Source organism: Solea senegalensis, linkage group LG18, assembly GCF_019176455.1.
Source record: "Solea senegalensis isolate Sse05_10M linkage group LG18, IFAPA_SoseM_1, whole genome shotgun sequence".
Lineage (NCBI taxonomy): Eukaryota > Metazoa > Chordata > Actinopteri > Pleuronectiformes > Soleidae > Solea > Solea senegalensis.
This window is the reverse complement of record NC_058041.1, coordinates 11,774,961-12,063,318: the sequence shown is the minus strand read 5'-3', so window position 1 is coordinate 12,063,318 and position 288,358 is coordinate 11,774,961. Positions and strand designations below refer to the sequence as shown.

Here is a 288,358-nt window from a genome sequence, read left to right as displayed (position 1 = left end):
GCGGCCGCAGCTGAGACGCCACCCTCCGTGTTTTGCAGGTCGCCGCTCTCTGATGGAAAGCTCTGAATAACAAAGACATGTTTGAGAGCAGCAGCGGCGGCGGCAGCAGCAGCAGCAGAAGGCTGGGCTGAGCGCTGACGTCAAGGAGCCATGAGTGTGCCAAGCAGCATCCAGACACCGGTCCTACACACACGCACACGCGCGAACACACGCTGACCTGTCACTGTGACCTGTTTGGAAGCATCCTGAGTCAAAAGTTATAAACACACGCAGCAGCCTGCAGGCTGTGACTGACTCTCCTCCAAGGTTGGAATCAGATGATGCTCTGGTACCTGCCACCTAAACTGATGCACCCAGCTGGGGTGTTTGGACTCCTCAGAGCCCCCTGCTCTCTGGCCTGTGCATCCACCCCAGCTGTCTAAGTTAGGGGGAGGGATGGGCTGCAACAATAGACACCATTTGTCCTGCTAAAAGGTGACAGGAAGCATTGATTTCAGCCTGTTCCAGGTTTGTAAGCCATCCCCAAATTTGTTTTTTTTCTGGGTAATTGTGATTTGAAGCAATTGCATCAGGATGCTGGACTATAGTGTACATTTGATCTCAGACAGTCTATAATTTGTATTGAGTTGTACTAGGATCATTAGGTAAATTGTCGATATTTGAGTAAAATTAAAAAAAAAAAACACACACTTTGATGTGTTGGCTCTCTGTCCTGAGCCCCTCCCCAACAGAGTGTGGATAAACACATGTGCTTCATCCATGACATATGATCCGCGTCAATGAACCCATTCAGATAAGGTATTAATGTCCTGACTGATCCGACCACAGGCAGATCGCGGTAAGTAGGTACAGGTCTGAACACTTCCAATCTGTCCTGAATATGTTCTCAATTCTGATCACAAAAGCACATTTAACTCTGTAAATTTACTTGCAGCCCCTGCCACAATATTAGCACTAAAAGGCACTTTATTTATTGTTTTTCTCATGTTATAGCAGTGACAGCAGAACACATCGCTACAGTCAGACATCATTGTGTTCCTGCAGAGGTTAGAGGAGGTCCAGAGTTAAATTATGCTCAAAGGTCATCATGAAATGATTGTTGATGCCTCCACCAGCTTTAATTGTGTGTAAAAATGTCAAAACTGCATTCATATTCAAATGAACCCGTGAGTGGTTAAGATTTATATTTATTACCTCACATAAATTAAAATGCAACAAGGCTGTCGTTGAGTCTTCAAGTTGTCTATTAGAGAGCTTATTTATCTCCGGCCACTTGAGCTTGTCACTCACATATGGAAGAATTCATTCTGTGATACAGTTATTTATAGTTAATTGAGTCACTGAAGGAGCTTCAAAAGTTAAAATTCTGTCTCGTCAGATCGCAGATAATAATTGACCTTCATGAACCAAAGTCTCCCTGTTTGTTGCACTGAGATATCTGATAATAGATTGGCCTGTCAGACCCTGTGATCAAAGTGTCCTGACCCCTCTTTCTCTCTTTCACTCTTGAGGTGATGTGACGTCCGTCTCCAGATGATGAGCGCAAGTGAAGGACGGACACACTGATCCAAATATAGAGGAGAATTGTCCTTATCATAACTGGGTCAAGGAGACTGAGTCAAAACAGTCTGTCAGTGAAATTCTTTACCAATGATATGCACTGTTTAGCAGTGCAGCCTCAGCAGGCTCACGGGCAGAGACTCAGTGGGGCGTCGGAATTACCCAACATGCTCTCCTGGCAGGGGTGTGCTGGGCTGGTTAACACTGTTGCCCCCAATGTGAAGTTGGCAGGTTTGAAAGGCAGGCCTTTTTTTGAAGGGAGTGGGAGTGGTTGTCAGTTTAAGTATTTTACAGTTAAAAGAATTTCAAAAATATCAACGGCATCACAACTCTGTAGCTGTCTTCAACTCTTATTGGTTTTGGACTTTTAGACTTACTTTAACCATAAAAGGGTAAGTATTTTTGCCCATTTTTCCAGAATATCTTTCAATATCTGGCAGTTATTGACAATTTACTGCATGTTAAAATACTGTATTAACAGTAACAAAACATTTTATTTAGAAAAAACACATGAACACCAGATTTTGTGTGTAAAATTTTAAATTTGAACAATATAAAACATATTTAAAATAAAATGTCTTTGAGTCTTTGTCTCAAAAACAGGCCAAAAAATAGAAACTATGTACAGTTTTGCCAACTCTCTCCTCTCTGGTGACAAAGACGCTAATTTGCCATCGTCCTGCAACAGTGCGAGTGACATTTACCGTAATAAACACATGTTGGCTTTGACGTGCAACTTCTCCGCTTTCAGAAACTGCTGGAATTTTTCCTAATAGCGCAAATTGTCGCGTAATTTACTGTAATGCAAAGTGTTAAAGGGTCAAATTATGAGGTTGCAAAGACCCAAAATCGACACTATTACATATTCGTATAGCACCCCTGCCTTTCCAGATCATTCAGGCACTAGTTCTGCTCGCTGTGAATCTTCCACGACATTTTCCCGCTGTATCCTCACATGGGCTCACATCTGGAGAATGTCTGCTGATACATTTGTGGACATTTGTCTTCCCATATCCAGCTCCACCACACAGTTTCAGGAAGAACGTCCAGGCATAAGAACACTTCAGTGTTTTTCTGTTGCACAACGAAAGCTTCGACAAAGCTCCTGCACACTCTCTGCTCACTGTATGTCCCTTAAAAGTCATGAATATTAATTATGTGTTTGCACCTTGTTGCACAGTGAACACAAAGCAAAAACAAACCCAAAAAAACAAAACCAGCCAAGTTAAGTTGAGGAGATTACATCACTGCTCTTAACATCGCAACATCACGGCGTCTGATTTTCATTACGTTCAATCTGTTGCTGGTTCCAACTGTTTTGTTCCGTCTGGTGCAAAAGTAGATTTATATAAACACTGTTTCAAGGGCTAATATCCATGCAGACACCTGTGCTGTGTTACCACGTCATGTGTTTCATTAGCTATGGTTTGGCATCGTCGTATGTCTCAGGCCTCAGCTATCGGTTGTGATTTAACTCAGTCGCTTCGACGCAAAAAAGAAAAGCTGGACAGGGACCGTTTAAAACACACTGTGCAGCCTGACAATTTGTTGTTAAAGATTTATTTGTTCATGTAGTAAAAACACATCCAACAGCCACTTCTAAATCACCAAAAACAGCCAGTGCCAAATGCAATTACTACAGAGCATTAAACGCACTTATTTCCGTCTCTCTCTCACTAACTATGTGCTGTGCACTCAGCACACTTACCCTAACCCATATTGGGCAATGATCTTTTTAATAAGCCCATCTGTGTCTTTAATTCTTCATTATTGATGATGTCTTGTTCATGATGTTTGTCCTCAGTCGGCTCAATCTGCGTCGACAATGTTCACACTGAACTTATTTCCAAAGCCGTAAATGTTCACACGCAGAGTGCTTTCAGTGTAATACCAGTGTGTGTGGCAACTGGGGCATGACTGCACAAGTCCAATCACTTGTTGCACCGGCACGTGTACTGTACTGTAGAGGGGAGGGCTGTTGTTCTGGTGAAAAGAAAAGGAAACGTCTCCTTTCATGTTACAGGATATAAAACAAACCAGAGTCTTTGGCCAGAATGAATGTGATGTTGTATGTTAATGTAATTTATAGGGCTGATGTAAGACCAGAGCATAGTGGGTGATAACATTATAAGAAATGCGTTTAACCTTTCTTCTGACAGTGTTGCATTGCATGAGACATGCAGGTTTACCTGGTGTTATACCCTATAAAAGCCCAGTCTGTCTTGTAGGTCTGTCGCCAGATGGCTGTCATAAAGAGAATGAGTTCAGCAGGTCTGTTTATCTAAATGAATGTGGATTTTCATAGAATATTTTTTTTTTGTAGTTTTTTTTAAACGTTTGATTATATTTTTCATCCAAGTTCTCTGTCATAAGTTTGATCAAACACATCCCAGACGTTGGACTCCCTTGCATCACGCTGCCCCCTCTTACATAAAAACAGCACAATGTGATCTTTCAAAGTGCAGGCAGGGAGCAATGTCTGTGTTTTCATTTACCGTTTCCACCTGGTTTATGAATGAACAACCGCCAGGCTCCAGAGACCAGCCCACATCCTCTGCAACCAACCAGCCACTGGCTGTCTTCCAGTCCAAATGTGTTCACAGCACATACTCTGCTCAGCTGTGGACAGAGAGTCTGTAAATAAGGAGGCTGATAGTGTCAGAGTTAAACATTCCCTAGTGCCTGCATACTATGATGTTTAAACACTGTTGGCATACTTAGCTTCTCCTACCGAGTTAAGTTGTGTGTGTTGCTGTGTTTTCATTTTACCAAGTCCCTTTTGTTCATGTGTGTCCTTCCCCGAGCAGTTTATGTTATTGGGGCTCTGTTGTGTTAGGAGATTGTGTGTGAGCACTGGAGTCTGGGCTACAAATAAGCTTACAAAGGATGGAGGGAATCAGCAGGGCAGTGAGGAGGAAGAGGAAGAGGAGGAGGAGGAGGAGGAGGAGAAGGACATGTCTCTGCAAACAGAGGAAATGGCTATTGCAAAGGGAAATGTGTTAAAGCCCATTGATTTTCGTTACAGCAGGAGAGGCAGAAAGAAAGAGAAGAGACATACCTCGACAGGTTGTGGTGAAGCCTCCTGATGATTTCCTCCCATTGCTTTTCTCTCAGACCTTTTTTTTCACCTTTTTGAGCAGCAACAGAAGAACGCTGGCTGCAGGAATCCCATGCTGCTCTCCATGCTTTTGGGGGAGTGAAGAGCCAATCAATGTGCGCTCATAAAGGAGGGGTGGGGTGGGGGGGGAGAGAGCATTCAGAAAACCACCCATTCCCTGAGGCCATGGGTGCTGAAGAAGTGGGAGAGACAGAGAGAGACAGAGGGGAGGGGGTTGACAACATGTTTCCTTTTCTCCGATATACTGGGGGTGACGATATGATCACTGCAGCAAATGTGTCACTGACAGTTCACAACAGTGCACGAATACAGCGATGCTTGTTTTAACAACACCACAGACGAGATGGAGCTAATGGTTCCTTTCAATATTAATTAAGATTTCTGTGCAGTGTGTAAAAAAATAATGAAATGCCCATAATTAATTTTGAGCACCAAGCTCATAGCCACACACACACAAACACGCACACAAGCAAAAATGCACAACTTGAAATGTAATATTTTTTCAGTAAATGTATATGTATAATATGCCACTGGAGAAACAATGTTAATTTATAACTATTGTTATTGGGTTTTTTTTGTTGTTTGTTGTTTTTGGGGGTGTAGACTCAGTCATTAATCAATAAAATAAGACAAATCTATATACACTATACACTAAGAAGGATTAAAACAAGTAATTTTCAATAACTGCACAATATAACCTTTTAGTCAATACATTTAAAATCCATTCGCCGTTCGTTACACACTCAGTAGTAGAGAAAAGCAACTATAACACTATTTATTATAAATACTATATTCACTAGGCGACATAAAAAAATCAAACTATAATTTGATTTCACATTTCCATTCAGTCAGTGGGTTTAAAATGCACTCTAATCTCTTCACTTTTCTAATAAAGCTTCCTTTTAATGATGATGAGTCAATTATTCCTTTTTACCTCACACTCAGCGCAAACAATCACAGTAGAGTATCATTATTTTGTGTACAGGTGCCGTTCAGTTGCTTGTTGTGTTTGTGGCGCGAGCTCTGCACTCTTCGGCTGCACTGTATGTGTCGTGTTGAGATGTTTTGTCGTGCATGTGTGGAATTCTGCATAATTTGTGTCAAACAATCATGGCTGGCAGATTGGGCTCACAGTGGGTGTTCCACTTAATAAAAATGACTTTGTGTAACAATTCCCACCTTGACATCCCCCGTGTTTGCTCGCACAGGAAAAAGGTTTAGGTGTATTGCGGTGCCGTGAAAACGTGTGTGTTTTTCTTTTATGTATTACCTGACATAAGGTTAACTACCTATTTTCAGGCCCATTATTCTCCTGTAACTTCAGGGCAGAGGGAAAAGTCAATTACAGTCAAAGCGCAGCACTGTGTTTGTCAGAATCACAGTGTTGTACTCTGCCGAGTCATTTTCTGCTAAATGTTATGGTTTAATTATGAGCTTGGCATTATAGGGCTTAATGAAACACCACAGTAAATTACACTGCAGGATACACACTAAAAAAAAAAAAGAAGACGAAAGAAGCATTTCCCCAAGATGGCACTTCCTCAACAATATCAGAGCGATTCTATCCAGTGCTGTGACATTTAAGTAAGACACACTCCTCATCGTAGAGGATGGGTTCCTGCTCTACAACTGGGAAATGTCACATGTTTTAAGGTCAGGTTGAAGCTCTTCAGTTATTTATTTATTTATTTTTTATCAAAGAAGCTCGAGTGATTCCCTCTTATGATAATTCGCTTCCACAAAAGGTATCGGCGTCTCGACATATAGCACACAACCGGAGGAATCCTCAGATGAATGCGCGGTGAAATTCACAAATGGTTCTAAATCACCAGGATGATGAGGATGATTTTTTTTTCTTGCATTTTATTGGCGCTCCTCTTCTCACTTCAACGATTTCTTACTTTTCATCGAATAACTCGCCATCAAAGCCTCGCGGAGCAGGTGTGAACCTGTGAACTCGCGGCACGTCTCGCTTCCAGGTAATGGTGCAACGCTGATAGCGGAAAAAGAGAATTGATCTTTAAGGGAAACACAACAGGTCTTTTCGGAGAAACTGGTAGATAGACACAATGAAGCAAACAACAAAAAAGGGTGATAAGTGGAAAATCCAAGATATTATGGAATGTCTTGCTCTCTTTGCAGCGGAGCTCTCAACGTCAATCAGTGGCTGACACTAATGATATTTTTTTGAAACACATGAGTAAAATCTTTGACTGTATCTTACTTACTTGCGCGTCTGAAAATGATGTGACAGAACGGAACAGAAGGGAGGCTAATCAGCTGGTGACGACGTGTCATGCATCCGCGATGCCTAAGAAGTCATCAACACTTGCATGTACGTAAGTGTATACAATGTACTCTCTATACACTGTGTGTTCACACCACACGGTGAGGGTGACACTTTTTGTAGACTACAAAGTAGCAGACCCCTTTTTCAGGTGCAGGAGAAACAATAAATATTAAATAAAAATACAAGTAAAGGCAACGTTAATCCTACAGTAAATGTGGAAAAAAGAACAAACATTAATATTTGAATCCACTCTACTTTATTCTATGTTTCAAAAACCTTAAGATCTGTTTTTATTTACAGGCTCGGGTTGGGGATCTTTGCTCTACAGCAAATACAATTACAACAACAAGTCGTGCTACGGACATTAAGTAATTACATTACAGTCAATAAATACCTTCAAACAATAGGCCTTTCTGTGGTGAGAGGGGAACTCCGCCTCCACCAAGTGACATCACTGCATGGCGCTGTGGCAGGAAGGAATAAACAGAAATAAAAGCATCTGGTTCATAATTTGCATGAGCAGCTAAACTGCTGCCTTAACTGTCTGTGGTCAAGTTGCATTATGGGCAATGTAGTTCTGATCAATTCAAGGGAACAGTATTGAAAAGTAACTTTCGCTTATGTTCATATTTATTTATTTGGGTGTGTGTAAATAAGCACAGAGCCTCTGCACAGGTTGATGTAACAGGAGTACATACAGTAAATACGCATGGTAATGTTCACATAATAATACGCTAATAATACATGTATTGTCACATGTACATAGTGCAGCCACAAATAGACATCAAACAACCATCAGTGACAGTAAGAATTGTACAGTGCCCGATACAGACCTTCGTAAATTGTCTGTTATTGCACTTTGTCTATTTATAGTGTCTAAACTGCATAAAACGTACATATTATCCATCTACGAAGAGAGTGTTGTTTTAATATAACGTGCGAGTGTGGAGGTGTTTGTGGCTGCACGAAATAACAGCAATGTTGTACCACAGTTCTAATTCTACAACATGATTAGCTTTTCAATCAGTAAAACGGGATCACCACAGTTTATCATGGATCAACAGATGTCAACAATAAAACATTAAGGGTGATGTCATGTCTGTATTCCTTTACTCTGGGCGCATGCATGTCTGCAAATGTAGAGATAATCGTACGAGTATTATTCATCACCACATGAGTAATGAATGAATCTGGTTAAGGGCTCAGAGAAGCAGGAAGTCAATGATCTGACCTTTTTTTGTTGGCAGCAATATCACCGATTCTATTTATTCCAGAAATAATTTGCCTGAGCATTGTTTCACAAGAGCCAATACAAATGTAAGCAAATCTTTTGACCTTTCGATAACCCTCCCTCTATTATGGGTCTTACTAAACTCATCTGAATCAGTCAGCGCCTCATTAGTCGTGGGAGGCGCAAAAGGTGCAGCAACTCGTTCAGCCCCATGGAGGGCAGCAGCAGTACCTGTTTGCAGAAGCACGCACACACGCACACACACACGGTAACAGACTTGTACAGACACCCCCATGACAACATCTCCTTCTGCTGCTGCACAGATTAACCTCGTCCGCCAGTGTGTTTGGCCGGAGTTGCCGGGCAACAGGCTGCATAAACACAACACCTGACATGTCGAAAAAGAGAGCAAGCAGGCACTCAGGCACTTGTCTGCACAGCTCTGTCGACTCCATTTACGAGCATGCACTTATGCAGAAAATAAAAGCATACTCCGACATGTGGACACGGCTGAATTCTTTTAAGGATACAAGCACATCTCTGAGTTTCCACCTCTGATTTTTTTTTTAAGCATCGCATGCAGGCCTTGTTTGGAATGCCACATGTCAGGGTAGAGGGAATAACATAATAGCGTCACAGAATAAGTAGGTCTCTGAAAGTGAGACCCTATCAAGAGGGCACCAGAAACACAATGGTTTGATTTGATTTTTGTAGCAAATGATAAATAAACACTGAAAACATAATCTCCAGAAGATCAAAGATTATAAATAACTGCATTTTTATACAAACTTACTAACATAATAATCTGCGTGCGTGGCTTTATCCTCATAAATACCTCCAATAAGTGCAGAGTCATTCACAGTTGCATTCCCTCCACCTTCTTTTATGAGGCCTGTCAAGGTCAAGGTCAAGTGTGGTTTTATTATCATATAAACATGACAGGAGGAAGCTACAAAACGCGGAGGAAGCCTCCACGTGTACTGCAAACTGTATTTAAGCAAGAAAAGGGTGTGAGGAATAAAGCAGGGAGCAGATAAATCATAAAAAAAAACAAATGTAATAAATCTGAAAATCTACATACCTGCCTGAAACAACAATAATGGACACTCGACAATGCAGCTGCAATGTGGCGAATGAATATGACAATATCACCTAAAATGCATATTTGTTGGAGGTACAGTAGATGAGAGAAGGGATGCGTGAGTCTAGGTGTTTATTGGTATTGTTGTGAAGGATTCGAAATATTGCTTCAGTGTCTCATCGCCTGAGGGGGAAAAGCTCAACAGCAGCAGATACTTTTGTATTCCTCAGCAGAGTGAAGATGCTGCAGGCTGTTTGCTGTCCACTGTGTAATTTTGTGATTTTCTATTTGTGAAATTCTGCTTGTAACAAAAAAAAACCAGAGTCATGGTGGATGTTTTCGCTCCTGAGAATTGCGACACCGTTTGAATATTGGCAGACTGAAGTAACTGGATGGATTGCCAAGAAAGAAGACACAAAAGCCCTTTTCCCTTTTGTTGATTACTGACTCTTTTCCCCCAGGTTTTGAGTAAAATATCAATTGGATTCATTTGCCGCAAATTTTTACCCAAATATTTATTGATCCCAGAGGATAAATCTCCATATGTTTTGAGAAGTTTCATCCCGAGCTCCGACTGAAGGAGAGACGGGGAAAAAAATAAACTGGAAAGAGCTGGAGTGAGCTGAGCTATCCCATAAACACACACATACTGTAGTGGTGAGTGTGCATGTGGCTACTACGCCACAGTAAATTAATCTAGTGCTGAGTTCAGTCAAGTGCTTGCTATTAAGCTTTCATTTAAAAACGGCAAAATAGGAACATTTTAGCTCCCTTTCTGAAGCAATGTGTGTCCATCATGTGACAGAAAGTTGATTCTCTCCTCTGCTGAGTCCTCTAGAGTATTAAACAGCAATTTTGAACAATAAGGAATTATTGTATTATCAGACAGATGATGAGGTGAAACTAAAAGTACGTTTTAACAGAGCTATTCATTCACAGTCGATTGCCAAGTTGCCAGTGATAAGAACCAATCAGGAAGTGAATGCAGGTAACTGCATCATCATTTCCAAAGGTCTCCATTTTTGCCTATGGAGTGTCCAGCTGTTTCCATATGAAAATGTGAGTCAGGAGCATTTTTAAACTTTAAAATTCAGTTTGTGGGTCAGGTATATCCAGAGCAGAATTTATGCATTTCTAAATAAAAAGTGTGGATGTAGCCTAAAGTGGGCAAAACAAACAATTACCTGTGGCCCATAATATATGATTGGCCATATACTGTAGAGGAGACTACAATGATACTAATATTTGGAATCCTCCTGAAGGCCTCTTTATTTTTTGCATTCCATTCTTTTCAGCAGAGAATTCACATTAAAATAAGCTAAGCTTGGCCAATGGCCTCAGCTGGGCCAAATCCTACTATCTTGCTTTGGTTTAATTTGATATAGGCCCCCTGCCCCCAAGGTTCCTTTTGCTTGGGTCCCCAAAGTTAGTTAAAACACCCTTGGAGGTGGTGGTCAGTGTAAATAATCAAATCCAGCAGTGTTTCTAAGAACTGTATAATGATATAGATGTATATTACTATTTTTTTATCAATATTGGGTTGAATTCTGTGACTTAATTGTATTAAATCCACATATTTTTACATCCATGACCCACCCTGCTTGATCTTGCCCGGATTTGTTCCACAATGTTGTGTTTCACAAAGTCAGCTTCTCCTTTTCTACTGATTTTTGTGTCACTGTGGACAATTCAAGGAGAGGCTTTCCCATTGATCTGTTTCCTACAGAGGACAGAGTTCAGAAACAAGATGGATTTCATATATCTATTATCTGATGTGACTCCTTCTCTTTAAGAGGATATAGATTTTCTGCCACTGATTCCAGGAGTTAGGTAGGGCTAAGGATCCCCTGCTTCTAAAGGTTGCATCCAGTGGATTTTCTCTGCTTAGTATGATCACAGACTAAAAGGTTGCACTGTACTGTATAAACCTTAATCTGACATTTATCATCAGGGTAGCCATGAAATCCTCTTTTCCAACAGTATAACATTGTGATAATGATTTGTTTTGTCTTCAGGGTGAGCCAGTGTTGCAGCAGAGGAATCATTCCAATATCCTGCAGTATTTTGTCCTCCGTGTTTTTCATTTTAGCCTGATCAAATAGGGGGCGGAGCCTACCATCCTATTCCAACGGTGTGTTCTGAAAGCCACAATGTGGGCAGTGTGCAGCTAGACTGTCCACAAATCATCTCCTTAGTCCTTCTATCAGGCTCCCTGCATTTGGCCGGCACTGATAAGGCTCCACCGAAATGACCAGGGGGTCACAATTTCACCTCTGAAGTCAGTGGTAGATAGAGATACAGCACCGTGTCCATCAAAGTGTAACTTCAGGCTGTCTCCGCAGTGATGTCGTCTGTCAGGCAGCGGGAGTCTTTGAATTAATCTGAAAAACACGCAGCGAGAGTTATAGCCATATCAGCCAGGCTCTCCATTCACGTCTCGACACAGTAACAGATTATTCTGTTTTCTTCAAAAATCCCATACATGTGATCTCCGTTTACAGCACGAGTTACATACACTATGTAACAGCATGTGCTCCAAATTTGTGTGTTTGACTTTATTAAGATTAGCAGTAATTCAAAGGGTTAGAAAATATAATGAATCAACATGATGTCTTTTGATTAAAACATGAAAAAAATATATGAACACATGTTTACAAACAGATTAAGCCTATTTCTCTGTGTTTCTCAGGACAGGCAGAGGTAACAGCAACATTGTGCTTGTAAAGCAAAATGGGACATTCTATTTCTTACATAACCTTGTTGTTCTGCTGCTGCTGCTGCTGCTGCTGCTGTATACACACAGACACTCCCTCAGTCAGGTCAACGTCAACAAGATCCACACACTACAGCTTTAAACAGTTTTTAATTACATTATTGTCATTGACCAGCTGCAAACTGACTGCAAACAAACAAGCTCACGACCCTCTCTGTAGAAACAAAGGTCGTGTGACATGAGATTTATAAATGTGGTTTACGACATACATTTATGAGTCAGGAACAAACAAACAGCATTTTTTATAATCACAAATTCTCTTAATCTGCTAAATATGGTTCTATATTTGTTCATCAGATGATAATCTACATGTATATGTTTGCAATTGTAATAATATAATTGGATCAAAGGAGACTGATAACGTGTCAAAGACACAAAAACACAGAGAACTACGACTGACTGACTGACTTAGTAAAGGATAAATGAATTGTCCATTACGTCATTTAAGTTGTGTTTTTAATTCTCAACTACATCATACTGTTTGACAGAATTTACACTTATTGTAATAATGTGTTGCACTAACTTGCACTAACTTGCCCTCCCAGAGTGAAACATTATGCTGCAATACCATTTCCTGCCAAGCACTTAATCATTTTTCCTTTAAAAGGGAAGTAAATGTAGTGTTTTTGCAATAACACCTCAAAAGTGTTTTTTTGCTTTTTTTTTTTACTGTAAACACCAACAGATGTCCTGAGTGACTTGTGAAATACTAGAATAATACATGAGGTCACTGACCATAAACCAAGTTAGTGATAAGATATATTTATCAAAACATCACTGCGTCATCTGGCGGGAAATGGCTGCAGTGAGTTTGCAGAGGTTGCAGCAGTCACAGAGGATTTAACTGTATTAGAGTGCTCTGTGTGTGAGTTATCATGGACGAGATCTTGTGTGTGCAGAATAGATTTGTGGAATAAATTCTTGACAATTCCTTTTAAATCCTGATCAGGCCAACAAGCTGCTGGCTCACACTTTTGTTTGTCCGTGACTAAACAAACAGAAGCTGGAACACTGAATTAGCCTCTGTGTGGTGCAAGAACCTTAACACGCGCACTGTAAAATGCAACTCTTGCCTCCATGTGAACAACTCATACCTCGGCCTGGAAGGAAACTTTTTTATAGTGTCTTCGAGTGGTGAAAAAGAACATTGGGCCTGAGATTATGTCCCACCACCTCATTCCTGAGTATAAATTAAGATGGAGCGCCAGACTAAACACAAGCAAATAAAGACTTCACCAAGACGAGACTGAAAAGCATCACAGAGGTGATTCATACACTGCACATGAGCTGCACTGTATATATTAAGCAATGCTACCTTTTATTTATTGTTATAATGTCATGTCATAATGTGATTCACGATAATGATGACGAATGATTATTTCCTTATAAAAGTAAATATATTATTACACTGTAGTGAAAAGTCAACAATTATCCTTAATCATAACCATAACCAGTTAATGCCTAACCCTAACCTTAACCACAATTAAAATCCTAGTCCTCAAGATAACCAGTTCTTTAAAAACAAGGTTCTGCATGCTTTTTTAGGACCAGGTTTTGGTCTACTGGTCCTGACAAGGTCAGTGTTTATGCTAGAAAAGGCCCAAAAAGAGGCAACAAATAAAAGCATGTACAAATACACACACACGCACACACATACAGGACTGATGTAATGCAGCCCCGAGTCCCTAACCCGAACCTTAACCATCCCATAATTAAATGCATAACCCGAAAACAAGTTCTAAAACCAAGTCTTAACCCTGAAAAAGCCCTTGAAAGTTGTGAGGACTAGCCTCTTTCCAAAAAATCTCCTTACTCTTCCATGGTTTATATTTTTTGTTCACTGTTCCCACAAAGGGTATGCACACACACACACAAACAAACACACAGACCTGTTTTTATATCTTAGTGAGGACACATCATTGACACATAATGCATCCCCTTACCCTAACCTTAACCCTTACCCTATAGGGTAAGATAGGTTTGTACATTTTTTGGACCTCACAAAGATATCAATCAAGTACACACACACACACACACACACTCAGAGAGAGAGAGAGAGAGAGAGAGAGAGAAAGAGAAAGAGAGAGGGGGGAGGTGTAAATAATACCCTGCTTGCTTGGCTATGTAATCATGCTGGGTAATTAAACAACAAAAAAATGCAAAATGCTACAAACTAATAAAACACAGTTTCATTTGACAATGTACTAAATTATTGGACTACGAGCCGTTACAGACTCCAGCACTCAGGCCGGGCTGATCCTGAAGACGAGTTGTCCGCACATATCAGCCAAAAAATGTCCTGAATTGAAAAGAGTGGAGTAAAAGTGTCTGCTGGAAGGCTTTCATAATTGCAAACAGGACAAGTCACAGAAATGACTGTGCAACAAACAAGCAAACAAAACTGTTACAGCCATCTGTAGTTTTTATGACAAAAAAAAAACAATCTAAAGTAGTGCACAGGCAACAACACTGACTGATCGTGTAAAAGAGAAAAAGGAAAAAAAAGACAATTAGTTTGATGATGAAGTGTCTAAATAACAACAGTGAACAGCAGACAGCCAGTCATGCTTGGCTCCAGGAGGACACTGGATTCTACACAAGGACATCCTAAGGGCACTGCGACAACCAAAACACACACACACATGCTCCAGCACGCACGCGCACATACACACGTCAATGCTCGGAACCTTAAGACCTTGGAAAAGCTAAACCATCCTCATTTCAGCATTATGTCGGTGCCAACTGTCAGAGGTGCCTCTTGTTGTCCCATAATGATGATCAAGCATTTCAATCCACAGGGCTTTTCTCTGGGAGCCCTGTTTGCCAAAAGATAAAGCGCTTTTTATGATCCTACTCTTCTCTACCTATATGTATTGTTGACATATGTTGTCCCCTACATTTCCCCTGACCCCTCCTTGAACCCAGCACATCCATTTAATGCCGTGAATAAATGGCGGGGAACTGGTCTCTGCTCTGGGACCTCTTGGCACTCGGCTCGGTGCTGAAAGAACACTTATCCCCACTCACCCCCCATCAAATTCATTTTCTGGCATTGATGCGGAGCAGCACCGTGGTCAGATCATTTCGAGTCAAGGTAAACTGCCAATAGTACACGCCATGAAACAAGATGAAACATGAAATATGTTGGCACACGCTGCACAGTGCGTGTCTCCTCTGCAATCTTCCCCCCTAACTTCCTCTCATTTTCCCTCACTCTCAGTCACTTGAGCTTTAGTGGCGCCATAACCCCTGAAAGGCAATTACCATGACAACAGCAGTCAGGATTTGCACGACAGTAATTAGTGTGGTTGCGAAGAAAAAAAAAAGGGGGGGGGGAAGGGAATTATGCATTTTTTGTCTGAGCATTGATATGACACGCCTCAGAGCGTCATGCAAAGCCCTGTGTATGAACCTGTGGGCAAATACGAGGTGGTGACAAATATGTGACTTCCAGTAGCACACAAAGAGAGGCGCAGGGAGCTGTATCAGTTCAGTGTATTAACATCTCCATTAATCACTGTGATACAGAGAGGAACCAAGGAACTGAGCAGCCCATCTCTGCGTAAGTGATGTCATGCTCTCGTCCACAATGCAATAATGATTGTGCATTGCTCCGATTCTCTGCAGACACACTGCAAGAAAACATAATCAAACATCATGTGATGAAGAGACTCTTTCTTCAAGCGTGTAAACAGCGACGATGGCCCATAATTCCTCAGTGGAGTGGGAAAGTGGGAGGGTCATTTGTTTTCTTTTTCTCCCTCTTGTTGAAATTCCCCATGTAGTGAATGCTGAATCTCATTACCCTGGATAGCACTTTTGTACAAGGTGTGCGCAGCCTCACCTCCAGCCTTGCTCAGCTGCTTTAATAGATGTGTTTGTTGCTAAGTGGCGGTTGTAATGGGATGCTTGTTTGCCTTGCTCGGTGCACTTTCATCCTTCACTGTAGTGCTAATGCCAGGCAACAATTTGTCTCACGACTGCGGCGCTCTCTGGTACTGGCGTGGAAAACAAAGACGCACGGGGAGTCGGGCGACATCTTACACTCCCTGTTTGTTGTGATTTGCCACCACTGGAGGGGTTAGAAAAAGCCACATCCCTCTTGTGCCTAAACATCATTTCATGCTGCTTGTGTGCAGACACAGTGCAGGTTGTTCCGTTCGAGAACGGGTGAAAGGTCCCACTGTGGGCTGCAGTCCAGTATGAAACTGCCATATATGCTGCAGTGTACCATAAATAGCGAGAGAGTGAGAGATAAAGATAGCACCAGGTCTCATCCCACACGCTCAGACTGTCACTGGTCTCAGTGAAACATCCAATCATAGATGATCGTCATTGCCTGTGGATGTTTCTCCCTAATAACCACCAAATGTTAGTTTGTACTTCCTGTATTGCTATTGTAAGTGCATCATGTATGTGTCTGAGTATTTTGAGTATTTCGGCCTCTGGGTGACCCAAAGTCTCCCTGTGGCGTCATGAAATATTTAGCATCACTCAAAGCACAGACAGCACAGTCTCCTTGTCTATGTTCCGGTTTGACAGAGTGGAATCCTCTTTGTTTCCGTGTCATCATAGACACATTCTACTAGTTTCAGTTCTATTGCTATGCTGGTGCAGTCAGTGCAGTGTGTGTGTGTGAGTGTGTGTTTGTGGTGGAAACACTCCGCATTGCCTTTAAGTGCCATTTAATGTAATTACACATAATCTTAGGATGGCGCATTCTTGTGAGTCGCAGCCACGACCTGGATATTCTGGATTTGTGTAAAGAAAATCCAGAGAATTACAAAAGCTGTACCCTTGTTTGTTCACGAGATGTGACGTTGGAGTCTTGTGTAATATGTCTCCCGATCGCGAGGGAGATATCTTTAGTGTTTGCACATGTTTTCAGTGCCGTTCAGTTTGTCACTTGGACATTTCATGGAGCAAGACTTAACAGATACAATGGAGTAGTACCACTAGATATTATAAGGGGCAGTCTAGCCACTCTAGATACAATACAATACAATATGTTTTTTTCTGATTCTTGGAATAATTAATGGTCGATGATTAAACATGACTTGATTAACAGCCAAGATTGTTTTAATTAATTAACCAGTGTCTGTATTTGTGTAATTTCTCTGGACCTTATAGGCTGTTTAACTGAGATTTTATACCAGCAGAGGATGCACCGTACATCAGCCTTAGTACTAACATTAGCTGTGTCACAATAGTCAAGGCTGCATCCTCCAAGGAGACAGAAATGAGATGGTCTAGCCCGCTCAACTCGCCAATTCTCCTTCTTCTTCTTCTTCTAATAAATGTACAGGCTGTACATCGAGAGGTTAAACACTGCCCTCTACAGTTTGAAGTCCTGAATCACAGTTCTTCTTGTCAGTTTAACCCTTAATCAGCCAAAACATTCTAAAAGAAGTAGAACAAACACAGGTTTGACCAGGTAAAACAAATTATTATTATAATAATAATAATAATAATAACTAAACCCTCTTTAAATAATATGAAGAATGAGTTGAAATGACTTTGTAAGTCCTTATCAATATTGAATGATAAAAAAAAAAGCTAAATATTCCATAGTTATTTCTTCTTTAGTTTAGTTTAGTTCATTTATTTATTTCCTTATGTGCAACTCAGGTAAACTGAGGGAAAAATGTGCTTCTATTATTTATTGCTAACAATTAACCATTTATTGCTTACTAACAGCTTCAGTGTGTAACTTCTGGTGCAGCGCACAGAAGGAGCAGAGCAGTCAGTCAAAGACACTAAAGGTATTTTTCTTATGCCTTTTCAGCAGTAATGATGTAAAACTCAACAACAAGATGATGGTAAAGTAAAAAAGACATTAACTGAGAGTGACAGAGACGCTGCTGAAAGGAAGACTTGTAGGAATGTCGCCACAGACACTCCCCCGGTACATGTTTTGCGTAATAACCATGCAGACACATGTAAGTGCATGAACAGTGATAGTTACACCATTTCAAACTGACAAATCACATTCTTTACATAGGGCAGCATATACAGTATAAGTCTTTAGTTCACTTTTTTGCAGTGGTGCATAAAAGCCAGTCCCCACAGCAGGCTTCCCTGCCAATTCACTCCACATGGCACTGCCAAGCCATTTAGGAGGAAACAGACTCAGTATCGGAGGTTCACTTGGCAACGCATGCAACTGACCACTCATCTCCAGGCTGAAGCAGGCAAGGCAAGGTCACAGCCTGGTGTGGTCATTAATTTTGGCAGCAGCGGGCTGTGTTATGACCAAGGTTTGGCTTGACCATCCCACAGGGCTCTCATGTGTGGTCAGATACTCCAAGACAACAACACAGCTGCTCAAGGCTACACCACTCTACAGCCTCAGTATACGCGGTGTGGTTGTACCTATGCAAAGAGAGGATGACAATAGTAGAAGATGGAATACATTTACTGGACTAGCCCCGGTAAAAAGTTAAACAAATTTTTCAAGGTACAGTTCAACTTGGTGGTTTGCATGATAATGTGACAAAGAATTTCAAAAGACATGGAGTTAATTTTCCCTCTCAAGTTGTGAATTCATCATTACGAAGTGAGTACGGGATGAACTCCCTTCCTGGACGTGCGCTTCAGGCCAGAAGGCAGGATTCAGTGAGAGGGAAGTGTAATCTTCCAGCTTCAACACTGAGCACTGACCCACGACCAAGGTCTGATGGGATACAATTTCAATCGACAGGCTCAGTCATTGGTAGGTACGGATCTGGAGCAGTTCAGGTCATATTTCTTTGGCCTTCATTAATTGGTATTTTGACTACAGTCCTCTCTCTTGTGGTAGACCACCCGTCCACCCACATGAAGTCCTTGAAGTGTGACATTGCAATTACACTCACTGTGACACATGGGACAAAATCCCAGTCTGCTAATAGAGATCTGCCCCTCCTTCTGCACTGAGAGGAAAAAGGGATTTTCAATAACATGGCCATTTATAGCCACTATGGCAGAGTGAAGCAGGGAAACGAAGGGGAGCTACTTTTCACTACTGATGGTCGCATGAATGCTAATGGTTTGCCAATCAATACAACATTACAGTGCCCCTGGTAAATACAATTATGATCTGGAAACACAATATAAATGATCACATGATTGATGCGTTAAAATACAAAAGCAGCACATAACAGCCTGACCGTAAATTCAGCACAAAGAAAAGGTCAGTGGAATGGAAAGGAAATAATCAGACGAGGTCAATAATCCTGGTGTAACCTGGTGTAATTCTATTTGTCAATAAATATACGTCAAGGTTGTTTTTAACCTGTCGCATTATTCATTAATTGGCAAAGTGTCTCATTTGCATTGGATGGGAGCCTCTGTGATTGCCTGTAATGAAAACACACTTCTTCCTCCATCAGCAAAGGGAATGCCAAGCATCTTAATGCAAATGCTGCGGCCATTATTCCAACATTATGCCGCCATACATACGATGGGACGAGCCGGAATACACTGCAGACATAGTGATTGTATTCATTATTATTTCTTATACCATATTTTATACACACACATGCATGTGGGTGGTGGGTATGTGGCCGAGGTATTGCCAGTATTGTAGAGACATGCCGTTAATCTCTTTACGTCGTCAGATTATGGGGACTAATTGCCATTACTTTTACAAATAACCAGTCTCCATAATGTAGATGATCACATAGACATGAAGACAGATTTTAAGCATAAATTAAGGCATGTCTTTCAATGATTTTGATGACAAGTCTTGGTTAAAACCCGTTATTGCGAGAACACTTTGTGCTTGTGAGGACATTTTATTTGGTCCTCATGACTGAGACTAGTGTTAGGCTTACAATGGAGTGTCCTCACAACCAGAGAAAGACAAAAATGTGTGCGTGTTTGTGTATGTTCTTGTATTTGTCGCTTTGTGAAGCACAGAAGTCATATAATCCATACAGAGTGAGGACATTTTGGCTGGTCCTCGCATCTTAAAGGGCTTTTTGAGGGGCAAAGACCTGGTTTTAGGGTTAGGGTTAAAATTGGGTTTAGTTTAGGGTTAGGTTCAAGGTTAGGGTTAGGCATTTAGTTGGGAGGGTTATGGTTAGGGTAAGGTGCTAGCGAATGCATTATGTCTGTGAGTGTCCTCACTATAAATGAAGCGCAAACGTGTGTGTGTGTAAGAGAGAGGAGAACTTTGGCTTGGAGGCACAGCTTGAATTGCATGACTAATAATATTTAATGAGTGAAAAGATTCTCTCTTGTTCAAACTCAGAATAATTTATTATTTTATAATTAAGGAGGGAAGTGCAGTTCACATACATGAAATCTCTCACACTGTGTGTGTCCATAGATTCCAGCGATTAAATGATGTGTTACTCATTATAACGTGTTTCCAGTGTGACATTCAGTATCTTTACTGGAAGAGTTAAAGTCTGCTTCTGCTTCCACTGGATTTAACTCGAGTGGTTTTATAGACCATGCTATTTTAGAACTGTTCAGGTGGGTGTAAATATATGGTTAAGGTCTTTTCTTAGCTATCAAAACTATCTACACTAATGATCGCTTAAACTACACAGTCCCTCCCACCACTTTCTGGAGTTATGATTCGGATACATTTTCTAACATTCTCTTCTTTCTTTCTTTCTTTTTTTCTTTATTTCTTTCACAAGACAGTTTAGGACAGACCTTCAGGAAAGCCACTAATCTACACATGTCACTCAAGGCTCCACACATCATGTGGAAACCCTTTTAAAAGCCAAAGCTGAACCATGTGCCACAAAGAGGTGGGAGGAGAATGTTACCCAAACATCAATAACAAAAAAAACAACAACAGCACCTCACTGACAAAGGTAGTGAAGCTCAGAAGTGAGCGGAATGAGGTTTCTGAGCAGCCAAGTCTGCAACAGGAACGTCATTAATGAGCTGTAAAATATGAGGTAAGGATTCAAAGTCGAGATGTTTGTGTTTGTCATCCAACAATTCATTAATATTAAGTTTCCCCTCCCCCCAAAGAATTAACATCTGCCATTTATTTCATAAGACAGTGTACACAGAGATAAGCTATGTCTGTTAGAATGTTGTTGTGTGAAGCAAATGGTACATTAATAAATAAATGGTCAATTCTGCCTCTAAAGTAATACTCTTGCACCTATGTTACATCATTGGGACATTTTGGGTTGAGGATGTATGTTGACTCGAGCACGGATACCAAACTCCCGCCTCCACCCATGGCCCCACATTCAGACAAATATTTTAAAATCACATTTTCTATTTACTGAGCTGTCAAACTCCTCAAGAGTGACATTGAAAATTCCCTTTAAGCATCAATATGTAATAAAAAATACCAAACGATTCGAATTTGCTGTCCACTCAGCTGAAAGGATGTATTACCTGACAATTTATCTAACAAATTGTGAACCATTTGTAGTTTGGTTTTTTTACTCTTTAAAATTGCCACAGTGGATGTAAAAGAGTCTCTCGTGCGTATAGAAGCAAATCGTCAGCATATAACGACATATTGTTTAACTTTTCCAGTCATACCCTCGCAATTCTCCTTGGAAACTAACAAAATATATAGGAGTTCAAGGCTAACAGCAAAACTTAGGAGAGACAAGAGGCATCCCTCCACTGAGCCACCAAAGTAGTATAAGATTATAACTAGCACTTTGTTTGAAGCAGTTTGTAGTCATATCATTCCATGGAAAAAGATTTTTCTACCACATGTCACTAAAGGCCACACTTCCAGAGTTCATGGTTTTTAAAGCTCAAATTGAAAATGTGCATGCAAACACATGGACATATACTGTATATACATCTTTAATTAATCTTTTTAACATTCCCTCATTGGCTACTTGAAGTTTCCTGATCTTGAATGTTTTACAAACTCAAAAAGTATACACTATCTCTCTTTTAATTGTGCTTATTTCTATGTGGGTGCTTTTATATCTGTGTGAAAAGATTTAGATTGCACATTTGCATGGTTTTCACACTTCTAGACCTATTGGACTCCAGTGTGTGTCACACAGTGACAATCTCTCAATGCACTCTCATCCCACACAATTTTCCTTTCCTTTTTCCTCACAAGAGTCATTCTGTCCTGTGTCTTGTAAGCTCCTTCTTTCCCCCTGAGTGGGGTATAGGATGGGACCCCATTTCTTTCCACCTCTTTATCCCTAAATCCAAGCTGGTTTCCATGAGAAACTTGGTGGAATGTGTTTCATTAACATTCTTTGTGGAATGCATATGCACGTCTTGTTCATCAAATCTAAAGCAGCCCACAGGCTCTCTAATCGAAAGCAGCCCATGACGCCTTTTAAGTGGGGCTCAAGTGTCTTCTAAGGAGCAGCATGTCCATATGAATGCCACAAATGACCACATGTTTGAGGGTGTTGATCCACAACCAGTTTTGTGTTATCCCCAAACTAGAGGAAGGATACAAATCCTTTTTGGCAAGATTATGGGACAGAAATGATGATGTGGACATGTGCTGCACTGTCAGCCTTTTAGAGATGATTAACTGATTGTGTCTTTTTTGGGGAGGTGTTGCGTTCCCTTGGTGTCATAGTTTACTTCATGTTTTAAGTTTTATTCCCAGTCTCATTGTCAAATCTCAACCAAGAGGCCCTTTTGTCAGACACACACACACACAAAGGAAATACAGCTGTCTGTCATCCAATCACTTCACATTCTCCGAGAAGTGACATGTAGCTCAACAAACATGGATACTTCAGTGACAGGAGAAGGATGAAGCTGTTATAGCAGTTGATTTTTTTACCCCCAAATCCACCTGGCTCATGGGAAATCTCTGCAGTGTGATGGGGTAGGAAGTCATGTCTTGTTACTGTTGTTGTTTTCTCCTGTGATGTGATATCCTTCTGAAGAATTTCCTTCCTCTCTCATAATGTATTTTAAGGTGCAGTGCATCCAAAGTGGAGAAAACATGCTGCCTGGCTGCACTTAGGCAAAGGATGGATATCTTACGGGTATATTGAGACATCCAAAAGCCTAGATACCACCAGAGTGATGAGTGAGAAAGTACTTGTGCATACACTCACAGCCACTTTATTATAACTGCTTGTTAAAGCACACATCCATTGCACTCAGGGCATTTTGGCATGTAGACTTGGCCACGACAACATGCTTAAGGTTGAACCGAGCACCAGATTGGGCGCAAAAGGTGATCTAAGCGACTTGGAGCGTATACTGTCGTTGTTAGTGCCAGATGGGCTAGTCTGAGTATTTAACTGCTGATCTACGGTTTTCTATTTTCAGATGTCATGCACAACCATGTCACATTTGTACAGAAAGTGGTCCAAGAAAGAGAAAATATCCACTGAGCAGCAGTTGTCTGAAAATACTTTGTTGATGCCAGAGGTCAGTGGAGAATGGTCAAACTGGTTTAGAACGATAGAAAGGGAACAGTCACTAAAGTAACCACTCATTACGCCATTTCTGTACACACAACACTTCAAACCCTGAAGCAGACGGGCTGCAGCAGCAAAAGACCACATTGGGTACCTGTCCTGCCACTATATTTGATGTCTTGTGAACTTAATATAGTGGCCGGTGAGTGTATACAGTCAGTATTTGAGGAGTTGCCATTGATACCGTGACTCGAAGACACTTGCAGGAAACAAAGCAGATCAAAACAAGCTCTGTTTCCTCTGTGTGGTCTCTTTGTGGAGCGGCAGACGTGGAGAGACAGCAGGGAGCGCGGGGGAGGCCGTTGTGTTTCACCTCCTTGAAAATCAGACAGAAAGTCATTGATTTTCTCATGACATGCCCAGCCCCCTAAAACACACCCCTTCCGAGTCAGACGGCTGGGGTGGTGATCATGCACACCATCTCACATACAAACACGCTCTTCAAAACCAGGAGCCCTACCCCCCAACTTGGCCTGGTGACCACCCCCCTCTTCCCCCTATCTTTTCCTGGCTGTCTCTCTCTGCATCTCTCTCACTCTCTCTCTCTCTCTCTCTCTCTCCCCCTGTCTCATTTATGCCTGTGTGGAGCAGCTGCTGCCCAGAGAACTGAGGGAGCAGCATTCACATCTGAGCACATTAGTCACCAGATGTCACCTTTTGCTGCCAGCCCATCGAACATCCAGGCAGACAATGCCCCATGCATTCTGAACATCTGACTTATGACGTCTCGTACAAAAAGGGGGCTGGGTGGTGCACTGGACTCCAACACTGGAGCTTAAATCCATGTCGACAGTGACACCTACAGTTTGTCCACACACACCCACTTGAAGTGGAAAGCTGCTCTCGAGGCATCAATATCAAAGCATGCCTTGAGATGCACGAGCTGAAAAGGGATTGGATTTCTCTGCAGTGTGGATGAAAGCCAGTAGGTTTTACACCCAAAACTGTTTTTTTATTAAATCTTCCGCAAACATTTTATTCAGAAATGTTGAGGGAATTTTGAGTGTTTACCTGTTTTTCTGCATGGTAAAGATGTGTGACTTGCTCAGAGAGCTCAGTGCCGTGATGCTTTCTGACAACCCATGTTTTTTTGGTTTTTTTTGCCTTTGACACCTGCAACAGATCTGCTGCTGTCACCTTCAGGGTATCAAATCGTTATTCAGACTCAGAGACAGCAGATCTGTTTCGCTCTGCACTGCAGACATAAGGAGACGGTTTGCATGCAAGTCAAAGACGGTCTAATTCAGAGAAGCAAACAGCTGTAGAGGTACACAGAATAACAACGACAACAAAAGATAAATAAAAATAAAAGAGGTCCAGAGGCTTCTTGTAAACAAATTTTGATTTGAAAATGTTGATTTACGTAACATTTCTGAGGTAAACCTTGACTCTTGACTTAAAACCACACTATTCAGTATATGTCAGCTTCAACTTGACCAATTTTAGCAGTTCAACTTACCTAAAATGTACCTTTAATGTCCCGTGTATAACAAATCAAGGAGGATATTTGTAGAAAATTAAAATATACAGCCCTTAAAAGCCTTATAATAAGCCATGGATATGTACCTTGCTTTAAGAAGGCTACTATCTGGTGCTGCCATTTTTTCAACTGCAGCCAGAACGGACAAACCAGAGCATACGGTTCATGTTTTTAAGTGGAAGTTTATTATACAACTAAAAAACAAATTTTTTTCTGGTATAAACAGGCCACTGTTGTTCCCGTAGAAAAACAGAGTTGAGTAGAAGTGTCCTCAGTTCATTGCAATCTGTAGTCTCACCATTAGATGTCACTAATTCATACACGCTGGACCTACGCATACATGTACAAAGCAAATATTTTGTTGTTGTTTCATTTCATGCAATTAAGGATTATTAACATTATTTAAGACTCTTTTGTTTTACTTTTGGTCACACCTTTACATTAAATAATGTGGGTAATTTACCCTTTGTAACAAATTAATGCCATTGTGTTTCTCAGCAAAAACAATATCATGACAAATGGCAGCAGGGAGGTCCATCACAAGTTAGTAATAAGTGATAAGTAAAATGGATTCATGCTTTGTTAAAGAAAAAATATATATCCATTGTGCACTTGAGTGAATACACCTCCAGAAATCCTTGTGGAACACCATTCACTTGATAATGTCACTGACTCCTGCACGACAGTATGAGCAGTTTATGATGCACATAGTTGAATGAGGCATGTATGACCAAGCATTTCAAACACAGTTGACTCTTCTCTATATGGCAGTCACACAGCCACAAATCAGTGCCCTGAATCAGACAAAGTGACAATTTAAGTGCTCTTTTACTCTCATTGTTTATCCTTGTAATGCCTTATCAGTGGCGTGATGCTCCCTCCTCCATCCTCCCTGCCTCTCGCTCCTGCCTTCTCTCCATATATTAAACGATGGGTGGCACTTTCCCCCTCACAGTGCTATCTGCTGCGTCGAGTCACCTCCAGACACATTAGCATATTTATCATCAGCCTCACAGACTTCAAAGTCAGTGCTTGCTTCTCACAGAGATGGGGAAGCGCCACCAGGAAGCCGACACAGATTGCAAAGCACTAGGTGTTCCCCGGGGATTGAATATCCATTTAGGTAAGAGGAAAGGGGGAGGCTATAAGCAAAATTCAATTCATTTATTTGCAGAGGTGATGATGTCTTTAGCAGTGACTTTAAATATTTGTTCAGTGCTAACCATAGCTTTATCCACAGTTTGATTACATTAATGTGCAGCAATGGGGTTTTTTTTAGGGTTTAACTGGATGTGTAAAGAAGGATGCTGTCTACACAAACATTTACATGTCACACAATGCATTGAATAAAACAAATAGAACGTGAGTCAATTACCACGAAAAGACGTCATATCACATAGCAAATAATCACCCTTAAAGTGTACTCTTTTTTGCTTCTATGTCTAGTCAATCTACAAATCTTTAAATCCGTGCTGGATGTGGTGGATAAACAACGCACTGCGATCTTCTGTAAACAATGTCAGTCTGAAGACACACGGGTCAGACTGCGTGTGTCCTCTCTGCGAGCACACTTGATAGACACCTTGTCCAAGTGTGAGACTGGAGAAACTGCCACTTAGGTTAAAGAGGGGTCAGTGAGCAGTGGATGTTCCACTGAATTACTGTGTGTGTAAATGACAGCCCTTTGATTCCAAGAGCAATTTTAAACCCTAACCCTCAATAATTAAGCTCCTGCTGTCGATCTTGCCCCGTGCAGTGCTCTCCTCTGTCTCTTTTTGACTTCCATTTTGAATCATTCTTTTTTTCATATGAATTGTATTTGTTCAGATAAACAACAATGAACAATTAAGATGAATTTGTATCAGCAGGCCTTTACTCCACTTGAGTGGATACAGTATTTAATGTCTAAGTAATGTCTCTTGGAAGTTCACAAAACCCTCGATCAGTCATAAATAACAATTTAATCTAGCAAATTAAGCAAGATTGTTTACCTAAGTCACCTGTAGATGTGTGTATCACAATGACAGTGTGCAAGTATACATCATGAGACACCAGTATTTAAGTGAGTTTGAATCGAGATCTACTCATTTCAATGTCATACAATGAATTAGTGGATTCATGAGAGGGGTCAAAGTAGATCTTTCTGCTTTGGTGAACTTTGACAAGTGAATGTGACAATGGCAAATTGACTTGACAGCTCTGACCTTTGAGGACACCGAGCCACTTTGTCCAAAAAGGAGTTCTTCCATTGTCATAGCATAAAGTACAAAATTGTCTGGAAGTGATTGTGATCATTAAAGACCGTATATAAGACCGCTGAGGCTTATCAGAAAGAAAGAATATATTGAATAGCCACCAGGGGACGACTCTGCTGGTTATGAAAGAAATGCATTTGAATGTTTATGGGAAAATAAGTCTACTTCCCATGTCAGTAAATGTTTTCATGAGTTTTTCCCATCTTCCTCACCTAAACATGAGGTAAATTACATAAATATTGTTACAATTTAGAGGAAAATAGAAGATAAAGCTTGGTAAATATGAGTGGACACCAGTTTGATTGACGGCTGGTATTGTCCAACAGGTGCCTGAATTTCCATTTTGCAAAACTTCGACATGGCACACACCAAATCGTGAATCTTAAAACGGGGGTTCATATTCCTGTGAGCGACGTCATGGCCGGTCGCCACTTGACCTAGTTTTCCAGCGTGTTGGGGGTGCACGTTTACACGCAAAACTCCCCGTACCAATTCACGGCACGTCGCCCCGGCCAACACTGCCAGCATGTCACATGACACTGGCAGCTCAAGGTTTTCTCTTGTTTTGATTCCTTTTAATTTGCTCTGACACTGACTCTGTGACTCACCGCCATCTGAAATACATCTTCTCCTCTCACACACGCTCACACTGTCTTGATATTTAAACATACATGCTCTGTTAATAATGTGATTTGAATCATTAATACACTACATTGTAGGCACCCATTATAATTGGAAAATTAGTTACAGCGCAGTGTCTAACAGCTTTCTACAACGCTAATGCCAGCCCCTCTCCGTGTGTCATCTAAACCCTATGCTAATGAAGCCTGGGCCCACAACATGCAGGAGGTTGAATATCAATTTAATCAGGCCCTCCCTGCAGGGGCTTTCAGAGAGAAATGACAGCCAAAGTGCATTAGCAATTCTACTGCTGTCACTTCTCATAGCTGCTTACCTTGCAAACAAACTGCTCTAATGGCACCTGCCTGCTGGGCAATTTAGGCACTGTAGAGGCAACAGAACATGAAATGGACTGAAGACCACTGACCTAAATAGGTAAAGGCCAACTCTAAACAAGTAATGGCTGTTTTATTGTCTGAGAACAAAACATGTGTGCAGTGTGAGTGTCCGATAAAAACGCGCTGGCATGAAGCATTAGCTAGCATGAAGCAGAATAAAAGCAAAATAAAAGCGGCATGAACTGAAATCCTTTTAAATCACACCCTAATCAGAAGTGTTTTCGATCGTCCTATCCGAACCGTTTTTGACTTTCATCTGCAGATAGCAGACGACTATGTGCAAATAAATACTTTAATACGCAAATGAATAGATAAAAGGAGGAGTTCATTACCTCCACTCAAATGCTACAATTGAATTGCTTTGACATAATCCCCATTATTTCTCGAGGGGCTGGGGGAGGGAGAGAGCCTGATGGGATTGGTGGTAATGTGTGTATGCATACTGTATTTCTGTGTGTGTCTCCTTCTAGTGTCTCTGTGCTCGAGCAAAGGAAAAAACATGTCTTTTCTCACTACAGCCAGTGTCGCAGCCCATGTTTGCCCATGTTTTCATTCATTCTTTGTCATGAAAACACATGCTGCTGCTGCTGCTCCTTGCCATGTCAGATTTAGGAACTGATTTGATGACTGAAGAACCAGCGCCACCTGTTGTTTACACTCACACACTGACGAAACTAAAGTAGTTCAAGTACTGTATTTTTCATTGTTTAAGCCAGAAGGGGATTCATCGTGCTGGTTCTATTTTATACATTTTCTATCACCGTCCTCTCCTCTGTCCAACTGCTCTGCTCAATACTCTGCGGCTTAATGCCTCTTAGCTCTTAGCCAGGCCCTTCCACATCAATATATCAGGTCAATAGCGTTGGGTGGTATTGAATGTGTCAGAGAAAAGAACTTCACTCGGGGAGGAGGGGTGGTGATGATGATGATGATGATGGGGAAGACAAGATGAGTTCCAGGTCTCCTCCAGGCAGTACAATCCATTCCAGGAGTACAGAAGCAAACAAAACATCAAAGGCCAGGACACAGTGTGAATTTGTCAAGATTACAGATTCAGAGTGTCCAATCTATAGAGTGACAACGTAGAGGGAAGTCCACACTGTGACTTGTCACACAGTATTCTTTTCAATAACATCAAATGCACGAGTTGCCATGACATGACAGTATGTATCAGGGGTTCCAAACCTTTTTGACCACAAGAACCGATCAGCAGTAACCTGGGGTTACAACAGAGCTGATAATAGTAATAGTAATCTAATGTTATCCTAAGATATACTATATAAACATAATTCTTAAACCTTGTACAAAACACACACAACTCAATACTTTAACTCCACATCAAGTCCGTGATTTGGAGAAAATGTGATCATAGCTTGTTGTTATTTGTAGTGGATTTCTAACATCAACTCTGCTGCAGTCTTGTTTTCATTGAATATACACTCATTGACAGGATTCACGCGATGATGCTGTGGCTAGCATTGTTGCCTCACGTTGGGGTCCTGGTTCGACCGAGGTTTGGAGTTTGCATGTTTTCCCCATGTGCACAATCCGGCTTCCTCCCACAGCTCAACATCATTATTATTATCGACTGTAATGTGTGAGTGTGAGAGTGAATGCTTGTTTGATTCCGTTGGCCCTGCAATGGACAGGTTTCCTTATATATACACCCTGCCTTTCACCCTATGTCAGGTGGGATTGGCTCCAGGTCCGCCTGTGACCCTCATGTAGAGGATAAAGTGGTAGAAAATGAATACACTGTGTAGTCTTCTGCTGCTGTAGTCGATCCGCTTCAAGGTTTGACATGTTGTGTGTTCAGAGGTGGTATTCTGCATACCTTAGTTTTAACACAGTATGTTTTATTTTAGTTACTGTTGCAAGTTATTGTTAATTTTCTATTATTTCAAAGAAGTTTGGCCATTCTCCTCTGTCCTCAACAAGGCATTTTTGTCAAGAGAACTGGCCTCAGTGGATTTTCTTTTCAGACTATTCTCTGCAAACACTAGAGATGGTTGTGTGGGAAACTCCCACGAGGTCAGCCGTTTCAGAAACAATCAAGCCATCCCGTGTGGCACCAACAATGCCACATTCAAAGTCACTTAAATCACCTTTCTTCCTCATTCTGATGCTCGGCTTGAACATGAACCTCACTGCGTCCACATGCCTAAATGCATTGAATTGCGGCTGATTAGCTATTTGCATTAACAACAGGTCAATTCCCTGGTGATGTGTAATAAATTAAAGTTTGGAAAAGGAAATATCCAGTCCAAAGACCAGGCCTGGGGGAGTGAGGACCCTTTGGTATAAATGATGCACCACAAAAGTTGTATTCCCTGCTGCCACATCACAGGAGTCAGGCTTTGCACACTGATGCACCCCTTTGCACATTCACTTGCACAGACATGATGTTATGTGTGATGTTCTCTGGTCTTCAACATGGCAGAAACACAGCACTGTGGCTTCTCTTACAGACATTACGTAAACCCAGTAATGAGCGGCAGCCTGGTGTGATTAGTATTGTCTTGGGCACATATTAAACCCTGATTGGCTGACACAGAGCAAGACTAAACATTTCCCATCCAGTCACGGCGACTGCTCATTTAACCATGGCAGGTACTGAGTCAGAGGGGCGTTTGTTTGAGCACAGTGGCTGCTGGTTTTGTTTCCTCCCTTAAGCATACATGAATATTTAAGATGTAGTCGATGAGACTACCTGATGGCCTGTTTAACCAAGGACGGCTGCCTTTTTCAGTAGACTCCCTCTCGTCTTTAACTACTACAGTGCCCCAGTGAGAGTCCCCTTGAACACAATTGATTCATAGTCATCTATCTCATAGCCGAGGGCTGGGTAATCACAGCCAGAGAATCGAATCTACCACACTCCTGGTCCACCAGGGAGACGAGTGTGTAATGAAATAACCCTCCTCTCTGGCTTAATTGTCTTTTTGGCCAATGGCATACGAAATCACATTGTTGTTGTTTTTTTTCTTTCATTGGTAGAATTAGAGGAAAAGATTTAATTAGAGTGTATATTGTTGCGCTTCTGCTGAATTGAGCTAAAGGTGCAGGTCCATGTGCTAGTGAGCTCTCCAAAACCAGACTGGGAAAACTGGAAAAGACAGACTTACCATTAATAAACTGAGCATCATTAATTAAAGGCTTAGTGTGCCAAACATACAAGTGAGCTCATGTTACTTATTTACATGATTACAGACATGAATAACAATGTGACACAATATATAAAGTTCGTCATCATATTACTGGACAGTGGACAATACGGTGAGAATGTTGCCTCACTCACTAAGAAACGAAAGAACTTTTTTACTTCTTTTTTTGTCAATTTAGAGTGTCTTATTTACCTAATCCCCATATTGCATGTTTTTGGACTGTGGGAGAAAAACCCACACACACATGCAAACACCATGCAGAAAGGTGTGCTAACCACGACACCAACCGTGCGGCCTCGACTCTTTCTCTTGCAGAAACTGATTTCTAGTTTTGATGAAAGCTCACAATGACAAAGCTAAGAAAACAAATATGTGTCTGTGCAATTTTGGTCCTGAAATGATCTGATTGTTTACAGAAAATGAAAATCACACCCCCTTAAAATAGTAAATGATAGTGGAGAGGAGGAGGAGAGATGAACATTGACACACATTGACACACTCAATGAACACACACTTTTCACACCGCTCTGATCACTCAGATTGTGCCGTATGCAAATGTTTGCCGTCAAGTCAGCCTCGCGGAGAATGACAGGAACATTTGATGTGGCGCCGCTTTTTTAGTGGAGTCCCCGCAGAAAGCTATTTTCACAGGATGTTATGTATGCATTTTTCAGACAGATTGCTGCAGGAGACAGGAGCTCTGGTGGGAGAGGCAAACACAACTGGAATGAAACGCAAGCCATCATCTGCTGAGTGAAGCCGACCACAATGCAGGCCTTAAAAAAAAAAAGCCACATTCATCTCACAGTTTTGCACAACCAAAATAACAGGTTCAGTAAATCTTTAAAATCTTTCCATAAAGCGACACAGGCAGTCATGTAAGAACATTTCAATAAGCACATCTCATTTAGGTTGTTTTTCTTAAATGAACATGCAATACTGGTTCATTTATTGCATCATTATTCTACCAATTATACAATAAGCTGTGAATTACTATGCACCTCTGACTCCCGAATCTGCTGCTGCAGTTTATTTGGATGGTATGAATGCAAAACCATTGCAGTCAGCGAGTGTCACACTATTCCACACAGGATTACACAGTAGGACACGTTTATGAAACATTAGTAAATGTATAACCAGTGTCTCCTGCACTGGGGAATGAACAGCGTATACTGCTTGCAACAATAACTATAAGAGCAAACAAATCACATTCACTGCAATTTGACCTGCACTACTGTCTATTGAAAACTCAAAATCTATTTTTATTCCTCCAACATCACATACTGGATACGGAGTAGTGATGTGTGAGGTTTGCATGTTCTCCTCATGTGTGCATGTTTGTTCTCTTCAGATACTCCAGCTACCTCTCACCGTCCAAAGACATGCAGATTTAAGGGAAATGAAAGACTCTTAAGTGACTCTTGATTTAAAACGAAGTGTAAATAATTGTTCACACCCCTCTGATCGGCAGGTGACCTGTTCAGCTTGTTCCCTGCCTCTCACCCACAACCTTCAGAGCAAATGGGATGGATGGATGAATGGATTAATTTGGCTGCGTTATCATCGTCCTTACAAAGCAACATATTTGGCCCATGGTGGCAATAAAAAGGGCCATCAACCCCCGTTTTATCCCCTGTTATTGCTTAAGGTTCAATTTGTAAGAATTAGTGATTTCCAGTGGTGAGACTGCGGATTGAAGCAAAGTGCTCCTCCGCACTCCCCTCCCTTTTCCGACGGCTTCGGGGAACTATGTGGTCTTTGCATAGCAGAAAGGATGTAAACACGGTTTCACCACTCTCTCCCACTCTCTGATCAGGTTTATGTGGGCGTAATACATTCTTCTTTGTTTTTGTACTTAGCTTCTACATCTAAACACCAAATTCAGAGAGAGAGTGGGCCCTTCACTTAAGTACACTGACAAAGGCTTTTGAGAAGGCTACAAACACTAAACTTTACTTTTTTCAAAGCAATTGTACAAGCAGTCGGTTAAAAGCAACACATAATCAGGGCTTCAAGAGAGATGTCTTTTTTTTCCTTGGCTTTTTGCATTCTCTCCCTCCAGAGAGGTCCAGATCCAACCCTGCCATCTGCTCGCTCCATCCAGGTGAACAAAAACTGCAAAGCACCTCCGTGTTTCTACTGCGATGAACAGAGGTCAGACATGCTTTCCCCACCGCAGCTTGGCCTCTTGTTTTCATGTGTTTGATTGTTTGATCAAAATAGGACAAAAAAAAAAAATCATGACACTTGTATGAGCAATGTCAAGCACACTTAAATAATCTTGGCCAAAAAAAGGTTCATTTACAGAGGGAAGAAAGAGCAGGAGGGGAAAACAGAGTGTGTGGAGGAGAGAGAGAGAGAGAAAGAAGTGTGGGGAGGGTCGTTGGAGGGGGTTTCAATGCTTCAGAGAGGTGCCTCATTTTCCAGCACCATCTGTTCCTGGTTCTGCAAGCTGGAAGCCTTGTTTGCGTCAAATACCTCCCACACGCTCCGAGCAGCTAGACTCCAACAGCAAGGACTCGTCACCTGTTTCAAACAACTGCACAATGTGACCCGCTGCATCCGTTAACTACTAATCACACCATGTTTGATTATGTTGTTAACCCGCTCCATGAGAGGTTCCTTCCCTCAGGCTCCTCAGCAAAGTTCTAACCAGCCCCGAGCCACTGATAATCTGTGCTTTGGTGGTGGGTGACAATGAAAAGGTTGATGGAGGGAGAGAGGACCTGCAGGCTGGAGTCAGACAGAGGCACGTGAACAAGTCCATGCTCCTCCATTTCAATCAGCTGCTGCCGTCTCACATGGCAGCAGAGCATCCGAAGGGGAGGCGCCGCCATGAATCCTAATTGCACCCATTTCACCACATTGCAGGGTGTTTCTATGCAAATCTGTCCAGAGAGGTATCTAGTTTATGCAAGGCCAACTGTAACAACTGATAAGTGAGCAGGAATCTCGCTCAGACAAAAGCCTTGGTGAAGGAGATGCAGTTATTATAATTCACTTGCATAAATTATTCATTTTGCACATGGCTCTCCTGAGTGCAGGACAGAGCGAGGTTTCACACACGTAATCCAATGTTTGACACGTATGTTATTCACCACGTCGATGGGCACTGGCCTTAAGATATATGGCTTTAATAAGAGTGACAGAGATGCAAAATAATGAAATGTCTGCAGGAGGAGAATGCATGAGTGTCCGTGGAGAAAAACAAAAACATCATTCTTCAGCACTCCTGGCCTTTACACACATTTCTCCTTTCACAGTCTTTCTTTATTCACCCAGCCACGCACACGTGCAACTCCTACACATTCTGTACAGTTCACTCTCTTCACATGGACACTGCACTAGCACAATCTGTAAATCTTCAACATCGACCAATAAAGAATCTGTGCCGACATTATGGAAATAAATCATTTTTATGTTTAATATACTTTTTTTTTTTCTTACTATTTCACTCGTTGCCGCTGTAACAGCTCTCAGGGTTCTTTGCGCTGTACAATCATTTTCCAACTGTCATGTACATTTCCTGATTATTACGGCACATATTTCAGTAACAATGCAATTTGGCAGCCATGTGTGACAACTCTTGAAGGATGTCAGATCATAAGTCAAGTAAAGTGTTTCATTCTTCAGTTCTTTTAGGCTGCCAGTTGCAGTGTTGACAAAAATTTGGTCCTGGATCACGCTTGGGTGGGAAATCATCCAGCTATACGTTCCAAAATGATAATCATAAAAAGGAAACAACTAAAGAATTATTAAATACAAGTATTTGTTTCATGTATTATTAGATTATATAGTTTTATTTTCATATGCTGTGTAAAACAGTGCATATATATAGCTCACAGTCCTAACAAGGAGTGTGGCAGTGGACAGGTGATATCTCATAATTCGAAGTGTTGTTGTTGCTGTTTATTGTTTATTTCTAACATGTGAAAACAAAACAGACAAAAGAAAAGAAATGCAGATGGGAAATCCACCACAGGCAGTCATTGGCACACAAATGGATCAATATGTATGTTTGAAAAGGAGTGGGAGGAAGTATAAACAATTCCCAACCCCTTTTCCACAACTCAAAATAATTTACATATTTTTATTTTTAGCTCCCCGCTTACCAATCCGTTTATTATTATTTTCTATAAAAATGTATAGCTTCTATTTTTTTTTTTACAAAATATCTGCAAAAAATAGAAAAAAAGAACTATTTAATGTAGGTATATAAATCTAACGAAGGAAACATGGTAGACCAGTGAAAATATATTTACACACATTCTTCACTGTATACATTCTTTTAACTCCACATTTAAACTGTTCCATAGTTTGACTCCACAGAAAGACTTATTTTTGTTGTATGCACATTCAAATAATTCCAATTACATTTTCACCTTAAGTCGACACACATCGTCCTGGCTGCACTTTCATTTCTACATTTTGACCACAGCTGCAGTTATTATCAAAGCTTTGGGTTGTATTTTATTTCTAAAGCACCTTGTAATGTACATTGATCGCCACCAATAAAAGAAAAGTATGTGTGGGGACAAAGAAAAGGGAAAATAATGAACTTCCTGTAGCTCAATCATTTTTATTCTGACTGAATGGATTGGTTTGCTGTCACTACAGTTGACCCGCTTTCCTGCACCTTTCATTATGATAATGTTTAGTTTTCTTACAGGTGATTCACACATGATTTAGTCAGTTTTACTGATGTGCACTTGCAGCTCTCTCTCCTCCACTCGACTTAAGGCAGTTTTCAGTCAGTGAGCGTTGTATATTTTGAGGGCGGAGCCAGGATGTATGCAATTCATCATGGTGCAGCCTTTTCCTCATTCCTATTACAAGATTCATATAATATTATTTTTCCCCCAGACCACTTCATTTATTTATGGTTATCGAAAATAATAATAATCAAGTGTTTCGAAAGCAAGTTACAGACTCAGGCTTTGAATGGTTTTGACACACTTTCTGTCACTTGCCTACAGAAGAGTATTAGGGCCGCATGTCTTATTATTATTTGTATTTTTTTTATTTTTTTATTTTTAAATGTGACCCTAATACTCTTCCGTACTTGCCAGAGTAAAGAAGAGACACCTGCACTCATTTAGATGCACACTAACTCCTGAGCATGTTGTGTTGTGATTCTGGACCAACACTTTATAACCCTTTGTTAATATGGCAGCTAAAAAAAACCCAAAAAGGAACAGTAATTTCTAGGATTTTCAGTTCGGTAATTCATGGTTGTGTTTTTATTTTCATATATTCCCTTGTGCATGGTTACTCACTGTTTTGTGTCTGTTGAGTTTTACCTCCTGCCCTTTTGTTTTTCCCTAATTATCCACACCTGCTCCTAATTGTTTTCAACTGTGTCTCGTTATCTCACCTGCCCTTGGGTGTTTCCCTTTGTTTCCTGCCATTTTGTCGTCTCTGTAGCAATCCTGCGTTTGACCTTGCTTTTTTACTCTTTTGTTTTTTTTGGAAACCTTTTCTTTGCCAACAATGAACCAAATCTGTTTTTGTCTCCATCCTGACTCAACTCCTGCTTCTGGGTCACAGCAATATTTCAGTGTCATTAGAAACCAGAGTGTGGGTGAATGTCTTTGTCAAAATTCATGGCAATCTGTGTAATCCTTTTAGAGAAATGTCACTTAAATCAACATCATGGTAGCTCAAGAGGCAGAGGGGAGGTCACTGAAATGAAATGTATTGTTGGTACAAACATTTGTGCTAATAATGGATCTTAAAACTGCACTGTTACAGTTTTGTTTTGATTTCTGCTGTTGATGCTATTATTCAGAAGACATGATGACTGAGGGCGCGTTTGTGCGTATTCACCAATGTGCTGGGGCGGGTGGGGACAAGGCTTGTTTTCTGTCAAACTGCTGAAAGACTGTGTTTTTGAGCAATAGAACTCACTTACTGTATGATACTTTTTCGTGGGCAAAGCTCAGTTTTTCATACTCCGTGTCACAGGGAGATTTGTGTGGACTCCATTGGCTTAATCAGCATTGTGGGAACTTATTTGACAGTGTAACTGTGTTGCTTTTCAAGCTCAACACTATCTGTTCATGAAATGATTATTAGTGTCTTCCCTTTGGTGTTTCGTGTGATTAATTTCATCCGCTGACAGCCTCACAAACAGGCCACGTTGCCTGGTGACTAACCACAGCTCATCCATTAAGCACGACTGCCTTGTAAATCTCAGGGTATACAACTCCATGCGCATTGTGCTGATCAATACAAGTTGTGCAACGAATACAATGAAGCCCATCTTCATCCCCCGCCCTCAATACATACCGCATACATACAGATACACTATATCCATAAATGCTCTCAGACATGGGGCTCTTATTACCAACCATTCTGTCACAAATGACCATAATCTATACTGTGCTCCCAATGGCTCTCCAGGGAAGCTCGGCTCATTTGATTTTTCATCTCATCCTCTTATCCTCCATATTTCCAGTAATTCAAACCTACTAAATCCAAATATGAGGAGACACAGAGCCCTGCTGTTTTGACAAGTTAAACGACTACAGGCAATGATGTGCCTCTCTGCCAGTCAGTAAGCAACACACGTCGCCAGCCACCGCCTTGCTGTGTCTCCAATGGAAACGTGTGCATGCGTGTGAGTGTGTGCGTGTGTTGGCGTGCATGCCTTCCCCACACGCACTTGTGCTCCTTCTCCCCGCAGCCGTGTGACCCTCTGTCGCATCTTTCTTTTTTTTGAGGTGAAATTGAAATGGATTGTGTAGCTCAATATTTTATTGACATCAACTTCACAGAATGTTGCTACAGTGACACCGGGGATAATTATTTCACCACAGATTTCTTCCTCTCCATTTGCTTCTTTCTGCCTTCCTCCAAGCCCTTCCATTCCTGTAGAGAATTAGTTCTGCATAAATTACCCAGTGGAACATTGAATCAGTCTCTAGCCACCAAAGGCGAGTCTGTGTGGCTGATTACCAAGCAGTGTGCACAACATGCACGCACACAGACGCGCGCGGTGCAAAAGGAAGCAGGGCCTCTAAGCAAGGAGCTGACACCATTGCAGAAAACATAGGAGGGTGGGGGGGTGTATGGGGGGGGGCAAAGTAGGATCGACCAATGTGTATATGGAGAGCTAAGGCTGTATTAGCCACCTTAGCTGTCCACATTGCTCATTACTTAGTCATTAGCAAGGGCATGGTTTTAAAGGAGGGAGGGATCAATCAATTGTCATGGGTCAGTGTTTTGCAGGCTCATTATGAACCTTGGGTGGCTCTGTAAATTAAGCACAGTAATTACTCATGTTAATTACACAAAGATGGCCACCACATTGCTGAGCAAATATGTTTAGCATGTAAATAGTGTGATGGGTAAACACCGTAGTTTGCTCTCGAGTGTTCAAAGGGAGCCTCTCCGCTCGACTCTGAGTGGTGTCGTTGACGCGCATTTATACAGCAGTTTATGCAGGGCTGAAAAAGTCAATTCACTCAGCAATTATTTTACGGGGGAAAAAAAAAAGATTAATGGAGTCGTTTCTCAAGCAGGAACGAGTAAACCCTTTAGAGTTCTCGATTTTGACGTGTGAGTGAAGCCAAACAAGGATGAATGAATGATGTGTATGGGAACTGTGATGGGGATTGTATTTGGCTTAAATTCAGAGTATGTTTTACATTTTGCAACATTTATCGATGAAGATGTTGCAGCTGAATATGTGTCGGAGAACCTATGCAGCCTTCAGTTGGCATCAAAACTCAGAAGATGTTTGGTTTGTCCATTGTGGGCTACTGTAATAACATGGTGGAAATAAGCGGCCTCCTTAGAACTGACTCCAGACTATAATATAATAACTATTAATATAAATATAAAAGGCTCATTCTGAGGTACTGAAAAACAACAATTCATACAATCAGTTGATTGTATACTTAAAAAATAATCTTTGGCCAAATCATTTCACCAAAATTTTACACACTGGAACTTTGACAGACTAAACAATTCATTTATTGATTAAAAACATTACATTCCCAAAGGGCCTCGACTAGATGTGAGTAATGCAGATGACGCTTCATCTGTTTATGATTCAAATGAAATCTAAGACAGAAGCAAACAGGGATGTGCCCCAAATCCCTGGAACCACAGTCACAGTAGATTTCTTCGATCTGAGCAGTTTCACATACTCAGTTCCTCCACTGGGAGCAGTGTGAATGCACGTGAGTGTGTTTGCTTATGAGTGCGTAGTGTATGTATGATAGAGTTTTGTACGCAGAGATGCTCAATAGGCAAGACCAGTGAGCTGCCTCTCATGCTGAAACACATTGTTAGCATTGCTCCCTCAAGTGCTTTTCAGGATCATTTCTTATGCTCTTTAGATGATGTATATTTGCACAGACTGATACATCTTTATATCCTCGAGTTATGTGTCCCCAGATATAAAGATTTAGAGAGTCCAAGCTCTTATGGTCCACAATCCTCCTGAGAGGCATATAGATCATGTTAAATAGAGTGTAAGAGTTTTAATTAGAGGCCTCTGTATGGATCCTGCTGGCAGCAGAATTAGACAAATGAAAAATCTGATTTAGCTGGGCAATTTTCGCTGTTTGAGCTTGTGATGTGTCAGTACAATTAATCAACTCAAGAATCCAGAGAAAGGAAATCCTCATCAGGAAGTCATCAGTCACCATAACACGCTTTCATGCTGTTGCATCAAACAACACAGGTGGGGCAGCAGGTTTATTTTCTCTTTGCGCCTCCCTTTGCTTTTTATTCACAGCTTTTGGAAATTCATTTGCTGCCATCCAGAGGTCAGACTATAGATTGCAGCAAATGTACTGAAAATGACTCACAAGGAGCCACTTCACCACTGAATTATATGGACGTGGATGTGACAACAAAAAAAAGACAATTTTCCTGGACCGTTTCCTTTGAAACCTTATTTTTATTCTTTATGTAACAAACAACTATTGTGTTTGTTAAATAAAGTAATAAAGAATAAAATGTCTATATTTGCTGGACGTGGACTGCAGCAAATGCACCACAATGAAAGCAGATGTTTTAATCCTTTTGATTCAGGACTTTTGTTTGTAGAGGACTTTGTGTACATTATGTTATTTTAATTAATTAAGTAAAGAACCTGAAGCTACCTGTGCCACCACTGCAGTCATGATAAAATGTGATAAAAAAAACATAAATATATTCTCATAAAATATTTTATTTGTTATTATTGTATCTATTCTATTGTTTTATATTTGATAATGTATATTATTTAATCATGTCATATTTTGTGTTAACACTTTAACCACTAGGTGTCAGCACTCACATTATTGTGACTATCTCTTGCTCCTATGATTTCTCTTGTTTCCTCTTGTTGAGCAGAGCAGTGGTGCATTCACGTACACCATTTTACTCGTACAAAAAATATTTTTTAAAGTTGCTTATACATGTGTTCTTTATTCAAATACCAGCAAGTTCGCTATGATCCGTAATGACTATACATGTATATTATAGCACAAAGACGACCTGGTGAAAAACACTCATTCCTCTCTGCTCTCCAAATTCCCCCATCGTGTCAACATTATGGCCACACTGGATTATGCTGCATAGATTACCGAGGGACCCTGAAAGCAACGCTACCGTAACTCACATGCAATCAACACGGTGCCGCTAGCATTTCCACAATATGGGGAAGCTCACTGACAGCATGCTCACTACACGTTAACATAGGAATGAGGACACTATAGTGGGTTATTTTTGTGTGTGTTGTATGTTTAGGTAAAGCTGCCAAAATGGTGAAAGAACAGTTCAGGGAGACAGATGTGGCCAAGAAAATGTGAGTATTACACAGTGAGGCGCAGCGCTAGCATGTTAGCTCGCTGATTAGCCACTGTCACTCACTTTGCAATGTGGCTACTTTTCACAAGTTGTTTAATACGTCAATATTTCCGAGAGCACGAGAGAATATTGTGGTATTACTAAAGTAACTCACTGTGCTTAATGTCAGCACGTCTGCATGTTACTTGTCATTAGCTGACCTGTAGAAAGATAAGCAGCAAGAAGAGAAATTCAGTCTTTTAAAGTCCACCAAATTAGATTTTTGGAATAAGTTCCAGGTTGCTGTACAGTGAAGATTATAGATTGTACTCCTGTCTCAAAAAAAATCACCAAAAATAATTGAATACTGTCAATCATTTCGGTCAGGGAAAGATGCTGATATTGCAGAAAACAGAAAATGATTTTAGTTGATATGTGCTGTAATCTGAACATTTTAACATAGTAGTATATGCGTATATATTAGTGATGCAATTTAAGATTAGTCAGTCGATTATTTCTCAATTAATCAATTAGTTGTTTGGGCTGTAAAATGTCAGAGAATATTTATTAGCCTTTCCCAAACCTCGAAATGATTATGATCTCAAATTATTGTTTTGTTTACTGTGTTATTTAATATATGTTGCAAAGAAACCAGAAAAATTAAGAAGATATAAGCCGAACAATTTCCAATTTCTAATTTTGAACAGCTTCAACTTATTATCAAAATGTTTTAGTAAATGATTAATTGTGATACAAAAGATGACATTCAAATTTCATCTGAAAGATTCAGATTTCATCTGAAACTTAATTGATTAATCAAATAATTGTTGCAGCACTATATTTTCTATAAATTGATTGCTACATTAATTGGCAACTATGTTGATGAATATTGAATATTGTCTGGTTTATATGCTTCATATATCAAATATGTAATTAAAACTGAATAATTTTGGTTTGTTGACGAAACAAGACATTGTCATTTCCAAGTTTGGTAAACACTGACCATAATTTGTCAAGATTTTCTGACATTTTACGGACCCAACAAGTATTCAGTTAATTGAGAAAATAATCAACAGATTAATTGATTATGAAAGTAATCGTTAGTTGCAGCCCTAAATAAAACTATGCCCAGTAATTCCATTTATCAAACATAAGCCTGATATGACTTTTTCCCTTGCTGTCTTGTTTACAGAAGCCACATCTGCTTTGGAATGAAGTCTCCTGAGCAGATGCGTCAGCAGGCTCACATCCAGGTGGTCAGTAAAAATCTGTACAGCCAAGACACAAAACGCACTCCACTGCCCTATGGAGTGTTGGACCACCGTATGGTAAGACACAGACATTCACCTCCTGGCCACTAATCACCTAATACTTTTATTTTTTATGTGTATTAGACTCACAAGGCAGTCATATTTTGTACAATAAATAAAATAAAATATCTGCTCTTTATTAATCCAGACATGTTGTTTGCAGAGCTGTGCTCTGTTTTGGGTTTTTTTTTCACCAAACAACTTTATTTACTTAGTTATTGAAAGGGCCTTGTTGTTTAGCCTTTTTACACTATTTGCTTTCGTCAAAAGAGATTGAATATTTGTCAGCAATGAAATATCCAACATTCAAGAACTTTGTCATATCATCATTTTTCAATCACAACAGAATTACTGAAAGTGTTGTCCTCAACAAATTGTGTCTGTTATGATCTAAAAAAAAACAACTATGTAAAAATAAGTACAACGTTATTCATTTAAATATGAGTGATAAATGACCGTTAATGCTCATAGAGCAATATTGTGTGTTATATGATGCATAGATATTGAATATGATGCAAATGTTAATGGTTTTGCACAGTGGAGAAGTGTTAAAACAGTTTTGCAGCTTTGTGTAAGCAGCAGTAAATAAGATGGGTGGAGCTCTAGTAGAAGGTTTTATTTGGGGTATGTGGTGTCTTGCGATTTTTGCCGTCTCCATACAGCAAACTTGATGAAGGTGGTCACTGTGATGGACTGGTGATCTGTCCAGGGTGTACCCTGCCTTTAGCCCTGTATCAGCTGGGATTGTGGTAGACAATGAGTGAGTGAGATTAAACAATGTAACCTTTGTCCGTCCTCATACTTGAAGATTCTCCTTTATCTGCTGTGTGTCCTGCAGGGTACCAGTGAAAAAGACCGCCCATGTCTGACTTGTGGAAAGAATCTGGCAGATTGTTTGGGGCACTATGGCTACCTGGATCTGGAGCTGCCATGTTTTCATGTTGGCTATTTCAAAGCCATCATAGGAATTTTGCAGGCAAGAGTTTTCTGAAGTAACACATACTACAGATAATACTCATTACACAATGAGATAGTATCCTGTATACTTTCAGATCAACAATGAAAAACATGTGATTGTGATGATAAATATGGAGATCAGCCTTCATATATGCTCATTTTGAAAGAACATTCGTTTCCTCAGAGTTCCTTGAGAAGGTTAACTCTATCTTAAATGGTGGAAGTGGAAATACACAGCACATTGTCCTGTAGATGTCACTGGAGTACCAACATTTGAAGAGACATCATATGATTTTGAGAACTGTTTATCCTTTGACTCAATGTGCAAATCAATAAGTCTTGTGTAAACCAAGTTTTACATAAAATGTATAGTTTCTAAATTCTTGTTTTTACTATTATTTCTTTTTACTATTATCTCTGTTTAATCATTGATATCACAGTGTGTGAAATTGATTAATTTCCCTCAGTCTAATGCCTTTTGTCATGAATCCAGATGATTTGCAAGACGTGTTCAAGCATAATGTTGACCAAAGACGAGAAGCTGCAGTTCATTGATTTCTTGAAGCGGCCTAGCCTGACCTATCTCCAGAAACGAGGTTTGAAGAAGAAGATCTCTGACAAATGCCGCAAAAGGACAATTTGTCTGAACTGTTCTGCTTTTAATGGTGAGAAAAGACATTGACACTGACTTTTTTGTGTCAGTCATCCTGATGACACTGGAAAAGGCTGAGTCCTGTCTCCCTTTTCACATTTACAGGACCAGTGAAAAAGTGTGGCCTGCTTAAGATCATCCACGAGAAGTATAAAACGACCAAGAAGGTGGTGGATTCTTTTGTGTCAGAGTTCATGCAGTCATTTGATATTGCCATCGAACACAACAAAATCATGGAGCCTCTGCTGACCAGAGCACAGGTGAACTTTCGACGCTCTTACACTGTGCATTACCAAGTGTCACCATGCTGTGGCATGGCAAATGAAAAAGTAATAAAGAAAGTAGGGTTTTTAAAAATAGTTTGGTAGCAGTAATAATCACAACAATCTCGTACAATGCATAATTATTGCAATTACAATAATGTTTTTATTATTGCAATTAGAAGAAAATAATTATTATAGTTATGGTTGCTCATTTAAATTATAATTAATCATATTAATTATTATTATTAATAATAATAACAATAATAATAATAATAATCATAGTCATATTATTATTTGGGAAGTTGAATATGCCAGGCAACAAGTCGAGAATGTCACGCGCGATGGAACATCATGGACACATGTACAGACACACAGTTGACTGTCTCGAGCTAGACTATATCTCTGAGTGTTACCGGATGCTGAAACATGTTTTCTTTGGCAAAATGTCATAAAAAAAAAAAAGGAAGGGAAATGTATGATGATAATGCGGGCGGGACTAGTTAAGCTTTGCTTTTCCCTTTCGGTTATGTATATTGTGTGAACTGCACTGTTATGTGATGAGTGATCTAAATGTCATGACCGAAATAAATAAATAATTATTATTATTATTGCTATTAAAATCTATTCATAATTACTAGCTTTTAAAAAAAAAAATTCAAGAATAAGCCCTCGGTAGAAATGTTACTCAACCACATAATTTCCCTCATTTTGTAATGATTATTTGTGTCCAGGAAAACTTGAACCCTCTCGTGGCACTGAACCTCTTCAAAAGGATTCCCCAAGAAGACATTCCCTTGCTTCTGATGAATCCCGAGACTGGTAAACCTGCTGATCTCATCCTCACCCGCCTCCTGGTGCCGCCTCTGTGCATACGACCCTCTGTGGTCAGTGACCTGAAGTCGGGGACCAACGAGGACGACCTCACCATGAAGCTCACAGAGATAATCTTCCTCAACGATGTTATCAAAAAGGTTGGTATCTGTCACTCAGTGCCTTTACGTGCTTGTTTTCAGTCCCATTTTAGTTGGACTAAGGCAATAATTCGGTTTTCTTAATATCATGTATCACATTAGTCTGACTAAAATCAACCTAGTCTTAGTCAGACTAACATACCTGGATAATGCGATTCATAGTCAGATTACTCCTGCATGTATGCGCCTGATTGGACTGTAATCTTGTACAATGCACCAAAATGTCCTCTCCGGTCTTTGACCTGTAAGCTCTCCTGATCATATGGCAAGCTGGCCAAAAGGTTCTGAAGGAAAACATATCATTGTATCAGAGTTCAGCAGCATCACACTTGAATAAATCAAATTTTACTTGCATAACACAGCTTAATTTTTAAGCTTTAGAACACTTCTTCTTAGCGTGTCATTTGAAAACATTAAGACAAGCAAAATGCAGAGTAGTCAGTTGATGACTGATGACTATTAGGTGAAACAGTCAAGTTTCAACCGTAAAATGTATTCTATACATCAAGATTTACATCTAGATGGCCCATATTAACAGACTGTGCTGTCATCCAGCATCGTATGACAGGGGCGAAGACTCAGATGATCATGGAGGACTGGGACTTCCTCCAGCTGCAGTGTGCTCTCTACATCAACAGCGAGCTTTCTGGCATCCCTCTCAACATGGCACCTAAGAAATGGACCAGAGGATTCGTGCAGAGACTCAAGGGGAAGCAAGGTATGGTTTTAATATAAAAACATAGATATCCTTTTTTTTTCCATAATCATTTTAGTATTTTTAATACTAAACATAGTACTATACTAATACTAATATAGTATTTAGTATATTTTTTTTAACATGCTGAACTGAGATTTTGCTATTCACTGTGTTTTTTCATGCAGTAGGCACAAATACTTACATTTTGCTTTTGTACAAAATGTACTTTCTGAATTCCAGACATTCTGATTAATTTTCTTTGTTAACTCAGGTCGGTTCAGAGGAAACCTCTCAGGTAAAAGAGTGGACTTCTCTGGCAGAACTGTCATTTCTCCTGACCCAAATCTGAGGATCGACGAAGTGGCTGTCCCAGTACATGTGGCTAAAATCCTGACTTATCCAGAGAGGGTGAGCTCTGCTCCATGGCAACAACACGCACACAAAAGACAAGCTACATGACATAACTTAATTGGTTCATTTGTTTAAAGGTGAACAAAGCTAATCTGGAACTAATGAGGAAACTCGTTCGCAACGGTCCTGATGTTCACCCCGGAGCCAACTTTATTCAGAATCGTCACACACAGATGAAAAGGTAAGTCTGGCTGCTTTTGGTTGAAATTAAATGTGGTTCATAGTTTAAGATGACTCTGTTTGTCTGTCAGGTTCCTGAAATATGGAAATCGTGAGAAGATTGCTCAAGAGCTGAGATTTGGTGATGTGGTTGAAAGGCACTTAATTGATGGAGACATCGTTCTCTTCAATCGACAACCCTCTTTGCATAAACTCAGCATCATGGCTCATATTGTAAGTTTTTCTTTTTTGTGAAACTTAAAATACATTTTTAACTGGATTTCTGAGTAATTATCAAATCAGTCTTAGGTCTCTTGGGACCTAGTTTTCTCTACCCTCCCTCTACCGTCTCTCTGTCACACACAAACACACACACACACTTTGCTTAGTTATGTGTTGTATATCCTTCAAACATTACTTGTCCATGGCGGCACCCAGGAAACATAATTGGAGCTGCTTGTTGAATGATACAGCCACAACAGTGATTTAATGGGCAGGCACCTAATTAGGTTAATTAGTTAATTTCTGTTGGTTGAGCATGGGATTTCATACAACGTTACCGAGATGCAATAATCTGGATTAAGATTGTGATTGTGAACTCCTCATGATTTTGCAAGTCATTTTTTAGTAGAAGAATCCACTTCTGAAAGCTTTTATGGGCACCTCTTGGTGTTCTCAGCCATAATGCTGCTGTATAAAGCTGTGTCGCTTTACTCGCACTGTGCGCTTCTTCTGCTTTGCCCGCTCGACTGTGAGGTAGAGGGTGTCACACTGTGTGCAGCACAGACACGGAGACACGGAAATAAAGATGTTAGGCTTAATCAGCATTGTGTGAACTCATTTGGCAAGTGTTTGAATGTAACAGATATTATACAAACTGCATCTTTAATGTTCATCCGGATCTTATTGTGAGGCTTCATTTTGTTGCTTTCTTTATGTATGACATTGATTTTCACTCTTCCCAAATCACAGGCCAGGGTAAAACCTCACAGGACTTTTAGGTTCAATGAGTGTGTATGCACGCCCTACAACGCTGACTTTGATGGAGATGAAATGAACCTCCATCTGCCTCAGACCGAGGAAGCTAAAGCTGAGGCCCTGGTCCTGATGGGGGTATGAAAGCTCATAACACATCATGTTATCCATATTGTATTTGTGTGCCCATGATTGTGGAGGTATAGCAATGAAAAGCTCCCATCAGGAGCAGTATTGAGAGAGTATTGACTGTAGCTTGACACAAAATATTATCATTTCTTTCAGACAAAAGCAAATCTTGTTACGCCACGAAATGGGGAACCTCTGATTGCTGCTATTCAAGACTTTCTAACGGGTGAGTGTTATAACCCAGACATGGCAGCCAAATATCTGCGAGACACCTGTTGTGTTTTGTTCCTTTATATTATAAGTGATGGAACACAAAAACTAATTTCCAGTGTACTTGGAAATATACCTGGAAAGACTTGCATGATGTCAAATGTGGAGAAGAGTGATCTCACATCATCATGAAGCACATTAATGACTATTCATCTTAAAATATTTGAATATAGATGAGCGTTGTTCTTTTCTTTTTTCCTGATTGGTGAGTAAGTGTTATTTAAAAATTATTATATCCATTACAATCAATGTTGCACCACATTTGTCTCCTCGCAGGGGCCTACCTCTTAACTCTGAAGGACACCTTCTTTGACAGAGCAAAGGCTTGTCAGATAGTGGCATCAATCCTGGTGGGAAAAGATGAAAAAGTCAGAGTCTCTCTCCCGCACCCGGCCATAATGAAGGTACTCCACTGCACTGCACTGCACTGCACTGTCTAGCCGGGTTGACTAACTGTATTTGTGACATGCCACTCATATTTGTCTATAGGGATGGGTATCACTAAAGTAATTCATTTCAAATCCACAAGGTTACAATTCTGATTTTCAAATCTGATTTGATTTGATTCATTGAGATATTGGTTCATTGAGTAATATTTCAGTTTCCACATTTCCAACTTTGCATCGTTCATGGAAGAGATTTTGACTGAACTAGTGTTGCAAATTGTATAAAATTTGGATCTCTCTATCCTGGTGCACCATTGGAAATATTAATGTTTACATAAAAGATTGACATGAATACATGCTTTATTCCCACAGTGCAACTCTACAGTGGTGATAATTCAAACTCAAACCTTAAAGGTTCAAAATATATCCAGCCGAGAAACACATCAGACAAGTAATATAATAATAATAATAAACAAGTTGTCCAGTGTGTGCTGTGAGCGCAACTTGGCCTACATATATACTCCCAGTGACACAACAATCATGACACCAACGCACCTGTAAAGCAGTGAGTGGAGGTATTTCTGCTGCTCCACCGTAGATGACAAAACAATGAAAAATCTGCGGATTTAGCTTAGCTGTTAGCCTCACTGGAGATAACGGCTCACTGTCACGCAAGAGTATTGTGTTCACACAAGACTAACACAATCAAGTGCAATCCTTGTGCAGAGGATACATGAAGTGGCATTACACTGAAAGATCAAAGATTGTCCAAGTAAATATCTGCATCAATTGGAAAAAATATATATTTTTTTTTTAACCCAGCCCTATTTATCTGTGTGTTCATCAGCCCATGGCTCTGTGGACGGGCAAGCAAATCTTCAGCCTCATTTTGAAGCCAAGTAAAGAATGTCCAGTCATGGCCAACCTGCGAACCAAGGGTAAACAGTATTGTGGAAAGGGGGAGGATCTCTGTCACAACGACTCATGTGAGTTTCTTGAGTAGAAATGTCCGTGAAGAACAGATATGTAAAGCTTTTGTTGCACTGAAGAAGGTGTTAAAAGTTATTTTCTGTTTTTTGATGTACCTTTTACAATAGACACAAGGAAAGAAAAAGACAATACAATGATAAATACACACATATATACACGATTTATTGCAATATATATTTTTGGATACTATCACACTTTTAGATGATGTCTGGACAGACATGGATTTAAACTGCAACCTGACTGCTTGAGTCCTACAACCTTGAGGCAATAATTTGAGATTCTTCTGAATCTTGATAGTGTTTTATTATGGGTTCAAATGGCATCAATTCCTTTCATATTCCTTTGTCATCTCCCCAGTTGTGGTGATCCACAACAGTGAGCTGATGTGTGGCAGCATGGACAAGGGCACCTTGGGATCTGGCTCCAAAAACAACATCTTCTACATCCTGCTGAGAGACTGGGGACAGCTGGAGGCTGCCAATGCCATGTCCCGTCTGGCGAGACTCGCACCGGTGTATTTGTGTATGTTGTTTTCATGGCCTAAACTGCATATAATGCTGTTTAAATTGACTGAATTCTGTTAATCTCCGAAGAAATAATTCTGGATAGTTATTGTAGATCAGTGTAAGGCTGGACAATAAAATATAAAAAAAATGTTACTTAATTTTCCCTTTGGTTTAACAAGGCATTTCCACACAGACAGTAATAAGCATTAAATCACAGCACTTCCATTAATATTCATGTTTTGCATTGCCTTTGCTCACCAGACCTCTGAATTTTAAATTCCTCAAATGTCAACAAACCAAAGTTATTCGGTTTATTGTAACAGAGCCAAGGAACAAGGAAACATTCACATCTTAGCCTCAGATCAGTACTAGACTTTAGCAGTCAAGTATGAAAGTAGTTTGTAATGACAGTAAACAGTAGATACAAGTTAACATTATTATTTTTTTTAAACCCTCTAATTTCAGCCAACCGGGGCTTTTCCATTGGCATTGGTGATGTAACACCTGGCCAGGGTCTGCTGAAGGCCAAGCAGGACCTGCTGGATGATGGTTACAAGAAGTGTGATGAATATATCGAAGCCTTAGATACTGGCAAGTTGCAGCAGCAGCCAGGTTGCTCGGCAGAAGAGACCCTGGAGGTACGTGTGATTTCATACATTTCAAACAAGCACATTTGAAAGATATTCATAACCAGGTGAATTCACACACATCGCCTGGATCCTTCCTGCTGTCTCTCACTTAATCAACCACCTTCACACTGCACTCAGTAGCATATCCATATCCTAATTACTAATAATCACACTACTGCTGAGTGTGTAAACATTTCAAAGGGGCTCACATTTGTGATATAGAAATGATCCTGTAGAGGAAGAGCAATTCAATGATTTTGAGACTACCGTAGTTACAATTATTTTTAAGTGTTGTAATTTCCTCAGCAGTAGCTAAGTGGAGCAGCGCTGCTGTAAGAACACCACAGGCTCAATGATTTTTCACTGCCACTGAATCCTGTGCTCATTTAAAACATGTGCACACAATTATTGGCCATTAAGAAATGATTCTGTTTTGTAAAGTCTCTAAAAACCAGAATAGGTCTGGCTGCATTGCAGAAATATTTAGACCATTGTTGTAAATCTTACCAAAAATAAACCACTGTGATGACTGTATCCTCAATATAATTTCTCTGATTCAGACTAACACACCCAGATAATGCAATTGGTAGTTCAGTCACCAGAGTTCCGTTTTCCAGTTTAAACAAGGAAATAATAGAAGCTGGGACACAGAAGAGCAACAAAAACATGGTGAAATCCAGGCCGGTACATTTGATGGAGGAGAATCATTTTTAATCTTTACCTTTGTTTGTATTTTCTGTCTGGATTTGTCCTGTTTGTACGTCAGCACCAACGATTTGTGTTCATGTTTTGTGTGTGTTGTTTTTTTTTTTTTATTAGGCTCTCATTTTGAGAGAACTGTCTGTCATTAGAGACCGAGCTGGCAGCGCCTGCCTCAGGGAGCTCGACAAGAGCAACAGCCCTCTGATCATGGCTCTTTGTGGCTCAAAAGGTAAACATGACTCTGTAGAAAACAGCAGGGGATTTTTCTGCTGCTTTCTTTCTTGTTTTACTGTTCAACCATAAATTCTGCCTAACATGAATTACGAACCGTACAACACAACCATTGTATGGGTTTAGGATTATTTTTAGATTATCGCCACATCAGCTTGTCAGGTTTACTAACAATCTGTCTGTCTGAGAAGGAGAAGTTCTGAGTTGAATTGAAATTGACAAACCAGGCAAGTCTCTTGGTTTCACTTTGGATAAACTACGTAAAAGTGCACTGGTGCCCTGTCTCAAGAAGGCTCAGACAAGATTATTCTTCCAAGGAAACTTTGCTTCTTAATCTTCCTCTCAACTTTTATCAGGGAATTATGGCTGTTTATATGTCATGCTTTGCACTGCTGATGGGACAGCATCACTGTGGACGACAGGAACAGAATTGATAATCTGACGGCTTCAGAATCTCACATTTTGCACAGTCTTTGATGCATCAGACTCAAAGGGCTTTTGTAAACAAAAATTTGTTTTATTTTTGTTATTTATCTGATTTGCGCCGTGTGTGTGTGTGTGTGTCATTAAGGCTGCATTTTAAGATTATTTTCATCACCAATTAATCATTTTTTGGTTGTTAAATGTTGAAAAATGTCAATCTATGTTTCCCAAACCTTGACATGATGTACTCTCAATGTTCTTTTTGTCTTAAACTTGTCTCACTTTGGGGACCAGAGAACTGAGTTTACATAAGAAAATATGTTGGTTTGCAGATGGCTAGGTCTTGCTTGTGAAAGATAGCGCATGAATATCAATGCGAGTTCCTTTTACTCCACTTGTTGGAAAGGGAGTTCATCCTTTATCATTTTCAGTGTTGACATATGATTGTGGTCATACAACCCATCCATCTTCTACCGATTTATCCTCCACATGAGGGTTGCAGGGAGTGCTGTGCCAATCTCAGCCACAACAAATATAATTCACTATTTGCCTGACTTTCTCAATCAGGCTTTTGATCTTCGATAACATGAGCAATTCTTAAAGTTAGAATCAGAAAGAAATTAATAAATTTAAAGTGTATTTTAGCCTCTATTCCAAACCGGGTGTCATCTTTTGAAACATCACATTATCTTTAAGGTTGTTACATGATAATCTCACACCATGTCGCAGTTTCACAGCATTTGCAGCTGCAAATAATTATTTTCTTTGTTGATTATCTTTTTTATGCAGTAATCCATAATTTGGTTACCAAACTATTGGAAATTTAAAAAAACAAACATCTTTCTACCCCCCAAAAAACTGTTTACTCAAGTGAAGGTTATGTCTTAATTAGTTGTGTGAATTAGTAAGTGTGAATTCAACTTCATCAACTGAGACACAAAATGCCCAACCTTCACCCATTTATGACACCAAATGTACAGTTGCCGCAATTCATCCACTATTTCATGACTGACTAATTTTACAGCTTGATTTGAACTGTTAGCCTTCTCTGCCAGGCCTGGCAAATAAAATCTATTACAGCAAATGTTCCTTTTCTGAAGCACAGCACAAAAATAACACACAGAAATCAGCACACTGGAAATGACATGTCATTACAAAGCTCCACAAAAACAGTACAATACAACACAAAATGAATTTTATTCTCAATTTCTCTGAGCTCACATATACATCATTATTATTATTATTATTATTGTTATCTTATTTTTTTTTGATTATTATTTTGGTTAAAGGGATACATCAACGCAGTCCTCCAAATAAAAGTAAAGAAAGAAAACATCTTAGCCTGTAAACTGTGCTTTTATTGTAATTACAACTCATCCATGTCTATTCTTTTGTGTCTCTTCCTCTCACACAGGGTCGTTCATTAATATCTCTCAGATGATTGCCTGTGTGGGACAGCAGGCCATAAGTGGCTCTCGTGTACCTAATGGTTTTGAGAATCGCTCCCTGCCTCATTTTGAGAAGCACTCAAAGGTAAGATCCACTGCATTCATCTATTCTGATAATATATGTTAACATATTGTCTAGATACGGTTGTTTGGGATAAACAGTGGCTAAATTGAAAATAAACATGTGTCCTGTTGTTATTGAAGTATTTGACCTTTAGTCTTTAACATATAGCATGTATATCCAGGTCCCAAAATTAAAGGGAAACAAATGTTAGTGAAAGATAATCAGTTGTCATTATATGCTAATTCTCCAAAGTTAATGGTTCTTGTATAAGATATTGCAGAATAACATTGAAAAGAGACAATGGTAATTGTCTTTTACAGCTGCCTGCAGCTAAAGGCTTTGTGGCCGACAGCTTCTATTCAGGCCTGACCCCTACAGAGTTCTTCTTCCACACTATGGCTGGTCGAGAGGGTTTAGTGGACACTGCTGTGAAAACTGCAGAGACTGGATATATGCAGGTAATGTCAGAATGATATCACATTCATGTCTTGGAATAGCTATAAATATTTTTTTTGAAAACACCTCCTAGAGTGGGAAAATCTCAGTATTTAAGTAGTGAATATGCTACTTTCGGAAAACGATGATGCCATATTCCCAGCTCTCTCTTGTGCTGTCATTCATTGTCTTGTGTTTGGAGATTGTATTACCAACTACTGTCAATGAAAAGTAACTAAAGTCAGTCCGAAAAGATGCTAGAACACATCCTGTCTTTACGATTCAACACTTTCTTCACCCCCGTGTTTGAAAAAAGTAAAGAGAAGAGAAAACTAACTAAACTGCACATCTACAACTCGTCTGTGCCTCTGTGTGTGTCTGTGCACTGAGCTCACACAGTGCACGTGTGTGTGTCCGAGACTTGTCACACAGTGTAATGGCAATAGAAAGCAGCACGTCCACATCTATTTTAATTGGAACATATTATTTTCGGAATGAAGACATTTTGCACATTCAAACACAGCTAGTGTCTCTCTCTCACACACACTCACACACACGCACATACATTGGTGTGTCAGTGTGTCCTTATTTTGTACTGTTTTTAGTCACACTTCACCACAGCAGCAATATGTTGTCACATGCATACATTTCATGGATTTTTATTTACAACACCGCATGGATTTGTGTCACATCTGTCACTGTAACACATTTGATTTATTTGATTTTACAGAGGCGATTGGTGAAGTCCCTGGAGGATTTGTGCTCACAGTATGACCTGACAGTACGCAGCTCCACGGGCGACATCATTCAGTTTATTTATGGCGGTGACGGTCTGGACCCGGCTGTGATGGAGGGAAAGGATGAGCCACTGGAATTTAAGAGAGTTTTGGACAACATACGAGTGAGTTAAATCAAGACCATTAGTTATATAGTCATTCTTTTTCAATGACACATTTACACAGACATACCCTCCTTCCTGCATAACCCCCCCCCACACACACACACACACACGGTCAAATACATTGTTTACATGTTGGTGCCTGAGTGTGGCTCTCACATAACCTCTTGTCACGTCACTTAATTAATGGTCTTTCATTTTTATCTTGTTTGGTCTCGCAGAAGTGTCTCAACTTTCTTGGATGTTGAATGCACATTGCATTCTTCCGAGTGTTTGTTTAGTCTGTTGTCCATCAGTTTTTTTTAAAAAAAAGAGGTTGCTCCTCACCAGACATTCATTGCTTTCATTCTTTCTTCTTTCCTTTTCATCCATTCTACTCTAGTTAAATAAAATTTAAGAAATTAAATCAAGCTTGGTTTGCCTGGAAGGCAAATGGTAAGTATCAGCAGGGTTTCAAGCATAAGTGCTTCAGTAGTTGGGATGTAGGAGGGTGCAAATTGTGAAAAAAGTGAATTTTCACAAAGCTTTGGAACAGATCATAAGACGGCACGCTGTACTGCAGAGGGAAACATTATTATGAGAACTCAGAATTCATTTTTTGGGTTGTATAAGCAGTACTGGAAAATGCTTTGTAACCTTTTAGTTGTCTTGGCATCTTAGAAATGTGGCATGATATTAAAATTTTATTTATTATTATTCAATGTCTAGTTGTATAATTTTGCAATTAGGCAATGATTATCCCTCTAATTTACTGCTAATCCGATGTCCCCCTAGGCAGTCTACTCATGTCCAGAGGAGCCTTCACTCAGTCAGAACGAGCTGGTCCTCACGGCCGATGCTGTTATGAAGAGAGAGGACTTCTTGTGCTGCAGGCAAAGCTTCTTGGAGGTAACCTCATTACAGCTTTGTGCCATTTATCCAAGTCCTATAGTTATTTATTTGTTTATTGGTGAAAAATTGGGTGTGGTGCTCGAAAGTTTTGAACTTTGCTGAAATAAAATCCCTGTATATTGACCAAAATCTCTTTCTTGGAGATTTCTGCTACTGTCAACAAATCCTATCTAAAGACACAATTCAACAACACCTCTCCCCAAAATGTTTTGATTTCATAAAGAGCCATTCAAACATGGCATACAGGCATGAATGAACATCAAAAACACCCAGAAGAGCACCAGAGGTGTTAAATTTCATCCCGTTACTAAGCAACAGTAACCTGGGAGCTGCTGACATGACCAGCCTCACTAAATTAATTAACTCATGAAACTAAGAAAAGTTATCAAATCAGAGACGATGGATAATTATCACCATGTGTCAACCCACCCCCCACGAGCTGCTCAAAGCACAAAAACAAAAATATAGTGAGTGATAACTGTGAGCGTCCTCTCTTTCACCAACTGATTCAGGAAAACTTATTTCAGAGAGAACAAAGACCAGTTAGACCAACTTCGCTGCGTTCCAAAAAGCTGAGGTATTTAGTTTTCGGTGTGATGCGGACACACCGGGAAAAACAGACATGTCTCAACGGATTACATCATGCTCACTACACTCTCAGATGTGCAGTTTCACAGAAAATATATTGGTGTGGGCAAAAGACTCCATGTGAACGGCCCTGACGTGCTCCTGTTACAGCTTGAAGATTACATTTAAAATACAGTAGCCCTGGCATGTTCGCCAAAGAAAGGCACATCTCAGCCGGGATGTGTATTTAATAGTTTCAGGTTACCGGGTCTGTGTGGCACAGCTGGGGCTTCACAGGCCGTGTTTTGGAAAAAAAAAAAAAAAGATAACTTCCTTATTTGGAGTTTTGTAGTGTTTTGTTGACAGAAAAAGGGGCCAACTTAATCCTTTAAAGTCTGTGATGAAATATTCATATTCATATTAATTGGCAACATTAATTATATATATCAAGAACACCATCAAACAAACTGTATGATACAATGTGCTGTGTTAAAAGCGAACGGATGATTTTGTCTGAACATTTGTGTATATGTTAAATGATAAAAGTAGGGATGCACCGATATGACTATTTCCGCCGATACCGATATCCGATATTAATATTGCTGCTATGGCCAATAACCGATATCTACCGATATCGACATATGTTTTAAAAAAACGTTTCTGAGATGATAAAAGTTTGTACAGAATGAAAATCATGCAAGCTGAATTTTTGAATGTCTTCCTTTATTTTCAAAACATGTTTTACCTCCAAATAACAAGGTCACATAAGACACAAGTAACCAACTACAAGTAAAGGTTTTTAGAAACCTTTACCACTTAGCAAGTCAGTCAGTCAGTCATCATCTAACCGCTTTACCCTCCACCAGAGGGTCGCGGGGGGTGCTGTGCCAATCTCAGCTACATCGGGCGATAGGCGGGGTACACCCTGGACAGTTTGCCAGTCCATCGCAGGGCCACACACAACTAGAGACAAACAACCATTCACTCTCACACTAACTCCTACGGTCAATTTAGAGTGTCCAATTTACCTAATCTTTTTTTTGTACTCGTTTTTGTACTGTGGGAGGAAGCCGGAGAACCCGGAGAGAACCCACGCACACACGGGGAGAACATGCAAACTCCATGCAGAAAGGCCCTTGTTCCAACCGGGGCTCGAACCCGGGTCTTCTCGCTGCAAGGCGAGAGTGCTAACCACTACACCACTGTGTGGCCCCACTTAGCAAGTGTGTAACTAAATTAAAGTACAGTTTAACTCCCTCAACTCACTAAACTCCTGTGAGAAAGTTTGGATCATAAATTACAAACATGAAAGTAAATAAAAATAATACCCTGCCAAAGTTACTGTAACCGAGATAAGGGCGTCTATACTGGGTACGTAAATAAAGTCAACAACCCTTCCTCCCGGCAACAACAACCGCGCCACTTCCCTTCACAATAAAACTACACAACAAATATGAGAAACAATACCTGACAAGCTCTACTAAGAGCTGCCATAATAAAAAAAACATGTTAAAATACTTTATCAAACTTGCCAGTATTCATGGCAACCAGATATTTATTCAATTGCAAAACATCGGAAAAGTAGCACCAACTTGGCAGGTTGTTGCGGGGTTCAATATGCACTATCAACCGTCGGAACCCTCGGCTGGTCGTCAAGAGCAATCATTTCCATTACCTTGACCTTGATTACCTTGTTATTGCCCTGGCCACTGTCTTCCTTTGGTCGAGTCCCAGCTGTGCTGCTTTCTTTTTTCTCTGCTGCCTAATGTTACTAGCGTTAGCTTCCTGCCGTTGTTTGTGTACTTCAGGGTGGCGGTTTTTCAAATGACATGATCAAATTTGTGGTATTGAATGACTTGACGCAGAACTCTCCTTGCATTACCTCGACTTTGCAAGTGTTGGATAATGCTTTTCGCGTATCTTCTATTGACACCCTGAAAAATCGCCCACACCACTGACATTCTCTCTCCTCAACACACACACACACACACACACACACACCTTGTGCTGCGCTTGCGCCACTGACACTGTCATATGCCCAAACAAATGCCGCCTGGCCTCCCCTTCCCGACACACATACACAAACAGCAATTAGACGGGTATAAACATCAGTCGTTAAAATCGGCGCAGTTTTACTCATTGAACCGATGCCGATATGTTAAAAAATCATGAACATCGGCCGATAACAATATTAATGCCGATATATCGTGCATCCCTAGATAAAAGCACTTTTATTGTTGAGGTTGAGGCGGATGTGGCCTATTCAAGGGCAGAAAACAACTGATCGGTTTGTTTTGTGTGATTTTGTATAGAGAGAAAAATCATGGTTGTACAGCTGTCATCTTTTTAAGCTTAGTCATTGGCTTTTGACGGTATGCTAATGAGATATGCAATTAAAATGATTATGTCTTCTGCTTCCTTTAAACACACAGCTGTCTTGCAAGTAATTATCATAGGGCATAAAAATACTGTCATTTATTTAACTCAAAGCCAGTCAGAATGTTGGCACTAATGTATGTGAACCTCCCCCCCCCTCTTGTTAAGGAGTTCACTGAAACAGGCTCAGAGAAGTACCTGCAGGTATAGTGACCGAGCATGTTGGATTGTGCTTTAACCAAGTGGAGAATGGTGTGTCAGCAGACGTGGAACACGTCATAATCTATATTTGTCTTTGACCATAAAACAGCCTTCATCAGTGTACTGACAGCTGAACTTTAAAGAGGTTATTGCTCGGTGGCGACTATATGGTGGTTTCTAACAACTGCATGACAGTGTGTCATGTTTCAGACTGCATAGTTTGGTCACATTTAATTGTTTGGTCTTATGTTTTTACGATGTGAAAGAGCCTTTGCTTCATTATTTTGTGCCCTCAATTGTAGGAGATAAAAAAGTTCATTAAGAGCATCTCAGAAAGGATAAAGAAGACAAGAGACAAGTACGGCATCAACGACAACGGCACCAGCGAGGTAGACCACAACAATTGATATCCAAAAAAATCAGGAATAAATTGAAGCTCTGCTCAATATCTGATTCTCTCTCACTTGTGTATTGCAGCCAAAGGTTCTCTATCAGCTGGACCGCATTACTCCCACTCAGCTGGAGAAGTTCCTTCAAACCTGCAGAGACAAGTACATGAGGTAAAAGGATTATCAACTCAAACCTTTTCTTAAGATGCTCATCATTTTTTGGGGTGGGGTTAAGGGAAGATATTTGTTTTTGTTTCAGTTTCTCTCTTTAGGGATCAACACAGCAGATCATCTTTCTCCATCTTGCCCTATTGCCTTTGTTCTTTTCTGTTACACCAATGTCTTCACAACAACTTTACAACATCCATGATCCTTCTCGTGGTTTTCCTCTTTGCCTCCTGCCCGGCAGCTGCATATTCCACATTCTTTGTCCAATATAATCACTATCCTTCCTCTGCACGTGACCAAACCATCTCAATCTTGCCTCTCCTACTTTATTTTCCAAACTGTTCAACCTAAAATATGCTAATTTCCAATGGTCACTCCCAACGAAAACAAGTCTAATCGCAAAAATCTCAAGTGAAGAGATTTGCTTGAAAAAATGTAAATCTGTTGATCTGGCCTGAAATGTTTTTATTTTGTGACGTCATGCTGAAGGCTGAGTAACCCCAATCCGCGTAGCGTTGAACGGTTGGAGGAAGCCAGTGTACCAGAGAAAACAAACAGACAAGGGATGGGCTTTTCAGGAACCAAGAATGCTAAATCATTGACAGTCATTTCGCTTCATCCAACAGATATTCTTATTCCCAAGTTTAGAAGAGCTTCAAGATGCATTCAGGGACAACTCATAAATGTCGTCTCTCCAAATACACGTGCAGTTCATTGTGTGTGGTTGCTGCTACTGCCACCTTGTGGAAATAGATAATTTAGATAGGTAGTCGTGCAAAGTTATTTTTATTAGTGCAGTCATTGATAAAATAGGTTTCGGTACTAATAGTTATATTCACTGATCAACATTTTAGATACACGGAGGACATGCAAACTCCTGGAACATTGCTCACCACCACTTTACGATGTGGCCTGAAGCATTTTGTCTTATAAAAAAAAAACATCAGCGAGACTGTTTCTCATCAAATGTTTTTCCTCGTGCAGAGCACAGATGGAGCCAGGCTCAGCAGTGGGTGCCTTGTGTGCGCAGAGTATTGGAGAGCCTGGCACCCAGATGACCCTGAAAACCTTCCACTTTGCTGGCGTAGCATCCATGAACATCACACTGGGAGTGCCTCGCATCAAGGAGATCATCAATGCCTCCAAGAACATTAGGTATCACTGAGTGGTTTTCTTTTGGTCCCTTTGTCAAATTGGAACAAAACCCATTAACATTCTCTTCTTTTTTTGTCCTCATACATTTACTTGAATTTAGCCTTGCAGCTCACAGGGAACTGAAGTGCTTTCACCACAGTTTATTATCGTCTATTACTGTCACTGAACACATTTTTTTTTGCATTTTTTCACTCTGCTCAGCCACAGAAACTTTCTTTCAGTAACAGTCGTCGCCAGAGAGGTTGTTTCTGAGGTGTTAATTCATTAACAATTCCAGGGTTCTCACCTGGACTCAAAGAAGACTTTAGTCAATAATTATTTATGGCCAGTTCTCAAGGTCACTCTCACGGAAACATATTTTTGGTCGCAATGCAACAACTTAAATACAAGTTATAACACAATGCACCCCACCCATCACCTATATAATGTAATACCCTCAGAGTTTTTACGGCATGTAAGTCATACATATAAACTGCAACATTCAACTACTAGTGATTCACTGCAGTGATTGTAGTGGTGTGGCAGTAATAAATGCACATGTTTTACTCACCAATCAGCACTCCGATTATCACGGCACATTTGGATGTAGAAGATGACGCCGACTTTGCCCGACTCGTGAAGGGAAGGATCGAGAAAACTCTTCTCGGAGAGGTATTCCAACCCTCGTCAATTTCGCTGTAATTATTTTGTCGATGTCTTGAACAGTAAATCTGACATTTGTGCTGTTGTTGACAGATTTCGGAGTACATCGAAGAGGTTTTTCTACCGGATGACTGCTTCATCCTGGTCAAATTATCACTGGAGAGGATAAGGCTGCTGCGACTGGAGGTATTACGCCATTCATTTATTTTTGTGTGTGTGTGAAAAAATGTTTTGCTCTCTATTGCTGAGACATTTGGACACATCCATGTTTTCCTAGAATTTTCAGCATGAAAGATACTTTTACAAATGGTATGATAAATGTAAAAGGAGATGGAATCTGGAAGTAATGACACAGGAATCATCCAGTCTTGTTTTAGAACGAGTCAAGATAAACGATTTCTGTTTGATCTTTGTACTTCACTCTTTTATTGATGTATGCCATTTAATTATATCCAAAACTTTTTTGGGAATTGAACCCCTTCAAATGCTAATGTATATTTGATGATCAGTTAGATCTGACCTCGAGCATGTCATTTGAAGTAATCTGCGTTCTATTTTATATTTATTTTATAAAAACTAAATTATTGAAACTAAAGGTTATAATAACAAGTGATAAAGCAAACCTTTGATGAAATCAAAGCACTCTGGCATTTCTCTTCATATCATTATTTTTTGACCTCAGGACTTTTCATGTTACTTTGGGGAAAGGTTGCAGCTTTATCGTCATGAGTATGTTCAGTATTAACGGGCTACTTCGGGTCTTTACGGAAACAAGAAATGAGGAAACCGCTCGCCTGGCTCTCTGTTACGGATAATAAAATCTCTCAGCCTTTATTTGACATTTTGTTGTTGTCCATAAAAGAACAGTGTGTTGTGGGGTTTTTTGTCTCTCTTGACAGCACTAGGCTTACTGTCACCCCTAATCAAAAAAGCATAAAAAGCAGCTTAGGAGCTGGCCTGAGAATCATCAAAAATAAATGCAGGATGACGAAAGAAAACTTCCTGTGGAGGCAAGTTTGAAACATGTCCACATGCACACAGTTGAAAAGTGATTCATGTTATTTTGATGCCATGGTTACAAATGACTCCCCAAAGCACTTAGTTCAAACCGAGCTAAAATATCCCTCATCGCGGACTGTGGAGTTGAAATAACCTGTCAAAAACTCCTGAACCCTTTTTCATCTACACCACGCAATATGAGTTTTTATTCTGTTGTTTTACCAACAGCTGTGCGACCTGACATCTATTGTCTGAAAATGATGAAGTGCTGAGTGCCTTGCAGATGTAACAGTGTTTTGCGTGCTAAGAATCACAGTGGGGAGCGTTGCCTTGGGTTTATTTATTTTCTTCCTCAGGTGAATGCAGAGACGGTGCGGTACTCCATCTGCATGTCGAAGCTGCGAGTGAAGCCAGGAGACATTGCAGTGCACGGGGAGGCAGTGGTGTGTGTGTCCCCGAGAGAAAACAACAAAAGCTCCATGTATTATGTGCTGCAGTCATTAAAAGAGGAGCTTCCTAAGGTGAAGATCTTTGTTTTATACTTTACACACTTTAAAACGGATAGGGTAACAGATGTGTGTGTGATACAGTGGATTGTATATCTTTTGTTTCCACTCTGCACATGATTTATTAAAGAAAGTCTCTCCTCAGAAGTTATTTTCTGCTTCTTGGTTCCATATTAGATAAGAGTCTCTCAGAATGTGCCCTGGCTGTTTAATGCCTGAGCCACACTGACTGTGTGACACCACATGTCTATGTATTTCATGCATACCTGGATTTGTTTTTAAAAATGTTCAATGAATGGATGAATTAGAGTGTTTTAAATGAACAGGTAAAGAATATTTTTATTCATCAAATGGAGACACTGACATTTTAGCAGCTCTATTCTTTTTGGTTTCTACCCATTTCTGATGAAATATTTGTCTTTATTTGTTTTATTATTGTTGTGACAAAATCCTTTGCCAAACAAGCCAGACGCAGAAAAATATATGAAAGAAATAGAAGAGGACAAAAATAATATATCTTACTGTGGCACAAAGCTCATGCAGCTTTAACAGCTCTCCTGCTCTGCCTCCTTAAATCCCCCCAGCAGTCATCCAAGGACATGCTTTGATACATGTTTAATGTTAAGATTTAGTGTGAAATTAAATAAAAATGTAAATACTGGCACTATTAACGTGTTGTGCGTTATTTTGTATGGGTTGTAATTAAACTAGCAACAGTTTTATGAGATAATCTGCTGTCTTTTTTGCTCTCGGCAGGTGGTGGTTCAGGGAATACCAGAGGTGGCCCGAGCTGTCATTCACATCGACGAGCAGAGCGGCAAGAACAAGTATAAACTCCTTGTGGAGGGAGACAACCTGAGAGCTGTCATGGCAACACATGGCGTGAATGGAAGCAGGACCACTTCGAACAATACATTCGAGGTAGATTTCAAGAGGGATTTAAAGGGAGTGTAGCTTGAATAATAGCCCTGCACCCTTTACGTCAAAGAGAGGAAGCCGGTGCCTGAGGCAGCTTGTGTTCTGCAGATTTACTTGCTCTTTATGGATCTTCCAAAACCTAAAAAAGATTAATGAAATCAGGCAAAGTCTCTTCCTGTGCGATGAGTCAGTGGCGTATGTTTCATTCAATGATGTGTTTTATTTATTTACACTTCTCATTCTGTCATTAAAGGCCTGCAACGATTCATTTATTGCTAAATGAATCACCAACCAACCGAATAAGGGATTATATAAGAATTTATCAGATTTAGTTCATATTTTTGTGTTTCTTTGCTCTAAAAGCTCTGAGAGAACATTGATCTTTTCCACTATTTTCTGGTATTTTTTTATCGACCTAACTACTAATTGAGGTATCTCCATCTATCTTCTGCTCATCCAGGTCAACGATGTGTTCATTATTTTTTTTCCATTCATTCATTCATTCATTCCTGCTGCTTCTGTGTCTTGTTTTTTTTTTTCCTCAAAGAAGCTTTCGTGTTTTTGGGTTTCCCCAGGTTGAGAAGACCTTGGGCATTGAGGCTGCTCGATCCACAATCATTAATGAGATTCAGTACACCATGGTGAATCATGGAATGAGCATTGACCGACGACACGTCATGCTCCTCGCAGATCTCATGTCTTACAAGGTAAGAAATGTCGACGTGTCCTTGCAGGTAATGGGCGATTTAATGTTCAGTGACACGGTTTACTGTGAGAAACACAACTCAGCAGCCAGGCTTCTCACCGGTTTTAAAAGGCGGCATCACGTTACTCCAAATTTTTAGAATTGATTTTAAGATTTTACTGGTCACTTTTAAGGTTGATCAAGGTTTAGCCCCTAAATACATCATGCTGACCCCATACGAGCCTGTTTGCAGCCTTAGGTCCGCGGGTAGAGTAGAGTAGAGTAGAGTAGAGTAGAGTAGAGTAGAGTAGAGTAGAGTAGAGTAGTAGAGTAGAGAGAGTAGAGTAGAGTAGAGAGTAGAGTAGAGTAGAGTAGAGTAGAGTAGAGTAGAGTAGAGTAGAGTAGAGTAGAGTAGAGTAGAGTAGCTAGGTTTTTAATGCAAGGAAATGCACATCAGTGCACCTTATGTTTGTATCTTTAGAGATGTTACACTGTCTTCTCACCATAAAGGGGGAGATACTGGGAATCACCAGGTTCGGTTTAGCCAAAATGAAGGAAAGCGTGCTCATGCTGGCCTCCTTCGAGAAAACAGCCGATCATCTCTTTGACGCCGCCTACTTTGGACAAAAGGACTCAGTTTGTGGTAAGTGGATGCTTCCTCGCTTTGGTAAAATGAACGTCTTACACTCCATGTCGTCAAGAGATCTTACTTAGCCTTCTGTGTGCGTTTGTTTTTCAGGTGTGTCTGAGTGCATCATCATGGGGATTCCAATGAATATTGGAACAGGACTGTTTAAACTCCTGCACAAGGCTGACAAGGATCCTTCTCCTGTCAAACGGCCTCTGTTGTTTGACAACACAGACTTCCATATACCTCTCCTCACGTAGCACAGAGCCGCATGAATGTTTGAAGTGGCTTCTCTTTCTTTTCTTCTCGGTGCCTGCAGGTGGATTATTATGGGATTGTCTTCAGATAGAGGAGATACTGAAGTGCCTGCCAAATGTTATCTACAAAATGGGAAAACGTGTTGGTTTGTTTTTTTCTTGCTATCACAGACTGAGAAAACTGCATGTTATTCGAGTTAAATAATTTATTCTTGTTTCATTTTGGATCTTGTCCAAAAATCCAGAAGAATACAGGTCATTTATAAGATCCTCCGCTGCTTTTCAGCAATTTTGCTCTTCCTTTTGTTATTAGGATATTACATAATCAATGTAAGGGCACTGAACACTGTGTGAAGGAAGATTATCCCTTAATTAATCATGAGGTAGAGTTGATGCAGTGCAGCTTTCATTTGTTCAAAGGTTTCATTCACACGGTGAAAACCCCACTTCAGGTACACAATGTCAGTCTTTTTATCATTAACTTTAAGTTGAAAGCTTCCTCTTTGTGTTTGTGTTGGTTTATCGTTGTAAATTATGTAATAAATGAATCACAGAGGAAATAGTTTTTAATCTTCCGTTGTAAAATGAAAACATTCACCGAAGTAACACCGAAGCTGCACCTCAACGATGCAAAAATATTTCACAACGATACAAAAGTATGCCACAGCATCATGAGCACATTCATGTTTGTCCTGTGTGTGTGCGACATCACATTTAACACTTTAGACCAACAAATTGCTGTAAGTAAAAAATAGATTCATTTTGTCATGAGTATCTGACGGAGTGAAACTGTGTCTTCATGCTTCACATCACAAAGGTTCATGTGTTTGGGGAAATTAAGCAGGTTTTGTTTTTATGTAAGATTTAAAACATTTAAACAATGAAAGGCTCATCATTGCCTCCATTTATTTTTACCTTTACCTTAAAAAAAAATGCACTAGAGGTGCACTTGCAAGGCCACCTGCTGAACTTCATGCCCCTGTACCTTGGCAGTGTAACTGTAAATTGTTTTCCATATATGATATGATATGAAATATAAAATAATACAAATCTTAGCAGACAGAAAATAGAATCAGAATTCATGCCTAGCTCCTCCACATAAAAACAGGATCCTTGGGCAAGACACAGGACTGATCCTGATGATTCACAGTACTAGAACAGTGCTCTCTCTCTCTCTCTCTACATATATGTGTGTATATATATATATGTATATGTGTGTGTGTATATATATATACATATATATATATATATATCTGTACTTGTTTTACCATCAGTACGGGAAATGCGAAGACAGAAGACATTATCCTTCCCTTCTAAAATGATGGCTGTTAATTTCCATATTTGAGCGCGTCTGTGTGTCACGTCCGAACAGTTTTCACAGTTTAACTGCAGTGTTCACAGTTGCATTGCGTCCTGAGTCCTAACAACACAATGTGCTCGCTGAACCTCGTGCAGGTATCAGACATCTCTTCACAAATGAATGCTGGCATTTCAGTGTGTGACCCCTGACCCCTGACAGTCTGCTCCCAGAGCAAGTTTTATAATCACATTTTTATTTTTGGATGAATTCCTTCATTCCGCTTTCCCTGACCAAAAAAAACCAAAAACTCATGGCAGTGTTGATTCAACCCTCTCATAGCTTCTTCTCCAAGTGATTGACATCTAAGACACTTCTCATTTGATCAGGGAGCTGGTTGCTGGGAGATCTGTTTGGATTGTGGAGATTTTCTCTACTTCTACTTCCAGAGACCTCCTTCTGTGTGATGAGCTTGAAGGGCGTTTCTCGACGGCGTGCTTCGATGAGCTGTTGTTCTCGTCTGACTCTAGAAAGGCTTCCCTGCTCTGAGGTTTGATGAACTGTACGGTGAGTTTAGGTGTCACCACAGCAACGCCCGGCTGGTTCGGTTTCCTGATGCAGTGGGAGAGTGTGGAGACGCAGCTCTTCTTGAAGTTCTCGTTCATGAAGGCGTACACGATGGGATTGTTGAAGCTGTTGAAGAACCCGATGGCCTGAACAATGGCGATGATCATGTTAACGGTGACTGCATCGTATTTGTTCTCCAGGTCATCTGGGTTAATGGACACACACAAAAGATTGTACATCACCTCAAGGCTGCAGTTTCCGTTCAATTCAAACCATAACAGACTGAGGCAATATATGTCCTGGTGAGGTTAGACGACTGCAAATAGGTTTGAGTTTGACTGAAAACACAGCAGAGGGGCCAAAAATAAATTTTGAAATAAATTTACAGCTCAAAAAACTCCAGTCATTTAGCAGTTTGATGGAGCAACTGCTTCTTGGCCTGTGCGCTCCTGCACGACTACTTCATACATACAAATAACCCCCTCAGTCATGTGTGATGCTATTGCTTGACAGTTGTTTTCAGATGAAGGATGCAGAGTATAGGGATACTTGACCGATTTGCATTTAGCTTTGTATTACTAAACTGAGGTTTGGAAGCACCACATTTCAAAAATACTACCCCTATTCTAGTAATACAAAGCTAAATGCAAATCAGTGAAATATTCCTTTAAATACATAGTTTTCCTTCATGGAGACCAAATGATAATATATCATATCCCCATTTCACTGATGATACTCACCATACTCGAACAGCATGTGGACCGTGTGGAACGGCGCCCAGCAAATGGTGAACAACAGAACAATGGTGATCATCATTTTCACGGCCCGTTTCTTCTTCCTGTGATAAGGTGGCGATGGAAAAAGGTAGAGGTAAATGAAAGACGATCTGAGTCTTTGTTACTGCAGACACGTCGAGTTGTTAGAGCAGGAAAATGCACTGAATTAATGACAGCACTGTTTTTTTACATTTTCTTCTTTTATCGAGTCGATTGTTAATTAATGACTCGCGCAGCCGAGTCAAATCATCTTTTGGCTTAAAAAATTGGATTGAATAATCCATAATCTTGGAACGTGTTAAGCCCAGGCTGTGCAGCGTGTCTCCTGGTTTCCATGTTGCAGACTGAACCAGGAAGTCATGTTGTACTGTATGTGTGTTTCAAATTGGAATTAAGCATTTTTAAGTGGAAGGTGATTTTCTGTACAACACAGAGTGGTTTGATATGTCCAAGTTTGACCAAACCTGATCATTTTAAGGGCTGTTGGTCGTAAACCAAATGCACCTTTCTCCGAGTGGATAGATTTGAAGGGCCTTTCTGCATGGAGTTTGCATGTTCTCCCCGTCTGTGTGGGTTTTCTCTCTCTCTTTCTCTCTGGGTTTCTCTGGTTGTGTGTTGGCCCAGTGATGGACTGGCAACCTGTGATCTGTGACCCCATGAAGATGACAAAGCGGTAGACAATTGATGGATATCTTATACTTAATATCGTAATACTCCGCATTGCCATGAACACCAGTGGTAGGGGAGGGAAGGCAGCGGGAACCCCTGCTTGCTATTTCGGGTCGGCTTTGGTTGCCAGTGACAACATGATCCATCTCTGGTTTCCCACCCCAACCAGCAGCGTTCATACAACCATGCCACAAGGATATCATGCAGTTGAGATGCCTCTCGGCTCTCGTGCTTACCTTGAGATCTTATTGATCTCTCTGAGGTTCATGGTGTTGAGGACGGACGAGTCGCCCACCCTGTTCCGGATCCACAGTTCGATGCCAATGCGTGTGTAAATGAACAGCATGGCAGCCAGGGGGAGCAGGAAAAGAGCCACCATGATGAAGGTGGTGTAAGCCTGCCTGTGGGTCAGAGAGTGCCAGCTTTCCTGGCAGCACACGTGGTAGTGATCGTACAAGAAGTCGTACTTCACCTGGGAGAGGCGGGAAAGGGACGTGGTTAGTCGTCAAAGAAGAAGTGACAGCAGTGGAGTCACTGTTGCTGTGGTTCCCGAAGAGGGCAAACGTACAGCACATGTAACAGTCCATTTTTGTTTGCGTTATTCTTGATTTTTTTTTCACTAGTTTTTGAATCGGTGTCCTCATAAAAAGTATGACGGACTAAAACTTCTTCTGTGCTTAGAAACACTGCAGTCTGTTTTTTTTAGTTTTCCAAAAAACGGAGCCTTGATGCCGTGCCCCACTAATACAATAAATAATGCAGTACATTGAATTTCACCAAAAAAAAAATATTCCCATGGAAAAAAACTCTTTGCAAAGTTGTGTTACTCAGGGACATTTTGAAGACAGAATATAATATTGAACAATAAACTCTCTGAATCTCTCAAAATTCAAGGTGTCTTAACTTTCTCTGGCAATTATTTCCCTCTGGGCGAAAACTTTGAAACACACTCCTGCCTTTGCAGCAAGAAGTCCCGGTTACGAAACCCCGGTTGGAACAAGGGCCTTTCTGCATGGAGTTTGCATGTTCTCCCCGTGTGTGCAAGGGTTTTCTCCGGATTCTCCGGCTTCCTCCCACAGTCCAAAAGCATGCAACATGGGGAAATTGAACGCTCTAAATTGCCCGTAGGTATGAGAGTGTGTCCAGGGTGTCACCCAGCCTATCGCCCTATGTCCGCTGAGACTGGCACCGACCCTCCTGTGGAGCATAAAGTGGTAGAAGACGAGTTTGATGGACTTTGAAACACAAACACGTACCTCGAGCTGCTGCACAAACAACATGGGTGAACCAACTATCATCGAGGCGATCCATACGAGTCCTGTAGAGTGAAGACATTAATCAGCTGTCAGCATTTCTGGTGTAAAAACTGGCTTCAATTGGTTTTGGTTGAGGTTAGGAACATGGTTTAAATGAGGCTGGACAAACAAGTGAAAGGCAAATCAACAGTCCAAACAACGCTATGTGTCAAAGCTTAATTAAGCATTGAGGATAGATAATACCTAGCATCTTGTAAGCTCTCTTGGATGAGTACTGCCTCCTCATTTTCAGGGGGAAAACAATGCCCTGGTATCTTTCAATGGCAATGCAGGTCATTGTGAGAATGCCTGTCACTATGGCTGTAGTCTGTACAAAGGGAACAGTCTTGCAAACCAGAACTCCTATGGAAACAGGGATGAATAATACTGTGAAACATATTAAAATTCATATCAGTGCCTTTCGTTTGAGTGAAAGAGCAAGGGGGTTCTTTTCATCTTCCTGTGTGCAGAATTCATGTCCTAATTGAAATGGAACAACAGAAAAACCCACGACCATCCATACTTGACTACTAATGGCGGACCGTGCTGAAACCCGAGTCCACCATGAAATAATTATTGACTTAAATGGCAGCGCAGGCTTTCAGGCTGCCTCCTATTGCTATGATACGCAGAATGTCACCGTCAGCTGCGCGACTGTGACATTTCCTGACAGTGTCGGCCAACTGTGATGAATGTCGTGAGATCCTCTTAAGTTTAAATTTAAAAAGAAGCCACATTTACGATCACACTCATGCTCGGTGTCTCGGGTTTCAACTCGTTATTGCTGTTTCAGAGGCGACTGTAGAGTTGTTGTACATTGTCAAGTCAGAGGCTCACATAGGTTTTTCAACAATGCCAACATTTTCTTGTTTTAGGAAAAATAAAATAGTACATTTCACTTTTAAACCACCTTTAATACACCAGGGGTGAACCCAGACCAGGGAGCACCTGATGATTTGAACCAGCAAGCACCTCTAATTATAAGCCCACTTTAAACCCCCGTCCCCTTGACCATGTTTTCTTCTACAGGCAAACTGCAAAATGACTAAATGTGTCTTGATCTAGAAGTATTCTTATTATAGCTCTGTAAACTAAAAGCAATATAAAAAAAAACAATAAAACACAGAAACAAAGTCAATACACAATAAAAAAAAACACTGAAACTGCCAGCTTATACATGGTCATCATGACAGTATATGATTTCATAATATATATGCGACACTTTGAAGCCATGCTCACGCTTGCCTCTCATTTTCTTCTATTCTCTTCTCTTCTCTGCTTGCTGATAAACAGGAAACAGCAGCATTTTGTGTCTTGAGACTTCTGGAGTAAGACTGCAAAAGTCTGATCCTGATTAAACTAGTCTCCCCTAGAGGCAGCACCAATAGATGTCCCTTTTGTTCCTTCTGTTACTCTTATTTTTCAATAAAGAAAGACAAGTTGTTAAATAAGTGATAGTTGTACAAGTCAATTGCATCTGTGCCTGTTTCTAATCCACAACAACACCTTGTGTTTGATGGATCTGTGTTGTACATGTGTATTGTGTGGTGTATAATGGACTTTACATTGCAATCTATACATGTGATGTGACGCCCATCAGTCCATTCATCGATCGTCGTCGCCTGTTCTCACACCAGACTCCTCAGACAGTATCACATGTGATCAGCTGGAAGGACGTGAAGCTATGAGCAGATGTTGTAGGTTTTATGATCACTCATATTCTCACGCCGCTGTCCTGTGATATCTCCAGATCAGTGTTTTTTGTTTTGGTTTTGTTTTCGCTTGCTTTTTGCTTTTGACATCATTAGCTCAGTTTACTTGCTTCTGACCTGCCACCTGTCACCTGACCTTTACTCCCCCATTGTCTCACACATACAGTAATTATGGAAGATGTCTGTCTTCTTTTTAAGGATTCACTCGTTTAGATTATGCAGCTGTTGTTAAATCAGACACAGATAAATAGATAGATAGATAGATAGATAGATAGATAATACACTTTTAAACCGATCAATGAGTAAAAGGTTAATATGTACATAGTGCAATTGTGATTTGTGTACAAATACAATATTATTCATCATTATTTAAGCACTTTCTAATGTTTCTCATCTTCTGCAGACAATGGAGCTGAAGTCTACATTTTCTACAGAAATCTTTCTAAAGATTCATATTCTTTTTTTTTTTTAAAAAAGCAGCACATACACAGTACAGAGAGTATATATATATATATATATATATATATATATATATATATGATGTTGTTGTTTGTTTGTTTGTTGTTTCAGAACTCACCTCCGAACCACTCAGACGAGATGTTCTGCAGCAAAGTGAAAGGGATGCAGAAGAAAGTGATGAGCAGGTCGCTGACCGCCAGTGAGCAGATGAAGATGTCCGTGGCCGTCTGTATCGCCCGTTTCTTCACAACTATGTAGATGACCAAACTGTTTCCGGTCAGCGCCAGCACGAAGATGACCACGTACATGACCACGAACGTGGTCTTGGCACTGTACGGCAACTCGGGGACGTAGACGAGCGGCTGGATGTTGTAGGTGTTGATGAACTGCTGGCGGCTCAGGTTGTAGTAGTGGAGCATCTCCTGCAGCACTTCAGGAGTTATTTTGCTGCTTCCCTGTCCCGATGATGCTGAAGCTGCTGCCATCCTGGTGTCCAACACTGAGACTGAAACTCAGAGAGAAGAGGGGAAAAAAAGCCTCCAAACCTGGAGGATGTGAACTCCAACAAGACTGAACTGTTGATGATGATGTTCTACTGCTCTCTCTCTCTCTCCCTCTCTCTCTCTCTTCGCTCTCTCTCTCTCTCTTCGCTCTCTCTCTCTGTCTGTCTGTGCATCATCACACATGAAGATCTCTCTTACCTTTTTATTCTGAAAACGAATTTGACAACAAAGCTGTGGAACATGGACACAAACTAAAAAATAAACAAAAAAAAGTGTGTATATATACATATATATATATATGTGTATATATATATATATACATATATACATATAAATCATGAGTAATATCAATTCAAAAATATGAACCATGGCTTTTTCAATGTACAGAATGAGATGTATCTGACAGCCGAGCAGAGAACTAATACAACTACTACTATCAGTACTACTATCGGACACTCTAAATTGACCGTATGTGTGAATGTGAGAGCAGTTGTTTGTCTCTTTGTGGCCCTTCTGGGATTGGCACCATGACCCTCATGTGGAGGATAAAGCAGTAAAAAATAAAGAATGAATGAATGAATAAATGAATGGATGGATGATAAATTAAATATGAAAAAGATCAGAGCTTTCTGACTGTACAGAATCAGATGTATTTGACAGCCGACCACTGCTACTCCTAGTACCACTACTACTACTACTACTAGTACTAATAATGATTTTATAAGAATAAGACAGGGCTACACGGTGACATAGTGGCTAGGACTGTTGCCTTGACCAAGTGTGGGACCAAGTATGGAGACAGGACCTCATTCCCAGAATGTAAACATTGTCCGCCATCTTTGCTAACAGTTACGCTAACAGGACCAAATGTCACTGGTGGGCTTGTAACTAAGAAAAGAATGAAGATATTCCTCTAGTCAGGGGAAACGTTGGGAAGCCACCCCTTGTTGCTTGGAAACGGTAAAAACGTTGATCATGTGACCAAATATTTAGGAGGAAGGCATCATTTAATGTAGTCTGTGAAGGTAAGAACCACATGGGTAAAATGGTTAGACACTTATTTTTCACTCTTGAAAGTGAACTTAGTCTATCATACATTTCATGAGAATTGTCTTTAGACCAAAACAGATCATTTTAAATGTGTTTTATACATCAATTGTGGTATCTATGTGCTACAGTACGAGCGACATAAACCTAGCATAAAAGTGCACCATTTTAGCTGTTTTGACTAATAAAATCAAAATGGTCGCTCTGGGGTAAGTTGAGCCGGTGGGGGTAAGTTGAGCCACTGGTATTTTGGCTGTAGCCTATATGTCTTAAATATTTAATCAAGATTCTGCAAGTTTGCATGATTACAGAGTGGACATCATGCCTCGTGTATCACAAGCAGGGGAGCCACCACTGATGTTCTTGAAAGAGCCACCAGAGAAGTGAGAGAAGGGAAGTCTATTCAAGTAGCAGCAAAGGATGCCAAAATAGACAGAATGACACTGAAGAGATGCATTGACAAAAAAGAAAATGTACCTTTTGAATAAGACAGGCTATGATGGAGTAGCAGAGGCTAAAAGGATTCTCTCAGATGGCATGGTCTGAACTTGCCAGACATTATGTTTAATAAATAAAAATAGACATGAATGTGAAGAAGTGACTGTTATTTAGGGAGGGAGAAGGTGGGGTGCAGGTGGGGGGGAATAGGCATACCCAAGCTGTGGATCTTAGGCTGCAAGTTGACTTGTATGGCAAACTGGAAGACCTTTAATTTTTTTAATATATAAAGGGTATAAAGTAAATGGTTAAAACCAGAAAGAAGCTGAGCCACAGAATCAAAGAAGGGCACGTTTTCATTCCACAACATCCACAACATCAAATCTTCTGCAATCATCGTGTCAGAATGACCATTAACGCAGCTGGATATTCCAGTGACAATGATGAACGCCAGTGGTAAAGGAAACTGACATTTTAGCAGCAAAACACACATGAGCAATGATCCTCAGCACTTACCAGCAACACAGCCGGATTTAAAATGGTGCCTTTTATAGTGATTGTCAGCTCTGGAACTACCATTTGCAGGTGACCCAACAACAACAACAACAACAACAACAACACCATACTATAAACAAACACGTTTATGTGTGTTTTGTCCAGGTACACCAGTTTCCTCCCACAGTGAACGTTTGTTTGTCTCTGTGTGTATTTGCCCTGCGATGGTCTGGCGGCGTGTCCAGGCTGTAACCCACCGTCCGCCCTGAGAGTCAGGTGAGATTGGCTCCAGTGCGCCCCACAATCCTCATGTGGAGGATAAAGTGGCTTGCCCTTGGGGACTCTTTTACTCGAACGCCATGTTACGAAGATGGTGAGTGTCTTGACTTCAGTCATACATTGATTTGCAAACACTTTTTATTGCATGTTCTAATTCTCCTTTCTTTCCAGGAGGAGCTGAGTGGCCGCCACAGCACCTGCCCCAAGACAAACAATCATGATGCAAGAAATGTCATCCAATCAATTCAAACATTCAGTAAATACAATTATTAACATGTTGTGCAAATTTGCAATGTGCAAATGTTCTGTTGCAAACCTGCAATAGAGTGCCAAGTGTCTAGTGCCATTATTTATGTTCAGTGTTAAACAAAATGTTAAAAATGCAATAAACCAAAACCCAAATAGTACAAAATCACCAGTAATGAAGTTCCCTTGGTTACACACAGATTAGATTTATATAAATAATGGACAAGCTCTGGGTCTGTAGTTGACTGTGGTTGGTTTATCACAGTTATTGCTCTGGGACAAAACAAATTTCAGGGGGATTCTACAGTAGGAGTGGGTGCGTTATGTCGTGTCATGTGTGACTGAAAGGACTTTCCTGTTGTAAAGGTCATCGTGTTGCTTCTGAAGGCGGCTCATGCTGCGTTCATGGTCCCTGTCAGCTTGATCCTGTTAATTAAATGTGAGTTTCCATACCAAACCGATGTGAAAACAAGGACACTGTCAATCAAACTAATATACACCTGGTTCAGTGTGATGAGTCTGACTCTAAACCCCTCTGGCTGACTTTATCGCACGTAAAATCAATATTGTCTGTGTGACTTATTTTATATAATTTGTCATCGCTGTACGTCCCTGTGTACTTAAAAACAATTTACAGTTTCCACAGTCTGATCGTAGACAGCAGTGTAAGAGGGTTCAAGTATCTAACCTGGGAATAAATGAAAATACTTTCCTCACCACTAAGCAATTGCTGGGCCATAGCTGCATCCGCTGTTAGTCTAGTATTATTATTATTCTTCTATTATAAAAAAAATAGAAGGAAAGGAAAGGATCTTTATTCTCATTACACAACCGATATTGCACAACAAAATTACAAGGTCAGGTGGAGGGTTGATCAGCCATGTGATGGCTTTTTCTTTTTAAATAATTGTTCATTTCACACTAGATATTCGTACATGAAACATTGCTGTCAAGAAGAATGTCGACACCTGACTTTATTAACCTGCCGACATCACGACTCACTCCACGACACATCAGTGGAAAATAGATGTAGAAGATCATGAGATGGCAGAGCTATGGGACGTGATGTTCGGTTCAAGCACGACTGTGAAGAAAAGGTTAAATGCAGGTTGAGGCGAACACACGTCCTTGTGGAGCACAGAGAACCGTACATCCAGCTTTATACAGAAAACAGCTCACCCACAATACATGATGCTGTAATTAGTTCATTTCAAATACGATGACGTTTGGACTATAACTTCACCCTCTGACTGACAAACAAACCAGTGCTTTATGACAGGTTATACATACAGACATTAATGTGCTGGTAGACATGAAATATGCTAAAAATGAATAATAAGGCAATGTTACATTTTGCCTTAAGTAAAAGACACTTGAATCTTGACAAGCTGCAAAGTTTCCAGGAGAAAAACATTTTATCTTGTCGCATTATGTTCAGAAAAGAAGTACACGATACCTACTGCATAACCTGGAGGCTGCTTTGTATTTGGCTTTATATTTTGAGGCTGTTTTGCCATGTCTGGCAGAATGGGTGCAAACACACGGCTAAAAGCACGTCTGAACGGCTCCAGGAAAACGATTAGTCTCTCCTGAAATGATCATGTGTGAGTCACGATCTTCATCCCATTGAACGTCTATGAAATAACTGAAAAATACAGTGTCGAGAAGCTGCCACATGAGACTGCTTTGTGCAGGAGTTCCACAATTCAGAATGTTCATGGAGTTCCACTGAAGACAGCATTTTTCCATCACACCATATTGTCTCATTAGATTCTTTTAAGGGCCATTTCTTCATATATGTACCCCATGAAACTTCCTTTCATGTTTGTGAGAAAGAACAGTGTTTTTTACATACAATTATCTACCAATTAATGAAATTAATAATTAAAACATTTCAATATTGTTATCTGTGCACAGGCGATAAACTTGACAGAACCACAATTAACAATCAATAATTAATAAAAACACATTATTTCTACACTACTTATAAACACATAGAACAAAGAACAGGAAGCCATTAACATGCAAGGATGCATGTGCAAATACAATAAGAAGAAAACACACTTAATTAGGTGCTCTTTATTTATGTACTTTGCTCTATGAGCGTAGTGAAAAAGTAATTGCTTTTTGGTTTAATTCGAGCATCAGCTCACACCGCGCCACCATCAACACAGCAACAATGTCAAGAACACTTCATAGGTTAAAATTAAAAACGATTTCTATAACACAACAATGAAAACTACATCCCAGAATATTTCCTGTGTCAGGCAAAGACTCACAGGAATAAGTGCAGCCAGCAGGGTTGTTTCACACATCACTTGAGTTTCACACATCTGTTGTCAAAGGAGGCTACTCAACATTCCTCCGCTCGTCCCTTTCATGCTAATGTTGCTTTTCATTTCAAACCACTTGACTGTTGACCAAGCGTGAAATAATGGGGCATCTTCTTCAAGATGGCGCCAGTTTCTCTCCTCTCCTCCTTTTAGGTTTTTATCTCATGGTGACACTCAACTGAGTTTCCCTGCACCTGTGTGACGTCTGTATGTGTTTTGGTGTCCCAGACTTACATTATTTCATCCACAGCAACAGATTGCTCTGTCATGGTTACAAATGTTGCCTTACGAGGTTGACGCAGAGGGTCAACAGCAGAGCGGTGTAGGGGTTATCTGCTGAGAATATATCCAGCACTTAAAGATTGCCCAGCAGCCATGTTGACATGTTTGATTACATTCATTCATAAATCAGCACCGTGTGACAGAGAACCAGCTGGCGCCACAGTGCAAACATCACAGAAACAAGAAACACTATTTTATTCTACTTTTTAATACATACATATATTCGTTTTTATCATCTACGCTTGGCAACATTGTCACAATAATAGTTGTTCTACTCCAGACCAACACAGGGGAAGTTATAAATGCCCTCTGTATGACTGCATTAACAATAAAGTGGCTCCAAGTAATGTAGAATCAGCAGCAGTGCACGACTGACCAGGACCATGGCAACTGTTCTTCTTGCACAACATGATGTCTCTGCAGCGTACAGTCTCTGTTATGACTGATGATAATGGAAAGGCAGATGTATTTGTAAATCACATTTCAAAAGAAAAGAGAGGAATTGTTATTTACACGGACGCGGGGGAGGTGTGGATGCATCACAATGTAGCAATAGATCAGAAAAGTGCTGTGGCCCTAAAACATGCAGAGCTTTGTAAACTGGCAATTCTGGACTGTTGGAGTATCCATCCATCCATCCATCCATCCATCCATCCAACTACCTATCTACGATTTGTTTGTGTTTATTATTTTAATAAAGAAAACTCTCCTAATTATGTAATGATTCCTATTTATAGCCTGATTCACATCAGTTTGAGCCGACTTGCATCCCGTTGAGAGTGAGTGCCTGTGCACAGATTCCATTGTGTTTTTGTGCTTGAGGTCTCTTAGCAACAGAGGCAACACAGCAATTTAAGTAGGCTTTCTGCAGGGAGCTGTATTTAGAGGTAAAGTGGTGCTTCAAAGTTATAATTTCCTTGTCGATTTCTAACTTAACCCTGGAACTGGACTCACATATTTGAGCCACTACATTCAGTGCTCTCTGCCTTGCTTCTTATTAGGTTTTAGTTTTTAGTGTGTAGTCACAACTTTGTGTATTTCTCTGACGTCGCTTCATGAGGGACCTTGATTTTGAATTGAAATTTTCAGCTACTATTTGAAGATACAGTATGTCAATAAGCCCACACTCCCGAGGGACGACAGGAGACAGGAGTCATAGTCAAATCTTTCAGGTGCCACTTACCTCAGAATTGACCAGGACTCTGCCCAGGAGCAGTGGACGCTTCGGGACCTTGAGTCATCACTCGTTCTTCTCCCGACACAACCCTCATCCACACAGGATGAGACATATTCAAGGTAAGCTGTTCAAACTGTAGTCCGGTGTCAATCGACTCTTCAGTTTTCTTTTCAAGTATACAAATATTACATATTACATGTCATTTTTTACACGTAAAATGTGTGTTTAACTGCACAGGGGTAAGCTCTCATCGTGTGCTATACTATCACCACTGCATTAATGTTTATAAAATCACCCATTACTATATATCATATATATTGTTAATCACTTATTTATGTTATGGAACATCAATGTCATTGAAATTCATTCAAAAACACAACTCTACAGCAGCAAGTTAACCACGCACACTTCCCCAAGTAGTATTAAGATTGTCTTTAGATTGGAACATTAGTAGTAAAAATCATTCCGACTGCAGGTAATCACTTGACAGAGCGTATTACATTGAGTGCATAATTTTGCCTTGGCAACATCAAGGACAAACCTCATAGTGTCAGGCCTGACAAGCTTGTGTAGTTCCTGATATTGCAAATTAGGCTTTACCGTCATATGCAATATTTAAGCATGATCACCCAGAATAGCAATATGACACAGGTCAACCGCATCATTGACATAAATCAAAAAAGGAGGTTTTACATTTTCTCATAAAGATGTCACACGGCAGAGATTATCCATCCATCCATCCAATCATCATCTAAGCCACTTATTCTTGAAGATTTTCCGGGGAAGCCAGTCACGTTCTTTTGATTGCCTCGCACTTACTATGTAACTCTCTTTGTTTTCTCCACAGGACTCAATGGCAGACCTGTCTGCATGGTGAGAGACGATTGGTTTGTCAGCTCGTCCTTATTTCCTCACCCACTTCTCAAGAGCCGCGTCCTCAGGAAAGCGGCTGAGCCATCCTTTGCGTTTCCACTTGTCAGTGGCCACAAAAACAAGTCAGGTATGGCCTCAGTATATCTCCTCATTATGTGTCTCTCATCCCTGTCCACAAATGATCTCACAAACATGTTCATGCTTCCTTCACAGCCTCGTTCTCAGAGGCATGGAGGGACGAACTTAAAGAACTCGCTGCGAGAGTCAGCTTGTGTTCTCGCGCACAGAAGGACAACAAAGAGGTGCGTCGCACAAACAGACTCGATTAATCACATGCAGCAGGTTCCAACTGGACACATTCAGGGACGTGGCGATTATGTGAGTCTTCCTGGGAGACGCAGTTTAGAGTAAAGTTTACCAATTACCAGATAGACATGACTTTGGAAAATTAAATGCCAAAAACGTTCCTCCCTCTTGTTAATCATGTTTGCAGGGCAATATCTGTATTTATTTTTTGTTGAAATTAGCATTAGTTACGGTTCCCCCAAACAGCAAGGTCACAAGGTCACAGAGCCAAAGTGTTGTTTATTTATGCTTCCACAAGGAGTTATGAATATATAAAAAGTTTCTATCGTTTTTTTTATGCTGAAATGAACACCTTTGTTAATGTATTCCAGGAGCAACCAGAGGGAGACTTTGTCCGTCGGAAGACACAATATTCTGCTAAAACTGGGAGAATCATCCCTCTGCCCACCAAGTCTTACCAGGGCAGATTCCATTCACAACACCCAGCTTATCCTCAGCCCTTTCACGATCAAGACCTCATGGTAATATTGTTCCTCCGCGGGTCACAAGGTCACTTTTGTGTCACTCAGTTGTGGCTATGTGGGCTGAGACACACAGTCATGCAGCCCATCCAAGGTTTTTCATAATATAATAAGAAAAACATTTGCTCTGACCCCTGACCTCCATGCCTCTCCCACAGGCAAATAGAAAATCTCTAATAACGTACAGATTTCCTGTGTTTTGTATGTGCTACAAAGAGGCCTCTCTGCATTTCTAAGCGGATGGTGTTGATGGTTGACTGTTTTCTTGTCAGGTGTTGGAGCTTCTGTGTCAGATCCTGCAGACCGATTCTTTGTCCACAGTCCAGCAGTGGCTGCTGCTCGCAGGTCAAAGGGGTGAGATGATGTTATGAATGCAGTTCTTTCATCCACGGAATACATGCTGAGAGCGTTTATTTTAATGCAGTTTACACGTGCATCATTCAAATGACAACTTCCCGTTTACATGGACGTCAACGGAAGCAAATGTCACGTGTGTTTATGGCTGAATTGCTCCCCTGATGTTGTCAAGTCAACTTTGCAGATTGCAGATTTAAAGGCACAGCAACATGAAAGGTATAAAACATAAAGTCAATAAAAAATAGTTACACAATAGAATCGTAAAATGGTAAAAACTACAAAGACGTGTCCAGGTTGACTATTCTTATCCTGAGGTGTTTAGGGGCAGCTACACAAAAAAGGCCCAGTCGCCCCGGGTTTTTAGTCGGGAAATTTGGCACATCTAAAAAGCAGCCTGTTATTAGACATCAGAGCTCGGGATGGAGCGTGAAGACAAAGAAATTCAGAGAGGCAAGATGGTGCCAAACTGTTAAGATCTTTAAGAACAAACAATAACACAATAGCGACGAGGAAGCGGAGAGAGAGCACAACAGGTGTGATGAGTTCTCTCTTCTTTTTTCCTGTTAAGAGGCGAGTGGCAGCGTTCTGGACCGGCTGGATTATCGTAATCCAGCCGGAGATGTTGGATTAGTATCTCTAAAACCTTGCGCAGCAGCCAGGCCTTCACCTTGGCGATGAGCCTAAATTGAAAAAAGCTTGACTTGACGACGGCCGGGATTTGTTTCATGTATTTGAACGCAGTGTCAAATTGAAGGCTTTGAGCAGAAGTGTGGATTTGTGTGTGATGTGTGGTCCCCTCAGAGAAAGACCTGGTGATGGGGATGATCAAACAAGCTCTGGACAGTGTCGACGTCGCAGGCCATCACCTGCCCAACTTCCAACACCAGGCTTTTAATCCCGGTGCATCTCCACCACTGAACGGTCCGTCACTGGATCAGCTGTGGAGACAACCACAGAGAACGTGGTCAGCATCATCTCTAACCCTCTCCCACTTGTGTTTTTTCTAAGGCATTTAATGCATTAAATACTTTTATGTGCTTTCTGTAGCTCAAACCGAATGGGTCGAATGTCTGGTGACAACAAACCCGGTAAGTCAAGTGCTATTCATGTTTCATTTTCTTGCTTGCGTTTGTCTTATTATGCCATGGCTTTGGAGCATAATTGAAAAAGGTCCTGTGCCTATTCTATTATAATGTTTTTTTTTCTATCATGGAAAGCTATATTTGGATGTAATTATAAATTTCCTTGTATGAGTCTGACTGAAGCATGTTTTTGCAGACAGGATTGGGGATGCAGAGGTCCTTGAAGTCCATACAGCTACAGCTCATCATCATCACGATAATGACTGTGACATGGTTTCCTTTCAGTGAGAAATGATTGGTTCTCCGTCGTCGTGCCTTTGTGGATGAAGTACAAAGTGCTCTCGCTGCATAGTACCTGCTGAAGCACTGTGTTTACAAAAGTTGGGGAAAAAATGTCAGGTTTTTGTTTTGTTGCGTCTTAACAAAATATGTAGCCATTTTTTTATGTTTCTATATCTCAAATAAAACCTATGAGAATTTTGTTGATTTAGTGTATGAGGGTGAGACGCAAAAAAAGAAAAGAGTCATTTCTGTTTCACCTGTCGTGCCTGGTTAAGTCCCTTTCTATTAATGATCAGATGAACTTCGTCTCATGGAAAACAGTTCATGACACTGGCGCTTCACAGTATCCTGGCATATAGATACTGTATATGTGATGGTGTGAAAAATGTGACGCAGCTTGACTTCATAAATTATGCATGAACTCCTTTACTACTGCATAACATGTCCAAAGATTAAGTTGCACACCTTTTGTATTTATAACTCTATCACATTGCGGATGACAGCAAAGATGATAAAATCTAATCAGTCTTCACTGAATCATGCAGCAGCAGCAGCAGCAGCAGAGGAGATCAGACACCGTATACACATTTAAAAGCCACAAAAGCAATCTGTAAAAAAATATATACTGAAGAGTCATGGTGTCACTGTTTGTGGTAAATAACAGTGGTTGTGTTTTGATGATAATGACGGTCAGCAGTGAGGGGGCGTGGTCTGTTATAAGAATAAGATTCATTTAGAGCAACGCAATGTCGGATTTCAACCCTTAAATAATGTCCCCGAGATTATTTTGATGGTACATCATCTTGCAACAGGGTGGATGTGACCTCTGTCAAAGCCTGTGCACGTCTGCATGTCCAGCTGTTGAACCACATAAACAAACGAAATGTGGACTTTGAAAACACAGAGCCAGGGGGGCCTGAATTGTATTTGGTTCCCTCTCTTTTAGCTTTTTACGTCTAGTGAACAATTGTTATTGAATACAGCCAATTTTTAAGAAGCAAAGATACATGTTATTACAGTCTAGCATGTGCTGTTCTACTGAAATACAGCAGAGGAAATCAGGCAAGACAGACGGAAATGGACAATGGAAAATCATCTGTCGTGAACTGTTTCTTATTTGACCTCATCTAGCCCTCGACTTGGACACAGTTTTTAATTTCATTTAAAAAAAAAATGAAAAGCCGGCGCCGGCAACTATTCCCCAAGCTTGAAGTCCCAAAGTTTTCACTACAATAGAGGATTTTGAGAGAAAGGCATTGAGAAGAAGTGAGGTTAGGGTTAGGGCCAATATAAGACGTGGTCAGACCACAGCTGAATTTTTTTTAGGTAAATAGACAATCTATCTATTGTCAAATCCATCAATGTAAACAGCCAACATTGTCCCACATAGAAATTCTCTTTGTCCCTTTGTGTACCCTGTGGTGAATTTGTCATGCTTTGAAATAGATTGTTTAGTTTGTTGATGAGTTTAACTTTTGATATGTGTTCATGAACACAACCAGAACATTGTGCTACTCACAGAATTAACAAAATTAAATACATAAAAAAAAAAGTTCTTGCCACGCCTCAGCACTGGTGGCGTGACTGCAGTTTGAGGTCAGCTGGCCTGGTCAGCAGGTGAAGTTCAGCATTCACGTCATGGATCCATCTCACAAGGACACCTGTTGGCTCCGGGCGATAAGAGGCAGCTGTCTTTTGAGACTCTATCAGTCATGAGGCAACATTGAGGGGAGAGGGAGAGAGAGAGAGAGAGAGAGAGAGAGAGGAGAGAGAGAGAGAGAGAGAGAGAGAGAGAGAGAGAGAGAGAGAGAGAGAGAGAGAGAGAGAGAGAGAGAGAGAGAGAGAGAGAGAGAGGCACTGGGCCCTCAACCAAGATACCACAGTTACATGTCTTCACACACACACACACACACACGTGACCCATCATACGAGGATGGAGAGGAGGCCGTTCAGGAACAATCTAACTAAAGTAAAGAACAACAAGAATTCCATTATAAACCTCAGTTTGTAACTTGTGTGGCTACATTTAAAAAAAGATTGACGGTTCAGGGATGAAGAGTCGAATGAATCTGGGAAATTCAAAATCCGTTTAAATAAAAAGTAAGTGAACAAATTAGTTTACTGACACAAAGCACAATCTCCATAATTGAACAAGGCAACAGTGACAGTTGTAGTTGTAACATTTCTGACCAACTCGGGGCAGAGAGGGAGGGTGGAGTGCAGTGCAGTGAATTCTGGGTAATTTACAGAATTTATGCTTGTTCTGGCCTATGTTGCAGATTCATGGCGTGAGCACAGCAGAGCCAATCAGCTTTCTGTTTTCTCACAATTATCATTTGAAGAGAAGAGTTCCAGGTTGTTTGGAGCAGTCATGAATTAATAAACATTAATTTAATGTTATTTGTTATCTTCTATTATACTTTGAATCAGAGCTGCACTCATAATACAGAGTGCAATACAGACATGCGTTGGTGTGTGTGTGTTTGTGTGTGTGATGAGCGTTTGAAGACAAATTCATCTGAAAACATGTGAGCCAATTTCAAATTGTTGTGATACTGATTAGAAGATGACATTATGGGATTGAAAAAAACAAACAAACAGATTCTAAGGAATCTTAATCAGGAGGAATATATCATTTGTTCAAATCAAACATAAACAGACACAAGCTTTGGATTTAATTTACATCATTTAAACATTGTATGTGTTATTGTTGCAAAGACATTGAACAGTAACTATGATTTTCACAACACTTAGGATCACAGTATTTTTCAACACTTAGGATGATCATTTTCTTGACTAACCTTATTTTACAGATTTTAAAGTGAGATGTCACTGCAGTTAAATTGACTTATGGGCCTCACTTGGACACCTGCATACTTCTGCTGCATTTACATTTTAGTGTTTTGATTGTTATTATGCAGTGTATTGTTTTTGAGAAACCAGGTCCTGATTAGTCATTAGAGTTCCCAGATTCTGATTTAAATGTTTAATTTCATTTAGATTTAAATGTTAAGTCATGCTTATTGCACTTTGTAGAACTGTGGACGTGTGTTAAATCAAAAATGCCTGGATTGTTGAGTCTCTTCTCATTTATACACTCTTTTATTAATTGTTTTACATCTTCATGTGTTATTTTTTTTAATATATATGTACATATATATATATATATATATATACACACATATATATATATATGTGTGTAAAGGAGAGGGATGAAGTACTGTACAGTTCTTACTGTGAGTGTTCCTGCGCATCACCCTCTGTGTCTGTGATGAAACGTCCTGTCAAGTGTGACCTTCACAACAGAATTCAGACCACTTCCTATCTTCTTCTCCGACCCTTATCTCAATGTAATGTCCTTCGTGGACCATATAAAGCCCAGACCCGAGCGCTTTTACTTTGCCGTCACTGCCAAAGTCCACCGACATGCTGCCAGCTGTTGTGAAGCTCTGCTGTGGAATCTCCTATCCACACCTGAGGAGTACGGCAGGTAAACACTCTCCTCCATCGGAAATGAGGATTTCCCCTTTTTTCATGTCTTCGTACACAAAGGCGCCTCACCTGACTCCTCACCTGCTTGTATTTCTCCTTTTGCATCGCTTGCTCTGCTCAATCTCACAGCACTTCAGCGCACAGCTGTGGCAGTGATGGGCCAGGAGATCACACACATGCAGCGATGGGGGCAAAGTCCACAGCGCATCAGAGCACATGCAGGTTTGAATTTCAAAGGTAAATTCGTTTTTATTTATCCATGTTGAAAATGACTCTTTTGATGGCTGCAAGGAATAAATCTGCCCTAATAGACTAATAGCCGGGGTTGTGCTTTTGTTTAAGTGTAAGGGTAGATCACACTCAACACATGTCTCCTGTATGTTCCACTAAAGTGATTGAGACACAGTTACGCTGTACACAATCATTATAGCTCCATATTGCTACAGCAACGAATGCAATGGTCTCTGACTTTGGCTTTTTGCAGAGCCCATACCAGAAGACACAGAGCCAGCGTTGGCACAAAAGGATCAGCAGTCATATGTGCAACAAGGCCAGCAAGCAATGCGGAAGGCTCTCCGCATGTTGGAGGACAAAGACGGATGGAAGGTCGAAATCAAAGAGGTAGTGTCTGCATGCATGAGGGTTGGCCCTATAGTGCTCTCTGAAATACTTATTAATGTCTGTATGTGGATTTTTTTTTTCCCCAGAGCAATGGAGATGTGATCTGCAGCAAAGTGATTCCAGGGGCCAGGAAGGTCTTCAGGTTGGAGGCGGTTCTGGAGGCCAGTGTGGATGAGCTCTATGACCTCCTGTTTGCCAGAGTGGAGGAGATGCACAAGTGGAACTCGAGCATTCTGCACATCAACGTGAGAGTGCAGTCCTTTCGATACAGCGCAGCGGAGATGCTGTGTGATCGATTGATTGATTGATGATTGGATTTGATTGTGACTTTTCTGTAAAGGCTCAGACCATATACCCAGACACACTGGTGCTTTCTCAGACACATACGTCACAGTCGGTCGCCATTTGCAAACTGAATGCAGTTTCTCGTTGTAGGTCCTGAATCGCGTTGGACGCGACACGATCATCACTCACGAGGTGTCAGCCGAGAGAGCGGGAAACCTGATCGGCCAAAGGGATTTCCTGAGCGTCAGACATAGTTTCAAACAAAAGTCCAGTGTTTATCTCGGAGGAGCAGCCATTCAGCTGGAGTCGTTCCCACCTCAGGCAGGTTTTGTGAGGTAGGACGATCATTTACACTCTGGGCAAGAAACCTTTTTCCCAACCGGGCATTAATCATAGTGTGCTCATACAATACTGTGCAAAAGGCTTAGGCCATTAGAATTGATGTTTTGTGACGATTCTCTCTCAATCCCTTTACTGAAATACATCCAGAAAATACAGAACAACATGTAAGACTGTATATTTCACTGATAGTAGGCAACAAACATTTGCAGCAATAAATATTGTGTTAAAAATAAGTTTGCACATTGTTGGGATTGACTTCTTTAATCTGATCCCATTTTATTAGATTAATATCAGAGGATTTTGAAGGATGCATAGTAAGCAATATGGAGATGAAGATGGCAAAATTTATTAAACCAGATTTAAGGTCCTTTGTCTTGGTAACGGCTCCAATGGGCACGGTGACAATTTGAGTTATGTGCTTAAATTAGCATGCTGTTGACATGTATGCGTCCTTGGAGTCATAACTCACGTATGGGCCAATGTGTTCCTATGGATTTTCTACACGTTGATAACCACGTGGTGATGACATGTAATGTATATTGTGGATGAACTCCTTTTCTTCCTGTTTACAGAGCTGAGGATGGACCGACATGCATTATCATACAGGCTCTAAATGGGGACAAGAGGAAATGCCATTTCACATGGCTCCTTAATATGGACGTTAAGGTAAAAGCTTCTGCAGACTCCACTGTGTGCAATATTCATTTACTTCCATAAGCATGCCTGTTTCATGTCATAGAGCATTAGAATTCTTCCACCAGTTTTTAGCTGGTCAGTGGCAAAATTGTTTGAATTTTCTGATGTGTAACCATCTAAAAACATAACGACACTCGGAGTCCGTCTGGTACAAAACGTCTGTTTTGAAGCTTCTGTTTATGAGACCAACTCAAAATGACCTGAGGGGCCAACGAACGTCTAACCTGGTCACGAGGGGGCCGGGGAAAACACAACTGTTCAGTCGTGGGTGGGCAACATGAGCGAAAACCTATGTCACAGTACTACACGTAAAAGTACTCATTTCAATACGGAACGACGTGTACTTCAGTAACAATTACGTATTTATGATTTATTCAGTCAATGAATATCAAAAACAGAGAAATAAAGTCAAATAAAGTTTCTAGACTTAAAGGTAAAGTATTCCTTTAAGTCTAGAAAACTCTTGTAAAATTAATTTATTTCTTAACTCAGGGGTAACTGAATTTGGGAAGCACAATTTTTCAAAAATGCTACCCCTATTCTGGTAATACAAAGCTAAATGCAAATTGGTGAAGTATTCCTTTAAGTTTGACCTCAAACTAGCCATCTAAATGTCTACAGTGCTTCAGTTGTGACCACTTGTGACTTATTTTTCTATTTGACATTTCTATTCTCAGTACTGCGTCTGTACAAAAAGAAAACAAAAATGCTGTGGACATACAGCACACTAATTTGCTCATGCGAAGACATACTGCGTCTCTATATATAGGTCTATTTGTATATGAACAGTACGTATTGTGAAGTAGGATTGTGTAGGTAGCTTGTTGCCAAGTCCTTTTATCCACCAATGTCAGACCAGAGAACCATTTTGTGGACTAACAAGAGTACCTTTGTTCTCAGGGCTGGCTGCCAAAATCCATTGTCAATCAGGCTTTGCCCAAAGAACAGCTTGATTTCACCAGAAACCTCCGCAGACATCTCACAGCGAGCGCCACCCAGGGCTGAGTCTCTGTGACACACAGGACACAGCAGCAGCTCCCTGTCATCACTCAGAGGGGAAAACTGGCATATGGAGGCATGGTGACAGGCTGGCTGCTCCACAGAATCCTGTCCTTTTAGTGAGAGCTGAAGCGCTGCCTGCGGAAGAAACTGTGCCCCAAACGCTGTGCAGAGCACAGCTGGCACAGAACAGCATCAGAAGTTGGGGCCAACCTAGCAGGAGAAAGTGGAGTCTTAGGGAATAGGAATTAAATAGGAATAGGAACTAAAGTCCAGTGCCACTCCTCGGATGACACAAGACTAACTGCACACAGACACAGCTAATAAATTGCTACATGTGCACACTTATTCATACTCCCCCTGACTCTTTTTCTCACCCCCATGACTCAATTCACACTGAAAAAACATGTTAGTGCTCATGTGGCTCAGATAATTGCCACAGGCAAATTGCCTTGGGAATAACACACAGCTGTGTCACATCTTCAGACTTTAGAAAGTTTTGTGGTGTTGAGTCAAAGTCATGATTCATTTCATATCGCATTTTATTTTTAAAAAGCGATGGTTGTGCAGGAGGCACAAAATAGACCACTTTTCTTTGAAATGCTACCAAATTAAACAAATTCAATCTGATTTTTTTTTAAAAACTGAGTACTTTCTGCTTTTGAAAATGCTGAAGAAAAGGTTTTAACACAGTCATGGGAAAAAGCAGCCTCAATGCTCTGTGTTCTAAGGGTTAATGGAGGTTTTTGGACTCAATTACAGGAGCTTTTACTGTTTCTGTCGTGCATATCCACCTCTTCATGGAAACCAAATTAGAAGAGGCGAGTCAACAGTAGGTCAAGGAGAACACAGAGAAATAACAACAATGGTCGTCCTTTCAAATGTCTTTTACTTTGTTCTCCGTAACACTTAAAAATTCAATAAATATTAACATTTAAAGCTTTCATCCACGTATGTATATACAAGAACTATACAATTAACATAATGATGTAACGAAACTGCAATGCAGGAATGGTGTGACAGTGTGAGCAACCACAGTCGTTAGACTCCTAGCATCACCTGTATTTCTCCAACTGCAAAACAAGTTGAAATTTACACTATATACATTATCTGAAAAATATATCACTTACAAAAAAAAATCATATTGTGTGGTTTAAAAGAAAACAAAATCTTTTTGATTTTCAGGTGAAAGTAACTGACCGAGGGTTGTCCTCACTGGTGATCACCAATACATTGAATGTGAACAATAAAAAAACAAAACAAAGAGCACCAGGGAGAGAGAAGCCATGTTACTCACTGCCAAGTGTGAGGACAATGGAGTCTGAAGTGTGCCAAAGAAATGAACATAGACTTAACAAACGCTCAATACATTTCTTCTGGTCAACCGGTTTGTAGACGTCCGTCTTTACTGACGCAGTGTTGCCTCTGCAGTGCAGGAATGTGTCACGAGATCTAAACACCGCTAGACTGAGGAAAAACTGAGACTCATGTGGGGCAAGGTGGTTTGAATGATATGGGAAACATTTGTTTATGTTTAAAAGTTAGGCACTACAATTTTAATGCATCCATGATGATGTTGTTGTTATTATGTTGATGTTGGGCAGCCTGTGGCCAAGTGGAAAGGGAACTTGGCTTGTGACCAGAAGGTCGCAGTTCAAGTCCCCACCAGGTCGAAAGGGCTGGGGTACCCCTGAGCAAGGTACACAACCCCCATTGCTCCCCGGGCGCTACTCAGTGTGGCAGCCCACTGCTCCTAATTCTAGGATGGGTCAAAATGCAGAGAATTATTTCCCTAAGGGGATTAATAAAGTATCTTAATTAAATTAAATTAACAGTAATGTCAGTTTGGTCCAATCAAAACGTGAAGAAAATTGAGACCAATTGACCACAATAGTATCTTAAAGACAGTTTTGTTATGTAATGTCCTGTTTCCTTCAGTTATGACAAGAATATGTGAAAGAAATGATCAGACAATTAAATAAGATAAAGAGTTATTTGTACATTTCTGACAGAATCTGGAGTGACAAACCAAAAAAAGAAAAAAATTAATAGAATTTGGCAATTGAATTTTTTTTGTTTAAATACCTAAAAAAAACAGGCTTTTAAATGAATAGTTTCAACTTATAAGGACAACATTGAGAAATGTATTCATTGAATGCAAAACGCTGGGGGCTACACGGTTGGTGTAGTGGTTAGCACTCCCCGGTTTGTGACCCAGTTGAAACAAGGGCCTCTGTGCATGGAGTTTGCATGTTCTCCTCTTGTGTGCATGGGTTTTCTCCGGGTTCTCCGGCTTCCTCCCACAGACTAAAAACATGCAATATGGGAATTAGGTCAACTGAACACTCTAAATTGGACGTAGGTGAGAGAGTGGATGGTTGTTTGTCTCTATGTGTCCCTGTGATGGACTGGCGCTCTGTCCTGGGTGTGACCCCGCCTATCGCCCTGTCAGCTGAGATTGACACAGCCCCCCCCTTATGTGGAAGATACAGCGGTAGAAGATGGATGGATGGATGCTCTATATATATTTTAGTGGCACACTACAGACTCCACAGATGGCACTGCACCTTCTAAAACCCATGGCCTTTGACTTCACGTCATTTTCACAATAGCAGTTCAATAGTAGTTCTAATGCACTTGGAAAAAAAAACATGCTTACACTACTGTACACAGATAAAAACATGAACGTAGCAATGCAGTCATCACATTTTGAAACATGTCTTGTAGTCGTTGGTTAGTTTACAGCACCTTCGTTTTGACAACCTTTTTCTTCTTGCTCCCGTTTCATTTCTTCGAGCGCAGAGGGCAGCGCGACCTGCGGGCGGTGCCGCGCGGCACCACGCGCAGGTCGCTCTGGAGATCTGATGAGGTAACCATCACTGGTCAGTTCACTGGCATGGACAAAAAACAAAAATAGAAAAGAAAGGAAAAAATATTTGCAGCAAGTCCATTAGATGCTGAGTTGATGTGTTCGACCGTGTCACTGAGCAGCATGTTCACAACATCGCTCAGTTTGCTATTTCTGAGCTGACAGGGTACTGTGACTGAAGTCCCTGTCGGATCCTAAATCGTCCCTTCTTGACTTGGCAGTGACTGGGCCTAAAGTGCTGTTTGGACTGTGTTCTTTCGAGGCACCCGTTTTGGACTCTACTGTCGGCCGCGGTGGCTCTGGAGGTAGAAGAGGCCCCGGGTCTGAGTCTCCCTTCCCAGCTATGAGTAAGGAGTTGCTGGTGGGAACCTGGGGCAGAGCAGCACCTGTGGATGATGAGGATTTAGCAGCGGTGGCAGTGGTTGGCGCTGGGGCAGTGGACCACGGCCGTCTGCTCATGGGTTCAGTGGTTTGAAGTGGATTCTGTGTGGTGGCGGGTAGAGGAGCTTTGGATGATGGAGGTTGAGATGGAAATGAGGGCTCTGGTTCAGCCGAGACCACTGGAGTGTTTTGTATGTCTGGAACATGAGTGGCAAGGTTCTGCTTCTTGTTGCAAGACTCACAGCAAAGCTTATTATATCCAGGAATGGAACAATAACGAGCCAGGACCTCCATTTGACAGAAAATCGATTTATCACCGAGACATGGCTCGTCTTGCAATGAAAAGACAGATGACATTATTAGAGTGTGACTGACACAACCTTGTCCATTGTAGATTGTGCAGCTGGATCAGTGTGATTAAATGACTTACTTGAAGATATTTTGTGGACAGTGTCGTCAGAAACCCTTTGGTGATCTTTTAGAGAGGAGTTTACAATCGTCTCAACACTGAGAGAAGACACGGGCTGTCCTGGAGTGTGAAGCAACAAAGACAGAAGAAGAAAAAAAGAAATTAAAGAACTCCTTTAAAAGAGATGACAGAGCAACATTGCTGCTGGAAGGGGAAAAAAAAGAGAGCCATGTTATTTAGAAACATATAATAAAGTCTGGAGCTATTTACAGAACCAGGAGCACATCAGTTTGACGTCAAGCAGATCAACTTGTACTTTTTTTTTTTTCATTTCACATAAAGTTTGCATGTATGAACGTACAGTATATACAGAATTAACTTCTTTAAGCCACTCCAGTTTCCAGGCACTGCCACACAGGGCACTGATTGGTGGTTTCAGCTCTTTGGCGTGGGAGTAAAAAGGCTTAAGTGCATAAGTGTTTTGACAAAATAAGTTGAAAACATCCTTCATTTCACCAAATATACATGTATTTATATGTGAGCTGAACTCAGGCAAGTTCTAGCCATAAACTGTTAGTTTTATGAGGGCGTCGGTGAGTGTTTGACAGCATTGCAATTCTCGTCCATTCTTCACTTCATGAAATCAATTTCTGACACCGCGAGAGCCATGAGGCTTTGAAAAGCCACATTTCGAAATGTGGTTGTGATGCATAATAGACCAGTCTGTGATGAAAGGAAGGGGTCGGGAGAAGCTGTCAGTAGCAGCTGAGATCAGCTCTGATCTCTATCAGCAGCAGTTGACAGGCTCCAGCACAGAACCTACGGTGCTGCACGTACCTTTGTTCATATTCAAAAGTAAGACACTACAACTTTAACCTCTAACGATGTTCACTGTGCTGGATGTAACAGGTTGTACAGTAACAATATGATAAAATCAGAGTTTCAAACTCCTGAATATCATGCATGTTATACACCCTGATGAGTCAGTAAGCAGATAATCCAGAGCAAACACTGGTATCACTGTCTGGCCAGATTTCTTCTGACTGTCAGAACAAAGGAATTCATTTAGCATGGGACCCTAAAAGAACTGGAGTGATGTATAACAGAAGAGAAATGTAGTCAATTTACATGATATTCAAGTGGTGACACACTGTGATGAACAATCTATTACACCATGCTGTGACAAATATGCTGTACTGCTAATGTATATTTATGTCACCCGCAAGTTCTTTCAGAGAAACAAATGAAAATTCTCTTTCTCTTTTTCATTACACAGTGTAAATGATTTTTACATTAGTGTAAACACGTCAGACGTCAAACTTGGTAAATGGAACACCTCCAGTACTGTACGTGCATCTCACCTGGACAATAACTGAGTTTGCAAATGAGGATTGTTTCTGGCTTTTCCCCCTCACATTCGCCAATGGTGTTGTCGCTGGCCTTGCAAACCACCTGCCTTTGTTGGATTCCCTCGCCACAGGTCACAGAGCACTAACAAACAAACAGACACACACTTATTAGAGAAATAGATGTCAACTTGTTCATTACTGTATAGTCTGCATCGACACCCGCTTTATAGTCTTCTATATTTTTATGATTTGCCATAGACTGATTGCATTTTTTCACCCTCTTCTGACCATTATGGTAATCAGGCCGCATGGATTTCCTCTGATTTTATAGCTCAATGTTCAGTGAGTGAGTGAGTGATTCTGCCCCTTTCTGCTCCCTTTTCCAAGATAACTTTCACTTTCAATATCTGGCAGTCATTCAACTGTGTATGAATACGGTACTGAGAAGCTGACGTCACAAACGTGTGACGCGCTAGTGAACCTTGTCCGTGATTGGACGGTCGTCCCGTGGACGTCCCGAGGGCCCGCCAGTGTACAGTTTTGAGTTTTCTAGATAGCACAAACAGTCTAGGAGGTACAGTAATGAGTATGATGTACGCATGCCAAATCCCGGACGTCACTCACTTGTGACCATGCGCCTGTCCTCCACTGGGCTGGGCAGGTGGTATAGTTACAGGTTCTCCTCATCTCTGGACGGTTCTGGGTGCAGTGTTTGCTGTGGACAGGCCTGCTGGTGCCATTGTGGAGCTCCTGCGTGCACTGTACCACCCTTGTCTGGTAGCTGAGCTTCCCACACGTCTTACTGCAGGGACTCCACTCCTCCACCGCCCACCTGCCAACAAAGCAGTTCTCTTTGCCAATCTCTATAATGTGAAGGTTATACTAACATCTATAGACCTTGGTCAATCTGAAGTGAAGCCATTATGTCCATTATAGCTGCTATTGAATTATAATTGTGGCTGTGAGTCACTTACAGCGGCTGGCTGCACTCTTGCACATTGCAGCGTTTGCGAATAGGTTTGGGCTTTTTGCTGGTGTCACAAAAGTTTCGATGCACCAAGCGACTGTCGCTCTTTCTCCGACAGCCATATTTTGTGTACTGTATGCCTGAAAGATAGAAAAAGAGACACTATTCTTCACGTAGGAAATCTTTCATTTTTCTGTCTGTATCATTGCAGTCTTGATGACTGAGCAGGCGAGGCAGAAGGAGCACAGAGTGAGAGTAAAGCAATACAGCAGCACTATGGCTGAAGATTTCATTTCCAAAGTGGATTCTACTTAAATATAGACATTCAGAAGGACTTCACAATCATATTTTAATCACAATCTAGTTTTTAGCTTCTTGCAAATGTGATTGTGATGTTAAAAATGCATGCTTTCGGCTGCAACTGCTACTGTTTCCTTCGACACAGCTCCAATTAATTCTCCTGGATGCAGTCTTGACAAGTGACATTTACAAGTGACAAGTGACATTATGTTTGTGTTTTTTGTTTATGTGTGTGTGAGTGGTTAGGGGTGGGGGAAGAAAAGTAGGTAATTAATCGCAGGGTCATATAAACGATAGACTGTTTTGCGATAAAGGTTCCACACCGGCGCTTTAAAACGAGATGTTACCACACAAGATACCACCAAATATTCTCTAAATACTTATCTAAGATTCTAAAATATTAAACATGCACAAATCTCTAAACCTGCAGCTTTAAGCGACTTACTGACCTCCACCACAATGTTTGGAGCACTGAGACCAGCTCTTCAGTGCCCACTCATACGTATCCAGTTCAGCGAGAAGGACATTGTTGTTGGTAATAAGGGGCAACAGGTCCTCATGAATGATATATTTATACGTCAAGCTCATTTTTGTATCTTCCGCCTGCGGAAAGACCTGCAATAAAGAGACAAAAAGAATTTACATGAAGAGTGAAACAAGCAAAGTGAAAGTGCTTGATCGAGTCCCACTCACCAGAACTATAATGCCTTCATGCAGAGGACCAGATGTTTTAAGGGTCTCCTTCTCACCATCAATGGAATACTCCCACTGTAAGCCATTTTCGATGAATGTCTTTGATTCAGCGTCTTCACTTTTTGCATTCAGTATGAAGTTCCCAGTTACTTGATTCTTCACAGCTGTCAGCAAAGAGGGAAAACAGAATTCATGCATGTGTGGTGTGAAGGAATGTGCACGCACCATGCACTCTCTTTGTTAATTACATTAAAAATCTCTTTTAAAAATTGAACAGAAATTCTGAGTCGACCCTCGCTCGCCAGACAACTGTGTGATTTTCCTTTAAGAAGAGAAATGTGTCAGTATGTATTTTGAGATGCTTGGTGTTGTGGTGAGCCAACAGCAATTCCTCCAAGTTGTGTGTCATCTCTTCTTCCCATGAGCTAATCAAAGCCAGAAAGGAAAACAGTGGAGAAAAGAGGAGAGGCAGGGTTTAGTGGAACACCACTGTGATGTGTTGACTCACTCTCGTCAGTCGTACAGAGAGCTGTTGTGAGCAGAGCAATATTAGAGTGTCATCACTACACATACCTGAAGAACCTTTGACATAATGCTCAGTGCTTTAACTGCAAAGGCTGCAGCGACAAAGCAACTCCAAATATTTTCAAACCCCACTAAGACATCAGCCAACACCACAGGAAAATGTCCTTTTCACTACTTAGTTTAAAAATGTTGGCAGTTTTTACCAACATTTATATACAAGGAGCCACTTTTAAATGGCAATGTATCTGACCCAATTTTAAAAAAAACAGTAAATAATCCTTTCCATAACAGCAAATTAGCACGTGCTATACACTTCCTGACTATGTTTACACTGACCTTTAAGCTTAAGATTCAAAGCTATTTTTTCATATTTCATATTGTCTTGCATATTTCTTTCAGCTGTGAAAGTATATATAGATATAGATATATATACATTAATATATGTCAATACAATGACAATCACGCTACTACTAACTACTTCAACTATAGGGCAGATGTATAGACGTGCTCCCACCAGTTTTACGTTTCCTTCTGCTGCAACATAAGCTACACCTGAAACTGTGGGATGGTATGTAAAAACAAACGGCACATGATTAAACTAGCATACTGACTGCCAGACGAGAACTGTTTTTCCATCTCATCCATATACAATCATGGAGTCTCAAGGAGACTGTGGCTGTCTGGTGCAAATTCATCAAAAGCGACTGAATATGTATTCCAATTTATGTATGGAAACTGCAGGTTTTCACCTCTGAAATCAAGTACAATCAATGGCGTTTGACTGCATATTGGAAACGAGAGAACGGCAGCAGACATCAGAGCAGGATAAAGATGAGACGTATATCCTGATCACTATATTTCTGCTTTTTCTTTTCTGGAAGTTGTTGGCTCCATGATAGACGGGCACCCTCTTGCACCTTTATACCACTGGCCATAAATCATGGTGGGAGGGTGCTGATGTACTGGCAACCTGTGGGGGCTGTACCCCGCCCTTTCGCCCTATGTCCACCCAGCAGCAACCCAGCTCTCCGCTCTGCATCAGCAAACCGGCTTGCTGCCCCCTCACTGAGAGGATCGTAGAGGCATTCACAGAACTCAAGACTGTTTGCTGTCCTAGCTCCCAAATGGTGGAACGAGCTCCCCATCGACATCCGGACAGCGGAAAGCCTCCACATCTTCCACCGCTGACTAAAAACACATTTCTTTTGACTCTACCCCGACTAACACAACGACAATAACAAAAAAAAAAAGGCAAGCACTTACTTGTACATCGCACTTATGACTAGCACTTTATAGTTTGGCTTACTTGAAGCACTTACTGTAATGTAATGTTATGTAATGTAACGTAATGTAATGTAAAAGCCATTTGGAACTCACCAATTATATGAGGCGATGTATCATTCTCTTCAATAACAATGTGCCGAGCTCCTATTGGGATGTCGAACATTTTCAGCATTCCTGTTAAGACAAACAGGAACAGCATGGTAAAGCTGACACCCTCGTACACTGTAGTAATCAACCACTCTTTCTTAACTTTGTTTGAAGATGCTGTGGCGTATACAGTCTACGCCAGGGGTGTCAAACTCATTTTTGTTCAGGGGCCACATACAGCACAATTTGATCTCAAGGGGGCCAGACCAGTAAAAATAGTAAAATATAGCATAATAACCTATGAACAACAAGAACCCCTTTGTTTTTTCTCCTTTGTTTTACATTTACTGAAGGATAATTTTACAAAACATGAAATTTCTTGAGAAATATAAGTGCAATTTCAACAGTATCATGCCTAAATTTACTATTTACACACCACACTGGATCTATAAAGGCACAAACATTTAGTCACGGGTATCTGGAGCATTTGACATTACGTTTAGATTAGTGTGAATTTTTAACAAATTCATCCTGTGGGCCGATTGGACCCTCTGGCGGGCCAGTTCTGACCCCCGGGCCGTATGTTTGACACCCCTGGTCTACGCTGTGGCGTATACAGTCTACGCTGTGGCGCATTACAGAAGACTGAGATGTTGCTGATTGAGCTCATAATTACCATTCTTTTTGGGTGTCTTGGTGAGTGTCAGCTTCACAGTGCGACAGTGTGAGTTGTCACCCTCACACACGCCACATTTGTCTTCCTGTTTGTAAGAGCCGACTTCCTTGTCACAGCCAACATGCTATGTGAAGTGGGAAAGGACAAAGACTGTTAATCAAACCAGGGTAAATCTACGTCTGTGTTTTATACAGACTTCACCTCAGGGAAACTGATGGCATGGGAAAATGCAGCACACATTTGGTTGGGTGCCTAGTTTAAGCGGATGGATATTGGAAACACACCCAGACATAACAGAGCGCAGCCAAAACATTGCGTGACTGGACGACAGCAAATGAAAATCCAAACTTTATGCCCAAGGTGAAAATTGAGACGAAATAACATCTGTATTTTTGTGATAAAGCAGAGTGAAGAAGTGAACACGATTTCCTTCATAAGAGTTTATGGTTAAGTAATCAAATATCTGTGTCACCATCTTCGTCATCAAAGTCCCCACGGAAGCTTAACAAAAGAGTGACGATTATGTTTGTACTTGGCTGTTTTCACCTTCATCCCATGCTAAGGGAAGACATTTTCTGCAAGTTTAAGCTTAAAGCTGACTCATTACAGAACATAACTGTTACACATTCATTACATTTTTTATACTGTCTATAAATCACATTAGAATCATTGCAATTATTTAATAATGACACACTGTGGAATGAATCATATCATGAGTTGTCCAGCCATTTGCACCCCTAGTAATTATACTACTTATATACTAGTATTATGTGATGTACTACGTGTCTACAAATTTGTTGTGTATGTCAGTGCATTAAGTTTCCATAAAGACATACCAGACACTCTCCTCGGGCACATACACTGAAGGGCTCTGAGTAGCTGCAATGCGTCCCGTCGTGCATAACCTGGTTCATGAACACTATCTCTCCTGTTTCCTTGGACTTACAGCTCAGCTCACACTTGCGACTCTCTGAAAACACAATAAAAAAACGCACCATGGTTCACCCGAAGATTGTCAAAATGTGATAAAGACATCAACACACGGGACACGGCGGACAGATCATCCATCCACTTTTAGGCTCACCTCACAAAGCCGGAACCAACCTTGCGTCACACTTCACAGACTTACCATCTGGGTGCTCATATGGTAGCCATGTGTGCTTGATGTTTTTGTGGTATTTGTTGCTCCTCTGGATGCACTGCTGTGCACGAAAGTCCTCGTATGGCCCAGCACACTCCTCAGTGTTGCACATCTGGTAGTCAAAAGTAGAGCCAGGGCAGTCTCGGCCTCCATACGCAGGCCTGATCGATGGCAAACACAAAACAATGCCTTTAAAGATATTTTCCGGGATAGATCAGGATAGTTTTTAAATCCTCAAAACACAATCACACAACGCAACAAAGTACTTTGCAGAGTAAGAAGCAATGAAAGCAATAAATAAAATCACAATTGTATTCAATCATTTATCTTACTTTTGAATATACGACAGATGATATATTATATCCTGAGATATAATGCATACACAGACCCCTGGTCACTTAAAAGTTAAAGGAGATGTTAGTGATGATGCCTTCACTTCCCTCGTCCATACTTTGCCTCGTGAATATTCACCTAAAAGCCACAAGAATTATTTTTGCTCTGGGTCGAAAACATTTCTGGGCGGCAGCTTTTTGATATCCTTCATCCAATAACCAGCTACTGTGTCTGGATCTGAGGCAGTGTGAGTGACTTAATCTATTTACATGCCCGCCTACGAAAAGCCGTTCCAGGCACAGTTCCATGGCGTGCACACAGCCAGTGTGCACCAGGTTTATTATCAGAGAAGAGAGGAGGGGCCAACTTTGCCTATGCTGTGTTTACAAATATCAGGCCACAAATCCTACACACAGCCTTGATACTCAAGCGTTTCACTGACAGCAGCTTTAAATGATCAAGTCTAGTACTGGATTAAAAACTGGCTCTACTGTTCAACAGATGACATAAACTATTTGGCCACTGAACAAGTATTCCATTTTGTTTTCATGGGTGTCTCTTTTCTTTTTGCCACCCAGAGGACAGCACGCTCCCCCACTCTCACACTACTCACGGAGGGTTGTTGCACTGTCTGCTGCGTGAGCGAACTCCACCTCCACAAGTTCTGGAGCAGGAGCCGAACTTTGACCAGGAGCCCCAGCTGCCATCGTGACCCTGAGGCTGTTGGCTAGACCTCCAAATGCAATGGCCCTTGAAACACCACTGACAGGAAGACAAAGAATTAAAGACCGAAAAGCTCTAACACATGATCATTATTGTAGGCATTTCTGACATTTTCTCCTCCTCCTCCTCCTCCTCTTAGCATCAGACTGCTTCACTTTGCCATCATTGTACAATAATATCTCTGACATTTCCTACCTTTCCTGGTGCACACTCTGTTCCATCCACTGGTGGCCCTTTTTTGGTTTTACAGAAGTACTGGTTGTCAGGGTGACTGCACCACAGTTGCTTGCAAGGGTCGTAAGTGCGAAACTACAGAAAAATGAGCACAGAGCACATTTTTGGTTATTCATGGAGGAAACATAGATGAATAGACAAACACATTCAAATTCATCATGCAGTTAAGAGGAAGATACACCCGCGCTGTTCGGGTCTAATCTATGTGTGTTTGAATTCCTTCAATTCCCATGACGTGTGGTAGAGAATAAAATCCCAGTTGGTTCAGATGGAGAAAATGTCCTCAAGCAAAGGTGCCATGTCAATGTCAATGTCCAAAATGCTGCTCAAGGGAGCATGAAGGGATGAAGGGAGCTACTGCCTCAATATGGAATAACTTACAGAGTGAGCTATTGTCAAAACTGATCTCTGTGTTGATTTTGAAGGATTGAGAGTAACTCCCATGGTCGATGTGACTGCTTCTAATTTGTTGGCAAGCCCATTTTTAGAAACTTCATCTGTATCATAATTGATTTTGTCCTTTATCCTGTATTGGTTGGATGCCCTGCTTTTACTTATTTGTCGAGTGTGACAGTTGAATATGTCTATTTAGTAATGTTGACATTTCGACCAGGTCACTATTGAAATAGAGATTATTATCTATAGATAAGATTAAAAAAAAAAAATTTCTCTTCTCAGATTACACCATGTGAAGTGACTTATTTGTGACACGCAGGGTTTGCAATTATACTTTGTTTACTGTGCATCCTTTAGCCCAGCAAATATTTCAGGGAAAAGAAAGCTTTTACTTTGAAATGGGAACAGGGTGTGTTTGAAGCATATGCGACAGATATAGCTGTGACTGTGAAACTGATAAAAAAAAGATAATATTTTTCTTCTATATTTTTGCTTTGTAATACACGCGGCCTGTGGTAAAAATAGAAGAGAGCGCTATTCTCTGGAAAGAAAGAATCAGCACGGTTCACTTGCTCACTAGATTGAGACGAGGGGAATGTGAAAAGAAAAGATGTTCTGCCATGCTGACTCTGCTCAGGTGTGTCCTCCAATTTACTGATATGACGGTGTGAGTATCATCACATGGTTAGAAAAGCTGCATCAGTTCAAATACAAATGCTCCAACAAAATGCGGCGATTATCACAGATTTATGGGTCCAGGTTGGTTTAGGACAGTGTCTTGGTCTAGATCAGACCTGCAATGATCTTATTAGTGACCTAAGTTATAGACTATGTACAGAACAGATTTTATAATTCTCCTAAATGTTATTGTGCATATTTTATTGCTCCTAATGCTATGCCATACATTATATTAGTTTCAAGAGCAGGGAGTACAGAGTTTCTGCGGACTAAAGGGAGAATAAATACAAATGTGAATCAATAAATCACTATAATGTTGAACGGTTGTGACTTACAGCAGTGCACATTTTATAACCAACTCCAAAGTCAAAACGGCACTGTTCATCCATTGAATAATTTATTCCTGGGAGCTCGGGAAGCTTAGGCCACTTGTGCTCAAAGGGATCATCCAGCAAGCAGTCATATGAGCTGAGAAGAAGAAGAAGAGCATCACACGTTCATAATGTGTAATAACATGTGAGGTCTCTCGGAAGAGAAAGGAAAAGTATCTAAGAAAAATCAATAAATGAACTCCATGAAAACCCCATGGAACTAGAAAAGCAGCATGTACTGGATGTATCGATTGAGCTCCTGTTTGCTGCAGCGTGACCAGTGATAGCGGTGGAAAGCTGCTTGGACAAGTGGCGCCATGATGCTCCCCATACTGGTCTCATCAGCACAGCGGTTCCCCTGGCCATCATGCTCCATACCCAGCCTAATGTGAAGAAAAAAAAGGTTTATTGAACAGGAGGAGCTCATTCAGCTCAGACCTTTTCTAATCCATGTCATAACCTTTATCCTTCTCTCATAGCATCTGTAAACACCTTTGATCCCTGGTGAGAAAATACATCTTCGTGAAGAAAAAAAACGGGCTCAGATAGATTTATAGGACCTGTTCAGACCTTTGTCAGCCGTTGGCGATAAAATCACACGTACTAAGCAGAAGTGTTCACACCAGGCATGAAAATTCTGGCTGTACCCTGCTAATCTAATCTAAACTAGATCGTCTCCAGCTTCATGCCACTGTATTCAAATAAACAGTAACACGTGATAACGAGTATCACGGCTGTGCACAAGAACAAAATTGGCACGGGCACATGGATTTTGTGTGATTTGATCCATTAAGTAAACTTCCTGACTTACATGGTTGGGAAGTGCGTTGAAATGAATTACACAGATGAATAGCTCCCCTGGAAGCAATCTAATGCTTATCACCTTCCACAGGTGCCATTTCCACGCCAAACTCCCTCTCAGCACATTGCCCTCATTTACCATGTCGTCTCCCCACTGAGAATAATTCAGCAATTAGAGGTTGATCATTTGCCTCCTATTAGAGCCCTTTCAATCATACAGTATGATGGAGAAGGAGGAGAAGGGAACCTAAGGAAGTACTTGATTGCTCAACGAGGCATTCAGGCATCTTGACACACCAGATGTGCACTGGTGTGACATGAACCGGGAGTAACATGGTATAGTTGTAGCTTACCGCTGCAAGAAGAAGCTGCTTGTGAGCGAGATTACAGCTCAACAGACAGAGATGCAGTTATTATTGTTGTCACATAATTATTACTAAGAGATGGACTTAATTACAGACAGGAGTAGTAGGAGGAAAGTTTAGGAAAATGAATTTGCTGTGAGCTGAGAGGATATTTTACATTTTATTTTCTAATTCTTGTGACGAAAGCTATCAAAGTCATCTTTCAGTGGTTGCCTTTTATTTTACACTGACTCACACAGACATTGATATGTTAATATTGGCACTAAATGTATAAAGATCTACTTTAAAGCTGTTTTCCACACTTGTCTGACACAACCCTCAACCCACAACCAACATTATGCAACCTGCAGTGGCTGGACGTGCCAGGTAATTAGGAGTCAATGGGTGTTTCAGCAGAATATTAACACCTCTCTACATTATACATGCACCACCAATCACTCACTATGCCCTCAGCGCCCTGACGTAGACAGTGACCACTGTTGAATTAGATGTCCATATATTATTATTATTATGATTATTATTATATATTTCAGTGCCAAGTCACATGCGACAATAACCACATCTCCAACCTAGTGAGCTGCTCATACTATAAGATAGTTCTGCCAGCACTGACTGTGAAGTAAGATTGCATCCACATATTAGGGCTATGGAACAGACATGGATGAGTATGCAACATGTGTAATGGACTACTCAAGTACCTGGAACCTGGAGTATTGGAACTGTGGTGCCTGCTGGGCTGCATGCTCGCTCTAATGTCTTTAAACCAGGTCGCAAGGAGGATTACAAACATACAAAATATAGACCAATAGGCAGTCCAGACAGAAGCTGGAATAATACCTCTTATGTTGCCCTCGTGTACTCATACATGTATTCGTAAAACTACTACGTTATTGCCGTGATGGCGACAAAAGTAGAGCAGAATACATCTTGCTAAAATGTCAAGAGGAGGAGGCAATAGTAGCTCCCTCAAAACAAGTCATGTGATAAAACATCTAAAGAAGCAACACGATGCACAGCACATGATTTCCCACTGAGTACAACGTATTATTCATCAAATCCAATTGAAGTTCTTCAAAGACGAATTTCATAAAGCGCTGGAATCCTTTGAATAACCAGAGTACACGGTCGGATTTAAAACCAACCTGAACCATGTTAAAGGACAATCCCTTTTATGACAGACAGTTAGGGTCCTTTCATTATAATGCGATTACTCACACATGGCCGGTTTCATGAGCAACCACAAAGGCGGAGGAGAAGCCATCCTCATGGTTCAGAGTGCAGCTCCTCAGTGGGTGGCACATCCCTGTCACTGGAGCATAACCTGAGCGAGAGACAAGGCCACACAGCCCTAATAATCAAGCACGAGGATGAAGGTCAGGGTTTTCTCCTGCAGTCTCTCAATGTGGTCATTGTACTTTGGCTCATAAATGATATGCCAGCAGTGGCGGAAAAGGTCTCTTTGTGTGGCGGACTGTCACAGTCATATTTTAGTTCTGCTAACACTGTGATGTCATAGAGCAAATTCTTTCAATGCGAAATATACACGGTGAGCTGAAGGGAGGGTGAGCCGTCACTTAAGAAAGCATCCGTGAATAATGTGCCAGACAAACCTGTTTTATTTATGCATTCATGTATGAAACAATGCAGCGTCAGTGATGTTTAAAGTCGGCCTGCATTTAACACCATGTTGTATATAAAGTACATTCTCAGGCTTTGACTAATAGCATTATAATTCATTCATTCATTTTCGACCACGTATTCATTCAGGGTGAGCTGGGGCCAAATCAGATGACCTTGGGCAAGAGACTGTGGTTAGAATATTAAACGTTTTACAATGTTTGAAAATAATAAAGTGGGGCCAACTTTTTTCTAAGATAGTGGACGAGAAAATTATCAAAATCTATGAAAAAGACAAAAAAAGTATTAAAAAAAACATCTGGAATTTGGAACACACCGTTATAGAATGTGTTAAGTTGTTCCATGTGTGTGTCAGTGTTCAGGATTTTAGTACGAGGGACATACCTCCAGCTGAAGTGACACATAATCTGACACAAGTGAATTTTTTACATTTGCTCTCACCAATCTTTTTCTAAAGAGATTTTGCTCTGTTACCGTTTAAATGTGTGGCCCATATACAATATATATATATGTATAGGTTTAAATAGTTCACTTGACTGCTGACTTATTGCATTTAAGCTATTTTGTAGTTTGTCTTTCACGTCCAAAGGTCACACATTTTCATTACAAATGCTGCTGACAAAACAGAGATAATAGTGATGTTTGTGTCAGTTGCGCAGAGACTGTGAAATAAAAGAAAATGTACTTGTTGTGTAGCATTGCTGGTAGGCCACATTTTTGCTTGTGGCCCGCCTGTTACGATATTCCTTTTTTTTACGGTGTCAGGAGGCTGGAGCTCTTTCGTGACAGTTTTGTTGTGAACATGTCGTTATTTTACATTTAAAAAGTCCAACAAAGTACAACAGTGAGCTCGGGAGCCTGCCATCGTTACCCAGCAGATACAGCATGTGCATGGCATGACAACAACTGCCACCAGGACAACAAACTTTCAAGCAAAGCACAATCATTAAACATAACTCGATCAAGAGGTGTGCAGTGATTCAGCTAAGCGTGTTTGATTTGGTCCAGAGGATCGCTTACATTTTGGCCTTCTTTTGGCAGCTTTCAGATTATCTTTCATGCTTCCTGACCATGAGAAGACCTTTTTGGCATGCAGGTAAAAAGCAGAAAATGCAGCAGACAGACAGCCAGTGATAAAAAATACCAAAAAACTCTTAAAGAGAAACCTCTGCAGCAAAGGTATTTGAGTCATAGCAGAAAGCAATTTCACTTCATGAAGGCCACGTGGCTGATGGCTCTATGGCTGGGGGTTTGCAAGTTAAACAGTGAAACATAAAAGCAGTTGTCGAGTGTGACCCGTTATTTTCAAGGCAGATAAAAGGGATTTAGAAGAATTCTCACAATGAGGAGAGTGGGAACTTTGCACACATAAAAAGCAGCTGGCTTCAAAAATCAATTTCTCTTGTGCTGATGTCATGCGTGAGGAGAGAGATGGCTGACCTCTCTCGAATACTTGACATACTTCACATGAAATAAATAAGAGCAGGGAAGAATACAAAACACTTGAAATCACAGGAAATGAGTGTTGTGTATGTGCTGATCACTTTAAATTCACTGTGTTGTTTTGACTCCATTTGACACCATATATCCAGGTTTTCGTCGTTCTATACCGGTGCCTGTGTTTGGATATAGAATCTACCATCTCACAGCAAAGCTTTGTCACGTCAGTGTGATGTCTGCTCTTGACCCCGTAATTCAGCACTGAGCCCAGCCAGCACGGTGCAAGGTGCCATAGAAACGTGGCATGTTGGGAACACAACCCAGCTGCAGCTATGGCAACATCGGGAGGTGTGACAAGCAAACCATTTAGCCTCGGGTTGTCCTCTAAACATGACACGTGTGCTTAAAAGATAAAAATACACACAGGTCAATGCAAGATACTGAGCTTGAGCACAGAGGATTTTTGTTCACTGTGGACGCAGTCTCTCTTCAAATTTTGTTTTGAAGGGCTGAAAAGAAGAAATATACGGTGAGACAGATGCCACACTCAGTACGTTTCCATGACCACACAAGGAAATGAAAACTGGATTTTTAAAATAATACACGTCAACACGTTAGTCCAAATTAAATTGCACTACATCAGACTTAGTCAGGCTAACACACCCAGAGTCAATCACTACAGTCTGGATACATGCAGTCGCAATAACATCCACACGGGCGCACTTTTTGGAGCAACTTTATGCTCTGGCAGCACATAGAATTGAATAATTCAAGTTCATGGATGGTGGAAAGACTCTGAATGGCCCTTGACATGCTTACAACTAGCCGCCAGCTAAACCCGAAATGACCTAATTACACAATGAATTAAATAAATTGATTCCGCGCTTGGGCTAGTGTATTAGTGCAATTAACCATGCATGGAAACGTACTGAACATGTAGAACACGGACGGTGCAAAACATCTCCTAACAATTGCATACATGTATTATTAGAATAGAGAATGATCGATAACAGTGAATATGGGAGTGTAGGCAAGTACTTTAAATAATTTCCGGCAGGCTTTACACGTAGAGGTGTAATGCTGCCCTCCACAGTTCAAAGTTCTTAATCACAGTTTGAAGATGAGTTCAAACTAATTGTTTCCAAACTAAAAAAAAGGAACAGTTAGTAAACATGTGTCAGTCATTTCTGTTTTTCCTCTACATGCCAAAAACCTTCATCAGCAAAATCAGTCGTTCATATCCAGGGTGGCATCAATGTCAAGTCAGCTAGGTTTTTGGAAAGCTGCTAAATAAACAAATTTTCTCTGAGATTACCGCAGGCAGGTCTGGGTTCATGACCTCATCTGCAGCCTTGACATTTATGTTTTCCGTTGACCTTACCTGGGCAAGACTTGAAGCCAACCCCTTTGAGAATGGAAGTAGATATCAGCACTCAGTCTGCACAGGCCTCGATCGAGAAAAAATACAGTACCTTGCATACCTGCAGGTCCAAAATCTTGCCTTGTCAGGAAGATGGAGTGGTCGTGGTATTCGGCGTGGTCAGGGTCGCGGCGCTGCTGCGTGTTGGCCCACCGACACACCTGCTCGAGGCTGCGGGACGGGTTGCCGCGCTCGATCAGGCTAATCGACTGCAGAGACGGAGGACATTTTATCGCTCAAGTGTGAATTAAAAACGAATCGCTCTGTTTGTCAGTGCTCTCTCAGAGGCATTACATTGACTTCTGTTTACCCATTCAGTTCAGGTGTTCCGTCACACTCAATGTGAATAACTTTTAGATAACATTTCCGGACAATTCACAGATAGGAGACATCTGTTGCACTCCTGTGCTCAACATCAGTTCACAGACTTGCTGTTATGAAATGGCATGGCAACCTTTAAGTTCTCTTAGCAGTGAAGTGAAAGGCAGAAGTGTATATGTGATGCGCCAGATTTGAATTATGAACACAAACCCTCCCATGTGTGTGTTTTTTCTCAAACTGGCATAGAGTGTCACAAGTGATTTATGATCACATTATTTCCAAGTGCAAACTGTGGAAATGCATTTATCCTTAAGTGTTAGTGCATGTTTATCTGATGAAACAACAAAACTCAGAATAACAACAACAACAACACCACTGCTCAAAAACAGAATGTGGAGCCGGGGGGGAAATGAACAGAAATCTTTGTTTCTTTCTTCTCTGAGCATGTGCTGGTGACGCAGAGTTCAGCAAAGTGGTCATATGTAAACACATTCTCTCTGCTTTGGCAACCAGACAGAATGGTTGCCAAATGCAAAACGCAGCACCAGCAAGAATCAGTGCATCTAACTGCCATTATTTGGTGGTTATTTTTGTATATTAATATTTTTGACGGCCCGGCTGTGACCAGAGAGGGGTCAAAGTTGATAGGAGCAGGTTAGGTTTTGGCTGATGGAAAGTAGGACACATAGTTCCTTTTATTCTGTGCTGAATTATTTTTTTTTGCATTTGCAATGGACTGAATAAATGACCTTGAAAGGAATTATGTGTCCAAAATCCAACCGCACCACGTTTTTCATCGGCCACGGTAACTCTGGACACTCCAGTCATCATGTGTACACTATTTTATGCAAAATACTGCAGGAGAGAAAAAATAGAATAATAAGCATAATAAAATATGTGCAGTCAACAGCAAACGATTACTACCTCCAGTCACACTGCAATAAAAAAAAAATTGAGTTATTGAAATAAGCAATAGCTGCTTCTGAGCAGCAATGAAAACATCAATGGTACAGTATTTAAATTCTGTCTTGTTTGTGGTCTTAAAAACAGCGTTCTGCATTCTGACCAGGACTAACTAGGTTGTGTTCAGGACATTTATATCCACTAGCATACTGCAAATCAGACATTGTGATGGCACAGTTTTAGAGAGCTTTCAAATTAAAAGTCCTATATTCACAGTTTTAAATTGAAAATGATTAACTTTGAGATGTAATAAGTGAGATGTAATAAGTGCTCCATCAGTTCTGGACAAGACTGAGTAGGTGCTGTTCAGAGCATCCATGACAACTGGCGTACTGCAAATCAGACATAGAGAAATCTGTGATAATTATTACTAACCGACTTGAAACATTTTAATTGTGACAATGTTTTAGTATCAAAATCTCAAATGTCAGTTGCTATTAATGCAGCAATGTAGGGTTTTTAAAGGTTATTTTGAATACAATACAAATAACATTGAAATAAATTTCAATCGTCACCATTTAAATCTTTTACTTTGGAGGTGTGAAGTGTTGTCACACAACAATATAATACACTGATAAAAAACAGTGTTTCATACTGAAAATACCAAAAATAAAACATGTAACATCACGCACCTGTCGGTATCCGACCATTATCATGCGGACAAGGACGATGTTGATGTTGGTTCCCAAAGATTCATCGTGGTAGATTTCATCAACCTGAGGGGGGAAAAGAATGAACATCATGTGTCACTGACGGGAATGGAAAAGGGAGACGTTCTGCATTTGATGACTAAAGATAACCCACAGCACTGAGCACAATTCACTCTGGCACTGAGTGAGGAACAGCAGGCAGTCAGTGGGAAGAAAAGCACAAGTTGGAAAAACTAAACTTAGTTTGAGCAAGAGTTTCATCCAACTGTTAGAAAACAACAATTAGGGTTGGATGGATGTTAGTAAGCAGTAAAGTAAGAGTAAGTCCATGTTTTTCTAACTATCTAAAGTAACCAGCAGATGTTCAGAATTCAGGCAGTGAACTTATTTTTTTACAGACAGAGAAGCTGCAGAAGCAACAGATACAGAGGTGAATACAGTTTCTCCCATTCACTCATTTCTCCTGGGGATTAGTGTTTATACTTGCTTTACAACAAGAAACAATCTGCTTTACTGTATCTAAAATCTGCTGGAACCTGCAGTGTCCGTTGCTTCTTCCATAGAGTTGAAGCAGCGGCTGTCTAAACAATAAGGGTGGGTTGTCTTTATCTCGCCTCTCACAGCAAGCGTGAAATCATGGCGGAATATGGTGTCACCCACTGGCATCCGTCCAGTTAAGCAGGCATTTGTTTTGCAACAGCAATGAAGCCTGACCCAGGAATGTTATTTGGCTTCATGAAAATGCTGTCATGATTAAATGCTTAACCCAGACACAAGGTGGGATCCCCTACAAATCCTGTTTCAATGTTCATCAAATAGTAATAGCTCCACAAGGTTTACCAGCTGTGTCACTTTGTGGCGTTTGAGTGATGTGGAAAATGAGAGAAACTATATTTTATTCCATTCATCACTTAGTCATACTGATTGTGGATTGTAACTAACAAAGAGTCACACATACAGACTGGTAAACAATAGAGTTCTTTAACCCTTTAACACTGAGCACATCGCAGACGACATGTTTGCGCAAGTGCACTTTGCATTACCGTAATTACACAACGGTCATCAAAGCAAATATGTGTTTATTACAGTAATTTGACTCACGCTGTTGCAGGAAGCCAGCAAATCAGCGTTATTGTCACCAGAGAGGAGAGAGTTGCAAAAATGCCTGTACATAGGTTCTATTTTTTGGTCTGTTTTTGGACAAAAACTCAAACAAATATCACTCTAAATATGTTTTATACTGTTCAAATTTCAAATGTAAATGTTTTTCTTTCTTGCATGTTTGGGCCTATGTGTTTTCCCTTTGCTCCATGCTCTTCTGTTTGTCTTCTCTCTAAGTTTTCCAGCATTCCCCTTTGTTTTCCCTGCGTATGACCCAAACCTTGTTGTTTTGCATTGCGTTTGTCTTTTTTTTTTGTTGCTGCTCATTTGTACCAAACCTGTTTTCAGTTTATTTACCTGAGATGAATGAGCACTTCATCATGTTGGTAAATAGAGTAAAAAAGGAGTATTTCACAGTTTAATGGGCCCTTCGTACAGCAGCCATTATGACACTTTTGATGCTTTAGCAGGAGAAGCACAGGTGTTACTGATCTATGGATCTGTTCAGTCCATTGAAGGCAGTGTAACAGTGAACCAGCACACATCCTGAAAATGAGGAAGCTAAACAGAACTAAGCCATGATTAGCTGGATAATTTACACCTGTAAATGATCTGCTGAGACATGTCACTGGCTGCTGAGTAAATTGTTTGTGATATATTGTTCTGAATCCTGCTCCTGCAGTGACAGCTGAGGCTCATTTTGAAACATTAGCTGTGACACAGAAAAAGAAAATGGCCATATGTGATTCCACGGAAACAACGCTGAAATAATTGACGTGCAATGATTACACTTCAGAGTCATCATACAGCTCGACAAATCCAACTGCACAGACTGAGATGTGCACTTTTCAGATGCACACCACCAACACAAAACCTGAGGTGATTTAAAATGCATAGAAAAGTGGTAATGTGAGTTATGTCATGAATAATGTAATTTATTACAATGTTTAATTCTGGGTTGGTCATATTTTAAGTTAAGTTTCCAGCTTAAAACAATGAAATGTGAAACAGTTTCAGGCTATAGCTTGTTTTTTTTCCTTGTTCAATTTTCACCAAGAAAGTTAATTAAAAGTGTGTCTGAAAAACACTCGATCTTGTCCTCGTTGCTATGAATCAATCAAATCACCCAAAAAGCTTCTGTCTCCACTTTTCCTTAAAATGTTAAAGTTTTGGTGAATTTTAACAAGGAAGATATTCAGTCGGCACATTTGTGCCACTTTTGTTGTTTTCTCAACCAAACACTGGCCCTAGTCTGAAAACACCTTATGGGAGTTTTGACCTTTTTCTCCTCACTGTCCTACTCCTGCTCGCTCACTCTGTTTTTTTTTTGGTGTGTTCCTGACTGCGGAGGATCGTGCCTATCACTTATTAGTTTCATATTTCACTTCATCAGAATTTGTTCTTTCAGGCAAAACCAAGGGGACATCATGTTTTTACTGTGGCAACAAAAACATTATGAGCAGCCTCCCACAAAACAACAATCAGTTCCATCTGTAAAAATTCTAATTTATCCTCTTGGCATTGTTTTTGCATGTTTTAATTCAAATTTAATTAATTGTTAAATTGTTTGCATCAATTCTTCTTGATGTAAACAACCATTCTTACATGTGGAATTCTGTGTTCATTTTATGCGAGTGCAGAAATAAATTTTTCTATTTCTATGTATTCAAATATGCTCTCCAGCATGTACTGTAATATCACTTTCATTTGAGCACCGGTCAGTAACATGCAACAATCATCTTCCAAAGGTCATCAGATCATTTACGTCACTTGATGATTCACATGAATCCTGTGGCGAAGTCCAATGGTATCATTAAGGCTTGAATGTTATTTCTGTTCATAAGTTTTAATCTCTCCAGATGCAGTAATTTAGGAAATGAATAACCCAGACACAATGTATCTACAGAATTGCAGTGTTATCCACCCATCCGTATGGCCAAGATGATGTTTAAACAAACACATGACTGTTCAGCACTTATTTCTCATATTATAAAGTCTCTGCTCTTCATTCTCTTTAGTTACGAGGAGCTACAGCGACATATTGGGTTCTCTAAATTCTCCTAGGTGTCATTTCTTTTACCCCAGTCATGCTGTGTTATCTCGAAACACAGTCTTTACGAGACGTTTTCAGTTTCTGCACTTATGAAGGCTCACAAAAGACTGACATGCCCAGGAGGTCCAAATATGGCAAACATAATAAAGCTCCTTCTGCTAAACAACTACAGGTGTGTCAGTTAGCTTTCTCTTCAGTAAAATGATGGCCCAGGAGAACAAAAGCTCTGTCACTGAAGAAAGGCCGTCTTGGCTTGAGTCCAAATTTGCTCTGGGACGCCGGGTTACACCCAAGGCATTTAAGCAAATATTCCATTCACAGAAGCCTATTCAGGTCAATAAATGCTGCAAAGAGCACTCCAGTGACCCCAAATTCTCCCAGATTTGTTACCAACTCAAATTCCTCAACTAGTCTCCACTGTCCTATGTACTGTATATTTTGGACCTTAAACAGAGAAGCTGTTGAAGAAAATAAGGGCAGCATTAAATGGTCATAAAACTTCTATGATGACTTTTGTTAACACATAAGTCACAGATTCTTCCTGAGGTCAATGCACTGAATCTTCAAAAACCTTTTTCTTGAGTCCTGCTGAGATATGGGGCCAACCCTGCAGACACGGGGATAATTGCAAAGCCAGGAGGAGCACAAAGATCACTGGAATTGGACTGTTGTGGCTAAAAAAATGAGAGAAGCAGCTGTGGTCTGCAGGCACAAGGTGTCACTGGCTTTGGTACTGCATCACACAGACATGCACAAAACCTGCTCAAACAACACAGCCATTGTGCAGCAGGCACCACAGCAGCCACCTTGGTTTTATGCAGACAGGATGTTCAATAATCAATCCCTCTGGGAGAGTTTCTCCAGGTGGTGCTACACATAATAAAGCCACAGAGCCAGGATTGAGAGGATTTGAGCAGGCAGAACCTTCACAGACACAACAAGTCTGTTGCTTACAAGTGGAGCTAAAGTGTTTTGTTAAGACGGCTCCTTTCTTTCTGGTAATAGCACAATTGTCTGCTTTCGAATCAACATAGATATTACTTTTCACTTTCACACTCAACAGTTTCATAACTAAGGACTTCCTCAAATTTACTTCTCACGCCAGTGATGTGAGATGTTCTGAATTACACTCCCCCAAGAGCACTAAACTGATGTTGAATAATAATGTTGATCATTAACATCAGGCTTTTCTCCCTGCCAAATATGTTGGGGACAGAATGTGGATATAATTTCCTAATTAAATAAACACTTCATTTCATGTGAGCAGAGATTGGCAGTATGAGAGGACTTCTGGCACTGGCTTATGTGACTGCCCTGCACAGCTCCTAGTCAACTTTCTAGTTGGTCTAAGGCAGCTAATCAGACCACCATGCAGGGTCCAAATGGTAACTGTTACAGAGTGAAACCAGCATCCTGTGAAAATCTGACTTGGGGATTTAGGCCCAGTAAGTAGATTAGGGTGGCAGGAGCTGGTGGAACCCGGAATGAATGAGCTGGGAGTTTTCCCCCCACCTCATTGATAATCCACAAACAGTTAGAGAGAGCAGGGGTCTGAGGTAAAAGTGTGGCAAGGTCTGATGTCAGAGAGGACAAGCAGGCAAAAAAAAACCCACAGGTATATAAAGATGAGAATGCCAGTGTTAGTCATTAGATGTTTCATATCATGCCTATTTCTACAACTGCAATCATTACCCAATCTGTGGATCAAAAGAAAAATAAATCCCCTTTGATGGAAGGAGGCCTGAAAGAGTATTTTCCACTATTTATGGACATGCACTTGTATACATTAGCAAGCATCCTATGAGTTAAACTCATTCAGCATGTGTATGTAATGCTTGAGCATGAATAAATCTGGTGTAATGAATGTGTTTAGATTCAGAATATTGCACACTGATGATTTTTTTTCTCATAACATGCATAGGTGAGCACTAAAAGCTTTAAATTAAGATACAAAATGACATCATGTGGCAATGATTTTTGAATTTCAAACTATTTTGCCTTGAATGAATATAGTCCATGTGTGGCATCCCAATTAGCCCTGCTGCTCTTCAGTGTCACGCTAAACAATTGACAACTTAGCTTGTAGAAGCTGCATCTCCCCCCCAAAAAAGATGAAATAATCATATATGCTACACATCTAATGGTGGCTTACGACGTTTGCACAGTACTGTAAATGTTTCGGGATCAAACTTACTATGTTCATGAGTGTGAGAACATAGTTCTGCACATGCTCCTTGCCATGGAAGCGCACCACAGAGTCGTCCACCGCCAGCAAGACCTCGATGTTGTAGTCGTCTTTCTTTGTGTGCCTCCTCTTGCGCTCAGACTCAGACAGTTTATGTTCGACGAGATCCAGAGCCGCAGGGAGGTCAGCGATCCCGAAGTCTGCCACTGCAAATATGAGCAGCACATAAACAAGTCAATGAACGCACTACGGGAATGTATATGTATTCTCTTATTTCAGCTGCATGGATAGTGGCTGTATGTCAGTGTCAAGCCTGACATAAAACAACAGTCTGAGGATGAGCAGGTGGAATCCTTTGGGGTTTCTGGCAGGGCTGCAGATATTATAACTATATTTTGTAAGGCATTCTATCTTTGGTCAGAATGTTCCCATTGGACCCATCACTCAGTGGACAGGAGCCAGAGGTGCATTTCCTAACCAAACATGACAGTGTTGTACTACACGTGCATTCAGAACGGACTCACTGATTCGAAACAACATCCGATCACGTGATAAAACAGTTTAGCAGTTTTAATGCATGTGCATGGACATGGTCATTGTATAGCTTTGTGTCTCACTAATTCTAATTCTAGTTTGGAGCACACAGTTGAAATAGTAAAAATGTAATTCTAACATGTGTTATGTAAGACACCGGAGAGGCGATAAAAAGAAAAGCTTGCAGAGAGCACATCAAAGGCAAAGCTGAGCAATAATGGTCTAAAAGACACACGGTGAGATACCAGGTGCAAAATGTTTTCAGCAGCAGTTCTTTAAGAAAATGGCAAAGACACAAGTCATTGTTTAACAAGGATTATTACACAACGTCCTGCATCCTGAATAATGAAACAAATGAAATGTGCACAGCTTGATGCAGGTATGAATGGGCTCACACGTTATTATACCACGTTGACACAGTGATCATCGTCAGTCACAGAGTGTTCAACCATTAACGCGTCATAAATGTGTGAATGTCGATAGCAGAATCAATCGGCTTCGGTCATTTGAAATGCACACTTAATTTCACAGACGACATGTCAAATGTGACACTCGATACACATGATTATCTTTTCAGAGAATGGTTTGGACACCTTTCAGAGATAGCATGCAGAATATGGATAGTGAATTATAATTTCAGGGTTCTGTAAAAGCCATTTTTAACAACTGGGATACAGTTAACAGAGTCATCAATCACTGAAATTATTCCTAAAATAACTGCAAGCCTGTAACACACCACTTGTGCCCACATAGCACAAATTAAAGCATGGATAGAGACTCTAAATGAGTGCCACGGAACATAAAATATCATCGCATTATCAGTGAAAGAACAAAGCTGCATTATGCAACACGAGCAGCACACAAACAAGTCGTGAAAAAGGAAAAGAAAAAAATAAGAAGATCACATCAAGCCCTTCCCCAGCTGCATGTCAGTCCCGCATTATACAGCTGCGTCACTTCACACAAGAATGTAGCATGTGAAGATAAAGTTGAATATAACAGGAAGCTTGGAAAATGTGAATGAGTCACTTCATTAAAAATTTCAAATTGTTGCTCCGGATGTAAGAATCCGAGAGTGAAAAGACCCAGTCATCAGTTTTACAGTCACGCACAATGGCAAAGCGAGTGAAATAATAATAATAAAAAAATCATCAACCAGATGCTCAAGCTATTGTAGTGGCAAGGAAGTAATAAAAAAAGAATTCATGATGGAGGTGAGTCAATGCGACTGTGATGGAAAGGTCACCCCACTTTTCCTCACTGCCCCCCCCTCCATCCCTCCTCTATCCTAAGTACTACCACTGGAGCCCAGCATTCCTCACACTACCAGGTGGTTTAGTGGATACTGCCTCAGCTGCTGAGCTTCATAAATATACATCATATACTCTTAAGAGCACAGGAGGGTTAAGTGATTACAGTGGTGCGTGTAGCCTCACAATTAACATGTTTTTAATTCAATTCCATTCAATTGTATTCACATAGACCAGTATGTTTCCATTCAGAGGCAAATAGACAGTCAAGCACCGCACATACAGTGTGAGTGTGACTGACAGCTGGTATTGTCCAATGGAGCCTGGTTGCAGGTGACTCCTCTGAACGTCTGCTTGCGAAACCTCAACATAGCACCACACAGCATAGGTCAAATCGAGAATCTCGAGGCTTCAAAAAGGGAGTTCATATTCTACAACACTAGAGTAGAGTTGGCCAAAACACAACATCAGCTTGATGTAAGCAGCTTGAAAGAGGATCGTTTCAATTTACTCATATATACTATTACTCAGTGTCTTACATATGCTATTTCTATGCGAGCTTCATTGTTGTTCTTTGTCCTTGGTTACAACACAGCAAATGGATGCTCAATAGAGCCTCATATAATGTGCCATAAGTACTGCTTCACAGCAGTGAGCAAAAAGCAGCACTGCTGCTTCTGTGCTCAACAGCAGCACGGGATATTTTTGAATTTGCACGTGTCTCCTCAGTCATCTAAATTTAAGATTCAAACCTCTGCTTATAATTATACACATAAATTAAAAAAGAAAATGCACTATAACATATGCACTTACTCACACACAGTCAAAACACACACACACACTCACAAAAACCCGCACGGTGCTTTTTGTTTCCACTGACGTCACACACAGTCTTTGCCTACCTTCATTATGGAGGTCCTCCCTCCGCTGGCCTGTCTCCCGCTTAATGGCTGACCTGCGGTAAACCACATGGACCCGCCCCTTCACTTCCACGTCCTGTTGGCCCTTCTCGAGGGGCTCGATGAAAAACTCCCCATTATCAGTCCGGATCAGACCTGCCTGGAAAAAAAGGGCTCCAAATTAGTGCGGCCCTCCTCCTTCAAAGGACAGTAATTCCACTGGAGCCAGTAATTATAGCGTGCCTGATCAATTGGAGGATTTAGAGAGGGCCTGGATATGGGAAATGACGCAGGTAGACACAATTTGGGGCCCTACAAGCCATTCACCAAGATTTACTGAGTGTCACTATGATTTCACCCTGAACGAGATGATGAGTTACAATGTCTAAATCAGCCGCAAGTTTTCATCTGCTTTATGTGTTTTTGATTTATTGAAAGAAAACCTTTTCTTGGATAACCTTCGAAGCCCTGATTTAAGTCTGGGATGTTCAATAAAAAAAACTAATTAGCAGACACTGCTCAGACTCATCTTCAGCTTCCCACAGAGAGCAACTGTGTGGTGTAGTGACACGTGACACCCACAATAGAAGGGCCAGGATTTCTGTATAACCACTTAAATATGCATATGGAGGCATATCAAACCCATTATGACAGAGCTTAGACTCAGGCAATTTGTTATTGCTAATAGGTGGGGATGTTGGTCATTTTCATGAGAACACAAAGTGAATACAATTAAATTCATCACATCCACTCTGTTTTTGTAGGTACTGTATTTATCACTTTGAGTGTGTGCATCTTTTTTTTAGCGCTGCACACTAATGCCTCACAGTTAAAAGCATGGAACCAAGGTGAAAAGAAGTGGAAGCAAGCAACACTTGTTTTCACAGTGCTTTTCACAGCCTCGCTCCAAATACTGCTGCCACCACAAGATGGAATGATGTAATATTTATTCATTATTTTCACAATAAAATGAAAATAAATTAAACCACAGAGCCTAAGACGTAGCGAATACTGACATTAGGCCTATATTAAACCATGGAAATGTATTTCAAATATTAGGCTAAAACGACAACACTTTTTGCGCACTAACCTTAACCAGCTTTTGACCCACCAAGACGTTAACTAGCGTTAGCTTAAAATAGCAACTAACTGCCTTCCTGTCTTACCTTCCTTTGTGGAATTTCAAGTCGAGTCTTTTACCAACATTAGCAACGTTAGCAAGACTCATATCCTCAAATTTGCGACTTATGTCAGTCACGAGTCAAGTCACGTGACTCAAGTCCCCAAACCTCTGCATGTTAGCATTAACTTGCTTGCAACTGCTAAAAGAACCCTGTTTGAACAGAAGTCTATGGGGAAATGAACCCACCACTGGCTTCAGGTCTTCTTCAACAGCATATTCATTTTGTAAATTATGTTCCCATTCAGCCCCGCTACCCTCATGCGGAGGATAAAGCGGTAGACAATGGATGGATGAATTAACACCAGTAGACTGACAGCTGGTGTCATCTTATAGACGCCTGGTTGCAGGTCAAGTATGAAAACTTACAGATTAAAAACACCAACATGGCAGAAGACAAATTGCTAATTCTTATGGGTGACGTCATAACCATTTGCCACTCACCTACAACACCCTCTTTCCACTAGCGCTAGCACATAGATATTTTTATAAGTGAATATGGAAGTAAAAGTGCTGTTTGGATGACCAGCACTGTCAAAGGCTGACTGAATACAACATATCATGCTGTGGTAATGTAAAATCAACATGTTTACTTTATGTGTTAGCCTTTAGCTTGTATGTGATTAACCTTTGAAGAAAGTTTTTTCCATCATCCATAATGCTACTGGGTAAGTCTCCCTCTTATTATACGGGAGAATAGAAATCATGAGCTCTCACATCAGGAAAGAGGCAGGGTTTGTCTCAGAGTGGACGTGTCAATCATTGGACCTACACCTGGACTAACATTTTACATCCACACCAATCACATGAAAGTGGGAGCACCGTCATGCAGTAGGACATAAACTCAGACACACAAAAAGACACATATTTCTAATAGTATATAATCTATAATAATTTGTATTGTATTCAAATATAGTTACAGGAAATAAAGGTAGAAAAATAATTACAACCATCCCGGGAACATTGTGCTATTGTGACACCATCACACCAAGAAGCGATGGGGTGGTGGTAATTGACATTGACAGCACCCATTGAAAGCAAGATAAAATATAAGCACACACATTTCTTGTGTTACTTGCAGTCTTGTTTCTCGAGAAAATATGTTTTTATATCCTCACTTCTTCCTGGTAAAGAAGACACATATTCAAATCTATGTGTGTGTTTATGAAAATGAAAAGAAACATAAACACAGCTCAGAAGACAAAAAAAACAACACAATCCCCAGGATGCTGTCAATAGGGGTCAGGAAAAAAGCTTATCACAATATTTTTTTATATTTTACATTTGATTATTCATTATAAATCAAATCAATATTTCTGTCAAGCCTGCTCCTGCACTCACAGGAGTAGAAGAATCTGTCCAGCCCCTGACCAGGAAATGCCAAGTAATACATGCGAGAATACTTCCTCTATAGTCTCTTATTTCAGCAGTGGGTGGAAAGTGAAGCAGGGTCTGTGAGGGCAGAGAGCTGCAGCATCTGGAAAGGCCTACCAAATGTTAACAGATGTACACTGCACCATAAAGTCTGGCCTCGGAAAGAACACTGGGAAGGAGACACAAAGTGATTGGAGTTTCAAAGGCTGAATTCTTTTTAAATAATGGGTGCTAAATCAGCTTTATTTATACAGGCACTGATGTAGCTTTGATTTGTAGCTACATTAATATAACTGGTTGATCAGATTCTGGACATCATTTGCAAATTCCAAGCTCTAAATTTGAGGATTAGCTTTATGTTTATGTTTCATATTGTTAAAAATGTTATTATTTTAGGTTAATTCAATATCATCTTAATAATTTGTAACATTATTGGTAGAGGTTGAATGATATGCGTGTTTTTTTTTAAATGGCCAGTGCTGATCTCAAGTAATCAGGGTAGCTGTAGCCGATAATATGATGATAAATACAGCAAACAGCAAAACAAAAAACTTCAAAATCAATATTTGTTGCACATAGCTGCATTTATCAAGTTTATGATGTAAAAATAAATGTCTAATCTGACATAAATGTGCAAAATAGGATGATTCATTTAATAATAATTGGTTAAACGTGGGTATTTTCAGTCCTGCATTATGTCTGCAGAGCCAATGACTGGAACAATAAGTCATCAAGGTTGTTAACAGTGACATTTGATGAGCATATTTTTAGCAATGCTAGTGATGTGGTTCCAGAGAGCATAATGTCAGCCCGTCTCCGTGTAAATCACAAAATGGATTATCACGAGATTTGGAACGGACATTTTTAGTAGCCTCAGTGTGAACTGTGTCATACGTGTTGATCCCTTAACATTTTTATTAGAGCCCGGCTGATCAATGTCATAATTAATTTGTGCTGGATTCTACAAACCATACCAACAGTACTTGTAGCAATGAATGCCATTCTAATGCCTCGCATGTACTTTCTCCATGGTGCTTATGATCAAATGTTGCACTGCTAATGTATTATACCTGTTTGATATGAATTTCCTAGTTGCTACATGGTCAAGTATGACAGCAGGGCTGCTGCAACCTTTGACTGCACTTAAAAATGGACATAGGTCTGGTTGCAAAATGAACTCCCATCAACCTACGAACCAGGCTCCTATTCATGCACACCATCTTTCAATCACACAGATGCCATTTATGTGCCATGGTTTATCATTTATTTCCCTTTAAATTGGATCATTCTTAACAATACTTTATTGTAGAAGACCCCAAACTATCAAGTTAGAAGTAGGCAAATTTTTCCATAGATTTACATTCAAAGTGAGTTCTGTTAGTGACCAGTGAAGTTGCTCCCTTGTGACTAACTACTACTGCGTCCTAATTCCTAGGCTTTACTTTATTAACCAGAACGCTATGTCCACTTCTTAGGGCGCATTCACACCAGGATAATCTCGGTTAGATTGGGTGGGGAATGCCGAAAAATGTCACACCTTCATTTGGTTCCTCTATTTGGTTCACTGGATGGTCCGTTCGCTTGCAAGCGAACCCAGACCCACGTTTTCAGGCAGAATTCGGCTGAGCTTTTACACCTACCCAAACAAAGCGGCCTATCCAAGGAAACAAACTCTCTGATGTCAGTGCACCCTTATATATGCAACAGATTATGTAAAGCAGGCCCTGCGGCACTGAGCTAAGGAGGTGGCAGACAAAAGCAGCTCATTACATTATTCTACAGCATTGACAATTTTTAGAACACACTTCTATGACCAGCGATGTAGAGGAGACCCTCATTGTCATCACAGCAAATTGTGTATGTCACAGCATCAATGGTTCTATTTAGCATCAATGCATGAATCACAGACTGGACCTCAATGTTGTTTTATAATTTTGAGGTCAAGAGAGGTCCGATGATGTGAGTGTGCATACAAGTGGTTCATTAGAAGCAAGGCAACACAAGGCAACAAATAAATACAATAATATAGTTTACTCATCCTCATCCATTTGTACTTAACCCTGATATTTGTACTTCACCCTGATGTTTGTACTTAACCCTGATAACTACTCTATATTAGAGTGTAATTTCTTATCTTTGTAACTTTTTATTTTTTGAAATGTTTCTCACTATTGCACTGTATTGTTCTTTTTTAATCTTATTTTATTATATATACATATGTATATATATATTTTATTTATTTTGATTCTTATTCTTATTTTTATTTTTATTCTTATTTTTGTTCTATTCTCTTTTTTTCACAACTGAGCTGTGGTGAATGTGTGTTTCCCCCCTGGGGGAGGAATAAAGTCAATTCAATTAAATTCAAACTCGACAAAAGCAACTTCAAAGGTGGATATTCATTGTATGGTAGATCAGGGACACTAGATGTTAGATGACACTAGATGACACTAGATGCAAAAGCACAGGAGGCAAGGAACAAATGAAGTGAGAGCTGCAAGGTGGAATTGCCTTGTTGTTGCCATGTACTCTATGTAGTGCATAAATATGTTTAACATAAAAAAAGGACAAGGAGACTTTGGTGAGAAAATCAGTGAGAAAATATAAGTGTGATGCAACCTGCAAGGAAATCAAAGTAAAGCTATTATTCCAGGATCTTAACCAGTAATTTGTGGCAGCTCGTTAAGAAACATATAATTTCAGTCCTGTGTGTGCTGCATGAGACTGTCAACCACTGAAATCAAGGTACACACTCTTTCGCAAATTCATAAGGTTTTACGAAGTGAACTTTAGCAACAAGATCAAACACAATCTGATATGAAACTTGTGATGCATCTTGGCGAGCAACGTAGCATCTCACACACACCAGTGACGCAAGATAGAACGCTTTTGTGGTACATCCTGGAAGATCAATAAGCCCGAGAGAAAGTCATGGCTTAGCGGAGTCACAGGTTTGTAATAATGCTGCGAGGCAGGTAGTAGGGACAGTGAATTAATACTTGATTCCTTTTCATCAACTGTCATATCTCAGTGTGCTGGACCACAAAGGGCATGCATAGCAGGGGGTCAAATGAAGATTATGAAGAGAAAATTGGGCACTCATATGTGTCAGACTGAAATCAAAGAGCATTAATAATAATTATGATGTAGCCGTGAATAAAGCAGATTCAGTTTGATGCAATTAGATTTGATCCAATACATTCCTTTGTTTAATTTAGACACAAATGAGTATAAAGCCAAATCTGAAATGAGAGAATTACTGCTGACCTTTTTCCCATTTTATGACACATGAAATGACACAAAGGGACCACACGGTTAGTGTAGTGGTTAGCACTCTTGCCTTTGCAGCAAGAAGACCTGGGTTCGAGTTTGCATGTTTTCATGCATGTGCATGGGTTTTCTCCGGGTTTTCCGGCTTTCTCCCACAGTCCAAAAACATGCAATATGAGGATTAGGTAAATTGGACACTCTAAATTGACCATAGGTGTGAGAGTGAGCATGAATGGTTGAATGGTTGTTTGTCTCTATATGTGGCCCTGCGATGGACTGGCCAACTGTCGCCCTATGTCCGCTGAGGTTGGCACAACAGCCCCCCGCGACCCTCCTGAGGAGGATAAATAGGTAGACGGATGGATGAAATGACACATGTCGTTGTCCTTATTACTTCGCAATTACACATTTACCCCAATCCTGAGCCTCAATTTGGGATTCAGTGTGCTGCTGAAAGACACTTCTCTCAGTCTCCCTCCCGACAACAGCCACCATGTTGTCTACTACTCAGTGATTCCTTACACTGTACACACTCATCCTTGAGTTGTCTGTGATAGTAGTTTCAGTAATTATTGCAGCTGGCAGCAAGGTTGTAGAGAACTGAAATAAAAGAGACCCACACAAATAACTTAGTGGTAGCAAGAGTAATAGGGAGAGAAGCTAAAGTAGTAGACATAGTGGATGTGCCAATGTGATATTACTGTCGTATAGAATTGTGGTATGCACAGTGTGAGTCTGTGACTGAGACAGACATACCATAGCTGCTGCATGCAGTGACACAACATATCACATTATTGGTACATGAGTCAGGCTTCTAGTGATGGAGCTCTTAATTTAGTGAATTTACATCCGTGCCAGTGGAGTACTAGAACACCAGAGGCCACTGGACTGGGACCAGCCCTGTACAGAATCCTTGCAAACATTCATGAATAGAACAATTTGACAAAGTATTTTCCATCTCCAATGAATGGAAAACTGCACCCCACACCCCATCCAGCCACAAAAAAAACAGTAGGTTGACTGACTCCTGACTGTTGCTAGGTGGCTCTGTCTCTATTTAACCAATGGGACACAGAAATAGCACTCTTCAGGCTGCAGTTATCTGGCACTCTTGTTTCCATCACACATGTAATTCAATCAGCCCCTCATCGGCGCTAATTCCCAACACATGAGCAGCTCCGGTATGATTAGAGCCATCACTTGTGTCACCACAACAATAGGTCATTTTTGTGCATAGTGCACAGCTGTTGCCATCTAGCAGGAATTGAAGTAGTCATAGGAGGAGGGTTATTGCACAAGCTGACAAGTAGGTCAATGAAACGTTAATGATATTAAACTGAAACTGAAAGTGCAGTTCTGGCTTAGAACACTGTGCCATTTGTGCATTCCCTTCCTCAGCAGGCTGACATTCTGTTGCTGCTATGAAGACAAATGTGCCTGAAAAAGATATCACATCAGATCTGGTATGCACTTGGAATGCCATAAATCTTCTTGGCACATGCCAGGAGACTGGGTTAATGTCATTTACTAGCGATGATGTCATGCCTTTGCTTTTTGGGAATCTTTTCTTGAGGCGCAGAGCGTCTGCAGAGGACATACTGACAAAATTTGACAAAATGCTCCTACTTTCCACACAATCAAGACGCGTTATGCAAATAATCCAGCACGAGCACTAGTAAATCACGTGTGACGTATGCAGACTATACAATGAAGACACTTATTGCATCACAGACACCTACAGTTTAGTCTAAATCAGTGGTTCTCGGACATTTTGCACCACCTGATAAAATATTGATCTCTCAAAGTAACACAATTATCACCACCGTTCAAATACAGTGGCGTAAATAGACTTTTCAGAGGAGGCAGATTTATTCCCAATAAGATAGTTTGCTCTCTCATCATCCTCCTCTTCCTCACATATACTTCAGACACTGGTGTAGTGAAATTAGATCACTTAGCTCCGCTCCGATCACATACCCTGGTATATACAAAGTAGAACAGAATTTCTGATTTTCCTCCAAGTACCAACAGAGGGACCTTGCGTACCACTGGTGGTACACGTACCACAGATTAGATAAGATGTAGCAGCAAGTACTATCGAGAAAGGGCTGCAACTAATGCTAATTTGCATAATTGATCAATGCGTCGATTATTTTCTTGATTAATCTGTTCTTAGTTTGGTCCTTAAAATGCAAAAATGTCAACTGGTGTTTCCCAAACCTCCACATGACGTCTTCTCAAAGCATTTTGTTATGTCCACAAACCAAAGGTATACCGTTTACTGTCATCGAGGAGCAAAGAAACCAGGAAATATTGACATTTAAGAGGCTGTATTCCTTAAATTTGAATTGAATTGAATTGAATTTAAAAAGAAAAAAAAGAAAAACAATTAAGTAGATTATAAAAATAGTTGTCGATTAATTCATAAATTCATTGCAACCCGATAGCAACAGGCTGCAGCAGCACACACGTGCGATGGACGTCCTAAATGTAAAACCTCTCTCACGGTACAACAAAGAACCACTGTATGAGCCACGTCCGCAGAAATAGCCACGATTGTTCATGTTGGACATCTTTGGTCTGGGACAGCCCAAAATCATATGATCATGTATAGCGGGCGTTATGAGATGAATGCAGGTCTGTTCTACATGGACTACACAAGTCATGGAAATAAGGAATGTAAAAATAAAACCCCCCCTACTTGTATAACATTATCTTTGACACACAGACAATGTGTTGCAACAAGAGCGGCATAATGCTGTCCCTAACCAATCATACATACAGTACATTTGCAAATGGGGTAGTGCTTCACAGAAATATGGCCCACATGTGACTATCTTCGCAAGTGATTCACTATCTTCTTGCTTTCAGATGAAGTCCTTTCATCAGAGATCGTCTCCTCCATTTTTCTTCCACATCAAAAAGACACTTCAGACAAATAATTTGCATGCATGCCGTACACACATCTCCGCGTGCTCCTTAAAACAACCCTGCAGGCACTTACGGGCTTGTATTGATGTTGGCTTTGATGTAAAGAAATGCACAAATGATTTTCTTTAGAATCTTTAAAGGATGAGTTCACCCCAATCACAAAAACAACAAAAACAACATCTTTGCGTTTTTTTGGCACCAAGTGGATGTGCTCATACAGATAGTTGTGTCTGTGCCTGCTGCTAGCTGTTATACAGATAAAGAAATGCTGTAAGATATCAATAAAAATACAATTTAGTGAAGTGTTTTGGTTTGAAAGGAATACCCTCAATGTGCTCTCAAACTTCCAATTGCCTATATCATTATTAAACAGACACTTGTTGGCACCATGTGGTGTAAAAAATACCCAGGAAGGTCTTTCAGTAAGAATACAGAATACACCAAGGCATTTCTGTACAAACTGTCAGAGTTGAATGGTCTGCTTCTGGGCAACCAGCATGCCAAATTTGCATGAAAAACAAGAATATTCTTTTCTGTTCCTGTTAATTTACCTTCAACAGGGGCGGTTTATTGTGCCAAGGTTCATTTGTTGCCATTTAGTCAATACTGATACTGTTTCCATTATTTCACAGCAAAGTGGAGCAGTGAACAAGGCCAACTCACCAAACCCAGCACAACTTCGCTGTTCGCTGGACAGAAACACAACACACACTGCATGTCCCCGCATTTCAATGCATTTCAAGTCATGCAGCTGGCCCCAGATTAGACAACACTAAGGATTTTTGAAAGATACCATGGTCATGTCATTTCAAAGTTACCACAACTACCAGTTTTTCACTTCCATCCATATGTTCCTTATCAACTGTCAACACCATTTATCCTCCGAAGCACATTCAAGTCATTATTTTGGCTCGGAACTTTGGCTTAGCAGCACTTAAATGTCCAAAACTAAACACTAGACAAGTTTATTCACACAATTTATGGTGAATAAACTTCACTCAGTAGCCAGTGTTTAGTGTCTAATACACCTGCAAAATAAGTAAGAATGATGAATAATGAGCTAGATGTTTACTGTGAAAGTACTTTTACATGAACTATGCTGATCGCACGCCATTTAAATGTGCCTTCATGTGATTGAAAACATAGCAGGACTAATTGTAAACTCTGCGAAGTATTTAAAACAAAACTTGGAAAAACAAAAGAGAGAGAGCGCAGAACAGCTGGCAAACATCTGTCAGAGTTAAATAATATCTGTTGGCTTTACCGCTCTGTTGATATAGTTTCTGACCCACGTTATCATTTTACATTTAACCATTTCTAAAATATTTGCGTGTTTGAAACAAAAGTCTATAAAAAAAAACTCACATTATGTGTGTGGGTGAACATTGCTGCATAGGGCTGGGGCATCACTTTTGTTCTTGCATCACTGAAGTCGTAAATGGACACACAGCACTTCTAAAAACCACATTAGTCCTCTGGGAAATTTGGGTTTCATATATTTTAGGGGCAGATTCATATTTTCTACATCTTCTGATTCCCCAGAGTTTCACTTGACGTACATGTTGTCATCCGCCCATGTCAACAACAGCTGTAGTAGGGCTGCACAATTAATCGCAACTGCAAGTATGTCCAAGTCTGATACCCACAATTAAAGAAACTTATTTAACTACATGTACGATTCCCAATAAAACAGCATTATGGCGAATTTCCGCAGTGCTGCCCAAAAACATGTCAAATCATCATGATTTGCGGGGGTCCACTTGGTGGCATGCTCTTGTTTTGGGTGAAGAAGTGAATGATTGACATTGATTGTGAGATATTAGGCGAGGACGTCACCGCACCTGTAAAACTCATCGCTCAAAGAATACGAGGTCTTACACAAGTGCGGGGCGAGACAGAGATACTGAAGTGGAGGGGACCCTTGACTCGATTCGAAAGCCACAGCAACGTGCATGCAAGCAGAAAAGTGCAAAACACATCCTCACTAGAATGATAAGAATGATGTAACTACATATTTCTCTGTGATGTTTTATGATAACCGTGTGTGTGTCTAGACAAACACACAAAGAAAAGAGGGCGATGAAATCATTGATGTCTGAAAGCACATTATAAAAAAGTGTCAGTCTGCTTTGCAGTGTGTGTCATTCCATAATCGGTGGTCACCTCATCCTTATCCCTCACTTTATTTCTGTCACAGCAGCAGCTCATAAAGTTGCTCGGTGAAGGATCAAGGTAAAACCGCCCCTTTGCCAACCTGCCACTTCAAATGTCACCAGCATGTCAGAAAATTCACTCTAATTTACTGACTGCAAACATCCATTAGTGGCTCAGCTCACCTCCCATTGCTCTGCTCACTCAGTGTGAGGCAGCGTTAAATGAAGTGATGACAACGAGCGACTGACTTGCAGAATGATGACTAGATTCGAGGAGTAGGACATTCATATACATTATGCCCCAAACTTTTGAATCAAATACCACACTAAAAGATTAAAAGCAAAAACATATCTTCTTCACTGCAGATGGAACCACTTAATCACTTGAATTCAAGTCACTTTCATTGGATTTTCAAAGTGTGGGTGTATGAAGTACTGACATAATTATCAAGAACACCGCTGTTTGCATGAATCAGCCTGGGACCTGGACACTCGCTCTAACTGACAATGTAAATGCCAGACTCAAAAAAAACAAAACACTGATTTCAGCCACTTAACTTAAGGTTCACCAAATAGAATTGCCAACTGCTTGAGTCTACAATGCCTTGAGAATGTTTTGTGATAGAAGTGATAGAAATGTACCAAAGGAGGCAGCGGTAGACCGACGGCTCTGAAAAACACTGATTTTGTCAATGGAATTTGGTTCAGGAGCGCGAGCATCAGTTACAAACACCAGACTTTCTAACCATGAGGTAAAGCAGGGAATATATTCTTATGATGTCATAGACTTAAGCAGGTGCAGATTCTATTAGGCAAGCCTTTTGTTTAGAGGCTAAAATGTGTTTTTCCTGGTGTCCTGGTCCCAAAACTGTTTCTGGAAATGAAGGTGGATTTAACCTATCAAAAAGTTTTATATATTATAAGTTGATGTCAGTCAGAAGCCAGTAAAAAAATGTATTCTGCTGTCAGTTAGCACACTCAACCTTGCAAGCGTGTGCATTGTCTTAGTATTCATCTCTCAAACCCACTCCATTCTGTCTGGTTATTGGTCAGGACGTGCACATTTGTCTGCGACAGCAAAGGAATTACACTACACTTCTTTTCTTTTTTTTTACCTGACACAAGCCTCCACGTAAACTGAGCCATCACTCAAACAGTCACAAGGTTTATTGTTTGATGTGCAAAATTGGATTTAAGATAGAGAATTGTTTTACGCGTGTCTATAGATATGATATTATTAACCCCTAGCGCCCCACATTCTGTCTGACACAGTCCTCCAGCTACATCTCTTTCCACTGGGATTATGTTTCAGTGAATGGATGACTTACCAGTCCGTCGCAGTTGCTGATAGCCACGGAGGCCTCTGGCATGTTGCTCACGTCCCCAGTGAAAACACAGTTCCCGTGGATATGTTCCTTGGCCTTTTCCTCAAAGTTCTCCTGCCATTCCACAAAAGCCCCTGGGGCCACGAGCCTCCTGTTGGCCCTCAGGCGGAGGTGCAGCTCTTTCCCAAATACAGTGACATTAAAAAACAAGTGCTGAGCTGAGGAGGAGGTGACTGAGGGCATTTCGGGGGCACCGCGGGCCACCCTTCTTTTGCTCCCGGTGGCGGCGGCGGCAGCGGCGGCAGGAGCATCATCACCATCTTTACTTCCAGCAGAGACCACGTGAGAAATGTACCGGCCGTGGGAGTCTGTGCTGAATGGCACGATAAGACCATATTCATTTAACTTTCCAGAGAGTTTTTCTGATGGGACAGACAGTGTCAAGTGAGAATCACGTTCACAGACCGACGGCAAGCAAGGAGCAAACTGTGTGGTGAAAACTCGATTATGAAAAACGTACAAAAGCGGTTTGGATGACTTTTCTATCTTTAGGATAAAATAAAGTGCACATCCCATCGTATACATGCACATCAGAGCATTGCATTGATTCCATTGATCCAGAACAGCAAGTTTTGTTAAATCAATAAAAGTATAGGTCATCATATATATAATGAAATCAATATGTGGTGATATACAGTACATATGCATGCATGAACATTGTTTTTTTAATGATATATACACACACATATACACACATTGTGTATGTCTATAAAGTACAATAGCACGGACAAAAAAAGCAGAAAATGACTTACCTTGTTTTTCTGCAGCCAAAATATGTTCCAAAAATAGCTGACTGAGTGAAAAGCACATGAATAAATATATACAATCCATAGCGAGGGCTGCAGTGTAAGAGCAGCTGCCACTTCAGCTGCTCACTTTTTCTCTCTGTTGTAAACTTTGAACAGTCCTTTCTCCTGAGAATGGGGGAAAAACACAAATGCAGGAGGAAAGTCCTCAGAGTTGAGCTGCAGCGAGGCAACCGGGCATTTCTCCGCCAAACTGACGGATATTCACAAGTTGTTTCCAATCTTTTGGCCTGTGCTCAACTACATAGACCAAGACTGACCCATCCATTTAGGGAGCAGAGTGTGGAGGTATCTGGGTGCTGATGACGACAACTCCCCGGTGCAAAAACCGGGACGGTTTGAAGAGGTAGTCCAATTTTCCTCTTCTCCTTCTTTTCCCTACTCTGATAACTTCTCCAAAAAAAAGTGAGGACAGCGAGTTAACGCACGCCCACACCGAGGAAAAAAGTCGAGGGGGTTAAGACACAGCGCGCAAAGACAAAGTATCCCGGTGGTGAAACATCTGCCGTCCAGTCCTGCACCATTACGCACCAGTGGTTGTGCTGCGGGACTCACAACTGCTCAACTTAAAGCCGCTACCAGCCAACAGTGGGAGCGCCTGCTCTCCACGAGACAACCTCACATTAAGCCAAGTTTTTTTTTTTTTTTTTCCAACTCCAAAAAAGAAAGTGGACTCTCTGTAATACCATTCTCTCCACCTCCACCAACTAATATCCTGCCTATTTGAATTGAAAAGCAGCCAGACGCCAAGCAGTGACTTTTAGATGTTTACATGACAGAGATCAGACATAAATCACAGCAGGCAGCAGTAAAAAGCATTATATGAGTACATGTCTACACTCAAGTGAGGTTTTGACTTGTTTCATTGGTTTATTCCCAATTCTTATTGGTGTGAAGCCGAGTTTAACATAGAATAGTAGAGAAACCTCATCCTGAAAAGAAATACTTAAAAAATAAAGGATTAGAACTGCATTATGTAAAGTTAAAATAAAAACAAATGTGTGTTTTATTCAAACCATTGTCAAATCGAAATATATGGCAGTGTTTAGATTTTGTGTTGCCCGGCTACAATTCCCAACTGCACACAGGAAGTGATTCAGTTTATGTCAAGACAGATGGAGGCAACAGCAATGTTACATGAGTACAGTGGCAAACAGGTTGGAGGATGACTGAAAAAACAAAGAGGCACAAACACAAAAGTTTCAGAAGTTAATTCTACTGCTGTTTGAAAATGAATAAATGTCACACACACACACACACACACACTCCCACAGTCAGGTCTGATAGTCTTGCTTGACACAGCCACTTTATTAGAATGTAGCATCACACTAAATGTTACATTGTTTCTTTTCACAGTCACCCAACAAAGGCGGACACATAACATCATCATCAACAACAACAACAACAAATCACCAAAAGTTAAATACTGCAACTTTAAAGTTCACATTTTGTCTAATGTATTGTATCCTAAAATAATGCTCACATACTCTACTGAAGTGGTGAGTGTGGACAGGAGGACCACTTCTACTGGCCAACAACCGCTTCATTAGAAGTTCCAGAGTGAAACATATAGTATGCTTTATTGGGGTAAATTGAATGTAGTAACAGTAGATATTTGTATAAATTCACTTTAAAATAGCCATATTCTTAAAGTCTTGCTGTATGGCAGTCATCATCTGGCACTACAGCAGCCCAAATGGATAAAGACATGTCCACATATGTTTTGGTTGTGTTTTCCCACAATGCCCTGCGTTGTAGTCCACTTCCTGCATTTGGTTCACTTGAAGCGAAGCGAGACCTATGTTTTTAGGCGGACCAGAGTTCGGTTGCGCATTCACACCTCCCCAAACGAACCACACCTTCCGAGCAAAGGAACTAGTATTCGATTTAGAAGGGCTGGTGTGAATGCACCCTAAGAGAGGGGTGAGTGGAGATCTCAGTTAATTGCAATCTGCATTCTCACCATAAGATGTCACTAATTCTTTCACACTGATCTTTCAATATAGAGCAAAATATAGTTCATTAAAAGGAAAGGTGAAACCTACAAAGGATGAAACTTCAACAGATACGTGTTGAAATTGGTTTTAGTGAAACTATACAATATTTCAAGAGTGTGGATATAAGCAAGTAAACCTGCTTGAGTTTATTTATATACAGTATATACAGTGTTCTGTATATTTTCCATTCCTCTTGAATACAATCCTACACTTTGTAGTATCTGATTGCAGTTTTCATCTCAGGTTTCCATAATCAGGGCTAATCCTGCAGATGTCACTGTGAGCATATGTTCCATTTTGGAGAAAGGGAACCAATCCAGTGTCATCATTAAAGACGAAGATGGTGTGAAAACCCAACACTGGATTTCATCAGTGGAATGACAGCCTGTTCAAACTTTGGATGACTGCTCCAGAGACTGGGATTTTCTTGGCCCCCGCTCACCCCGCTGGAGTCCAGACTTAAGTCAGACATGACCAGGCTGCAACTGAACCAGCATAACTGGAATCCTTCTCACAGGAAGAGCAGGGGTGGGTTTGAAAATTAGTTTTGACTTTCAGGTACTTTTGGCGGAAAAAAAAAAAAGGTGTCTAGACTGGACCTTTTTTTCTTTTTCTTCTTTCTTCCACTGCTCTTCGACTGGGCTCTGCTGATCAGGATGACCTCCCCCATGCAGTGCCTTGCACTCTCACTCTGTGGTTAATTACCTCCATGCTCCCAAGATGGTCAATGTAGAACAGGTGTGGGTTTTTTTTTTTTTGTGCAGTCATCCCTCCTGGGGCAGCGACGCGAGGACTGGATGGTGATGCAGAGTTGTGCATTAATAAGCGATGGAAACTAACCACAGCATTAAGAGATGGAAACCATTAACTGCCTTGTAAGAAGTTTTATGCTGTTTTTCCATCCATACCATTTGGAGGATTTTTTTTCATGTGTGTCTAAAGGCCAGGATGAAATTCCACAATATAGCATAGTATTCAATTAGAAGCCTTGTTTTTTCCTTCTGAAATGAATAGCTCCACTCACAGTCTGTGGTTAAGTCCACACACCAGAACAATTTTCTACTACAGTGCTTGCATTAGAACACTCTGTCCCTCACAGCGCAAGCTCAGGAGCAAACTGAACTGGACTGTTTTAATTATTATTTATAATTAAAGAGTCAAATATTTGTATTGCATTATTGAATTATCTAAACGTGAAAATGTAAGAGTCTTCAGAAAGTTATTTTCTTCGCTTCCACACTGCACAAAGACAGATTTCAAAGTCTAAAATTGACTTTAATGACACTGAGAGGACACTGTAATCTGCTGAACGGTACTTATTTCAGTGAGTGCGGATGAAGCTGCAAAGAATGAAGCTGTGAACCACTGTGTGTCTAACGGTGGGGAGACGTTACAGTATGGAGCGCTGGGCTGTGGATGCCTCAGTGTGTGCTGTAATGTGGTCTCGCCATGCCAGCGTGCTGGGAAAATATGTGGCTTTTCATCTCAGAGATACATGGAGATGCAAAGCAGCTGCTGCTCGGCCCGGCAGCTTGAGAGGAGAGGAGCCTCTGCGTTTGCCAAGTTACAAACCAGTGACTTGGAGGAGTTGTTATTATGGTCTTCTGCGCTGTGTAAATGGAGGGATTTGGGACTGAAAGGTTCAGAATGAGCTCTGAGTTATGACCCTGGTGAACCAAGGCCAGTTTTAATTGACTTTCCTTTTCAAAACGTGATTTGAGTGTAAGCCGTGTGGAAGTCGTGTCTGTACGAGCAGCCACAACAGTCTACGTGTCACTCTGTATTTGGTTCTACTTTTGTCGTTCTACAAAGAGGCTTGTGTTTTCTGTCCTGTTTTTTTCCTGTTGGAGCCGATTTCAGAAACGACTTAGCAGTACATTTTATTTTTATTACTTTATATTTATTTTTTGAACTTTATTTTCAGTCAAATGTAAATCACAAGGCTGCGACATTATGACTGTGAGCCAAGCGACAATGTACTCCTTTAGTTCTGTAATTTGAACGGCACCACATTGGCATTTAATAACCGTACGTTCACAGGCATTACCTGCAACACACCGTATTAAGTATTATCCTACTATGCGGGCGACGGTAGCACAGTGGTAGAGCGAGTCATCTTTCAACTTGAAGGTTGTGGGTTTGATTCCCAGCTCCGCTGGTCTACATGCCGTTGTGATCTTGGGCAAGACACGTAACCCCACGTTGCTCCTGGCCACTTTGGCGGCAGCCTGTGAATGGGTATGGTAAAAGTGAGAGTGAAGTGGTGTAGTGTAGTGTAAAGCAGCTTTGAGTGGTCAATACAGAGCATATTGGACACCACCAGCTGTCAATCACACTTATATGAGCCGTACTTTATTGTCTATTTTCCTCTATATGGGAACATAAAACAAAAATGTCATCATAATCCACTGAAGAAGACCCAAAACAAAAATAAATGAGAATGAGGCTCATCTCCTTATAGACTTACATTCAAACAGGTGCCCCCTAGTGGCTGTTCAATATACTCTTTATTTCTGGTTGGCTTCACTGTCCTTGTTGATCTTTTTGAACCCTGGCCGGCCTCTGTTTGACGATCCGTGCCTCGGCATGTAACATATTGACTGATTGTTGTATGTGTGAGCTGCAAATGTGTTGGCTGCAGGATCAATAAAGTTGTCTGAATCTGGTGACCTGCAGTTCCGCAGACATTATAACAAATATAATAAGATAACAAATCATCTGCTGAAACCAACGGCTCCGTCGACGTCTGACGGCGCTCTGTCACATTTGCATTTTCTATCCTGACTCTTTTGATTACCTTGTTCACTGAGGTGGGTAATACCTGACTTATTGGGGATTGCATATAATTTCCACTGAGACAATGAGAGACTCTCAAGAACACCCCGTTCCCGCCTCTTTCACCATCTTGTCCATTTTAATAAAATCCCTGAAGGTTGAGAGCACACTACGTCGACACTCTGTGAGGTGTCTGCAGCGCTTCATCCGCACAAAATCATAGAAGAAGCTATAAGGTATATAAGCTATAAGCACTGCGTCTTCTCTCCTGAGCAGCTCTCTCGTCTGCAGAGGGAGGCTTTCACATGAAGTTCATTACATCCCCTCTCTCACTGCTTACCTCTCAATACCGCTCTTTGTCCACCGCAATCTCAGGATCCTTCAGAACCGCTATCTTGAGTTTCACATTGGGGAGTAGCTCAGAGAGTTTGGAAGGCATTCAAAGGCAAAGGGGGCCGCTATATCATCCAAGCATGGTCCTCATGTCCTGGTCTTATCTTGACCTGGAGTCAAGTTGGCCACATGCTGCAACTGAATAGCCCCTCTCCATGACTGACTTGTCTCTGCTGCTCGTCGAGTTAGAAGACTCTCACAGACACTGTGTGCTATAAAAGTGTGTGTTTCTGTGAAAATCATCCAACATATCCCTCCAACACTGTCAACCCCATAAAAGTGAGGGTTAAAGAAAGCTCATAAAGTGAATCGACGTGGCACAAAGTGAAGGCTATAACTGTAAAAAGAAAAGGGCTGTTTCAATCCGTACCACTTGGTTTCCATTTAGAATAATCCAGGATAGGCTGTGGTGTGATAAAATCCTAACAACTTCCGTACTCCTAAAGATAAGCCTGCTATGCACTTACAAGATGGGAAGTGATCTGGGATATCAGCCTTTCAAAGGAGGCCAGTGAAGCCAAGTGAGCTTCACTGATGTCCCAGCCAGTGGCTTTTAATCCCAGCTCAGGCCTCCATTCTTGACAGAGTGACCTTCTTTTTTCTTTTTTAATTAAGACTTTACCTGTCCACATCAAAAGGCAACTCAGATTAGTCTTTTGATGTGCCTAAGCTCTTTATTACTCCATAAGGAATATGTTAAGCTTTCAGCCCAACAATGAAATATCTGTTTTGTGTTCATTTGCACGGCTAGATGTTCATAACCTGCTCTGCTCTCTGACCGCCGAGTGGGTGTCCAGAGGAAAAGATAACGCTGCGATTAGGAGCGGGAAAAAGGAAGCAGAGGAGGGAGAAGAGACAATTATTTGGCTCCGTCGCTGAATCGGAAACTTCAATGGAACAATGCACAGGGGAGACTTGTGCACAAAATATCCATAGTCACAAACTCCACCCACCCTTAAAATCCTAATCCCCGACACAGATGTATCAGTTTTATTTTTCTGCTTAGAAAAGCCGGCAGTGAATTGATACCATAAGCAGGCCCAGCTTGTTAAAACAACTTGAAATCTTTATTTTAACCCCCAAAAAGAAATGGAAATGACACATACAGTAATACAAGGAGAATACATTGCTCTTTTCATAAGATCTTTTGTTTAAAAAAAACAACATTAAATTAAGAAAATGGCTGAACAATGAACAATGTTGTTACAACCTGTGTATATGGCAAATTCATTTCTAAAGCATCCGTTTCATTTTGAACCATCACTATCTTTCTTTGCTCAGTTAGTCTGGATCGATTATTATATACAGTAAAAATTCTACGACATATTTGACCGAGCAGGACAAATCGGAATGCAAGGTTTTCCTATACAGAGGATTCATTCTTGCTTTAAGGCAGAATTCATGGTTGTTACAACACTCTTGAGGTTATTTTACAGCTAAACACATGAGCAGATTAAGTGGAAAAAAAAATAAAAAGGTGTTGGAAAAAGAAACACTTTACAGGAGAACTTTATCCTGGAAATGACACTGGCATGTGTGAGCCTCATTCAACAACTGTTCATAAGGAAAGAAGAATTCATTTTCTTTACACCCATTTACACCGTTTCTAAGCAGATGCTGAAATGTACCTGTTTGCAGAAAACATAGTTTTTGTGTTGTCTATTATAATAATTCATTGACCGTATACCTCATTCATAATATTTTTCGAATATGTTACCATTTTACACTGCATTGTGGTCTTTAAAAATATATATATATATGCACATTTTAAGAACTAAATCAGACTTATTTGTCTTTCAAACTTTCTAAGCTGCTATTGAACGAGGCTCAGTCTGTCTGACAAAAGCACAACTCATGATTGTTCCGGACAGTGATTCATGCAGCTTTGTCTTCACATGGCATTTTTGTTAAAAACAATGAAATGTCTTTGACCCAAGTATCTGCAGGTCTGTCTTATTCCAACTATTAATTTCACCGTCAGACGTATAATTTGATTCCCGCTGACAGGCGGTGGTGATGTCACAGAAACTGTTAGTGGTCGCGAAGTCTGCATGAACGGAGCTGATTAAAGGGGAACTCTGCCAGTTTTACACAGGTCTATACCGAAATCTCCATATGTGACGTTTAAAGACTCTCTTGGTGGTGACTTCCCTGTCCAGGCAACACTGTTCATAAAAGTGAATCAAAAGACTTATTTAGAGCTTGAGAGCAAAAGGAAACTGACTGAAAACAATCCTGACATGCTGCACCACTAGTACCTGTATCTTGACACATGGAAGGCAATGGAAACAGAAACAGGTACGAGAGAATAACCATCGACATACTGTGTAAAAGAAAATCGCTCTGGCAGACTCAAGGGCCCGTTAACGTTTAATGAAGCACCAGTTTGTAAAACCACACGTCAGACAATCGTGCAGCTGCTGATGACAGCTGCGCTGAGAGGAAAACAACAGGGCTGGAGAAAAATAGCAGGTCACACAGCAGCGAGCGGCTGAGACGTGCTGTTAACTGACAACACAGTGCTTTTGTCGCGGTGTGACAGGTTTGAAAAAACGTGGCTGTGTCATTTGAAATATTAGTCCATTCTATGAGCTATACCACTAAAAAGAACAAATTAGACTTAACGTTAAAACAAACCTAACAAAATGAAGAACAAAAAGAGAGAAGGACACGTCGCAGATCCACCGAACAATACGCACCTACACGAGTGAACGTAGAAGACGGTGACAATGTGAATGTCTTTTATTCTGAAAAGCACAGCACTTTTTTAGTGCGTTCACAGTGATCCTCTCTCTCTCAGATGAACTCCCCTCGGAAAGGAAGTGACTGAATGCTTTGCTGTTGCCAGCGGCATCGCAGCCTGGCCAGCTGCGCGTCCCTCGGGTTTTCAAACTCGGAGAAGGCCAGCTGGTTGAGGATGTTATAAACTCCGGCCCTGGCAGCGACCTACCAAAGGAATACACACAATGTTAATGAACAGGCAACAGAGTCTGCCAGGAGTTTTATTTATTTATTTTTTTTATGTATCCATCATGACCACACAAACACTCTGACTGCCACTTTTTTCAGAGTTAAAACATCATCATCGTGCAGCTATTGCACTGGAACAATAGGCATCTCCACTGGGAGTTTGGACTCAACAGGAAGTGGAGGAAGTAGAATTCAGATTCTTCACTGAAGTAAAAATACCAACAGCACAATGTGAAAATACAACATAATAATAAAAATAAAACTGGGATCAACAGCTTACTTTACACTTGTTACACATTAAGGTTTAGTTAAATTGTCAAAAGTGTTATTTACGAGGGCGGGTCTATAAGGAGGCCGAATCAGTTGCATTGTGGGATTGCTAGTCCTTATCCTGCACTAAAAGTAAGAATATTTTAGATTTTGCTGCTTTGATTTTACTATTCTCATTCAAGTCCGTTTCAGCTTTGAGTTCAAAACATGGGAAGAAGAGCAGCTCATAAACAAATGCAACTTTTATTTGAATGTGTTGTCTGAATAAAATCCAAACATTTCATTGAGAGCAATGTATGAGGCAGAAACGCATTATTAAATTCAAGTACTTAAAAGATGCTTGAAAGATGATGTAAAAGTGATGCACTTTTAAAAACAAATGTGAATGCTGCAAACAGGGTGGAGCGTGACTGAAAACACTAAAAAAGCTCCCACAAAATGTTTCGAAAAACCCAATCGTGCCATAGTTTGACGGGACAATCCCTGTTTACAAGACAGACATATTTACAAATCTGTCTCTTTGTCTGTCCGTCTGCCTGTTAACCACATAACTGCTGAACATTTCAGTTGACAGCCTTCAGACTTGACAGGTGACTAACTAGGGGCACGTCGGCAGTGTTTGGATACGAAATGCAAGAGACGTATTGGTAGAAATGCAGCAGACACATTTCTAAACAAGCCGCTCCCCCTCCGTTTCTCGCACAGGACACATCAATCTACTTTTGTAGGAAAATAATTATCTAATAAACATGTGGATGCAATATGCTTTCGTCGGCACCGGTTCCTTGCAACAGCGAACAACGACGTCGTAAGCGACACAACAGACAACAACACAACAGACAATGGAGACATTGTGGTTCGGCAGCTGTTTGTTTCTGCTCGGCTTGTGGCTGTTTTACTCGACCAGACGTAAAGCTTTGTCTGAGAATAGACTGAGGGCGTTCAACAAACACTTTCCTATCGCCCAATCAGCTGACTGCCGTGGGTCTAGCTCCACCCGCTCCACCCGTACCATTACTCTGGTCGGGGCAGGTTATTTTCAGTACTATTCCTAATGGAAACGCCAAAAATAACTGTACAGAACTAAACCATTCCACTCGGTGGAAACGCGCCATTACATCATTTCTGTTCACGAAGACAAGAACAAGAAAGAAAATCACCATAAGTTACACACTGCCACTTTAAACCTTGTAATAAAGTGACCATAAGTACAAATGCACATATAAGAGGAAAAACCAACTCAAGCACTGCACAGCGCTGGAGCAACACAATGGTCACAGTAAATGTTCAGAGTTTAGTGCCCTAGTTAAGCAGCAGGACACACTGACACGAGGTTTGCTGTGGTTGTCAAACAACACGGGGCTGATGGGAAGCACCATGGACAACCAGAAACATCTGGCCATCAAGTCAAACAAATACAAACAACCTTGCTAAAACCTTAAAGACTGTATACACCATTTGAAAAAAAGAAAAAAAAAGCCACAGCTGGCCCAGTTTACTCAATATACTTCGAGAGTGTAATGCTCAGCTTTTATATTCGGTGGAATGCAATGCCTGTAAAGCTTTTTATTATTGATCTATGTATTGAATATCACGTTACATGGCATTGAAAGGATCCCTGCTCATTCTTTGGGGGGCACCAAAGCTTTCGAGTGTCGGAATAGATACAGTGAAAGGCTGCACCAGCAGCTGTTCGCGAGCCTGTCCCTCGAAGGCATGGGGCAATGACTCAGTTGAAGTGAAAAGGCTTTGCCAGTTTAACCTCTCCCTCCGCTCCTCATGCAGTCAGAGTCTGCAAATGTTTAAACATCGAGGTAAATAGGGGCATCGTTTGTGGAGGCATACTTTCAAATTACTGAAAAATGAGGAGAATGACTGTGGTTTCAGCCCTGGAGGCTGTGATGTAATGCTGCATGAAGTGCCACACAGAGACCTTTTCAAAAAAAATGCCCCATCAGAGGAAGACATGCTGGAACAATGAACAAAAAATAATAGTATCAAGATATCCCTTTCACTACAGTGATTATAGCCTCGCCGGCCAGCTTTGTGCAGAAATAAACTGAAAGGCACCACAGAGTGTGGTCTCGATTACCGACTTGCTGACCATGCACAATCAAATCTTACAACAGCTATCATGTAACGCGAAGTAAGTTGAAGAGTCGACACTGGTTCAAACTTAAAGGAAAACTTTCCACTGACCTGTGAGCTGTCACATTATGAATTAAAGTTGGTGGTGCCTCTCCTGTCCTGTCTTATACCCCCGTTTGTGACCAGTGGGAACGTGTTTAATTGGCTTTCATTGCCATGTCAAATGAGTCTGCAATACACACGGGGGCTTTTAATCAGCCTCAGTGGAAGTCGGCGCAAGACCTCGGTGACCTCGTTGTCTGGTGCTGAGATGAGCCGTTAGAATAACAGTTAGTCATCAATGTTTCAACAAAGATGACCTTTTTGCAAATTGGGAACATCTTTTTTTCACATTATGAGCTACAAAATGAACTACTGTAAACCGTGTCACGAAGCTCCAGTGTACTGTTGTTCTCTCCTTCCTCCGTCTTGTTTTGTTTTCACGGGGCACAACAAACACGAGCAGTGGGGATCGTCGCCTTTCGCGTTTAGTGGGTTCAACTCTATTCAACGATCTTTGGTGTGCCTGCTCATTTTAGTGTGAACGGGTTTTTTAACGAGGGTTTTCAAACAAATTTGTGCACTAATGTCCATCTCAGCGCATGTGCATGTTTGTGTATGAAGTATTCTTGGTTGACTGCCAGTGCCTCGTCTCTTTGCTGGGAACCAGTGAGTGGGTGCAGTGGAACATTAGTCAGTGGATAAGACTGGGTTTGACTCATGTAACCCACAGATCAGCTGTCTAAATAGGTGTGTGAATCCGTGCCAGAGCTTTCATACACATATATGTGAGCTTTTATGAGCTGACTGGATCAGCAGTGGGGGTTTTGGTGGTGAGGAGGCACGGGTCCTTCCCACAGGCTGCTATCTCAAAGGCTACACATGCCTGGCCGGTGCAGGGGGACAGGGGGGCCTCTGTGCCGCACATCAAAACAGCTGGAGTGACTGATAGGGTACCTCTCCTGCAGGCATCTGAGGTATGCACTGTACACAAGTCCTGCCATTGTGTAAAGGACCGTGTTCCGCAAAAGGATTCGCAAACATGGATTTCCATTACGATAACTCCTCTGATCTTTTTTTTTTTTTTTTTTTTTGCTCTGATCTCACAACACAGCCGTGAGGCAACATGGCCTAATGAGGTCCGGGGCAACATATTTGTCCAATGTGAACGAGTGGGCACTGTTTACTTTACACACACACACACACACACACACACACACACACACACACAGAATATGGCTATATGTTGAACATAGCAACACGTTGTTTTGCACTCATTCCGTAGCAACCAGCGCCTTTGAACACAAATGTCTCTGTGGTTTTTAAATGAACAGAAGAACAAAGTAAATATCAGCAGGCACTGGCTGCTGCCATGCACAACACTATAGCCGCGCTTATAACCGCAGAGCAAATGAGTCTCCGCAAACACACACACACACACGCACACACACACACACACACACGGATTAAGCCAGTGCTGGATGGATGCAGGACAGATTGTACTGCTCAGCTCTGGCTGGTTGTGTAACCATGGCCTCAAATGCACGAGCAGAGATGGAGATGACCCACCACCACTGCCTCTGGCACTGAGGTTTGTCATTACTGATCCAACCATGGTCACTGGTGTGATAGGCTAATGATTGTGCCCGCGGGCCTGTGGGCTGCTGCCGGATTTAGCTCCAACTGGGCCAGTGAGCGCATCACAACACTGTATACAACATATATATTGTATACTGTATATATATGGAAAGGTCTACTGAAAGTATAAATCTGTGATCTTCACAACCATTGTTCACTGAAAGATGTGAGGGAAATGATTGACTCCACACTCATGCATGAACCACATGAACAAAAGCAAAGTGACATACTGTCGTCTTTTCATGGCATGAAAAATCAAAACAAGTGAGAGACAGAGAGAAAAAAAAGAATCTCTTTTGGATGACAGCTAATACGAATCCCAACGTCAGGGAGAGTGGTTTCCACAGCAACCATCTCACCGCGCAGGGACGGACCGATTCAAATCAATTTGCGAGCGAACATTCAGCCTGTAAGAATGAACTCAATTTGCAGACCAAGTTGTGGTCTCTCTGGAATGTGTTCAGTGGGGCTGAACGATTTGGAATAAAATATCTAACTGCGATTATTCTGATGATTACATTTGTTTGCGATATGAGGGTCATTTTTGCCACGACTGTGTGACGTTTGTGCAGATCTGTGAGAAACGACGATGTGCTGTCAAGGTCTTCCTTATTTCATCTCCAGTCACCTTCCAGTTCAAGTGTGACTACTAGATATTGTCAGCTACAGTATGAGGCCGGGCTAAAAAATTCATTTTCACCAGCCTAGTCAAAAGGATTTGTCACTTTATGTGTTACAGGCTTCCAGCAGGGAGCTCAATCTCTGAACTGCTTTTCACTTGTGGCTGAAAACTGTGAAAACCACTCATCGTAAGTCAGAAACAGCAAAGACACAAACACATCCAGAAGTGAATTGCAATAATAATTGTGTTTTCACAATACTACATTCCGTCTCACTTCAGACATTCTCAATGTCCAGGGAGGAAGGTGAGAGCTGATGAGAAAAACATGTTATTATTGCTGTCCTGGTCAGACACATCCTCAAAGATCTGCTCCAACCTTGAGGCACAAAAACCCGATCTGATTTACCCACTGAAGGTCTGATAGTTGAAATGATACTTCACATGTCCCCAAAGCACTGCACTGTTGTTGTTTGGTCATCAAAAAGCAATTCAAGTGTATTGGTTATCGAACTGTCTCATGTAAGGCCACGTGAGGAGTTTTTTTCCGTGGAATTTGTTTGCACGTGAATGACATTTTGAATCTTTTTCAACACATAGAAAGAAACTCGTGTCAAGCAAAGACGAAGCGTCAGTCACCTCACACGCCTCACATTTATTATCATAAATGATGATAAATCCACAGCTCCCTCCAGCTTTACAAAGCCTAGAAGTGTCTTTAAAATCACCCTCATTCTAATAAAAATGTCAAGTGATGGACTTTGTAATGATATAATATCATATTATTTATAAAATATAGAATGGTATTCACAAATCTCCACAGTCTAATGAAGAAGAAAATTGTCACTGAACCCATCACAGGTTAGATTTAGTAAAAAAATAGAATGATAATAACAATGGCACAGGAGTTTGACATTATGTGTAGGTGTTTTCTGTTGTCTGTTTTACAGCAGAGCATTCCGTTCATTCCTTCATCTGTGTGCACGCCCACCTTATTATCTCAAGGCATATCTGGGCCATTAGAGTCACTCTGATGCACCACATCTATTTGCTACTGAAAACAGGACAAATACGCACCGACTTACCGCACATATTTCTGTGACAATTGTTTTCACAGCCATTGTTCCAGTCTATTTTCGAAATTCCACGCTATTTTTTTTTCCCCCCCAGTTTTCTTTCATTCCACCTCTGTGAAGACTTTCAAACATTCCAGTCTCTTGTCCATGTCAGGTCAAAACGGCTAATGGATTTGAAACAACGGGCCGAGGTCCAAATTAAAACGTGTCTGCTCTCTTAAAATTATACTTTGTAGACCAAATGTTTGTTATGCTTTGAGAAACCAGAGATAATTCACTATTCAGCCTGAGGTAAATACATATTACAACGGTGCTGCTTCTGATTGGCCTGTCTTTTAAGATTTAAGAGGCATGCTTCACCTCACAACAACAACGACAGCAAACACTTTGAAATTAAAACCACAGGTAAATAAATTCTTGGTGTTTTGTGGCTTCACTAAGTGAACACCATGAAATGTGTTGTCAACCTGCCAAACTGCTTATTTACTATCACGCAAGTCTAACACATTGCAACATTCAGTGCTTTCTAAATTGCAGTGTGTGTGTGTGTGTGTGTGTGTGAGTTGGGTGCCACTTACAGAACACTCATTTGTTTGGAATGCACATAAATTCTCAGCTTTACTGTTGGGGCACAGGTGGCCAAACGATTAAGGTACCAACAAAAACCACCAAGCCTGAGACATGATGAAGTTCAGTTTGTGAAGAGCCAGGCCACAATAGAACTACAAGAAAACAGCTTGTAAATGCCAGGAGTGAAATCCAAATAAAAGTCCAGAAATTGGTGCACAGAGTGCACAAACATGACTTTGAGAACCCTTTTCTGCCACATTTCTGCTTCCTGTAGTTGGGGCTTGAAAAGCAATCATTTTTAAAACCCACAAACAACACAATTAGCAAATTGCAAAGTCTGCAACTTCATATTATCTTGGTATATCCCATGCAATTAAAAATGCAAAGTGTCCACACTGTTATTGTATAAGTTCTAATTATTTCTATTTGAGTATAGTAATTATTTTGACAGTGTCATGTGGTTATGCTTGTCACATTTATATCTACAGTATAACACAATGAATATTAAATTAAACCTTGACTTTAAAAGAAATCACTTTTCATAATAATTGCAATTAAATATTTTGCCCAAATCATTCAGTAAGTGTAAACAAGTCCACCAGCAGATCCTTTTAGCAGATGTTAGGGCTTTTGTTTGTATCTGATCCAAGTGTAAAAGAAGACTCTCAAACATGTGCCCTCATGTTTGTCTCTATTTTACTTGCATGCACCTTATGAGTGGAACTCGGAGACTGTACGTTACCTGTTCCATCCAGAGCGTGAAGGAGCGCTGCCAGGAGTCTTTCTTCTCTAAATGCAAATATGTGTTGAAGAGGATGAGGTAAATGTAGCGCTCCAGATACTGCAGGCTCTTCAGCAGCACCTGCTCACGCTCCTTCTCCGTCTTCCCACTTTTAACCTGAGAAAACAGGTCAACAAAGCTCTATTAGTGTATGAAGGAGGTCAAACGCATAACAAAAACAGCCTTATTATATAGACCTTATTTTCAGCATGTATGTAGAAGTCGATGCTGATACCTGAAGTCTCCCACGTTACCGGTGTGGCCTATATGTGGGAAAAGGCGGTGAGCTTTGCACGTTTATGTGCAAAACAAAGTAGCTATGTAGCTTTGGGATCGACAGAAGACAACATGGCTTCTTTAAAAACACCTTTCACGTGCGCAGTCAGGAGTTGCATAAGCAAAAAACTTTAAAAGGGATGGGAGTGTTTGATCATCTGTCACAAATCACACGGGAATGTAGATGCGACGCAATATACAAACGTTTTCCTCCTCCGAGGATGTGCATTTTAAGAAGCCACTGATGCTTCCCTGTGCCTGCTTGTGTCACTTTGTTAAAAATAAACCTACAAAAGCCCATTCCGGTTGAAACACCAGTAAAACTATAAAAGGACATCAGCTGCCGATGGCAAAACCCCAGCGAATCATGACTGAGTGTTGTTGGTGTCCCAAGTAACAGTTGCGTTACATTGCCTTTCTCTCTATTCATTCATCCATCCGCACGGAGCGACAGATATCCTCACGCGTCATGTGAGGCCACTCCCTCGTGTCGTCCTCCCACTTTGTTACGCTACACAGATGTGGAACGTTTGTTTCGAGTGTTCGCACAAAACTGTGATGAGAACAAACTCGCAAACACTGGAACTGCCACACAAAAATAGAAAGTCAGACCCTGAGTTACTCCCACATTTTAAAAATAAGGTGTGAAATAGAAGTGTCCACTAGATTCTAATCGGCCCCTCCTTGAATCCAAGTGAATGTCTCTGCCTTATGCTATGAAATGGTGTTCTCAATACAGCATGTTGAGGACATGTAACTCTATTTTTGTCCAGCACATTCTAATCAGTTTATCCTTGAGTCCGGCTGAATGTTAAAAAAGAATAATAATAACCCCTCGAGATACTGTGTTGAATGTGAGGGACATTTGAATGGACTGTCCAAGGACATAGAGTACTTGAATGCCCCCCAACTACCACAAAACACACAATAACTGCCTCTCTTATTCTGTGAAAAAAACATGTTGAGACGCCGGTATGGCCTTATCAATGGATAATGAATAATTAATATCCATTTAATTATTTATTTATTTATTTATTTATTTATTCATGTGCTTATTTATCTGTGCCTGTTTTTGTTTGGTTAACATTACTAATCTGCTCTTGGGTAATGATGCTAACTTGTTGGTGCTTTCTTTCTCCTGTAGCCACTCCCAATCAACATCTCATATACCAAATTGCTATAAATGACAACATCTCCTATAGTCTAGCACAGGTCCTTCCAGATTTTATCCAAGGTAAACGCTTATGTCTACAGATTTAACTCAAATGAAATTGCGTGATTCATCTCCCTCACTTTTGACATTCAAAGAAATTCGGTTAATTGAAATCATGGTCATGAAACCTGGTTAAGATTGCAGAGGAGCGCTATCCCATGCCATTTCTCACCAAACAAGGTTGGCAGTTGGGTTGTCCTTCAAGTACAGGCTCTGACTGCGGTGTGACCTATACCTGCGACTGACGTTTACAGCAGCCTCTCGCTGCGACAGCTGCTTTCGCATTGTTTCCAAGAACAGCAGGATGCCGCTTCTGCAACATGTTTGTTATCACGGGAACTAGCGGCAAAAAGGCTAAGTTTCTGTACACAAACGCCGGCACCTGGAACTGCACATTTGACTTCCTGACATGGAGGCAGCAGAAAAAGACACACGTTAAAGACCCGGTTCAAATCTGTCCAATCAAAAGTGGACACAAACATTTGTGAATGCCGGTTTCCTGCCACAGTCCAAAAAACGTGCAGATCTGGGGCAAATTGGACACTCTAGATTGACCGTAGGTGTGAGAGTGTGAGGCATTAACTTTTTTATTCTTTTATATGGAGGTGCATAAGAGAGATGACAAGCTAAGTCTTGAATCTAGTAATCCTCCATCGCTGAGCAGCACAAAGATGAATACAAATAAAAAACATTTCCCTCCTTTTTTCACACTGATTAAAGGCTTGAGCCGTCCAGCTGTGTTTCTGAGTGGTGGAGTATGAACTGAATCTCGCCCGCCGGCTCAGCTGGGGTGAAGAGAACGGGCAGAGAGGAGGTGAGGACTAAGTGAAGTGAAGAAAGACGGAAGGTTCTCGAGAACCCGTCTCGCAGCAGACTGTTTTGTTGTCCATTATTCATACTTTATTTTTCAAAAGATGCAGCATGTTTGAGGGTCTGGTGGATGTGAATTAGTGACACCTACTGGTGAGACTGTAACAAACGGAGGAATCCTGCACAAACCAAGAAGGTACACAAAGACCAGCGTTTGTTTGCATAGTAAGTTTAAGCTTCAAAACCAAACCTGTTTTTATTCTTAAATGATTCTGCACTGATACAAACATACTAATGGGTAGTATATTCAATATCTGCCAATAAACCCTACGAAATGTCAGCACATTGTGTTCAAAATCAGTGCCTGAGCCTTTGAAATGTGCACATTGCAAAACTAAATAAAACAATCGTTCCACGGCTAAATGACTCAAAGTAGTGGGGATGCAAGTGGGGTTTCGTGTCCATTCCCAAACAGCTGTGGTCAGATCTCACTTCCCCGAGCATCTGCCTGCAGCAGGGCAGAGAAGAAATGCACCTAGGCAAACGACGGACACGTTGTCTGTCAACTCTCCCAATGCACAGGACGAAGAACAGCAAGCACAAACCTAACCTTTTCATACTCAGACTCAGTTAATATTGACCACAGTGGAAGGGCATAAAAATGCTGCTGAACCTGATCTCCCTGTGCGCCATGCACCCCCAGGGGTCTCTCATTGCATTTCATCTCATAGCCTGAAAGTCCACAGTGCCAAAGCCTGGCAGCTATCTGTGCAAACGCCACAGCCAAATACTGAGCACTCTCTCTCTCTCTGTGTGTGTGTCTCTCTCTCTCCCTCTCTTTCTCTGAGACTCAGACGCTCAGATCAGTTTGCAAAGATTATGTAATTCACACCTCCACCATGTGCCGAACCCTTATTCTGTGGTTGCTTTCTGTTTGCCGACATGGACTAAACCACGTGTGTGGTTGTGCGGCCTCTCGTGCACTCTCAAAAACTGCTTTAGAAAACAATGTTGGGAAAGATGTGGTGAAAGAACAGAGTAAATTCTTCCATTCCCCTGTGAGGGAATACAGCCTTTAAAAGTGCACCGTGCTGATAACCACAGCCACTTCTCAGCCAGAGCTGAAGTGGAGAAAAAGTTAATTTGCTCCATTGAGGTGAAAAATCTGAAGGTTAGGGCACTTTAGATTGCACAGGTGGAATGATTTCTTTGAACCTTGGGTGAAATGGTGAAGAAGAGAGAAGAATGAAGTCGACACCGTCCTCTGCACGTGGCCTTGCAGAACAAAGGAAGTGACTGCGTGTGTCGTGTTCGATACAAAAAGGTGAAAGCCATTATCCAGCCCAGGTGTGATAATAAACCCCCTCATCTCTGCTCAGTCCAGAGCGATGTGGGAGAAAGACAGGCACCAAAGGCAGAGCACATACCATTGTTGAGAGAGTCCAGGAATGTTTTGAGAACAGAGCTCTGTCTAAGGAAAATTTGAAGAGGATGAAGTCGCGATCGCTGTTCACACTCGTGAGAAAAAGAAAGAAATCTTCTCCATTTTATTTTTTCTCTTCTGCCGAAGCTTCAGATTTGAAATATTTTACTACTTCTGGGTCACAGCATAAATTTGCTGATGCGTTTAAATCTATTTTTTTTTTATTTGCTCATCAATAAATTACTGGCATTTGGATCCCACAGACAGGTCACATGTGCATGAATTGACAAATGAAAACGAAATAGTCATTAAGAATGAGGTCTTCCTACAAGTCAGTTCAGATTCTGTTTATTTTTTTTGGTTATGGTTAAAATAGCGTGACAATGTTGCTTCATTGATACGATTTAGTGAAACTACAGTAAAAGACTTAAAGGCTGAGAACAGTATATGTGAACCTTCTTCCGTATTGAATTTGGGTTTTTGGACATAATTACAACTCAGAGATAAACATCTGAGGCAAACCTCTGCATGGTGACCACTCAGCATCATTTCTTGCAGGTATAGACCTATGAAATGTGAATATCAGCCACTTAGGTGATTCTGTCCCAGCTGAAAATCCTCTCTTCTTTTTTTTTTAGAAGCTGCACAAACTCAAAAAACAAGGCAACAGTGAGGAGCATTCGGCACCCTTTTTCCCTCCACATCCATACACAGCATGACTGGCATGGAAATTACTGTACTGTCTGGTGGTATTGATCCATTAAATGACTGACATTTTGCTACGTTGGATAATAATAAGTGGAAAAGTAATTAAAATACCAAGCTCATTCAGCTATCAGATGTTGGAGACCTATTGCTTGGATGGTTTCTCATAGTTGAGTGTGCCTCCACTTATAAACTAACCATGTTTAGGTCACTATAACATACTTATACCTAAGAGCTGCTGGGAGAGGAATGGCATAACCCCGAATGGCAGCAGACAAGTGTTAAGGTCAAGTTTTCTGTGGGCTCATTTGAGTGGGGAGTGGACGTGAGAAGTGTACATTATGGAGAGGTCTGTCTGCTTGACATATGGTGCCAATTAACTGCCGATGGGGTTTGTCGAGGTAAAAAGGCCACTCCATATTGGCCCTTCCCATGCAGGTTTTGCACAAGCAGCCATTCATCACGCTCTACGAGAACACCTCCCACCCAAATCCTAAACTAAAACACGACCTGTCTAGAGTGGACAGGCACCCTACACATATGGCTCCTTGACTCAGTGTACAGACAACTCAAAGTCAAGTACACGATATATTCAGATCGACGTAGAACCAAATCACGTACTTTTGTACTGTTTTCCATCCAGTGAATGGAGACCAATTTTTGATAAAACAACACACAAATGTATGTATTAAAAAATGAAGCAATGTTTATTCATGTTTATTCCACTTTAAATGTGGTCTCTGAGACAGGGACATCAAAAAGGAAACATAAAAGAACTACACCTGAGCAGAAACTGAGGTAGTAGCCCAGACTCATCTGAAAGAACAATTAACAAAATACAAAAAAAAGTATCTCTGCCGTCAAACCTCACAGTGAACAAGCCCAGAATAATGATAATAGTGTCGGCTACATGTGAATAGCCCTTCTTTAAAACTGAGGGAACATAATGCGACTGTGCTTTGGTTGGAGCATGAATAGAAGTGACCATAAATCCCCTTCTGTTGGAACAGTGAATGGGTCTCTTACAAAAAAACACATCACGCCTCCGATTTGCAGTGTTCGTGTAAGCGCTGCAGTCTAGAAATGACAGTTTTACAGAGTTTTCAGTGAAGCAATTGTTTATCGAGCTAAATCCACATGACGTGACAGTGAGCATGTCACAATGCTCAAATACTAGTAATGGGAAACTTTTGTCACCTTCCACATGATCTGGTAGCTTTTACATAATAATAATAATAAGTTTTCTATATGCATCCATCCATTTTCTACCGCTCTATCCTCCGCATGAGAGTCAAGGGGTGCTGTGTCAATCTCAGCTGACATCAGGCGATCACACCCTGTGTCCAATTTACCTAATCCCCATGGATGAGCAATTTTTTTTACCAGCTTATACAAAATCCTCTTCAAACAGATCAAAGGATGCCTTTTTACATATCATAGCTGCTCATCTTTCTTTCCACTTTGACTTCCAAATTTGGCAGCGGGTAATTCTTTTTCTGCTTCTGCTCTCTTGTGAGCAGAAGAGCATCAAAACGAAGGATTTTGCGAGTCATTAGGAAATTAGGCAACATGAAATCAGCTGGCCATTGTTAACTGTACGGACTGCTCGGATTATTCTTTTGTGTCATCTTTCTATCTTTTTACGTCACATACTTTTTGAGAGCCCCCGTCGTGCACGAAAGTGACCGGCGGAAATTGCCCGATGTCCCAGTTTGCGCTGAATCCGGTGAATTGTAGTTAAAAACACACGTTGCGTTGCCATTTGCCACGCAGTGGGCAGACGCTGCACCTGACGTTCTTTACCACAGTAGGGACCAAACATATGCTTACGAGAGTCGCGCGCAGCAGGCCTCCGACCCGTCTAATCTTTTCCCATCATCTTTTAAGGTCCACAGTGATAACCTACAAAGTCCGTCATTGCAGTTACCCTACTTCTGGTTTTGTATTCCAGCAGGTGCAGAGGCAAAGCACTGTTTATTCTCATCTTATAACTAATAGAGTGGTGCCAGGTTCTCATTGTTAACACTTGAAATATTGGCGTGCTTTGGTCTTCTTCACGTACCATCTGCTATCCCCGGGTTGGCTGTCATGGATCTCCATCGTTCCCAATCTTGTGCCGCTTTGATACTGAGATGCAATGATATTTAGCAGCGATCTTTCTTAGAACTTTCTTTGTTTTTTGCTCAGTCCAAGATATTTTTTTGCATTCTTCTGTACAGCCACATTTCAAGGGCCTCGAGTTTGCTTGCTGTTGCTTTTGTTGTGGTCCAGGTTTCAGTGTTGACCAGATGTAGCATTTTGCTCTGCGTGATCTTACATTGATGCTGATCTTTCTTAATGTTTAAACTGCTGCCGTATTGTCAAAGGCAGCTCTTGCAATCCTGATTCTTCTTTTCATTTCAACATAACCCACTGGCCGTCTTCTGTCACCATGCTGCTGGTCTGTTGTTTTGACTTCCCCTCAATACTTACTTACTTTAATAATATTCATTTCCATATCATCCTGTGTCATTGACAGCTGTTACTATGTGTAGTAGATCCCAGGGGTATTCTGCAATGAATGCTGCATCATCAGCATTTTCATGCTTTAAATACATAAATTCAAAAAGAAAAATTCTTCCACCTTGTCTGCCGACCTCCGGTAGCAAGGCAATCAAAGTTAAAGTTAAATATCATCTGGTTTTAAGATGCAGACCTGATCTTTATGGATCTGGACTGTGCCCAAAACTCAATTTCCAAAGAAGCAGAGAAGCAATGTAGCAGCCAGTGAGAGGAGGGGGATATAGAAGCCTTTACGTTAATGGATTCTACAGATTCCAATCGTCTGTCTTACTTTTTCCAGTCGCTCAGCCACACTATGCTGATTGTGTCTGAGTAGCAACTCTTCAACAAATCTGATCCACTTGCAACTGATTCAATGACTGTTTGGAGCGTGATCATAAAGACAATACTGCAGATGATTTCAGGGACAAGCCGTGTCAAATAATGTATATGCACATCTTCAAACAACAAGTCGAGACACATTCCTCCCAAAATCCAGACTTGTCCTTTCTTATATGTTCCATATTGACAGCAATTGATAGAGTTAAACAAAAATTACGAACAAAAAGACGAAAAACTGAACGGTCAGCAGCGCTTCCAACAAGAAAAGAGACGAGCACAAAAACACATCACGTGTGTGGTGAGCAGAGATTACAACAGCCGCAGCTCATCAAGAGACTGGAATATGTGCCCACATAAACCACAAACATTACGGCACGTTCTGTACATGCACACGCCTGGCAACGGAGCACTGTGAGACTCCCACGGTGTATCAATCATTATCTGAGCTATCAAAACATCTTGTGCATGCAAAGCCAACACTGGCATATTTCACAGCTGGGTCTGCGAGCTATACACTTAATGAGATGCTCAATATTGCAAAACCCACTCCTCTAATTAAATAGCAAATGTATTGACAGTTGAATTCTATCTTGTGAGGGCGCCGCAGCGTGCCACAAAGCTTGTGTAAAGGTCACCACAGACTGGTGAGGTGATTTGGTCCAGGGAGAAATATTTTACAATTATGTGTGCCATAAAATTTGAGTACAGACAATCTCGGTTTCCGGGAAATGATGCTTTTGCGCTATGTTGGTAGAGCACGCATCTTTTATATTACATGATCACTTTCACAAGAAGTGGGATTGTGATGAATATAGCAGGTTCTGAAACTTTTCATGGGTGTGCTGAGAGGGAGTCAGAGACACGAGTCGTGTCTTGGGGCTGCTGGGCTCAATCAGCACTGTGTGACATCCTTTGACAATGGTTTGGAAGTAGCACATGCAGTAAATATGACAGGAAGTGAATACAGCGTAGTCAATTTAAGCAACGGCATGGTCTGTCTCACGCTGTGTTTCATTTAGCCATGTTGGAGATCACCCATCAGCATGATGCAGAAGCTGCATTAGCTGCAGTAGCATTGATGAGGATAAATTCATTTCAGGTTTGTCTTTGATCATGTAAGCCACGGAAATATACTACTTTAGAGTTATTTATTCTATACTTCACGGGCTTCGGACAGCACGGCTATCCATGCATCGGAGAGAGGACACCCGACACGGGGTCAGGCCAGGTTCTGAGTAAAATCCAGAAATAATTGTCCGAGGTCACATGGCATGCCAGCGGTCACAGAAGGCTAAGTTAGACAAGTTAGACAAGAACAGTTGATGTCCGGTATAATGACCCACAATAAGTTACAGTATAGAATAAGTCAAAAGTGTTTTGACTTAGTGTTTCTCTATAGAACTGGAGTTTAATATTTACAACAGCGTGCTAGAGAGAGTGCTAGACACCGGCTCATGGAGCCGTCCTTTTCCTCCACAACAACTCAAAAATAAGTCAGTTAGTCAACAAGTTAATAAGGCGGAAGTGAGTATAAAATGTGATTCTTCTCATGCTGTGCTTAGCGCGATGTTTTTTCCCACCGAGCACTTACAACAATACTGAATGTGACTCAGTGAAACAAAGCAGAAACGTGGGCAGTGAATGAAAACGTCTGCAACCAGGCAACTCAAACCAATCCTCTATATAATGTTATTATCATTATTGCTTTATTAGTTAAACAGTTGATTATAACGTGTTGGACTGTGACCGTCATTCTTCTATATCCTCACAGGGCCGTGGCTGTCATACATGCTCGCCTCACTCTTGAGTCACAGAAACAGCAACACACATGGAATTCACCATGGGAGCAGCTGACTGTGTCGATCTATGGAATGTGTTCAGCCCCGCAGAGCAACTTCATATTCACACATAAGATACGCAACGACATTATAGGAATTATTGGAATTTAAATACCAACATGTGTGGACTCTGTATGAGCATATGATGTTTACATCCAACAATGAAGGAATGCAAGGAGAAAAAGGCCACGCTGTGTCTTAGTGCAAGCAGGAAAGAGGGAAAAAAAACATTTGACAAGGCTGGTCTGAATGGTCCTCGCTGACGATAACGGCTGTTGGCATTTTGGGAGTAGTTATTGCACCAGTGACACAGGATTCATCTGTTGCTTGACCGTCCTCGCGCATGAAGCGCGGCTCGCCCACAGCGGAGTTATTCAAACTCCAGTTCCTGGAGCAACCCGGCCCAGTCACGGCTCCTGCATATCCCACATGGCTGGCATTTAAGTCACTTCACCTGTGAGATTGTGTTCCTGCAGGTATTTGCTCAGTGCCAGTGGCTTGATAGTGTGAACGCTTAGACAAAGAAGGTGCACCTTTCCCTGGTGAAATGTGAACATTTGGGGCTTAGTCGGCTCTGACAGATAGCATGACCGCAGCTACTGGGGGACATGCTTAAACACTCATGCATGCTTTAGGAAGCAGTTATTCCTGGTCCAGGGGCCTCGGGCAATGACAGGTTTAGTGTGTGGGGGCAGGAAATGGCAACCCCTTCGGCGCAACAGCCAGCCAGGTCTGAAGCTCTGTTTTGAGGTCAGTGGTTATGAGGGAGGTGGGGGGGTGGCATGAGAGAGGTCAGGGCAAAAGGGCAGTTCAGTTATTTGGGGTAAAAGTGGATGAGAATAGGAGGCAAACGACGATTTCTGAAGTGGTCGGCATGCTGTGAGTGAAGCAGAGCATCAGAAAGTGTGAAATAAAAACACACAGCATATCTTTGGACATAGTCGTCCGGTTTGATAGTTGTCTTGTAATGTTTTAACAGCTAGTATCATTCAATAGGAGTCTGGATGCATTTTCCTCTGGCTGAATCACAAATCACTGGGCTTCAAAACAAGAATTCAGATTCTTATATGTGGTATCACGGTAGTCCATGATGCCCACTCTTAATCTTAGATTTGAACACTGACGTGTAATTGGCTTCTTCCATCCAAGACACTTGGCATAATTATAGGCTATGTGTAACTGCTGCTACTGAAAAGTCACACCTACTGTGATTGAATGAAGACTTTATTTATAAAAACAAATAAAAGGCCTCTGAATTCAGTACTTGCACTCAATGTTAATAACTTTCATTTGTAAATTGTTGATCACAGGGCCACATATAGAGACAAACAACCATTTACTGTCACACTAAGTCAAATTAGAGTGTCCACTTTACTTAATTCCCTAAATCTGCATGTCTTTGGACTTGTGAGAGGAAACCCACAGCATCAAGATTAAAAAAATATAACTCAAATCTTAGTGATTATTTACAGTCGTATGCCTCCAGTCACATATAACGTGGTGCTGTATGTAACTATGCTGTGAGATGAGAGCGCCATTAGCGTAAAAATTATATTTTCAATCACCTCGCTCCTGAAACGCATGTCGGTTCTGGGTGTGAGGAACGGTGCAGCAAAAAAAGAAAGAAAATGTGAAGTGACACTGCAATAAGAAATCACCAATCATTTAAACACAGACACGGCAGCCAAGTTAGACTGAGTTAGATAATCAGTCTGAAAATGACTGTAATTTTGTGTGTGTGTGTGTGTGCGCTGAACAACAATGCAGTACACCATGTCATTTCACTGATTAGTTCCTCAGCTATGGTTGGAGCCAGGCTAATCAGTAGCATTATATGCTGCGACATATAAATCGGATAGACAAAACCATGCTGCGCCTGCAGCACACACTGCTGCTACATGTAATCATGATGACATGAATGACTGAGGGTATGTTTGGCACACTGATGGGGAGCAGGAAACATGGAAATCCGTTTCTCTAAATAGTCAACGAGTTAACTCTGAGCAGTCAGAAAGACGCGCAAAGTTTTTCATCCCCCCTCATCGACGGGGAAAAGTGCGGCACAGTCAAAAGCTGTCCTTTTTATTAACTCAAACCGAGGCACCTCAATCAATAATGGCAATTATATGAGGCATCAATAGCACAGGCGAGTGCAGCAGTGCTCTAGTGGGTAAGATTATTTTAAAGTGGACGTTGACTTGATGTTCTGGAGAATCATTTGAAGTCATTTACAGAAAATAAATGAACTCCTGAATCGCTCCCAGCTAACAAAACCTTGAGGTATATATTATATCCCTGGGGCTGCTTTATTTACCTTTCATGAGTACTGCCTCCCACACATAAACACATCCTGCCCACACACACACACACACACAAACTGCATTATTACTCTCAGGACTCACTGTACACTGAGAGACTGTGTTGCCAATGCCTAAATAGCCCAGCTGGTTGCACCTGCTCGGATGGGATTCAGTCAAAAATAAATCATTTCGCAGACAACCACAGCAAAGACTTTAAAGCTATTGGCACTGGCATGATGGGAGAGGCTGGAAATTATGAATAAAAACAAACACTCCCGACTCTTCCACTTTCCTGCCTCCCAACATGCGCTGGATCTAAATAAAAGCCTCTCTTAAGGAGTCAGCTCACACCTCAGGAGCTGAAGAGGACACGGTCCCTGGTTACACTGTGCAACAGGACTATGTGTGTTGAGCGGTCATCTTAATTGAGAAGAAGACTTAACTCAAAGCAAAGGATTCTTAGAAACACTGGTTCGGTTCATTAACCTTACAGCATGACAGCCTGTTACTTTCTCACTTTGCCACTTGCCACCCGTCATTCTGACGGGTTTTTTTTTTACTAAGTGTGCAGTGTTCCTCTCCAATTCCTCACACTTCTTTTCTTCTTCTGGCCTAAAGACTTTCAGTACCTTTTCTCTGAAAAAAAAACAACTAAGAAAAAAAGAAACAGCTCACAGCATTCTCCCCTCCTGAAAAAGTATTTTTCCACTTCCCCGTCCAAACCATGTGGACCTTTCATTTGGACACACAAGCACAAACACGGCTTGATTTGGTGCCAATTCACTCTCTCTCTCTCTCTCTCTCTCTCTCTCTCTCTCTCTCTCTCTCTCTCTCTCTCTCTGCATGCGTTTCAGTTTGCTCACTGACCACCTGGATGAAAGAGCAATTTAAAAATACAGAGGAAAAAAAAGATGATATAAAAGAACAGAGTAGGGCTCAGTATCACTAATGATTCGGATTTGATTTGATTTTACATCAGTTCATTTAGAGATATTTCAGTTTCCACGCCAGTTTTGCCTGGTCATGGGGGAACATTTCCAAATTTAGCCACATTAGCTCTGCAAATTTGATCAAATCTGGTGCACCATTAAAAATTTGAATGTTAAAATTAAAAATAGTAGTTACATTAACACACTTTTTATGTGTAATGTAACTTTTTATATCACACAGTTTTACAGACGTTAAGTGCAAAATCTGTCCAGCTGAGGCAGATGCATCGACACCCTTGTTGTTCAACAGAAGAAGACAACGGTGATTTCTGACGATTAAGGACACAAACAAACAAAACCGTCTATCTGAGTGTCTGAAACGCAGTGTTTGAAAGCATTACTGGTTCCACACCATAGATGGGTGACAAAGCTGTGGCGCTCAAACAGTTTGCAGTCACGCAAGACTATGCGGGTCAAGTCTCGTGTGACCCTGGGTCAGCTCTCATGCGGTTTGTGCAGCGTATACAGGAAATGGCTTTTTTTTCATATAGATATCAGATCTTTCAGATGAAGCTGATTATTTTCTCGATTATCTGATGATATCAAATATCTTGTCTTGCCCAAACCAAAATGTATCATCAAAAAAACAGAAAAGTCAGGGAGCTTGTTTTAATAAAAAAAAAAAAGTCAAACAAATGAATCAGTTATCAAAACAGTTGATGATAAATTCAGTAACCGATTAATAATCGATTAATCGTTGCAGACCGAGATTGAAAAGAAAGTGAGAAAAAAGTGGGTTTGTGTGCAGAGGTTAATTCACCTGTGATTTTTAAAATATAAATGTGTGCGCTGAGACATGGTATGATGGGAGAGGCTGGAAAATATGAATAAAAACAAACACTCCCGACTCTTCCACTTTCCTGCCTCCCACCCTGCGCTGGATCTAAATAAAAGCCTCTCTTAAGGAGTCAGCTCACACCTCAGGAGCTGAAGAGGACACGGTCCCTGGTTACACTGTGCAACAGGACTATGTGTGTTGAGTGGTCATCTTAATTGAGAAGAAGACTTAACTCAAAGGAAAACACTGGTTCGGTTCATTAACGCACTTTTTTATTTTACTTTTTTAATTATTTAAGAAAAGAAAAAAGGCAAACAAATGAATCAGTTATCAAAACAGTTGATGATAAATTCAGTAATCGATTAATAATCGATTAATCGTTGCAGCCCGGGTTTGAAACCAGTGAGAAAAAAAGATTTTTAAAATGTCAAATTTTCTAATGTGTGCGCTGAGAGCTACGACGAGACGTCTAAACTCGGCGGACTCAAAGTTAACACGTGAAACAGGCAGAGAGATATAATGTAAACAGTGTGGCATATTAGAAAAAGAAAAGTACACTGCAATTCAAATGTCAGATTCCCTGTTCACCACCAGATCAATTTTAATTCTATAAATAAATGTATAGTTCCACATACACAGAGACGTGATGTCAAAGCAAATGCTGCTTTGGGGCTCGACAATGGAAAGACAGGCTCCCGCAGCTATGTGCGCTGCAGACTGTGGAGGTGGTGGAGAGGAAGTGGGCTCTCCTCTGTGCCGGCACTGATTTTGGAAGATGCATCTGTGGCATTGGGTCACGCTTGGTTGATTTACAGGCTCTTCAAGAAGAAGCCAACCCACCAAAATCCCCACCCCCTTCCATGGCCCCTCAGAGAGCTGGTGGATGGTTTGGGTCCCAGTGTAAATACATATATTTTTTCTCTCTATCAAAGACACATTTTCCAACCACTGTCAAAGAGGCGGAGGGTGCTTTAGTAGGGGGAGGGCTATAAAAGGGAGAGGGGGATGGACGGGGGACGGGGTCCTCTTCTTTCCCCACTTTTCTCCCACCTCTCTCGCCTGGTGCTGGGTTGAGGCAACATCTGGCACTGTTTACCACCTGGCCTCCTGCTTCAGACGTGAGGGAAACACAGTACCAGCCTGAGATCTGCTTCAGCAGGGTTAAAGAGGAGCATTCGGGTTTAATGCGATCTGGATCTGGGTCTGATTGCTCCGTAGTTTTGGTCATCATATCTTCATCGGATTCATATGATAACGAGTAAACAAAAAAGTTAGAAGTACAGCACAATGATAAGGTTGCGAACATGGAAAGCGATTGTTACTGTTTGGAGTTTTGTTTAAAACACACGGCTCTCTGCTCGCTCAGATTTTACCAGCTAAAATATGCCGCGCGGTGTCTCCTTACGAACACACTTCAGAAGTTGTATCCAGTGTTTCTTAACCATCCTTGAAGGCTATCATGTTAAAAGTGTTAAAAATCGCAGTTCTTAACGCGATACGTGTGTTTCTATCTATGTATCTCAACTTGTTGCCGATTAAATCTGTCACTTAGTAAAGTTGCTCCACATAAACAATAGTTGTCAATACTACAAATGCCCAAAATTGCCTTTTTAAACACGGGACAGGGTGAGTACATTCTATTTCACCTAAAACTTATTGAAAATAAAGATGGAATATGTGCATATTTATGGCACTTGAGATTAAAAATGATTGCGTGCATTTACAAACTAGTATGAAAGAGATGTGATGGTGAGTCCTTTCCTTGAGCCTGGCACCACAGAAGTGACAGACGGTGGGAGAATATAGGGGAAAAGACAGAGTTCACGGGACAATGAGGCCCATTGATATGGTGGAGACAGGACGAGGTGCCTCCAGCACGCAGAGAATGGCTGACAGTGCACAGAGGCACAATGATTACAGTCTGCATTACAAATGGCTAAAACAGAACCAGGGTCCAGCAGAGTCATAACATCAGGAGAGACCTTGTGCAGATAGGTCTTTGAAACAATAAACACCTTTTGTTCTCTTAGTTCCCTGTTAATTAAGCACAATGTCAACACTATACTGGGAGCCATTTGCAGAAATGCTGTATTTGTCTTTGTCAGGTTCCAAAGTTGAAAAATACATCTCTATCCCTATGCTTCTTTTTTTGCCTGTTTTCCTCTTTAAAGCATAATTAATCAAATTTAGTTTCACCATGCACTTGTTTTGACGTTAATTTCTGCAGCAAACAAACCGGATAAGAGATACTCCTGAACTTATTAAACTATGAAGACCACAAAATAATGCAGGTTTGGGTGATTTAAGCCGGCAAACCCCACATAATAATCACGTCTTTTCCACTCACTCTTTTCCTTTTAAACCCAGAGGAATTCCATTGAGTTTTCGAGATAACGTGTGTTGCACCACAATCGTTTTTCCACACTCCGGCTGCTCCGGCCGACACATCAGTGGATCCCACTCATTCATATCTGCTGTGGCTCGAAGAGACGTGAAAACAAGTTCCTGACGCCATCTATGGGGCTTGTGTGAAACTGCACCCGAGTTCATGATCACATGCGAGTGAGAACCCAGCATGAAGCAATCAGACTAAATGAAGTATTTTATAGGGAGAAAATATGTTATCAGGACAATCTCAGCGGGAAGTTCAGATGAATGTGTGATGATTGTTTCTTTACCTTAAAGTCTCTGTAAAGAGAATGCAAAGTTTCTCCTCTTTACACTATTAGTGGATGAATATGTGGTGTAAAGAATAAAGCGTAACATAACTCCTCCTCAAACACTGTAACAATAAAGAAACCCTCAGCGTGTTACCTTTTATTCGTGGGTAGCTTGTTACGACACCTTTTATTCTTGAAAATGTGTCTTACCTCGGCGCAAAGGCACACCGAAGAGCTCTGCTACTTTCTTTAAAATTCCTAAAGAGGAGGAAATGAAATGAAAAGGAGAGCAGACTCCTGCTGTGAGGCTGCGGGTACTGCTAATAGCGAGGGAGAGGGAGCGAGAGAGACGTCTTTTTCTTGAAAATGTTTCCTGCCTTGACGCAAAAGCACACAGCTGCTTTACTTAAAACTCTTAAAGATGGGGAACTTCAAAGGAGAGCAGAGCCCTGCTGTGAGGTCCCGCTAATAGAGAGGGAGAGGAAGAGAGAGAGAGAGAGAGAGAGAGAGAGAGGGCGACTTTCATGACTTTATAGATGTTGTTTTGATTGACTGGATGAGAATGTGTGTGTGGCAGTGTGTGAGTAGGAGAGGACAGACCTCATCCTCATGGATGTTGTGAAGGAGGACATGAGGACAGTTGGTGTAACAGAGGAGGACACAAGGGAGAAGACACGGGGGAGGCAGATGATCCTAAAGTGAGCGGCTGAAAGACCAAACTTCGTCCTTCCGTGCCGTCTGCCTGACACTTGTCGTACCTGTCTGTATGTGCTGATGATGATCTCTCTCAGATGGTAGTGCATGGGTGTCATGGTCTCACTGACAGAGTCCAAGGCCATGTCCACCTCCCTCTTCATCCTGTGGCCATCGGGAATGAGGCGAACCAGCTGCATCACAACCTGGACAGAAAACCACGGCTGGGCATGAGTTTTAAAGGTTTTTTTTTAAAGTTTTAAAACAACCACCTGAAATAACGGAATCGTTTATGAATTTAGCCAGCGAGGAGGCGGGTGTTAGTTACTTCAAACATGTTTACCAGGTGTAAAAAAAACATTTGCAAGCATTCAAATTCAAATTTTGGTTTAAAAACTACAGTAAAACATTGAGAGTTGTGTCTTTAAATGGCTTATTTAGTGAGATAGAAAATAATATGTCAAATTTCTTTACAAATATTTACAAAAAAACGTCTTTTTCTATTGATCGCTGACTTACTTTTATCTTTTTACCTTTATGTTTGTGTGTGTTTTAGGTTCTTATGTTTATAATTACAAATTTGACATCAAAACAAATTCCTTCCTGCTGCCTGACAGCATGGTCACAGGTACAGCCGTGTGACAAAATTACTGTGGCTTTATTTTGTCAGGACTATATTATAGTTTATATAGGATCATATTTCTGTATATACATCTGGCTACATCAGTTCCCCTGTCACATAAGCAATACGGATTGCATCATTGCAGCCGTCTCAGAGGCTTAGCCCGAGGCAGACGAGGTTTCCCAGGAGACCGCTCTTTGTATCGCGGAAAACACAGTGGCTGCTCTGCTGTGACTGACATGTGGCACTGTGTGTCCCCTTCTGTGTGTTGATGTTTACAGTGCTGACGACACAGCAAGCGGGGCCCAACCGCTGATTCGTGATCGCGACTCAGAATCCAGAAAAAAACGAGGAATGGATGAAGATTCTGGCCTCTGGCTTTGTTCGGCCAATGCTTTCAATCACAGGTGCAGAGCTGGAGGCTGAACGAACAAAGGCCACCATTACTGCTACACTACAGTTGTGTTGCATGCTTTGCAGAGAAACGGGCAGTGTACAGGATTGGTTTTAAAATATTAGTTCTCTAGTACTGTTTTTTACTGTGAAGCACTTTGTGAATTCTGCTGTATAGATAAACTATACTTCCCTGGAACTAGTAATGGTCTGCTACAGGCAAACGCGGGCACCATCATATTCCCTTTTATTGTGTTTTATTGTGTTTTAGTCTCTCTCTTTTGATTTGAGTGGCTCAACAACTCGTTGGTCATTTTTAAAAGTTGCTGTATGGACATAGATATAACATTCAACATTTAATCCCTTCCTCAGTTGAGTTTTCTATCAATTTAATCCAGTGTGGCCATTCTCCTCGCGGCAGTTTTACCCATGTTTTCTCTTATCGCACTATTCTCTATAAACTCTGGAGACTGATGTGAATGAAAACCTCAGGAGATCAGCAGTTCCTGAAATACTCATAGTCTACCAACCCCCTTTGGCACAAACAAGCATGTCATATTAAATGAATTAAATTGCCTTTTTTCCCCCCATTCTGATGCTCGGGTTGACCTTCAGCAGGCCATTTTGACTGTGTCTGCTTGTCTAACTACACTGAGTTGCTACCATGTGATTGACTGGTTAGATATTTGCAGCAAAGTAGTGGAACTGCTGTACCGAATAAAGTGGTGGGTGAGTGTAAGTGGTACATGCAAATGTCCAAACCTTACCATCAAAAAGACAAAGGGTTTCACTGTTCTAGTGTTATTTATTTTTATTTTTATTTTTATAAAACTGCTACAAAAGCTATAAAACTAAAAATTCGAGTATCTGTGTGTGAAACTACAGGAGATATTCAATTTCCGTAAGTGTTCTTTAAATGAAACTTAACATCAAATAACATTATGTTTAATAATTAATGAAATGGTAATGATGCGCCACTGGAGAAATTATTATAATTAGCTGTGGAGTTATTTGGCACTTATTGTTTAATTGATTAATAAACAGGGACAAAAAAAATTTCTTTCATAGGAAATATAAACTGACACATTAATAGAAAAACAATTAATAATGAAATATGAAAGACAAACAAAATAAATAATTACAAATGCTACACCCTCAACACATAGTATTTTCTTCTTTCAAAAACCCAAGAATCCCTTAAAACTTTTGTTTGTGTGGCCACAGATCACCTCTCAATACTGGCACCAATATTCAAAAACAGATCTTCAAGGAATACAAACAAGACACTGAGTTTGATAATAATGTCAGAAAAGAGGGAACAAATACCATTTATCTTTTCCAAATGTGGCTGATTAATGTTCTATTGATTGATAGTTTGATAGTTGCAGCTCTAAACCCTCGTTATTGGTTTAGATGCAGGAGAAAAAAATCCAAAGAATAAATACATTTACAAAAGGAACATGAGCAAAGCCATAGGTTACATACCTCGAATTCTCCTTTTGTGTACTTGGCATCAGGAACACTTACAATCTCATCATCTGCAAACTCTGGGAAACCCTGTGAATGGTAAACACCAGTTTCTGTGTTATTTACGGATGATGTGAATAGCCTCATTTGACTATTTATATTCAAAGTAGCATCAGAATACAAGATACAAGCGGAATACAAGGGGGAGCATCTTACATTAAAGTGCCAGAGAGTCATAACAGAGATGACCATGGCGGTCGTGGTCCTGCCTTTGCCATTGGAGCAGTTAAAAACAAATGCTGAGTGGGAATCTTCAGCCAGGGAACTCTTCATGGCCTCCAGCAACTTATCAAAGTCCTGAGGAGAGAAACACAGTCAGTCAGTCATCATCTAACCGCTTTATCCTCAACCAGAGGGTCGCGGGGGGTGCCGTGCCAATCTCAGCTACATCGGGCGATAGGCGGGGTACACCCTGGACAGTTCGCCACACAGATAGAGACAAACAACCAGTCACTCTCACGGTCAATTTAGATTGTCCAATTTACCTATCCCCACATTGCATGTTTTTGGACTGTGGGAGGAAGCCGGAGTACCCGGAGAGAACCCACGCACACACGGGGAGAACATGCAAACTCCATGCAGAAAGGCCCTTGTTCCAACCGGGGCTCGAACCCGAGTCTTCTCGCTGCAAGGCGAGAGTGCTAACCACTACAACACCGTGTGGCCCGGAGAGAAACACACACAGTAATATTGCACATTATTTGGCCAGTGGTCCTGTTATTTATTTATTAGGTATTTAAAGTCTTGATTAGTGGAGCCTTTTATCTCAGTCTCTTTATGTTGATAAATAATAAATACAATTATAAAATTCATTAATAATAAAATTCACATTTTTTATTATTAGTTTGTTTTCATTACATTTAGCAGATGCTTTTATCCAACTTACAATAAGTGTATTTCAATATTTGGGTGCAAACAAGAGCGAGAAGTGAGTGCTTCATTGTGCACAACATGACTTGACTTGACAGTAACGGTTTTGTCCACAAGAGGGAGCACAGAGATCATCTACAGTCAGTGGCTGTTGTCTGTGCAGTGTCGGTGATGAAATCCACACATCATTACCTCTTCCCTGGGCGCGCTGCAGTCTGGCAGAGGGATGCGTTTGTAGACGAGGCCCTGGTGGGAGCTTTTGTGCTGATTGAATATCTCCTGGACTGTCAGGCAACTTTTGAACATCTTCATCTGTTTGTCCTGCTCCAGCGTCACCTCCAGCCACTTCTGAGCTTGCAGGATCCCCTCCTTCAGAGATGTCTCCAGTTTCTACAGGCCAGGAGGCAGCGAAAACACTTTTGTGAAGCCGTTTCAAGTTTGCCTCACCCTTCCACACAGGGATTCTTCTCGATCATTCGTCTGACTTTATGAAAAACATATAAAAAGCTTCATTTTCGCTCTACCTCTATTTGCTGTGGGTCACATGATGGAACAGGAATGTGCTGGTCTAGGCACGAGGGCTCCCTCGGTGTGAAAATCTGACCATTTCCTTCCAACACCAGCTCCTCCTGCAGGTTGACCCACAGCACGTGGCGGTGCTTCCTCTTCTCATCCGTCAGATGGGCCAAGACTGTGCTGCTAGCCTGCACGCAGCAAGTTTACAATTAGACGGAAGGGACGTGGAAGTCTGGCACATGCATGATTAAGTGAAAATAGGAGTTTTGATAGCAGTCATTCACTTTGGATGATTATTAACCATCCGCTATCAGCCTGCAACAGTCATAAATGATCATCATTTGTTTTGAACGATTGTGTTTCTGCTTTCATTTCCTTTGTTCATGGATGGTACAGTTTAAAGAGAAAGAGAAAACACCTCTGACGTCGGCTGAGCCACTCCATAAATGGGCATCTTGGGCACTCGTCTGAAGTTGACCGCCTTCATCTCCTTCGTTGTGCTGAGAACGTCGGGGGCTAAGTACTCATCAGCGACCTGTGCAGACACGCGTTACACAATTTTTAAGATATAAAATATGACTTGAGAGCAGAGAATGAGGGGCATTGAGGATAGAAAAAAAAACATTCATCTCTATGCATGAAGATGCTACTGAGTGAACTCTGAAATATGCTCTTGCTCCTCAACCTCGTCATTTTTTTTATTTCCCGTTATTGTCTTCATCTAGAACAAACTCAGGTGAAGAAGCCTACAGTGCCGTGTGGACAGGTGTGAGTTGAGCATCACACAGCCTGGCAGCCGACATCCCACTATGGTTAGCTTCAGTTAAATATAAACACCCACGACTACTGGAAAGGCTAAACCCGAGCCCGCTAATTTTAAATCCTTGGACGCATGTCAGTGTGGCATGTGGCTGCAACACAGATCCAATGGAAGTCAAGGGGACCACAAAATCATTGCTTCAGTGTCTGCGTGATTTCCTCACCAGGACGCGGGCTCCTCTGGTGACCAGCTCGGCCGGGGCTGACAGCTCGGACAGATCCATGCAGGCCAGTAGCCTGTACAGCCACGCATGGCAGCACATCCACTGGCTGAAGTTGGACACAAAGGCAAGCGGATACTGCAAAAAAACAACAACACAGTTGCATTTACGATCTTAGAATCAACCTCTGATGAATATTCAATTGTATAAGCAAAGACATTTTTACCTGTTCATGCAGATACGCATTAAATACAATCAAGTAGAAGTAACGCTCCAAGCTCTGCATGGTCCTGCTGAGAAAGTAGTCTTTGGTGCTGCTTCCCTATAAAAAACAAACAAAAGCTTCAATAACTGGCCATAGTAATGGCTCATATTTGTGTGAAGGTGCCTCTATAAATCTCCAGTGAAGCTCCTCATCTCAACCTGCAGATTAGATCACACTGATTTCCTGCCTGTGGTCAAAGTCTGTGAAACATCTCAGCTGCAGTCCCACCCTTCCTTTATCGAGCGACGCAAAAGCTGAGCTGACAGTGGCGAACCGACCACAGGAAATAAGAGAAAACATCACGTCGTCCTCACCTGTATTTGATAATCTTCTCCAATGCCTTCCAGCTTACTCTTGTTCTCGTAGATTGCTTCTTTAATGTTGTGCATTTCAGAACACAGGGTGATAGCGTGGTCAACCTGTGGGATAAAAAAAACCATTTTGAACTTGTGAGATCTTGAATTCAGTAGTATATGGGTTTCTAAAATAAGTTGTCATACGTATTTTTTTGCTTTACCTCTTCCATGACCTGCTGTCCGTTCGGCAGCTTGTTGATCAGTGACTGGATGACGTGGAATAGCGGTTTGGGTTCTGAAGCGGTCGCCTTCTCCTCAACTCTACAAGACAAACACGGTCAACTCATCCCAACAAAAAAACACACGCAGACTGAGGCCCGGTCCACATGTACTGTGTACACATTTTTGGCCTTTTCATACTCACACAAACTGTGGGTTGATGATTTTCAATATTTCTATTCTAGTGTTTGGCTAGAGTGTGATGCCATTACGTTTGTTCAATGACCAAGTGTGAAATTTACTATTTGTCCAAACAAACAATTTTCCTTTTCTGCTCTGCAACATTGCTGTTATACTATAAGCAAAATAATACTGACATTCTGTCGATCTCTCTTTTGATTGGCCAAAGCTTTACAATTATAATTCTATCGCCCACCTGTTGGCACAAAACAGTGGATTTTTGTATTTTCATGTGATGTTTCTGAGGGCATAGCATAAGTGGACAGGATTATTTTTCAAACTATAGGAGGAAAACCTCAGCTGTTTGAAAAATACCCAACCTTGTGTGGACTAGGTGTCAAATCACTTAGACTGTACTGTTAAAACATGCTTAGTTCTTACTCAGACGGCAGCTGTGAATCCCCCTTCAGCCGATTCATGACCAGTGTGCCCAGGATCATGCCGAGGTTGGTGCGGCCGACACCCACCTGGCAGCTGAAGAGCAGTGAAGGCAGAGGCCGAGACGCATCGTGGCCCTGAGACAAGCTGGGACTCTCCTGGGAAACAGATGTTAAGTGTCAGTCGTGCTCGGTCCCAGCGCTTTCACAAAACGCTGCCAAGTCAGTGCGGCTGCAGATCGAAAGAGACTAAACAAATTTTTTTTTTTTCCATTTTAGCCCAGTCAAATATAGTCACCGAGTTGGACTTCAGCTATATTTACATTTCATTTAGTCCAGTTTTGAGCTTTCAAGTTAGTTTTTAGTTTTATAATTTTGGAAATGAAACTCCTACAACTCCGCGAGGACAATGTCATAAATGAGAATTATAGATAGAGAGAGAGCAAGAGAAAAAGAAAAAGTATGGTAGCATTCCAAACTGTAAAAAAAAAAAAAAAGAGGAAAGAAAAAAATACAGGAGCCACTTTCCAACCGCAGGGATCTGGAGCGGCAGCGGCAAGTCTGTCCAAAAAAGGGCAAAACAAGTCGAAAAGAACATCCTGTGTGAGTGAAGGGCAGGACGGAAACCAGACAGAGAGGATGGCCAAGGAGCGGATGTAAAGTGAGTACAAGCTGCAGGTTTTCTGACATTTTTTTAAAATAACTATTACACTTAGAAGTGATTGAGAGCTCCGACAGGACAGAATCAAAGACTATGTGTTGATGAAAAAAGAAAAGAAGAAGAAGAAGCTACCGCAGCCTCAGTGAGAAAATCCAGATGCACTGAAATATTCCTTCCATGAATAACTTTAATGGCGCAACAAAACACAAACGCCAGCAAGAAAAGCACCACCAAAAAAGGCATATTAAAATGGTGGACATTTTTACAGGAGCTCACCCTGAGTATGTTAACAAACGCGTCAAAGTCTTCCTCCATCGGTGCTCCCTCCATTGGTAATGGTAATCTGTAGTACCTGCAATACAACAGCTTGTTACCATGAGCAGAACCTGAGCCTGTATTGTGTCAATAATGTCCTTAATGTAGGTCACATGCTAACAGTGCTGCACATAAGTCAGACGTGACAGCTGAGCTCCGTCATGTCGTGTTTACTCATTTCACGAGTCTCAGATAGAAAGAGTTCTAACATGAGTGAAGAACCACATGATTATAAATGTTCCTTTCCACAAAAGCACCTGTTGGTTTATTTTACTGTAAATCTTCCAAAGAGTCAGAGACCAGGCTTTAGAGTCTCCTCGGGAAATAATATGTTCCCCTGCCCTGGAAATATCTCGCACAGCGAATGACATCTCAATAAAACCGACTGCTGATCTGATTGCAAACAGGATGCTGCAATCTTCGGCTTCCAAAAAAGCAGGGCAACCAGCCTTTGCACAAACAAGCGTCACTATTTATAACCTGCGTGGCGTTTTTCTGCAGCATCGATCTGTGCACAGTTTGTGTGCGAGCTGACGTGAGTGCTCGGGAGGTAAGAGCTAATAAAGGAGCTATGTAAACAACCTGTAGGTGGGCATGGTGAACATGGGCCTCTTATAGACCTCCTCCGTCACGTGGATGTCCTCCTCGCATGTGATGGAGATCTTCTGTGGCTCGTCTTTGAAGTACTCGATGTCGTTGTAGACGTAGAAGATGTTCTCATTGAGCTTGGCAAAGTCGTGGAGCTGTGTGGGAGGAGAAGAGGAGAGAGAGGCGTGTGCAGATGCAGCCGTGAACTGTGTTGAACCAAACACAAACTTTCTCACTTAATGAGTAAAAGCCAAACAACGCTGTTACGTTTTTACGAAGCTCTTCAGCATCTACAGCGTTGACTTTTGCTGCTGCTTTGAAGACGTTTTATTAAAGCGCCTAAAATGGAGAAATGTGACAACACATCTGACCCTGCTTTAGTTTGAAGGGCTGTGTTTTAATCTGGAGGATGACACAGAGAATGGCTCAGGGTGACTTATTGATGATAAGAAATTGATTTCTCTTTCTCTTTTTCTCATCATGTAGGGACACAGACTACGTCATCTTCTTATTTTAAGATAAAATATTTGTATGGATGTAGCATAAGTGGGTGTTCATCACCTCCTTCCTTATGGTGAGCTCCAGGCCCTCCACCAGCACATCTTTATCCAGGCCGTGAAGGTTCTCGTGAAGGTTTTCCTTCCTCCTCGGCGTGTACGGCACAAAGTCCTCGTCTTTGTGCAGGAAAACCACCGGCTCCTCTCTTACACAGAAGAAAATAACCTCCTGTGTGCAAAAGCAACAGCGAGACAGGCATCAAATGATAGGTCTCAAAGGCAAATAGTCCTTGCCTTTCACCAACGACACCACTTCCAGGAACAACTGGAAACAAGTCTTTTGTCGTACGGTTGTGCAGCACATGAGTAAGGACTTTCAAGAGGCCTGGTGTATAATTTTGCAAATTTCTTTTCAATTACAGTGTGTTTCTTGCTGTTGTAAGCAGAGAGCTTCATTTTCCACTGGCACACATGACCACAACTTTCTGTTTGCTCAGTTCTACAGTTGAGCACTTGACTCCTCAAATATTTACTGACAACACAGCTAGATAGAACCCGGGCAGAGCAACTAAAGGCACCAACATGGGGGGGGAATACATTTTTATCAGCTAAAATCCCGCCTGTACTAATGTGTATAGAAAAGGAAGTGATAGTGACCTCATGTCCTTGTGCCTGGAGCCTGTGGAGGACCTGTTTGAAGCCATTCAGGCTCGGCTGACCCATCCCGTACAGTGGGTATGATCCCTTGACTTGGCGGAAGTTGGGGGCCCCGTAGCTGCCCGTAGTATTCAAGACATCTGCCTTGCTGTACACATCCTGGACCATGAAGTATTCCCCCTGGAAATCAACACAGAGTTCATTTTAAGAGCACCAACCTCCACCTCCTCGCAGTCTGCCAGCTTCTGTCATCGCATGTCACCCTTAAGGCTTTAAAGCTTAAGATTTGTGATTATTCACCGACGTCTATTTTGCCCATCGACCATATTAAAACACACATACACAAAATAGTAATTCAAAAATGTCAATATGTCCTCTTCCTGTCAGTTTGATAAGAAAGGTGCTAAAACCAGAACACCATGGTGTCCTACTTTGTGTGTGTGGTGGCCTGATCCCCCTCTGTTCACAATATATCCCATGTTATTATGAAGCTCCATGTTGCTGTCGCTGAGTTATCGCATTTTGTACACATCGTCGATTTCTCTTTCCTTTCGGGAGACAAACCTCAACCACGCATGCAGAAAAATGTGCTGTTCATTTCACTACAATATGTCAGTCCTGCAGCTAAGTAAGCACGAGTAAGGACAGGGTTACTCAATCAAACAGAGCAGTGACAAAATGCAAAGAATCAAAAAAACCTACAATCTACAGAACCTTGCTGAACTCGAATACATGGTTTTATTTAAAAAACAGACCTTCCCAAATACGTTCTTTTTCTTTTCCATTCTTACAAAGTTTTCAACAAACACGGCATTGTTTCAAGAAGTGCCTTCAAGCACACAAGACCCCCCGAAACGACTCTCTACACTGTAATACATGTGCTAGACCTGTATTTGGCGCTGTAACGCTGCCACAGAAATACACCAAAGATGAGATGGAGCATAGCATAGCTTTTTTTTTTTTTTTTTTAATAAAACTTAATTTGAAAAGTATACAGAAAGAGAGACAGAATAAACCAAGTCTATGAAAGAAAACACCACCAAACACTCCAGAAACAGGATGAGAACAAGAAGATAATAGCATTTAAAATTTTCATTTAAAAATGCAAGTGCAAGAGAGAGACTTTTTGGAAAAAAAACAACCCTACTTAGTGTTGATTACAAAGAAGGACCAAAACCATGAGGAAAAGATTTGTTTTCAAATGAGTTTCCCTTGCTGAAAGAGTGAAAACTACTGCCCCTATCATCCATGTCAACAAAAGCTGTGGGTTAACATTGACTAAACACTGCATGCTTGACCAGCCGCAGCAGAAGAGGTGACAGAGCAGATCAAAGCATCGATAAGAAGGTGACAACGATTCCTGTTTATGTGGCTGCGCCAGATCATAAAACAGCGCATGACAATGTTCCTACACTGTTCTGCAGTTTTGTCATGGACACGTGAAAAGAGCAGATATGAAGACAGGTGAGATTGTGTCTAGAGCTGAAACAATGAATGTATTGAAACTATTTTGTTCATCCATTAACCGGTTCAGAGCTTTTTTTCATGATTAAAACAAGACTTCTGATAGTTTAAGCTTCTTAAATGTGAGTATTTTCTTAATTTCTTTGCTCAAAGAATTAACAAAGACATTTGAGAACGTCATCATTTCCAGGTTTGCCAAACGCCGATCAACTTTTTTTTGTGGTTTTCTGATATTTTATGGACCAAACGATGAATTGATTAATCGAGAAAATAATCGGCAGAATAATCGATCATGAAAATAGTTGAAGCTCTTATTTTGACAGTGAGGTTCTTGCCAGTGAGCTTTAAAAGAGCTATGTTGACGTGTGGTCCTTACCTGCACCAGGTAGTGCTCGGGCATTGTGTCTGATATCCGACCCAGTTTGTAGTTGGTCTTGAGGATGTCATCGTGAATCTGGAATTCCTGTCTGCAGTTATACCTGTGAAACACAACAGCACAGCAGATATGGACAAAGGTACAAAGAGGCCAATTCAATTATCAGCTACTATTTGCTCGGCCTGGATTGACAAATGAGATGATAACAGGGGCAAACACTTGGACTGGAGATGGGGGGGGGATGTCTCCACAGTGATCAAAGAAGATTAACACCCAATTGTGAGAACGTGGATTCGGGGAGGAACTTACGTGATGACGACAGGTGCGACTTTGTTGGTGATAATGGACTTGGCCTTGTTGTTGTGGATGTTGACTGTCTGAAAGGGGCTCATGCTAAGAGACTGCCTGCTGTCGGCCATCCCGTTGCCGTGGACGCTCTCGAGCGGTGACGCTGCAGAAACTGGCTGTGGTGCGGCACTGGCAGTTGTACCCATGCTCCACAAGCAGCTGTGAATGACATCGCAGCGGACTCAGAGACAGGAAGCAAACACACACTCACACGACTGTATGAAAGTCGACACGCACTGGCAAACGGATACGGTATGATTTGGGAAGTGACAACACTTGTAGACACATGCTGGTGTGAAGCCGAAAAAGAAAATCTGTATGAGTTGCTGACATTTGTATACGTATGCATACTCATGAGGACTCTTCACCTTTCATTGTTTATCCACACGAGCCTATGTCAGACTGAAAAGCACTTTCATTGTGACAGAAATAGTTCTTTCAAAATAGAAATACTGGCCAAATTGCAATGAAATCTAGTGCAAACATTAATGGTCCCCTAAGGATAAAGCATAATCACTTAAATACTCTGACATTATTTTCTCTCAGGCCATACTCAAGTCAGAGTTTCATGATGTCAAAAACTTTTGGCGCACGATCATACCCAAAAATACTGAATGTAATACTACATTCCCGTCAGCCTCAAGCATCGAGCCGACTTATGATTAACTCAATTGTAATTTCTGCTGTCTCTGCAAGAAAGTGGATTAACTGTACTATTATTATTGGACTTTTTTCTTGCACTTATGCCCATTTTTGTTGAGTTAAGGACACAACAGCACATATTTTAAACACTGTTGATTCAAAAAAACTCTCTTTAAAAAATTCCTCCTATTATTATAATATTATCCAGCAAAACAAAACAGAGAAAGCTCACGGTACGTTGGATACAGAGCCATTACAATCATCCTTAATTTTGATTTATCTCTGATTTATAAACACACTGGCAGGGGGTTAGAGTCGAGTGTGACAGTATTTATATTTTAAATCATCCAGCTTGATACAGAACACTCAAACCCCCACACACACACACACACACACACTCGCGAGCGGCAGGATTTGAGCAAACCCTCCTCCCCTTTGAATAAACACAGTGAGCCCTGCAGCTCTGCAGATAAACAAATGAGTCTTCCTACAGGCTGGTAGTCAGTGTCAGGGACAACATCAACACCTGCAGCATCAATAGCACACAATACACAATTCCCCCGCATGAAATTAGGCCCGAACAATTGGAGGAAAATATCTTGCAGATTTTTCTAGTTTATGGCGGAGCATTACCACACCATCAAACTAGTAAATAGTATATTCTAAAGCAAGGTAGAGGAGTTTAAGATCTGTGTTTATTTCAAAATATGTGGGTGTTGAACAAACCTACTTTATTTTAATTTCTGTGGTAAATATTGCAAATGCAATTTATACGTGATAAGGCAATATTTAGATCACTATTCTCCATGCAACAGATTTAAATGTGAAAATGTGATGGAGCGTTACCAAACCACACCATCAAAGTATTCACTCCACTATATTCAACTCCAAGGATTAGACTGTTAAAATGAACATTAAAACATTAGAAGATTAAAATGTGCTTTTTCCAACATGTGTGAGTTACATTTTTTTCAGCTTAGATAGAAGATAGAACAATCTAAAATGGAAGATTGTATTTATATATAAATTGTGATTATTTTTTTTTTACACAACAAAATGAGTTAAATGCACTGTCTCCTTTCAACCCGACACAAAACCTTAAAGTACACAACAACAACAACAACGAGGACACTATGTCTCACACACACACACACACAAACTGGAGTTGTAAAGTTTTTTTTCCCAGAGCACAGAATCAATCCTACATAAATAAGTACTTCATGTGACACCGCTGAGGGACACGCCTGAGCTCAAAGCACCTCTGTGTGATCTGCAGCTTTGAACTGAGTGGACTCTCTATTGTGCAGAGAGGCTCTGTGGAGAGAGAGGTGCCGGCTGAGTCACCACTGCTCTCTTCTTTGTTGCGCCTAAAGCTGAGTGGGCCGGTCAACCTTGTACCTTGAGATACAGCAGCGATCCTTTTCTTAAGGGCAGGACAAAACCATTATTTGCTGTGTCCTTTGGCTAAAAAAAGAAACAACTTAAATAGTTTTACAGACTTTCTAATTGTATGATTTTTAGGAAATGTGCTGCTATCAAATCACTGCAGAGTAGAAAAGACTGAGGAATAAAAAGTTTTCATCTCTACCCAATAAAAAAAACAAAAAAAAACAGCTTCCATAAAAGGAAGCTAAGTTAGAAGAATACTGAGTTACAGCTGCCCAAATCTATTTGAGTCCTCACCACATACCAAAAGCATCTTCTATTGCCATCATTTTTTTCTGGCTGCCACAAGAAAAACAACTCAAACCTCTTCACTACAACAATCCAGCGAAATCTGACATCTTACGTGTGCGATGAGGAGCGGTCTGAGCTCGCAGACCCTTTTCTCTGCTGCTTGTTTTCCGCCATGGTCCAAAGGAGTGTGAGAACTTGGCATCAAATCCAAAAAGAAATCTCCCCTCTTTTTCCCCGTATCGCCTTGCCCACTCCCACTCAGTGGGAAACACCCCTCATGGGAGTTCAAAGTGCTCAGCTGCTTGGCACTGGGCAAAAACTTCCTCGAGCCTCCACACGACGTCCTCCTCGTCCCGTGTCTTATCTCCTGTCTGATGCCGGGGAGCCGATTCATGCAGCAGACTCAAGTCTCTATGGAGGGGACGAGAGGAAGTGGTGGTACATCTGGCAACCAGATGCCTAAAGTTCAGCTCCTTTTCACAGGGACAAGCTATGCACAAAGACCATACAGTTGACTTTTGTACTGTACAAAGCGCCTGGCAGTGTTTATGCAAAATGGGATCTATTGTTTGAATGTGGGACTAAATGAAATACAACATTTATAGTCTACAAGAGCATCAGCATGTTTGAGGTACTTTGCCTTGTGGTGAACCAGAGGGATGTCTCCCTCTTTTAATCGCTTAAAGCTGTAGTACGGAAGTTTTAAATATGAACAAATGTCCATTTTATTACTATTGTCAAATGAAAACACACAAAACAAGAACTTGGCGTTTCATTTGTGCCTTCACCCGCCCCTGCACTGCTGTTGTTTACACATAAGCTCCCTCAGTCAGGTCTGATAGTATTGCTCGACAGAGACAGTTTTTTGGATGAAGGATTACAAAGAAATCACCAAAAGTTACACACTGCAGCTTTAAGTTCAAACTATGTACTAGCATTAAACATGAAAACACAACCATAGAATGGTTGAAACCATTTAAAAATAAGTTCTTAACTTAAATGTGCAACTATGGCCTAAAAAAAATACTTATTTATGATTTAGCAAAACGGTGTGATGTTAAGTTATGTCGCGAGTTTGCATGTGCATGGATTCTTGTTGACTAGTCCGGCTTCCTCCAACTGTCCAAAGACATATAGCCTGGTATGAGGAGACTAGCAATTGTGTGACTGAGAGCATGAATGATGGACAGTGGTGACCTGACCATAGTTTACTCTGCCTTTACCCCGATGTCTCCTGAGATTGGCTCCAGTTTCCCCCACAATCCTCAAAGGACAAGCATAAGTTTTATTACAACAAAAGCTGAAGAGATTTTCCAAACAGCTGCCATTAAATCAGGCATTTTACTAGTTAAACAAACTTTACTTACCTAAATAAGTAAAACTATATCTACCGTGGTGGGTTAAAAGGTATTCTCTTCCTATTTGGACTGAGAACAGAGTTTACAGTCTGTACTAGACACAGTAAAGGGAACTTACCCAGCAACAACTATGTTCCTTCTCTGTCACTTTAAGGACTTTAATCAGTAGGTTTCCTTCGCCCACCACCACAGCCATGCATGATAATGTGCATGTTCCCATGTGGTTTAGCTGCATGCTATAAAACACTCTGACGACAGATTCGACCATTATCCTCATCCACGCACGAGAGCTTTCAAAGTTTGACGCCATGTAGGCTAGTGCTCCTATTTGTTAAACTGTGTGAGCGTTAAGTGAAGCTAACTGGCTGAGGCTTCGCCCGTACAGGCCTCCAAAGACCACAGTTAGTGCTGTTTGCACCGAGTAGCTTGCACCGTGTCACCCTGCTCTGCCGTACCTTACAGTCTCGACTGACAGACCAAGGCTCTTAAATCACTGCTACATGCGAGCCTCGGCTCACAAGGCACACGGCTCTCGGCGTGGGCAGGCCTGGTACAGTGAGCGGGCAGACGGGGCGGAGGCCTGAGTAGAAATAGCCCTCAGTCATAAACATCCTCCTTGAGAGCCAATCAAGGCAGCTCATTAGAGAGGCTGTTTATCCCACATGTCAGCCAGAGTAGTGCCGCACCGCTCGTGGGGGCAATAAAACGACAAGACAAACTCAGATCTCTCCTGATAGCATGGAACAACAGCGCGTCTCTGACATCAGCAGACAGCTGGTCAAAGTTAGCCAGTGGCACTAATATTTGAATTTACTGACGACACCGTTAGAATAATGGCCATGGAAACTGGAGTCTCCTGCCAGCATTGCTCCTTTCAGAGCGGCCTCATTGAAATTCAGCCGGTGTCCCAACTTTGCTGTAGCAACGTCTTCGGACAAAAAAGGTCCTGAGTGCAGACAGGAAAGAGCATGCAGCTGCAGGATGCATCTGTTGGTGGCCCCCGAGGAAGGATGCGGAGAACTCTTCATTCACAAGAGAACCAGGGGTTTCAGGAGAGGGAGAGATGGGTATCTCGTTGCAACATGAAGACAATCTTTCAACACAAGTTTGATCATGCAACAAAACACCCAAAAAAAGTCCAAAATGCACACAGCTCGCACTTCCTGGCAATGCTGCTCATCTCATTTCAGTGTGACAAGAAGTCTGGAAACCTGCTGGCTACACAAAACCACATGAAATGACACAATAACAAGGATATAACACAAGCTAATGCAAACATTTGTTGATCATAAATAATAATACATAAATAAATGTTCTTACTGTTTTACACCTTTGTGGTTGTTTAGCAGTGCTCAAGATCGTAATTCCATGTATGCCAAATAGGATTTTGGCGTAATCCGGTCTTAGTCATAGTTGTAGCGATGACACAATGTGCTATATTTTCTCCCTCATCACAGGATACTAGAACAGCAAACCCCGTCAATACAACCCAGTCACACACCCCCAGGCAGAGGAAGTGCAAGCACACCTTGACAGGATATGCTTAGTTGTACTCTGTGTAACTTCCTCTCTGCAGCTGTACACGAATTTCACCATTGAGATTCAGGGTTGCATAAAGGCGTGATTCCACAGGACATTGCCAGTTCCTGAGCTAAACATCAGTATTGCACGGAAATGAGCTCAGCACTTCCTCTTCTTTATTGTGAGTTTGTGTAAACTCCAATAGTTGTTTCTGTCAAAAACAGAAATCACTGTGATGGCATGTTCAGAGAGAGAGAGACTGGAGCAAAAAAAAAAGGGAAGCCATGTGATGCATTGTTCACGGATGCAATTTGTGAATCTGATCAAAATCCCCCAGAATAGACTCTGCACGACCAGACAGACAAGATTCATAGTCAACATACACAAAATTGCTGAAAAACAAGCAAGTAAATCCTGCGGGGGCTGCCACGAACCAGACGAAAACAAACTATGTAGTCAGTGAATTTGACATAAATCACATGAATAACCTTTAGCCTCTGACATTCTTACTTTCATCACAGCTTGTTACTGAGATGCTAAAAAGGGGTGTGCAAATCTATTTTTAAAAAGCGCCGTCTGTAATTTATTTTAATTCAAGATGGCAATTTTATTCCTCTATGATTTCTAGGCAGCAGTAATGTGGTTTCCAGGATCGGACCACATTATTCTGTCAACACGGCTAGGACAACTGAATTTCCCATTTCTCCCAGTCGTGGAGAACCACTCCACCAGCACATTTTATACACCAGCAGATTGTTAACGTGTTTTGATTTGCTCCGTACACGTGTGTATGTGCAAACCAATACTTTGCTGAGCAGCTCTGTTGTCTAAGTTGGTGTGATCAAACATCCGCTGATCGTCTGATGAGATTAAATCTGATAAGACTGACGAAACATGACTGGTGTTATTACAGAATATGTTAGTCCAGAGGAAAAACTAGAAGTATAATAGGTTGAGAGAAATGATGGAGTTTGACAAGTGAGATATAATTGAGTCATTTACTCAAACAAAAGCAAATGCTATTTGCTTTTGTATCCTTCAGAGAAAAACTGATGACAGGTCTGACAACATGCCGCTTGCAGCAGGCGGTGAGTACCACAACACAGAGGAGGTAAAAGTGTCACAACTATACCTGACATTCAGCTGTGCAGTCCACCATCCGACGGGTGCTTGAGTCTCTGGGGAAGGCAATGAGAAAAATTGTGGGTTAAAAATAACCAGAACAACAGCGGCACTCGTCTCAGTCGGACATCCTCGCCCCGGCGCGTCTCTGCCTCCTCTCTGATCTGTGAAGTGATCTGTCTCAGCCTGCTGATCGCACAACGGCAGGCGGCCGCTTCACATCATTAACATGTCCCGATGAAGAAGCGAGCCCGTGAACGTGTCCTTCAGTGAGGACAGATCCCACACAGGAACTCCGACAGGAGAAGGCAGAGGAGGTGAGGGAGGGAGTGGGGAGAGGAGGTTTAGATGAGTGACAGCATGCTCCTTTGATGAGGGTTTCCTTTTTTGTGACTTTGTATGCAAGGCTGCTCGCGTGTGCCTGGATCAGTGCGTGTGTGTAATGTGTAAGTGTGCGCGTGGGGATGTGTAAAGAGGATGTGGAGGCGGACCCGGCAAGGCTTGCTCATCATCCACTTCACTGTCCAATCACTAAGGAAGCCTCCTGGCGGCACAATGCCTCCCACACATGGCAGACCTCATAACAAATGTCCCTGACACTTACATTAAAGCTTCACTTATTAGACTTGGTATGGCCAGAGTCAGCCCTACAGGCCTCACCGGCTGACGATGGCTGACGATTACTAACAACTGCGCACAGATGACATCACGTAAGCCTAATTCACTACGAGGCTCTAATTACGCTATTCATTAGTAGTTAACACATGCCATATTGAAGGCAAACAGGCTTACAGCTGGGCAAATACTTAGATTTAAGCTGGAGGTTCAGCTGCAAACGGCTGTGTGCTCTACCTCTTGTGGTTGTAACTGTGAGGTCACACCAACTGATATCACCGAGTGTCCAATTTCCTCCTGTGGGGGTTTTTTAAGTAAGAACCAAGCCAACAGCAACCAGTGATATTACACATTTTTACAGACACATATTCACTAAAAATGTCACTAAATCTGCCAAACACACTCATACCTGACGTGTATGTTACTCAGTAACATGTTATATTATTACTTTACCCAGTGATTCTTGGAGTAAGGGGGTAATAACACTTAGTTATTGTGTTACATGACTGCATCTTATAACAACATGAACCCGCAGCAGGTCGTGGAATCTCACATTGGAAAGAATATGCAGAAAATAAAATAAAATTCTGCTTTTCTGCTCATTTTTGTTTCAATAAAGTGGCATCAATTCTTAAAAAAAAACACCAGTTGTTGACTTACGAAAGTAATTTAACAAGTAATGTTACATTTTACTTTTGATACCACGTCACAAGAAACAGCCACATGCTTTACAGGGTTGGAGTATAGCTTATGTTATGTAATATGTATAACTTATTTCACATCCTGAGTCACTTGCCAAACACTGCCTGACAACCAGGACTGGAAATCGGTAAACTAAAAACAATCAGGAGCAGACACCGACCCTCACAGTGGGTGCCTGTGGAATTGGTTCTTACAAAAGTATGTGTAATCGAATCTATCACAAGATAATGCCCACATTAGGCTTATTTGTCAGAGTGCTGAGTGGTTTTTGAGATATGGATGTTAAAAAGAAAAAAAAAATAGACTGCTGCCACACCTGTTCCTTCCTTCCTGCAGCAGCGCAGGCCAAGGCTCTTCATATTCTTACACTGTGAAACTAAACCCTCCCATGCACCGCAAACCTCAGGACATGAATGAATCACTTCAGGGAGTCATCACAAACATGATTTTCATTTTCAAGGAGGGCTTGAGAAACGTGTTTCAGAATGGGACATTTTCTGACAGGTACAAATCCTTCATTTCCTCCCATTAGAAGGACGCAAGACAGAGGACAGGTCCAACTTGGCTCAAAGGGTGACGTTGAGAATATGGCGTGTAACATCCTCTCTGCTAAATTCCCCTCACGTGGAAAAAGGGAGCATAAGACCACTATCTCATGTCTCATCTAAATCCTTTGTCAAGCCTGTTGTCTGTCTAATTCTGGAAATGTTAAGTTGCCAAATGTCTTACTTACAGAAACAGGAACAAAAAGTGACGTGATGTATTAAACATGGGCAAGATTTGAGCTCCTTGGAACAGTATAAGCATAAAATATAGACATAAATATTACTCCCTTTTTCATGCAGATTAATTTCCCTTTATCAACAATGTAGCTGGCTTAAAAGAGAGCATTTCATAAACTCTTAAGGCGTTATGGGACAGACAATATTCTCCATCTATCAAATATGACACCTTGTGGTAACTCCAAACAGGTGTTTTAACAGTAATTTAACAAGATTTCAGACGCTGTAACTACACGGGCTGCACAATGAACCATTCAAATATGTTACGTAAAGGCAAACATGGCAGCGTGGTATTTATTAAAGTGATCCAGGTGTCCATTCACTGAGGAGTTTCATGCTCTCAGTGTTGATTAATTGTGATGTCCATGGTTTGATCTGTGCTCTCTGTTGTCACGAGCCAGTTTCTGTCCCCCTCTCCCTCTCTCTCTCCCTCCCCCCCCCAGGATGTAAGTCAGGTAAAGTGATATGAAGAGGGGAGAATGATCCCAGCTGGACGGGATAAATCAAACAAAAGCCATGGACTATACAATACATCAAAGGGCATCATGTGCTTTGTCGAAACGGCACCACACGCTTCTCATGCTCGGCATGTATCTCACGGCTGGAATGAACATGTCTCGACACATTTCATTAATCTTGTGAGATTAGGATTACATTGTTTCTTAGAACCTGATATAGGTCAAGAGTTGTTGTTGTATATTCCAGCACCATGAGCGTGGTCACATCTGTAACCACGTGTCACTGCTTCCTTTGTGGTGACCTCATAGATCACAAACAAAAACACACGCTTATGGCAGTTTGTTTGTTTTTTCCCAGAAATACTGGATCCATCACTCGGGGGCAGCTGTGATCATGTGTCACATGAACATGTAGCACGTAAATAACCCACTTATTTATGTATTAGTATTATTAGTATTATTAATGTTTATTACCAATTTATCATGCCATCAGTTAGTTCATAAAATGTGTAAAATAAAAATGCAGTTTACTGTCATAGTGGATAAAAGAAAGAAGTTAGTCGCATTTAGAAAATCTTTGATTATCAAAATAGCTGAGGATTCATCTATTAGTTCATTACTAAACCATACCTAGGTTTTATTTTGTTTTCTTGCTTTTATATCATAATCTTCAAACTTTACTTCACTCTCACTTGCTTTTCTGTGATGTTTTTTCCCCGTTTTCTTTTATTTTGACACCTCATGTTCTGAATTTATGCCATTTTTTGGCTTGCAGGTCAAAGCAAGTCTTATTAAAAGTGCTGTATAAATATTATTGTTAGCGTTAGTTGTTGTAGGCGTAGTAGTAAGCACTGAGTGATTGTTTAATACACCGTTAAAAGGCAGACAAGTGGCATCCATGTACTACAGGCTGTGTATCACAACAAATGTCAAAAACATGTTGTGATTTTCAAGGTTGAGGTTTTTCTTAATAAACATACACTGACAATGATGAACTCTAATCCATCACTACATTAACAGCAGCAAAGCAATGACTGGATGCAACAGTGAACACTGCAGTTTGAGTGTAGGCATGGAGAGAAGGAGACACACAGAGGGAGAGAGAGAGGGGGGGATGTGCCAAGCACATGTATGATCCATCAAGCTCCCAAAGCACCCGAATGAAAAAAAACAACTAAAAAAACAGGACAAAGTGCACAGCTGCAGGTTTTTCCACACACACACACAGTGGATGCAGTGGTGCAGGGTCGAGCTGAGTCTTTACGTCCGACACGACATGAATGAGAAGTTTGAGGCTGTTGTGGCTCGCGCTGCGGCAAGCGACAACTTTGCAGCTCCTACTACTTACTACTCACCATTTCAGCACACGGTGGATGAAAACGCGTCTGCCGCCGCGGAGAAAGCGTTTCCACGAGTCAGTTTAGCCGGCGTGAAGGATGAAGCTGAAGGTGCAACGCTGTCTGTGTACGCCACTGGAAAAAAACACATCCATTGGTTTTTTCTGTTCTTTCTTTTTTTCTTCTTTCCTTTTCTCGGGAGATTTACGAGGAAAAGGGGTCTCGCTGTGAATACGGACGCACAGCGCATGCGCAGACTGCGGTCATCCTTGGATGCTCTCTGCGTCTCTGTTGTATAAAACGTGATGAACCATCTCTTTGGTTTTAAATGGGAATAAATGAGCTTCTACTCATCAATAAAATCTACAAATGTTATGATATGTTTTCATGCAAACATCACTGCTGCACAGAAACGATTTTATTTTAGAAAAACAATGTGAGGATGTTAATATGATGAATAAAATTATATATAAATCCATATAAAGAAACACTTCGGATGTCATTTTGGTAAGACCTCTTTACAAAGGGTGTATACATATTGAATGGAAGCAAATCTCAGGACCTGAGACATAAAGTGAAGTTTCCTGTTTAATCCACTGACCCTATCTCATTTAGTAATGAAGGCCTAAACGCACATTAGTCTATACATTTATACACATCAGACTAATGTATAATAGGGTGCAAGAAAAAAAGAAGAGATACTACAGCATTATTGTGTTATAAATGTTCAGTCCTAACATTAACACAAGTCACCGGTTTCAATGTTATGGCTGACGAGTGTAATCCCACAAAAAAATCTCCTTATCTTTTGCAGTCATTTTGTTATCTTATCTGCCAAAACACTTGTGCCTAAGCACTTGGATCCAAGTTACAGTAACTGCCAAAAAAAACAACAACACACTCCTGAAAACTTGTGTTGAGATAATTATAGGCCTTGCAGTATTTAAACATGAGCATGTTGCATGTTATATTAACATTATTTGTGTCCTGTTTATCCGAATTGCCGTTGCAACATTATCAGCTAAATATTTGGGCTTGAATGATGATGATGACGATTTGGGGAAATTATCTGAAATGAAAGTGATTGCAATGTGCAATGTCATGTTTTAATCATGTTCAGACACAAATTCATAGAGATTTTAAAGTTGTGATCAGTTACACAATTTAAATAAATAACCGTTTTTAAAGTTGTTATGGTTCTCCATCATCCAGGACATTACAATCTCAAATCTGTCTGTGTTGAATACATTTATTAAAACAGATAACTTTGCCATGTTATGGTCAGTATAACAAGCCCTAAATGTACATTAATAGCACAGTTATATAGTTATAGTAATTCCACCATGTTATTTGAGGATGTCTTAACATGTGTTTAATGTTAGTGATGTTTCATTAGCCTGTGCTTCATAAATACAGCAGCTCAATCATTCTCCCTGTAGTATTGTCCATTTCTATTTAGTAGCTAACAATTAGTGTAAGCCAAGCCAAACAGCAGAAACAATTAGTCTACGGATGGGGAATCAGGCTGCAGAGGCCTCCAAAGATCGTGGTGCAAACAAAAAAAAATAGTTGTGCTCCTTGTAAACACGCACCCAGGCGCCTCATTACCAAGTGAATGGATGATGAGCTGTCAGGTAACAAGTCTTGAGGACGCATGTCAATTTCCTTTAATGTTCTCAGCTACTTGTTAAACACAAAAGGGGGTGGGTGAGGGTATATATATAAGACAAGCCTAATCTGCCAGCAGAAGAATTTGTCATTAACCTCGAACATGCGCTCATTGGGAACGGTGGATGTGGCGCTGCACGCATCTCTGCTGACGCTGCTGCTGGCGCAGGGGATCCATAAATCCAAGGATGGAGTCTACGTGCGGCCGCTGCATCGACTCTCTGTGCTGGAAAGATCCAGCGCCTTTCACCTGCCAACTTACATGGTTCATCTCTACAGGAACTTCAAGTCCAACTTCTCCAGACCCATGGATGTAACCAAGGCCAGGGCAGCAGACACAGTGAAGAGCGTGATGGCTAAAAGTAAGACTTTTATCATTCAAAACAAATATATATATGTATATATGTGTGTATATATATACATATATATACACACACATGTTATTCAAGGGCCAGAAATAAGGATTTAAGTGCGAGATTCTGTCCTGGGGTTCAAACTCACATCTTCTCCTTAAGATGTTAGTTGTTTTGTTTTTTTCTTTTGACTGAAGTTGTCCTGTCAAATCTGTGTGCCAGACGACCTCAGAGGGCTTCAATCCACATCGCGGGGATCAGCGTGTGAAAAGGCCGCTTTTCTGTCTAATTCTCAAAGCAAACCTCCTTTTCCTTAAATAGGTGATGTTGATTAGATACCTCGCCAGACATCCCCCTATACAAATCTCGTGTTAAGTCAAATCCACAACTTCCCTCAGTTCTTTTTCACACTTGGCTTGATTAGATTAGAGCTCGGGATTTAATGGTGGCACAAGCAGCTCCCAGAAAAAGAGGAGAGTCCTGTCTGCTTCTGCTCGAGGTGTTAGAGTTATTACCTGTTTGTCTGACTGAGGATATGCAGAAGCCGCGGACACACACACACACACGCACTGATTGGTTTCGGCTCCGTGTTCGGTCTGAGTAGATTAATAGCGGGGATGGTTTGCACGTTTTGATCAACACTTCAGCCCTAAATGGCCCAATTGCGGTGCACAATACATTAGTGAAATGTTTAAAATGCTTTAATCCTATAGATTAATTTGAACCACACCTGTTCACTGCATCACAATAGACCCTCCACACCCTCATTACACATGTGGGTGCAGCACTTGTTGTCCTTCACTGGAACAATGACTGGATTATAGTTTTCAGAGGCTTTGGCTCTTCATGCATTCATCTTGGAGCTATAGAAAAGAAAATATTTAACACAATCAAATTGCTTAACAGGAGACTTATTAATCGATATACTGACAATTTCTGCAATTTATATTAAGTTTTTCTATAATATAGACAAATAATCTTTGAGTTCCTGCATCATCTCGTGCTATCTTCTATCAAACAATACTGTTTTGAAGTTTTATTGATGTATTACTAAAGATTGACAAAACATATGGTTTTATTATTGCACATTTGACATTTGCTTGTTCTTCTGTACACAGTACACAGATTCTGTTAGGTGTGGCATTTTCATAAGGTCTAAAATATAGTTCAATTTATATATCCATCCACTTTCTTTATACTTTATAAGTCCAGTTGTCTACATCTACACTCTTGGAGATTCAATGACCTGCATGACTAAGAACATTCACAAATATTGAGTTATGATATGCATCATGACAAAGTGTGAACCTGTATATGATACCAATCTCTCTCCTCACTTCATCAGGTTTGACATACAGACACAGGCACTGGGTTGTGACCTTTGATCTCCACACCCTGCTGGCCGAGGAGCAGATCCAGGCTGCAGAGCTGAGGATCAGCCTCCCTAGTGCTCACAACATCTCTGTGAAGGTCTATCACCAGCAGGGCCAGGCATGCCATGTGCACAAGAGCTGCCCAGAAAAGCAGCTGGTGGGGCTGCTCACAAAATCATCACTGGTCACTTCATCGCACAGTTGGAAAGTGTTCAACATGACCACTCTTCTCTTGGATTGGCTCAGACAGAAATCGACCGCGAGAATCCGGCACAGGAGAGTGTCAAGAAGAAGGAAAGCGGTAGAGACAAAGAGAGGCCTGTCACCCCCTGACCAGCCTGTCTATGTGGCGAGTGCAGGGAAAGAGCAGGATGTTAGTGACCAGGCCTTTCTGGTCATCTTTTCGCACACTGGCTCAGATGAAAACTCAAAGGCCAAAGCAAGCTTACTTCATACAGCTGAACAATCCAAGTTCTTGTCCCCTGCTGAAATCAAAAAGGCTCGTTGGCCAAAGAGGCGCAGGAGCAAACGGGGCCAGAGAGAACAAACAGTGAGAAGCCCGCAGGTGTCCAAAAAAGCTAGTGAAAAATCTCTCTGTCGCAAAGTTGATCTGCATGTAGACTTTAACCAAATAGGCTGGGGGTCCTGGATCATCTTTCCGAAACGGTATAATGCATACCGCTGTGAAGGTTCCTGCCCTGGTCCTCTGGGAGAAGATCTTAATCCAACAAACCATGCTTATATGCAGGTGAGTATTTTTCAGAAAACATAAATCATGTGAAATCTTGGAAATGTCTTGTCTAACTTATGAATCATCTTTATTTTGGCATTTACAATTTAAAACACTTTTTTTTATTAGAAGATGTTTGGAGAAAATAGAAGATAATTTGTAATGACTAAGGTGAACTGTGAATTCAGCATAATGCTTGAATACTTTATTATTCCCCTGGGGCATTAATTAATACAGCAAAACCTTAACAGAAACATGTTATACATACACATGTATGGGTAGATGGGAGTAAGTCTGTTTTCATGGCAAACAATTAATCAGCTATTATTTAGATATAACATAATTAGTTTAACAGTTTTTAACAATCAATTTCTTCTTACTTTTCCAGAGTTTACTGAAACATTACCACCCTGAAAGAGCGGTGTCACCCTGCTGTGCTCCGACCAAAATGAGCCCGCTAAGCATGTTGTACTACGAGAACGGCGAGATGCTCCTTCGCCATCATGAAGACATGATCGTAGACGAGTGTGGCTGCCAGTGACTTCTACAAGCATGGCCTGTGTTGCGGAGCAAAAAAAGTGTGTGAAACAATAGAGACACTTAGCCAGTAGGAAAAAGCTCTTTTATTATTTGACACTGTGCATTATGAGACTCTATCTGATCAGTGTGCAGAGGCAGTAAGGAGAATATTGTGAGGTTAACATGAGCTGAAACACACACTCATTACAGTAAGCATCAAGCTCACCAGCTGTGAACAGAGCAAGAGCTAATGCAAAATTTGATTCTCCTTTACTTATACAATCAATGCAAACATGAAATGGCAATGTTTCTGAATATTACAGCACTGTTCTATTGTACATGACTACCATTTGTGTTACTGTGAATTAATGTATATTTATTGTAAATATTAAAATTAAATGTATATTTATGTACATTTTGCATAAAGAATATGTATTCCCTGATGCTGTATTGTTTCTTATTTAATTGTTTTTCATGTGATCACATAAATTACCTGCATTAAACAATAAGATACCAGGAATATTGAGAAACACTAACACAAGCTGAGCAAAATCCAGTACATACGGTGATGTGGCTGCTAAACAGTAACAATGCTGAACTCATTGTATTCAAATGCTTTGAAAATCCACTGAGTCATCAGGAATTTGCCAGAGTCATGACAGTAACAGTGGTCAAACTGGGAATAGTCGACCAGGACTCAAGGGTAAGACATCAATATAGCCTCAGGCAAATATAGAATACATATTTTATTATTACTGTAATGTCCAGGCTGGTTTGGCACATATACGACTTGAAGTTGAGGAAGTGAATGTTCAGCTGACAGAAAAAAAACTAAATGAAAACCATTTTATTAGTTATTTTTCAAGCAAAGGTACTGGGAAAAAAGTCAAACATTCTCTTGTTTTTGCCTCTCTGGATTCAAAACTGTATAGTATACTGATTGTTTTTAGGGGGGAGGGTTGAACTGTGGGTCAGGTGAGAAAAGATTAAAAGACATCACCTTAATTGTGATTTTTTTGACATTTTATAGACTGAAGATTAATCAGAATGTAAATAATAACCTGCAAATGATAGAGAAATAAATGTTAGGTGTTGTTTCAGGCCTAAAATAATGTATATATACAGTAGCTCTGATTCAATTAAAAGCATAATTCGGATATGAAACCTCTAAATAGATAAAATGAGCATGACTGAAAGGTATTCCTTAAACAATGTTATTTCTTGTTAAAAGTTACAGCCTTTGAAATGCTCATTTACTAACCTATATCAACTGAGTTCCACCATCTGCAACATGACAGCGCAGTACTGACACTCGCCATGTTTCCTCTCTGTAGCCTGAAGCTAATGTTACATTCTGACATGGCTAATTCATGTCAGAATGTAGCAACAACTTTTTGCCCAGTCTGTTACCTACTACACGTGTGACAAACGGTTATCACTTTTCTGATAGATATCAGAACTTTTAGGTGATTTCTCCTCGACGAAGGCTAAAAATAACCAACTTTCTAAATTAGACTGTGGCTGAGCAGGCATAGCTAATGTTAGCTAAGGCTAGCAGCTGCTGGGTTCTGTAAAAGGAGCTTCCAGTTCGGGTAAGTGGCTTCTTCTTGTCGTGGTGTAAACGAAACACGAATGAATTAATGCCAATGTATTGCTCAACATGCTGCCTTTGTGTTATATTATCAGTGCAGGTCTGTGGCACAGTAAACCTAGTAAACGTTGTCCTGCCATGTTGCTGCTAGACTTCAAATCACAAATCTTTAATGTAAACTGAGTAACAGCAAGATGCCACACTGGGTAAATGAGATAATGTAATATTGTGATGTGTCAAGCAGTGAGACAATACATAATAGACCAAAACTCCCTATATTTAGCTTACTGTAGATTATTAAAACTACATTTTGTCAATACGAGTAATCTACATTTTGGGACTTCAGTAGTTGACTGTAAATTTTGGGACACTAATTATTTATTTGTTTACTTTTACTTGAACCCACTTGTAATAAAATTGTGTAATTGTTTCTTAAGTGTGATTTTCTATATTCTCCCTTAAGGTAGAGATATGGCAGAGGCAGTTGCAAATGTGGCCCGCAGGATTAATGCAACCGTAGAAGATGGGAAAGATAGTTTGGGTATGATATTCTTCACACAAAGTTTTTTTCTTCTGACTCAATTTTTTGTTTTCCTGCATATGAATGAATAGCTCTGATTCAGTATTGTTTGCTGCTATTTCGCATTTCACCAGCAGATGGTGACAGAGATTTAGTTTTGTGTAACCAAGAGTTGAAATCCCAAAGTTTTTGTCCTTCACATAGTGTATATTTAACTGCGTTTTTCATCATTCACCATCTACCGCTTTATTCTCTACATGAGGGTCGCAGGGCCGCTGGTGCCAATCCCAACTGACATAGGGGGAATGGTGGGGGCAAACCCTGGACAGCTTGCCAATCCATTGCAGGGCCACAGAGACAAACAACCATTTACTGTCACACTCACACCTCTAGGCAATTTAGATTGTCCAATTAAACTCGGCATGTTTTTGGAATGAGAACATGTAAACTCCTTGCAGAATCCTCTAGTTCCAACCGGGTCGTGAACCCGGGTCTTCGGCAACCAGCGCTAACCACTACACCAACTGTACATACTGTATATTATACTGCTATGTGAGTGATTACAATTTCATAATCTTGTTGTTCTTCCCTGCAGATTTGTCAAACTGCAAGCTAATTTCTTTCCCAGATGGTGTGTTCAAGGTTCTGAGGAGTGTCTCAGAAAACATCCACGTTGTCACATTGGCTGACAATGAGATGAAGTCCATTTCTAGTAAATTCTTTTCAACCTTCACCCAGCTAAGAGGTAGTGGATTACAAATACACTATAGCTGCAAAACAAAATTGTGCCGTTGTTTGCAATATGGACACAAACTCTATTTACTGACACAGAATAAGGTTTACTTATATTTTGAAATATTTTGCAGAGCTGGACCTGCGAGGCAATGTTCTCACCAAACTGCCGGACATTGTGGGAGAAATGGAGCATTTGATTAGCATCAGTCTGGCTAATAACAGCTTCACCGTCTTCCCAGACAAGCTCACTGAGATAGCCACACTGGAGAGGATTGACCTGGAGGGAAATACCATCACTGGTAATAAAAGTAACATACTGAGACATGGTCTGTGTGATGGAGAAGTTTTTATATATTCGAAGATTTAATTTAATAATGTGTTTCATGTATTTTTCCACAGAAATTCCAGTGGAGAAGCTGTCTGCCATGCCAGCACTGAAGTGGCTTAACGTGAAGTCTAACCCCTTGGACTCAAACACTCAGTCTGCTCTGCAGTCTCCCCACCAGTTTGAAGTTCTGTCCACGACAGAGTCCTAAATAGTGCTATATCTGATGTGTTCACCACTCAATGACTGCATGCAGTGTGCCTTTGACTCCTTCAGTTTGATGCTTGGAAACACAATACTTGAATATAACCTTGATGCTGTATATGAAAAATGAATTACAGGTGTGTAAGAATGGCATTCTCCTCACTTAATTTTACCCCCTGCGGGAGACTAATTTGTTGTCGTATACCTAGTAGGATACTTGCAATTCATTATTTATTACTTTTGGTAGTATGAAAGGTTTTCAATTAAATTTTATACACAGTAAGCTCAGTAGTCTTGTTCATTGTTGTATTGTCTTTAACATAGGACTGGTTTAACAAAAACAAATGAAATAAAACAAGGGCACAAAGTTCAATTTATTCAACAAATTTCATAAGCTACCATTAAAACAGTGAAGTGGAGTATAAAGAAAATACTTAATACGGAAAGTATCTAAAAGTAGGCTCATAAGCATGTTATCAAATCCTTGCATAAGCAAGAAGTCATGACATGGGCACACCCCCTAATCCTGCTTTGTTAATTGGTTTAAGGCTAACCCCAGTCAGCTCCATCTGTTTTTGTCCAAAAAGAACATTCAAGGGCCTCAGCTTTACAACAGGGAGATGGAAAACAAGACACCTCACATCCATCTGCAGTGTGGAGTCTGTGTTAGTAAAGGAGGATTAGCTGTTGATTACTCTTCAGAGAAATGTTGCTTCTCCCAGTCGTTTGTTCACTTCTGTTTGCTTCAGATGTCAGAGCGGGACACAATCAGACTTCAGTGTCCATGAGGAGATAAACGCTGGCCATTATGGTTCTGTCATCTGGTCCTTACACTCATACAGCAGCTCTGTTGTCAAATGCAGGCAGCTGGCATGTCTCTAACCTTGGCGTAATCAGTGCGCATGTCTGCTCCTCTGCCTCAGTGACCGCCTGTCAGTCAGGAGCCGCTTAGTCCTCCTGAGTTAGTGCACACACACTCACTCTACAGAGGTAGAAACCGACAAGAGACATGAGCTTTGCCATCGAGGAGAGGGGCAGGCCCAACACCACGGAGTACAGGGTGTTTTTCAGTAAGCACGGCTCTTTGAATGAACTAGTTTGTCAATTAGATGGAAATAATCCCTTCATGGATTATGCATAGTAGTGTCTGTGGCGGTCCTCTGTTTTCCAGGTCCTAGTATCTTCAGGGGTTAACCTTAGTCCAGTTACTTCTAGCTAACCCCTGAAGTTTATGCAGAGTATTGTAGTACTGTAGTCCCTTGATAAAAAAGCTGTTGTTGGTGATTTAATTTTTATAGTGTTCTTGACCTTACACTGTACACTTCTTTAACACAGAAAATTCGGAGGGTAAATACATCTCACCATTCCACGACATACCCATCTATGCAAATGAAGCAGAGGTGAGCATCAGTGTCTGCTACAGGACTTGTTTGATTCTCTGGAAAAAGAAAATAGACGCTTTTGTGCCATATTGGGTTTACAGTCTGAGGATCACACCTATACAAGTGCACAGATTTCCTTTTTATTAAATTATTTATTCATTTTGCAGCTCCTGTTGCTTTTTTGGTTCCATGCGGGTGTAGCAAGAATAGTTTTGTACATAAATGTAAAACACTGCTCTAATTGTGCTGTCTAGTTGTATGTGCTGTGTTAAGTTAGTTTTAAGTTATTCATCTATGAATCTCGTATACTGTACATACAGCTAATCTTGAATAGATTAAGTTTACATTTATGCATGGTTTGTAATTGCTGCCGTTCGTCTTCTATTTCTGAGAAATTGATTTAAAATGGGGGGGAGAAATTATTAATCAAAATTGCATTGGATTGCAGAATATTTTTCATGCTGTCGTGGAGGTTCCAAGATGGAGTAACGCAAAGATGGAGGTATATATGTTTACATTTTTTTTTGTGGTGTAGATTTTAAATAAATCTAGTCTACAGTCTACAGAGAAAGTGGTATCTCCCATTTGATATGATGCATTATGTGCATTGTACAGCAATGATATGACCGCAATATCTCATCTAATATATAAACTGAACATTACATATAACAATTGTCTTTGTCATTTAAAGTCAATGGTTATGATGTTTTTTTGAAACCGAAACAGTACTGTCTCTTCTGATTTTAATTGTGTTCTTTGTGCCTGTATTTGATACCAGATTGCCACCAAAGACCCACTGAATCCACTGATACAAGATGTGAAGAAGGGGAATCTTCGTTACGTAGCCAATGTGTTTCCTCACAAAGGTTACATCTGGAATTATGGAGCTATTCCACAGGTACGTCCAACACGGGCCATATTTATTTAAAAAATAACAGGAAACCAAAAGTCTCTGCTCCATCAAACATCTTTCTCTGCTTTCTATTTTGACAGACGTGGGAAGACCCAAATCACAAGGACAGTGACACAGGATGCTGTGGAGACAATGATCCTATTGACATATGTGACATAGGAAATAAGGTCTTGAAAAATATTTATGGCTCATGGAGGCACAAAAATCTACTTTACTGTTTGAGAGGTTTACAAAAATATGTGTTGTATTCCCAGGTGTGCTCACGAGGAGAGATAATCAAAGTGAAGGTTTTGGGGACTCTGGCTTTGATCGATGAGGGGGAAACAGACTGGAAGGTCATCGTGATCAACACAGAGGATCCCGAAGCCTCCGACTTTAACAGTATGAATATATACACAAGGTTCTCCATGCTGTCAAAACTGTAATGGCACCATTTCAGTTTAGTTACAGTCTTCTCCTCGTTGTTGATGTCGATTGGTTGCAGGTATCGATGATGTGAGACGGCTCAAGCCTGGATATCTAGAGGCAACGGTTGATTGGTTCAAAAGATATAAAGTTCCAGATGGGAAACCTGAAAACCAGTTTGCTTTCAACGCCGAGTTCAAGGACAGGGTAAACCTTTTCAGATTCTATTCACAGATTCTATTTTAAACATTCATTTATTGTTTCTCTTTTATCTTATGTACCTTAACATTTCCTTGAATATCAATGCGTTCACAGTGGATGAAAATGATGAAAGTGTGCCGCTGTTTTTCAGGACTTTGCTATTAAAACAGTAAAGAGCACCCATGAATTCTGGAAGGCACTGATCTCTACGAAGACAAGTGCTGGTGAATTGAAGTGGTGAGCACTTCATATTCAAAAACATAAACTCTGTTATGCAACCACGTGTCACTATGACACGTGGTATTCACTGTGACAATTGCTGTTTCATTCAGGATAATTATATAGCAGTGACTGAGTGATTATATGCTTTTCCAGGTGCGTCTCACTGTTAAAGCTGAAATGATTTGCTTTGTTTCATCCCTTTCTTGTGACAGCATGAACACAAGTGTCTCAGACAGTCCGTTCTGCTGCTCTGCTGGAGACGCAGAGGCTGTGGTTAAATCTGTAAGTCTGTTTTACTTCCACATTCATGTTGGCTCTCACAAACTATTATGGAAAGACAGAAAAATATTGATGGCATTTTTCTTGTAGACCAGTTCTGAAGAAAAACTATTTTTGAACAGCAGTGAATGAGTCCAAAATACTGAGGCTACAAATGTGTCATCTATAATGATCTTTAAAGGGCACGTGTTAAAACAAAAGTAGCACAATTTAATGATTCCACAAACTTACAGGCGTGTGCGTCTGGACCTGAAGATCCTATTCCAAGTTCAGGTGGGTGTTCATTTTACTTCAGCCACTGCTTTTTTGTTGTTGTTACACCATTAAAATCACATGCTTAATTATTCTTCAGTTGACAAGTGGTTCTACCTTGAGAAGTGAGAAGAGAAAGTCCAGGAAGAAACATGAAGATTTCCCCCCCGTGTGGTGCTGTCATGCTGATGTTTGTTCTGTGTAAAATTCAGACTAAAGCACAATCCTTCTTTTTCGTCATCTATGTTGTTGGACACAGTCCCATAAGTAATAAACCTCACTTCATCCCAGGCTCTCGTGTGTTGTTTTGATTATCATTATGATTTTAAAATGAGTTTACCTACAGAAACACAAATATATCGTGTCCTGCCTTTAATCTATGACAAGAGGCACCCTGTTATTTCTGTACAACCCACCATGGTCCAGAAATGATCATGGAAGGATGATAAATGCATAGTAGTACATTGCTTTTGTGCAACTTCAACAATTTATTTAGTGTTTCCCAAAGTGTAATAGCCACTTGACAGTACAAGATACTGTCAAGTGGCTATTAATTAAATATTAATTTAAGCCTTCTACCGTGAAAGCCACAGGAAGCTTCTGTAAGCTTCAATAAGTTGATATATTCATTTACAATGTGGTTAGTAATAGTTGGCAACTCATGGAAAAACCTAATGGGATCCTGATAATGTCATAAAGCCTTTATTTTATTATCTTTCAAATAATTTGCCTTGAAATCACGTTTATTTTTGTTCCTCATGTCACAGATTCTGTTAAATACCAATTTGTATGCTTGTTATGCGCCAACGACACCAGAACAAATTCCTTGTATGTGCAAATCGTACTTGGCAATAAAGCTCTTCTGATTCTGATTCTGATTCTGATTATCAATCAATTATAGTGGAATAGTGTGAAGAGTAGTATGTTTAATAATATAATAGTTTGTTAAAAATGTAAGGAGAAAAAAAAACACATTTATGAAATGTTTCGTGGCGGTTCATGCATGTTTATGTCGTTGGAAGTGTGTCGAAAGTGCATCTCACATTTGTAATGCACCTCACAGCACGGCGTATCACTCGTGTACCGCTATTTTTCAACGGGGGGCGCTAATGTGACAGACTGGATTCCATTTCTAAAACACGAAGTAAAAAATGCCAGTAAACCGAGAGAAGAAGAAGAACTACAGGACCTCCGACCAAACTGTCACCAAGGAGACCACCGAGCTGTCACTACTACTCAGTGCTGTTAGGTAAGTTAGCTAAAGCCTACCTTGTCATGACATGACATGGTAACACATTGTGGCAACAGGAAGTCTTATTATTGAAGAGTGTTGTTGTTTTAGACTAACACAAGGCCGACAGTCCTAGAAAGTACTCGGGGTTTAACGTCAGCTAACAGGCTAATGCTAACCAGGAGCCGTATGTGGCGTTCTAATAAACGACACAAAATTCAGAAGATTACGAGATGTGTGTTGTATTGACTGTGTGGTGTCAACAATAAACAGTTTTTTGTAGTAATTGTCTTTGTACTGTGTGACAGGGTTAGGGACGCTGCTAAACAGGGACACATTTGATAAAGCTAATTAATAACACGAGCGACATTTGTTCCCTAAGACAGACCATAATATGTATTAGTGTTTAATCTAAAGGCGTTAGGTTTGGACCGTATGACCCGTTTACAGAAAGGTAACACTATCCACCTGCTACACCCATGGGTGGAGTTGAAAACACCTGTATGATGTAATAGAATGGAATCATTCCACGGCAGTCAAGTACTAAGTATTCAGGTTTTTTCTACCACATGCTACCTTTTTACCATGATGTCGACAGGCATCTGTTACAACCCTAATCTCAAGGATTGTCAATTTAAAGATTAAAATGTTTTTTTTCTCATCAAGTTATTTATATACAGTGCTTAACAAGTTTATAAGACCCACCCAAATCTACAGCTGCCCTAAATTAACGCCACTGGTATTTATGAAAATATGTCTCTGTTTCTGTAATGGTTAATACACCAGTATGTAGAATTTAATGCCAAAATATAGTTTTTATTGTTATCAATGGATTTACAAATTTAAAATGGTAAAGCACATTCTTTTTATTTCTTTAAGACGTCAAATTATAGTTATTTACTTGCAATCCTGAACAGAAAAAAGATGTTTTAGTGGTTGAATGTAATGCTTGATTAATTTCTGACTTCTCAGATAAGAAGCCCCAGTGAGTTGGCTCATGTTTGGGTATAAAAAGGTCAATTCAGTTTGTTATAGAATAAAAGAATAACGATAACATTTTTAGTTTCGAACACATTTTTGAAAGAAAATCACTTTACTACCATGTGTATGAAACCTTCAAAACCTTATAACATATAACCCCTATATCTGAGAATCTGGGGAAAGCAAATATTAAAAAATAAAAATACTAAATTTGTATGTCATTACCAAAATAATACATTTTCACTTCACATATTCCACACTGCTGTTTATGTTATTTTTCTTTTTTCTCTAAATTCAGCATTTGTTTTCTTTTTCAGTCAGAGAACAAAGAAATGTCGTTTATATTTGACTGGATCTACAAGGGGTTTAGCAATGTTTTACAGTTCTTAGGTAAGTAACTGTCCCAAAATGTACACAAAGCAACCACTTTACTTCTGCAAATTACATATGACATATAAGCAGTATTTAAATGTTCCGTGTGGTCTCAGGAGATGCTGTTAAGACTGCAAAGTAGCCCATGTTCATGAACTACTGGAATAAAACAAACAAATTCTTCCCCCAGGCCTGTACAAAAAGAGTGGGAAGCTGGTGTTCTTGGGCCTGGACAATGCTGGCAAAACAACACTGCTGCACATGTTAAGAGATGACCGACTTGGCCAACATGTACCCACACTGCATCCAAGTAAGGAGAGATACACACACGATGCTGATGTGTCTGTGCAGTTTTTCGTGTTTTTTTGCCTTTTTCACTGAGGGGTGTGATTTTAAAGGTTGTGCCATTTTTTTAACAATTTCTGAATCATTTTACATTAAATACTAGTTAGAAGTTAGCAGAAGTTATTCTGCTGATATGATTTAAAAGGTTTGGTGTTAATTATCAGTAGTGGCACCAATATCATACAGTCTGACAGGAACAGGTGTTTTCCTTCTTTTGCAAATCACATCCTGCTACTCAGCTAACAGTTTACCTTTTTCGACAGTTACTTAAACAGTTAAATAAATAGTTTTTTTTGTATTTAACCCTTAGAACACAGTGCATTTTGACTGCTTTTTTTCCATCTCCATGTTAAAACCAGCATATACAGAGGATAGTGCATTATAGAGCATTCTATATCCTTTTTTTTTCAGCACAACCTAGGCAATCTGATGAAAAAAAATGTCTATATATATATATGTTTAACTATATAAACACACCTGAGCAAAAAGTACTCAAAATGTTTAAAATTGGATTGAATTTGAGGAATTTGGAAATACGTCACAGTATAATGTTAACTTGGCTTATTGTTATCAACATGTTGTTTGTATTTTGTGTATTTTGTGAATTCTGCACAATTGTTGCTGCTTTATGTCACTATTAAAAATGCGATATATATATATATATATATATATATATATATATATATATATATATATATATATAAATACAACTTTGACTCAACAACACATAAGACGGAGGAAATTTTCCAATTTTCCAAAGGTATTTTCCCCTTTAGTTGCAGTGATACCATGATATGTCTTAGATTAGATTCTTATTTGTATTGCAAATAATGGTGATAGTGTGTGAGTATACTGTGCAGGTATATCTAAAAGGAATTAAAAAGGTGTTTTTATTTTATTTTCCACAAAGCTTCTGAGGAGCTGACAATCGGTGGCATGACATTTACCACTTTTGACCTGGGAGGACACGTACAAGGTGAACTTTTTGTTTTTGCAGATATTGACACACAATAGGAAAACAGTGGGCAGTTGTGAATGTGGTTTGTTGACATTAAGTCAGCTGTCAGTGAAATATATGTTATTGACTGCCACTAGATGTCACAACAGCACCACTATTTCAGGCTGAAGAAAAAAGCTTCATCTGCCACAACACTTATTTTGTGATGGTGAATGAAATTGCAGAGATGAGAGGGTTTGCAGTGATAATATACAAAAATATTAACTTTTAAAAATGCAATCCTTTTAACTTTCTTCATATTTATAGTTATTGGATATACCTGTGTATTTTAGTCAGTTAGTCATTGTACCACTGAACTCACAGACAAAATAAAGATACAATTGAATTTCCACCAGTGTTTGTTTAAACTTGCTGAGCTGAAAGTGGCATTCCCTCTCATTGAGCTTCAGGAAAGACAATTCATTCTCCTACTGTGGCTTTTTCCTTCTGCTGTAGCACGAAGAGTTTGGAAGAACTACCTGCCCGCTGTGAATGCCGTCGTCTTCCTTGTAGACTGTGCAGATCATGAAAGACTTGCAGAATCCAAGACTGAGCTGGATGTAAGTTTAACCGTTACTGTTACACAACTGTTGTCTAATATCACTAGAATTATGATGACTGCACTGCTCCTGTTTTCCCAGGCTCTCCTGGCAGATGAAACCATAGGCAACGTACCAGTGTTGGTGCTGGGAAATAAAATTGACCGCCCAGAGGCCGTCAGTGAGGGAACTCTTCGAGGAGCCTTTGCACTCGATGGCCAAGTTACAGGAAAGGTGAACCAAACATTTTTTTTAATTCTCTGAAATGATCCAGTCTTTGTGTGTGTGTGTGTGTGTGTGTGTGTGTGTGTGTGTGTGTCAGCGCAGATGTCCTGGTGTCCGATCATCACAATCTCCCTCATTAATCTTTATTGTGTCCAACAGGGTAATGTATCTTTGAAGGAGCTGAACATTCGGCCGCTGGAGATCTTCATGTGCAGTGTTTTAAAAAGACAGGGCTATGGGGAAGGTTTCAGATGGTTATCGCAGTACATTGACTGACCTGCTTGTCTGGGGGCGTAACCAGGAGGGATTTTCTTGACCCATTTTTTCACGACACATGGCAAAGAAATAAGTCTCTTTGGTCGCGAATGTTTCTTTGCCAGAATCAGTCAGCCCAAAATTTTAATTGTGTTTTTTTTTTTTTTCTTTTCTTATTTCATTCTTAAAGCATTTATTCAGGGTTTAAGGTTTCAATGCAGACTTTTAAAAGTGGTTCATGGTGAACTGTTCCGTTAATGTGAGTGGTCCAACTGCATGGCATGATGATTGGATGACATCAAACCTGATTACAGAACATGTGCAGCTTCACATTGGGCTAAGTATCGTAGACGTCGTTGTTGCTTTATTAGTTATATCACAGACCTGCTAGTTTATGTTTTCAGGTAAGGTGTAAGGCCAATTAGATTAATGACTAATTAAAGTTACAGTGTGACAATTGTAGCAACAATTATTGGTATAAGTGGCATGTCTTTCACATCACCCGCCCCCTCCAAGTGTGTTCCCGTCAGCTAGCATCAAAACATGAGGTCCAAAATGGCGGCCTTCATAGCGCTTACCCAGCTCCTGATATAAATATAAAAGTCTCATCATGACGTACAGTACAGTTGTATTGTAGTAGTTATTTTCACCTAAATTTTACACACTGGACTGTTATTTTCGTTGAAGTTAATGTTAAAATAAAAGACATTGTGTTGCCAAAGATCTTTGACAATGAGTGGAGGCTGGGTAGATGCAAAATAACACATATCCTATTTAAAACAACAACAAAAAAAAAAAAAACCAGCATGTCCCTCAAATAAAGGCAGAGATGATGACGTAAACAGTCTGATCAGCTCACTGACGAGTGTCTTGTGATTAATACACTATTCACTTTCAGTGTCCTGGAGTTTCTTGTTATTCTTGGCTCTGACACTTACTTTTTTCCCCATGTTTTGAACAAAGTGGAGGCAGCCAAGTTGTCTACGTGGACAAATAAAGTCTTTCTAGTTGACTTTGGGAGGTTCGTACGGCGTTTCTATGACTTTCAGAGACTGCCCTTGCTTTGTAACAGCGTGGCAGCGCTGTAATAGGAATGTGGTGCTCTTGAAGAGGGATGAGTGACGGCTGAAGGACAGATATATAATATACATATAGACCTGAATTGAAAATCCAGAGCTTGACCTACTGTATGTCTGCATAGCACTCTACACTTTTACTTGAACTCAGAATGTACATTCAATTCCTATGTGATAAACTTTGTTTTTATTTTCTATTTAATCCTCGATCATGGAGCCTGAATGATGTGTAAAATGTGATGTAATCAGCGTGAAAGCTGTGCAACATTAACGCGGTGGAAATGCTGAAGATAAGTACTTTTTCCATGATCTGAGAAGATGTGAGAGTGCGCCTGCAAACATTAATATGCTTACCTGTAAATTATTATTCTAACCTAACTCGGGACGTTGACACATTTTTGTTCTTCGGTGTATCTTCTGTAAATGTAAATGTGCCTAGATGTCTACAATGATTTGTACAAATTTATATCCTCATTTTAAATAGTTGGGAATAGATGAGGGGGCACACGCAGCATATGTTCATCTGTGTCCTGTGTGCTGTTTTCTTTACTCCAGGTTTACTCCTCCTTTGAACAGTATTCTGTATCAGTCGCTGTAAATTGTGTACAATACAGATGTAAATGTTTGTACAGTAAATGCCCTTTGGCTGACACCAGAAAGTTTGTAACAGAATCAACTCGAGTAGGAGCAGTTTGTGTCGAGATTTGTTTTCACTCTGACATAGCATAAAAATCTAAATGACACCCATAGTGTGTGTGTGTGTGTGTGTGTTTAAAGCTGGTAAGAAGTCCAGTGTGTGGAATGTTTTGTTGACGTTGTCAATGTGGCCTTTGTGTTGAGCTGAGTGAGTCATTTCTTTGATTGTCTGCACATATTCTTGTTTCTAACACAAAACACGAAATTGACCAATTGTGCCTTTCATCAACTACCAGTCTCTTTTAGAAAGAATGTCAAGCTTTGACTGCTGGTTTATGAAATGATAATTCTCCACATGTCTGACCCAGATCACGATCCTCTGAGTCACATTTTCGTTTCGAAAGCTCCTCCTTTGAACTACGACTATTTACTTGATCTATTTTATCCTGGTTAATCTGTTGCGGATGTCTTTATAATGCTGTTATCTTTTACACATATACATTTGCTTAACTGCAAACATTTTAACTACACAAAAATACTGTGATATTTCATGGCGTGGTACTATGGCAATATTCTTGAGAGTAGTTTCCTGACGTTTGTACCCTCCAACCACTAGTTGGCAGCAGTCGTTTGGCTACTTGGCTCTCTCCCCCTCCTTTTACTCCTCTCTAGACAATGAAAACTATATTGTTTAAATATAATATTGCTATTTTCTCCATTAGAGTTTTACTTGACAAATACTCTACTAGGATATATATCATATCATATGGCTCGATAACTACTATTTTCTAGTTTTGGGGTCATGTTTTTACTTTGTAATTGCATTTTCAATTTGATCAAATAAGTTAATATTTATTCAGTATACAGAAGAACCCGTAAACCTCTCTGTGTATTTACAATGAAGTGGATATTGCACGCTGTTATTTAACTTTGAGCCATTCTTCACAGTATGACAGCTCTTTATCCTTGATTTGCTTTACATATTTACATAAAACTTCTCACTTTTAACAGATAAGTATCCATTCATTCCAGGATTATTCACCCATAAATCCTTTTACGGTGCTGTCTGTATCATTATGATGGGTTATTTTAGTGATAGTTGGCAGCCAACTTGCTGTAATTTATCCTTTTATCATGGGGTGGCAGCTCAGCACCAATATAAAACCAACATCTATCCAAGTCTTAAGAGAAAATTCTGGAACTTTTACCCTGCTTTTGTTTTTTTTAATTCCAGTGTCAGCTCTGTGGTGGTATATGACAACAATGCAATTGCTTTTTGTTAACGCCTACTTTAACACGATCAGATGTAATTGTGTGTAACAAAGCTGTGGCTGCAAAAAAAATGAAGACAGGTGTGGAACCTAAAGGTCATGAGGAAGTGCAGTAGTTCTGTGCTCCAAAATATCAATATTTACTCATCCGGCTTTCATTCACACTCCAAATCCAGTGTTTCGCCCACAAGTTAAATTTGATCTGGTTGTGAGCTAAAAACTGTACAATTGGTGATACACAGATGTCCTGACCTCAGTGAGAACAGAAAAACTCAGTGTTTCTTTCTCCAGAGACAGGAATTGTGGCTCAGTCGCCACCCAAAAAACTCTCCCAGGATGACAAATCTAAACCCAGGAATAGTTTAGACAGATTAAAATCAACACCCAGCTTGCCTCCAGTGCCTTTATTAGTAAAGTGCTCAGCCTAGAAGTACATTCATACATATACATATGTATATGTATATACTAACATGCAATACTAAAAACAACCAGATGTCTGGCCTATCAATAGCATGAATGAAGACATGGCAACGATATTCTTATTGGGGGTGGGGGGAAAGACGGTGTGAATCCCAGTGTACACACAGAACTTCAAGTAATGCACATATTTTTAAACACACATTTTTTTTCCCCAGGTTGCAAACTCATAATAAAAACAAACCTGTGCCACACTCTTTGACGTGATCTCAGAGTGGGCAGAAATATAGGTCCTGTATATATTTTTGTGTGTGTGTCCATTTAAGCATGTACAAGTAAGAAAAGACCGCTATGAGCTGTGGTGCACCTTCAGCACAAAGGTGGCTTGAAACCATAATAACCTGAACTCTTCTTAGCTTACTTTCACGGATAATTTACACTGGATGTATGTACAGAATACACAATTTAGAAATTCATAACACGTTGCACAGAACTGTTTAAAGGAACGGTTTGACATTTTGTGAGACTGGCTCGTTCTTCTTGTTGCCAATAGGAGGAGATGAGGACTGCTGTCACTTGCTGTAATCATTACCTCAATTAGCTTAAATCAGCAATAAAGGGTTTATTTATGTGGCCAGTGGCAGAATAAATGTCTGCACATTGTACTTATTTATTTATTTGCACGTAGATAATCTTATTTGTATTCATTTTCTTTTTTTGCATGACAGACTTACTTCATATTCAAGTTATAATTTGAGGTGTTTCTCAACAAACAGATTGTTGTTTTTAATCTTAAAAAGGAAAAGCAGAGTCATTTTACGGTCTTCATGCTAAGCTACTGTTTCCTGCCTCTATAGTTTCATATTTAACCACGAGAACGGTGTTAATCAACTCAGCACAAAGGCAAACGAGCATCTCCCCCAAAATGTCATTCCAATGGGACGGCAGCTCTAGTACTCAAGCAGTTGTTCACACGATACAAAATTACTGGTAATCTCTATATGCATAGATGGTGGTCGGACAAGATAGGAATTCTGATGGACTTTAGCTACCTATGGTGCAGTCGTCAGTGGGTCCTGCAAAAACAAACCAAACAAAAAAAGCTCTGTTGCTGGAAAAAACCAAACAAAAAAAACCAGAGGAGAGAATTAAGCATTTACACCTATCTACGACAAAAAACTGGTCATGATCTCATCAACGAACCTGGTACCACATATCCCACCAGGACGATACATAAACCCATGCCTCTGCAGTCCGCTGTTTCGGAGAGAGCCGTCCCTGTTTTCGATCTTTCAGGCCAGCAGCAGTGACTCGGCTCTCTGCGCGGGGTCAGACAGTTTTACCAGATGTATCCGCCGTCGTCTGCCTCGCCCTCCTCTTCCTCCTCCTCCTCCTCCTCGCCGTTGTCCTCGGCCTCCTTTTCCTCTTCGTCCTCCCATCCCACCCCGCTCCCGAAATCTCCAGAATATCCAGCCACTTCATCTGCAGACAGGTTCAATTGAGGTTCAGGTTATTGACTTAATAGCTGTTTGGACAAAGAAAGTCAAACTTCAAAGTCAAAGATAGTTTTAACTTTTCTATACAAGTGCAAACTAATTATTTGAGTTCTGGGCTTTGTATGTGATGCTGATAGCTAAGGTTGTTGTGTTATACTTCCCATCTTAAGCTGCTAAGAGCTTTTTTTTGTCTTTTTTTGAGAAAAGAACAAGAAAATTGAGAAAATAGTACAAGTGAGGATGCAGTAGAAACCTATAGGGCCTTATGTGAAAACCACACCCAAAAGAATGTGCAGTGCAGTATACAGACACTCAAAAATCATGATGATATTTTAAAATGTTGTGAAGTGAAATAAACAATATAGAAAAGCAGGAATACAAGCAGAGATTTAAATAGGTGCCATTGTTTCCTAAGGCAATGATTAACATTGTACAGAATTGATTGAATTTTTTGATTTGACTCCACAATATTTGATAGAAGACTGATGTTTATAATATAATGGACCACGAAGACTCATAAGTAACTGAGTCCTAAAAATCTTTAAAACTTTAGTTTGAAAATGTGAATCTATAACGTGTCTTTAATGTAAAAGATGGAAGAATAAGGCAGATGAGTGCACTGAAACTAAGACATAAGTTTTCTGTTGTAGTGGACAGACTGAGGAGAATTGTCCCTGTCTTTTCTCTCTTACCACAGTCAGGGTTGCCATGGATTCTGGTGCCCATCATCTCTCCACCGTGCTGGTCGACGCACCAGCACTCTGCTCGACTCTGGTCGCACTGCACTTTCTTGTAGTAGCCGTCCTCGTCGCAGCTGGGAATGTACATGCCTGCGAAAGACGCACATGCAAACACACACGCATGTTAAATATTTATAGCGTCGGCGACAACATGCAGTACAGCCGCTGCTTTATGAAAATGAAATGCCAGCAAGTCTTAGTGAAGCCGTAATAAGACCATCAGTCAGGATGGAGAAGCAGCTTTTTGGCAGGGAGAGCGTCATCTGTTTGCTTCACACAGGCATGTATATTGCCATATAATCAGCGTATTATGACTTGCTGCACATTTTTGTTCCCAGAAAAGTGTAATTTATGCATTATTTAAAAAATCCCAAAACACTATATACGGTGCAGCAGGGGCAAAAATTGCTTAAGCTTAAACTTAACTGTGTTTTCTGAGCGGTAGTTTCATTTTCATGGGGACGTCTTTGTGTTTTCAGTTGGACTCTGACCTGTTTGCAGCCGTCTCACTTTACTCGCACAAGGCCACCGTTGTCTCTGTGTCTTGACATAAATCCAGTCACTTCCTGTGCGCAGCTTAGCTAATGTTGCCAGGCAACATGAAATCTTTACACTGCTACACTGAGAAAGACAGAGAAACTCATGTGGAGGTGATTTTGACAATGGTTTGAGTGAAGTGGACCATGTATCTTTATTAAACTGTTGAATTGGCCCCAAAATAAATCTGCATTCAGCTGCACTGCTCTGTCAATATTGGCATCAGCCAAATATCGCGTGACGTCAATGCCCATGGGTGTGATTTCGCCCAGTATGTTGTGTTTGTTTGTCATTTCTTGAGCTGTGAGTGTGGCACGTAAAGATTTTAGTGTCCGCCTTGGTGACAGAGCTTCTCTGTTTCATCAGCCCGAAAGCAAAGTCCTCGTCGGGGCTAAGCAGGACGAGTGAGTGGACTTCAGAGAAGGGATAACACATTTCTCTGGGTTCGGAGCTCAAGACTAAAAGGCAGCTGTGCAGCTTTGTGGAGCTGGTGTGTTGATACTGTAGTGTGGGGCGTCTCAGAGAGCCAAACAGGGGGTTTATTCTTCCTCTAATCCCTGTTCACCTCATACCCCCAGTCTGATTAGGGCCTAATCCCAGCCATGAGCTTGTGATCTCTTTAATGAGGCTGCTCCAGCTCCTCGCCTGCTTCTTCAGACACCTTGTTACACGAGCGCACCCACAGGGCCAAAGTGAATTCAGGGTAATGCCGATGACTAGATGGTGCAATTTATAGCTAAGTCTTAGGCAGGTTGTAGCTTTGAGAGGATCTGAAGTGCCTTGATAAAAATTGGTGTTTAAAAAAAAACAACAAAATAAAACCAAAGAGTCAAATACTTCTTGAACGTAGCAGAAGCGCCAGGAGGAACATATTTACCAGGCTTCTTCTTGGCTGCTTCCTGCACCTGGATCCTCTCCAGCTCAGCGAGGCATGGCGGCTCTGCAGGAACCACACAAGAACAGTGATGACAGTGAAGACCCACCCCAAACTTGATCTCAATCAATGTGCCTCATAATTACACTTTGTGCTTGTATTGATCCGAGTAAAAAGACTCGTGTGTCATTCTGTCAGAGCCCTGATCGATTGGCGAGAGCTTCGCTGAAAGACTGTGTGGATGATGGACAAACATATGAGCTGAACCTACAGAACAAAGAGAGGCCTCTCACGAGACGTTACACGGTAACTGTCAATTGTCACTTCACGTTCACTGTGTATCCAAATAATTAGCATTATATCATGGTCAATTATTGGCTCGGCGCCAGCTAATAATGAACATTTGATGAGTGAGAGTGAGAGTGACCCACTGTATGCAGGTTAAATGCCTGATCATTTAGATAGTCGGTGTGCAAATGAGGTGACTGCCCTGCTTTTTGGTACAAATGGTGCGAGCGGTGCACATGGTGCTCACACGGAATAGAAGAGTGTGCACTGGTTCTCTGTGAGAAAATATCAGCAGAGACACGTCTGCTCGTTTTGTACTTTACATAAGTTGTTGAAAAAGGGTGTTTTGTTCGGTGTCACCATGTGACTTTGGTCGTGTTAATGAAACGGAGGGCTACATTATCTTTGCATTCACATTCGTGCAGCTGCTGTCTTTTTGAAACAGAGAATCGTGAATCTAAGATAAGATAAAAGTATCGGTATATTCAATGTTTCCACGTTTAAATTTACATTTATCGTTCGTATTTTAAACCCCCACAGAACTAAGACGTGAAGATACTGTGTGCCATTTTAAAAACCTCGTGCGAGATGGTTCACGAGGGTTCTCCACGCGAGATCAAAAGTAGGTTGCCAGCCATTAGCAGATGACGGGGGGATCACCACCAAACGTTACACACACTTCCAGTAGATGTTAGGGTCACGGCTTCATTAGTGTTTCTATCACCTGACATCTTCTGCTAAAGGAAGGTCAGTCACAGGCAGATCAAACCTGAGTGTGTGTGTGTGTGTGTGTGTGTGTTCCTAACATCTTGGAGCCTAATTGGGTTCTCGCTTTCTGATCCATAGCTGATGGTTGCAGCATTCTGCAACCTTTCATTTTTCTTGTACAGACTGGTGCAGGTATATTACATTATTATGATGATATATATATATATATATATATATGTATGTACATATATATATATATTACTATGGATACATTATTTTACTGTGTGTAAAAAGCGGCACCAGCAACTCTACCGTGGAAGAAAGCTTTAATATTTCCTCACTGACTAAACCGTGCTGACTCTGTTTCGCTGTGATTTTATTGAACCGTCTATATCCTTTTGTCTTATTGCACGGCTTGGAAACAGAAGCGCTCTTAATCAGATAATCAAGTGGTGGAGTCGGCCGATCAGTGAGCCTCAGCTTAACACAGCAGTGCTGCACTCAGGACAGTTAGACAGTCATTTTAAATGATGAATTGCAGCCTCTACACTGTGAATTCCAGCTTCTTCTCTGGTGGTTTACAATCCTGAGCTATAAAAACGAAGCGATGTAAAAAGTAGCCTTGTCCCAACAGCCATTGCACAATTGAACAATATTGCACATTATCTATCTATTGATCTATTTTCTGTGCTTTAATTCTTGTTTGGTGGACACTTTTATCTCACAATGTTTTACTTTTTTAGGTTTCAGTATGTTTTTATTTCACAAATTATGTCTGTGCAGTTTGTGATAGGTTTTTTTTTTGAAGGATGCAACTTTCTTAAAACTGCAAAACAAATCTACCTATGGCTGCAATTAAAGGGACTTGACTTTATGTGTACAAATACATAGACATTAATTATGTATAATGAATGGAAGGCTTTGAAGGAATTGGTCTTTTAGCATAAATTAAAACATTTTTTAATGAATTCATCTTCAACTCTAAGTGGATATTTGTTACAGATGTAATGAAATTGCCTCCAGGCATTTCTTACATGTCATGTTAATGAGAGATCACTGTCCCCCATCACCTTGGATTATTGCCCACTTCTTCATCACTTCTGACTCTCAACACAGACATGAGAAAGCTGCAGCTGCATCCATGAGGCTGCGTGTTCCACAGTGGAACTGTCAACAGTATCAACACCCCACGAGAGCGCACACAGAGTGTTGCTCTGAGCCTCCATTGTGAAAGACAGTTGTAAATGTGTTTGTCCCCGTTGCAGTGGCAACCAAACAAACAAGCGATGAAGGGCACGGTGAAGCTGCAGGAGGAGGCGCCAGGGGCTCAGCTCGCTCCAGAGGAACCCTAAATCAGGGGATGGGCCGTGTTTTGTGAAGTGTGGGGGAGAGACAAAGCTCTGCTGTGGGTAGAGATCAGTGGAGGCCAGGAAGGGCTTTCAACAGGACAAAAGTGAGTCAGGCAGCAGATAAAAGAGCTCCTGCCCAGGTTGTTCTGAGAAGCAGAGACAGCCTGTTATTCCTGCTGGGAACATTACAGGATCTGAATAAACTGTGAAAAACAGATGGAGGTAGTGTTAAGGCATGAGTTTGTTGAGAAAGCTAAAGTCTAAAATAAGACGATGTGACAGATAAGCAGATTGTGCTTTAAAGAGGGTAAATAAAATCCTGTTATAAGGCCCTGATATACTTATGCGCATATACTAGGGTCCTGTAGTATCTGACTTCCCCACCGGGTGGCGGTACAAGTCTGGACGCGCAGGGAACAGGAGGCATTGCTACCAAAGAAGAAGATAACGATGCTACAGCTCCCTCGGACACATCTGGTTCGAGCGGCTCAGAGGTCGCCAGGTGGAGGCTCAGATGACTATCCTCAAAATGGGTTTTTCTATTTGGTGAGCGGGGCTCATGCTCAATCTTGGGTAAAGAAGTAGGTCAGTGTTTCAGCAAAGAAACTGTTCCTTTAAGGAGTGGAATAGAGCAGTGGTTCTAACAGTTTATGGCCCATTGGTGGGCCGTGGAGCTACTACATATGAAATAAATAATATATAATTTAGGATTTTCCAAGTTTAAAATGGGCCATGAAATCCTTAAGTTTGAAAGGCTGAAATACTGTGTCAGATCAAATGCCTTCTCCATATTTCGATGAATTGGTAGCGATAAGCTATGGTACTCAGTATTGGTGAGAGATGTTGGATCAAAGATTAAAATTTTAATTCATATCAGTGCAAGCCTTCTACCTCGCTGTGATGTCAGCTGGCTGTTACTTCACCGCTTTAAAACTTCAACTTAAAAAGAGACTTTGACTCTCTATTATCTGCCGTCTTCGATCCCTTCACTCACTTTCTCTCCAGAAGCAGAGGCACCACTCTGCCGTGGAGACCTTCCCGTCTTTGTAGCTGTCACAGGAGTTGAAGAAGGGTCGGATGCAGATCTCATACTTGTCCAGGTTAATAGCAGCCAGCTCAGCCTGGTCCAGATAAAGATCACTATTGGTGTCCAGCTTCGAGAACATCCAGCCGATGGAATCCTTGCAGCTAGCAACCAGACTCCTGTCCAGCACTGTCAGAAACAATTGGTTCAATACTTTACTTTGTGTTTGCACTGCACTGTTTACTTACTTTGACGATTGATTTGTTTGTTTGAGGACAGCAGTGAATAAAGCAGCTCTGTGAGTCTCCAACCTGAAGCGGTGCCAGCGCCGAGCTTGCCAGAGTTATTGCGCTTCGCGTTTCCATGAAGGAGTTGGAACCAGTCTCTCAGGCGGTCACCCAGGTCTGCCAGGTCCTGGCCAGTGCAGCTCTCTAATAGACCAAGAAAGGGAATCCTAACATTGAAAACCATGGCACTCTGGCAGACACTTCACAACAAACTGCCTCACTTTCCCAAAAGGCAGACAGAGGCTCAGCACTGCTTTATAGTGCTCTAACTGTACAGTGAAGAGGATAAAAGGCTAAAGTTTCCCCACAGAGTAAAGCTGCTGAGGTGAACTGTTGGATTTTTCAGGCCGTGATTTATAATTTTATGATCTGCCAATTAAAGAAAAACATTATTTTGCCATTAACTTCACTGCAGCGAATTGCTGTTGTCCGATACAGATCCACTTTTCGTCTCGGGCTAAGCACTTATTTCAGGGCTGCGGATGAAAAACAGGAGTAACATTTCATCCTTTTGATCAATTGGCATTTTCACGTGCCCGAGAGCCCAGACAATCAATACTGTTTGGCTGCAATGATAGATAGTGTACACTCTAAATAATTAATTACTACATGATTGAAAGAGCAGTTTAGCCACATGGGGGATATTTGCCTAACAGTAATCTCTAAAATTGGTGAGTATTGATCCCAAACATCAAGCAGTGGGTTGAATAGTTGTGTCAGTAAATTAGAGTCCCGGCCTACAGAGAGCATGCTGTGTGCGGCGGCCACCAGTGCATCATCGCTTTCCCTTTTTGAAACCACTGACTCATGAAAAGTGGTGACAGCGTTGCAGGCAGGGAGGCGTGAATCCCAACCCCAATAAGATTATAAGATGGAGGAAGGTGACGAAAGTGCACTTACCACGTTTGGTGTCAGTATTTGTGAGGGAAACGGAGGCGGTGGCACAGGGACAAAAACCGCTACACATGACGTTCAAGTCTTTGCCTGTGAGGCAGGCCTGCTGCTCCAGCTTACACTGTACACACACACACACACACAGAGAGAGAAGAGGAGGTATGGATGCAGTTAAAATATTTATAGGGGTGACTGCAGGGAAAATGAGACACTGCACTTAAAGAAAGGCAGCAAGTATGAGCTGTCATTTCCCGCCGTCTTCTCACACAAGGTCAAAATTAAAAACTATATATAAAATCAATAAAGTGTCCGAGCACAGGCTGGTGTTATGTTGCTCAAAACGTTGGACATTAATCACGCACTTGTCCTTTCGGGAGCAGTGACAGAGCGCGCTGCCCCACTGTGCCCGCGTGCATGACGACACAGCGGGAAAGCAGCACTTGACTGGACTCCTCTCATTATTTCAAGCGATGACACAGCCTCTTTCCATTTACTTTTCCTTTCCTTTTTTTTTTTTCCAAGGTTTTACAGTGCCAGCGGGTAATAAGCAAAAAAAAAAATTAAACGTAATCCAAGCTTTTAGGTGTGAGTGCTTTCAAACCGACGCACAGGTGCGGATTTATTTAATTATTTTTGTTCTACCTCAGAGGCGTAGTTGTGTCCATCAGAGCCACATACGGGTGAGGATGCTGCCACAGGACAAGGCTTACAGCCACTGTCGTGGGCTGCCACATGTCCTGACTGCTTGACTCTGCACACAAGATGGGGAGAGTGGAGAATTAAAATGTCAGTTCATCCACATTACACACACACACACACACACAAACCCCATGTCTTTCTACTTCTTGTGATGGTCCAGGTTCTACACATTATCATTTCTAAATGCCCCCCTGTTTGCTCCCGCTGTCCCACCAAATTCAACTCAATTCAATTCGAGTCACAAAATACATTATCTCAATTCAACTGTACATAGACCACATGATAGAGAGCAGAGAAACCAAAAAATCCACACAATGAGCAAACACTGTGGCATCATGGAGAGAAACAAACTCAACTCAAAGATGTGCGGCCATGTGCCTAGACAGGTTGTGGTGAAAGGAAAAATGGGGGACAGAAAAGTTTCAGTGATGACATCTTTATAGAACTACGATGTCATTCATACAAGCAGCAGGAACAGCAGCAGAGATTGTTGATAAAGAATGATACTGACATAGCATAATAATCATCCCACTACATCCCAAAATTCAGAATAACTTTAAGTACATTCAGTATTATTAGATTAAATTGCTTTATTTCGAGGTATCTGTCTCCAGAGGTGTTTTGTTGCTGTGCCACGCCACAACAAAAATGTATCTGTGCTGAAAATTACACAATTATTGTTGACTTGTTATACGAAAATATCCTGTTCGTATTTTCCATTTAATGATCGGTTTATTTGACAAGGAAAATGCATATAAATAAACATGTCTGTAAATATAGTTTTCCAAAAGTTAGTTTTGATTTAATTCACAACAGTTTCACTGGGAGACAGCAGCGCCGGTGTAAACTATTGACAGACATGTCAGTCTGTTGATTATCCAGATGACCGTCTTGTCGTCCACAGTGGCCAAATAAACGTTCGTCCTCTGCTGCAGACGGAAAAACTCACCTCGTCAAACAACATCTCCAAACCAACGTCGTTCATGTCTCATTTCTTCAAAACAGCAACATGGGATGCTGCTGTTTTGGAGAAAACGCTTAAATAGATGTATTTCATTTCATTTTGTTTTGGAAAAACATTTGGCTGCTTGAAGCACACGAGTGTATTCGATTCATGTTGCAGCAGCAACAGTCTCAGGGGCAGGAATCTAAAAAGCCTTAATAAAAATCAAAAGAAGATTTAAGTGAGAAAATATGTCGTGTAATTTGCGCAAATGGGGTCCTTAAATTTCCAGCGGCTCGCTGAGGCTGAAAACAGCTGCAGACACAAATCTCGTCTAACGAGATGTTTTCATTGCAACTCATTTGTATCGCTCTCCTGTAAACTACAAACATCAGTACAACTAAACCAGATTGTCATAATCTCCTTGTTAATATTTGAATGCGCTGCTTCATCACATTCCTCCGTGCCTTCCCACAGTGTCGATACAGGCATTAGGCAACTCCGGAGCTGCTACTTAATGATGCTGGCATGGTGTAGCGTGCTTTGCCTTCGTGCTTATTACCCATTATTTGACAGAGTCTCTCATCTCTGGAGTGACTCAATAAATGAAGCCCTTTATTGAAAAAGATATAAGGCTGTCGCTGCTGATAGACTTCACAGGTACTAATAACTCACTCCATTAGTTCTTTTCAGACTGCTCATTTATTTTTCACTCAAAGTGGAATTAATGGGCAGAGTGAAGGATAAATACTTTTCAGCGAGGTTTCCCGCAGTCAGGTAGAGTCTTAGTGAAAGCAAGAGCACAAAAACCGCTGTATGGAAATGTGAAAGAGCTTAATACGCGTTCTTTTATATTCTGTACATAATTGTTCCCCAAAAGACTAACTAAATAAGTTTGGAACACACTTAAACACATGTATGTAATCTTCTTCACAACATCCATGAACCACTTCAGTGGTCTTCCTCTTTCAGTCTCTCGTGCAGTAATCTGCAATAATTACATCTTATCTACATATACAGTATGTATGAGTTGTACTGTGAATCCACGTCGTTCTAAATAATTGAACTGACAGCGGCTTCGTTCATTATTGATCCTGAGCTGCTGAATATATGACAGATCTTGTTCATCAGTTCATGATGAGTCATGTATTAGTGATGAATACATGAATCATAAGATATGTTAAAGTGTTAAACTGGCACCTCATCACCATGTGTCTAATAGGAGCAGGTGTTGCCACATATAAATTACAAGTGGCAGCAAAGATTTGAATTTAAAAGCACCTTATTTTAAGTTTAGTTTAGTCAGATGTCATTGCTATGATTAATGGTGTCATGGAATTTGAATACCTTTAGAGTAAATATTTAACTCTGAAAACCAGAGGTATAAAAATGATGTGGCGTGATTTCCCCTTTGTATGTTTCAGAAACTTTATTTAAAAACTTAAAGTTAACGTAAAGTGCGTTCAGATGGAAAAGTTCAGAACTGCTCACTTGATGAAATTCAGACTCTGAAACTGAGATAAATAATTCATATGTGACCAGGCCAAAGTATTCAATTATTACAGTGCTATAAAAAAAAAGATGTGCTAAAAGCTTAAGTTTTTTTTTTTTTTTACTTTGCTTGTCACTTCCCTGTGGCCCTTTGTTCACTTTCACCACCTTCTGTCCACAGTTCGTCAGCGCTCTGAGAGTGTTGCAGTTAAAATGACTTCGACCTGACTCATGACACTCTGTCTGCTCGGTTGAATCAATAGCTCTCCATCCAGATACTCAAAGGCTTTCAACTGGCACACAGTTAATGGCTGTCGACACCAATACCACTGGAACATCCATCCTGTCCACGCCAGAGACACTCCACTAATATCACGTTAAAGTAAAGTCAGCTAATCATCTGCTGAAGCAGGAAATCAGCTAAATTTCTGCATAGTATGTAATTGTTGTGACAATATTGTGACACTGATGCATGCAGAGAGATGGTAGGTTCAGAAGCTGGTCGGAAACAAGGGCCTTTTTGCATGTGTTTGCATGTTCTCCCCATGAGTGCATGGGTTTTCTCTGGGTTCTCTGGTTTCCTCACACGCTCTAAACTGACCATAGGTGTCAGTGTGACAGTGGATGTTAGTTTGTTACTGGCCCTGATGGACTGGCAGGGTGTACCCCGCCTTTCGCCCTATGTCAGCTGGGATTGGCACCAGCAGCTGCCATGACCCTCATGTGGAGGATAAAGCGGAAGAAGATGGATGGATGGATGGATGGACGGACATATACACACCTTGCAAATGCAAAATAAGTCTTTACCCACCTGTGCTCAAGTTTCTTGCGATTGACACACATGGCCCTCTGGTAGCCCTGAGCGACGCACACCTTATGACGGCTGCACTTCACATTCTGGCACGGGTCCTTGGTGGTGTCCATGGCTGCAACAAGACGAGTGAAAATCCAGACGTGTCAATCACAGCCGAGGTGTTTTGCTTTGCTTCTGTATTGTTATTTTCCTGCTTTCAGGGGGAAAACACACAAAGCACGACTGTCTTTTCCAAAGACGTATGCTATAGATGTCATGAAATGCACAATGAGACATATGCTGGTCCTGTGCACAAATGATTCCATTGATTTAATAGTCAGCGTTGCCGAAAACATGGACGCCTCACTATCATTAGTGAGGCAACATTGTCAATAGTTCTGTGTGTTGTCTTTGATTGCGAGAAAAACCTGACAGCCCTGATTGAGCATCTCTTCCTCTTGGCTTGTCACATCTCACTTCCCCCCCATGTCAACTTATCGCTATCTCTCCCCAGCTCCCCTTCTCTCTCTCTCTCTCTCACACGAACACACACTCCATCTTTGTCCCACGTTCCATTTCTCCCCTCGCTTGCTTGCTCTCTCACGCCCTCCCTTCACTTCGACTCTCTATATTTCTTTGGAGAGTTGACTGGCTCAGTGCCATCCTCCTCCTATCCCACTGATGGACTGACTGTGATGGAAATAGCACCTTGTCCTTCACCTTACCTGAACCTGTGGTCAGTGCTGCCCAGAAATGGATGCTACGCTCCCCCCTGGTGCATTTACCTCCTCATAGGAGAGGCCTCCTCAAGAACTCACAAGCTCCGATAAATATAAGAGTGAGTGAGTGAGTGAGTGACGAGCGCGCAGTCAGTGAGAGAAATTGAAGCTGTGAAATCCTGAGTCAGCTCTGAGCAGCTGCTTTGTAGTCAGCAGACGAGGTGGCTGTCAGCCAGATAGATCCCAGGAAATCTGGCGACTAGGTGATACTTTGATGCTACAGTGGGGAGGTGTGAGGCAACAGTGGACTTTTATGGAATCAGTGGATGACAAGGCAACTCTAAGGGAATCCAAAACACTGGTAGGAGGCTTTATGCTTGTGGTGTGTTCATAACCAAAAGACTGAAAGTCGAGGTATGAAACTAAAGTGCTGAGTCTGGAAGTCACGCAGCACTGATGCGTTCCAGTTGCCTGAATTGTATAATATGGTCTTGTCAGTTTGTCTTTAAGGATCTTCACTGACCAGCCTCTTGGTAAGATGTGGTCTCATCTGCTTCAAGGTTGCACTGAGTTACTGTTGCCTCTATCACCTTATCTGGTCTTTCTCTTCTGACCAGCATGACCAAGAAGCCCTTGTCTCCCAGAGAAGTGCCACTCGTAAGATAGTTCCTCTTTTTCGGACCATTCTCTGTAAACCTCTGAAATCCCAGGCGATGCGCAGTTTCTAAAATACTCAGACCAACAACAGTGTTCAGAGTCAATTGAATAACCTTTCTTCCTCGTTCTCAGCTGAGTTTGAATTTCAGCAGGTCACCTTGACCATGTTGGCGTTCCTAAATGCATTGAGCTGCTCCCAGGGGGGTTTGCTTAATTTGATATTTGAGTTAACGAACAGGTGTACCTGACAAAGCAGCTATAGTAAGTGTTTCACGCATCTACAGCGCAGTTTGGAGTCTCATTTGTCTCTCCTTCAAAGTATCCATAAAGATGTAGATGTACTGTACAAAACTTCCCAAAATGACTTTCACCATACATATTTTTAGACTGTTTCTTTACGACAAATGAAGTGATGCCTCCATGGATGACGTTAGTTCATCTCTCAGGTTTTCCTCAGGTGCTGTTAGATGCTTATTTTGTAACAGGCTCCAGTCAGGGACCATAAACTTTAATGTAGGGTAGGAGACAAAACATTATGCTTTGTTTTGTTTTTAAGTAGCGTAATATACTGGAAACTCTTCCCACTTTCATGTGTGTATCTTTATTAGAGTGTTTTTGACCAGCGAGCAGCCGCTGTACCTGCCGTCCACTCACAGAGAAACAGCCGCAGGCTGGAAGGAAGGATCAAATCGAAACAGGAAACACACTCAACCGTCCGCTTATTTTTATGGTTGAACATCTTTTAAACGGGAATCTGAATCCAGACCTGCATTAAAACACAATGTGCGAGATAACTGACCGGCCAAGCACGGTGGTGTTTGCCAAATTCAAAATCAGGAGGGTTGAAATGACTGCTGTCATTTGACAGATACATGTTTGTTAGATTTATTAGCAGTTGTGGTGATTTATGACAAATAGGAATACAAATGTTCAGATTAAAAGCAAACACAGAACATCTTTTGGCTCGTTCGATTGCCAAAATATTGTGATCAGTAAACACAACTTGTGTAATTTTGCAAAAGGCAAATGCTTTCTTGGCATATTGTCATCTCACCAAACTTAAAGGTGACATAGAATGCTTGTATCACACATATATGTTAGTTATGGAGGTCTACTTACATATATGAACTTGTTTTCATGGTTAAAAACCTCCTAATCGCTGCAAACGAGCCAATCAAAATATCTCCTCACTGACGCTCTCGACAGCCGCGCTTTTTCAGACCAAAACCACACCCCTAGAATGTGGACTGTGTTGTGATTGGCCAGCCAACGAGAGCTTTCCCACTGTCCTGTGATTGGCCAGGTACCTGGAAGTGACGTAATAGATAGGCCAGCTCTCAGATACACAGCTCCCCCTCTGGCACGGTGGATGCTCTGCATCTCAGCAACGACAACGCGAGTAGTTCTTCTTCTTCTGCGGTTGAATGTACGCAACCGGATGTGCCCGGACTAGTGCCCGCACCAGGAGGCGCTACTGTGGTGAGAGGAGTGGTGAGGATTTTTGATGACGACATCAAATTAAGGAAGTGCCGATCCGCTTCGCAGAGCCCAAGAAAACAATACAACACTATTTTCTCAGCAGTGGCTGAACTGTTTGTTCTGAAACTTTAGGGTTTCATAAACGAGGTAATGACGCAGATACACACACACAAACGCAGCGTTAATTGGAGCTTCCGTTCTATGTGGGCTTTAATATGTTTGACGCTTCACCATTCTCACCTGCAAGCTCCAACTTGATGCTCAGCAGGTAGTGTACAGTGGCTGGAATAAATTTAATGAGACTCAGTCACAACAGAAATAACTAAAATGTTCTCTAACAATCATTGAAAAACGTTAGAATACATTGTTCTTGTTCAAATACGTTATTATTTTGTTTGTTGATTCAGTGTGATGTTAAGAGAACTGGCAGCATCTATATGTAAAATCTATTTCTGACGGTCGAGGCAAAGGATCGCAACTTCCAGTCATTGTCAATAAATTGTGCTGTGACACCCGGGTCGTTGTCCTATTGCATAAAACTTTTGTTTGATCGATGGTTTCCGTCGCTCGGCTTCTTAAAATGAAACCTTCCGCCCAACAATCCCTCACCTCCCTCCATCTTCAGCTACTATCTCTGTCTCGTACAGTATCTGACTGGCTTAGTCACTTTGACAACTTCGAGAGCCCTAACTTAAACACAGTAGTCAACTTGACTTCACTTTTAACTTAAAATGGCAAATGACAGAGAGTTAAAACAGCTAATTATCATAAATGAAACAACTGTACCTTATGTGTTGATGTGTCATCAGGTTTAGTGTTTTTAAATATTTTAAATTTGAAATCAAACTCACTATGCGAGTTTCCATAGAAACCTGCAATCGTGTTTTCATTATAGTTTCAGGATGTGATGTGTGACTTTCTCTCCACTCCCCTGCTCATATATATATATATATATATATATGTATATATATATATGTATAGATATATATATATATATATATATATATATACATATATGAGAACTCTGCCTCCAAGCAACAGCATGAAACCAAACACATCCCCTATATGACTCCTACATACCAAAAATAAAATGTAAACACAAATTTAATTTGCATTAAAGAGTGTGTCTTTTGCTCCCTTGACAGTTCATTGCATCATGCTACATTGATCCTGCTGTCATCGGACACCAAAGGTGACGTGTGTGCACTGAGCCTGTGTCCACTCTCTCAGAGATTATTATCTGCAAATAAGACTTCCTCACATCTCCCTGTTGTCTGTTCTCGGCTCTGACTCCACTGTTGAGCAGACGGCGTCATCATTCAAATCCTTTCATCGGCCACTTGTTTCACATTCAGGCTGTCGGAGCATGCGCTTAATAAGTACTTTTTAAATACTTTAGCGGTTCTGCACGACAAAAAAAGAAAATCTGTTAAGAACCTGCTAATGAGCTGCCACGAAAGAGAAGCACCCATCTGAAACTGAAAATAGTCGGCGCTGATAGATTGTAAAAGCATGAGAGAGACGGGCCAATCTGACAGTTTTACGTTAATTAGTTTCAACTGGATTTGCAATTTCTGTCATCTTAGAGGACTTCTTTATATCCTGTGGCAGCTCAGTTATAGCAGCCTTCCATTTTTCCATTGACGGTTTTTGAAATCTACAGAATTGCAAGTTCAGAGGCCTCACAGGAGTCAATCGCTGGAGTTCACGCGTACTTTATCGTCAAGTCTCCTCTAAATGGGAACACACTTTACAAGACATCGTATTCTATTGAAGAAGACCTGAAACTGACAATTGAGACCATTAACTCGTGTGGAAGGTAGTCACATTTGTGTGGACCAGAAATGTGATATAAAGTAATTATAATGATTATTTTAATTGTACAATTGACTGAATATATGAATTGTTGTTTTCATTATTACAGAATGAGCCCTCACAGGTTCTCCTACATGCTTGAGAGGGATAGGGTGAGGGGATATTCAGATTCGCCAACAGATGTTGCTAAAACCTACACACTGTACATTGAAAATTGTTTTGAAATGCCCCTCAAACCCAGTCATCTCTCCTAAAACGAAAGTCCCGCATGTGTGTGAAGCTTCCACTCTTTGCCGGAGTCTCTGCTGTCAGGTTGAATTTGCATTCTGCAGGACCTCGATCAATTGGGTCTGCAGAATTAGTCCCAGTGGGAGCCGGAATGGGGATGAAATCCATGGTATTCAAACGAACATCGCCCACACTAACACACCCAGCGAGGTGTTTTCATTTAGATTACATTCTCTATTCCTGCTGTTGTAAGACCAAATGAGTGGGAAAATGTCTGGAGCTGCTCCTTTGAGGCAAGTCTTCAATGATTTTTACGTGAGGCAGTGTGGGTGGGGTGCTAACCACCGCCTCCTCACACTCACCTCGCAGTAGGAACACGCTGGTTACCCCAAGGGCCTGCTAAATTGGCTACCACATAGTGTCTTTATAACCCGTGCAATGATACACACTTCACTTCATAACCCCATCGTAGGAGGGTTAGGGTTTGACTATTTTAATCAGCAGGTTAGTTAAAAAGGAAAGCAGTGCTTATGGCCCCGCCGGTGCATGTTAAGATCAGCGTGATTGCTCCGGTGAAGCAAACACTGTTAAGACACACAATGGAGCCGTTTTGAAACGCCTGCAGCACAGATGAGTCACAGCAACACACCACATAACAGGTTTCTGAGTTTCCTGTTCATCCTATTTAATGGAAACAGTTAAAGGTGGGGTGGGAGATTATTTTCCAGAGCATTTTTTTTACTGTATTACTAATAAGTGGCTTACAATCATGGTGATTGTTATCAATTAATGAATGCATTGTCACAAAAATGAAAAATATTTACAGACAGGCCTGTAAAATCTCCATCCAATCATATTGAGCGGCCCAAATTAATCGAGTGGATCCCGATGTAGCACTCAAACTGTCATCTGGCCCTCCTCCCTCCATGCACGTATACCTAAGAATCTGAAGAATGGGGCTTGTAGCCTGCTCTAACTGTTTGTCCAGGATCTCCAACCCTACCCTTTAAGAAAGGGGAGATATACACTGTTCCTCCACGTTCCAGCTCAGTGAGTGAGACGACACAGTCAGAGATCTGGGGTTGGTGTCCTTGCATGAAAAGTAATTAATCAGGCTCAGACCTCAACACAGTTGTTGGGTTAGGGCAGTGGCCTCTGCTGCTCAAATAATGTTGATTTTGATTTTCTTAATTACAAAAATAGACGTGAAAGAATAGAGCAGTTCTGTATGTTCACACGAGCTCCATTCTCCCTGACAGCTGATTTGCTCAAAGTGAGGTTTCCTTTTCAAGTTGTTGACTAGTAACAGACACCCACAGAGGTAAATGGAGCCAGGTGGGAGTTGTACGTGGAGCCCTCAGCAACAAAGGCAATTATAGCAGGCGTTTTCAAACTAATGGATATGACCAGAGATTCAGCCTCGCCTTCCCTCAATCATAACTCTGTTCTGTGCTCTGACTCCTTCAACCCGAGCTAAACAAAAGCTGTCAGGCTCCAACATAGAAAAGAACAAGTGACTTTAATAATTAGCACCATGTAATTGCAGTGTTTGGAAGATATCAAAGCCATCTACTCTGATTATGTGGAGGGGAAAGAAAAGAAAAGATGAAATATAAAAGATCTGAGATCGCTGAGACTGGAGAGAGTAAGAAATGGAGGACTCCTCCACCAAGAGAATCCCAGAACTGTGTTGGCCTTCAACTACAGGAGAGAATGTTGTTCTTCCTCATTTGTAGAATTTGCTTCCACTTGAAAATGTGACACAAAACACAACCCCAAAAATGGCAGCCTCTATTTATCCCAAAACAGTTATAAACTTCTACAAACATGAACTATGAGTAGCTTATTCAATTTATGCCAATAAGTCCTCATAAATGTTACACACTGGACCTTTAAGTGAAGTCATTTAAATATTGGAAGTCTTTTGCAAACAGGCTCTGTAGCAAAAAAAAGTAAAAAAAAATTCAAACGAATCCACAACATCTGCACAAATTTCTCACTCCTAATTGGATGAAATATATTTTTTATGACTTACTTTCATCAGAGCCCGTGTTCTCCTGCGTGTTCTTGATGTAGTCATCCTGGAAAAGAAATATATTTGCATTAATACATTTAATAATTCATGCTCGGCGACAGCAAAGAAAGTCAGCGTGCTCGCACCCTTAATGATCCTCCAGTCATTAAGAGGGTGTTCACACACACACACACACACACACACACACAGGCCAAGTTTCACAGAAACTTCGCCGCTTTCCACAAATCACAGCTTAAATGTTTTAGCGGTTCCCGATGACAGTGAGTGGGCGACAAATGATCAAAAACCTTTAAAACCCCCTTTATATGCAGTATTATTATGCATTTATATATCTGGATTCATTTACATGTCTTCATTTCAGTCTTAAGGTTAATGTAAATAGTAAAGATACATGTGACTGTGCAGACCCACTCATTAGCCCTGTAGCTTTCAGGCATAATTATCACACTAGCTAATCAGCGAATAATAAAAAAATCCTTAAGCCTTTGGACATCGACAGCTCTGAAAAAACCTGAGGATAAAGAAAATGTCACAAAGAAAACAAGTTACGAGATGGTTACCAAGGTGAAACCTGACCTGTCAAACGTGACCAAAGAAACGCGTCTTATCAAACACTTGTAAGCTCTTTCTCTGACATATGGTAGACACATAATTATGATGTTCCTTTTTTTTTATCGCCACTGTGGTTGTTGTTGCTGTTTAATGCACGTTCTAGCATTAAGTAAGCGACCGCAGCGAGACGCCGAAACCTTTAATGTCTCCCATAAAATAACTTGGACTATATCGTGGCTTCCACACAGTTGCAGGGGGAATATTTGCAAACTAACCCCTGGCTTTTAGATCGGGTCCCCGGCAGTGCTGTGCTGGAACGATAATAAAAATTCAGTGTCCCCCTGCTGTATCCATTTTGACCCATTTCTCTCTGTCAAGACCGAGAGGATCAACTATAAAGCTGTTACTGCTGGGCGCGAGGCCCAGCGAGCACCCTGAGGATCAGGTTTGTTCAGTTTAGCTCGGGTCTTATTCTGCTCCGGGGTAATGAAGACTAAGCTCTCGAGTCAAACTGAAGAGGCGTTGAAGGGATACTTGTGTTGTGTTTACACTTGTTTTTTCCCGGAATTTAATTGATTTTTGAGGGTTTACAAAGAAAAGAAAAAAAACATACCACATTCTTTTATTATTATGATGGATGCTTTTATTTATTTTCTAGGCAGCGCTTAGTTTGGCTCATATGTTATTCGTCTTACAAATGACATTGTATTCTTAGTCATCAGTCAGGTGACTGAGCGGGATGTCAAAAGAAGAAGACAGACATTGCTTTGTAAACAACAAAAGAGACACAAACCTCGACTTCCTGTGGCAGCAGTGGCGGGGGGTGGAGAGAAAGAGAGAGACATTGTTAGAGAATCAAACAAACATGAAGTTTTCATTCCGTTCAGCATGCAAACAGTGGTTCGGTTTCGTTTATCACCGCCGTGAATCCGTCAGCCGCCTTAATACACGCTGATTGCAGATACGTGTCTTCATCTCGCTGCTCTCGGGGGACAGCACAAGACATTTGCAGAGCATTATGAGCACCTAGTAAGCGAGGAAGATCAGCTGCCATTTCTGTGAGCTGGTGGGGGGGCGGGGGGGTTTCAATCATTGAGGGCCCGTTCTCTGTCTGTGTTTGCAAGCAGGTGCCAAACACCAGCCTCCCACCAGCTCGTGAGCTGTGGATAAGCCATGACATTCTGCATCAGGCTTGGAAAACAGAGAAAAAAGCAAAAAAAAAAAAGCAGGCAGATTGTTGTGAATCTTTGAAGTCAACAGGCAGATGTGATTTTGATGTTTTTTTTATCGGTGCAGCAGCAGACATACAGCACACATTTACTAAGCACAGCATTGACAACACAGACAGATATAGCTTCCGTAAAATACAACCTTCAGTTAAGGGGGGGAATGACTACTTTCCTTTCATTCCATTTCGCCGTCTTGGCTTCTGACCAAGGGCATTACACATCAATACCCAGCACAGTCAGCCACTCCCTGTGCGCGCCATCATTCAATGCTCCGGTGTGTTTGAGAGAAATATAGCACTGCATGGTTTATTCCAGCAACACCACCCAGTAAATAAACCTAATTCTTTGACACACACACACACACACACACCTGCACGTACACGCAGACGTACCTGTCTACTTAACAGTGCTGTGACGAAACTTAATATAACACGATAAACTATTTACAGGCCACACAAGGACACGTCAGAAAAGAAGCCGTCTGGAGGCTTTAAAAGGCTGAGGCAAGGCAAGAAACAAAATCTTTTAGAGGCACATTTGTTTCTGCAGCAGTGAAAATGTTCAGGTGGCTTCCTATGGCGGGCGATGTGACTGGATATTTGCAGAGTTGACTTATCTACATCCTTAAATGGCATTTCAGACTTAGTCACTCCATATTTCCACATGTACATGCCCATATAGTTCCTTTATTTCATATGAACACTTGCATATCTCACAATCCATTGCAGCAGCTGTGATCTCACGCCAAGAAATCTATCTTATTTGTGTTTACTAATATTCTTTGTGCCGAATTGTACACACATGACTTCCACTGGACTTCCTCACATAAGCTAAAGCAAGTTTCCATGGTTACTGTCTTCTTTGTTGTCTCAGTCTTGTGCTATAGGGAGGACACGCATTTTGGTGTGCACAAACTGAATGACAAAATTCACACGGACCCTAGGAGGTCAAAGTAATTTGCCAAACCCTTAAATTATGTACGCAGTCTTTATTTTTTTTGTGTAACATTTTGTATCAGAAAATCCCAACATGGATTCCCTGTCATCAAAGTTTTAAGTCTAAGCATGTCACACACCAGCTGGAACAATTACTAAAATGATTATTCACTGTGTTCCTGCAATTACTCAGCTCACAGTGCTGCAGGGACCAAAGTGAGCCCTGCAGCATGTCCTAGAGGCTGGAGTGCTTATCTTCTCCCTGCAGCAATGTGACAGCAAGGACACCAGGCTGAGGCTGCATTTAGTCCTTCACCAAGGTTGAGAACTAATGCTGTCCCGCTGAATCCCAGCCAGGCTTCACAGCAAGCCCAGACAAGAGGGGAGGCGGGGAGGCAGGGAGGGGGAAAGATCAGGGAGCGAGGGGGTATGATATTCATGGTGGAGGTCCCCTGAGTTATGTGATTCATATCACACGGCACCTCTTCTGCCATTTGTCAACAAGGCTGTAATGCAGCCGGTGTAAAACAGAGCCGAGAGGCTAATGGAGCTTGACTATCCAGATGCTGTGACTGCTCCTCCCGGGCCGCTCGCTGGTATTAGGCTGACAGCATTTGGCCACGAGCCCGACTACGCTCCTCTGAGTTAACGTCTATCTCACCTCGACCAAACCCTGTCTGCCTGCGACATAAATACCGCCGATAACCCTGAACCACTCAACCCCAATGTCACTCACACACCCGTCCTGAGGGACACGAGAGTGTTCGTACACATCCCGGCTGTGTATGTGAGTCGGACGTTTGACTCTGACATCATTTCACTGCATGTCTATTGTGAAGTAAGAAAATGTGCTATTTGTAGATCTATCATTGCACGCTACATTACTGAAAAGACAATAAATGTAAACACCAGGGAAGGCAAGGTGGCTTTGTGATGTGATGCATCCATCATGAGAACATTAACAGGACAAAAAAAAACAGAAATCATAGCATTTTCCAATCTATGAATATAGTCATGACTGTCATTCAAAAAAAAGCTTATGGATAAGATAAGGAAATAAATTAAAAGTGTCGACACCAAACATTTGGTTGTGCAAAGCTGACGGGCCAAGACTTAGGGGCGGTGCTGTCTTATGTGTCCATGCAACTTAGTAAATGCTTTAAGACAGGAGTCTAAAACTCAAATGACCTGGGCGCCACTGAGTGTCTAGTTTGGTCAGTAGGGGGACCATCAAGTAAAAAAAAAAAAGTCAAAGACATCGAAATAATAATATGTATGATATTTCACATAATTTCAAAATAAAAGTGCTTGTTTTGATATGGAACAATAATACTTTACACTATAAATGTATTTATGATGCAAAATGAATCTATTAAAAAAAGAAACACAGAAATAACTTGATATTAAGTGGCGAGCCACATGAAATTGATTGGGGGCTCTGCTTTAAGAGTGTCAACATGTATCCGATGCTCATACTGATTCAAGTACTGAACTTTATATCATGTTTGTCAGATCCGAGCTGGGTCCAATGTGTAAGAATTAGTGACATCTAATGATAAGACAGCAGATTGTAACATAAAGAAGACTCCTCCATTCACTTCTCTCGTTCTCAAGCATGTCAGGTAACGATGGTGGCTTCAAGTGAAGTAAATGCACTCTCTGGCTGGTGCTGTCCAGTCAAGCTGCTGCACAAACATGACGGCACAATCATGGTACAGTTTCGGTTTGGTACAGTGTGACGACAACAGCTCTTTTTTTTCCTGCTTGGTTTGAGGATGTTTGTCTCCACTAGACATCAAGCTTTGTATGACAATAGACTGCAGACGTTGAAGAAACACCAGGGAGTGACACTTTCTGATACGGACCAAACCATACATTTGGTGGAAATACGGCTCAGATGGCAGCCTCCATAAAGCAAGACCATTGCCCTAAATACATATAAAAGGCTTATTCAAAGGCAATTTTTATTTTACTCAATCTTATACACTAGCCCTTGAGATTGACATTGACCCTCGTGAAGAGTTCAGCACAAAAAAGAAAAAGACATAAATATTAGATTAATGATATATGCAGATACTCAGATTTTTGAAATTTGCCACCTGTAATGTTTACACGTGTTAAGCCACAGCCCGAGTGCTAGAGGTCAAGTGCACTCCATCCTTGGCAGCTCTGCAGCAGAATACAAATGTAGTAATCTAAAAACCCAAGCAGAAATGTGAAATGAGGAGCTTGCATGCTCTGGGCGTTTCATACCAGGAGCTGCTGGAGCGCAGCCTCGCCTCAGCTCAGTGGAGTAAAAGCTCCCAGAGTAAGTGAAATGTCACAGTGAAAATCTGCATCTCCTCAGCGCACTGCAACGATCCATCACATACACACAGCACACATTCGCTCCATCGCTGCAGCTCATCTGTCCCTGTAATGTGACAGGGTCAGGTGCAGTCCGTGTGCTAAAGGACACTTAGACACACACACACACACACTACCTGAATCCCTAAACTTCAACACACACCTTCAGTCCTTCAGCTGCTCTGCTTCAAACACATCAAACATCAAGTGAAGTAAAAGACAACACAAAAGTGTGAAAGTGCAGCGCACACACACACACACACACACACACACGGATAATGAGCTCCTTGCTGTTGTTATATAACAGTTTCTTTCTGTTCCTCATGGTTGTTATTCCTATTCTATTCCTGTTTTGTTTTGAAACTTTATTTTTTTTCTTTGGTTTCTTGATTAATTACACACACCTGCCCTAATCACTTTCACCTGTGTCTCCTCATGTGCCCCATTTTCGTATTTACTGCCTGGGATTCTCTTGTGTCCTCGATGTCCAGAACCGGGACCTTCCTAAACCTTTTCAAGCCTAAACCTGCATCTATGTGTTTGAATGTTGAGTCCTTTCTCCTGTGACCAGTGTAATACAACCAGCAGCTAGTTAGCTTAGCACAATCGAGGCAAATCTGTCTGTGAGCAGATGGACCAAAAGTAGCTTTAGAGGAGGTGGTAGATGGACTTTGTGATCAGACGATGTCATAAAAATGAAATAAAAGTGTATTTCCAGTGTATTCATTTGCAGAGCAGCCATTATGAGATGTCATAATCGGAAAATCACAGGTGCAAATTATCATATTAATAACGCCTGAGTTCCATTTTGTTCTGACTTAGATGAACTGAACAGAGCCACTGTTTATGTAAAATCTGTCAAAATGGCTGCTGTGCAAATTGTGCCCACTTGATGCAAATTCCATAAATATGTACTCTTGTATGTTCAAATTCTTTGTTAAAGGTGAATTTGTTAAGATCATTTTCTGCTATTTTTATTTCAGTTTGTGTGTAAACACTGATTCATCTTCTCTTTCAAACTAGGACTGAACGATTTTAAAATAAATATCTATATTATTTTGACAGGAATTGCAATTGCAATATGATTTGCGATACAGGGGAAATGGTAATTATTGCATCATTACTCTCATTTCCATTTGAAAACCATATTTCAAAGGATTACTGTGTGATATTTGTGCAGATCTGTGAGAAACAACAATATTCTCTTCAGTCTGCAGAATTAGATGTGTAAAGATCAAGACAATCATTCATCTAAAATGATAATTTGACACACATTTTGGCTCTAACAAATATTGCACCTCCTGAGATCGGCTGTATTGTGATTTTGACTTGAAACTTGCAAACCTCGAGTTTGTTGTGTATTTCATCCTCCACAAAACTCCTATAAAAACTATATTCTGAAGATTATGTTTGCAGTAGACACGACTTACGCAGCAGGATGTGATGTTAGAGGTTAAATGATGATCTGGACATTTTATATTTATATTTATATTTATATTATCTGGACAGCCTCCAGCTGTCATTTAATCAGCCTCATGAAGTCATTTACTCCAGCAGTGACTGAATAAACACACGCTGATGGATGGATTGGTGATCTGGGTCACGTCTGTCGTAAAAAAGACACCTGGGAGAGGCTTTCCTCAGCGAAGTGCACTGCTCCTGGTCCTGGGCTCCTGGTTCTGTCTCTGTGACTGGCACGACATTGCCAACTCATCATTCCCGCGGGTCGTCACTTGCACAGTTATGTGTGTTGCCAGATTGATGTGGCGGAATTAGCTCCGTCTCCCTACTTTAAATCGCGGGAGAAGGGCAGAGAGGCGGAGGCGGCCGTGAATCTACATTCCACTCTCTGTCTCTCTGTAGTTACCGGGGAGCAACAGGAGTACGTCTCGCCGTTGCCGGGCCATTATGGCGCCCCAGTTCTCACACTGGGGCCTGAGTGGAAAAGGTAATGTCTCTGTCTTTTGTTGTCCCCCGCTGCCTTTAAAAATGGGAGACACTGCTGGCACAGACCCACCACAGATTGAACCACTTAGAAATGCATTAGAGTGGTCCAAAATGCAAAAACACTGCATCTTCACTTGAAGAACATGTTTTCACATCTCCTTTTAGAACTCCCTCATATGTAAACATGTGTTTTTTTGCCTGCATAAAAACACACTTCCTCAGTTTGCTCCTACTGAACTGTAACAGGTCTAAGATCTCTCCAAAATCCATTGCTCTAAAAGACATTAACATGATCGGCGGTTGTTTCACTGACTGTTTAATATACTGTATATGCATGAGAATGATCATCACACTACAAAGATAAAACAGGAAACCCACACAAACATGGGGGGGGTGTCTCTCCATTGCAGCAAAACACCAGAGCACTGTGGGATTAAGTGGCAGCCCCAACAACACAGAGCTGGATCAAATTGATCATCTGAGCTAAGCAGCCTGCAGGCAAGGCACGCATGTTGTTTCACAAGGTAAAGACGCGATGCCTGCAATGCAGTGCACTACCACGGCCCGCGATCTGCAGCCATCTCTGAACACAGACGGACGCGTCTCTCTTCCTGAGCCACAAAGTAGCCAACTGTCAAGCGTGCGACCAATCTGAAAATGAAACGCAGACGTGATGAGGCTGAGTGCAGAGTCGCAGATGACTTCACAAAGTGGCGACGACACTTTCTGTCAAATCAGAGGCAATTTCGTTGATCGTTAAAATAAAAGCGCTGTTTTTCAAATAGAGTCGAGGACATTCGAAGCTCGACGATGAGAGGCGTTCTTTTCTCTCGTCTGCAGCTGCTGCCCTCGGCTACATTTCAGTAAGTTGCATCACAGAAATTAACCTTTTTCATTCTCAAGAGCTCTTCAGTCGCGGTCTCCAAATCCCAGATGAAGTAGCACATGAAACAGTAGTAGCCAGGCTCACTTTCTGGGGACAGACACCACGGCTGAATCAAGGCACTGCATGCTCCGAGAGACGCAGTAATTGGAGAGGAGGAGGAGGAGGACGCAGAAAAATGGATTCCGCTGGCCCCGCTGCTGAGCCAAGCAGAACGCCGGAGTCTGAGCAGCATGTTTTATACACACACACATACGCACACTCAACCATTTGCAAAATAAAGAAGCAGAAAGAGAGGTGGCAAGCCTGCAGGTTGAGCTCTTCATATATTCCCCAGGGAGCTCTCAGCCTCCTATACTCTGCTGAGCCACGCTGCTTCTACATACAATGTTAGTGGGAAAGAAAAAACAGATATGCTGAGGTGTTTGTGCTCCACAGAAACAAAAACATTTGAATCACAATTTTCTCGTCAATACTGATCTGCAAATACTTATCAGCATGCATGGGCAGAAAGAAAATGCTTGAATGTCATTTGTTGCTGGCATGCTTATCGAAAGTAGGAAACTTAAATCAATTTTGAACGTGGTCGAGGCTAAGAAAATAAATTCCACGCCAATGCACTCCAGCAAACTCTTTTGTTTCCCTGGAGAATGAAGCAAGCCTTGCAGGATTTTCTCAAAGTAGTTACAGAGTTGTAGTTGATTTGGAAGTTTCGGGGTTAAACAGACAATGTGAGGAGCAGATCTGGGCCCGCCTTCTCTTCATAATATTGAAAGATGAGCCAAAACCACACACATTTAATGCAAGAAATTAAAGTATTATGTATTTCTTACCCAATTATCAAGGCATTTTTGTTCATTCCTTAGAGTTCACATGATGAGATGTTCCATTGTATGCTTATACACAGTCTCTCTTTCATCTTTCATCAGTTTGATGAAAGCTTAAACAAGGCCATGTTCTTTTATACCGATTCCTTTCTGATTGTACATTTAATTCAAACAAGGTTATATAGTTAGGGTGTACGAGTGAGTAAAAAATAACCTTAAGTTATTTGCTTTCATTGTATATCATGATTATTCAGGAGGTTTGTGAGGTGAGATGCTTTTCCACAACATTTAGGTGAGAGGTGGAAACTTAAGCATGCGAGAGGCCATGTGTTCTCACATCACATGAGTTCACTCAGACATTATTACATGTGACGAGTGGACTGGAGCGATATGTGCAGACATTTACAATCTTACTTATAGCACAAACACACAGGGTGTAATTTCTGATGTTTGGATCGTGAGCTTCGTTCAACGTTTTTTAAAAAGTTGCATCTGCCTGACTACAAATCAGCTGTTTTTTAAAAGTGTGACACCAACCAATTCTTTTCTCTCTCTCTCTCTCCCTCCACTCTCCTCCTACAGATGCTTTCAACAAGGCTATTATTGTGAAATAGCTGCAATCTATGGCTTCAAACTGAAGAGTCCTGGCATTTAGAGCAAGGGATTTACAAGCATATTATTGATGCCGGTACTCAAAGGTGAACCCTATGTAAAACACTGCAGCAGCTCCATGAAGCAGATGACATCACTAAAAGGTACCTTCAATACAAATAGAGATTTCTATGGAGTGTTAATATTAGTACACTACTAAAAATATATATATATACCACATCAGCCTTGACATTTTTAAGTATTTTGATTGCAGAAATGTGTCTGAACAAAGTATGAAGAGACAAGCTTATGTATTTTCATGACATTTGTTGACAGCAAAAACGTAATACTCACTAACCCGATAAGTCATTTTTCCTTCAGCCGAACAGATCTGCTCATTAAAGTTTGGTTTGTTGTACGTTTTTACCATTTCCAAATTATGAAGTGCTCCTATTGTATTAATTATTTTGGCTCATGACAAGCGCAGTGAAGCTGCAGAGCTCTTTTCACAACCATCAGACGCAGAGTTTTAGAAACCGGCGGCACGGTTAGGGGAAGATAATGATGATAACCCTCCCATTTGAAATGCCGCAGGGAGCAGGATGAGGCGGCTCACAGGGGTAGCTAAGTTAAATATGCTAGCTGGCTGATTACATTTAATTCCCCCCCGTGTGCAATGGCGATGAGAATAAATTGGGTTGTTGTGACTGCTGATAATACTAATCTCCAGCAGTGGTGGCAGGATATTACAGCAAAACAGAGAGCCACATTGAGATGTCACGTTACGGCTTTAGGAAGGACTACATCACACATAAATGAGATTCTGTCGAGTTCTTCCAACTGAAAAAAAAACAAACCTATTAGCGCTTTAGCTTTATATCCTATCCCTGCTATTCCAGTTGCATTATTGAGGTCATTTCAATATGACTTTGGAGTGTTATGCTGCCAACTCAACAAATTGCCTCTCTTTCACACGCAAACAAATATATCCCCCACATGACAGATAAATAGAGTTTAGACAAACACAGGATCACAGTCCCATACAAGCAGCATGTCCTTGACATCTAAGGCCTGTCCCACACTAGAGGATAATTGGCCCCGATCTGGCAATCGTGGGTGCTTTCAGATTTTAGGCTTATTTGAACAGATTATCTGGCCAAATGATCCTGTAGTATTAAACATGTTTGATGTTTACTGACTGAACAGTGATTGGGGGCGTGAGCAGAACCCCCGCAATAACCACTGAGAGTGCGATTGACTGACCGGGAAACTGTCCTTTAAGTTATGTTAGTTGTTTTTCTATTCATTCATTGGTCCCTGTTTTATTTTGGTACTCATGTCTTGTCTCATTTCAGATCCACTTCCTGTCAAGTTTCCCTCCTGCATGATTACTGGCCCCGCCCTAATGTGTTGCACCTGTTTCTCATTGACACAGTTTATTTAGTCTCTGCCTTCCCCTCCTTCAGTGCCAGATTGTCTTTGCCCTCGTGTGAGATTTTCCAGACTCTCTAGTGCCTGTGCTTAGACCGTGATTGTGTTTTTGACTTTGATTGCTTGTGCCTGACGGAGTCCACCTCCATGTCAGTTTGTGTCAGGATTTAAACATTGAAAAATCGGTTAAAAAAGTTCATTGTGTGTTTTTTAAAATCAAGTCAGATTTGAAAATACTCTCGAGTGGGCCAGGCTTAACTCCTATAACCCATTCCCACTGGTCAAAACACCTGTTTAATCCCAGATTTTTGATCAAAAGACTTTTTTATTGGTGTAATGACAGTTAGCAAACAGGAGATGTCGCTGTCAGGACCGTGATCGTGTCAGTGTAGAAGAAGTATACGATATGAAGTGTTGCCGTTATGACAAGTGCAAAATAAAAGACACACAAAGGGAACTCATGATGTATTGTGTCCGATATTATTCCATGTCTGTCAGGGATGGACATGCAATTGGCTTTGACTCCGATCGAAATTAGTGGGAACGACAGAGCAAATACAGAAAGTGGAGGTACAGTAGTCTTCTGGTTTGCCGGAGGAGGCCAAAGCAGGAATAAAAATATATTTAATAGTCACCAGGCGGTGAATCTGCTCGTTGTAAAAATGATTAATTTTGAATGGAAGTGTATAGGAAAATGAGTTTAATATTTTACTGACAAGTTAAGGATCTCAAATGCTAGTTTCAGGCTTGCTTCTTGCTTCTTCCTTTATAGGAAAATGGACAATAAAGCAGAACATATGTGAGGATATAGTGTGATTAACAGCTGGTATCATCCAGTGGGTGCCTGGTTGCATCTGTGAACCTCAGTTTGTACAACCTAATCTAGCCAAATATCGAGGTTTCACTCAATGGGAGTTGCCACTTTGCCCGAGTGGACACTTTAATTTACTCTTTATCTGCTTAATTTTTCTTCACTTAATTACTCTTTTTTTTATTAGTGACTGACATTTCTTCACTCGTTGTAGAGTGTAAATGAGAGACTTAAGTAAAAGATACAAAACAGTATAATGACTATAACTTTGTCACATGACCTCCATTCAGTGGTGTTGTTTGCTCCTCTGACTCCGTTTTGTTACCCGGACGTTTTTGTGACATCACAGTTCACGCAGACCAACCACTGGCAATGGGAATGGTGTTAATTGCCTTTCTTTCACAGCTTCATCTGGGTTTATCATCTAATAATAGTGTGAAAGCAGCTTTACTCTGACCATTAGCTACAGCGAGGAGACTCGGCTCTGCCTGCTCCTCCACATGCAGCTCTGGGACAGATGACGCCAAAGACAAACGTCTGTCCATCTTGTCCTATGTTAACATCCAACAGACACAGAAAGCAGTAAAGGAGGCTAATTCTCCCCAGGCAAGAGCATGTCCTCCAAGTTCCTGTAGCTCCCTGGCCTGATTGCACAGTTCTTGCCGTGCTATTTCAGCAGTGACTGATTTGTCGCCTAAAGCAAAGAACTTGTGCACCTTGCAGTATCACACCTACTGTTACTGGACATAAATGATACGCCGGCGTTTGCTCCGACTATGTGTTGTTGTTGTTGTTGTTATTGTTGTTGCAGGAGCTTGGTCCGACAACATTAATGGTACCTGCAAACATGCATCTATTCAAAAAAAAGCACACAAAAGGCAAACACAAAATGTTAAGGACAGCGTTTTTCTGCAGGCTGATTATGTTTCCACCTGGCTAACACTCTACATCCACAAATACTCTTTGAGCACTTTCCCCTGGGTTTAATAATTTCTACTCACACAACACATTTCTGGCAAGAGGCCTCAGCATGTTCCTTGAGTTTGTAACAACAAAGGTCGTTGTAGTCGAACGACAGATGAGTTTACAACTGCCAATAAACACAGGTAGATTTCTTTGTGTTGACTTTCTCATGTCTGACATGTTATACACTCACAATGTGAGCCCTAGCTCTATTTTTATAAATCTGAGTCTTAACATGAATGAGGAGAAAGAGCCTCTTTAGACAAGAACCTTCAACTAAGCGACAACAAAACAACTCCAACACTGCGCAATGAACTTTTGTAAGGGAAAGTAAAGCCTCAAAGCCTTGTGATTGCTTTAATTTTTAAGCATCAGTCAGCAGTGTATTTGGACTGAAAACTAAGTTTTGGACCAACCATTGTGGGTTCAGAACAGAGCTCTCTCCTCTTGCACCACAATGAGGATACATTTTACATTTTTTAGTAAACTTATCAAACAAGTGTTGGATGGATTGGTACAGAATTGGGTATCGCTGTTAGTCTGGCAGGCTAGAATTTGAGTTTGTGCAAAAACAGTGACACGACATCCACATCAGCCTTAGCTATGCATTGTGTTTACTGCTCATTTATTTATTTTAGCAATTGTCTTTGCTTAAAAACAAACACACTGACACAAACCAAGCCCTCTATAAGCTGTGTAGATGTGTATTATATCAAAACGACTGCTTGAACTGCAATAAATATCTTTGTGCAAATGTCATTGGGTCAAGAACTCACCACAGAGCTAGAGTTTTTGATTTTTGTCCAATAAAACCATGTTGTTGGAATGGAAATATTATATACGTTGTTGATGTAATGCAAGTCCCTATATTCCCCAACATTATCACATATTTTCCTCATATCCTAGTTTCTGTTATCAGCTCACAGATCTTCAGTCGAGTCTTTGGGCGTGTCATTATGCCAAATATGAATGGAGATAGACACACAAGCAGAGTGGCAGCATTTATTGCTCTGCCTGCAGCTATAAGCACAGAGGAGCTTCAGCAGCACGGAGACAACTCTCAGGCAGATGCCACGATAAATAATGCATGAAGAAAAAAGCTCCAAGAAGGAGAACCTTGGAAGAGCTAATTATTCAGCTCAACATTTCAGCGACTCACATTGCTGCTGGTGAGAGCTAATGTACTGGTGAAGTAGTGTAGGTGCAGCCCGGGCTCCACTGTGATTGATTATGTATTGGTGTACATGTCTGTCGTGTCCTGTCACCGCAGGTAGTTTTTCCTCGTACTCAGCCACGGTGGAAAGAAACGAAAAGATTTTGTATAGTTGGACAATGTGTTGGTTATAAAACATCTGCTGTTTAAGGCAGCTGTCTCTGTTTCCTCTTTTTTTTTTTTCTTTCTTTCAAAACGTAAGTCTGGCTTTTCCACAGCGGCTACAACACAAAATCCACTCAATTAGGAGTTACCCACACTGGTCTGTGGAAACCAGTAGGATTCCTTTGTGTTCACTGTAAATCACACATGACCAGTATAATGAACCCAAATACCACTGGTCAAGAAAACCTGATTAATCCCAAATTTTAGTGAGTTTTCGACCAGTGGGAATGTGTTCAATCGGCATGCACTTCGAGGTCATGTGACTGTACATAACATAAGACCTGGGTGCATATGCTAATTTCTCCTTCATCTCCTCTCTTTTTGCCAGAGATGCAACTACATCTTGTTGCGCATCCATACAGATACTTTTATTTTGAAATTTTAGAGTTTTTAAGCGGCTATGCAGGCAGTGCATGGTGATAAACAAGGTTGTGTCTCTTTCCACCACATCTGACCTTTGATCTCATTAGTGTGCAACAAGCAGGTCGCCACAGATAGTTGACTTGCTTCTCAGATTCACACACATTCTCCCATCACAACTTTCAACCCCCGGCACTGTCATTCTCTTTTAATTGGAAAAAAGAAAAGGCATCATGTCTGTATTCTGTTTTTAGCATAAATCCTGTGGGAGGCAAATAAATGACTGAGGCTCATGACAGGAGGAAAAACAGCCACAGCTGGTGTAGTGACTTTGAGCTACGCTGTATGAAATGGAGCTCAGTGTCATCTGTTCACCTACAGGAAAAAGCAGAGTGAACGCTAGCAGAGCTGATGTAGGATCAGTGACCGAGCGATCGCCGTTATCTCCGCAACAGCTACAATAATGACTCTGACTCATGCTCGGGATTCATCATCAGGTTATTTATTGGCACGTTCGGCTTATTTGCTGTCCAAATGTTTGCGTGTTGCCAGATAAAGTGATGACAAGTGAAAAGCAAATGTTAACTGATCATTTTTGGATGTTCACGCCAAACAAAAATGGATTGAGCTTGGATTGGATTGGAGTTTATGTGCACGTTGTTTTTTTTTTTTTCTGCCAAAATATCCAATTAAATGGGAATAATACTGTGTCAGATAGTGAAGGGACTGGTTTTAAATCGAGTTCAGACATCACCAGCAGGTCAGAAAACTCTTCCTGCTTCAATTGGTTTGTGTTTTAGTGTTTGGTGGCAAATGTTAAAACACAGCGAGACTTCAACCTTCAAATAATGTCTCCAAGATTATTCTGATCAACTCATAACAGGGTGAATGTGACCTCTGTCAAAGCGTGAGCCGGTCTGCAGCACCTGTGCTACTTTACAGCACGCAACTGCTTCAGTGTGTGAATGTTATTGTGTGGATTGCTTAATTAATTTGGTCAATTAAAGGTCAAAAAATACTGAAAAATGCCCGTCACATGCAAGAGATGAAAGTCTGAAACAGACAAATTGATTCAACTTGGATTAAAAAGCGTTATGAATTCAACTAGAGCTGAATCACCCTAATCATCAATAACTTTAAGATGCAGATGTTCATGAGTTGTGACTCTGAGTTATTTACAAATGTGTAGATTCACGCTGCAATGCTTGGATTACATTATTACCTGATTATTACATTCATTACTGTCCCAAATCAAATAAAACTGTGATTCCTGTGATTACTCTCCGCTAATCCTAACAAGCAAAGGAGCCAAGGAGCTGTTTACCTGTAGAAGTAGTAGAAGAAGAAGAAGAAGAAGAAGAAGAAGAAAAAAAGACGTAGCAATTTTCCCTCATTAAAAATCTAGCTGGCAGCAGAGAGCAGGTGCAGACCTTAAACAGTGCTCTGTGGTTGGCTGAGAGGCTGCACAGCTCCTTAATGAGTTCCCTCTTTGCAGTGCACAGAGAGATGGGAGAATCTGGCCGTGAATGAACAGCTCAGTATTGTTCACATGAGTGGTGGCGCGAGCTCCAACTGAGTGAATCCACCTGAACGCACCAGAATGCAAAGTGGGAGAAATTCAGGGACAGAAAAAGAAGAAAAAAAAACCCAAAAAGGTAGACTATATGCATTTTTAAGCTGCTCTGTGAGGGCGAATTCTGTTTCACGAGGATATACGTCTATGTCGTATCTGATGTCCTGACATTTGCAGTAGTGCTTGAACATAAAAGGCAGTCATAAACGAGCTTTGTGAAACTCCCTGCAACCTGCTGTGGATTCTCCCGACTTCCTGCCTCTGAAGTCTCATTGTTCTTCCTCACGGTGGATAATCATGTTTACACTAGACCAATTTAAACACCGTTCAGATCAATCAAACCGTCTTCACAGTGTCCCCCCCCCCATCAGCCTGCTTCATTTCAATAAAATATGAATATTCCTGTCTGTTTGCCAGGACAGTAAACATTGTCAGAATCTCTCTGCCTCGTACGACGGACAATTTTCCCATCTGAGCAGAAATATGAGCAAACCTGGTTCTCTGTCTCCTCACGTGCTGTGATTCAACTCACTCCCCAAAGTGTCAGATAAGGGAGACCTTAAAATTTTATTTAAGCAATGAAAGTTATCACCTTCCTTTAATAGTGAGTGTCAAAATTTAAACCATCAGTGAATGAAAATCTTATTAAACAAACAGCATCAGACTAAATGTGGAAAAAACAACAACATTATCATTAAGAATGAAAGCATATGCATCTATTTAAATAGATTTGTTTATTATATATATATGTATATATATATATACACATATATATATATATATATACATATATATATAGATAGATATCATAATTACTTATTTACTGTTATATATATATAATAATATATTACAATATTACTTACTTATATTTTTAGTCTGATTACAAGCCTTGACCCACCCCACACACACACCCACACACTGGATATAAAAAGTATCCACCCCCAGCTGTGACTGCATCCTCATCTTTAATGGTTTTATGAATTTAAATCACAGCACATAAACTTTATAAAACTTTGATGAAACTGATCAACATATTTTTTCTTTTTTCCGGCTTTGACATTTAGGAGACTTTCTCTAATGATCAGACGTCTAATTAATCCACCGGGATTCAATTTTGTGAGACAAAAAAAAGTCAAGTGGAAGCTGTGAATGAATGAATGATGTGTCACTAAGGCGATGAATAACAAGTCATCTATGATTGAATCTTTGATGAAGGTGCTGATTAAATAACCTAAATAGAGCAAAACCCACAAATCATAACAACCATTTTATACTGAATATTTAATATTTGATTGACCAAACGTAATAAATAAAGATTTTCTATTACACCGTTAGTTTAAATCACATAAACTCTGGACTGCAACCAAAAATGCCCTCCCATACTTGGATGTATCAAAACGTAGCTTCACAGATGGATTGAAGACAAACTAATCTTCTCAGGACAGCGGGGGTCCAGCTCAAACCAATTCCTTCTGACATTGAGTGAAAGGGCATCATACAAACATAGACTGTATATAAAATGGACTTAATCTCCCAGCTGCAGAACAAACTCCCCTTTTTGAAACCTCCAGATTCACGTTTTGATCGGTGTCATGTTGAGGTTTTGCAACAGGAAGTTCACCTGCAACCACATTTCTATCTGTATTTCTCTCTGAAAAAAAACATTCATTTGCATTTCAATTACAAATTCCCCCAAATCCCACAATCTGTGTGCCAGGGGGGACAAGGACTGTGGGACACACTCCCACAAACGTGCTCCAAGGTAATGCAAGGTAAAGCTATGACTTGGCAGGCACAGATAAGACTATGTTGTTTGAGTTGATATTTCTCAGCTATGAGATCAAACAGCCGTCTGCTTGTCAAAGCAGAGGCTTGGATCTGAGCTGTGCTTATCGACTCCTCCTCTGTAAAGTCTGCCATCCAGATTCATGCCACGTCTTCTGGTTTTAAAAAACCAAGAATACAAACCATCACTGTGTCCATACAACCCCCTCATATCTCTTACTATGCTCACATGTAACAATAGATAGTTCAGTTTCGGGTGCTGATGAGAGAGAGAGAGAGAGCGAAGAAGCGGTGGCTGGGTGATTGAAAATCTGTCGTCCAATTAACATAAATACAGGGTGGAGAACGTCCAGTTCGGCTAAACAATGGCATCAATATCAGGCGCCAAAATGACCATCAAAATGAATGACACCGTCTCTTAAACAGTTCAAACAACATTATAACCTTCATGAAGTGAGAAGGATTTATCGCAGGGGGCTGTGTGTATTAAATGGCGTTGGATTTAGCCGAGTAATAAACCGGCACATGCTTTCTTTCTTGTGTTAACCCACTAGTTATTCAGGCAATGATTAAATAAAGATACAGCATTAGACTTTAGGACGATGTTGTGTTTGTGTGATACGGCAGTACGGCCAATAAGGATTGGCTATTATGCCCAGCACTGTCAGTATTAGCATAATACTGATGTTTTCATGCAGAGACAGTATTGCACGCTTTTTCTTTATTGACATAAAACTGATCTAAACGTTTCTGGTCTGTGTGGACGCAGAAATCCGATCATCGATTCAGATTTTATGTGAAAATGCAGCTTTTTTGCCGCGAGAAGAGTGTTGTCGTCTCGAGCTGAATCTTATCCATGAAATCAAACTGCGATAGCTTCTATTTCTGACCTTTCCGCCACTTCAAAACAGAGCGCTCGCACAAATATAATAACATCTTGTGTCGTCGATGACGCATGCCAAGAGTGACTTTGTCTGTAATTGCTGTAGTGCTTGACAAAATTGTTCATTTTTATGTTAATGTTAAAAGGTAGCAGTGGTAGGAGAGAGACCTTTCTTTCCCCTGGCTCGGTTCATTCTGTCTTTATAACGATTTATAAAGATAAGATTAGGTTTGTTATTTTGGTAATGCTTCACTCCATAGTTAATAAAACTGTGACACATGGTCAAAACAGACTTTTGACCTATTTGGCTTTCTTTGGACACACACACACGCATGTGTTACCCCTGGTTTCCCTCGGCCAGGGACATAACAAGGCTCAGACAAAAGACATTTAAGACGTGTCTACTGTTAGTTACCTTAAAAATTGGCTTCACGTTTTGTATCTTGTTTGTTGACTTTGTCTTCACGTTCTCGACAGAATTGATTTCGCTGGCGTAGCTGTCACTCACCGACCTCCATATACCTGCACAGGTCATTATGAGAATATAGATTTGTGCAGGTGATTCAGACACGATGTCGTCAGTATTAACGAAGCTGTCCTCACACTGCGTCTCTCTCTCTCTTTCACTGGACGTCTAGTAAAAAAGACTGAGCATGTTTTTGTGTTTTGAGGGAGGAGCTTTGATGGCAGAGCAGAGGAGAGGGGGTCGGACAAATCAGTTGCAATCTTTCCCAGACTCCTACTTCACTTGATTTTCTCTTTTATTTCCCCCTAGATAATTTCCTTTGTTGATGGCTATCTGGAACTGGAGAGGGATTTTTTTAACAACTTACACAATAACAGTGTTTTAGGAACCAGTCACTAATTACAATCACTTTTATTTCTTGTACAATTCTCTGGTTGTAATTAGTTGAATTTAATTAGGGGAAAAAGACAGCATTAGTATTCAGTATCTGCCAATGTTGAGGCATCGGGTTCCGAACAAGATGGAGAAATTGGTGCAGATTTAACATTACTGTCCTTGAGAGTGTAATGATTGTTGCTGTGTCCAGCGGAAACACAAGAATATGCATGGATGTGCTAAAATCCACATTAGCTCATAGAAAAGCACATACGTCAGTGATGACCTGTCAAAACAAGATCGCTGTCGGTTCCCACCGGCTTCAAATCAAAGATCAGAGATCGTCAGTATCACTTGATGAGCACAAGGGACAGAGGACTATCTCATCCTGTCAGATCTGGATCAGTGAGAAACAGTTTGGTATTCTGTTTACACAGGGGAGGCTATTCCTGTAATGTCCATATTTATATCAGGCCACTGCGGGCAATGGTGCAAATTAATGAGCGGGACTGCTTTATGGCTGTGTGGGGTTTACAAGGTATTGCTTAACCTTGATTTATAAGGCAATTAATTCAGCGGATCAACTGACTGCAATCACCGCCTTCACAAACCAGTCAGATCGCAGGGTTTATGAAAGTCACCGTGAAGTTCATCTTGGACTCTTTAGACAAAGAATGTCGCCGCTGTGTTCAATTTAGGAATAAATAACATAAAAATCTATATCGTGATGTCACAGCGACCTTGACCTTACATGGGTTTGGGTTCATTTTTGGGTCTGAGTGAGTTTTTGTGACAGACTCGCCAAGAACAGTGCACCTCCAAACACAGCAGATTTCAATTGATTGTATCTATAAATTGTTTGGTAATAAATTTTTCTGAAAATGTACTGCATTATAATACACATTATATGGCTAAGATAAGCCTATATTTAACCATAGCACTCGTCCATTGCTTAGATTACCTGCTGGGTAATGTCTATACAGAGTTAATTGACTTATTAATGCAACTAACAATTAATTTATTTCATTTTTGTGATACATTTTGATAAATTTACAAGTTAAAAAATATGTATACACTGCCTGTAATTTTGTAAATGAGTCTATTGCCCATTTCTATGAACACAAATAAATAAATCTGTACAAGAGATCCACAAAGGAATGATTTTTCTTCCCTCAACTTGATATTTGTGATTTGGAGGAGACTCATGTGATGTCTTGCTGTGTTTAAAAGCTCTGAAAAACCAACTGTGAGCCTTCCATCTTATGTGCGGATCAATAAGTATTGATCAGTGAATACAGACACTGTTCAGAACGTCACAGTTACCCAGAAGGAGCTTGGAAATGGCTTTTGAGACTCAGGCTAATGTCATAAATGTCTTCTTAGCTGTGTTTTATTCCCATATACAGAAAGTCCATTGATAAAAGTGTCAATTTAACCATAAAACACAGTGTAGAGTTGTCGTGAAGTAACATGAGAACATGAGGCACTTCAAGAAAAAATGAGAACGTATTAACATTTCATACGGCGCGAGCACTGACGTGCACATGCACGCGCATTTATTCATACAGAACCCCCTACAAAAGATAGCCTGTCCCTGTTTTTAAAAACAAGTATTTGTGATGCACAACGTGATAATACTGCAAACACCTGCACTTCAGAGCGGCACTTGTACTCTCTGTGCGCAAAATCAACTGGGAAAACACACACACACACACACACACACACAACCTCCTCCTCCGGCACATGCACGCGGAGAGGAAAACATCTCATCTCACACCTTTTTATTCTTTCATTATCACAACAAATACAGCACTCACGTCTCTGAAGCGATTCCAGTGTTTGAGCTTGCGACTGTACTGGGAAATGGTTGACAGCCACTGCTCATCTTCCATGAAATTCCCGGCTTTCTCCGCTTCGCTGCCACTTTTCACGTCCACCTGGAGCGAGAAACCCACCAGCAGGGACAGAGACAGGGACAGGGACATGGACATGGACAGGCAAGCGACCATGATGCTCGGGCAGTTTGGGCTGGGATGTATCCTCCTCTTCCTTGTCCTCTTTCTCCTGATGCTGCTACTGTTAGTGTTGCTGCTGCTGCTGACTGTCCTCGCGCCAAGGATCCACAAGACTGATGCTAGTGTGTGTGTGTGTGTGTGTGTGTGTGAGAGAGAGAGAGAGAGAGAGAGAGAGAGAGAGAGAGAGAGAGATTGTATTTGTTACCTCTCTGGGACCTTCTCAGGCATATACACTGGACCAGTAGTCCTCATTGAGAAGATCAAGACCTGGTCCTATTTTGCCAGAACCTCATTTAACACTTGGTTAGGTTAAGTTTATGGTTAGGCATTAACTGGTTATGGTTAAGGTTAGATATAACTCTTTGTTGAAGCTGTCCAAATGGAGAACAATTGTGCAAACCTTCAGTGGCTTTGTGAGGACCAAAAATTGTAGAAACCATACGGAGTGAGGACATTCTGGCAAAGTGAGGACATTTTGGCTCCTCACATTTTTAAAGAGATTTTTTAGGGGTTAAGACCTGGTTTTTAAGGGTTAGGGTTAGAATTGGGTTTGGGTTAGGGTTAAGCACTTAATTGTGATGGTTAAGGTTAGGGAGGGTCCTCACTATGAATGAAGCGCAAACGTGTGTGTGTGTGTGTGTATGTGTGTGTGTGTGAGGGTGCACCTGTGTGTCTCTGTGAGAAACAACCGGAAAGGGCTTTTTGGGGGGTTAAAGCGCCAGTGCAGCACTTCTATCGCCCCCTTGAGGAATTCTGAGGAATTACCAAAACACTGCCAGCATCTCTACATGATGTATGCCTGGTCCGTGCCATGTGCAGGCATGCCAAGCTTTATGTTGTTTTGCATACTCAGCTTTGGTCTTATTATTGTGAAAAAGCCCAGAATGCTTCATATTTTCCCCACTAACTGTGCTAAATGCTAACTGTGCTGCAGACACACACCGCCTCTCTCTCTCTATACATTTAACACTACAGCTTTAGGATGGTTTTAGAGTTAGTTTTAGAATTAGGTTTATGTCAGGCATTGGGATTGGGATTAGAAATACAGCGTTAGGTTTAGCCATGCAGGTGATATAGTAAGAATATGCATTATGTATATGAATGTCCTCAGTGTGTGTGTGTGTGTGTGTGTGTGTGTGTGTGCTTTCTCTCTCTCTCTCTCTCTCTCTCTCTCTCTCTCTCTGATAGCACACTGTAAATGAATCATGAACAGATGCACTGATGACCAATCAGATTTTATTCACCACATTAAAGCACTCTTGGCAAAAGTCCAGTGTTTGTTACTATGCCAGCAAGATTCGCTGGTTCCAGCTATAACAGAATTAGACAGTAAGATTTGTGACTCAATTAAAATTGCAACAATATGTGAGGAAAGAATTGCTTCAATTGAGCTTATGCCAGTGGTGGAGTTGCGTTTAAGGCCTAAACTGGATCGATTACATGTTTTGTAAGTAGCTGCAAAGAAAGAGGGAATGTCTAAGAGTGGCTTACCTTCACTTGAGACGTCGCTGTGAGATTTCTTTCATCGAAATTGTTCTCTGATCCAAAACAACGATTCCTCACCCTTTCCTCTCTCAAGAGCATCGGGGAATTACAGTGGCCTTCGCTTACCAAAAAGGATGTAGGCTAAACACTTTTTCACAACTCTCTCCACCCTTCGCCCTCCCATTCTCTGCCATTTCCTCCTTCTTCTCTGTTGGTTTATACTAAGGTAATGAAAACAAACTATGTTGTAGTTACAATGTGTGCTAATTTGGAGTTAAATGTGGAGTTAAATGCTACATGATAAAAAAAACAGACGGTGCTCTCCAAGGTCAAATACTATTAAAGTAACATGACAAGATTAAAAACAGAATGTGGTGAATTTACTGTTCCACAGTCAAGGATTCATCCTGCAAAGGCTCCATCACCTGCAGACTCTGGAACAGTGTAGCTCAGAGGAGCTCCACGTATCTACAGTCTATCACACGTAGAATGAAATCATCAAAGATCCAAAGGTTAAGTTTCATTTCATCTTTTTATGGGAGCTCTCATGGCATTTAAAAGACAGACCATCCAAGTGTAAAAACTCAGTTGTGCCACATTTTAGAATTATTTTAGGAATAATAGTTTGTGAAAAGACACACACTAACAATTTCCTCTTCCACAGGGTAAAGTGTATTTATATGATGCATTTAAAAACAACCAGTTACCCAAAGTGCTGTACATGCTTATGTAGAGTTTAAAAACAACAACAAATGAATGACAACAGCAGGAAAGCAGCAATATTCACAGAATGAATAAATAAAAAACAACAATGTTACTTATATGAGACCAAATAAGACCACTCTTTTTATACTTCAGTACAACATACAATAAATAACTATTTTGTGTGGTGCATTGTCACATTTATCTGTAAATCATCATATTTGACACTTTCATTGTTTAAACAACTCATCTGCATGTCATTATGTTACAATGATGGACAGTGGGATTGAGAAATGAGACATATTTTTTTTTTGCACATCTTTTCATGTCTGCCCCATGTTATGCACTACTTATTACACATACTGCAAATACCCTCTATATGTACAGTATCGTTTTTTACCTTAATGCGTTTTCGTTTGCATTTTCTCCTTTTTCTTATTCAACACAAGGGAGAATTTCATTGCAGAGATAAGATGTTATCTCTGCATATGACAATAAAGCTCAATATTATTCAGTATTAGTCTCTCCCCTCCTCCGCTCATAAAGATGAACATAATCCAGCACTCTGTGCTGTGCTGTTTCATTTAAAGGTAATTCTAAAGGTGACCAATATTGGTCATGGCTGAGTACCCGGGAGTAGGATCACATTGCTGTGATGTTGCTTCGCTGGCTAAACTAACTCTGACACTGGCGATAAAATTGTTGTTGTGGCACATGAACACTTTCCCAAGTGTGCAGAGCTCCAGCTTCTGGAAGCCAGAGCAGCAGAGAGAAGAATGTCCTGCAGTGTCAGCCAGCTGTGCACATCAATAGTACACGAGGATGTGTTAATCAAGTGGTCATCATCAGTCACGTCGGGACAAGGATGAATGTGTGGCAGGACTAATGGCCACACAGCTGTAATGGGTCACTCAGAAGCATTTCGAAGCTGTGCTCTGCTTTGCATCATTAGCTTTAAAGGATTGTTTCAGAGAAGCGTCTCTCTCTGGACCGTGGCAGAGGAGGTTCACCTGAGGGAATCCTCGAGCGCGAGAACAGCAGCAGCAAATGGAAAACATGTTGATGAGAGGCCTTCAGTTGTTCATGCATTCAGATTGGAAAGAGCAGAAGCGTTTGTATCTGGAACATCAACCCACCACTCAAAAAAACACAATACTAAACCATCAAATTTAAGTGATCTTCTATATCTACCATCTACAAAGTAACAGTCTGGACAGTAGTGAGTCCACTGACCTGTTGTTAGCAGAGAACTGACAACCAACCATGTTTTCTGATGCTAACCTTTGGCTTAAATGCACAGTATGTCATTTCTTGTCACTTGGGGTGCTCTCAGTCAAAACAATAACAAAAGACTTTGCTTGATGACATCATGAAGCATCATGGGAATAGTCTCGTTGTCATGTTTGGTTTCCCTGCAGAGCATTTGCTCTTTACGGAGAGAGCTTCAGCAGCAGAACACACAGCAAACAGCAGATAGTCATTGTGATCCATGAGTGACAAATACACATGAAAAAACAACAACAGCAAAAGACAACACACAACAAGTAAAAAGTAGTAACAAATATATCCTTCATTGCTCTGTGTTTCATAGAGAGTTTGCCCTGAAAGTTATAGCAGATAAAAGGTAAAAGCAGATTTGGGTAATATAATACAATACTGACTGTACCTGGATATTTTAACCCCCAGGCTTCATTATGGACATTTTTGTCCATTTGGTCAAATTCATCCTCTTGATCTGGCCATCATTTTGACTCTGTTAGAGCATATGGCACAATGTGTTTGTAAGAAAGTCTCTCTCTTGGCAAATTTTGGAATTCATATATAAATGTCTCTAACAGATCAATAGAAAACTGGGAAACATACACTTGAGTCATTAGAGGACAAAAATGTCCACTTCCACTGTTATAAAACAATGACATAAAAGAATCTTAAACTGGCATTTAAAAGGTTAAAATCCCCAAAATAATTGAATGAGTTGTGCTTTTTGAGCAGGGCTGAAGTTGTTGAAGAGATATATGCAGAAAAAAAACATGAAAAAATATTAATCTGTAATGTTTTTACAGCAGTTGTTTGGAAGTGGACATTTCTGTCCTTGATGACTTGAAATTAAACTGAAGCCTGAGGGTTATGCAATGTTTCATATCATTTGAGCTGGTTTGAACTTAACTGGTTTATTGAATGTAACACAGTCTGTCCTTCCATCGTCTACAGCTTTATCCTCCGACACAGGGCGAAAGTGCAAACCACTACTCCACCATGTGGAAACCAGTGTCTTTATGAAGACATTCTGAGATCATGAAGGTTTTTCCCGGTAAACTTGTGGTATGGAATCTTACTTCTCATAGATTTTAAGGGCGCTCTCAAAGTTTTCATTACAGTGGTTGTTTTCAGGGGCCCCTCCATGCATGGAGCCCCAGAGATTTGCCTGCTCTGTTTGAACACTCTTGGGTATGAGGGACTCTAGCAGCTACACAATGACCTGGAGCCTCTAAGGGAGACAAATGCACACATACAGTATGCATTGCTTTAATGATTGAAGGAGGTCAGGCCTGAATTTGGTGCTGGAGGCAGCTGTTGGCGGCTCGTCTGTCGTGGTCGACTGCAAAATAAGAGTTGCTCATGTTGCATTCCCAACTTCAGTTGCTCACAACAAGAACAAAGAAGGCAACGGACCCACAATGCAGTGTGGCAACGCAAGTTATGATCAAAAAGCTGGAGCTTTAGTGATTAGATTGAATTCCCAGAGATCAATTTCCTCCCATCTCCATAATAGCTCCTCTAAACTACCTTAGATCTTTCCCGTAAATTCTTAATTTAGATGATATAGACCCTGTTCGCTGAAAACCCCTCAGTGACTTGGAGTATTTGTGCCTCTCAATCTCGATGAACAACTTCAAAGAACCAACCAGTCACATATGAACGTCTCAGCGTAGCTCGTTAGTATTCAGCTCTCGTTCCCATTCTCTCATGAGGCTCCGACAAACCCTTCAGAGGCTGTTGTGTTGTGTTGTTGAATGCAAAATTAGAAATTGTTTCTTTTTTAAAAAATAAAGAAAAAGAAAAAAAAGGATGGGAAACAAATTCAGTTAGTGTTTTTAAGGAAATACCAGCTTACCAGCCACATCTTCAACCCTATTCCAACAACTTGTTGTGGATAATTAGTAAACGAATGTTGTGGTGCCAGGTGATGAAGATTGTGATGACTGAAACAGCACATGTACACACACACACACACAGGAAGAAAGACACTGCACACTCCTTCTTGTTTTTACAAGATGCTGCCTGAGCTGCTGCTCCCCTTTCCAGTTGTCTTTTTCTTTTCATAAACCCTCATACCTGAAGAAAAATAAAGCGCTGCCAAGTCAGTGTGTACTTTTCTTTTCTTAGCAACTGAGCTCGGTATGAATTTTCCTGATTGAGAAAAAATAACCTGAAAACACTAAAAAAAAAACAGCACTGCTGTTTTTCTGATTTGCTCTAAACAATAGTCACCATCATTATCAAGACACATGGGAGCAGTTTCAGTAAACATGTTGTTTTTCATACATATATAACAGATTAAGACAATCATATCCACACTTTACATTGTGTACTTATAGTAACTGTTATGTTTAATGACTTTGTCGTAAGGTGACAGCCCAGAACTCCAGCAGCAAGAAACGGGCATTAGACTTTTCTTTTTTTAATCACTGAGCAAAATCAATGATATAGGACTTGCTTCGAAGGTGTAGAAGCAGTGAGGTAATCCTGATTCATGAGACGAATTAGCGGCTTTACAGCCACTAAAGTGGGCTTTAATGCTCGACTTTCTTTTGCCTTCCGAGTGTGTACATATTGTCACTTTGCGCAACCGACGTCTCGATGGCTCGTTCAAGAATGACACTGAAGTTGATTTGAACACAAACAAACCCCACGCAGCAGAGTTAACACATCAGTCTTGTGGAAGAGTGAATTTAATTGTTAAAAAAGTGATTAACTATTGTCATCGCGCTCTCTCCAGGCAGCTGTTGATAAAATGTATCTTTCCTGTTCACTGAGCATAATCAGTTTACACAAAAGGAGCTCAGTGCGGGAAGCTTCATTTCAATAACACCAGAGAGAGCGAGGACCGCAGCAACATTTGTATGCTGGCTTTAAATATTTGCTGTGCGCTATTGTCAACACAGAACATCCCTTTTCTCTCATAAGACGCCCAACGTGAGGCTCGCTGCTTATCAAGGCTTTAAATATACACTGATGTAATATAACAGTGGCACTTCACTGTACAATTAATGATTACAACAGTCTGAGGATGCTTTCCAAATATATTTATTCCTGTCATATTTACACAGAATGTACACCAGCTGTCACCCACAAGAACACAACACAAAAGGCGCTTCCTCATGTTTCCCCGCAGAGCTACACCGTCAGCTGAAAGCCTCTTCATCAGCCGACATGTTCTGCTCCACTATCGTGTTCATGGGATGACCTGCAACACAAATCACAATCAATATTTGTACTTTCTCACAGCTTTTAAAGACCTAATGGCGTGTTTCCACAAGAGTCACAAGAATCAAACCGAACAATGCCGAACTGTATATAAGTTAAAAAGACTTAACAATCATGAAAACTTGTGTTAATCTCCAACATTTAGCAAGGACATGTCTAAAATGTCATCATTTAACAGAGGAGTCTGGTGTATTTAGCGACAGCACTGCTGAAAGCCAGCGATTGTGCGCGGTGAGTCACATTACAAACCCTGTCACTGTATTTAGCGACTGCGTCAGTCGTGGAGGAAGTATTGAATTAATCTTTTTAATTAACTGATTCTAATGATTCAGTATGCTGAAAACAACTGCTTTACAAGTCACTAAAACAAAGTCATGGCAGTTTCATGCAGCCGTGCTGTGATGACCCCGCCCACGTTGAGGAGGTACTATATTGTAAGGGCAAACCAACCAAACTGTGTAGCGCCGAGACGGTTCTATATGGTGGGAAAACGTCACTGGTCTTAAAGACCTAACTAAAAGACACCGATGATGGATTTGAAATCCTCATTGTTTTGACCTTCCAAACTTTTACATACTGTATATTTTGTCCGTTGGGCGCTGCCACTGTGAAGTGTCCAGGAACGAAAGAGCAAATTGCTGGATGTTATTTAGTCGGAGAGAAAAATAAACCACATCGAGACATATTTAGGGAGTAATCTCGAGTGACTTACAGCCTTAAGCAGAGCTGCTATAAATGTGTATAGACTTGATTCAGTGGGATTCACACTGGGGCACGTGGCTATTAAAAGTGCAGCGCGAGTTGAGAGCAGCAGGTTCCTCGCACTGAGGCTCCTGTTTTCGCTCTGTGGGCAGCTGTGAAAAAGAACACAGCACCTTTTTTAATTATCCGCACACAAAAGGCAGACAATGGCTGATATTGTGAACTGTTGACATGCTCCTTCTCAGGAGATTTTTAGCCTGTGTTGTGGCGCTTATGTCATCTACTTTAGGTGATACGTCCTCATCAGTTCGAAGACTGCACTTTGGGTTCTGCGACACTGTTATGGGCATTTTGCAGTGTCATTTTACACGCGGAAACAAATGATGAATAGAAAGTAATAGAAATGAACGGAAAATGAACATTTGTTGTAGCCCTGTGTTACTGTGCGAGTGTACATAAGGTAAACAGCAGCTCTGAATGACGACCTGCTGCTCAAACACACTGGGCTTTGTGCCTCTCCTCCCTGTTTGAATGCCTCCAGCACAACAAAAAAAAAAGAAAAAAGATGTGGACAGCTGCAGGCGGCCTCCAGACTCGACACTCTGAATGATAAAGAGCTGCTGCCGCTGCACTGATCACCTGCCTCCTCGCTGGAAACACATATTACACATTTCAGAATCTTTCGCCAAGTCTGTCCATCAAGGCCACTCATGCCCATTAGTGACAGCGTGATTCGTGTGAAATCCAAACAGCAATGGATTGTGACACTCCACCGGAGAGTAGAATCATAGGAAGACGAATCATAGGAAGGCACGCTGTCATACTCGACACTTAATGAGATCTCATCTCAAAGATATGTCTTGCTTTGTAACTTCTCAGTGATATTTAGAATGTGAGGTTTTACACCCTGCACCAAGTGTCTCTGCTTGTTTCAGACCATTACAGTTATCATTTACCTGCCTACTGTACATCAGCCATGTCCTTTAGACCAGTGTTTTCCAAACTTTCAGCATGGGGAAAGAGCAAATGTGTGCAAAATGTAGCTACAAATTCACAGCTATATATCTGTGACATTTAATGTCATTTTGAATTGGTAAACAAATCATTTTCAAGAGATATTTGGTCCTGACCAAGTCTTTGGGAATCACTGCTTTAGACTTAAATGTGCTTAAATTAACATTCAAATTAAAAAGGCACTCTTTGTCTTTGTCAGTTTGATGCAGGTGCTTTTCCCTCAGAGCCAGTACCCTGCATGATACCAGGTGAATGCTATTTTCTTCTTCAGTAGATGTCGAATAACATACTTCGTTTGTGTCATTTTTACGCAAGATTCCGTCCTGTTGGCAAAGAGAATTACACAAAGAAGGCAAGGCTTTAATATAAACACAGATGGTGTCCATTTTCTATGGCCATTTACACCATGCAGTCAGTTCTAACATCATCATGAAGTTTAAGCCCAAAAGTGTTTATTTTTCTGCTTTAACATAGCAACACAAGAGTATGTCCCCTTTGGTTTAAATGAGGGCTTTAAAGCACATTATGTTAAACTTACTGATGCCTTAAAAGGTAATTTGATGCTTATTTGCTGACTATGCAAATCAAACTCATCTACTCTATAAAAAGGTCGCATCTGTCAGGCCTCATTGTTGTTTACCATCGCAGATTTTTTCATTACACTTTGAAAAACTGTAATATCAAACCCAAAAATTTTCATTTTGACACTGAACAAGTAAAACCTAATTTAATCAGCCTTTCAATTACAAAAAAAAGGTTCCTAAAAAAACTGGCATGAAATTTAATCCAATATGCAAATTGAAGAGTTAAGCCAAAACAACACTTGGTTGAGATAACATAGCATGGCTGCAAGTTACTAAAACAGGATTTAAATTCTTATTATTGAACTTTTTATGTGCTTTTTTATGTTCTTTGATTTGAAGCAGTTTTTCCAGCTCATAAATACATCATAAATTAGGGTTGAACCACTTACGGAAAATATCAAATTGCAAATTTTCTGACAGATATTGCAATTGCGATTTGACTGGTGATATAACTTAAGTTCAGCATCATTTAAAAATTCACTGTGTAATGGATTTAAAATGTGATGGAACTAAACTGCTCAACTGCAATGCAACAACAAGAAATTGAAGAGAACTGTGACTAATACAGATTCTGAATTGGCATAAAACAAAGAACTTTGATTAATGAAACAGCATTGTTTCAAAACTGATTTAAGAAACAAGTAGCCCATTTGTAAATGCTCCTTTTAAGAGGACATAGAGAGCCTACCTTTAAAACATAAAGCCTGACTCAACAGTGCATGTAAACAAGCATGTGGGGCCTCACTAAACATTTAAATATTGAATTACAATGCAGCTCCTCTCTTTAGAAATAGGGACATGAACCCACAGGGGGACACAGGTCAGTGTGCTCCCACTAACAGATACATGGTCTTATTGATGTGGCTTATTGAAAGTGAAGCGTGTTCCCGCTGAAGTCTCGAGGGTCAGACAGGAAGTCCCCACAGCAGCAAGCACAGAGATGACTAATGAGGGCGAGAGATGTGACAGAACAAAGATGTCCAGGACATCGAGGAGTGAGTGAGTGAGTGAGTGAGCAAACTCACCCACACAGAAACACATGGAAACATGATTTAGTTAAAAAAATTCACTTCACTCAGCCTTACACAACAACTGTTTATGATATAATATAATATAATAATAAAAAAAGTTATCTTTGATCTTGTTTTGCTTCTCGAGTTGGACCAGGGAAATGATTGCACAATGTTACCTTGGCAACGAAGAAACTACAACAATCCACTTAAAGTCTATAATTTGTCATGAGGATAAACATAATAGGATTTATGTGCCGAATCACGCAATTAATGAACACGGCTGTAAGTTAGATTTTTGTGTCCCTTAATACTGAAAGTAAATTTACTTACTTAAGTATTTAACCACTGTTAAATGCTGTATAGTGCTTATAAATACAACATTTTATTATAAATACTAATTATTTGTTACAAATGTATTCCATCCTGAGTACAATATGTTCTCGATCTATGCAACAAAACATACATACATACGGCACTTTGAACAAACACACAGCGTCAGAACATCTTGTGCAAATATAAATCTAATGACAAATTAAATGTGTCTTGTGCGGCAGAGTCTGTCTAAGGAAGACATATGTTCCTTCACACATGTTTTCAGTGCGATCATTAGGGAGGACATCTGTCCAAAGTGTCCTTGATCGTGTCGCTGCCAAATAAGGAAACGAGGATGCACGCGGTCACAGTGAATTTCATTAACTTCTCTCTCTCCCTCTCTCTGTCTCTCTCTCGGTGTTCTTATGACCAATAGCAAAGGTGATCCCCAGAACCCTCACTGTGTCAGTTACCTGAGAGTGGCATTAAGCTGGATGTGTACTCCTGACCCACTAACAAGCATGCTCTCAGGAGACAGTGGAGTGGGTAATTAGGCCCTTTTTTTCTGGGTCTGAACAGATACATCTTATGTTCAGACAGTTCAACAATCAATGCATGGACGGCTCCACTGGCTGCTTGGCTGTGCTCCAGAAGCGCAAGAGGGGTTAAAAAAAAATCATGCCACCACTGAAGTGGAAGGGTGGACGGCACAGGATGGTAGAGCTGACAAACAAAATGCACTCTCAGTTTCCATCCGTGTAACTTTTGGCCGCTCTGCGATTGCTCTGCTGCAAACAGAGATCATCAGCAGAGGAGGAGACAAAAGCCAAGTAGCCAAACTCTACGTCCAGTCGTCCCTGATACGCGGAACAGACAGGAGTGGAACAAGGTTGTGGCTCGTGTAGGAAGCGCAATGATATGGAATGGAAAAGGAAAAAAATGAAACTCAGAATGGTATAATAAATCATGTCAGTGATGCATTAACACATTCATGAGGCAGAGAGATGAAAGGAAATGGGTAAAACTTATAATGACCTCTACTGCGTGGATGAAAAGATCAGCATTTCCACAGTCATTTAAGCTCCCAGGATTTATTTTTCAAAGAATTTTCGGCTGTATTTTGCACCTTTTATTCAAATAACTAGGCATTTGGGTTGTTGATACTTAGCTGGTGAAAAAAGGCACAGTGAGTAAGATTTCCTGTTCCAAACATGTAGAAGAACAGTGTTTACTTTGTTCATTAAAAACATGGTGGTCCTACATGTTGAACTCCTGACAAAACACAAATGTATACATTCAGATGACTGGACGCTCACAATAAATACCCTATTTTAAGTTAAATAGAAATACTGCATAACAATAATAAGCCAGGGTGATACATGATGTCGATTTGCCTCTCAGGAAGAGAGTTCTGGATTCAGCTTCCTTTTTGTGAAGGTTTTATATGATCTCCCTCTGTGCCTCGAAGGCTTTTCTCCAGGCACTCAAGTTTTATTTAGAGTGTTTGAGTGTGCAGGTTAGGTTAACTGGTGGCTCTAAATTATGCAAAGACGTTAATGTGAGCATAAATGGTTGTTAGTCTGTGTGTGTGTGTGTTGGCTCTGTGATAGGCCGCGACCTGTCAGAGGTGGATGTCACATCTCGTCCCAGTGTCAGCTGTTGGCTTTCAAAATATTAGTAGAATACAGTAAATGGACTATGGATGCTTATAAAAGCATGCAAAATAAGATTTTAAATTTGTTTTTTTACGCACATTTGATTGCTCTGTTTTCAAAAAGATTCTGTCATTTATTTTGATGCTGTTGTTTGATCCAGCTAATCATTTCGACACTTAAGTAGAACGACACAAATTAAACTCCCCAGAGTGGAGTATATTTGCATGAGTGCTTCATCTTTTCAATTAGTTTTCGTCTGAAAATGATTTTATTTTCCCCTCATAAACAGCAGAAATATAGTTCAGTAAATATCCAGTGTGCCGTCTTCAAATTTAAAAAAAGAAAAACACTGCCACCTAGTGGACAACACAGGCCATTATTTTTTTTAAATTTCTTACCTGAACACTGCAGTAGCTCAAGAGAAGCTGATGCTCCCTGCAGAGGAGTAGTAGCCCGTACAGTCTGTCGAGTATCTCTGGGACAGCAGCACATTTTTCAGCTCAAACTCTCCAAAACCGTAAGCACCAAATTTCTGTCATGAAAACACAGGAAATCAAAGGATCAAAAGTATCAAATAATGACTTAAAAACCATGACAATACAAAACTGCCTTATTCGTTTTAGCAACTCTGGCATTAACTTTTAATGTGTCTTCCTAATATCCTCCCAGTGAATAATTTAGAAGCAGGCACAGACATTAAAAAGAGTCAACTCCACTGATGTAAACTGGTGTTACCATGGTAACAGATGGCTGAACATTTTGTGTCTTAAAATTTAAATAATTTTTCAAACATAAGTTTTTGCTCTGCAGTGACGGTTTTAGGTTCACATAAAAAGTAACAGCAATAGAGAAACACTTTCCTCCGTATTGTCCTCATTATGATACATTAAGTATAATCCATAATCAGTTGCACAGACGATGATGAAAAGAATGGTTGTTTGAGTTCAATGTCTATAATTTGCTGCCCTTGTGTCTGAAGCCTGGAAAAAGGTTTATTTGTGTAATATCATTTGAAATTATTGTTGTAGTGTGGCTAGTGTGGCTCTGTATCTTAACTTGACGGTGTCTTGTGAGCCTGTTTGGGCGAGGCATATTTTTTATGGATGATATGGCAATAAAAAGAGATCAATTAATCATGTACAGCAACAATATGACATGTCATTTGGGACAGACTGTTTTAAGATGTGAGCTCTAATCCAATGATTCAATAACACCTTATGTGTGTCTCTTCCCTCGCTATTATTATTATTAATGACTGCTGACTTTTCACTCTGCCTTTACTGCCACTGTTTTGAAAACCAGTCTTTAAGAAGGCAGTACTGTATAAAAATGTTTCTTCATACCAAAACCTGAACCCAAATATTTCTGCTGGGTGACAAGCAGCAGATTTTCTTTTAGCTTTTTTGTGTGAAATGTTCAAATCATTAGGAACTTTTACTGGTAACTATTGACTTTTTACCATGTTGAAAATATGTCTAAAGCGAGCTGCTCTGACTGGAACCGACCAGACTTGGTCTAACTTTTGTCTAACAATAAAAGGTGCAGTATGTTAGACAATAATTCTATTATTTACTTTTTGTGTAATAATAATTGTCACTTTTCCACAATACAGTTCTAGCACTACTTGGCTCGGCTCTACTCGGTTTGGTTTGTCAGGCATGTCGTTTTCCAAGTTATTTTACTAAACTATACTAAAAAAATCACCAGGCACCAGGTACTATCCTTAATGACAGGAGTCGAACCGTGCAGAGCCGAGTCGTGCTAGAGCTGTATAGTGAAAAAGCGCCAAATGTTTCACTCCTTGACACGAGAGCAGCTTTTTGTGAGTTGACATGTGCTTGTCATAGCAAACGCTGACTCTGATGCCTGTCGCACACCAGCATTAGTGATGACGTCTGTTGACAGATGTCCTGTCCTCAGTGGAGCCTATGGTGTGGGAGTTTTAGGCAGATGCACATTACACTCATGTCATACCAGACTGAATCACTGTCCACACACTGTTACAGACTGGAGGGAATATTCACAAAATAATTCTTGTTTTGAAATCGGGGGCGACCAAAACTACTTTCTAACAGATTGTGTAATTAACTACTTTATTACAATTAATTGAGATACATTAAAGTGCACCTAACCTGCGAAAAGATTAATTTAGTAATCGATTAATAGTTGAGTATTTGAGTAATTGTTTCAGCTCTAATCATTTCCTAACATAATTGATTCATTTTGCATTTTCATTTGCAGTTCAATTGAATTTAAATGTCTTTTATTTGCTTGCTAAAAGACCGGGTGTTCAATGACATCCCATCTCACACAGATAAATCTGGGAAAACAGATGTCAGGTAGTGAGTCCATGTCTGTGTATGTTTGTAATTTAGTGGTGTGGAAGTGCAGCCAGGACTAAATGTCCTCTAACCTTCAATATGTTCCTGGCATCAAAAGCCTCTCTGTCGCTCACAGTGTGTCTTCCTGCACCGCCCGTGTCTTCAACTAGGAGAGAAAACACCACAGAGTGTTCAAGACATACATTATAAAAAAATAAAGATATGTTATCTCCTGATCAAATAAAGAGCTGTATTTGCTGACACAGATCTTCAGTTGTAGTTAAATAAGGTGAGATCAAGGTCAGTTACTTTATGACAGAAGCTTGTGTAAAGGTAAACAAGGTCCGCTGTGACATTGACCCGCTCTTGTTTTGTGTTGTCAGTCTGCCCAGAACAAATTTGACAAGTGGATCTGGACTTAATCCATGACCAAACTGAATGAGGCCATTGTCACAGCACTGGGAAAGCATGCAGCCTGGTGCACGTAAACAAGAGCTGTGGCCAAACACGGAGCTAGCTGCCTGATGCTGCCTCCCTGCAGGAATTTGTTGCCATGATTGTTGAACATTCAGCTTTGTCGTCACTGCAGATTCAGTATGTGCCAAAACACAACAAGAGGACATTGGCTAATAGGTTCGGGGGAGGAGTGGCCGATGTCATCACAGCAGGTTGATAACAAGCTACAGACGCAGATGCTGTTTGTGTTTCTGCTGGTTAGCATGTCATGTGTATGTCATGTTTGTTTTTTTTTAACCTGTGGAGTCCTTTCTGAACAGAGTGTTCATCACAGTGCCGTGCAGCTTCACTCTGTCCCACTCTCTGACCATCAGCCCCACTGACACAAAGTGCTCCACCAGCCGGTCTGCAATAACCTGCAACCTAAAAGAAATATTAAATCAGTATCAAAAAAAGGCCCCAAAATGTCTTAATAGGATTCATCTCTAATCCACTTACTTGTCAGATCTGTCTTTCACATTGACTTTAGCGTACAAGACATCCACCATGGCTGGGTCATCATTCATGTACTCTATTCCCGTCACCTCTAACGGCAGAGGTTTTCCATCCGCGATGTCTCTGATGAAAAAGCACACTCATGTTTACAGCTGAGCATTGCACCTGTTTTACACTGTTACTCTACAGTTTGACCTGCAGCTCTTGGGTTATAGTTATAGAAAACTATACATGGTGGTTTTAAAATTTCTTACAGTACAGACAGGAGTACCTGTGTTGGATGTAAACCTGATTGGGCTAAACTCAGCTTGGGTTAAGGCCTAATTTCTTATGATGGCATATATATTAAACCTCTGTTAAATTACAATTACATGATATAAAATGAATATCATCTGTAATAAAAGATTGGACTTTGCTGTGTTTGTGAAGAAGAGCGGAGTCTGTGACAACAGACACATTTTTAGCCTTAACTGTGTAATCTTATCTGAGTGTAATAATCAGATCCATCCCAACCAAATCTAATGTAATTTCCCTTCTCATATGTACAAAGACAGTGTTATTAAATCCCACAAGATAAGGGTGGTGATAATTCTATTATGTGTGTATTTGGTTTAGAAATAACCATGAATGGCCAATTAAAATATATTAATATCTCAGTCTAGAATCATAAATGTATGATTTAATTTGGAAAAACAGACTAAAACATTTCTTATAGCTGGACACAGCAAACATTTTGATCAAACATTACTAAAACCTTTGTTTCTTAGTGACTTTTTAAAAATGGAGGATTTGTGCCTTAGTTGTACAGCAGCAGGATAGTGACTGACTAAAAATGAACTACAGTGCTCATGTGTATTGTCATAGAGGGATAAGTCAGACAGACAAAAAGCTTTATGGCAAAGAGGTACAGTACATTATATTGGGCTTTAGCTTCACATGCAACACTTGATCGCAGAAGGTTTTCTTAGTCATTGCTAACCATGAAAAAAACGTTCATTATTACCAGTAGTTAAAGTTTTCTTTCAATAAAAACAGTATTAGATAAATGAAGTTACTATTCAATGTCAGTCTTAGAAGATATAATGACTTTGTCTGAGCCCCCACCTGATGAAGGTCTGACACTCTTGGAGTTGCTCACATGCTTTTCTCACTTCCATCTCATTTAACAAAGACAAGGTGCCAATTGTCAGGTGAAGCTTTGCAGGGTTCTGAAAGATGCTCCCCTCTACTCCATGATCCTACACAATGATTTACAACAATTAGTGAAAACAAAGTATTAATACATAGCCATCAGTGACCCTTATTTTGATTAATTACAATTTCCTGTAAGCTACCTCATTGAGATGGTTGAGAAATTGACGATAATAAAAATGTGCAGAGGTTCAGAATCTATACCTGTGAACACTGCTGTAACACCTGATCTTTAAATCTCAGGAATCCTTCTTGGATTTTGGGATCATTAAGAGGAAATGACAGGAAGTGTGTGAAAGGCTGCTTTCTCCGGAAACTGTCAACAAGGACCTCAACTCGTGTGAGTGCAGATGACACTGCAGCTTTGTGGGAGCCTGTGATAACTGTCAGAAAAGATGAAGACAACACTAAAAGACTGTTTCTTTAAATGCAATTTCTAATAATTTTACAGAGGTTAGATTAATTCTTACCAATCTGTCCTTCCACTCCCTGTTTGGGGATGTTTATTGATGTCTTTGTGTCCATCTCTAAGCGTCTACGTGTCTCTCCCTTTTTCCCAATGATATATCTGTGGAATCAATCAAACAAGAAAACACTCTGAGCCTTTTATTGCTGCATGTTTTTGAAGCTGAGGAAAAAACAGAAACATCATAGCATCATGTGCATTTTGTAGATCACTTACTTGTAAAGAACACTTGGAACATCAATGGCACAACGATATCCTTTATCAGTCTCTTGGATGATGTAGCTGTCACAGGTTTCGTCTTCCACAAGCTCTTCACTTTCTGGTGATTCAACAATATGCATTGTTTTCCCTTTATTGATGCTACAACCTTTAATTATTATAAATAGTATAATTATCAATCAATCGATTAATTTCTCGGTTAATCCATCGGTAGGTTTATAAAATGTCAGAAAATAGATATTTAGTTCTGCTGGATTTATTTTTATATGGACCAAAGCAAACCTGAAATGAGGTTGAATAGTAATAATAAAGAAAATACTCAAACCCATGTGCAAAACAGTTGGAAATCAATTAAGTAGTAAGCAGTAGTAGTGTCTTCCAAAAAACACCATACAATTCAATCAGTTATAGAAATGTTCAATCGTCACCTCTTCAGCTAATTTAAACACAAACTGGACATTGTAGTCTTTATGGACACATTATTGTTGTACTAAACTGCTTTAGTTTTAGCTCAGTGTACAGTGTAACAGGGTAATTCCTGCTTATAACACTGACTAACCTGGTGGTCCCATATAGGAGAACTCCTCTTCTTCCTCATATTGTTCCTCCTTTATGGTATTTTTGCGATATATTCTTCCATTTATATTGATGAGAGACGGGCGTAAAACTTCCATGATGAAAACGTGACAACGTTGGCTAAAGATAAGTGAAACAGACAGTTATAAACTATATAGCTGTCGGTTAATTTAGCATGGTGAGTTGGTAGCTTCTTTTTCTTCTTCTTTGAAATCTCACGGAGGCTGGCATTAGTTGCATTACCGCTCCCTGCTGGTTGTAGTTTTGTACGACTTGTATTCTACTTCAGACGTGCTTTACGTAAAGTCCCAATCGCATATAATTGTATTATATTTTGTTATATATATTTTTTCACAATATTATATGCAATATATGACTATGTAATTCATATGTTACAGGTAACAGAAGTGAAATCAAGCGTGGGGGTGGCAGTGTTGCAACTTAGCGGAGGCAAGCTGTCGTAAAACTCGAGAGAAGAAGAAGAGGAGTCGATTCAATCGTAAAATGCTGCATTTGTCGTAAATAAAGTGTAGGTGTCCAGAGAATACAAACATTACAACAAGCATAGATAGGTATATAAATCTAAAAAAATAACCACATGTTAACTTGGGCGTCGACAGTTAGTTCGTATTGTCCATAAACAGGTAAGTTGTTTAATCGCTGTGTCTAATTACACTCGTGCCGCCCGGTTATTGACTTTATTTGGTCTTAGCAGGATAGCTCCTCGCCACCGTGTAGTTGCTGCAGTCGGTTAGCACAAACTCGCTAACATCAGACGCTGATGCTATCGAGTTTACATGTTTTATTCTCACGTGTCAACTGGCTATATCTCATGTTTTGGTGGTTTTGTGGACAGACATGTGGCGTAATCTGCATTCTTTCAAATGTGTATGTTTAGTATGTTAGGAACATTTTTCTGTCAAATGTATATTCGTTGCATTTGGCACTTCCACCTAATGTGTATTACCAGTGTTTTGACATGCAGTTTTTCATTGTTTGGAGCAGTCTGTCTGAACAGAATTCATTGGTCATTTTACCAACCGTAAGCTTCCCTTCAAAAGTGACACGCGTGTTCATGTTTAACATAAAATGCTGTGTGGTAATTTGCATGAACAGACGAGTTGATAACTGCCTTCTGTCAGACTTATTTTATTGCAGCTCTGCTTTGTGGAAAAATAGCATGTGGTGCATTTTAATTTTCTCAATCTGTAGGCATACCTGATGAATTTCAAATAATACATCTGCAAGTTGTTGAAATATCTATGTTTTGACAAATATGTATGAAAATGTGTTCTGGTTCCAATTCTTGAACAAATCCTGAGTTGTCTGCCTTCCTGAAGATTTTGTATGTGGTTTCTGAAGGTTTCTGAAGACCATGGCGGCGTCTTCTTCGTCCTCTTCTGCGGGAGGTGTGAGCGGCAGCTCAGTGACTGGCTCTGGATTCAGTGCTTCAGAACTCATCCCACCAAGGAAGGTCCTGTACACATATCCTAAAGGTGCAGGTGAAATGATGGAAGGTATGTCATAAAAACACCCAGCATGTAAGCTAAATAGAATACTGTACTTTTCAATGGTAACATTTGAGTCGACGTTTGAAATTCAACCAAAGTCGAACGTATTCTGCCTTTTTAATGTCTGTTTCATTGTTGAGACTCAGTTTACAGTCATGCTACCTTGTGACAAATTCTGCAGCTAAATTTTGTTCGCTGCAATGTTGTAACTTTTGTTGGTATTATCAAATTTCATACTCATCTCTATTCTCTTTATAATATATTGTAAAGCTTCTAAACTACTACACACCTCTTTCTGCTTTGTAACCACAGTACATTTAGCACCCTAACGTTGTGGCAGAACCGTAAGTGCCATACACCTGTTTCAACTAAATGAACGGCAAACTGCCATTTAAGTAAAAACCTTCATATATCTTTGAGATTGTGAAATTGATTTTTATGACTCCTTAAGTGTGTTACTTTTGGTTGCCCACTATTTGCCCAACATGTATGTCTTCTAAATCTACTTTTAATCCAACCAAACAAAAACATGTGCCAAAATGCATCAGCAGTTGTTTATGTGTGTCAAATTAAGTCGAGACATGTGAATATTTTGTCCTAAACCGATTTCTATCCATTTTTTTTGCTCACTTTAACATGAGAACACACTACATTTTTCAATTTTGTTTGAATTGTTCCACATGTTACTGTACAGATCTTTAGTTGGCTGATATTCATTTAGTTATGTAATTCTTACTCCAAGAAACGGACACTAGCTGTTTGGGATTATTTGGCTGTGAATATGCCCTCTAATAGATGCCATTTTATTTATAAGTGTTTACTCTCTGGTAAAACAGTTCTGTGTCTCAGTGAGACTACCCCATTAAGTGAAGATTAAATATTGTAAGATGGAAATCTTTATATATACAGAGAGCGCACATTTGACCTAATGAGTGAGTCATGAACTGTCTGTATCCCTCGTGCATTTTCGTCACCGTTTTTCCTTACGTGCTGCAGATCATGAACTGTTATGTCCACGCCACAGAGCTGAGCATCACTTTTTCTGACTGACGTATGCAGGACAGACTCTGCAATAATTACAATGTCATGGAAAAATCTGCTGATTTTATTGTCTTCTACTCATCAGAGGAAGAAAAAAAACTGTGGTGTTTCACAATAATGACATTTTCACCCACAAGTAACATATATAGAATAAAGCATTGTGTGAATGCTTTTGGTTCTGCTTTTATACTTGAATAACATTTTAAATGATTTAGGTTTCATGTTTGATGAGTAAATCCACTGTGTGTTGTTTTGTTCCAGTCTGTTCCCCTGATGAAATGTGTTTTCCCTTGCCTTTAAATGACATCAACATATGACTTTAACCCTAACCCTCATGGGTTCGTAATGGAAAACTAATACATCTTGATGGAAAAAGAGGAATCACCATAACAGTTTTATTTAAAGCTGGGGAGTAAGACACAGCATGTAATTTCTGTTAAATGTTTTGCCTCAGCTTTGTAGATGTTTGATGATGTCTGTCCAGGATTTGAAAACCACAATTGACAAATTTCGCCCAGGATAAATCAAATTCTTTAGTCAGTCAGTCAGTCATCTGAATTTTTGTTGTGATACATATATCCTTAGTTTATCTTCTCCAGATTCAATGTTTTTTCCAACAGGTAACAGTTGATCTGATCTTCTGGGCTTTTTAAGTGGATTAAAAAGAAGAAAGGGTTGCATTTTCGGAAAAATGCTTTTATTGTGATGTTGAATAAGTGGCACAAGCTGGGACCCGTCGCTCATTTTCAGTTAATCTGTTGATTATTAGTTGTTTGATCCATAATTTGTCTGAAAATGGCAGAAAATCTGTTTTCCCCCAAACCTAAGAATGACATCTTCATATTTCTTGTTTTGTCCACAAACCAAAGATATTCAGTTTACCTTTAAAAAAAAAAAAGATTTAAGAAGCCATAAGGTGATCACATTTAAGAATACCTAGTCAATTATTATTTTAAAGATAACTCAAACTGATTATTCACTTTTCAAAATCTTAATCTTTAATCTTATTTCAGTAGTCAGAATAATTGCTACTAAATACAGTTAGGCCTGTGTCTTTAAAAAACATGTATTTGAACATGCATTGAAGCCTAATTTCTGTTTTCCTAAAAGCTTGTTATAATCCTGTGTTGCTGGTCCACCCTCTTCCCTCATTCATTGGCCTCCACAGAGAGGATTTGTTTACGGGAGCAAAAGACCATCTGCCTCCTCACTCCTCTTTGTTGCCCGTGCAGCTCTAACTACTCTAATTAAAGTGATTAGTTTGCCAGCAGAGCACTGCAAGTTTGAAAACAACCAACAGTGTAATCAGGCCAGCAATGCAGCGATGCTATGGGTCTCACGCTGCTCCTCTTTGTTTTCATGTGTCTGTGTCATAATATTATTTGTCTTTTTAAATAAGGCTGCAATTACACATTATATTATTTATAAAGTTTAGTTGACTAAGGATTCAGTTCCGAATTTTAAAGAAATTTTTTGATTCAACATCTCAGTTATTGTGTTTTCTTTATTTTAAGACGGCTCTGACAGATTTTTATGTGAGTCCGTGTTCAGCTACCAAGTGGCCTCCACGTTGAAACAAGTGAAACACGGTAAGCCAACAGCTGCATGTGCAACAATTGTTCATTTTACATGATTTAATAAAGACGACTCCACTGATTCAGTGTTTCCATCCCTCCAGATCAACAAGTGTCCCGAATGGAGAAACTTGCAAGTTTAGTGGAGGAGCTGGAAGCAGACGAGTGGCGTTACAAACCGATTGAACAACTGTTGGGTTTTACGCCATCTTAAGTAAAGGGATTCTGATGCCTTTGTGCATCATAAACCAGCCAAATAAAAAGGGAATGTGATTTGTTAAGTTAATAAATCGCATTCCCTCTTATGGTTTTTATTGTTTATCTTTAGTGTAAAATGTTCTCTGCAGATATTAAAATGTGAATGTGCCCTCTCTTTCTTGTACGGACATTGTTTACTTTACTTTATTTACTTTATATTCATCATAGAAGGGCAAATGAAAATCTTTGTATCATATGTACTAAGCGTACATGTAAATACATTTCCTTCTGGTTTGGGTGAGTGAAGCATCGCCAGGCCACCTTCTCTTTGCCTCAGGCAAAAAAAAAAATAATGTAATAGATCTGTGGTTTTTTTCCACTTCGCTGCACCGTAACTCTAAAAACCTGGTGCCTGTTCACTCTCCTCTTCTCTCAGTAGAATCTCTGGAGAAAACAAAGCTTGTGAATAAAGTCATTCTTTGATACTTAATGTGCCAGTTTCTATTTATGTCTATTATGTTGTACATAGAAGAATAAGTCTTTGTTCTGTTCACACATTAGCCTGTTGAGCATGTTCTTTTTTTGTGTGATTTTGAATAAGCCGAAGCCCGAAACTAACTGATGTTATTGTTTCCGTGTCATGTCCCTGCGGTGTGTGTGTGTGTGTACAGCGAGCAAACGTGCAGATCTTGGTGTTTTGCTCAGTGAGAGAGAGAGTGTTTTCAAACAAGTGAGGGGTGGGAGCGCACAGAACGTCCTGTTCTGTGCGAGTGTCTCAGGACGGCACTGGCCCCTGTAAGACACGCCTCCGGCTGCTGCAGCTTACATTTCCTTGTGCAGAGTCCAGAACACGACGCCTCATTTCACAACACACTTTCTAGGATTTAACTTTAACAAGTGTTTTTGTATGAGCCACAGAAGCTTGTAACCATAGTCCCTCTGTATGTTAAACAAGAGGCGGTCTCTTTTTTTTCCTCTCCAAAACTGAGTGACAATGAATGAATCTATGAACACCCCCCCCCAGAAATGTTCCAGCACGTTTAAAGAACAGCCCATCCCACTCACATGTTGGTATGTAGCACATATCTGGCTGCAGTCCAAAATGTTCCTCGAGTAAACATTGGGTGTATGGCAAGTATCATATGGCCCTGCCACATGTACACACACAAACAGCAGTCGCTCCTGTTTTGCACAACGCACGTTTCAACGTTTCTGTCTGGTTTGTCATGTCTATTTTATACATTTTGTTGCTTTCTAGCTATAAGCTTGTGTTTCTATCTCATTTATCATGACAGTGTCACACATTTCCCTGCTTTCTTGCTATTTGCTTGTGTTTCTAATTCACTTCACCATAATCTAGTTGCACGTGACAATATTTTCTTGCATTTGTTTCTCATTCATCAAAACAATATTACACATTTCTTCCTATTTGTTTGTATTACTATCATAACACATGCACATTTTACAGTTTTCTTGCTCTTTACTTGTGTTTTTTGTCTATTTTGTCCTGACAATGTGACACATTTTTCACCTTTTTTGCTATGTGGTTGTTTTTTCTGTCTGGTTTATCATGTCTGTATTGGACATTTTGCTGCTTTCTAGCTCTAAGCTTGTCTTCCTATCTCATTTATCATGACAGTCTCACACATTTTTCTGCTTTCTTCTTATTCGCTTGTGTTTCTAATCCATTTTATCATAACATATTTGCACATTTTATAGATTGCTTATTATTCTCTTGTGTTTTTGTCTGGTTTATCATGTCTGTTTTGTCCATTGTGTCATGTTCAGGCTATAAGCTTGTGTTTCTATCTCATTTATCATGACAATGTCACACATTTTCCTGCAAACAAATATTACAGATGTTTTTCCTATTTGTATTTCTAATCCATTCCAACATATTTGCACATTTTACAGCTTTCTTGCTATGTATTTACTGGTATTTTTGTCTGGTTTGTCATGACAGTGTGACACAATTTTCAGCTTTCTTGCTATTTGCTTGTGTGTCTAATCGAGTTTATCATGGCATAGTTGCACATTTTCAGCTTTCTTGTTATTTACTTGTGCCTTTGTCTTGAAATCATGACAGAGTGTGGAAGAATGTCATTTGAGCACAGTGTTTCTTTGATAATATGTGGACATATTTGAGAAGAAAACAGCCACAGTCTTGGTGCATTCCTTTTTTCCTCTGCATGTTTCCATTGTCATCTTCTCCGAGGATGAACGCATGAGAAGCCATCACTCATCTTTATGCATTTAAAATATAATTTATTTGCATCCTGCGTCTTGTCCAGCGTTGTGTTATGCGTCTGATTGTGTGTTCTCTGCATCTTTGTGTGGCAGACTAAAAAATATGATGTAATGGTTGTGCAAAACAAGTGACGTCATGTGCACTGCAACACTGAACCAGCAGAGACTTGAGCTCCTGCATGGGTTTTTATTCAGAAGTGTCAATCAAAGGTGTGGGTGCACATATGCACCAAATGATTTCTTTATCCCTGGGTGACAACCTTAAAACCTAAAAAGCACATACATACATGTTGCTTGCATGTCCAGACAAGTCCCTAGTCTGTACATTTCCATAAGACTGGGATCTGCTGTTCCTCTCCACCATCCCCCGCTGCCCCTCCTCCTGTTTGTTCTTCTCTGCTGGCATGTTACCAGGCAGGATACAGGTCAGATGGCGTGCCTCCGTTTTTGATTGGCCGTGTTCGGAGGCGGGGGGCGTGTCTAAGCAGCGAGTATATAATCTTTGTTGCAGGACAGATTGTCACAGTTTGCCAGCTGTTTAGAGACTGAAGACGTCCGGCTGTGGAAGCTCGCTGCTACTTGTTTTTGCAGACAATAACCACCGCAGTGAACAAGTGAATGTACTCAAAGGACTTGTCCGGCGCTTTATCACAATAAGCTGTAAGTACACTGTCTCAATTCTACTAGTTTTGCTTACTCTTTTAGGTCATTTGAACATGTTAAACAGTTTCCTTCAGTCAAAGCTATTGTTGCGTCAGACTTCTGTATCTAATAACTCTTAAACCAGCTTTAGAATTAAAATTAAACATTTTTGATTTATGTTTACTAACAACTGCTGTTCTGTTGTGCATATGATAGTTATAATGAATAATGCAAAAATCCTTTACTCTACAGAAAGTGCCCATGTTGTATGTATTCTAGTTGCACACTGACAACATTGTAAATGTAAAACTTATTTATTGATAATCATCTGTTTAAAATGCAAGCATTCGTTGAAGTTCTTTGCCGTAAATGCAAATCTTAAGGCTCATAAAGGGACAAATTTATCTTATCCATTGTTCTTGTTTCCACAGAAACAGTCGCCCACAGAACTACAAAGAGAACCAACATGCCTGTTCTCTCAGCACCTAGTGATGTCTGCGGCTCGTCCCCATCTCCAGTGGAGAGCAGCCACAGGAGGCTGTCCTGGGGCAAACTGGTGCAGCGCATCACTGATTTTAGCACATCTACCAACAGCAGCATTGATCTGGACGACAGCAGCAGCAGCAACAGTGATCTCTCAGACTCGGGTAAGCAGTTCTTCAAACACACCTAACAACCCTTTTGTTAGAAGGGGATTTGACTCACCTCTAAATGCATGATTCCAATTCTAATCCAACATCTTTTTTCTTTTTTTTTCACCACAGGTTCAGACTTCTCCAGCGACTTATCTCCCTCCAATGAAGATTTGTTCTACGATCCAATGGAGGAGTTGATCCTGAAAGACGTAGTGGACCTTATTGCAACGAGCTTAAAAGAAGCCAAAGATTCAGACTGTGCCTTGCGCTGCTCCAAACTGCTCATCCCAGAGAAGCTCCTGGAGCACATTGGACACGAGCTCCTTCACCTGGCAGCGAGTGAGCCCTGCGGGTTAAGGGGGGCTCTCATTGACCTCTGCGTGGAGCAGGAGGCCGTCTGCGAGAGCATGGGGCAGTTGTCTGTGGACCCCTACCTCGTCCCCACCTTCCAGCTGACTCTGGTCTTGAGGCTGGAGTCTGGTGGGCTGTGGCCCAAAATTCAAGGACTTTTCACCTCGAAATCTCCATCCACTCCAGTCGTGAGACAAGCTATCAAACTAAGCACTGGTTTCCGAGTGATAAAGAAGAAACTGTACAGTTCTGAAGATCTTCTGATTGAAGAATGTTAATTCTGTAAATCTAACAGAAGGGCCTCCTCTATGTAACTGAAGAGTGAGGATGGACTGAGTCCAGAAGTTGCCCATTGACTGTACCTTAGTTTAAGTTAATGGTACCTGAAGTGGATGACAGCCCTTTTTTCCCCACTTACATTGTGTTACCATCACACTATATACATTTAATAGCATTTTTGCAAGTACTAAAATGCATACTTCAGTTTCTGTTGAAACTACATGATGGCAGCTAGCGATATCCTTTTATTCATTGAGATTGTGCTTTCCTTTTCTTTTCATTTTATTGTGTTTTACATGACAGATAACTGAATTGTACCCCTAAACCATAAGGTGGATCTGATAGACTGAAAAGCAAAGGCCTTCCGGTGGTTTGCCTTGTGCTGTATAATGTGGAATCTCTGGTTGACGATTCTTGTATCCGTGTAGACCACTTCTGCTTTCAACTTTATTCATTTGATATTCAAATACTCATGATGTTGCACTGATTTTTGTACTTTCATGGTCACAAATAAATTATTTTTTTAACAATTCACCCTGTCGCCTCGTCTGGTCCATGGGAAATGTTTGGAGTCTAATAAAAGTGTGCGATGTTCCTCTGAAACTACACTCACGTGCAGTGTGAAATCCAATACTGATTTGTTGACTTAACTACACCAGCATGTAAATATTAATAGCAAGGAATATCATGTTCAGTTGGGAGGTATCATTACCAGACTGGCACATTAGGGATTCACGTTGTAGTGGCGCAGTGACGCAAACAGGGCCTTGCAAAAACAACAAACTGCAAGTCCGAACTGAGAAACCAGAACAGCAGCTGCCAAAACCAGCTGACCACATAATATATGCAAGTGAGGAAATGTGACGCTGCTGAGCACATGTGGCACGTCAGCCAAAATGTGAACGTGCAAAGAGACACACTCTCTGTTCCCAGTCTCTTGTCAGCAGGGGCCGGCCGGCATGAGTTTTCAGAGAGCACAAATGTGCTGACAGAGCTTTTGTCTCCACATTCCATCTCAGAGAAAAGACAACACATTTTAATGCATTCCAGATTTATTCTCACCCAGGAGTAAAAACATGGTGGAAAAAGAGATTGAGAAGATCTCTACTGGTTTTGTTTGATAAACGTTGATAGAAAAAATAAATAACTTAAAAAGTGCAACAGATGAAATGCAATGCCCTAAAATTCTAGCCGGTTGAAGCCCCGCTCTGTTGGTCTCCTTCTTTTGGCATTTAATATGACGGTACACTATTTAATTCTACCTTTGATACAATTAAAGGAGGAAAAGTGTAAAGGGACATTTCCTAAAATGAACATTTGCCTTGCCTTCCATTCATTTGGACATAAGGCCCAATCACTAACCTTAACCATAACCAGTTAATGCCTTACCTTAACCTAACCACGATTCAAATGTTAGCCCTAAACTCAACCAGCTCCTCAGAAATGAGCTTCTGCCTCATTAGGACCCGGTTCTGGTCTCCATTAGTTTCTGCCAGACAATGTCCAAAATAGGTAACAACAGCACACGCACGCGCACACAAACACACACAGCAGAAATCTCAAGTGTTCACATGTCGAACAACCCTTAGACATGAGTGTATAATTGATCAGAGGTTTCATATTATTCCTGCATAGTTTCACAATGTGCATTTAGAGTCAAATGGGCAAATCTGGCCCCCACACACTCGACGCCTCGACTGATTTGACTGCAGTAAAATGAAAGAGGAAGCATTGGTTGCGGTGTGTGCTTGAAAGCTACAGATGAACAATATCTAACCTTGCTACGTTCTCATTTCATACTGCATTCTCTTAAAAAAAAACAACAAAGCAAATACAAACGAAAACAAAAGACTTTTTCAGTCATGGCTTTCAAAACATGGATGTTTCCCTCACCCATATGTTCTCAGGGATGGACAAGCTATAAGTGGCTTTTTCTTTTCTTTTCTTTTCTTTTCAAAACATATTAACATTATATTTTAACTTCATGGTTTGAACCAGTTCTGTGTGGTCACTTTGATGCAGATCAGTGCTGGTTCATGTGTGTGTTGCTTGTTGAGTCGTCTGCAGCCTCCGGATCATTAAAGCTCATCTATTTACAGCCAGTGATGTGTTGTTTGAAGCTAGAGACGAGAAGAAAACAAGAATATAATGAACTGATGAAAGAAAAGCATGCACAACAAAACGTGTTCGGAGGTTTTAATTGTGGAGACTTGCTTTTAATTACGAAAGCAGCGTCAACCGTGGAGCGAGGCTGTGATCTCGGACAGCTTGGCGCAGCTTGGCGTGCGAGCCCTCTGCGCTCTTTGGTACAGATCGGTGTCTCCAAAATAGCGAGCTCTGTACAGCATGCCTTCCTCTGCAGGAAACAACAGAAGTAGGTCATGAAAGATATACGAGGATGTCAGTTTTTAATCATTATCCCAGAATTGGCAGAATTAAACAAACCAGCCTTGTTTTTCCCCTCCCCCTGGCAAACATACTTTGCTGTTTCTCCTTCCAACAATTGTTGCGAAGGTTGGAAATGTAGTCATCCTCCACAGTGCGCTCCAAATTCTTCAGATTCATTCCGCTGAAATCTTTGGAGAACTGCTCCCCCACATAATATGGCACCTTCAGGTTCTCCGTCAGCCTCTTCTGTGTGTAGCCTGCCGACCTGCGGGGAGATAAGACAAGTCATAATGACTGATAATGACGCGGGACGGCAGACTTGGCACCATCTGTCTTTGTGAACATGACTCGGCCCGAGACGACAAAAGTGTCTCTGAAACACAGAGACAGAAGAGGTCGGGAGACACATGGAGCCAGAGACGGCAAATAGATGTGCTCTCTGAATCAATAACTACTTGTTTATCTAACACTTAACAAACTTTAATATGTATTGATATGTTTATTCATTGTGCAAACACGCCTTAACGAATAATGCATATAATGGGCCCTTTTCACAGCAGCCATTTTGGACAAGTCGCAGTATAAGAATCACAGGTGTTAATAATCAAATGAATGTTAGGCTGAGTTCCATTTAGCTTCCTCAGCTTCACACTGTTGTCAACATTATCATCAGTAACATGTGTGCTTTTCCCTGCTCGACGTGTCAAAGTGGCTGCTGTGCAAAGAGCCCCAAGCTTTGAGTGCCTCACCTGCGATGTTTGATCCAGTGAGGATTATTAATTCATTACTATTTTTAAGTTCCCTGATTTCAGTTTGTTAAATGTGAATATTTTCCAGTTTCTATGTCCATTCTGACACGTCTGACAAACACTACTCATTCGTCATCTCGCTTAAAAGTAATATTATATGTACAAAACAATGAATTGATCAATTGAAGGAATAACTGACAGATTGATAAATTATGAAAATCGTTGTTGCAACCCTACTTTCAGTCCACAAAGTTTATGTTGTTTTGTCTATAAATAAGTTAAGACCACAATGAAATGGTTTCTAACTTTCAGTCAAGAGCAAAAATCTATCTTTAATGACATAATATCTATTGCAGTAAACAGCGATAATTAGAAAATAAACTATAATAACCTTTGTGGCCATATCACTGAGCCTTATATTGACATTTCACCAATCTTTCAAGGTTTGCACAAAGGAAACAATTGCTAATCATGGGACAAACCTTGGTTGGATTGTGCTGATTTATATTTAAACTGAAAATAACCTTTTGTCTACATCCCTTGTGATCTTGCAGATGAGGCTTATTGTGTTATTTAAAATGGGATTTTTTTGTTCACACTCACGGCCTGAAGCTGAGGCTGTAAGCAGGGCTGTTAACCATGATCTGACTGAGGGCAGACACAATAACCAAGATGAGGATGGGCATGACCTGCACGAAGAGAGCAAGACCTCCCTGCAAAGAGAAAACACCACATACAGACATCCTGCAAAAAGCACTGTCACAGGGTAAAAGTACAGGTGACTCAATGTCTCCCTCTGCTGCTTAACAGCAGCATTTCATCATCAAAACAATGACATCACGCTTACATCTCTCTGCCGCTCTCTTCTCTCTCGCCTTTGATGACGCATCCGCCCGTTAGTGTACATGTTAGCATTGCCTGCATTAATGGAGCACATAAACCGTAAACACGATAATAATGCAAAAGTGCTGTGAGGCTAATCAACACGTGGCGACTTACTTGATGGGTATCCTCCTCCAAAGAACATATTAAAGAGGTCTTCAGGTGAGATGTCTGGCTCAAAGTTCTCGCTGCCCGCGCTGTGTCTCGAAGGATGCCTCCTGTCCTCTCCACACTGGTCATACTGTTGCCTTTTGTTAGCGTTGCTCAGAACGCCATATGCATTCCCGATAGCTTTTGAAAATAGAACCGTAAAAGTCAAAACCAAGTGTCCTGCTTTCTGAATGAAAGGCAACATCGGCAGCACGTCACAGCAACAGGTTACCTTTAAAAGCCTCTGTAGCACCTGGAGCATGATTCTTGTCTGGATGGAATTTCAGAGCGAGTTTCCTGTATGACCTCTTCAGCTCGTCCTCGGGGGCATCTTTCTGAACCCCAAGAATTTCATAGAAGTCCTTGCACTGTTTTATCCTGTGAAGAAGAAATAAACATGAATCTCTATGTTGGTCCCTCCCCTGACCGCACGATATGACACCATAAAATAAATGTGTCCACTTGTCTGTTAGGGGTGAACAGTTTAAGATAAATATCTAATTGCAATTCTTTTGTCTGTCTGTAGGATAATTCATCTAAAATGATATATTGACACACATTTTGGCTTTAAAAAAAGTGCGCGTTTCTGCATGGAGTTTGCCTGTTCTCCAGGTTCTCCGGTTTGCTCCCACGGTCCAAAAACATGCAGTATGGGCATTAGGTAAATTGCACACTCTAAATTGTCCATAGGTGTGAGAGTGGATAATTGTTTGTCCATGTATGTGTTGCTGTGATGGACTGGCGAACTGTCCAGGGTGTGAGGATGTGGAGGATAAAGCGGTAGAAGATGGATGTATGTATTGCGACTTTGATAAAATTTCAATTAAGTGCTCAGCCCTATTGTCTGTACAATAAATTAGTTTTCTGTACGATTCCTATCATTTTTATCATTTTAACAGCCAAAACCCCTGAATTTGCACATTTTCTGTTCAAATACGGGGGAGAAACGCTCTCTTGTGCTCTCCGTGACACGGGTTGATGCATGCGTGCCTGTTGCTGCCTCTCTGTATAACATAATGTTTACACGTTTATTATACACCCTGACAATTCACAGTCTGGCTCTTGTCTTTGATGAAATTGTGTGACATATTTAGTCTTGTTGATCGGAAATCAAACAACCGCAGTGAAAAGGCACAAGGTGCAGAGCAAATACGCTTTCTCTCTCTCTTGCCATTATACACTCTCTTTCTTAGCCAAATATGTGCCTTACCTTTGTGTCTGTAAAGAAATGCTGATGAGATATTAACTAGTAGTCAGTCTTCTATAAAGTACCATAAAGGGATACTTGAGTAAAAGTACAAGTATGTTACCAGAACATGACTTTGTCACTTTTTATAATATTACTTAAGTAAAAGTCTTAAAGTATATGACATTTGCCATACTTAAGGAGCTTAAGTCATTTTCTGATATAATATGTACTTAAGTGAAGAGCCGTTCAGTGGTACAGCGAGTTGTCTTTCAACTGGAAGGTTGTGGTAGTCTGCTAGTCTATATGAGTCCTTGAGCAAGACACTTAACCCCATGTTGCAGCGTGTGAATGTTTATGAAAGTGGGGTGAATGGCAAAAACTGCAGTGTAAAGCAACTCAAAAAGCTCAATTACCAACTCTTCTTCTTCTGATTTTATTTGGTATAAACAAGTAACAAAGATAGTTAGAGGAAATGTAGTGGAGTAAAAGTTGCTAGAAAAATAAATACAGTAACAAAGTATTTGTGCTTCGTCACATGACAACACTGCCAGATGTCAATGTGCATTCTGCCAACTGAATAGCGAATAAGCTACTTTTTTGGGTTCATATATTTTTAAATCTGATTCCGAATGAGTCAGTGCCTCAGCAGCCATGAACCTGGGTGTAAAAGGTGAAAATAAACTCCTCTGACGTGAGTCAGCCTCACCTCCTCACAGCATCGAGCTGATCTGCTGTGTAGGGTTTCGAGGTGTCTGAGGGCTTTTCTTCAGGTCTCGTGTCCTCACTGGTGCCGGTCTGACGCTGCCGAGGCCCCGAACTCCCACTGAACTCTGAGTGGCTGCCTTGTCTGGGTGTGAATCCATTATTTGCGATCAGGTCCAGCAGTACTGAAACATAAAACAAACATTAAAAACAAAAATGCTGAGAGAGAGAGGGACGGAGGGAGTAATTGAAAGATGATTTCTTTCCGATGATAGTCATATTAACCCGGCGGATTCCATTAGTACATTAAATATTTAAGTTAGAAAGTGAAGCAGCCTTGGGAATTTAATACTGAAGCTTGGAGCACTGGATATTTATCTGTTTGTCAGTATTTATTTGCATTTGTGTGAAGTTGTTTCTATTGTTTGTTTTTAGTTGCCTCACTTATGGATTCTCTCTCCTCCTTTCTCTGAGCCTGTGTGTGTGTTTGTGTGTTGAGTTTCTCCAGGTTTTCTGGACTTCCTCCCACAGTCCAAAAACATGCAATATGGGGATTAGGTGAATTGGACACTCTAAATTGACCAAAGGCGAATTGTCCAGGGTGTACCCCGCCTATCGCCCTATGTCAGCTGAGACCCTTATGCATACATCTCCCTCCAAGACGTTAAAGATCTTTAGTGGCAAAAACACTGATCTTGTCAGGACCAGCAGTCCTCATTGAGACCAGTCCTGGTCCTAATGAAGCTGGTTAAGTTTAGGATTATGATTTGAATCGTGTTAGGGTTAGAGATTAGAGTTTCGTTTGTTTGGGCTGTACAAATATATGGAAGCCAATGTCAGTGTGCAAACAAGGACACAAACCTGTGTGTGTGTTGCAGGTATTACTAATGTTGTGGGGACCTAAATCTGTGTACACAAGGCACATTATGGGGACTTTATGTAAAGCACATTACTACATTTGAAGGTGAAGGTTAAAGGTTGAGGTACGGGTTAGGTTAAAGTTAGGGTCAGGGTAGGGATTATGTCAGTGGTGATTATGGTCAAAGTAAGTTTCCACAAAACGAATGCAAGTCAATGCAATGTCCTCTGAAGTGATGGAAACCAGACTGTGTGTGTGTGTGTTATGGTAAAGTAGTTTTATCTGAGTGTAGGTTCGTCATCTCTAAGAGAAAAACAGATGACAGCAGTGTGACGTCACACAAACTGAGCAGTTCGGCTGCTTGTGAAATGACCACATTGCTGCTATAATGTGCACACACATGCAGCTAGTATGAGCTAGCCTCGGCTACAGCACAGCTCATCCGGGATGCAGGTGATGCTGCAGGTGATGCTGATGCTGCACTCTTACCTCTGCAGCAGGAAGCGCCCCATGTTCCCCCTGCACGGCCATTTTAACTCACCCCTGGCCTTCTCCGTTGGGAACAGTCTCTGCGCCTTCTCCAGGAACCGTTGCGCCTTCTCCGGCTGCTCGTTGGTTAACGCCGCAGTTGCAATGTCAATGCAGCGCTCCGCCTCGTCCCTGTTCACCTCCATTACTACAGCAGCAGCAGCAGCGGCAGCAGCGTTGGCTAACTGGACCTGAAGTAAATACAGGCGCCTGCTGATGCCGTCATGTGGATGATACAGTGAGTGAGAGTCGGCGACACAAACTCCTCCGCTGTGGGAGCGTTTCTGCTGCTGCTGTCTGGAGGTTTTGAAGAGAGGTTAGCTCTGTGTGCGCGACATGAACCCAGTGTCTGCTGTCGTCTGTGCCGCCTCATCTCTCCACTAGATGGAGACAAAGCGCCTGTTTTCAAAATGTAGGTCATGGAGGTGACGCCGCACTGGTACAACTGGCTCCTCAGGTCCCACATCAGTTTGACTTTAGCTGTCTCTCTGTCCCCATGTGGGACAAACCGCCGGGTTCTTACTTAGGAGCAGGACCACAGAAAAGAAGGAGACACCAAAATGAGTGTGATTGTCATTTTGAATCCCTTTGTGGTAGTTTTTGTCCCTCGAGTGTTTGTTTTTTGTGTCTGTTTGTAGCTAGTTTGCATATTTTTTGAAGTTATTTAAAATAAAATATTAACCATACTTTAATACAGAGGCTCTCGCTGACCCTTTCTTCTCTTGGGCCTTTGGTCATGCCATAAATATGATACAATTACATATATGTATATATATTTTTTTTTATTATGATTTTACCTTTATTTAACCACGAAAATCCCATTTTTCAAGAGGGTCCTTGCCAAAGATAGGCAGCAGCAAAACACAGTTACATATTTACATATTTACACAGTTTAAACACAAGCAGAAGACAGATTAAATTACAAGCAGAGTATGAGAAAAAGCATGTCGTGCAGTCGGCCTCCAGAACTCTGAGTTTGGATTTGAAAAAGGCTCATTAGAATTAACTCAGTTAGTTTCCAGTCTTTCTGCAACATTTTCCATGCAGAATGGACAAAAGCCCAATTCAGTAAGGGAGTATGGAACAGAAAGCAATATAACAGTAAGTCAGTATTTACAGTCTTTTTTTAAAATTTCAAATGAAACAAACCTATAATAAGATTCCTGTGACATTTTGATGTACCCACTACAATTATACACTTTTGAGGCAAAAACACTGTACATTTCATCAAATGGCAATAGTGTTACAGTTACTAGCACATGTTCAACCATTAGAGCACTTTGTGAAGTTGTAAAATCTCCCTCTGTGTCACACATCACAGCTTGTAAGTAGGCAAAGCCTCTTCCTCTCCTTGATTTGGACACTTTCTGCCCATTCCCTGGGATATTTTTAAGATTGTGCACACACTGCATGTTTAAGATCGTCCCACTGAGTTTCACTTGTACTGTGTGAGGGAGCTCACGTGGAGGTTCATCCAAAAGTTTGTGCTTCGTCAGCGTGTCATGCTCCACTGGCTGCCACAGACCCTTTTTTTTAAACACAGTTACAACCACTTTGACAGGTGTTACTGATAACATTATCAATGGCTCTATTGAGGACAGGACAGGGTGACGCAGAACCCGCATTCAACATGAAGCTGGGCAAGTTAAAAGGAATTAATCACACAGTCTTCTGTTGCTTTAAGGTTTTCTGCAAACCTTGATTGTAACAAGGTTATTTGAGATACAAATTGTGGCAAATTCATGCTGTTTTATCATTTCCAACTAATCTGGTCATTCTCCTCTGTTGACATCATCAAGGCAATATTTCTGAAAGCTATTATTATTATTTTTCTGATTATTTTATGAATTTCCAAATATAACAAAGGTTGTAGACTAAGTGTGTCGACTTATAGACACCCATGGGTGATGAAAGGTTTGCATATGCTGTTACAGCATGTTATATAATCCCATCATCATTCCTGGAAGATAATTTTTTGGGTGGTTGAGATTGAGGATGAGGTTGACGTGACAGAGCAAGTATCCCTGTATTTCCTCTGTGGGCGGGAGAGGAGAGAACCCCCCTCCCTTAAATATACCACATAATTATCTGGCTTCATCATTACATTTTACACCCCTCCTCTTCATCCTCCTCCTCTGCTCATGTTGCTGTTTGAATCCACGCGTGAAAGGAAACACAGTTTTCATTATTACGACTATTATTATTATTACTAGTGTATTCGGTTGAATACATGTCTAGACAGCAGCAGCTGCTCTCAGGGAGGTAAATATACATCTGGCAGCAGAATGAATAAAAGGTGAACAGCAGATAAACAAGCAGCCAATCAGAGGCCGAGTTCGAGGCGCGAGCTGCTCGCTGATTGGCCAGTCGCACCTCAGGCTCCTGCTCCCATTGATGCGTTCCCTGCAGTCAGAACTGACTGACTGTACCGCTCTCTCTCTCTCTCTCTCTCTCCCCCTCTTTTCTCTCGGCGACTGTTCACTTCTGGCTCCAGCGGCGGCTTTCTCTTCACAGGTGGACCACCTCCTCTACTTGCCTGCCTTGTCCTCGGTGAGCTGCTTTATTCGTCTTTTTAACTGTGTGTTTATCTTTCTCCAGCTGTAAGACCTTCAAACGAACAAATGTGCGGAGTGTGTCGTAGTCGGCATCTTTTTTTTTCTTTTTTTTTACATGTCCATACAGCTTCTGAAAAGCTAGTTGACGTGCTAGCAACAAAAAAAAAAGATTAACGTATTCGCCGTGTGAGGGAGGAGAGACCGACATCGCGGCTGATTTTGTGGTTGTTGTTTTTGTTTGCCAACCAGAGCATCGTCCGGACCACAGACACACAATGACGGAGACGGAGGCGTTGGAGAAGAAGCAGCAGCAGCACAAGTCCAGCAACGGCAGTGTTCCTCCTCCCGAACCGCTGTCCCCGCTGTCTCTTCCCTCTGAGGCCACCAGAGAAGACACGTTCGACCACACGTACAGAGAGAAGGAGGGCCCCAAACCGGCCACCGAAATCGTGTGGAGAAATGTTGTCCTGATGACTCTGTTGCATTTGGGTGCCCTGTACGGCGTCTGCCTCATCCCCTCAGCATCTCCTCTGACCTTGCTCTGGTGTGAGTAAAGCACACTTACATATACAGTATGGACCTGTTACATCATTCATACACAGTCTGGGTGTGGATGCTTTTTTTAAACATGTATTTTAGATTTTAAAAAGTGTTACATGCGTGTTAAAAATATGATTGCTTCGATAGTTTGCTGTAGATGACGAGGATACAGGCCAGTGACTGCATCATTAAGAGATTTAATTAGGGCCGTTTACACAATCGATTAATCTGGTCCATATAATGTCAGAATATGTAAAAAAAAAAAAAAGGTCGATCAGTGTTTCTCAAACCTGTAAATGATAATGTTCTGAAGTGTCTTGTTTTGTCCACGAACCAAAAATGATTCAGTTTTAATGATTATTTATTTATTCACATTTTAATACTGGGAAAAAACACTCAAACAATCTAACGATTAATTATCAAAATAGTTGACAATGGATTTAGTAATCGATTAATAACTGATCAATCGAGGAATTGTTCCAGTGAGGCTCAAAGCTGCACACTGTGAAGTGCCTGTGATTTTAGGCAGAAGACCTAATAGTGATTGTTCTGGAAGATCTTGCAGTTTTTATTTGTGTTATGGCTGCACAATGTTGGGGGCAAACATGCCATGATGATATGACTCGGGATTACATGAATCATAAATATTTAAGTATGCGGTGTTGATGAGCTTCTGCTAGATTTGCTGTTTATCTAGAACCCACTCGGTGACACTGATAACACTTGGCATTACAGTGCAGCAACAATATCTTAAATACTATGCTTATATTTTTTGTAAAGCTTGGTAATAACAGTGGAAAATATGTGTTGGACATAAGGGAGGACAAATGTCATATTTACTTCAATTCTGATTCACAAACCTTTTCATGTAAAGGTATTACACTGAGCATATAGTTGTTATTATTACCAAGCTAAAAACTTGATTATGACTATGGAAATAACATGTTATTACTGTATTGTCTCCTTCCTAATACTAAGCTGGAAATTGCATTATAAATGAGATGATACTACTGTAGTATTACCTCCCTATTACAACATGATTGTCATACCATTTAACATGTTGTTACTGTTCTGTAATGTAGAGTGTTACACCCCCAACTTCCTGGATCGTGGAAATAAATCATGAGGATGAAAAGAAGTTCCATTTTAAACATGATCAGAATCAAACTGCAATGTCTTTCATTTCAGTTGTCGAACCAATTCTCCTCTCATTTGTCTGCCCCACCATTCTGCCAAGTTGTTGGGCTACGAAGTGTTGTTGCAGTATGAGGCGGGAATTTAAATGAAGTGAAGTCTGCTCGGGTGCTCACAGTGGAGGAAAATGATCTAATGAAACAAAAGGAAAACAATTATCTACCTTTACAATATGTTCTTGCTCCAAAAGAATATAAAAACAATCAATGGAAAATCAATTACTGTGAGAAATAGAAATGATAATGCAAGTCACCAGCAGTTTCAGCCTTACAGGGGAAATGCGGAGTCCCACAGAAGTAAGGACAAGTGGATATCACACACACAAGCAATGGATGGTCTTGTACATCCAGTTAATACTGCTGTTTCCAATCAGAAACAAGCTGAGCAGATCAGTCACAGGTGGATTTTAAACACAGCGGGGCTGGTGTGATGCATTTGTTTGTGTTGTTCAGAGCTTTAATCCACAGTGTTATGAACAAAACTCAAACTGGCATTCATTATATTATTACTTCTGCTTTTTCAGATCAATATTGTGACAGAGTGACACTTGTTGAGGGTTTGCCCTCCCCGAGTCGTAACACTGACAATGAGGCGCGCAGAAAATGTCTGATACAAAGACGTCACTGTGATGCGGTGCTTGTTATGGCAGCAGCTTGTGGTCAAACTAATTTGTTGATGCATTTCTTCTCCCACAGCCGTACTTTGTTTTTTGATAAGTGCTTTAGGAGTCACTGCGGGAGCTCATCGCCTTTGGAGCCACAGATCGTACAAGGCCTCGATGCCTCTAAGGATTTTCCTTGGTGTTGCGAACTCCATGGCTTTTCAGGTACATGAAAATGGAACACTGCACCGTCACACGAGCGCAGTCAAATACACTGCTGTGTCTACATTGTTACTGTATGTCATCTCCATCTTAACTTCCACCCACAGAATGATATCTTTGAATGGGCTCGGGACCACAGGGTTCACCACAAATATTCAGAGACGGACGCGGACCCCCACAACGCCGTCCGCGGCTTCTTCTTCTCTCACATTGGCTGGCTCCTCGTGCGCAAACACCCCGACGTCATTGACAAAGGACGCAAGCTGGAGCTCAGCGACCTGTTGGCCGACAAAGTTGTGATGTTTCAGAGGAAGTAAGTCCTAATAGCGGTAGCACCTGCTTGAGTTTATTCAGTTACACAAATGCAAACGGCATAGACAAGATTTAACGTTTACTCACAGCAGTGATTACATAATTCTCCAAAACTACTTCTGCCTTCCGAAGAAGAAAAGGGAAGAAAAACAATACATACACACTTATCATAGACACACTTACATACACTGTGTGTACACATTAAAATACTTTAACTTTTCCCTCAAAGGCAGCAGTACAAAGACATCTTTTGAACATGTACAACAAAACAATTCATCTCTGAAATTATATTTGATTTCCTATAATGAAAAGTACTTTTTAAACTCTCTTTTTTAAGTGACTTATTATTAGCGCTATACAAGATTATTTGCATTAGTTTGTGGTTAATATGGCACTATAACAATCATATGCATTGTCATAATAATCATCAGTCTTATCCATGATGCTGGTGGTGAAACTGTTGATATTGGTTAATGATGGGATGTTTTTCCACGTGTCAAATGGCTAAAGAAAATGCATTTTACTTCTTTATCAGGTAGTTCAGACGACGGATTCCCAAACACAGATGGGTGGCAGGGAAATTTGCTTTTGTCAAGATAGATTGCCATCTTTAAAATGTAGATCCTTTTATAGAAAGTTTAGGAGACACTGCTTTAGACAGTAGTTTAGCAAATACAAGTGAGAGCAATGAACTTGACCTGCTGTCATTTTCCCGACACTGATGCAGAGTTGTATTTGTCATTCTGGTTTAACAAGGAGAACACCTCAGACATGTAGATAGAGATTAAACACTGGCTTTCCTCGGTGAAACTGCGTTGTCAAGTGTGAGGGTAAACAATATCATGTGTGACTGATGTTTACGTTGCACTGAGCAAACATTCAATCCCTCTCTGTATTCTCTCTCTTCTCTCCACTCCTGGACAGGTATTACAAGCCGTCAGTGCTGCTCATGTGCTTTTTAATCCCCATGTTTGTGCCTTGGTACCTGTGGGGGGAGTCTCTGTGGGTGGCCTACTACATCCCGGCCCTGCTGAGGTACACCCTGGTCCTGAACGCCACCTGGCTCGTGAACAGCGCCGCACACATGTGGGGAAACAAGCCCTATGACAAGAACATCAACCCGAGGGAAAACAAGTTTGTCACGTTCAGCGCTATAGGTATGAACGACCTATGAAAGTTTAAAGTGCGCTGAACTGCAGCAGAAGAAAAGAAATTGAACGTTTTGAGACAGAAAGTACAGCACGGTCCAATGAATAATGCAGCAGTGAATTCTGATTCATGTACATGTTCATTTTTGGAATCCTCTCTAAGAATATATGAACATGGTACAAAGATTAATTGTGCACAATTTGTCACTGTAATTGCACTTAGTGACAAAACCCCATTATGTTTTGCAGGACTGAATTCATGCATTTATTTAGACACATTAAAACGAAAAGCACGAGATGAATGATTTCCAACATCTCAACAAAATGAAGAGAGCTTACTTCCATCATTTGACTCCTGTGATTTTATGTCAAATAAGCTGTCAACAACACTGGTAAATCACTCAGTGTCCGTGTAGAGTATCTTAACACTTCACAACAAATCTGTGAACGTCTCAGGAGTTTTATTTTTCTGTTTATTTTCTCATACATACCAGTCAATGGGTGTTTTGATAATTCTTCTCGTTTAACCGTCGAGTATTTGCGACAATAGAAAACGGTGGCCAAACGTCGTCTGACATTTTATTGTGTGCATTAGAATGTCAGTCACTAATGGATCATGACGCCTCTGTGCCGTTTGTGGACCTCTCCCTGTGAAGCACAAACACACAGAGGAAGCAAACAAGACTATTCCCCTGATCCCCACACTGCTTCCAGACGTCATCAAACTCGCTCTTTTGTTACAGTGTGTTTCAGTGCAGAGAACCTTCTGTTCCCGCTGTGTCGAGCTTTGCCAGATAAATAGCAAGAGCAAGGAGTTTCTTTTGGTGAATTTGATTCAGCATGAGCTGTGAGGATCCCTCCTTACAGTCGCTAAAGTGTTCATCGTGGTTGTTGTGACATGTCTGATGAGCTGTGTTGTGTGTCCTCTTCTTCACAGGTGAAGGGTTTCACAACTACCACCACACGTTCCCCTATGACTATTCAACAAGTGAGTTTGGCTGCAAGATGAACCTCACCACTTGCTTCATCGACTTCATGTGCCTCTTGGGCCTGGCCAAGGACTGCAAGCGAGTGTCCCGCGAGCTGGTGCTGGCCCGAATACAGCGCACAGGAGACGGGAGTCACAGGAGTGGCTAAGATTGGCGAGGTGCGGTTAGCTTCAAGACGAAAAACAACAGAAAAGAAGAAGAAGCTTCACAGTCTTTGACAGCTATACATTTCTCATCCTCGGGATGACAGTCAGCTTCATGAGGGCCTTGACCACATTTTTGCTTGTTTTTTGTGGTTTTCGTAGCTGTAACTAAACAAATTGTTCAAGATGGATATTTAAAAAAAAAAAAGAGTAAAAAAAAAAGAAAAAAAGAAGAAGAAACATTTTGCAGAGCTCTTGGCCTCCAGTTTCTATTGTTCAGTCAGGCCAAGGTCTCGCAAAGATGCTTCAGATTTCATATAGTTTTACATCTTAAAGGTCAACTTCATTCTCTGTTGTTTTGCCACTTTGGTGTGCATTTCTTCATGCAAGACCAGTCATGTAGCCAATCAATTTTTATGTAAGTATTACTCAATTATTAATCGAATAGTGGAGAACTAAAAAAAAAACAAAAAAACAGAGTAACAGTGGTTTAACTGATGGGGATGAGGCGCTGATTGGAGGCTGTTGCCTCTTTTTTTGCAATTTACAGCAGGTTTTTACGGTTCTGAAGTGTTTGAGCGCTGTAGGATCTGCGAACGGAAAAAACAGAGTTTGATGATGTAGCTGGAGTTTATGGAATATGAAATATGGCACGTGGTGGAAGAGTAAGGGAACCTAGACCAACCACGTTCACCGAGTCATGCAGCCTGGTTGTCTCTCGTGGAAAACAGGACATAATGGACAACATAAGGGACACGTTAGCCCTTAGGTTAAGTTATCACTAAACAAAAACTGCCATTCAACACTAACAGTAAAAGATAAATCAACTTTTTTTGAGTGTGATGTGATGAATTTCTCACAGCACCTGTCGCCAGCAAATGTATGACCATCTCAGCACTCTAAATCCATATCGCTTCTTCTCTCATCATTACGGTAATGTTTATTTTTATTCCTAGAAACACGCTATGTGTCCCTATGTTTGTTCTCAAACGCGTGCAGCAGAGGTCTCGTTGGTCGACGGTGCAGCCGCGCGCCACGTGACAGTTCTGGCGTTTCCCAACAACATACCACCCATGCATGATGATATACTGTAGTCGGTGTTCTAGTGAGGTGTCCTTTAGTCGGTGACTCTAATGGCAGATCTGCGTCTATTTTTGTAACGTACAGTGGAGCTGCATTGCTTTTGGAGCATTGGAATTGTTGCCGTGGTGATTTCTCAAGATGGGCCGGGGGGTCTGGTTTCCCTTCGATGTGATGCAAGGTTTCAGGTGCATCGATGTTTGTGTTTACTTCTGGTTTGCAGAGAATGCTTGGATTGTTTTTTTTTTTTATTTATGTATTTATTTCTTTTTGTTTTTGGTATTGACTAAAAGAAATATGGAACCTGATCCAGGTTCTGCTTTTTCAAGATTTGACAGACCGTCTTAAAGAAATCCAATCAAATTGAAGCACTTGATTATTAATTTTTGAGTCAGGATACAACCCAATGCCTTATAACTCGCTCATTCCTGATCTTCTGTGTCAATCAGTTCAGACAAAACAGCCCAAGTTCTACAAAAATCAGCCTGACTGAGGTCTATGTTTACAGGCGGAAGCACCAGGCAGAACATTTTAGGCAATCGGTACTATAAATGCAAATAGTGCAGATGTTTAAATGTGAGATTTAACTAGTAAAATATCCTAATGGATCATATTCACAGCATCTCATAGTGGGGGAAAAAACTTTGGAAAACCCAAAGGTGTTGTCATGAGGAATGTTAGAGGATCAAAATCAAACCAAACCCGTCAGAAACAAACTCCCACAGCCCAGAACGTCCAACCTTTTCCTGATGACCAGTCAACGTTTTTGTGATGAAGATGAGGATCCAGGAGTTGTCAGTGTGAATGATCATTTTAAAGCTAAACTGTTCTATTCTGAAATAAAGTTCATGATATTTTCAATACACTCGTTATTCAAATCAAACTGTGGTTGCTCTTTTTTTTGCTCTTTACTCTTCTTTACATTACTGTATACTGCACAGAAGGCGCTCCACTGCTGGACATCTATATCTATAATCACAGCACAAGTGTAACACATACCTAACATCTGCACTGTGCTTATAATGGAAGTAGAGCTGTTTGTGTCAGACAGAGGATCCAGGTTCTGCTGAACATGAAGCGCCACATACATTTGTACATTCAAATGGCCACATCTTCAAATATTTTTAGATTTCCATGTGTTAGACATCGTTGGAAAGCATAGAAACTACACTTTCAGAACCGCTAAATAACTCAAAATGCCCCTCGGGAGACTGGGCACATATTAACCTGTCTAGACTTAGTCTTGCATTTGAGTTTTAGTCCCAGTTTATGCTCTTTTTATGCCATTTACTCTTGTACAAGTGCATCGGAGCACATGGTTGAAAACAAAAGGTACATGTGCATAATAAAAGCGCAACCACAGTAAATTGTTCTTATCATGGGTTTATGAGAGTTACCGGTGTAAAGTGCTCTGTGTGTTGACGTCCAGTATCTGGTGTGTCTTTCACGTCAGCTGTTTGTGGTTAAACTGTTGTGAAACCTCTTTCTGTTGGTTCTGATGCTTATGGGAAGAGGAAGTCTCTGGTTTAGTGTCCCGTCACGTCCACAGAGAGTGTGGCGGTGTCTTGTGAGGGCAGCCTGCGTATACAGAGTGTCTATGGAATCCTCTGTTGAGATGTAATTATCCACTGGAGGGCCTTCCTTTCTTTCATTTAGAGTGCTGTTTCCATACTGAACGGTGAGCACACTGGCGTGGTGGAGAGCTGGCCTGAGTCTTGGGCCTCTTGCACTCAGGCCAGCTCTCTT

The 288,358-nt window shown here is 40.8% G+C and overlaps 16 protein-coding genes across 22 annotated transcripts; 10 read left to right on the top strand and 6 right to left on the bottom strand.

Annotated features, from left to right (window-relative positions):
• The first annotated feature begins 40,972 nt into the window (after positions 1-40,972).
• On the top strand, positions 40,973-65,296 carry polr3a (polymerase (RNA) III (DNA directed) polypeptide A). The gene is made up of 31 exons (XM_044014072.1): positions 40,973-41,157; positions 42,331-42,466; positions 43,287-43,424; positions 43,899-44,070; positions 44,163-44,317; positions 45,052-45,291; positions 45,847-46,009; positions 46,260-46,396; positions 46,477-46,580; positions 46,651-46,792; positions 47,531-47,671; positions 47,819-47,888; positions 48,209-48,336; positions 49,166-49,304; positions 49,666-49,830; positions 50,280-50,452; positions 51,263-51,374; positions 53,214-53,332; positions 53,632-53,769; positions 54,477-54,647; positions 55,419-55,532; positions 58,982-59,068; positions 59,157-59,239; positions 60,221-60,391; positions 60,949-61,042; positions 61,127-61,219; positions 62,389-62,553; positions 63,295-63,459; positions 64,032-64,163; positions 64,652-64,784; positions 64,881-65,296. Exons 1-31 carry the CDS (start codon positions 41,114-41,116, stop codon positions 65,027-65,029), a joined length of 4,173 nt encoding a protein of 1,390 aa, XP_043870007.1. The 5' UTR covers positions 40,973-41,113; the 3' UTR covers positions 65,030-65,296.
• A 937-nt stretch (positions 65,297-66,233) lies between these two features.
• Positions 66,234-72,375, bottom strand: qrfprb (pyroglutamylated RFamide peptide receptor b). Of its 2 annotated transcripts, XM_044014073.1 has the most exons (6): positions 71,920-72,375; positions 69,835-69,993; positions 69,592-69,653; positions 68,572-68,807; positions 67,631-67,728; positions 66,234-67,095 (listed from the first exon to the last, which is right to left on the bottom strand). In XM_044014073.1, the coding sequence occupies exons 1-6, from the start codon at positions 72,284-72,286 to the stop codon at positions 66,701-66,703; spliced, it is 1,317 nt and encodes a 438-aa protein (XP_043870008.1). In that variant the 5' UTR covers positions 72,287-72,375; the 3' UTR covers positions 66,234-66,700. The 2 variants fall into 2 exon arrangements, with proteins under 2 accessions (XP_043870008.1, XP_043870009.1); XM_044014074.1 differs by lacking the exon at positions 69,835-69,993.
• A 5,925-nt stretch (positions 72,376-78,300) lies between these two features.
• Positions 78,301-82,168, top strand: tbata (thymus, brain and testes associated). Its single transcript, XM_044014516.1, has 8 exons — positions 78,301-78,720; positions 79,449-79,601; positions 79,688-79,776; positions 80,152-80,301; positions 80,574-80,655; positions 81,460-81,622; positions 81,706-81,746; positions 81,937-82,168. The coding sequence occupies exons 1-8, from the start codon at positions 78,534-78,536 to the stop codon at positions 82,026-82,028; spliced, it is 957 nt and encodes a 318-aa protein (XP_043870451.1). The 5' UTR covers positions 78,301-78,533; the 3' UTR covers positions 82,029-82,168.
• A 3,185-nt stretch (positions 82,169-85,353) lies between these two features.
• Positions 85,354-89,059, top strand: star2 (steroidogenic acute regulatory protein 2). The gene is made up of 7 exons (XM_044013278.1): positions 85,354-85,512; positions 85,644-85,751; positions 85,999-86,135; positions 86,222-86,380; positions 86,571-86,755; positions 87,335-87,428; positions 88,359-89,059. The coding sequence occupies exons 1-7, from the start codon at positions 85,449-85,451 to the stop codon at positions 88,461-88,463; spliced, it is 852 nt and encodes a 283-aa protein (XP_043869213.1). The 5' UTR covers positions 85,354-85,448; the 3' UTR covers positions 88,464-89,059.
• A 1,860-nt stretch (positions 89,060-90,919) lies between these two features.
• On the bottom strand, positions 90,920-130,707 carry LOC122759470 (A disintegrin and metalloproteinase with thrombospondin motifs 3). 2 transcript variants are annotated; one of them, XM_044014363.1, is made up of 22 exons: positions 130,539-130,707; positions 129,730-130,148; positions 117,497-117,653; positions 114,820-115,016; positions 109,454-109,537; positions 107,590-107,746; positions 104,255-104,360; positions 102,113-102,256; positions 101,838-101,970; positions 100,390-100,503; positions 100,085-100,233; positions 99,127-99,299; positions 98,834-98,967; positions 97,998-98,121; positions 97,328-97,408; positions 95,426-95,589; positions 95,182-95,347; positions 94,440-94,572; positions 94,090-94,297; positions 93,478-93,607; positions 92,138-92,236; positions 90,920-92,039 (listed from the first exon to the last, which is right to left on the bottom strand). In XM_044014363.1, exons 1-22 carry the CDS (start codon positions 130,615-130,617, stop codon positions 91,474-91,476), a joined length of 3,717 nt encoding a protein of 1,238 aa, XP_043870298.1. In that variant the 5' UTR covers positions 130,618-130,707; the 3' UTR covers positions 90,920-91,473. The 2 variants fall into 2 exon arrangements, with proteins under 2 accessions (XP_043870298.1, XP_043870299.1); XM_044014364.1 differs by having other exon boundaries at positions 107,599-107,746.
• Positions 130,708-136,798: 6,091 nt separating this feature from the next.
• Positions 136,799-184,035, bottom strand: pald1a (phosphatase domain containing paladin 1a). 4 transcript variants are annotated; one of them, XM_044013780.1, is made up of 21 exons: positions 183,820-184,035; positions 179,918-179,963; positions 173,549-173,746; positions 173,240-173,342; positions 171,400-171,579; positions 170,807-170,971; positions 170,240-170,400; positions 169,619-169,694; positions 168,686-168,840; positions 168,067-168,166; positions 167,864-167,968; positions 167,511-167,606; positions 167,288-167,422; positions 166,723-166,839; positions 166,313-166,492; positions 165,981-166,178; positions 165,075-165,215; positions 164,877-164,948; positions 162,442-162,582; positions 145,770-145,925; positions 136,799-138,703 (listed from the first exon to the last, which is right to left on the bottom strand). In XM_044013780.1, exons 3-21 carry the CDS (start codon positions 173,731-173,733, stop codon positions 138,554-138,556), a joined length of 2,616 nt encoding a protein of 871 aa, XP_043869715.1. In that variant the 5' UTR covers positions 173,734-173,746; positions 179,918-179,963; positions 183,820-184,035; the 3' UTR covers positions 136,799-138,553. The 4 variants fall into 4 exon arrangements, with proteins under 4 accessions (XP_043869715.1, XP_043869714.1, XP_043869716.1 ...); XM_044013779.1 differs by lacking the exon at positions 183,820-184,035 and having other exon boundaries at positions 179,918-180,356; XM_044013781.1 differs by lacking the exons at positions 179,918-179,963; positions 183,820-184,035 and adding an exon at positions 178,585-178,725.
• A 1,537-nt stretch (positions 184,036-185,572) lies between these two features.
• Positions 185,573-188,830, top strand: ndr2 (nodal-related 2). Its single transcript, XM_044014499.1, has 3 exons — positions 185,573-185,831; positions 187,168-187,943; positions 188,314-188,830. The coding sequence occupies exons 1-3, from the start codon at positions 185,573-185,575 to the stop codon at positions 188,464-188,466; spliced, it is 1,188 nt and encodes a 395-aa protein (XP_043870434.1). The 3' UTR covers positions 188,467-188,830.
• Positions 188,831-189,078: 248 nt separating this feature from the next.
• Positions 189,079-191,972, top strand: lrrc20 (leucine rich repeat containing 20). 2 transcript variants are annotated; one of them, XM_044014734.1, is made up of 5 exons: positions 189,079-189,147; positions 190,499-190,576; positions 191,151-191,300; positions 191,422-191,589; positions 191,690-191,972. In XM_044014734.1, the coding sequence occupies exons 2-5, from the start codon at positions 190,507-190,509 to the stop codon at positions 191,824-191,826; spliced, it is 525 nt and encodes a 174-aa protein (XP_043870669.1). In that variant the 5' UTR covers positions 189,079-189,147; positions 190,499-190,506; the 3' UTR covers positions 191,827-191,972. The 2 variants fall into 2 exon arrangements, with proteins under 2 accessions (XP_043870669.1, XP_043870668.1); XM_044014733.1 differs by lacking the exon at positions 189,079-189,147 and adding an exon at positions 189,768-190,036.
• Positions 191,973-192,054: 82 nt separating this feature from the next.
• ppa1a (inorganic pyrophosphatase 1a) lies at positions 192,055-195,764 on the top strand. Its single transcript, XM_044014732.1, has 11 exons — positions 192,055-192,889; positions 193,155-193,219; positions 193,650-193,703; positions 193,980-194,099; positions 194,195-194,281; positions 194,369-194,495; positions 194,599-194,726; positions 194,872-194,957; positions 195,155-195,224; positions 195,455-195,494; positions 195,574-195,764. Exons 1-11 carry the CDS (start codon positions 192,829-192,831, stop codon positions 195,600-195,602), a joined length of 867 nt encoding a protein of 288 aa, XP_043870667.1. The 5' UTR covers positions 192,055-192,828; the 3' UTR covers positions 195,603-195,764.
• An 853-nt stretch (positions 195,765-196,617) lies between these two features.
• On the top strand, positions 196,618-202,237 carry sar1aa (secretion associated, Ras related GTPase 1Aa). The gene is made up of 7 exons (XM_044013871.1): positions 196,618-196,722; positions 198,003-198,075; positions 198,248-198,367; positions 199,313-199,378; positions 199,856-199,959; positions 200,041-200,172; positions 200,323-202,237. Exons 2-7 carry the CDS (start codon positions 198,018-198,020, stop codon positions 200,437-200,439), a joined length of 597 nt encoding a protein of 198 aa, XP_043869806.1. The 5' UTR covers positions 196,618-196,722; positions 198,003-198,017; the 3' UTR covers positions 200,440-202,237.
• A 1,553-nt stretch (positions 202,238-203,790) lies between these two features.
• LOC122759202 (testican-2-like) lies at positions 203,791-244,343 on the bottom strand. Its single transcript, XM_044013870.1, has 11 exons — positions 244,027-244,343; positions 224,220-224,228; positions 222,875-222,920; positions 215,960-216,074; positions 212,658-212,766; positions 212,022-212,136; positions 211,146-211,265; positions 210,805-211,023; positions 207,469-207,531; positions 206,007-206,144; positions 203,791-205,300 (listed from the first exon to the last, which is right to left on the bottom strand). The coding sequence occupies exons 1-11, from the start codon at positions 244,216-244,218 to the stop codon at positions 205,158-205,160; spliced, it is 1,269 nt and encodes a 422-aa protein (XP_043869805.1). The 5' UTR covers positions 244,219-244,343; the 3' UTR covers positions 203,791-205,157.
• A 6,360-nt stretch (positions 244,344-250,703) lies between these two features.
• On the bottom strand, positions 250,704-262,129 carry ascc1 (activating signal cointegrator 1 complex subunit 1). The gene is made up of 10 exons (XM_044013940.1): positions 261,887-262,129; positions 261,325-261,427; positions 261,113-261,210; positions 260,847-261,025; positions 260,556-260,689; positions 259,455-259,574; positions 259,255-259,379; positions 258,593-258,666; positions 256,578-256,711; positions 250,704-250,879 (listed from the first exon to the last, which is right to left on the bottom strand). The coding sequence occupies exons 1-9, from the start codon at positions 261,999-262,001 to the stop codon at positions 256,595-256,597; spliced, it is 1,065 nt and encodes a 354-aa protein (XP_043869875.1). The 5' UTR covers positions 262,002-262,129; the 3' UTR covers positions 250,704-250,879; positions 256,578-256,594.
• Positions 262,130-262,402: 273 nt separating this feature from the next.
• Positions 262,403-266,712, top strand: anapc16 (anaphase promoting complex subunit 16). Its single transcript, XM_044013942.1, has 4 exons — positions 262,403-262,547; positions 263,266-263,420; positions 265,970-266,044; positions 266,134-266,712. Exons 2-4 carry the CDS (start codon positions 263,279-263,281, stop codon positions 266,241-266,243), a joined length of 327 nt encoding a protein of 108 aa, XP_043869877.1. The 5' UTR covers positions 262,403-262,547; positions 263,266-263,278; the 3' UTR covers positions 266,244-266,712.
• A 2,269-nt stretch (positions 266,713-268,981) lies between these two features.
• Positions 268,982-270,915, top strand: ddit4 (DNA-damage-inducible transcript 4). Its single transcript, XM_044013890.1, has 3 exons — positions 268,982-269,134; positions 269,548-269,763; positions 269,881-270,915. Exons 2-3 carry the CDS (start codon positions 269,583-269,585, stop codon positions 270,378-270,380), a joined length of 681 nt encoding a protein of 226 aa, XP_043869825.1. The 5' UTR covers positions 268,982-269,134; positions 269,548-269,582; the 3' UTR covers positions 270,381-270,915.
• A 500-nt stretch (positions 270,916-271,415) lies between these two features.
• Positions 271,416-278,203, bottom strand: dnajb12b (DnaJ heat shock protein family (Hsp40) member B12b). The gene is made up of 9 exons (XM_044013887.1): positions 277,842-278,203; positions 276,446-276,626; positions 274,783-274,928; positions 274,518-274,691; positions 274,366-274,436; positions 274,122-274,231; positions 272,862-273,034; positions 272,596-272,737; positions 271,416-272,501 (listed from the first exon to the last, which is right to left on the bottom strand). Exons 1-8 carry the CDS (start codon positions 277,972-277,974, stop codon positions 272,616-272,618), a joined length of 1,110 nt encoding a protein of 369 aa, XP_043869822.1. The 5' UTR covers positions 277,975-278,203; the 3' UTR covers positions 271,416-272,501; positions 272,596-272,615.
• Positions 278,204-280,228: 2,025 nt separating this feature from the next.
• Positions 280,229-286,364, top strand: scd (stearoyl-CoA desaturase (delta-9-desaturase)). Its single transcript, XM_044013888.1, has 6 exons — positions 280,229-280,378; positions 280,633-280,929; positions 282,813-282,943; positions 283,048-283,253; positions 284,177-284,409; positions 285,338-286,364. Exons 2-6 carry the CDS (start codon positions 280,659-280,661, stop codon positions 285,535-285,537), a joined length of 1,041 nt encoding a protein of 346 aa, XP_043869823.1. The 5' UTR covers positions 280,229-280,378; positions 280,633-280,658; the 3' UTR covers positions 285,538-286,364.
• The last annotated feature ends 1,994 nt before the right edge of the window (positions 286,365-288,358 follow it).

Coding starts and splice junctions, on each gene's coding strand:
- ascc1 (XM_044013940.1), bottom strand. CDS start 262,001: ATGGAAGTTTTACGCCCGTCTCTCATCAATATAAATGGAAGAATATAT. Junction 261,026..261,112: donor GGGAGTGGAAGGACAGATTG/GTAAGAATTAAT, acceptor CTTTTCTGACAG/TTATCACAGGCTCCCACAAA. Junction 259,575..260,555: donor GAGTGTCAGACCTTCATCAG/GTGGGGGCTCAG, acceptor CTTTTTCATCAG/AGACATCGCGGATGGAAAAC.
- lrrc20 (XM_044014734.1), top strand. CDS start 190,507: ATGGCAGAGGCAGTTGCAAATGTGGCCCGCAGGATTAATGCAACCGTA. Junction 190,577..191,150: donor AGATGGGAAAGATAGTTTGG/GTATGATATTCT, acceptor TCTTCCCTGCAG/ATTTGTCAAACTGCAAGCTA. Junction 191,301..191,421: donor AACCTTCACCCAGCTAAGAG/GTAGTGGATTAC, acceptor AATATTTTGCAG/AGCTGGACCTGCGAGGCAAT.
- anapc16 (XM_044013942.1), top strand. CDS start 263,279: ATGGCGGCGTCTTCTTCGTCCTCTTCTGCGGGAGGTGTGAGCGGCAGC. Junction 263,421..265,969: donor TGCAGGTGAAATGATGGAAG/GTATGTCATAAA, acceptor CTTTATTTTAAG/ACGGCTCTGACAGATTTTTA. Junction 266,045..266,133: donor GTTGAAACAAGTGAAACACG/GTAAGCCAACAG, acceptor CCATCCCTCCAG/ATCAACAAGTGTCCCGAATG.
- tbata (XM_044014516.1), top strand. CDS start 78,534: ATGTCAATAAGCCCACACTCCCGAGGGACGACAGGAGACAGGAGTCAT. Junction 80,302..80,573: donor TTCACGATCAAGACCTCATG/GTAATATTGTTC, acceptor TTTTCTTGTCAG/GTGTTGGAGCTTCTGTGTCA. Junction 81,623..81,705: donor AGACAACCACAGAGAACGTG/GTCAGCATCATC, acceptor TGCTTTCTGTAG/CTCAAACCGAATGGGTCGAA.
- qrfprb (XM_044014073.1), bottom strand. CDS start 72,286: ATGGCAGCAGCTTCAGCATCATCGGGACAGGGAAGCAGCAAAATAACT. Junction 69,994..71,919: donor CTCGTCTGAGTGGTTCGGAG/GTGAGTTCTGAA, acceptor CTGTTTCCATAG/GAGTTCTGGTTTGCAAGACT. Junction 67,096..67,630: donor CCACATGCTGTTCGAGTATG/GTGAGTATCATC, acceptor CCATTAACCCAG/ATGACCTGGAGAACAAATAC.
- pald1a (XM_044013778.1), bottom strand. CDS start 176,080: ATGGCGGAAAACAAGCAGCAGAGAAAAGGGTCTGCGAGCTCAGACCGC. Junction 169,695..170,239: donor TTCACCATGCCCACCTACAG/GTTGTTTACATA, acceptor GTTGTATTGCAG/GTACTACAGATTACCATTAC. Junction 166,493..166,722: donor TGGCTCAGCCGACGTCAGAG/GTGTTTTCTCTT, acceptor TGCTGCGTGCAG/GCTAGCAGCACAGTCTTGGC.
- ppa1a (XM_044014732.1), top strand. CDS start 192,829: ATGAGCTTTGCCATCGAGGAGAGGGGCAGGCCCAACACCACGGAGTAC. Junction 193,704..193,979: donor GGAGTAACGCAAAGATGGAG/GTATATATGTTT, acceptor ATTTGATACCAG/ATTGCCACCAAAGACCCACT. Junction 195,495..195,573: donor AGATCCTATTCCAAGTTCAG/GTGGGTGTTCAT, acceptor ATTATTCTTCAG/TTGACAAGTGGTTCTACCTT.
- ndr2 (XM_044014499.1), top strand. CDS start 185,573: ATGCGCTCATTGGGAACGGTGGATGTGGCGCTGCACGCATCTCTGCTG. Junction 185,832..187,167: donor GAAGAGCGTGATGGCTAAAA/GTAAGACTTTTA, acceptor TCACTTCATCAG/GTTTGACATACAGACACAGG. Junction 187,944..188,313: donor CAAACCATGCTTATATGCAG/GTGAGTATTTTT, acceptor TTACTTTTCCAG/AGTTTACTGAAACATTACCA.
- star2 (XM_044013278.1), top strand. CDS start 85,449: ATGCTGCCAGCTGTTGTGAAGCTCTGCTGTGGAATCTCCTATCCACAC. Junction 86,381..86,570: donor CGAGCATTCTGCACATCAAC/GTGAGAGTGCAG, acceptor TTCTCGTTGTAG/GTCCTGAATCGCGTTGGACG. Junction 86,756..87,334: donor CCTCAGGCAGGTTTTGTGAG/GTAGGACGATCA, acceptor TCCTGTTTACAG/AGCTGAGGATGGACCGACAT.
- sar1aa (XM_044013871.1), top strand. CDS start 198,018: ATGTCGTTTATATTTGACTGGATCTACAAGGGGTTTAGCAATGTTTTA. Junction 198,076..198,247: donor CAATGTTTTACAGTTCTTAG/GTAAGTAACTGT, acceptor TTCTTCCCCCAG/GCCTGTACAAAAAGAGTGGG. Junction 200,173..200,322: donor ATGGCCAAGTTACAGGAAAG/GTGAACCAAACA, acceptor TGTGTCCAACAG/GGTAATGTATCTTTGAAGGA.
- LOC122759470 (XM_044014363.1), bottom strand. CDS start 130,617: ATGGATTGTATATATTTATTCATGTGCTTTTCACTCAGTCAGCTATTT. Junction 109,538..114,819: donor TTCTCACACTCATGAACATA/GTAAGTTTGATC, acceptor TTCCCCCCTCAG/GTTGATGAAATCTACCACGA. Junction 100,504..101,837: donor GTTATAAAATGTGCACTGCT/GTAAGTCACAAC, acceptor ATTTTTCTGTAG/TTTCGCACTTACGACCCTTG.
- polr3a (XM_044014072.1), top strand. CDS start 41,114: ATGGTGAAAGAACAGTTCAGGGAGACAGATGTGGCCAAGAAAAT. Junction 59,069..59,156: donor ACGACAACGGCACCAGCGAG/GTAGACCACAAC, acceptor TGTGTATTGCAG/CCAAAGGTTCTCTATCAGCT. Junction 64,164..64,651: donor CAGATCTCATGTCTTACAAG/GTAAGAAATGTC, acceptor CTCACCATAAAG/GGGGAGATACTGGGAATCAC.
- dnajb12b (XM_044013887.1), bottom strand. CDS start 277,974: ATGGAGGTGAACAGGGACGAGGCGGAGCGCTGCATTGACATTGCAACT. Junction 274,692..274,782: donor TGCTACAGAGGCTTTTAAAG/GTAACCTGTTGC, acceptor TATTTTCAAAAG/CTATCGGGAATGCATATGGC. Junction 272,738..272,861: donor TTGGAAGGAGAAACAGCAAA/GTATGTTTGCCA, acceptor TGTTTCCTGCAG/AGGAAGGCATGCTGTACAGA.
- scd (XM_044013888.1), top strand. CDS start 280,659: ATGACGGAGACGGAGGCGTTGGAGAAGAAGCAGCAGCAGCACAAGTCC. Junction 280,930..282,812: donor TCCTCTGACCTTGCTCTGGT/GTGAGTAAAGCA, acceptor CTTCTCCCACAG/CCGTACTTTGTTTTTTGATA. Junction 283,254..284,176: donor GTTGTGATGTTTCAGAGGAA/GTAAGTCCTAAT, acceptor ACTCCTGGACAG/GTATTACAAGCCGTCAGTGC.
- ddit4 (XM_044013890.1), top strand. CDS start 269,583: ATGCCTGTTCTCTCAGCACCTAGTGATGTCTGCGGCTCGTCCCCATCT. Junction 269,764..269,880: donor CAGTGATCTCTCAGACTCGG/GTAAGCAGTTCT, acceptor TTTTCACCACAG/GTTCAGACTTCTCCAGCGAC.
- LOC122759202 (XM_044013870.1), bottom strand. CDS start 244,218: ATGGTCGCTTGCCTGTCCATGTCCATGTCCCTGTCCCTGTCTCTGTCC. Junction 207,532..210,804: donor CCTCTGCTTCTGGAGAGAAA/GTGAGTGAAGGG, acceptor TGGTTCCTGCAG/AGCCGCCATGCCTCGCTGAG. Junction 206,145..207,468: donor AGCAGCCAAGAAGAAGCCTG/GTAAATATGTTC, acceptor CGTCTTTCGCAG/GCATGTACATTCCCAGCTGC.